The sequence below is a fragment of the Chrysemys picta genome, chromosome 4 (genome assembly GCF_011386835.1).
Source record: "Chrysemys picta bellii isolate R12L10 chromosome 4, ASM1138683v2, whole genome shotgun sequence".
Lineage (NCBI taxonomy): Eukaryota > Metazoa > Chordata > Testudines > Emydidae > Chrysemys > Chrysemys picta.
Window position 1 is genome coordinate 41,344,727 of NC_088794.1, and position 254,062 is coordinate 41,598,788.

General features: G+C 45.1%; 2 protein-coding genes, 1 long non-coding RNA gene and 2 pseudogenes across 4 annotated transcripts; 4 read left to right on the forward strand and 1 right to left on the reverse strand.

The window, feature by feature from the left end:
• Nucleotides 1–3,167: 3,167 nt before the first annotated feature.
• On the reverse strand, nucleotides 3,168–162,690 carry KCNC1 (potassium voltage-gated channel subfamily C member 1). 2 transcript variants are annotated; one of them, XM_065592097.1, is made up of 4 exons: nucleotides 160,656–162,690; nucleotides 26,988–27,921; nucleotides 7,441–7,629; nucleotides 3,168–4,458 (listed from the first exon to the last, which is right to left on the reverse strand). In XM_065592097.1, exons 1-4 carry the CDS (start codon nucleotides 161,223–161,225, stop codon nucleotides 4,394–4,396), a joined length of 1,758 nt encoding a protein of 585 aa, XP_065448169.1. In that variant the 5' UTR covers nucleotides 161,226–162,690; the 3' UTR covers nucleotides 3,168–4,393. The 2 variants fall into 2 exon arrangements, with proteins under 2 accessions (XP_065448169.1, XP_065448170.1); XM_065592098.1 differs by lacking the exon at nucleotides 7,441–7,629.
• A 22,490-nt stretch (nucleotides 162,691–185,180) lies between these two features.
• LOC101936878 (glutathione S-transferase Mu 1-like) lies at nucleotides 185,181–194,784 on the forward strand (annotated as a pseudogene).
• Nucleotides 194,785–195,079: 295 nt separating this feature from the next.
• Nucleotides 195,080–197,205, forward strand: LOC135982998 (uncharacterized). Its single transcript, XM_065592099.1, has 2 exons — nucleotides 195,080–196,007; nucleotides 196,603–197,205. Exons 1-2 carry the CDS (start codon nucleotides 195,467–195,469, stop codon nucleotides 197,103–197,105), a joined length of 1,044 nt encoding a protein of 347 aa, XP_065448171.1. The 5' UTR covers nucleotides 195,080–195,466; the 3' UTR covers nucleotides 197,106–197,205.
• A 13,440-nt stretch (nucleotides 197,206–210,645) lies between these two features.
• On the forward strand, nucleotides 210,646–223,700 carry LOC135983253 (uncharacterized; annotated as a pseudogene).
• Nucleotides 223,701–224,723: 1,023 nt separating this feature from the next.
• LOC135982999 (uncharacterized) lies at nucleotides 224,724–228,994 on the forward strand. Its single transcript, XR_010600494.1, has 2 exons — nucleotides 224,724–225,062; nucleotides 227,095–228,994. It is a non-coding gene; the product is annotated as an uncharacterized LOC135982999 (long non-coding RNA).
• The last annotated feature ends 25,068 nt before the right edge of the window (nucleotides 228,995–254,062 follow it).

A 254,062-nucleotide genomic window follows, 5' to 3' on the forward strand; every position in this document is an offset into this window, starting at 1 on the left:
CTTGGGGGACCTCATGCTGCTGGCTCCGTGACACACCCCATCTGCCAAACTCACCGGCCTCATGCCCAGATTCAACAAAACACTTAAGCAAGTGCTTAATTCCACTTGACGTTACCCAGGACTTAAGCCGGTGCTTATATGCTTTGTTGAATGGGGGTCCTGATGGGTTGCATAGGTGAAGGTGCAAATCCATGTGCATGCACTAGTGTTGGGTTGTTTAAAGGGTGTGGACAGTGCTTGACCTTGCAAAGTTCAGCTGTAAGTGTATGCGCCTGCTGTTTTGTCAATGCACAAGTGAAGGCTGAGGGCTGAAAATCTTACCCATACACACTGGGTTCAACAATAGATCCCCAGCTGTTTATTTTAAAAGTATTTGCCTCATTATAGTCCTCCTTATGTTTTCAGCGTCTTTGTATATAGTCATTGGAGGGGAGGGAGCTGGGGGGAGGAGTTATAAAAGATGCTTTTTCAACATATTTTTTAACTTGGTTTTTAAGCTTAAAGTAGTTAACTGACTTCATTTTTAATATCTGATCATTAATAGTGTTCATATTCAGACATCAGACAAATATTTCAGCTACTATTTTGGATAAAGAAAGATTTGTATGAATGGATGCAAGATGACAGGCACTGCTACACGGAGAAGTGCGTTATGTCTGGAAATCTAGAAAGAAGAGGGTCTAAAAGGCAATCTGCATAAATTCAGCATAAATTAAAAGTTCAGTTAGTGTGTGAGGTTGAAGACAAGGTTCTCTCCGGGGTATTTCTGGGGAAAGGAAGTGTAGCCTGCCTTATTGTGAAGCTGACGAGAGCCATTGTAATGTGGGGGAGCAGGAAAAATATTGCTTTTTTTTTTTTTAACCTCAGGGTATCTTCTTCATAATGATTCTGTGCTCAGCTCCTTTCTGACTGCTCTATCTCCCTTGCATTCTAGCCTGCTCATTTGTCCTAACGTCCATTCATTTCAGTGATGTATTTTTTTTAGGCACTGAAACTTTAAAGAGAGAGCGAGAGCAATTTATGTGAAAAATCATTTTATCCAGATTAATGACCATTACACTTGACTGTTATCACAGCATGATTAGCTAGATTCCTTTCTGGCATGAAAGAATAGAAACCACTTTCCATTTCCTTACTGTTTGAAGTAACCGTTGTAGAGCCAGCATGTCGTATATCATGTGTCAAGCTGATCCGGGAAAAATAATGCCTATACTCTTTCTGAAGATATGAGCGGTGCATATGCAAGTTGTGCAACTATAAGGATGTTTTCAATGTTATTTATTAATCTACTTTTAAAGTCACAATCCTGGCCTTATAAAATTCCACTAATCTTGCAGGGGATTTCTGGAGAGCTCCAATACTATTGATGGGAAGCTAGATAGATATAACTCCATTGAATAAAGCCAAGTTCTTATAAAAAATGTGGGTGCTCATTTCCTCCAGGGCAGAGGGAAGCTTAAAGGGCCAGGAGTGTAATCAAAACAAATTGCCTGATTCTGATCTTATTTACACAGGTGTAAAATCAGGAGTAACTTTCAACAGAGTTACAGCAATCTAAAACTAATGTGAGAACAGAATCAGACCCAATGGGTGTAATATTTCTAGTGCTATGTGCCGGCTGTGAAAGAGACAGATTTGAATTCATAAATGTTGTAGTCATGTTAATATAGCACAACCCGCTCAGATAACAAACAGTCTGTGTACGCAAATGGGATAGCCTGATTCCCTGGGCACTTCCCTGGCATCACTGTGCACTGACTAGTGCTTCCTAACGTGAGTGCTTCTAGAACCTTCAAGTCTCTCAGCTGTTGCCTGCTGGACTGTCAGAATTGCTTAGGGAGAGATCAGGGGGTCTGTCATCACGGTGGTACATTTTCTGTCATGCAAAAGGGAACTGTGGACTCGCCAAGGACCTTATGTTTTGAAAGTGCCTCCTGAAGAACAGTGAATGAGAAATGCAGTTCTATTTCTGAAGGTTTAGTGAAAGGCATCCAGAAAACTCAATTACTGCAGAGCGGAGAGAAGAATAAGCAAGGAGGTATATTTTAAGTGAAAGACCCCAACATCGGACTGGTAACATGGTTCCGGGAGAAAATAGGACAGAATGACAACTATCTCAGAGCTTGGGTACTCAAGCTGTTAATTAAAGGAAAGACTCTTATCTGAACCAAGCACTGGGTAAGGGGAACACCTGTGTGGGATTTATTGGATTGAATTTTTAATCAGTATTAATTATTTTATGGTAATAAGGGAATGTGAGCAGATTTCACACCAGGTCTCTGAATAATGTTATTAAATTAATACAAAAGTATAACAAATAAATCTATTTTTAGATCCTTAATACACTGTACCAAAAAAACCCCACATTAGCTTCTGCAAGGTTGGACCCTGGATTAGCTTGCATTCTGGAGATAAGAAATTGGCCATTATCAAGGAAGACCATGCCAGGATAGAAACAGAGATGGAAAATTACTCCTAAAAAAAGAAGGCAGGCTGAACTAGGAATTAATGCATAATGCTAAATCAGAAAGGATGAAGGAGCCTCATTACTAGCTTCGAGTTCAGATCCTCAGTATTAATCTTCTTCCTAAATCACAGGTCTGATAGCTGCACTTTTTTTTCTTTCTGGAGGTAGAGCTTTATGGGGCTATGAGGATGGTGTGTGTGTATGTGTGGTGTGTGTTTGTTTGTTTGTAACACTTACCATACCCTTTGGTGCATCTTCCTTGATTTTTTTTTTATTCATAATTCCTCAGGACCTCTCAGATTCTGTTTCTTTTCTTTTTCATTTCCCTCAGCAGTCCCAGATGCCTTCTTGCCTTCTGGCTCGAATGCTGCCAAGTGTATTAAATTGTCTGATATGATGACAAAAGGGGAACTCTTAAAGAAATACTTTGCCAGAAATGTTCAAGCTACTAGAAGGGTCCTGGCAAATACGCCATACATTTTATTTGTGGAATCTGAAATGAAGTACAATGTCATTACTTTCCTGAATTCCTGCTGGTGCCCTTTATATCTGGCAGCTAAGACATAACTCAGGCACCTGCAGTAGCTTAGCTCTGGACCTCATGCAAAGTTTCAGAGCTGGTGGATTATTAGGGCTCAGTGAAGAACAAGTTAAGACAGACTCACAGAAGTAAGAAAAACTGAATTCACTTCATCTACTAAAAAGACAAACTTTTATTATTTGGGGAGAGATGAAGAGATACCTAAATAATTCTAGATTTTATCTTCCCTGGTAATATTTACTAGTGCTGTGAAAACTTCAGACATTGGTTGTATCAAGTGTTTGCAGGCTTCATTTGTTATCCACTAACCAAAATTACCATTTTAGAATCAAACCAATACCAAGCTTCTCTCCAGCATTTCTGTTGGGAACACTATATATTTATTCAAGATTTCAGAAGCAAGTCTCTGGAAACCCCTGATCACTTCAGAAAATAATTCTGGTTTACACTGTACAGCAGGCACCGAAACCATGATACAAAATTTATTTCATGCTAGAATTGTTTTGCATAACATTGTGCATGCATTTTACTCAGAAGTACTAAATTGCATACAATGCTGTTGTCTTGTTTCTTAAACTTTGAGACAAGTTTATACTTGAGTATTCTCCTGATTTTTGTACTATAAGTCTCAGTTTTTAAATAACACTTTTTTTTTGTTTCAAATCCATACTGATTACTTAATATGAACAATTTGTTATGAAGGGTCTTCACGTTGGATCTATACATCAATAAAATACAACATAACCAGAGCTGGAAATTAAATCTAGACCAGCTGTTACCATCAGGTCCAAAGAAAGGTCCCATGTGTCACAAGCATGCCAACGAAAACAGACAGGAAAAAAAGGAGTTTCCTAAATTTACACAATTCTAGTTGAATTAAAAGTTCTTGATTTCCATGTCAGTGTGATGAGATATGAAGGCATGGTCAATATGACCGATGACTGCCTGATTGCACTTTTTAAAACCATTACTCTGTATCTTGTATACAAAAAGAAGCAATCCATAGCAAAGAAATGTACAGTTTTATAATGTTTTACATTTTGGCTACAACAATGTATGTAAAAGTAAAGAGCTTTCAAAGAAAATATATAACTTTCTTTTTTTTCCCCTTAAAGTTAATCATACAATTGCAGTTTTTGTTTACTTCATGCAATTCATGCTATGAACAAAACAAAAAAGAAAGGAAGAAGAGATCTTCTACAGTTTTGTTACATTTTGGCCGTAGAAAAAGCCTGCATCTCTAGTACAACTCTGAAACCACATAGAATCATCCTTAAAACCTGCATGGAGCGAGTTTACTTTGTCCAAATGAGGAGGTCTTCTATGCCTGCACAGTTCCACACAGATGTTTATTAGCCATCAATGTTCATCTCCATCTCGCCTTGTCAAGTCACTCTGACTGCCTCTGTTGGCATATATTTAGCAATGACAGGACTTTCTTTGCAAAGATCTGCATGTAAAGAATACAATCAATACTTGAGCTTCTTTCCTGTGCTTTTCAAATCAAGCTTGGCATTTTAGTTTTAAAGGAAGGAGGAAAAGGTAGAGTAGCTACATGCAGAGGCAGCCATATTCTTCTTCAACAGGATTTTTTTTCCATGCAGTCAGCCAGACTGAGACCTCTCTACAGTGTATCTGAGTATTGCTTTCAACTTATAATAGGCGCCCATGCAAAGTTTCATCCTACTGTGCTTGTTTCCTCAAACTCCTGCAGGGTTCCTATGGCTCAAATATATCCTGAGAAAATCAAAATCTTCAATCGTTGGCACGTTTCAGCATTGACTAAATGCCTAACCCATTCCATAAGAGCCAGTGGATCCACCATTAGCCAAGATAAGCACATACCAGCATGGTGGACCATTAAAGAAATTATCTGATGCATCCACCCTTCATCCTATGTACCAATACCATGCAGCATATGGCCCACCAGTACTATTTAATGCCCACCTAGTGTCATCTTTATACTATTTAAGGGTGTTGTCACCAAATGTCAGTAGTAACACCATGCCCAGGAGGTGCTACTGTGAGACATGACATCTTCAGACTTAGTCACCTGGATTATATGAAACATAGCATAGGCTAATTGTAAATAAAGCTTTTTAGACCATTCTCTGCTACTGATCCATGCTACAAAATAGATGGGATGGGAGACCAAGAACGTCTCACTGGGCTAGGAGAGCTGTAGGGCGCAGACACTGAGGATAATCCTATCGCTTTTCCGCTTATGCCAGCTATGCTGTTAAGGCTCCGTGACATTTCGTAACCTTCATTTAAAAGAAAAATGCAAAGTACAGCATTGGATCAACAACAGAATGGGCTAAGAATGAGGTCAACATTGTGGCCAGTTAAGTAGCATCCTCATGCATTGACATGCTGAGAGTAGTATCGCTTGCAACGTGGTTCAGAAGGCCATGTAAGTAAGAGGAAGTTAAAAAAATGGGGGTGAGGGGAGGAAGCAGAATGGTTTCTCTGGAATGGGCAGACTATATAATAATGTAGGCAGTGTCATAGTTCTGTCTTAAAACAACTGGGGGGAGGGAGGGAGTCAAGTGGAGGGATTTTTCTGTTTCTTTTCAGTGTAAACTCAATTGCACTTTCCCCCACTGACTCATGTATTTGGACCTCAGGCAAAAATTAAGGTGACTCGTAGCTTTAAAAAAAACAGTATTTGTTCCGTTGCTATAGAGATACTACTCATTTGCTCACCGCATTTTAAAAAAATAGTTTGCATGCATTCAATTTCCCCTTTCCCCCCCACTCCCATCCTTTTCCAGACATGCACAAAAACAACCTCAGCTAGTATACACACATAGTTGCACAAACTATGGATGAAATTCAGTTGGAACAACAATTAAGATGCTCTCAACGTGTTTCGAACAGGCCAACAATATGCTGACATTTGTTACTCTTTAGCCAACCGGCCTCTGTTTCATTCAGTAGAGAGAGCCTGCTTCATGTTGCAGTGCATCATGAGAACTATACATTCCTCATACCAAAAGGTGTGCCATTTGGAGCATTCTCCTGATTCACTGAAGCAACCCAAACTGGCTCAGGCTGAATGAAAATGGCCAGTGCTTATCCAATACAGAATCAGGTAAAACACTTTGCTACAAAGGTAAATTTTAGCAGAGATACTTTCATATGAAAGTGCAGTGGTCCAACTATATCTTTGTTAATGATAAACCTAGAAATTATAATTACATACACTATCTATAACTGGCATTTACTATAGACTGTTGTCCATCATACAATGGCACATGGGAATTCTAAAACCCATACCCATGGTATGGTTTACATAATAGAAATCTTTGCATTTTTTTAAAATACTGAATATATTATATACTCTATACAGTACACCAGTGATGGACACTGCTTCAATGATAGATAACTCTTAGTGAAATTAACCACTACCAATTAACTTTTATGCACATATGTAGTTCTAATTTTATGCACTTAAAGATATCTGCATTTTTGGTTTGCTTGCTTTTCTTGGATTAAACCATTTGGGCAAGATTTAGTCTATCATAAAAAAAAATTACAGGAAGTCTTTTTTGTTTGTTTGTTATTTTAGGACCTAATGTTGCTGAATATATGGATGATTCTGACCATTATCTAAGTAAAACTAAATTACTTTTGGGGGAAGTCAGGATTTCAGAAATTAATTATGGTAAATATTAGTTTACCAGAGGAAACCAATTTTAGTTACATTACTTTCCAGTCATAAAAGAGGTCAGAGGTGTAGCGAGCGCCCTCCGTACCCTCCGACCGGAGGGGGCCCCGCAAGGAAGGGGGCCCCTAAAAGTGGCAAAATAAATACCGCATTCCAGTTTCTGCATTGTAAGGGGCCCCGCCCGGACATATGTTCGGAGGGGGCCACGTTCTTTGTTGCTATGGCCCTGAAAGAGGTCTATGCTAACAAATGCTCCCATATGAAGCTCTCTCTGTGTTCAATTATACAGCTAGGCATGACAAAGAAATTAACTGAAGTGCTGTATAAACGCAGCTGAATAATCACTTTGTGGTTCTTGGTATTTGCTGGGGCATTTATTTATTTTTGCCCACCAAGTGTTTGCCATTCACAGCACTTTGCAATCTACGAGTCTTCCAAATGGGCAGCCTTCACTGCTGTCATAAATATTAATCGATGTGTCTTTGGAGGATGAAATCTTTTAAGGACATTGCAGAATACTGGGCACTGAAGCTCACTGAGCTAGCTAACATGGAAGACTAAACTGCAGTTGCACATGGTAGCTCTAGCAGCTTTCGTCTCCCAAAGAAATAGATGAAAACCTCAAAATGCAGACATCAGGTTGTTATTTTAGTGCATATCTAAACCAAGCCCACTAGTCCATGATAACTAGTAGATGACTTTTTCTCTCTTTTTTTTAAACAAGGTCACTAACTATGTGGTTACAGGACCTCAGCTACATACCCTTTCTTATTCCTCCATCAGGCGGGCAGGGATATTCCCCGGTTGATAAGAGGAAGCAGGGTCCATATCTCTCCCGAGTGCCAGAGCGGGTAAAGGGCAGGCCCTCATCAGGAGTTATAGCCTGGTCTATGTGGGGACAGTCTTCATTTGCCAGCGCCGCCTTGGCCACCTCACCATTCAGTTTCGAATCTTCAAACATATAAGCAGAAGGCTATTGAAACACTAAGAACTGTTTATCAGAGTTAAATCTGTAGGTTCGGGATCACAGCTAAGGAGTAGCATGGTGATGCTTAAAAGGTAGCACATTTGTCCTAGATACAGTGGCTTTGTACACTACACCAACATAAAATAAAATATGTTAAGTGGAAGGAGAAACGAAATGTTATCTCATTAGATAGAACAGCAACCTACGGTACTTCCACATATATGGGGCAGTTTCAGAAACTGCTTTGCATTGGTTCCTAGTCCTGTGAGCAGAAGACTGCAGTTAGAAACTGGATTATGTTTAGCATGACATACGATGGCATATGAATGATCTGTGTCTCATGAAAACTACTGAAACACATAGAACTTTGGAGAGGCAGTTAATGGTGAGTTGCATTGTAGTAGTTGAGTAAATTCTATTCATGCAGATTTATATCTTTGTACAATATTACGTGGGCAAAAGATCACCAAAGTTTGAACAGTTTGCTTTGTTTTGCTTATATTTTCAAATACACAGAATGGTAGTACACATTTTAGATGGACGCACAGCATACATCATGTATGGGAATGTGACAGCAGAACATGGATTTTAAAAAACAATCCACTTTCTGATGTTTTATTCTGTGACATATGCAGTTTATGCAATGCCAGCAGAGGATGCTACAGATGAAAAACAATACAGCAGCCCATGGATTTTGAAAATAAATTAAGTAACATTTACCCTCCGACTGCAAATAATGAAAATGTGTCATTAAATTTGTCCACTTTACTCCACATGTCCCCATGAAGATAGACTGAGAATGGAATATTTTCTGTATGTGATTTGCTTCACAGTCGTAAAACAATTTAAAGTGCTCTTACAAGATTTGTAAAATGTTTTCAAAGTGCAAATTAGTATATTGAGAATATACTCAAAATATGGCACAGTTCAATAGGGACATTTCAGCTAAAAGGAGGGGAAAACAGTCAAAATATAACCCGTACACAAGAGCTAAGCTATGTGCTTAATTGAGTGGGTACAATTCAGAAATTTGCAGCATTCTAAACCTCGGTTGCACAATGCTTATTATTTAGATACTGTAGGGCGCACACTGCAGGTGATCCTACAGTTCTTAATGAAAGGGACAATGCACCGATAAGCTTTATTTCAACCCTCTTTCCAAAAACACCTGCTGACTTGCTCCAAACCGTGTGCAATTTTGACATATATTTTTCAGTGGAGCTGAGGCCAAGTAAGAAAATAAATCCAAGCCTACATAGAAACCCTAAAAAGAGAGAATGCATTAAATAGGATGAGCAAACCTTCCAGAGCAATAGTTTCAGAACGGCATGATGGATAAATAATATGTAAGGGCTTTTTGAGAATATAGCACTCTTCTCATTACCATATAAAATGATCCGCACCGATATAGACACATATGTATGGTATGCAGACTATTGTATGGTATGTACACTGTTTATGTACATACATGCTAATTGCATTTCATGTCTTGATTTTTCCCCCAAGCAGATAAAGTGTTTCCCCACATAATCAACTCCATTTTGCAACCCTCCTACTGGTATCTTTTTTTCCTTCCTGCAGAAGTGATCAGTTCATTTCCCCATAGAATATGGTAGTGGTAGGGTTTTTTGTTTGTTTTTTGACCAACTAGGTTTATTAATACATCAGACGCACTAACAGAAGCAAAAGATAGTTTCTGAAATTAATGATGACTAATTTGAACAGGTTTCTGAAGTTTCGGGGCATAGGTTGATTGCAATTCCTGTGTGTGAATAATATACATATATTTCATGCTCCTGTTTACTTTGCACAAAAACCACACGATTACCTTAATAACCAAGACATCACATGATACTGAGCTGCTTCTTTAAAACTCACACTGATATATACTGTGAACTTTGCTATTCCTTAAGGGGATCAGCAATGCAGTGGGTTAGTGTACTAGCCTTCACATCTACAGGATAAGGCCCTGATGCTACAATGAGTCAAGTGCAGGGGGGACAGCTACATCTGCACAGAGCCCCACTGTTTTCAGTGTGGAACTCATTGCTGCATTGGGGCTTAGATTAAATTAGAATAAAATTAGATTAAAGAATAAAATGGTCAGACACATAGAAGAACATAAATTGTTGGGCAAAAGTCAACATGGTTTCTGTAAAGGGAAATCGTGTCTTACTAATCTATTAGAGTTCTTTGAAGGGGTCAAACAAACATGTGGACAAGGGGGATCCAGTGGACATAGTGTACTTAGATTTCCAGGAAGCCTTTGACAAGGTCCCTCACCAAAGGCTCTTATGTAAATTAAGTTGTCGTGGGATAAGAGGGAAGGTCCTTTCATGGATTGTGAACTGGTTAAAAGACAGGGAACAAAGGGTAGGAATAAATGGTAAATTCTCAGAATGGAGAGGGGTAACAAGTGGTGTCCCCCAAGGGTCAGTCCTAGGACCAATCCTATTCAACTTTTTCATAAATGATCTTAAGAAAGGGGTAAACAGTGAGGTGGCAAAGTTTGCAGATTATACTAAACTGCTCAAGATAGTTAAGACCAAAGCAGACTGTGAAGAACTTCAAAAAGATCTCACAAAACTAAGTGATTGGGCAACAAAATGGCAAATGAAATTTAATGTGGATAAATGTAAAGTAATGCATATTGGAAGAAATAACCCCAACTATACATACAATATGATGGGGGCTAATTTAGCTACAACGAATCAGGAAAAAGACCTTGGAGTCGTCATGGATAGTTCACTGAAGACGTCCACGCAGTGTGCAGAGGCGGTCAAAAAAGCAAACAGGATGTTAGGAATCATTAAAAAGGGGATAGAAAATAAGACGGAGAGTATCTTATTGCCCTTATATAAATCCACGGTACGCCCACATCTTGAATACTGCATACAGATGTGGTCTCCTCATCTCAAAAAAGATATACTGGCATTAGAAAAGGTTCAGAGAAGGGCAACTAAAATGATTAGGTGTTTGGAACGGGGCCCATATGAGGAGAGATTAAAGAGGCTAAGACTTTTCAGCTTGGAAAAGAGGAGACAAGGGGGGATATGATAGAGTTATATAAAATTATGAGTGATGTAGAGAAAGTAAATAAGGAAAAGTTATTTACTTGTTCCCATAATACAAGAACTAGGGGTCACCAAATGAAATTAATGGGCAGCAGGTTTAAAACAAATAAAAGGAAGTTCTTCACACAGCACACAGTCAACTTGTGGAACTCCTTGCCTGAGGAGGTTGTGAAGGCTAGGACTATAACAGCGTTTAAAAGAGAACTGGATACTTTCATGGAGGTTAAGTCCGTTAATGGATATTAGTCAGGATGGGTAAGGAAGGGTGTCCCTAGCCTCTGTTTGTCAGAGGGTGGAGATGGGTGGCAGGAGAGAGAGCACTTGATCATTGCCTGTTGGGTTCACTCCCTCTGGGGCACCTGGCATTGGCCACTGTTGTTAGACAGGATACTGGGCTAGATGGACCTTTGGTCTGACCCAGTATGGCCATTCTTATGTTCTTATTATATTAATTATTAGAGATGGTCCTGAACCAAAACTGTGTATCTGAACATTAGGAAAGTTTGTATCCTTCTCCAGATCAGAACTGTGTGGCTCAGACTCGTATCTAATAATAAGCAATCATTTAGATAGCACCCTCAAACACTCTGAAGCACTCTGCAAGTACAAGCTGAAATGCAAACTAAATCCATGGAGCACTACATCCACCACTAAAATGCAGCTACGTCCTGGGCAGGACTACGTAGCAGCTACGTCACTATTTAACAGCACACACCACAGCCAGGAAGTGAAGCATGCCTCATCCAATTGTAGTTACAGAGAGAATTTAGGCAAAATTACTCAAGTTGGCATTTGGCTGAGACATTGGAGTTAATATCCTACTGTTTCCAAAAACAATACGAAATTGTCAATGAGCACAAATAGTCACAACCTCGGCACTACATCTCATCTGAAAGACAGCACTCCCAAAGCATACAGAAAACTCATGCCTCATGGTATTAGGCTGTGGCCTTGCCTCCAGCTCAGGTCACAAGTGAAAATGAATTTGAGAGCATCACTCCCATTCCTGGTTGTTCATGTCATGAAATCATCCCTACATCTCTGCTCAAGAACTCAATGGAAGGGGTATTGAAAACTAAGATTGAGGTGCATGGCAAAGCTATGCCAGGAAACGTGTACAAAAACTCCCCACAGTATATGTGGTACAATTAAGCATAGTTAGTTTCTTGCTTTCATTAGCATTAAATTTTCTCAAATGTTACAAGAGTTTTCAGAGGTCATAGACCTTCCCATATGAGACTGGACCTATAATGGCTTCAGTGACACCCATACATCCCACCTGGTTTCAGGCTGCCTCTGACCCTGTATCCCCAATTGCTACTCTCGGAGCATTTAATGATTTATAAATGCACATTAATGTTTTCTTTCCATTTCAGGAGGTTCCTAAAGATAAGGAACTGTGGGCAAATCATTCTTCTGCAATCTGAGCTACGGATCTCTCTGTGTATTCTGAAACCTGTTCCACCCATAGTACTTGTGTTGATGTCAATGGCAGTGCTACACATGAGACATGTAGGCTATGCCATTGAGATCTGCACTGTGGTAATTAAAATTGCAGTGCTGATCACAGATGACAATTTGGCCTATATTTGGGAGAAAGGGATGTCATGCACAGAAATGACTGTGGAGGGAAGTAGATTTCTATTTCTGTGAATGGGGGACTGAATTATCATATATTTTTTTAGATAGTCTACATATCAGTAATGGATTTACATGCAGCAATTTAAATTTCAGCCCAATCTATACATAAGTTAATACTCAAAACTCCCACTGTCTTCACTGGGAGTGAAGAGTAAGTGAGGAGTAAGTGGCTGATCCAAAGTCAACTGAAGTCAACTGCAGTCTTGCCATTGACTTTGGTGAGCGTTGGATCAGAGCTTAAGTGTACAATTAAACTTGGCCCAAATGTCACTTCCAGCATTTATTTTAAATACACACTTTACTTTAAAAGTATAAAGTGGACTGTGATTTTACTGTAAGGCAACTAAACGAATTAGGGCTTGATCCTGCACCGTTCAAGTGATGGGAGTGATGCCTGTAGCATCATTTCTGTTTTATATTTTTGGATACATATTTGTTCCAAAAATGTGCATTAGGCTAAACTTGGCAATATCAGCCTAGGTCAAATTATTTTTTCCATCCGTTTAAGATTTTTTTTTTAAATTGTATGTGAAGGATGCAAAATGACTTCAAAGTTAACTGAAATTTGCACTGTAGGCTTTGTGGGCCAGCTTAAGTCCTGATATTAGTAGGTCATCTCCACTGACGGAACTGGAGATGTGACATGGGCGACATAGGGGCAATATTTTCAAATTTCCCTAATTCTCTCCAAACAGGACCAAGGTTTGTCAAATAGTTCCTAAATATTAGTAAACCTTTGGACAAAGCGGGGCCAGTTTTTATGCTCCTGGTCTTGTTCCCATTAAAGCCAATTGCAAAACTCTTGTGGATTTCAATGGGAGCAGAATCGGGCTTCATGTTAATAATAAAACCTGAAGCCAAGGAAATTGTAGTGACCTTTTCAAGGAAAGATGCTTGGTCTCAGGAGGGAATGCAATACCAGGGAACCATATTCTGCCTGTTGTCTCGTGTTAGATTGTAAGCTTTTTGGAGCAGGGACCAAAAAGGTGTTCTGCATTTGTACAGAACCTAGCACATTGGGCCCCCGGTCTATGACTGGGGCTCCTAGAACATTACTGCAATAAAAACATTGTTTTACATAGAATGCCACTTAGATTTTGTTCTTTATAAAAATCTGTAGCATGATATACCCCCAGATTAAGATATCTAACAAAATGCAGTATTACTATGGGAATACAAGAGCACCAAAGTAGCTCTTTCCATCAGATAATGGATATGCTAGGACTATTAACTGAATTATGTTATAATTCATAGTGCTTAGCTCTTTAGGGCTTGTTCTGGGAGTCTTTCCATTGGCTTCAGTGGGCTTTGGACCAGGCCTATAGAGAGGTTTCTTCTCTAGATCTCCAATTGCTTTACAAAGGAAAGCAAGTGTGATGACCCCCATTTTCCCCATCAGGAAACGAAGGTACAGAGAGATGTAGTGACCTGCCCAATGTAACACAACTGGTGAGTCTCAGGAATAATCCTAGTCCAGTGCCCCATTCCTAGGACTAAACTGCCTTCAAATGCTTATTTAATGACACAAGCTTTTAAAAGTCCTCCATACTCAGCTGTCTTAGATATGGGGAGAAACACCAGCAAATCTCCCAGATAAGTAGTTTGTTTCATCATTACCTTATTGGGATTCTTGTTTTAAATTTCTTCATCCCACCCCTCAGGAAACTGCCATTAAAATGCCAAGGACTTTTCCAGACAAAAATTAGATTTCGAAATAGAAAGATAATGATACAAACTAATACAAGCTGCCAGGAAACTCAAAGGCAAGGCTGACAGTCCAGCCAAAACACAAATCTCCTCCCCTCTGTGTGTGGTGTCTGTACCATTGTGCTTTGAGTGCTGCCCATACAGGAAGAGGATTATAATGGAGACTGGCCATGCCCAGTCTGTGGGCTCTCCTCCTTCCCAATGGCATGAGCTATAGACAGAGGTTCAAGGGCTGCCACTTTGACTTCGCTGCCATTGTTGGCTTGTGCTTGAGTTAGAGCTGTGAGAAACATTTGCATTGAGCCTCAGACCTACTTGATCTGAACCCTGGATCTAATTGTTCACAGATATCAATGTATCAGTGCATCCATGAGCCTCACTCTGTGCTTCTGAATGCAGGCAAACATATGCAGAGATGCTTCCTGCATTTGTGAAGCCCAAACAAAGTCTCTTTTCCTCTTGCCAAACTTCTCCATGTCCCCAACAACTACCCAATAACAACCAACAGAGCCATTCTTATCTTAATGTCTTCAGGAGGTGTAGGTGGGGTTTGTGGGGATTGGGTGGTTCCCTCCTTTTCCTGTCTTCTGAGCTGTGAAGTGGCCACTTTCCCTAATAGCAGAGGCTGTGGGGTTGGGTGGATTGAAAGGGCACTCACTGTGGGTTGTTGCCTTCTCCAACCCTTATAGGATTTAACTGCCAGGCAAAGGGTGCCACCTTCATGACCTGTGGTGCAATGTGAATGGGCCACTTCAACTGAAATGGGGCTGAGATATGCTCCCATAATCCTTAGCATGATAGCCAAGGAAATCCTGCATGGTAGATTTATGCGTTGTCTCTCCCAGGGCATGAGCATCGCCAGGGCTCCCTTACTATTATGCTAACGTGTCTGGGGCCTCATTAGCCCTAGATTAGAGAGCCAGGTACCAGGAGACATAGGGCTGTTTCTTCAGCTCGCACAAAACTACTGGAGAAGGGAGCAGCATATCCTGCCCTTGTTCAAGGATTGAAGGAGACAGTGATCCTCTGTACGCACATCTACTCCTCAAAGACCAAAGCCTGCTGAAGGAGCAGCTGCTTGGCACCCCACAAAGACCCAGAGGTGCAGCAGAGGGGTCCTCTTGGCCCCAGAAGGGGAAGCAGCAAGACATTGCCCTATATCAAGGTAAGAAAAGGAGTCTTGGGTCTGGATGCGGGGATGGGGAGGGGAGGGGGAAGAAATGACTGATTATAGGGAAGGGCTAATGCTGGGAAGATACTAGTTACTTGGAAGATGAAGGTCTGCTTGTTGAGGGTGTCCAGTCTAACTGAAACCTCCAAGCAAACCTTCCAGCCCTTGCAAACCAAACCTGTGGGGTTCAGTTGGTGAATCCCAACTTGCCCAGAACACTGCAGGGTTTTGATATCCTTGACTTCAAGGGGGGCACCACGCAGACATGGGTATAGCCTGTGAATGGTCCCACAAGGGATGGACTCAAACACTTACTAATGCTCTTTTGGATCTCAGTTCTGGCAAGTGTGCTGATCTTCAGCTCCTGACGCTTTGCACGACTCCCAACATACAGTATCTCTTAGATGAACACTGCCTATAATCTCCATTGCTGAAGGAGCTGCTCAGCATTTAGCTTCTTTGCACTGTTGCATCAGAGAAGGTAAATCTAATTGAAATGCTATGACTGGAGGAGGGACCATTACACTGAACATCTATGGCCTGACTCTTACTTTATGGCCCCCCTTTACACCATTCTGGCAGTGTAAAAAGGCCACAATAGACTCATAGGCGCTAAGGTCAGAAGGGACCATCGTGATAGTCTAATCTCATCTCCTGCACCCCGCAGGCCACAGAAAGTCACCCACCCACTTTCGTAATAGATCCCAAACTTCTGGCTGAGTTACCGAAGTCCCCAAATCATGGTTTAAAGACTTCAAGTTATAGGGAATTCACCATTTACACTCGTTTAAACCTGCAAGTGACTCATGCCCCATGCTGCAGAGGAAGATGAAAAACCACTAGGGTCTGTGCCAATCTGACCTTGGGAAAAATTCCTTCCTGACCCCAAAATGTGGCGATCTGTTCCAGTGGTTCTCAACCTGCGGCTCACAGGCCACTTGTGGCCCAATCAGCACAGAGCTGTGGCCCATGTGACATCCTCAGGTCCATACAGGTAATATTGGATGAGGCCTACAATGGTAAATATATTGAGAACCACTGACCATGTTAGACCCTGAGCATGTGGGCAAGACCCACCAGCCAGACACCTGGGAAAGAATCTTCTGTAGTAACTCCGAGCCCTCCCCATCTAATATCCCATCATTGGCCATTGGAGGTCTATGTTGCTAACAGTCACAGGCTACATACTATTATAGGCAGTCTCATCATACCCTTTCCTCCCTGAACATCTCAAGCTCAGTCTGAAAGACAGGTTTTTTGCTCCCACTGCTTCCCTTAGAAGGCTATTCCAGAACTTCACTCCTCTGATGGTTAGAAACCTTTGTTTAATTTCAAGCCTAAACTTGTGGATGGCAAGTTTATATCCATTTGTTCCTGTACCCATATTGGCGCTTAGCTTAAAGAACTCCCCTCTCTCCCTGGTATTTATCCCTCTGATGTATTTATAGAGAGGTGGATATGTCCAGCAGGGAACACCCCTGGTGTAGGAGGATTCCCTGGCTGTAATGACTCTGACACATCCCCAGCAGCCACCAGCATTGGGGGCATGGCCAGGAAGGAGAGGGTGTAGTTGGAGAATTGCCGTGCTCTGGCTATTCTCAGCCACACGGTCATTTAGGCAGTTGATTGCAAATTCAAGCAGCCCTGAGACTGCTGTAGCTTATGGTGGGGGCTAGGCAAACCTTTAGGCATCCCTACACTAGGGAAAACATAAATGGTGACTTGAAGCCAACTTTACCTCCCATCCTCCTCTCATTGCCTGTGCTGAACTATTAAGAAATGGCCCTTTTTTGTGTACAAGTGATCAATCCAAGTTCCAAAGGAGATTGTAGAGACCAGTAAAAATGTAGGACCAAATCCTGGGAGCTGCTGAGCACCTGAGAAAGCCACTATCTCTGATTGGTGGAATTGGCTGTTTTGCCATGCCCCTCCCTTCTGCTGGTGCACTCTTCAGTTTCCCCACAGTTTACGGGAGGGTCAGAGCATGCCATAGAATAAGGAGTTATGGGAATAAATTATGAATTGATAAAAATACAACCTTGCTGCTTTAGTGTCTGGGCAATTGTGAGTTTGAAATAAAATATATCTCACTTGCAACTAAGAGTGAGATTAGAAGCAATAAACCTAATACTGTTTCTCTAGAAAAAAACCCACAAAAATACCTCTCAGCCTCTTTTTATCATTCCCGTCCAGACCCCACAAATAACATGCAGGCGGCAACCAAAAGCCTCAGCCAGGACCTGATTCAACAAAATATCCATTTGACTTCCACTCTAGACCATGCTAGGCTACAAAAATAATTTTTTTTTATGGGCTCCAGACCCTTGGGTAGGATTCAGAAACATGGATCGCAGGCACAGAGGTTTGTTTTTGTCATTGCTAAATCAGGCCCTCAAAGTGCATGGGATATAACTACATTAGATTATAAAAAGAATGATGGGGAAGATATAATAAGCCACAAGCAATTGACAATGAAATGATGGCTTGGAGGGTATGGATGGAAGTACAGCACAGAGAGTGTGGGTTTGAGATTTTGAAAATGAACTATGATGTGCTAAGATGGGAATCACTGATTTTTAAAACAGCAGGTCTCTAAGCCAATAGGTTTGGGAAATTTTCTGCTGGAGAGCAATGAAAATTAATTGTTTTCCATGCAGACTATCTGAAAGAAATAGCACATTAGCCAGATAGTGCTTTCTTGCATCATGTACTTACTCTTTGCATTAATACCTTGTGTGACAACCTCAATGGAGTTACCTATAGTCTGTGACATTCCTTGTTGTTTTGCATTTAAAGAACAGTATTGTAATCTCCTCTGCTGCCCAATATGGAGCTCAGGTTGATGGGGATTGGAGAAAAACTTCACAGAATAAAATGTGACAGTCTGTAACATACACAAGTTGCAAGCAACATACAGTAATAACAAGTAAATGTTAACAAACAGAACGAGAGAGAGAGAGAAAAGAGAAAGAGAAAATGTGAAGAACATGTAAAAGAATTCATTTGTTCCTACACAGCAACTCAATTTAATTTTAGCTACCCCAAGATTTTCATGCTTTGTATAGAGTCAGATGTAGCTATCTTTAACAAACACCTGAATATTATTTTACTGTATATTTTAAAACTTATTCTGAAGTATTCTTGAGCAGATGTCACACCAACAGACTTTACGTTGGTAGAGCTGAGAGCAGAATTTGTCTCCTCTACAGCGGAAATTTAGTATACTAGACAAATTCCCAGATGCTCCTCAAACCCGACCTACCTCTGAATATTTACTCACCACCATGTTGAAATGGGTCCCTCCAGGTAAGGTTGTCCCCCAATAAAGGTACTTCAGTGAATAAGGTGACCGCCTCAGACAACCCTGATTGGCCAACATTGTGACATCACTGTCAGAGAATATCACCTTCAAGAGGCGTTACTTCCTGAAGTGAGGTGACAGCATATTGGCTTCCTGTCTGTTGATAGTTTGGAGACAGGGAGTAGGTACAGGAGCATGAATAGATCAAGTGCTTCTTGCTCTGAAGATACTATTGGAAAGGTGTATAATGCAATGGTGAGAGGTGTTGCTCCTGGAAGCGCTGCCTTCCAAAGAGGTACATCGCAGTCCCTGCTAGAGATGGTCCGCCAATTCTGTACACTGATCCTGTACTTTTGTGAGTCAAATTAAAATCCTAGTGATTCCATAGACTGCAGTGAATCCTAGGGTAGGTCATGTATTTGGGAATGGTGCAACATATAAGCTCAGTCTGGAGAGCCAGGTATTGGTTCCTCGCTAGGTAAAGTTCATCTCCCTTAAGATCTTAGAGCACCAAATTGTGGATCTAGTTTCGATTTGAAAAATAAAGACTACAGTATGATGATCTGTAGGGTATGGAGCATGGATGAATGCAAAGAACAATGAGAGCAGAAATGGGTAAACTACTGGTTACTTCTGGTCTCTGCTTGTTTTGTAAAAGCAAATCTTCTTAGAAGTAACAAACAGAGAAAGCTTGGATGGAGTCTAAATCAGGTATAAAGTAAGAGGGTTGTGGTGTAGTTGGCTAAGCATAGCATTAGGTACCTGAGTTCTAGTCCCATCTCTGTTACCAATTCTTTCCGTGGCAGAGGGCAAATCATTTAACGCCTCTGCTCCAGCCAAACAGGGCTCAGAAGTAAAAGCTGCTCTATTTTACATTTGGCTTCCCATGACCCAGAATGGCAATTCCAGCCACTGGGGATCAGTTAGATGGAGGGAAGCTCAACCCTTTCCCTCCCAGTAACACCACCTGCACTAGTGAATGATGTAGGAGCTGCTAGGGCAGGCCTGTGCCATTGGAGGCTCCCCCTAGTGTGAGGGAGTACTTAAGGAGCTGGATCTCCCAGGTTTAAGGCTGCTTTGTGCTGGAGGACTGGCACAAAGTGGGCTTAATGACCTGAGAATTAGATGTCTGTGTCTCAGTTTTCCCATCTGTTGAAGGGATATAATACTTATTTGCCAACCTCAATGGGGTGTTTTCCCCCCAGTAGGTGTAGCTCCAAAAGGAGCTATATCAAGTTACACTAGCTGAAGATCTGACCCAGTTTATTTCCAGAGAGCAAAGGCTGAAGCCACCTAAGGGATAACGGGGGAGCTATTTTTTGGTTTCACATGTAGTACATGCGAATGATGTAGTGATGTAGTACATGTGAAAAGTGCTCAGCTGACTACTCTGAAAACAGAAGTCCTCTCTTTAACCATAGAAAAGGTACAGCACAAGCAAGGTAGCGGAGACTTCCCCATATTTCTTTCCTATCTACAGACTCCACTTTAGGGGTGAGAGGGTAGTTCCACTTCCATTCCTATTCAATACTTGACCACACAGCTAGGTCTGCCAGGAAGAGTCCCGGTGGCTTGGGGCTTTGGCCACACCTTCTCCATTACAGCTTGGACTGAGACAACCATCTTGTTTCACGTAAGCCTCCTAACAGCCATTGGATGGTAAAAACTTTCAGCCACTGTCTCCCTGACCCGAACCATGGCTTAGGAGACCAATATTCCATTCACAATTCCCTAATTTTTTTTCAAATTTTAATGGATTGATGACATTTATATTAATTAAAATTCTGAATTAGAACAATACCATAGTTCTATTGCTACTACAGGAAGCCAGACCACAGGTGGATAATTGCCCAATGAAATGTTTAGGAGGTGCTATTGGAATCCACTATTCAAGGGATATTACAGAACTGCCTCTGTGCATGACCTACAGGAGACATGAGACCATGACGGGTGCCAGCCATGAGGACTTAGTCTTTTTATCTCAAGCTGTAGGAGCTTATGCTGTAGCTGGAGGCCCGGGATTAAATCTTGGGTGACACCAAGGTGATCATTATTGCACTGTTTTTCTATAAATATTCAAATTTTGATATTTGGGATTAGGAATTATTAAATGGTGTTTGAATTTTAAAGACTAGAAAGGCCATTTACAATTCAAAAATGAAGTGTGTGGGACCTTTTCCCGCTTATACCTTTGTGACTCAGGCCCAATGTAATAGTCTATGTAGGGCAGTGGTTTTCAACCTTTTTTCATTGACAGACCCCTAAAATTTTTTGAATGGAGGTGCGGACTCCTTTGGAAATCTTAGACGTAGTCTGTGGATCCCCATGGGTCTGCAGACTATGGGTTGAAAATCACTGATCTAGGATATATAAGCACCACTGCCTTCTGCTGGGGGGTGAATGAGAACTGCTCAGTTCTTTGTGGTTGTGTATTATCTAGTGGCTAGCCTACAGCAAGGATAGAAACAGCAACGCTACTACAGTCAATTAAGATTCTTCTTTATCTCTAGTGGTATTTTGAGTGGAATGTTCTATTCCCCTTGTTGCAAACCTGTTGTTTAGTGGACCATCATGATATGTATAGGTATGTATACAGCCACAAATTCATTGCACTTGTATCTTCCAAATGTGCAGTGTAGGTTGCATAAAACCTGCTTACGATCACAAACTGCAACTAGTGGACAAGACACCTGATTTTCAGAACCACTGAATACCTGCAACTCTCATTAACTCCAGTTGGAGTTGTGGGACCTCTGCACTCCTGAAAATCAGAGGCAGTATGTTTTTTAAGTGCAGGTTATTTGGTTTATTTGGAGGGGAGGAGAAGAAGAAATTAAGCCTAGATCAACTTTTCTAGACAGTGTTTCCACTGATAAAAATTAATCTGAACCCAAAGGGAGCCCCAAATCATATTTATAAATGGAGATCAGCTCTCTCTTGATATGTTACAATTAAATAAAAAATTCTTAGGGTCAAGTCTTGTCCCATCCCATGCAAAGAGTGGGAGAGTTTGAGGATGGGTACTGGTCATTCTCCCTCTCAGCAACAGAGCATAACAACTGCAAAGGCTACTGCAGATGTAAAGGTGATGCACTAGCTATGGAGTGTTGGTTTATTTTGTTCCTCTCCAGCTCTGGATTTCCTTGAGATCCTTTCCCCGACACTGCTCTGAGCAACAGCCTGGTTTCCCAAGATCTGCCTTGAGTGGAGAATTCAGCCTTCATTGTTTACCATTCTGCAAGGACGTCGCCCAGAGTGCACAATACATACACCCAGGGATACTCTCTGTCCAGACCATAGCTCAAATAAAGGCAGTGTGCTGAGCACTCGGGATGGAGGGAATCCTTATCTCAGGGTTCTGCAGCAGCGTCAAAGCACCTGCAATGTCTCCCTTCAAATTATGTGTATGTATAGAAACTCCTAATATAGAGAAAAGGTTTGGGTAGATCCTTTCGCGTGTGAGGGAACAAAAATCACCCATCTCCTTTTCTTTAGGTGCTTAACTCTGGTCATTCTCTGTTTCCGTCCGAGTGCAGCTGATTTGTGGCATCAAAGTGCAGGCGATGTTACAGACATCAAGTGGAGTTATGGATTCTATGAATATTCCAGACCCACTATTATAGATTGGCAAACAGCATCATCCACCTCTTCCTACGGATACTGTAGGACATAACCATAAAGCCAGCACATCTTTTGGGCGGGCACACTGGGGTGAGGACGAGGAGATTCATGTGAAATTTTCATAACAAAACCCCAAACCAAGTAGTTTGGAGATTTGTTTTGCCTATTTTGAGGCTTTGTCACCAACCTGAAACTTGGGCCTGTTTTGCAGATGTTTGTGATCTTGGGCTGAGTTTTGTGTCGTTGTGGGGCAGAATGTGGCTTTGGGCACAATCCCGGTAAAGCTGAACAGTTTAGGTTGAATTCTGTTTTCAGATTTGGGTTCACTTGATTTTCATGCAGCTCTAGTTAGGAGACCTAATGCTTGCAAAGCATTTTGAGACCCTTGGATGATATACAAGTGCAAGGGATTACTACTATTATTATTACTATTTGTTGTTAATTGTCTTTTTTTTTTTTTGTTAGGGGCAAGCTTCTGGGACTCAGGCCATCTTAGCTCAGTCTCCAACTCTGATACAGACTTCCTGCATGGCCTTGGATAAATCACCTTAATCTCATGTTCTCCCAAATACCACTACATAAAATGAAGATAATACTTCCTTCTACCTACCCTTTGCCTTTCTTGGTCAATTTGACTGTAAGTCTTTGGGGTAGAGGATTATCTCTTTCTTTCTCATTGGGTCCCTGATCTTGACAGTGGCCGCTAGGTCATACTGCAATACAAATAGTAAATAGCAACAGAATCTTATTTGGTGGGGTCAGGGCCTTGAAAGGCATATGCTTGTTTTAAAGGCATAGGCAACTAGGCCTATATAGTATATTGCATATATCAAGTCTGGGTCTCAAGTAGTTTTACAGTCAAGCTAGTCATGGGTGAAATTTACTCCTTTGTATCATTTTGGGTCCAATTCTCCAATCTGCCAAGATCCCTTTGCTACGTAAGTGGCAGAAAGTGAATTTAAAGTGACCAGAGATTGTCCCTGGGGAATTCCCCTTGCATGGGGGAATCACTGCCAGCTTCAAGCTGCTGCCATGGCTTCACACCACCTGCCCCAGAAGCTGCCTCCTCCCTGCCAAACATAAGGGAGAGTTGTTGTCAGGAGGGGAAGTGTGGCAGAGCAAAGCTCTGCTGTGACCAGTTTGTCACTGGTTTAGAGCCACCTTGCATTAGTGGCATCAGTTAAAGCTCCTCCCCCCTGATGATTTAATTTAAGCCACAGCCAGACAGCTGAGAATCAAGGAGCCATGAGTGGTTCCTTGGCAGCACCATCCCTTACATTCCTGAGCTTAGGTCCAGTGGAGAATCACTGCCTGGATGTGTAAATGATTAACCCAACATGTGTATGTTCTGTCACGGGCATTTCCTAGGAGAGACTCTATTGCATAGCTCATCTCTTATCTACATCAGTAGCACTTCCAGTAGAGCAGGGCAGAAAATGGGAGGAGAAATAATGGCATGTTCACAATTGCCCCCTCATTTGTCTTAACATTTTTGAAATGTTCTGACCAGTTCTAGTTTCCACTTAAGACCCCCCTGTGTGAACGATGAAGTCCCAAACTATGAATGGCCAGAAAGCCATGTCATCACACAAAGGAGCTATTCAGAGTCATAGATTAGGGGCTAATTTCTGCTTTCAGGGTCAGCCTGAGTAAAGGTATCAGAATCTGGCCTCACAATTCTGTTGACTTCAGTGTGTTGCATGTACAAGACTGAGAACAGCATTTGGTCCACTGCATACTTCTGAATCTGCCAATAAGAGGGCACTGTTCTGTAGAGTGCTTCTGTAACAGGTGGGACCATTTCCCCCATTTCACCATCTTGTGAATTTTTATCACATTGCTATAAAAACAGCAGACATAACTGTACTTGATGTCTCAATCATAAGCAACTAAACAGGCTATATTTTAAAGAACGTGCTAGAGGTACATGTTATTTGTCTTGTATCTCCTACAAAGTGCTATGAAACTGTATTGGAGTTTAACAGATAAAAATTAAAGGGAAAATATTTGAATTGGGGTGGATCTCTTGCTAGAGATCTAAATAATCGATGTTGGGTTCCTAGTTAATCACAGTTAATCGGCTGTCTGTAACTAGGCAGTGTGACTAATCCAAAGGTTTTACAGTATGTAGAACATTCATTACTTGCACATTATGGATTTCCACGGAATGCTGAGGCTCTTGCTAAGTTTCACACACAGTACAGTACCTAGGAGTACATGATTTCTCTAGAAAGTGAGTATCAAGATGGATTAATGCACTGGTCTTTCTGATTGGGAGACAAGGCTGTGCAGAGCTTGTTTTTAACAGTGCGCCTCTGATCTGATTTATGATTTTCTTTCTTTGTCTCTCAATCACATACACCTTTTCCTTTATAGGAAACTAAAATATAAGGCTAATATTTTTGCAATCAGTGGTGCATAGTGGCGATCAGAATCAGAACTCCAGTAACATGGTTACGGAGCCCATCTCCATCAGTTGAAGTACAAGTGTGTTATAGGGCTGTTGAAATATATATATATATATATATGTATATATGTATATATATATAAATAAATAGACTCTTTTAATCAATTATTGCAGAAATGGATAATTTGCTGTCACTATCAGTACTTCGTATGTACTGTAGCAACAGCTGACATTAGAGCTGTTCCACATTGAACCAAAACAGTTCCACATTGAACCAAAGTTACACGTATTCTCAGGATACCGGTGTGGAGTTGAATTGAACTCGCAGAGTTCTTGGGCCCCAAGTCCTCAAAAGTTCAAGGACCAGGATATGTTGTTGGAGGAACTTAAAGCAAGGGACTTCTGGGTAAGAAGTCATTCTCTAGCTCTCCACTAAACCACTCCGAGTCTGGTGTCTCCCTGCCCACATAACAACTGGGTAGCTGGAGTGACATTCAGATGTGATCCACCATTTTGTGAGCGCCCTCTTTTCCTCCTGATTTATAGAGCCACAAAGCATCTACTTATGAGGAAGTTACTTCCTTGCCTGGAGATGACTTTGTGATAAGCATTTGCAACCCGAGGGGAATGGACAGATAAAACCGTACATGTGCATGAAGGGTAAAATAGTAAAGAGACAGTCTATCGCATGAATTGTGGTCAACCTGATGCAATGGGAGAGTTTTAAAACAGAAAAGAAAAAATGAAAGCTCTTTACCATCTAAATGGATTTTACATAGTTGCACAAAAGGAAAAAAAACCAAACCAAAATCAACTTCCACTACCTCCCACCTTTCAGAAATTAGCACTGGCATCGTAGAATTCACACACAAAGGAAGGTCTCACTTCCTTTGTGCTTCTTTCAATGACATCAACATGCATGGCTATGAGATGAAGAGACAATATCTCACCCACGAGGAGAGACAAATCAGAATTTTCTTCAAAGTAAAAAATGATAAGAACACAAGACCATCATAGGTGAAAGCTAGTTCTTTCAAAATGCCTCTTTGTGACTAAAGCTCGGTCAGAATCACTCTATTAGTGACCTGTTTTATCTAACACAATACACGCTGAGGGAAGCATTTTGTAACAGGCTGAAGAATGCACACTGTACAACTGAGCTGGAACCTCTATCAAAATGGTTATGGTGTTATTTTAAGTGTGATTTACTTTGAGTTTACTGTTTCCACACAGTAAATAAATAGATGATATTCCACGGGTAGAGTACATTATGGGGTTGAATCGTCAGATTGGAGCCCTGTAACTTTATGTGATATGTGAGGATTCTCATAAAACTGAGATAGTCCCATAATTAACCACTAGCCATGGGATATTATAATATATTCCAAGGTGACTAGTATTTCTTCCCAAATGGAATTAGTATGAAATTATAATGTTACTCTCATTGGGGTTTTCTCCTATTGCTGCCATGAATCCATATAATTAAAAAATAAGACTACCTTGTTGTGAGATTATCACTCATTACTGTTTAGTACAAATCTACCAAAAACGACCAGTATTATCCTTTTTCCAGTCAACCTTTACTACTAAAAGGTTGAAAGAGCTGTAGATCATCAACCCACACTTTCATGAGGAGCAAATATGTTTTAGCTACTGTAGTTCAAAACTCTTCATTACTCTAAATGCTAAGCTCTAGTGTAATATAGAATGGGTTGGTTTGCATGCTATGGAGTTAACATCCTTACATCTATAATTGTCTCCTAGTGAGTCATTTTGTGTTAGTGTCAAGAATTTAAGCTATCGTTCTATTTTGCAGTTAATCATCTGAAAGAGATGGGATTGCCTTGTGAATATGCATGTTGGTGTAGTCGTCCCTCCAACTTAGTAGGCACCTCGTTTCTTTAATCAGATGCACAATACCTGCCATTTAAAAACAGCTGAAAGGTCACAGCTGGGAACAAATTAAAAAACATCTGGCTTTTTCAAATTCTGACCCCGTTGTGTCAGAAATCTCTGTAAGAGCTGCGTACTCAGCTCCTGTTCTGCTAGGAAGCATTCCGCTCTCGGGTGCCTCCATGATGCACTATAGAGTCCAGCAACATGGCTGTAGAATGCTAAAAAAATTTTCCACTAGATGTAATTGCTCTTCAAAAATATCTTGAACCATGTATTCCCTTGACCAGGACCAAAGTTAAGGCTCCTGGAGTATGATCTCATCCTTAATTTTGCTGAGCAGCCTCCCCTGCGCCATTTGTCCCCGCAACCTAGACTTCACACATGATATTCAATGTGTGGTGGTGGGACTATAATGGATAAATGTGCTACCCATTGCTCTAAGAAAGCAGTCTGACTGAATCTTAAATCTCTACAAGGTATGGAGGTTAAAGGTCAGATGGACATTCCTCTAAGAGGTTTCCTACCTGCTCTGTTAATTTCTAAAATTTCTTCTTGGGCCAGTGGGCATGTGTCGCTCTGAGTACTGTGGTGTGGAGAGTTTACGACAGATTTACAATAATTGGGGGATCCCAGCTGGGGTGGCCTCGGGATATGCTTCTTTTTTTTCTTTGGTAGCTTCTGCTTAGCCATAGCTAAGGAGTAATACATTCCGAAATTGTTCACAATGACGGGGACAGGCATGGCAATGGTCAGCACGCCTGCAAGAGCACAGAGAGCCCCCACCAGCATGCCTGACCAAGTCTGAGGATACATGTCTCCATAGCCCAGGGTAGTCATGGTGACAACAGCCCACCAAAAGCCGATGGGGATATTTTTAAAGTGTGTATGATTACTGGCACTAGGATCATTGGGTTTAGCACCTATTCTCTCAGCATAGTAGATCATCGTGGCAAAGATTAAGACGCCCAATGCCAAGAATATGATGAGCAGCAAGAATTCATTTGTGCTGGCACGGAGAGTATGTCCTAGGACCCGCAGCCCCACAAAGTGGCGGGTCAGCTTGAAAATTCGCAGAATTCGCACAAACCGGACTACTCGTAGGAAGCCCAGGACATCCTTAGCAGCTTTGGAAGACAGGCCACTGAGTCCAACCTCCAAATAGAAAGGCAGAATGGCCACAAAGTCAATGATGTTCAAAGAGTTTTTGATAAATTCCACCTTGTTTGGGCAGAAAGTGATTCTCATCAGGAACTCAAATGTAAACCAGACCACACAGACGCCTTCGATGTAGGTCAGAAAGGCTTCGGTCTCCGCTTCCCTGTAGTGTCGCACGTGGGTGTCATTGCCAATGAATTCAGTCTCTGTTTTGTTCACGATGGGGTTAAATCTCTCATGGGTCTCGAGGCAGAAGGTGGTGATGGAGACCAGAATGAAGAAGAGGGAGGCGAATGCCACGTACTGTTGAAGGAAAGTCACAAGAGAAATGTTAAACGGTAGATAAAGTACAAGGGATTTGTTTCTGAAACACACACAGAAAACTGTTGGATTATTACAACTGAAGATGTTAACAGCTGTAGTGCCTTCTGCCTGTGGATTTAAGGCATCACGCTTCAGCTGCAAAGACAATCACGCACTCAGGCTCTGATTCCTTAAAGCACTTAAGCATATGCTTACATTTAAGCATGTGCTTAAGTCTCATGGACTTCAATAGAACTTAAAGTTAAGCACATGCTTAAATGCTGCCCCAAATAGGGATGCCTTCCTGAATTGTGTCTCAGTGCCTGCTGAAGTTACTGATGGAAAAGACCCACTAGCTCTCAGAATCCACTTGCTCTAAAGTGCAAGATGTACAGTGGCTGCCATAAAAAAGTCAACATTTATTAACAGTTACCACTGTCTTTTGTGTGAGGTGTAACAGTTATTTCCTATTCTAAGTTTAAGGAGGAATTGTGGCATTCCAGATCTCACTGTGTGGTAGCTGCTGCTAAATGCTGACATTAATGGTGGCTTCTGCAGGTCCCCAGAGGAGGGCAGTATCTGATATTACAGAATGATGGGCAGCAAAGTTCCATTGGTTTGTGTTGAAAAGTCATGGCCTCACCAGAGCCAGCAAAACATGCAGAGGACTGGCCACAAGTCACACTAACACCTACTATTGTAAGATTCTTCACCATTAAACCCCTCAGCCATCTTTTCCAAACCTTTCCCAGAAAGAGAGAAATATAGGGCCATATTCTCAGCTGGTATGAATTGGCACAGTTTCATTGGCTTCAGGGGAGTGGCATCCAGTTACATTGGCTAAGGAAATAAGGTCCATTACCTTATTTCCCATCAGAATGTGAGCATGCATTCGAAAACCAGATTAATTTTTTCCAAGCTGCTACATTATTTCTTGTTTAATCATGTCACAGTGAAGGTGGGAACATCCTCCCAAGGCCACAGGAGAGTTTGAATATTTGTTTGATCCACTTTTGCTCTCACTTATCCCAGCTTTATCACTGGACTTACTCCTGATTTATGCCAGTGTAACTGAGTAGAGGATGAGACCCAAAATGTACAACTCTCAATAACTCCATTTTCTCTGCCTAATCCCCAGATGGCATTTTGATTTAGCAATTAAATAAATCAAAACAAAACACCCTTTCCCTACCCCAAGAATCTGTATGCATCTAATAATGTTCTTTGTATGTCAGTAATGGAAGCATCTCTGTGATCTTTACCCTGGAGATCGGTCTTCCTCAAGTTCAATGTGTCTACATGTAGTGACCCCTTGACTAAGCAAGACACACAGGATACTTTCAACTGTGCCTGGCCTAAAGGACATATGCACCTGTATCAATTTAAGAGCTATCCAAAGAAAATGTAATGTCCTTGTATTACTTTTATCAAGCAATGTAATCAAAATAGGAGTTCAACGGGGTTGGTTTATTTTGTTTATTGGATACCTAGCCAATACCACAGGTCAGCTAAAAGAAATAGCTGCCAAAGGAATATACCTGTTAAAAATAGTATCTGTCTCATGCTACAAGGCTCTCCTACAATCAACTACTATGTATTCTTAGTGTGTAGCTAGTACAAAATTACACTTGACCTTCATGGTTAGTAAACAAAGTGAAAAGCAAATATTTGACTTGTCTCAGCGTACTTCTTAGTATAGAGAGCAAACTGAACTGTTTGCAGAGGGGTAGGGGCCAAGCTAGCTTGTGTGGGGATTTTCTGCACTCCAAAAACAGGGAACCTGATTCTGCTGTAGACGAGATCAGAGTCCAGCCCAGAGTCACTGACATTAGTCCTGGGCTGAAACAAAGGATGGTCCAGCCCCTTCTTTCTCAAACTATCATTAGTTGTATTATGGTGGCACTGAGAGGCCCCCTTTGTGCTTGGTTCAGACACATGACAAAGACTTAACAATCTAAACAAAAAGATTAGCCCCATTTTACAGTTAGGGAACCAAGGCACAGAGTAACTTGCCAAAGGTCACACAGGAACTCTGTGGCAGAGCTAGGACTAGATCCCAGATGTCCTAGAATCAGGAGGCCATTCTCCCTTTCCTTGCACCACAATATCTCACCCACATTTTCTTGTAATATTCCCATTAAGTCTAGAAGAACTGAAAGTAGCCTTCTGTGGTTCAGTGATTGTTACTGATTGCTTCCACTCCCCTCACGGAAAAGGTCTTATGTAAGGAGTGATTTAAGAAACCATCTTAACAGCTAAATGTAGCTGCCAGGACTGTAGTTTGCTGTCGGGAAGAAGAGTGATCTAAAGTTAGAGAAAAGAACTGGGATTCAGGACTTGTCAGTGTCTATTTCAGCCTCTGCTATAAATTGGTGTGACTTTGGCTAAGGTAAGTTCTCTGTGCCTCAGTTTGCCCATCTGTAGAATGGTTAAGGTAATGAGTTAATTGCCTTCAAGGAAAGTTTTGAGTTTTGCAAAGTGCTTTGAGATCCTAGATAAAGAGGCAAAAGCACTGCATATACTTTGGAGTTGGCTTTGCTGGCTTTACCTAGCATCAGTATCCTCCCTGGAAAATAAACCACAGACTCTTCTAAGGGCACAAAAGCTGAGATTTGCAGTGCAGTATTTGCAACACTCACATGTATAAATATAATTGAACATCTCATAGGCCTGGGTAGGATTAAAACATCAAACAATCCCCCTTCCCTCCACCTTTCATAAAGAAATCGGGAAAACATTTACCCTGGGCTCCGATCCTGTCTGCTAAATCTCAGCCTGGAGCAAATTTTTACCCCTGAGTTATAGACCCATGAGAGTAAGAGCTTCTGAAAGGAATGCTGACACATCGGTAATACTGGAAGCAGAAGCACTTGTTTCTAAAGCAGAGACGGGAACAGCACACCAGCCGATTTTATTAAAATAAAGCCATTATGCTTTTTAACGGGTTCAGGAAGGAGGCCCTTCAAACAGACTTAAAATGCAGTGCGCCTCTTGACGTGCTTGAGTAACTCCCATGAGCCAGTGTTTGCTGCATAGGACAACCTTCAGCATGACCTCCTTGCACAGCGAGAATCATTAGAAGTGACGGTTTGTTGTATTAAAAGGAAGAAACAACCAAATCTGACAGGACGTTTAAAGCCACTGCAGTGACACACACTAGCAATGTTGTTGGGAGATAACGTTACACCAGTAATGTCTCCTGCTATTCATTCCTGCAAATGCATGTCATTGCTTCCTGATAGAGCCAACAGTTTTCAGCCCATCATTCAGCAGAGCTCTCAAGCATGTGCTGTAAATTAAGCATTTGCTTTAGTCCATCCTTGTTCGGCAAAACACAACACACTTTAATATGGCTGGATTTACACACTTGCTTAAAGTTAAGCACAAGCTTAAGTAATTTGCTGAATTTGAATTGGGGTCTCACTGTTTTGGGTCTTCACAAAGGCTCATAAAAAATCATGTAGGTTGATGATGATCAACCCCCCACTCTGCCACTGGTTACCACTGTACATTGTAATAATTACTGCCTTATAGCATTACCAGCAAGGATGTCCTATAACGAATGTTTGGAAAAATACTCCTTTATGATCTCATTCCTTTTGGTAGTTAGTTGCTTTGAAATCAGATTGATTTTAAGGGGCTGGTTTTTAAAAAGCAGCCTTCCCTTCTGCAGTTCAAGTTTTGTGCCATAATAACGTACGCATGCAAGAGATAGGATTTGTATGCAGAACAGCCATTGGACAGATGAACATGATGGGTTTGGTTCTCAATTACACTAAGGTTCCTTTGCACTACCCAGGCCCCTGTAAACTTCCAGAGGGGGGTCTAATGGGACTTTGGTGTAAACAAGAATCAGGCCTGAAAACTCAATCACCTGCATACACAACCGATGGCATCTATCACCTGCACATGCTCTGATACAGATTTTTAGAAGCCCAAGGTGGAGTAGCTGGCAACTCAGTGGCTGATGCAAAAATGGCAGAAATTGGAAGGAAAGAACCACTATTGTCTTCTTCTATATGTTCTTCTACATGAATTAAGTGCTATCTGTAAACTATATTTACCAAAGTATAAACATAATCTGATCTCCTCAAATGCAATGCAATATTGTCTTACATGGATCAATATTCAGTGCTGTCAAAGGAACTGCAAGGGAACCCCACATTTCCCTCTCACCACAAAGGCTAACAGCTTCTCTCATCTGATGTCCAACACTACGGTGGCCTATTTTCAGAGATGCTGAGCCCCTATAAATCCCATTGAAGCCAATGAGAGCTACATATGCTCAACACCTTTGAAAATCAGGCCGCAGCCCTTTATTCACTGATAATTCCCTCGCCTATCGGCCATCCTATGAGTTTGTCTTTTGATATTTACTGATCCTAATTTTCTTTCCATTTTATAGTAGAATAACTCTTCTTACAGACAGCCCCCCAACCTGAAGCAAATACTCACCAGCAACTACACACCACACAACAAAAACACCAACCCAGGAACCTATCCTTGCAACAAAGCCTGTTGCTAGCTCTGTCCACATATCTGTTCAGGGGACACCATCATAGGACCTGATCACATCAGCCACACCATCAGAGGCTCGTTCACCTGCACATCTACCAATGTGATATATGCCATCATGTACCAGCAATGCCCCTCTGCCATGTACATTGGCCAAACTGGACAGTCTCTACGCAAAAGAATAAATGGACACAAATCAGACGTCAAGATTTATAATATTCAAAAACAAGTTGGAGAACACGTCAACCTCCCTGGTCACTCAATTACAGACCTAAAAGTCGCAATTCTTCAACAAAAAAACTTCAAAAACAGACTCCAGCGAGAAACTGCAGAACTGGAATTAATTTGCAAACTGGACACCATTAAATTAGGTTTCAGAATAGCAGCCGTGTTAGTCTGTATCCGCAAAAAGAACAGGAGTACTTGTGGCACCTTAGAGACTAGCAAATTTATTTGAGCATAAGCTTTATGAAGTGGGCTGTAGCCCACGAAAGCTTATGGTCAAATAAATTTGTTAGTCTCTAAGGTGCCACAAGAACTCCTCGTTCTTTTTCACTGTCTCTAAACAGGGTGGGGCAGAAGAGTGTGAATTTTGTCATGTGCCCTTGAGTTATGCAATGGAAGCTAAATTTTTCTATAATTAAAGCAAGTACCGAAAGCGTCGGAAAGTGATCAAAGCTCTTTTATCTGCTTTGACACTTGCCACATGTGAAGGATTCCTGCTGATACTGGAGATGCTGCTGCTGACGCTTTCATACCCAAGAAAGTGAAATCTGAGATTTTTCTAAACTGCAGACAGGCGGATGAATTGAGAGGAGACTTTAAAAGAGAAATTTACATTAAAATGTAAATAATGCAAAATGTTTACATTTTGAGGGGGAAAAATGACAATCCTGCATAATCTCTGATTATAGTGGGTCCAAAATTGTAATGCAAATAGTCTGAGGAGGCTATTTTAAGGGAAGTTCAGAATGAGCTTTCCACTGAGCCTTTCAAGGGGAGTTCATCACTATTTAATTTATATGGCCTCTTGATTTAAAAAAAAAAAGTGCTCAAAGAGCCTGATTCTCCATTGCCCTGCATCTTGCTGAGTCATTTATGCCAGTGCAAAGTAGGTGTAAAATGCTGCCCAAATCAGAACAGTATGCTTTGTTTTGCATAGTGGGAAAGGTGAGAGGCAACAAAGAACCATGGCTAGGTAAAGGTATTCATGACTAATGGGCACTGCATCTCTCCACCCAGCCTGGAGTGGGAATGAAAAACCAATGGAATTAACACTAATAAGCCTCTTAATGCAGGCTCATTATGCAAAAAATCAGAATGTTTGACTAGGCAATAGCATATGGCCAGGTGTGACTGTCTAGTGCTGGAAATGGCTCTTGGAAACATTAATATAACCTGCAGTAGTTCCAGTCTTGCAGGCAAGAAATCTTTACTTTTTTTTTTTTAAACAGAAACGTTGTTATTCAGTAGGATTTCCCCTGCAGGACAGGTGGATTTTAAGACAGAAAGGCAGTGAAGGGCAGGGCATAAGGCACTGTACTGGGACTCAGGTGAGTGGAGCTCTATTCCTGGCTCTGCCACTGGCCTGCTGTGTGACCATGAGCTAGTCACTTCATCTCAGTTTCAAACTCAGTTGCTTTGGGGTTTGTGAAAAATGGTTTCCATGGCTCTGTTCACGACTTAGGCCTCACTTCAGCTAGGGACTGAAGCTCGTGCCTAATTTTAAGTGGGTGAATAGTCCCACTGAAATCTCAAGATACATTGAAGTCAACATGACCATTCACGTACTTAGAGTTAGATATATGTTTTAAGTATCTGGTTGAATGGGGCCATGACTGTAAAAGTGAGCAAAAGCAAGGATCTTGTTGAAAAGCAATCTCTGCAGCTGTGAGACTTTATTAAGAAATATCGGACTGAAAACAGCTTTGGAGTTTCTTTGCACATAGTGCTTATTAAGAAGCTGGTAATACTTAAAGGGAAAAAAAAGTCCAGTCTTTCTCTTGTAGGTGTGAATTATATAAAAGCATGACCTAGTATTCTAGCCAGGTCCTGTTCTGTGAGGAGAGCACAGGCTAGTAGCAATTAGCTTGATCTTTCTTTCTTTCTTTCTTTCTTTCTTTCTTTCTTTCTTTCTTTCTTTCTTTCATTGCAATGAACTGACATCGAAGCAATCAATACAGCCACTCACTTCAGTGAGCACAGTATTTCAGTCACAGGGCTGTTCAAATGTATGTTATTCAGCTGAGATCTAACAAAGAACTATGCTTACAAATAGACAAAGCCCTCGCTGGAGGATATGAAGACCACTACTCTCGTAGGAGCTAATGGATGCAATGATTATGTAATGTTGAAAAAATAGAATACAGATTGCAGGAGGTATCTCTGATTGCTTTAGGGAAAGAAGCGATCAGATGTGAAACATCATGTGAAAAAATGTACAATCAACTGTGGGAAATAGGTTTGTTATTTCTACATTCTGTGTTACAAAAACAACAACAAAAAACAGAAGTGGATGGATCCCTCGAGTGCAAACCCTAATGTGCAGCTAGAGGATACATGTGCTGGTATGGTGACTCTTGGGACGTGCAAAATGTCATTACAATTGGAAGACTGGCTTGTGCAGTACCAGCCCAGGACCACGTAGTGAACCAAAGTGGTCAAGAAGTCAAGCACTGGAGCTGACTTTTCTGAGTACCAAGCAAGGGATCAATTGATCAATCGTCCATCATCTGTTTTGACGAGGACAGGCTTAGCCTCGTGGTTTAATGGCAACCCTGTGCATTGCCACATAGGGAATGTGAGTTTTGTTCTCCAGCTTTGTTGCTAGCTCCCTAAGCTGGCTGAAGCAGAACACTGCAGAGTCAGTAAGGTGTGGAAGGGAAAGAACATTTCACATTGCTCTCTAGCAACCCTGGTAGGACAATTCCCATCACAACACAGACAAGTTTCAGAGGGAGACAGGCACCCAGACTTGGTCAGCTTAGTTCTGGGCCTTTGAAGAAGGAAAAGCAAGAGGTGGAGGGATGAAGGAGAAAATGGGAAGATTCCCATCTCTTGAAAATACTGTGTGGGACCACTGCCTTCTCTGTATACGATTCATATCAGTCCGAAGGGCTGTAAATATCCAGATGCTGCTGTGTCTATAAAAACATTATTTAGACAATGTCCAATGCAATAGCAATACATCAGTTGGGAAAAGTATATAAACTTGCATGCTTCGGGGCATAAGCCAACCAACAACTGGTGGGGTTAGGAAGAAATTTCCTCGAGGGTAGTTTATTCCATAGCTGTCCACTAGAGGTTTCTTGCACCAGCCTCTGAAGTATCTGACGCTAGCCACTGTCAGTGACAGGATACTGCACTAGATGGAGCATTGGTCCAGTGTGCCAATTCCTACGTTCATTTTGTATTTTTAAAAATGCCAGATCCAATAGGTGATATGTCTATTTTTAACATTATTATTATTAAATTATCCACTCTAGTTCTGTTGCACTGACTAGTGGTAGTGCCATTATTAGTGATGCTTGTCAGGAACTTGACTCATCACCTTTATTCTGGCTCCTATTTTATCCTCTGAGAATGTCCCACTTACTCCCTCTTACTCATCCCCAGTTCTTTATTCTGGATGAGCAAAGCAGTTTTTGCACAATCTTTTGACTAATGAAGGGGGTTCCTCACTAGAAGTGGACAGAATCCTCTTGGCAAAACACATCTGCCTGGCTCTGGGTTTCATCGCACTCATACCCAGTTTGTTGAGAGGTTTGCTGCGGTTTAGAGACAAGTTTTATTTTTCTGGTTTTGCATCAAAATCAACCAAATTCATGGTGTCTCCTGGTTATTTATAACATGCAGCCAGGGGAAACTGTGTGTCTCTGACTGAGGCTCAGGGTGAGATTCTGAGTTCATTAGAACTTGAAAAGCAAAGGGTCACTCGCCTACAGAGAGGAGAGTATTTACAAGCACCTCTGAAACCACTGAATTTACAGAGCTCTGTTTCACGCAGGCAGTCGTGCCTTAAGAAGTGCAGAGCATCTCCGCACCATGTCTTTTTCTCCTTCAGGGCTAGAATGTGTCTTGGACTGTGTGCTGTGCGGGTGGTAAAAAACCCTGTTTGGCCCTAGACTGGGGCTATGTGGACCTTAGGTCTGGCTGAGCAGGAGTAAGTACTCCCTTCCTTCCTTCCTGGAGGGGGTGCGTAGGAAGAGGTGAGGAATAGGCAGCAACTTTCGTACACCCACCCTCCCTCCTCACTGCTCAGAATAGCTAAGCACTGTAAAGGGGGTGTAGTAATGTACTGTTGATTTTAGCTGCCCAAAGCAAGGAGAGAGCAGGAGAGGAATTGTGACTCTACAGTATGGGACGGTTGGGGCGATGCAGCTTATGTACCATCCCTTGCTGATGGGCGACTACTGACACAATCTAACACTTAGTAAGAGGCTCAAGGGACCTGACAGTGTCCATTCTCAAACCCAGATCCAATCACAGCAAAGCATGATGGTGCCACAAGTCTTTTGGAGAGCAGGAATAAATGTTTCTGGAGCCTTTCATGGCCCCTTCTTATTGCTGTTTGGGATGCTCTGCACAGGGGCAAAGGGAATCAAATCATTCCAAATATAGAAAATGAGATCTGAACTCCAGCTACACTAAAAAGAGCAAACCCCAGGGGTTTTTTGGTAAGAGGAAACACTGCAGCATGTGAAACAGTTGTGAATGAACCTTAATAAGAAGACATTGAAATATGCAATGAGGGCTGGTCCTAAATTTAGAGCTCTCTAAACTGATGAGCAAGATTGACTTTGCAGCTTGGTTTTTGAGTCCTGAGGTTTGCTTCATGTGCTGAGTCCTTGTTGCTATTCAGACAATAATGCTGATGCTCTGTGACAAATTAAAATAAACAGCTGTCAGAGCTGTAATAGATTTTAATCTATTTAGACTGAATGTTTTATAAACCTATGACAATGTGGGCAATTTACCTGCATATTTTTCATACATCAGCGACCCCAGAAGACTTAGAAGGTGGTGTTTGTGTATAAAACATTGGCTCTACCTGCACAGGACTAAGGCAGATTGTGCAGAAAGCCACATCCCACAGAAAACCCACAGAGGTAAGCTCTTGGGACAGGGATTTGCTCTTACTATGTGGCTGGCTAGGTCATTGGGCTCAATGGGTAGTGATCAATGGCTTGATGTCTAGTTGGCAGATGGTATCAAGCAGAGTGCCCCCGGGGTCGGTCCTGGGGCCGGTTTTGTTCAACATCTTCATTAAGGATCTGTATGATGGGACGGATTGCACCCTCAGCAAGTTCGCGGAGGACACTAAGCTGGGGGGAGAAGTAGATAGGCTGGAGAGTAGGGATAGGGTCCAGAGTGACCTAGACAATTTGGAAGATTGAGCCAAAAGAAATCTGATGGCTGAGGACTGACTGGCTAAGTAGCAGTTCTGCAGAAAAGGACCTGGGGATTACAGTGGGCGAGAAGCTGGATATGAGTCAACAGTGTGCCCTTGTTGCCAAGAAGGCTAATGGCAGATTGGGCTGCATTACTAGAGCGTTGCCAGCAGATTGAGGGAAATGATTATTCCCCTCTATTCGGCACTGGTGAGGCTACATCTGGAGTATTGTGCTCAGTTTCCCCCACCCCCCACTAAAGAAAGGATGTGCACAAATTGGAGAGAGTCCAGCGGAGGGCAACAAAAATGATTAGGGGGCTGCGGCACATGACTTATGAGGAGAGGCTGAGGGAACTGGGCTTATTCAGTCTGCAGAAGAGAAGAATGAGGGGGGATTTGATAGCAGCCTTCAACTACCTGAAGGGGGGTTCCAAAGAGGATGGAGCTCGGCTGTTCTCAGTGGTGGCAGATGACAGAACGAGGAGCAATGGTCTTAAGTTGCAGGGGGGAGAGGTAGGTTGGATATTAGGAAAAACTATTTCACTGGGAGGGTGGTGAAACACTGGAATGCGTTACCTAGGGAGCTGGTGGAATCTCCATCCTTAGAGGTTTTTAAGGCCGGGCTTGACAAAGCCCTGGCTGGGATGATTTAGTTGGTGTTGGTCCTGCTTTGAGCAGGGGGAAGGACTAGATGACCTCCTGAGGTCTCTTCAAACCCTAATCTTCTATGATTCTATGTGTTTGTACAGCTCCTAGCACCCTGGGACCCTGCTCTCAGTTGGAGCCTCAAAACATGGTTATAATACAAATGATAAATAACAATAAGATTCTCTCTTGGAGCTATAGGCCAAGATGACCAGTGATTTTGGATTCCTCAAATTCTGGGCACCCAGCCTGAGACACTTTAAAGGGGGCTTGATTTTCCAGAAATTGTTGAGCGGCTGCTCTCTGAAAATCTAGCTCCTTCATGGTGTCTACCGAGACACCCACAAACCACTAATCACATTTGAAAATATTAGCCCTTGTTGGTCATTAACCACGAGCTCCTATTCTCTCATGGCCAGGTTCAAAGCCACTAGAAATCAATGGTAAAACTCCTACTGACTTTGTTGAGCTGAATGAATCTGGTGCCAGTACATTGTGCAAACGAACCTGAGAATGGTCACCAGCTTGGACGAAGTAAGATTGGCTTATTTAATATGAGAACATTTGCAAAGGAAGTCATGATCGCCATGTGAGTCTGGAAGCTGCAAGTGTGAGGTCTAATGGGGGAATCAGGAAAACATCTTCCCCTCATGATATAGTATAACACAGCTAAGTGCACCAAGGGCCACTCACATCTTTCTCTAAAGCAGTGTTTCCGAAACTTGGGACGCCGCTTGTTTAGGGAAAGCCCCTGGCGGGCCGGGCCGGTTTGTTTATCTGCCGCTTCTGCAGATTCAGCCGATCGCGGCTCCCACTGGCTCCGGTTCGCTGCTCCGGCCAATGGGAGCCGCTGGAAGCGGCGTGGGCCGAGGGATGTACTGGCCGCCGCTTCCAGCAGCTCCCATTGGCCTGGAGCAGCGAACTGCGGCCAGTGGGAGCCGCGATTGGCTGAACCTGCGGATGCCGCAGGTAAACAAACCGGCCCAGCCCGCCAGGGGCTTTCCCTACACAAGCAGTTTCCCAAGTTTGGGAAACACTGCTCTAAAGCATCCAGCACTGGATGACAGGACACTAGTCAAGATGGACCATTGATCTGTTCCGGCATTTCCCACATATGCTCATTTTTATGTGTCTATGTTTCTATTTTCATCACAATAAAGCATTTAAAATGAAATCAATCAATCAATCAATGCCATTCTGATTTTTACCTTATTATGATCTGTATTACAGTAAAAGCTAGAGGCCTTGCTGAGATCAGACACCCTCGTGCTAGCTACTCTACATACACACACAGTCTGTGACAGGTCCTGTCCTTAAGAGGTGGAAAATTAAATACACAACACAGACATTTTTAAATGCATCTTTTATGTAGAGATCATATTGAGGATTCTGAAGCTGGGATTAGTTAAAGGGAGGGCAGTTTTTTTAAATCTTAAATCGTTTTGTGAATGAGAGATTAGGGTGGAAAGCTCTCAGCCAATAAAGACAATGAGGAAAGGAAAGACAATGATTTAGACCTGCCACTCAACAAATATTCTTTCTATTCTTGTGAATGACAGTTTTCCAAGACCTAACTCTTCTCTATTGGTCTATATAGTTCTGTTTCCTTTATGCTCTTAGATATGCACAGATCTGTAATGGTATCTTGCTGATAACTTTTATTTTTTAAATAGATGTTGGGCTGCTTGATTATTTGATCTAAAAAAATAACGCAACAAGATTCTTGTTACAGAATCTTGTTGTCCACTTCACAGCCTGCAAGCAAGATCAGTGTGGACCCACTACAGATGGCTACTGTAGTATGTATAACCTTGAGAGGGTCAAACCACTCTCAGTATTTGTTTGGAGCAGTGGCCCTTTTTCTTTTGTGTATTTGTCTTCACAGTGTAGTAAAATGGATGCACTCATGGGAGAGAGCATGGGAGCCTCCGTGACCCATCAATAAAAATACAAACTAATAAAACAAACAGGAAGTCATAGGATTCCTTGTGGAATGCACTCATAGCTCTAATTATCCTCTATCTTATTAAACTGATTAAGCAACACTGACAAACATGAGGTTGTTCAGGGGGTGTGGACTGGCTTTAAATATTATGGCTGCCTTTGCTGGTGCTGCTAAAGGGCCAGCATGTCAGACTGAAGCAACTCAGCAGGTCACGGTGCTTCGTATCGATTCCAGAGGCGTAGTGGTGCACTGAATCCAGATGCAGCTCTGTCTACCCTAGCGCAGGTGCTGCTGCTTCTATCTGAGTTTTGTCAGCATGGCACCATGCTGGCATTTCACTGCGAAAATCAGGTTACAGCTGGATACCAGGAGAACTGGGTATGGGTGGATTGAAAGTGAAAGGTTAGAGCTGATATGTACTAGGGATGCTTTCCCCTTGATTTCAGAGAGAGAGTGTAGGTAAAGAAATAGACAGTTGTACAAGCTAATCTATACAGAGAGACAATGGGGGAAGGAAGCGAGAGAAACACAGGGATGAAAAGAAAGTGGGGGAGTGAGGACAATGCAGTGAGGAGAGAAAAGACAGAATTAGAAGCAGGCGGCACAATGCATCATTGTTCTGGGACTCCTTTGCATCAGCGAGGCTAATGCAACGGGGCTATAGAGCAGCTGCAAGCCTCCTCTAGAAAACACCCCTGGCTCAGAGAACCCTGTACACAAGTGAAGAGACAACTCTGTGCCACATCTTCAACAGCTGACACAAGGGGTGTTCTGGGGTGGGACAGGTGAAGGTGGGGCAGAGAAAGGGGGGAGCATGTCCAGGGCATTGCTGCACTCTGATGATTCTGTGCTCCTGCAAGGCCCACTGAGGTCAATGCAACAGGAGGTTAGGGCAGCCCCATGGGCTCCCTAACTTGTGTGGGGTCTGCACTGGTTCATACAGTCCTTGAATATGAGGGGCACAAACTGCCTCCCCCGTGTCCCTGTGCACCAGCCAAGGGATGAATCTAGCTCTGGAAAGGTAGGGCAGAGACAAGACAAGAGGAAACAATCCTTTGCCTCTAAAACAACTGGCCTCATCTTGTCAATTATAGCCAGGGGGTGTTGTTGCCTCTAGGAAAAAGAAGTCAGTTAAGTTGTTATGAAGAGCAGGAGTGACAGGGAAGTAACACTTCATGATATATGAAGTATTTCCAACACTTTCACTTTTATAGTGAATCTTGTGATATTTGGTTTCAGAGTAGCAGCCGTGTTAGTCTGTATCCGCAAAAAGAACAGGAGTACTTGTGGCACCTTAGAGACTAACAAATTTATTTGAGCATAAGCTTTCGTGGGCTACAGCCCACTTCATCTGATGCATGTAGTGAAAAATACAGTAGGAAGATATATGTGTATATATATATATACACAGAGAACATGAAATAATGGGTGTTACCATACACACTATAAGGAGAGTGATCTGTTAAGGTGAGCTTTTATCAGCAGGAGAAAAAAAGAACTGTTTGTAGTGGTAATGAAAATGGCCCATTTCCAGCAATTGACAAGGAGATATGAGGAACTGTGTGTGTGTGTGGGGGGGGGAGATAAGCATGAGGAAATAGTTTTACTTTGTGTAATGGCCCATCCACTCCCAGTCTTTATTCAAACCTAATTTAATGGTGTCCAATCTGCAAATTAATTCCAATTCAGCAGTCTCTCATTGGAGTCTGTTTTTGAAGTTTTTTTGTTGTAATATTGCGACTATAATCGAGTGGCCAGGGAGACTGAAGTGTTCTCCAACATGGCAGAGGGGCATTGCTGGCACATCAGCCACATTATCAGAGGCTCATTCACCTGCACATCTACCAATGTGATATATGCCATCATGTGCCAGCAATGCCCCTCTGCCATACATTGGCCAAACTGGATAGTCTCTACGTAAAAGAATAAATGAACACAAATCAGACGTCAAGAATCATAACATTCAAAAACCAGTTGGAGAACACTTCAATCTCCCTGGTCACTCGATAACATCCAAGATGCCAGTAGTTATCCAAGATAGCCAGATACTCTAAAAAAGAGAAGGAAACAAAACTGATCAAAGAGCCACGTGAAATAGTTTTCTGAAGGGATGAAAGCCATGATAAGGTTTCTTAAAGGTGGGAGCATTAAAGATAGGTAAGCCAGAGACAATCATCAGAAATCCATCAAGGGTATGAAGGACTTCCTTGGAAGGTCAGGAACATAAAGAGCGTCACAACATCCCTCTAATCTATGATACTCACAAGAAGTTAGTCAGTAATATTAGCTAATTTATAATATCATCTTCCTTACCTGACTAAACCATCCCAGGTCCCATTGCAGGCCTTTTCCCTGCAATATATTTACAACTGCGGCTTTGTTTTCTACTTCTTCACCATATTTTATGAGCACCCAATAAAATATCCCTGTAATAAATATTGCAATGGGATGGCTGGCATGAATATATCACTGACCTCAACTGGATGGGCTCAACACTGCTCAACTCTGTGTTAGGGGCTATAATAGTTCAAAATTACATGGGTCTACCTTTAATCGGTTACCCATTTTACTGTTAAAGCAAACAGACAAAGACAAAGAATATGCAACTCTCCAATTAAGACTTTCTCTGTTGCACTAGGACAGCTCAGACATCCAAGCTGATACAGAATCCCACCTGAGAAAGGCCTTTAATTATGCTGGTTTTGAGTGACTTAAATTAATTTCCTATTTCTAATATTAATGATGAAATCACTTCTTAAAATTCAGTTCCTGCCGCCTTTGCGTGGCAGCTCTCAAAGCATCATTCACATACTCCACCTGGCTCAGCAAGGAAATGTGGGTATTTCCCAGTCTTTGCTTTGAAATGCCTGAGGTATCATGTTCTGTCAGGTGCAAACTCTAGCTGAGAGAGTTCAAAAACTCTGCAGTGTGAACTTGCAAACCAAAGGGTCTTGTCCAAGGCGATTTAATCTGTGCAGGTCCCTGCAATTATAGGATTCTTCCCCTCTCCGATCCCAGAGACAATTGATGAGAAAACTGACAGTTCAGTTGCTGCGGCTGAGTGCCTCCAAGGTCCGACTTAGTTATGAAACTGATATAGGAACATGCATTACTGGTGAGGTTTATAGAGTTCCTAATAGGTGTAACAAAGGAAACATTTTCTTTCTTCTCTCTCTAAGTTTATCTTCCTGCCATGTTGATTGAGATGACTGACATTTTTCTGCAGTGGGACAACTATCGTAGTTTTTTTTTCTGATCAATGCTTTATTGGCACCACTTTGCACAACAAGCTTCTTCCTCTAGCTCCTGAAAAAATTGCTGCCACAAGAAACCCTGGGATCCATTCAGTAACGCAACTTGCTCAAGAGGAACAAAATTCTGCCCTCACGTTCATCTGGGCAGCCCCACCGAGGCCAGGGGCAAATTCGTCCCTGGTGGAACTCCATTGAATGTGGACCAAGGAGATTATTCGGAAGAGAACGCTGGCAGAATTTGGCCCAAAGGCTACACAGTGAATTTACTGGTTTTCAGTGTTTCTGACTGCGAACAGGGGGATGCAATTGATGGGCCCCCAAAAGTCCAAAAGCATAGAGACTATAAGGATAAAGGACATGAACAGTGCTGTTATATAAGGTATGATAATTTATCAATGTAAATCAGAAACCTTTCTGGGAAATGTAATGGAAAAGGAAGATTAGCCCTTGCTGGTCTATTTATGCATCTAGGGATCTGCACAAAGGCTGCTGGAATCTGTAGTTCTAGCATGTATAGCTAGCAGAGGGATGAGGACTCCACATTACCCCATAAGTGCTTATTGGTGGCTTGCTACCACCCCCCAAAAGACCGCTTTGGATTTAGAGTCAGAGAAGTAGCTAGACTTGGCAGTTCCCCAAGTGGGTTTGCTAGCTCAAGATGGAGGCAGAGGCCTTTTTGGAGGGAAACGGGGTGGCACAAAGCTACTGCAACTTCCTTTGCAATTGGGAGGGAGTGGCAAAGGGTGCCAGCCCAGCTGATAAGTGGTTGTGTTGGCCAGGAAGGGGCATGGCCAGACATGCACAGTTTCAGCTTTGCTTTATGTCTGCACAGAACTCTTCGTTTTGTGTGGAACTCAAACCTGCATGGCTGCAAACCCCGCTCTGCGGGGTTCCTTAGCAGGAACCTTTTTTCAATGTTATTTAGCTTTGTTTTTGGCTTTCTCTCCTTTCAGAGTCTTCTCTTTCTGCATCTGCCCCCCAGTACCTCTTCTCTCATTTACAGTCCCTACTCTTATTACTTCTAAGAACACATTTCTAGCCCTCTCTGTTGCCATGGCAATGTCTCTGTCTGCTTTGCTTGCAACCCTAATTTATCCTCTGACTGTTTTCACTGCATTCTGTTTCCAGGGCTCTTTCCCTCCTCCTTCCAGGCCACATATCCTCTCTCCTGCCATCTTCCCTCCCCCATTCAAAGATTGTCAAGGTTTCTCCTTCCCCCATTGCTACAAGGTATCTCTTTCTCTCTCTTCCAGGCTCCCAAGGATCGTTTATTAAGGAAGCTTAGACTTGCAACTTTACAAACCCCTTGGGAGGCCTTTTTAGGTAGATGCAGAAACTGGGCACATCAGACCTCCAACAGAGTAGAGCCCACTCCTCATCAGTCACAAGAACCTGGATGGATGGTTGGGACTCCGAGTTACGTAGGTAAGTGGGATAGTACAGGCCCCACAAAAGAGAGCTCTAGCTTGTATGACTCATTTACTATTTAATGACTAAGAGAGGGAAAAATATGTGGGGAATCAGGGAATAGGCCTCTGTATCTCCTGTGAACTATAACTGACCAAGACTCTGGCTGATTCTCCTGTTCAAACAGTCTGCAAGATTTTTTTAACCTATGACACTTTTCCTTATGTATTTTTCCATGCCCCTCATTCCCAGGTGCAGGAAGTATACTTGCTGTAACCTACAGCTTCTCATCTCGCCTGTATTCTCTTATCTTGTAAATCTGATGCCTTCTCTTTCACTCCTTATGTAAAAAAATAACACACACAATTCTGTACAGTTCATAATTATTCTTATCTTTTAATAAAGTGTCAACATTTACCAAATCACAGCACTGACTATATCGTAGTCACTTCCTAGCCTGCCTGTGATAGAGTAGTGGTATATGAGCCATAACAGTAACCCTTTCAATAGTCACCTTCCTTTGTGACTATCCGGTCCTTACCATCTCTCTCCCCATCAACCTGATCCACTTGTAGGAACTTTAATGGAAGTCAGGAGCCTAACTACCTTTGAAGATCAGAACCTTCTTTCCCAGCATGCCTTTTGGGGTCTGGCCCTTTAAATTTGGCAGAAGCAAGTAACTGCAACCCCCAGATGGCCATTTTGCAACTGACTGCAGTTTTGTTTCTTCTAGCTGGTAAGTTCTTTTAACTCATGGTATGTTTTCATTTTCTTTTTCCTGGGAGATGATGGAATGTTCTCATGCTCAGACTAGTGAGATACTGCAGTTTCTCAGGTAACACCATCTGGTAATCGCTAACTCCTGAATAGCAGAAACTATGTACTGCTGCAAGTAATTCAAAGGCCCTTCTCAGATTCCTGATACCACAGACGACCTTAGCTTTAAGGAAATAATTGCTTTCATCCATGAAGAATACAGTGAACATCATTTTGCCATTGAACTTGATGAAGTTAAGGTTCTGATTTATGATGGATCAGTCTCAAATGGTCAGAGGTTTGTTTGCAATATTTATTGGTTTGGCCTAGAAACAAAGCTGAGAATCTTACCAGACCAATTTTTCTTCCAAGATTTCTGATTGTTTCCTAGTTCCAGATAACCTGGAAATACCACCAAGAGAAGTCCTTCTCATGGTGTTTCAGAAATTCCTCTTCTAGTTCCTCAACTTTAAATTTGTCAGCAAAAATGGTTCTGTTTGAGTTTGTCAACGTTGAGTTTGGTTCCTGTTTTATCCAAATTGTTTCACCCACCCCAACTTCTGATATTCATAGAAGTACTATGAGAAATCCTATGACTGCCTGGAAGTGTGATTGGCAGTCATTACGTCACACACCATGGCCAATGAAAATTTCAGGGAAGCAACAAACGTACAGACACCTAAAACTTCTATTAAAAGAGAATAGATGCTCATATTATAGGGCTTTAGAAACAGAAGTGGAACAGTTATTACGCTGTCCAGGAGAGATACATCCATGCTAATTCCTTCATTACAGTATCTTAGCTGAAATTAGAGTTTCTTAAAATTCTTTCTACCTATTTCAGTTCTGTGTATATTCACTGCATCTCATTCTGCTACTTTACTTTATCTGCAGATGTATGCCTTCTATGCTTCTGCATATACACAAGGCACTACAGAATATCACCAGTGTAATGACATTATTAATGCTTAGACATGTCATTTTTACTATAGCAAATGGGCTCTTTAGCAAGGGTATGTAGCATAACCCCAAATAGTTTGGGTTGGGATTTTGCAAGGAGCTAAGCTAGATTTTCTCTCTCCCCACTAGACTACATTGAATTTCAGTGGGGAGAGAGGTTCTGACTCTCTGCCTCCTTTGAAAATCCCTCCTCCCCCTCCCTTAAGTATGTGCTCACAATGGCTCCTTAATGACTTATACTTAGAACAAGTATTTTCATCACCTGCATCCCTCTGCCTCTCTTGCTACTCCCACCCCATCCCCAAAATAGTTTTAAAAAGGGCCTTTAATAGAAATGTTTTGTAAAAAATTTTGCACTGTTAATGCTGGTGTAGCTCCACGTAGGCAAGGCTCCAGTGGGCAACCCCGTGTTATCTCAGAGCAGGTCTCATAGACATGGTATTAACACTGCCACTTACTGGGGCTCCCAATGATATGAATATTGGTGTTAGCATGATGGCCACCATTTTGGTTGGCACACCAGGGACTGAACCAGTGACCCCCTAGAACTACAAGGCTGAGCTGTTACAGCTAAGGCTCGCTAGCTGGGGTTGCTTCAGACTCATCTCTTCTGTGAGACAGGGGAGCTGTAACATTGACCAGTGGGTTACATAAGCAACAGCGAAAAATTTCCACTAAAATATTCCTGGTGCGGACCATGCTTTCGTCAAATGAACTAGTTGAAAAGATGGGCTGCACTTTAAAAGAAATGTTGGGTGAGTTAAACCTGAACTGAAGGGGAAATTGCTTTCCACAGAAAGTAAAAGGAATGTATTGTATTTTAAAGGTTGCCAGAAATATTATGCAACTGTTTAACTTGCATCCTGCAGAATATTCAACATTTTGCAGGGTAATAGGAGGGCTCAGCTAAGAGTGGAGTAATTATCTGCTGTGTATTTTCAGTGTTCTGCTTAGCAATAGCCCACATGCAGATCTGCTATGAACACTTGCAGAAGTGCCAGATAATTTCTGGAGGTTATCAGCTGAGAGAAGGGATATTCATTGTGTTAAATAGCCTTGTGGGATCTTTAGCATCCACCTGCACCACAAACAACCCAAAATAATACTTGGCAGTATTGACTCCCAGTAAGGAGCTCTTGATGTCTTAAGTGCTGTGGAAACATTAATTAATGAATCTGTCTTCACAACACTCTTGGGGGGGGGGGGTAGGCAAGTAATTCCTATTCCTCTTCTGTAGACAAGGAGACTGTGAGGGATAGAAGTTAAGGTCCATCTTTTAAAAGATATCAAATAATTTGGGGTGCCCAGCTTCAGACACCCAGGTGCCTCAGGCTGAGCAGTGGAAAACTGAGACACCCAAAATTATGGGAACCTTTTGAAAATATGCATCTTAGGCCCAGATTGACCAGCTCCTAAGTGCCTAAATCCCCTGTGAAAATGAGATGTAGATGCCAAAATTAGTTCGGCATTGCAATACTGAGTGCTGTGGTGCCTAAATACCTTTTAAAAATTAGTGCCTGCATTTTCAAAAGGGGCTAATGACCTTCAGTGCCTAAATTTTTGGGTGCTCAGCTTGAGCCACCTTAAAGGGGCCTGATCGTCTGAGGGTGCATTCTTGGGACTTTCTGAAAATCAGGCCCCTTTAAAATGTCTCGAGCTGGTCATGAAAAAAATCATCAGTTACTTTTGAAAATATAGGGCCCATATGTCTCATTGTCGTGTCAAATGAGGGTTATGCTAGGAGTCATTCCTGTACAGGACTAGAGGTTTTACCAAGCCTGAGTTTTGTGGGCTCGATGCAGGGATTGTTTGTGTGGTGTAGCAGAAAGAATCCTCCTCCAATTCTAGCGCCAAAAATGTAGCTCCTAGATTGGGGTATGTTCTCCACCTATGTGTGTATGTAATGTCCACACCATGGATCCATCACCCCACTTCCAGCCCTCCAATTCTCCCTCTTCACACTGGAGTCAACGAGCTCCCCTGTGCAAGCTCCAGGATGCTTGGTCCTCCTTTCCTGTGCAGTTGAGCTACAGCAGCTCCACTGAGTCCAGGCCTTTCCACACTAGGGTTACCATACGTCCGGTTTTTCCCGGACATGTCTGGCTTCTCGGCAATCAAACCCCCCACTTCCTCTCCCATGGCTGCTCTGCTCTTCCCCGGACTCAGACTTCAGCTCTGTTTAAGAGCCAAGCTGCCCGAACCAGCGCTACCGGCTTTGGGCAGCCCCCTTGCCTCCGGACGCTGCGCCGCCGGAGCAGAGCAGCTGGAGCCGGGGAGGAGAAGTGCCCAGCCAGCGGCTGGGGTCCGGAGTCAAGGGGGCTGCCTGAAGCCGGTAGCGCTGGCTCGGGCAGCTTGGCTCTTAAACAGAGCCGAAGTCTGAGTCCGGGGAGGAGCAGAGCAGCTGGAGCCGGGGAGGAGAAGTGCCCGGCCGGGGGCGCAGGGTCCGGAGGCACGGGGGCTGCCCGAAGCCTGAGTGCTACCGGCTTCATGGTTTGCCGGGCAGCCTCCAGACCCTGCGCCCCCGGCTGGGCGCTTCCCCTCCCGGGCTCCAGCTGCGCTGGGGAAGCGCTGGCCAGGGGCGCAGGGTCTGGAGGCTGCCCGGCAAACCGTAAAGCCGGTAGCGCTCGGGCAGCCCTTTTCACGTGGCTGGGAGGGAGGAGGGGGAGTTAGGGCGGGGACTTTGGGGAAGGGGCGGGAAAGAGCGGAGTTGGGGTGGGGGTGGGAAAGGGGCGGGGCTAGGGCCCATGGAGTGTCCTCTTTTTTTATTTTTTAAATGTGGTAACCCTATTCCACACCCATTTTTTGGCTGGGGAGGGGGAGATTTGCTCCACAGTAGGTAAATGCATATAAACGGTTACAGGCCAAGATTTTCAAAAGTGACTTGTGATTTGGGGTGCTTCCATTTTTTGTATTCTTCACTTGAGATACCTCAGAGGGGCCTGAATTTCAGACAGTGCTGACCCCCCCAGTCTCTGACCATCTGGCTTTTTGAGGTGTCTCAAGTTGTGTTCTGAAAAATTGAGGCACACAGGATCACTAGTCACTTTTGAAGATCTTGCCCAGCATATATATTCATGAGTGCAGTACCACAGCATACAAATAAAGGGAAAGTGAATTGAACCGAGTTTGACTCTGTGGGTCAAACCAGAAGGAACTGCATTTTCCCCTCCATAATGTAACATAACTGGATCGCACATGTCCTTCATGAGCACGTCCTTCTTTGTTTAAATAAGAGTTTGAGCAAATGGTTAGGGAAAAAGTATATTTTAAAACATCTAGATGTTCACCTGGACGTTAAGCTGGGGGAAGAAAGTCTGTAAGGAAAGGGGAACCTAATCAACAGGGCAATTCTGCTAGTTTTTCCAAAATACCCTGCAGAACTAGCTGTGGGCCAGAGCAAACATGCATAGAACTGGCTCTGAGGCTAAACTGTTTGAACAAATATTTCAATACCTGGAGGTGTGGGTAGCAAACAAGCTTGAGTTAATTATATGCTGCACAAAACAAAAAGGAGGGAAAAATTAGGACTAAAGCCGAGCAAAAACAAGAAAGCTGTGCCTTTTATTCAAGACAATTGTTTCCAGGAGCCAGCAAGGGCAGAAAATAGCATTCTGCATCCAAGGCTCATTTTCACCCACTTCTTTTTCACTTGGGTAAGGTGACCATATTTCCCTAAAGTGAAACCGAGACACGGGGTAAGTGGCGATGCCAGGCGGCTCGGGCCAGCCACCAGTGCTCAGCCCTTTTGGAAATCAGGCACAAAGTGACTTGCCTAAATGCACGTAGTAATTTAGTGTCAGAATCAGAAACCAGGTTTTCTGATGCCTAGTCCCAAATTCTAGCAATTGGACAATGCTGCCTCCCCAAAGAAACTAAACTTGACATGCACAATAACCACAACTAGCACATGATTTGGACCCCATTCTGCCTCCCTTACAGTGAGGTACTACTCAGTGTGAGGGCATCCATAGCAGCATTGGACCCATGATAATACAGGACCTAAGCAAGCTAAAGATTTTGGACAGAAAAATAAGCCCATTTTTAAAATGTCCGTCTGCTATTAGTATTTGCATTTTACAGACATTTTTATCTAAATACAAATGTCTACAGAATACTAAGATTTCCCCCCCCCCCTTCAAAATAAAACCACAATTTTTAGGGAGTTGGGGGGGTTGGGAATCACTGAATGTATTTTAAAAAGCAGTAGCCATGGTAACTGAGTTGCATTCAGTTACTAGGGTAACTGGTGCAGTAATAATGTTTGCTCTAAAGTCAGACAAACCTACTGATGATCTGTTCATTTAAGATATTGTTTAGATTGTTGAGCTATTTTTACACACCCAAATCTGTAAATCAGAAAAGCAATTTACTATCTATTAATATGACCAATATACTATATTACTTCCATCTTCAGCAAATGTTTTTCTTTTAAGATTCCTTAGATTCTCACTCTTAGTATTTTTTAAAACTGATTCTTCAAAGTGAAATGGATGATGCATAATAACATTGGGTAGGAATCTTAATCCTGGGAGAAATCTTGAAGAAGAATCCAACCATGAATTCCCCTGAAATCTTTCAAATTTAAAACAGAGCTTCACATACTTTTTAGCCAGGGACCACAGAGTAGATTTGGCTAAAAATTTGCTAATGAATTAAATCAATACAATTTGGAACGAGTTCTATCTCAAACAATCAATACAGGCTCAGTGATGTACAACAGGCAGGCTGCTAAATTGGTTTAAATAAATTTACAATTGATTTTATGTTTTAAAACTGAATTAGAGCATTTATAGTCTCAATGAATAAGATCAACTACAACTTATGCAAACAAGCATGTTTGTTTGGTTTGCCGTATCTAACACGAGTGGTGAACTTTTTACTATTTAGAGTTATGTAACTTTTATTAACAAAATAACCTTCAGAATTGCTCAGCCCTAAAGCCCATTCCTGGCAAACAAAACCGTGCCAGGAAAGTGGCTTGTAGCATAATTGTGCCTTAGATACCTGTAACGAGGCTATTTTTTTAACTGTCTATATGGATCTTCATTACTGAAGTATCTGAATGCCTCCCAAACATTAATTAAGTGATTTTGTGTGTGTGGGTGTGTGCGTGCATGTGGGAGGGAGGGGGTATTATTATCCCCATTTTACAAATGGGGATCTGAGTTTCAAGGGAAAGCGAGATAATCACAACAATTACTCATTCGTACTCCCCAGTACAGCTAAGGCATTCCTTGCCTCCAGGCTCAGATTGCAACTCCAATTACTTGCCTGATGTTCCCCACTGTGAATGAGTAGGGAAGGGTTGAGCTGTGGGAGGAGAGTTGGCTCCCCCTTTCTCCCCAATTTACCAGCAAGAGTAGCTGGCTGAGTGCAGAGGCAGGAGAAAACTGCTTCATGGAAAGGGGTGAAGTAACAGACTCCTCTTCCTGAGCAAGGAGGAAGCAGGGAAGGACTGTGATTTGGAGCTCAGTCTTTAAGTCCACAGTGCCCTTTGGGGCAGCTTATGCACCAGCCTTTGCTCAAAGCTGGACCCAATGTCACAATCTAGTCCTATGTGACTTGTCCAGAGGTATACAGGAAGCCTGAGACAGTGGCAGGAACTGAACCCAGATGTCAGTTTATCTAGATATTTATATTGCCCACGTCACCCTAGTATTTGTGTGCCTCACAGATCGTGAATTTATCCTTGAAGCACTCCTGTGAGGCAGGGAAGTATTATAATCCCCACTTTACCAATGAACATCTGAGTGACAAAGATTGAGTGACTAGTTTAAGTTCAAGGGGAAGTTTGTGGCAAAGTTGGGAATTGAAACCAGGTCTCCTGACACCTGATGTATATAGAATAGATTGGTCCTTAATCATGATTGGTAGCAAGATTATTCTGACCAATATTCCAGCATATCTATGAAACACCAGTAAGGTCCAGTTAATTTTACAAACTGAAACCAGGTGTGGAACCAGATTTGCATAAAATTGTGTTGTAAGCAGGTTCCTTCAGAGAGTTGCAAAGCAAGCTCTGAGGCTCAGTGATGTGTGTAGTGCTGCAGGACCATGTGGCTAGTGCCCAGAGTTGAGCAAATATAAAGAAGTAATTATCGTAGAGAAGCCTCAAAAGCAGCTGAAGCGAGCAGTGTAGCTAACATGGCTTGTTCTTTGCCTTCCCTCAAGTCTGCAGGAACCTTTCCACAGCAACTCTGTATTGTAGGTGGTTGGGAGGGGTTTGCAAGATTGGGGTGCAGCATGGTTCCCTCAGAACCCCACAGATGTATTTGGGTAGAGATCACAGTTGCCAACTTTCACGTGGTAAATAAGCACCCTTGACTTTCACAATAAGCCAAAAATCAAGCTAATCCCATTTCAAAACAAGCCAATCCCTAAGAACCTCAACACTGTATGTGACTAGACTCCCCCCCCCCCCCCCCATGCAGTCTGAATCTGTGGTGGGCCCGCTGTGCACCCCTGACTCTCTTCCCTTCCCCCCCCCTCTTGCCCCTGCTTGCTGGGAGACAATAATTAAAAAAAAAAAAAAGCTACAAGCCAAAAACTAGCTAACAAGCAACTCACGAGACAATTAAGCCAAAAACAAGCCCAATTTCTGCGTTTTTTTCCGTGGGTTTGTCATGTCTGGTAGAGATCATGGGAGATAATGGTGATCCTAGATTTTAAAAGAACCTGGTTTACTTTCTCCTAGCAATGCATGCATCTAATGCTCATCAGCATTAAGTGACTCTCCTCATAATACACATCTGTAATGACCAGTAGCATGAATCACTCTCCTGTCCTTGCTGCCTGCCCAGTAATTCTCAATAATGCTCTTCTTTGCATGAACAAGTCCCAGTAGTGTTTGCTATAAGTGAACTACTTCATAATATCATAGAGAGAGAGAGAGAGAGAGAGAGAGAGAGACACACTTTGCTCCAAGACCAGTTTTCTGGCATAATCAGATATATAAGTGAATGATCACTCTTAGGAATCTTAGAAGTTAGAAATGGGAAAAGGTTTCTTCTGTTCATCTTGCTGCAAATGGGGGATTCTCCCCTAGAGTATATTTTCCTGTAGTATTTAAAGCCCAAAATATAAAGCTTCTACCACTTCCCTGGGAGAGTATTACACAGCAGAATACACCTAGCTGCCCTTGAATTTAGTCTTGAATTTTCTCCTTGCTTACTTAAAATCCCATTGTTCCTAGTTATACTCCTTTGTTGCACACTAAATAATTTATTTTCCTTCTGGTGTCAGTGCCCTTCAGATATCTCCAAAATGCTCTGTTGCCTCCTTAGTCATTGTTTAGCCAAACTATGTATGTTGAGCTGTTTTAATCTTTCTTCCTAAACCAGTCCTCTGGCTTGCAGGTGGTGGTGTGGTTTTTTGTTTTTGTTTTGTTTTTGTCATTCTGCCCTGTATTCCCTCCGGTTTGTCAACAAACAAACAAAGGAAGGGAAGGTCAAAAGCTTTCCAAAGCCAAACCTGTATTTGAATATAGCTTTTAAAAACAATTAACTAATAGGAGATCATTTATCAGACTGGACATTTCTTGAATGAACTCGCTGTTAAAAGAACTAAAACAAAAACCTGTTGGGCTGAAGCTAAAATGCGACTCTTGTTTTCTTTTTGGCGGAGGTAATTTGTTATTGCACTCACAGACCTATGTTTAAGCTGATAGGATATTATAAGGATTGTACTTCTGAATACCAAGTTTAAAAAAATCTAATTAGTCTGCCAGTTCGCCTGCATTCCAAACCTACTTGACAAACAACCCAAGTACAAGATGTTCTTGTCTGCTGCAACTGATGGATACACGACACTTTCCCCCCTCTCCCACCAGACAAGTATGTATGTAGCAAGTGGCTCAGTGGCTTAAAAGTACAGCAAGTGCTGTGTAAAGCATTTATTATGATACTATGCTCTGCTAAATGGGACAACCTCGGCTTGAATCCCTGACTTGGTCTCTAGAGTTGAGATTTTCAAAGCTACCTAGAGGATTTCTCTCCATAACGCTATTAAAATTTCATGGGAGATGTGTGGTTTAATTCCTCTAATGGGCTTTGAAAATCTTAACCTACATGCCTGTTTGGTGGAGATTTGGGAACTTGCTCACGCTCCAGATTTCATTTCTCCCACATGAAAGGGACTCTGCCAGTAAGGTGGTACCACAGAGGGCAGGAACAGATGGTGGCTTGGTGAGGAGGGGGGAAGAGAATGCTGGAGGGGGATGGCACACTTTCCAGACAGACTGCTCTGATGTATGCCCATGCACTAGCAGCCATGAAAAAAGAGATTCTCCCCTCACTCCTAGGTAAACAGTTTTGGGTTTCCTCTCCACCCTCAACATGATCATTATGAATTTCTTCATTGCTTCACTAGCATAATAGTACCCTTAGGGCCTACTTTTAAACAGGGCATATCTTAGTGGGTAGAAATGCACATAAAAAGAACCCAGCCCAACTGGCACTAAGAGGCACTCTAATTAGCACTTGGCAGAGGTGCCGGGGATTGAAAGGGCCCTGGGGAAAGAGAAGGGAAAACTGTAGAACTGGTCCCTGCAGGGCAGAATTGAGGCATGTTTGTTGGGTGTGAAAGCTAGTACTCCTGCTTCCTGTGCTGTACCTGTTTCATCAGTAACTAGAAGACTTCGGTCTCAAGGGCTGTCAATCTCTGCTCAGTGTCCCCTTCTGGTGGCCTCATTTTAACCCTATCACCTGCACTCCTGTCCTTGTCTGTTCATTGTCTTCCATGTTCAATTAAATTCTGCGCTCTCTGGCTCCTCCCTCATCTGAAGGGGGATCGCCTTTCATTCTGCTAGGCTTCTCCCACCATTCCATGATTAAAATAGGCTGGCATCCTCCATGAGTATTCAATTCCCCTTTAAAAAAAATATGAAGAGAAAACCATCTAGCAGGCATTGAGCTATTATTCCAACACTAAGGCCATCCTGCCTTACAGGGGGAGGGGCCATTTCAAAGTGAGCACATTTTCTAGAAGATGAAATAGGCACTTTGTCAGGAAATAATTATAAGAAATTATACCAAAGAAGTATAAAGCAGTCTTTGGGGTATATCAAAACATCTAAAGAAGGGACAAATTGGTTCATAGCTAGCTTTAACTCTGGGAATCAACCTCTCATTATCAAGTGAATTGTCAGCAGCTGCTGTGAGGTGTCTGATGGCTCTTTGATATCCATACTACAGTCTAAAGCCTGGAGCCTGCCAGTTGTTCCTCACAGGCAGCCCCCTGGGTCTTTGTGCAGGTGAAGGGGTCCACCTGCACAGAACAACTTGCAGGATCAGGTCCCCAGCGCATTGGTTATGTGGCTAGAAGCTTTAGCATATGTGTTCTAAGACTGAAGTTTAAGGGGTGTCTATGCTAATAAGGCCAACAAAATAGGGCTGTCAGGTGGCTGCAAGTGGTGAGCGTTCCTGGAGTCACTGTGTACAGACAGGACCTTCATTCCTTCGTTACCGGCTGTGATTTTCTTTCTCTTATTTTTTCATGGGGCTTAATCCTGAACCGTGCCATTACGGAGTGGTGTATCTACATGCGCAAGGCAGAAAGTGATGAGGAGAACTGGAGAACCTGATCCTATATTAGAGATTTCTGCCGCTGAGAAACCAAATAACTACTGTCTAGAAGCCAGAGTGGGGCCTAAGACGGGCGAATGTAGCATAATTCCTCATTCACATGCTGAGGATCAGAAGTGCCCTTTCTTCATCTACACCCTGCCCATTTTTTCTTTTTATTCTTGCACTTGGAAGAGTAGAGGCCAGATCCTAAATCCATTGACCTCCACAGGAGTAGGATTATTCCTAGTGCCAAAGCTCACTTGTGCCCACATTTAACCTCTGATGACATTTGCACTGGAGCATAACAATCTTGTGTGCTTTGCAAAGACTTGAAGGATCAAAGCTGTGGCATGGTAGGATGCAGTCCCGTCAAACCTCCAGCCATATCTACTCACATATGGATTCATTTTATTGGTGGCAACTTTATAGGTCTTGGATTTTGGTTTTGGATACTCAGCCCAATCTCCGCTTTTTTTAAGGATGAAGCAGAGGGTAAATCCTCACCCTCACCAGCTTCCTACGGCACACATTTTATTCTAAAACTAGGAAAATCTGCAGCCTTCCTTTTCCCAAAAGATATAACAATGGGTGCAGAAGGTCAGACTAGATATGACCAGCTGCTCGTTGGCACTGGAGCGCTAAAAGGATATTAAATATAAATAAATAAATTAAAATTAAAGCCATAACTTACATGAAAATTGGCTTAACACTTAACATGGTTTTTACCCTTTTAAAACAAGTTCCTAGTCTGTATTTCAAATAATCACATCAAATATGTCAAATTAAAGTATCCCAAGTAAAAATATCTTTGGCTGAATCCTCTGATGGCATAACTCCATAGATGTGACCATCCTTGACTTCAGTGAAGCTACACCCCTTTACACCAGCTGAGGATCTTGCTATACTTTATTTTGCCCCATTTGTGGTGTTTGTTTACCACAGGGGTAGGCAACCTATGGCACATGTGCCAAAGGCAGCACACGAGCTGATTTTCAGTGGCACTCACACTGCCTGGGTCCTGGCCACCGGTCCGGGGGGCTCTGCATTTTCATTTAATTTTACATGAAGCTTCTTAACCATTTTAAAAACCTTATTTACTTTACAGACAACAATAGTTTAGTTATATATTATAGACTTATAGAAAGAGACCTTCTAAAAACATTAACATGTATGACTGGCACGCAAAACCTTAAATTAGAGTGAATAAATGAAGACTCGGCACACCACTTCTGAAAGGTTGCCGACCCCTGGTTTACCATTTGCACTGCATTCGGCTGGCACCATAAAATTAGACTTGTTGGTTTTACTCCTTGATCAAGTCCCTCAGAGTTATTTCTGAATAAGCATCTTCATTTTCTGTTTTTTTTTTTTTGCACAGAATCTATTGCATAGTCTGTCATGGTTCTAGTTTTCAATACTGACACTCCCCAGAATCTCAAACACATCACTCAGACTGCTTATCAGATGTCTACAAATATTGACTTTTTACACCACCTACGATGGGTTTTGTTTGATCTTTAAAAAAACAAACCACCCCCGAACCCCGTAAAGTTATAGGAAAGTTTTCGGTGGCTGACAGGCAATTTAGGACCGAGGGTTTTGCTGCCCTTCTTTATTTCCACAACAAGCTTTTGACTGGTTTATTTTTTAAAGCTAACATCTCTAAAAATCCACTCACAATCGTGTACCAATCTTAGGGCCAAACTGAGAGCATATGTATGCAGAAACAGTTCCATTAGCTTTGATGGGCCTGGACCCAACAGAGTTTGACCCTTTTCCCTCCCTTCCCATTGCTCGTTGATCCTTAAATCATAACATGGAGCAAAGTAATGAAGTGGTGAGCTTCCTGAATAACAACGTCAGGGTGAAAAACTTTCCCCCCTCCACATAACCCCACAATGTTATGTCTGTGTTCTTAGTATACATTTACATTAATTACACTAAGTGATGCAAATAATTTTGGTCCTCTTCTTATTCACTCCCTTCATCCCATAGGCCTTGTTTTTGCAATTGGATCCACTAATACAGACCCTTATGTCTGTGTGTATCTCTGTCAGAATCTATGGGACTCTGCAATGGTGAATTCATCCATCACAGTGGATCAAACCATTCCGCTTTTGTCTTTCAGACTTGATTATTTGTTCTTTTTGTCTAGGTTAAGGTATGGACAAGTGGTATCAATGAAAAACATAACAAACAAAACCCCCAAATTATTAACTGAAATAATAATAATTAATATCTAGCTCTTATATAGCATGTTTCTCAAAGCACTTTACAAAGGAGGTCAGTGTCATTATCCCCATATTACAGATTGGGAGTCTGAGGTGCAGAGGTGAAATTAAATGATTTTTCACGATTGTGAAACATCCATAAATTTCCAGACTGAAAAAAATTAAACCCCAGAAATGTTCAGACAGCTGAGAAAAATATCGCCAATAAGAAGCATGAAAAACATGTTTTTACCTAGTCCTAGATCTAATGAAGAATATGGATGAACATTCAGGTAACACTGAGCATGATTCATTAGATCAGTTTCTCTCTCTCTCTCTTTCTTTTTTTATAGCATGGGTAAGGAAAGAATTCTTCCACACGGAAGTAAGCAAACAAGTTCTAAACAATAGAATAGTGTGGTCAAGATGCCAGGAGATATGCACTGCATTAAGGATGCAGTTAACTATTCAACAAAGAAATGCAAACACTAGCCTAATGGGTTTTATCTTATTATGAACATTTAGGTTGAAGGCCATCCAAAACCAAAGAGGTCTAGTCCATGCTGTCATTAAATTAGTCAGAAGACTCTCTGAAGCACCTCTAAAGGATTCAGCCTCCAAATGTCACAGTGCTAGCTGTTTTATTCTGTCTATTAAATTTAAAAATTGAATTAAAATACTTAGGCTCCCCAATGCAGCCAAAAGGTCTTGTTTGGCAGCATGTCTGGAGTAGTACATCATCGCAGTGCTGATGCTTTAATGGCACAGTAATTAGAGGCGTGGTGAGGGCTAAGGTAATGGCAAAAGAAGTGATGTTCATTTTACGTTTTAAATTTGTGGGTTATGTTTAACTAATTTAAGGATCTTGAAGAACAAAACAGCCTATTAAAACATAGGTTTTACTTCAACTGATATCCTCATTATGGCCCTGATTTATTGCAGCATTTGCCATGTGTTTATGTCTATCAGAATTCAGCAAAGAATTGTAGTACGTGCTTAAGACCTGTTTAAGTGAATAGTCTCAAGCACATGCTTAAAAGTAAGTATATGCTTAACTGTTTTGCTGACTCGGGGTCTATGAACCTAATCTTAGTAGGCTTTACTCATGGAAAAGTCTTGTTATCTTTGGTGGAAATTGTACCTGCATATGGAATGCAGGATTAGACCATATGTAAAACAAGGTAAAGTAAGGCCCTGGGAACTGGATGATCCACGTTACCTTGGCAGGTTGTTCAGTTAACTTGGACAGCTAGATAGACAAACAAGCTTTGCTTATCTCAGAGGTTTGTGCTTAGAAAGTACACATGGATAAGCCAATGTTTTGTTGACCTTAAGAAAGGAAAAGTAGCCTAACATTTTATAATCTGTTTTTGAGTATTTTGCGCACCGTCTCTTTGGCCAACTTGTAATGTACAAGGTGGGATAGACAAATAAGTGGGTACCTTTCTTTTCAAAGTTATTTCTTTCCACTCACTTATTATTGTAGCAACTAGGGCCCCAACTGAGATTGGAACCATGATCCACTAGGCACTGTACAAACATAATTAGCATTCATGCCCTGAAGAGGTTACAGTTTAAAATGGCAAGACAGACAAAGGAAATATTATCTCTCTTGTATTATACCAGCATACATAAAGAAGTATAACCCCTTTGATAGTGTATGCCATTACTAGGTTACTTTTTTTTCTGGTATAGTTATTCCTGTAGTTATTCCTGAAGGGGAATCACTGTACTGATATAAGTCACATTTCAGTTGGCATAACTGTACCCACACTGGGGCTTTTACTAGCATAATTACTCCAGTTTTAAAAAAAATCACATTTCTAATTGAAATAGTTACACTGGTAAAGCTTTTAAGTGTAGACCTGGCCCAAGTGACTTGCTTAAGACATTCTTGGTCTTTGGTCCTTTTTTTAAACCCAATTTCTCTTTGGTAGAAAATGCTATCATGTCACTGTAAATTGATGACATCATGACAGATGTTGTGGCCAGACAGTGGAATGGCTGTGAACCTTTACATTGAGTTTTCTTCATTGAATGTAGAGTAACCAATAGCTTTCTCTCTCCTCAGATTCTTGTCAACACATCTGACTGAGTTACAGTGCATACAAAGTTTATCCTTTCCACCTCTAATCAAGTAGCTGCATTCTGGAGCAGCTGTTGGAGTGGTACCCTAAACAGGTACTTGAAGGTGTCAGGAGAGGTTGAAAGAACCATCCGTACGTAATGCACTGGATGTATGTTGGCGATGGGTGAACCTGCAAAGATTTGGCAGTTCATTGGGGATAGATACATGCTTCCAAAGTAACCAAAGCCCTTGCAAACCCTACATGGATCTCTGGACATCCCTGGTATTATCTGCTGATATGGAAATCTTCTGGTTTCTGTGAGGACAAAACTGAAGGAAAGGGCATTCAGCATCATTTGTATTGATAGCTGATTACAAGAGCTTGTAACACAGTCCTTCCTAGCCATGACTAGAACTGTTCCATTGCCCTAGCTCAACAGTCAGTTTGATGAACAAGCTTATTTCTGCAGACTGCCCAGAAGCTCATTGGTTTTATCAGCTTTCAAGGGTGGACCATGAGACAGGCCGACCTCACATGGTCAGAGATACTGATTGGTTTTGGACAGAGGGCGAAAAGCCACCCTTCCAGACTCCACTCCTGACTCACATACCAGATCCTGAGGGTGCCCAGCCTTGTGAGCAGAGTCTACAACCAACCACCATAGTCCGATGTTTGCCAGGGCAGCCCAAACTTATGCGAAAAATAATTACCTATGTGGACATTGAAATCGCCAAACACTATCCGCTTTGGTGACTCCAGTGCCACTGTAGTGACTGAGGAATCCAATCAGTCGAAATGGCTCTTTGGAATTTGAGCAGGGCAATCTAGACTCAGTCCTACAGTCACACAAACCCTAGCCTGTCCCCAATATTGTCACTTACACAGCAGGGGGATTGATCTAGATATCCCCGATGTTTGATATCCCTGGTGCCCATTTGGAGACAAATGCACTAGTAGCAGCGTTGCAGAGTCATTCTGGCAAGTTTTGGTTATACATGCAAGGTCTGAGGCCTTATCTCATGTCAAGTTACAGATGGTGTTCACTGTTATTAGCCACCAACGTTGTGTTCAAAAGCATAAAGCAAAAAGGCAGAAACTTATTCACCAATGCCCTGCCTTCTCAAGAATTATTACAAGGCATGAACAAAGAACCAGGATTAATCCTCTTTGTCACAGTTCATGCATCTTGCACCAATTTTAGTGCATGGTATCATCATCTTACCTTATCTCCCCTGCCCACTATCACAGGGTCAAAGGGAACTCGAGCTCTCACAACCATTATTCCCCCATGTACTCCACATTCCCTGCACGTAGCAGCTTTGCGCATCCTCTCTCTCTTTTTTTTTTTTTTTTAAACCAGCATCAGAGTGTCATTGAAGGGGACACAACTGCTGCAGCGGAATGCAAAAAAAAAAAAGAAAGAAAAAAAAAAAAAAAGGAATTCCCCTTGTAGGTTGCAAAATCCACCTTGAGCAGCAACCCACCACCAGTTCTCAATCTGCCCATTCCCTTTCTACAGCATCAAGATTAACCCACATGAACCCACAATTTATCATTTCTCATGCAGCCTGCCTAAAACCTCCAGCTTCCTCCCAACAGCCTATACATGTCAATAAAAAGCCTGCAGCAAAATGAAAAATGTAGGAGCAGCCTGAAATAAATTCAGTATCCAAAAGAATTCTGTATGAGTTATACTATTTATTATTGCACTTAACTCTCACTTTTAATTTTCCTTGAAGCAACTGCAGAATTACCAGTGCTTCAGTATGGGAATGCCAAGGAACCAGGGAGTGCAAACAGGGAGAGCCTTTCTGCAGAATTTAGGCACAGATTGCTGCCGAATACATGGGGGAGGGGTTTGATTATGCTGTAGTGCAATAAGTAAATCCAATTGAAGTGGATTGTAAATAAAAGTAGTCCTGTTTTTTAATAATGGAAGGAAAATGCAGCTTTTCTGGCCACAGCTGCATATGGTTTCCATGTTCAGTTTTAGTCTGGTTTCTTGGCAACAAAACAAACAGCAGTTAATTGTATATATGTCCTTTCTGCTTAGCCAGTCGTTTCCGAGACCCAGGACACGAAACACATTTGTAATAGTCTGACCTTTATCTCCATCCCTCAGTACAACATAATATCGTACCAGCTATCATTGTGTTGTGCAAGTGCTCTCTTGCGGGTGTTCCCTATCGTGATTGGGGTAAAAAGATATTGAGAGGCAGAGAAAAGTTTTCTGTGTGTGTAAAAAATTCTTTTCAGAGTTACAAGGGAGCATGAGTTCTTTACTAGAGACCTCTCCAGCACTTTGGATTATTTTTACTACTGTATATTACTACGTTACTTCCAGTGCTTACTTTCCTTTTTATCTGGCTTGCTCGCTGCTTTATTACGCATGAAGGACTTTGCAATATTGCTACTCGCCTTATGGCCTGGCAGCAGGGAGCAGCTTTTCAGAGAACAATGGTGAGCACGTTATATGGGTTGCCAGGTGTATGCATGAACGTACCTTAGTGCTTATGTCACTGTTTAGAGTTGTACAGCTGCTAAACAAAACACAATAACTGCTGTGTTTGTTTTGTTGTCAGAAAGCTGAACTGAAACTGAGCATGGGAATCATATGCAGTTTTGGCCAGAAAAGCTGCATTATCCTATCATATAAATAAACAGGATGGAACCCAATACTGCTTGGATTTAGTTATTACACTACAGCACAATCAAGCCCCCCCACCACCATTACTCTGAAGCAATCTGTGCCTACATTTTGCAGCAAGACTCTCCCTGGTTCTCTGGCACTTTCATGCTACTTCTACGGCACTGGAAATTTTGAAGTAGCCTCAAGGAAAATTAAAAAGTGAGAGCTTTGTTTAAATATGGATTTAAGTACCTCAATGAATAATATAACCAATACATAATTGTTTGTTTTTGTTTAATATTGAGCTTATTTCAGGCTGCTTCTACATTTAAAGAGAGACAACTGGGTGCCTTAAAATCTGAATCCAGTAAAGGAGTAGTAAGGATGTTGCTCAATGTTGTAATGGTGCTTTGTATGTTCAAAGAATTATATGGACTAATTGATGCTCACAATGTTCCTGTGAGGTAGCTGGGTAGGTATCATTATCCTCATCATGCACATGAGAAAATGGAGGCAGAAAGGTGAAGTGACTTGGCCAAAGCCACACAGCAAGTCAGTGGTAGAGCCAAGATAGCATGAATTCCCAACCCTCTATTTTTTCCTCCAGATCCCACTGTGTTTCAAATAATAGCTGGTTTAACACTAGGGAGCTAGACCTGTGGAGTTTAAGTATAGACAATATGTTACCTGGGGTCTTTCAAAATCCAAAGCAGCGGTAACTTAACTGTTTCTCTCTAGGTGGTTTCAGGAATAAATCAATGGAAACACAGTGCTTCTGTCTGATAAATGACTGATACAAGCAAGCATGCTCTTATCTGAAACTACTGTTTAATAGATATTACACACACACACACACACACACACACACACACACACACACACACACACACACACACACACACTAGGTTTAAGACATCCCAGATATAGTTGCCCATTGACTGAGATGGTTTCGAGTGATCACCAGCTGGGCTTCCGGGATCCCTCTTTCTGTCCAGATGATGGGAGTTTAAATGTCAGCTCTTTGCCCTAAGAAAAGGTCCCTTGGACTTCTCCGAGGTATTTACTTTTACCTTTTATAGCTCACTCTAACAAAGCACATAAACTATAGTGACTCCTAGTGGGTCAGCATAATAACCTCTACTGGGTCACCAATTCTCCTAATTTCAATAAACTACTCAACTCAAAACATTTCTAGTCAAAACAACACTATGTCAGGGCACCTAAAATAATTTCACTCACTTTCTTCCATAACTTTCTGTCCCATCCTCCCATTCTGATTAGCAAACTGCAAGTATGCAGCTGTCTAACCTTGCCTCACAAAGGCCTAAGATTATTCCTTGCTATGTGGTATTTGGTTTTCAGCTGGCAGTGATTGAACATGCAAAATGGCTGACTGCAGTTACTGTCAAATTCTGGGGTACATGCAGAAATGTTAAATTCCCAGGTAACAAGTAAGATAACCTAATACAAGCAAAACCTCCTTGGACCGGCTCACCAGCTATACCTGGAGTCACAGGAAAGTCACAAAAGCAGAGACTATCACAAAGAGTAATCAAGTCACAAATGGCAAAATAGACCCTCTTTACAGAAAGTGAAGAACCTGTGTGCTCTATAAGGTCAATAGATTCCCCTACAACAGCAAATGATGTAGTCACAGTTTAAGCAATCAGGCCTTTTTCTAACTAACTCTGCATTGTGTAAATATAGAACAAGCACTGTAAGTTCTGGAGCTAGTATTTCATAGAAATTGTCCTGCTATGGACAGCAGCACTTTCTAGCACAATATCTCGTTTCCCAGGATTATTACATTTCTCCTGTGCGAGACACCCTCAAGCATTTGCTACGTGGGTTGCAGAAGCACAACTGAGCTGTGGATTATGAACTCTAGATATTTTTTTAATTTAGTTTTTGGCTTGTAAGGGAAGTCCACTTAGTAGGAGCCTGAAAGTTTTGCTTTTCCTGTTGAGATTCCATTTCCTGGACCCTTGTAATCTGAATTGCTTTTATAAGCCATTTTCCTCAACTAGCACTTCTCCATTATTAATATCTGACACAGTTTGGCCGCTTCAATAAGATCTTTTGCCTATGTAAGAGTAAGTTCAGGCGATAGGCTTTCATGTGTTTATTTGCACCATACTCTGCTTCTTCTATCAGGCTTCTAAGTATCTTATTTTTCATCATTAAATTTACAGTCTTCTAGAACATACAGTCATGGTGTATTTTCTGCCTGCAATAAGACTGCTGTTAGTCATATATTCGCCAGCCTGCAATACACACAAGTGATTATATTATGTGCTGTTTGATGGTGTAAGCTACACATGTTGAAGCATTTCTAATTAACTTGCTGTCCAACAGCTGGTAGATTAAATGAAGATATGAAGCATCTTACTACCACTTCTGCCTTTTCATTATTAGTAGTATCTGTATTACAGTAGTGCTTAGGCCTGGGGAGGGGGCCTCACCCCTAGAGTACCCTCTGTTGGTCTCTTGCAGTGCCACCATTGCATCTCTGCCTCAGAATCCCCAAATAAGGGTTTTAATAAGTCCAATGAGGCTTGTATAGTGAACAACACCCTTTCAGATAGCTAGTTTATTCAACCCCAACGGGGGAACACCACAAGAACAGACCTCCCCCTCCGTGTGTCTAGATGGAGGGAGAAGAAGCTTAGTCAACCCCGGTTATGTCCGAGGTCCCTTACCAGGGGGACCTCTCTGAGGCTTAGCATTCAGAGTCTTTTGTTTTCTGAAACTCTCCCACCCAGGAGCATTCTTCCTTGGTTTCCTTTGTTGATGAGCCCCCCTCTACAGCTTCCTTCTGAAAAGCCTTCTCTATAGGAGCTTTCGCTTTATTCTGGGAACTGTTCCTCTCCCCTGGAGTCTCTATTCTCCTAGTTAGGCCCCAGTGGGAGCAGCTCTCTTTTATCTTGCCCAGTGGGAGCAGCTCTCTTTTATCTTGCTTCTCCGACTACTTAACTGCCCCTTCCAGGAACTCAATGCATTAACTGGTCCAAGGTGAACCTGAGTTGCCTCATTTCCCCCTTATGGAACCTGTCACAGGTGGGCTGAGCCCCTGACTCCTTCAGAGGACTAGCTACCCTCCAACAGGCCCCATCAAAGGCTGATGCTCCATTGTACAGCACTAGGCAGTATACATGCACATAACAAAAGTCTATACGCTGAAGACTCCCAATCTAAACAGAGAAGAGGTGGGAGGGAACACAGAGGCTTATAGAAGCAGTAATTTGCCCGAGTTCACACAGCACGAGGTCTGCAGTAGAACCAGGATTAGAACACTGGGTCTCCTGACTGCTAGCTCAGATTCCTATCTATCAGAGCATGGTGCTCTCTGATGTTTGAAGCCAATAGGAGTTTTGCTGTTGACCTCAAAGAAAGTAGGAGCAGGTCCTTAGTTCTCTAAGCAGAAGCCTCTTTTTTTGGAGATGAAGGTCCTGGGTTGAGCTATCTGAGCCAAAACTTAAAAATTGTTGAATACAGAGCTGAAGCCATATTCACTCAGTTGCTTAGAGGGAGAGATTGAACTGTGCTCCATCTCTGAACCTTGCTTTTAAAAAATCTGCAGTATATTCTTGTCTGTCTGACTTTGGAAGGCCCTGGGCCTATACTCCTCACCTGGAGTTGACCTTGATTAGCTACATCAAGGTAAAAACTACTTGTGTCTTATCTTGATGTAAAATCCTAGAGCAGACAACTATCTCAAATTAGCTGTGTCAATGTCAAAATATCCCTTTCTGCAACAAAGACAAAGCCTCAATCTGTGTGCTTTTGCATGGATGGTTATGCTGCCAAAGTCCAAATGCAGGACAAGTCTGACTCCAAAGAAAAGACCTAAAGAGGAGACACTTCACACTAAGCGTGTATGTATAAAGTATTAATAAATGATAGATGTTTTATTAAATGGTGAATTAATTGTTATAGATTATTATATAATCCAGTAAATTGCTTATTTATCGAAGCCATGCCTATAATGCCGTCTACTGACGTGATTGTAACTATCTATACCTTATCCTACTCATGTCTGAAACAACCCTTTACAATCCATTTATAAATGTACTCTTGGCTAAAAAATAGTAGGGCAGGAAGCTTTAAACAATCTAGGATTAATTTCTTTACCAGAAATGACATTTTTTTTAATAGCCTTGGTGTCAGGAATCAGCGTTTACAATGCAAGTCCTTGAAAGTAGCAACAAATATGGGCTAACACCAAATGTAGGCAGTAAAGAGGTAAATTGGAGTCTAAAATAACAATAATACTTTGCCTGTATTTATTGCCCCTTTGGATCAAGGATCTCAAAGAACCTTACAGACTAATGAACGAAGCCTCACGACACACCTGTAAGTACTACAAGTCCTCTTTTGCAGATGGGGACACTTGAGGCACAAAAAGGGGTAAAGGGCCAGATTTTCAAAAGAGTTTATCACTCATCACTGGGACCAAATTCTCAAAAGTCCTCAGCACTCTCATTGTGATGGCTAGATTGTTAAGAGTGCAGCACCCAATACATTGAGCTCTACTGAAAAGCTGGCTACTTATTTTGATCACTAAATGAAAGCCGAGTTGCTTTGAAAATCTGGCCCTAATTGTGGGTAACTGAGTCCTTTTGAAAATTCTGGCCTTATCAAAAGTCACACAACGGGGACAGAATTTGGATTAGAGGCCAGTTGTGGGTTTATAGCCATTGTGGCTGAATTTTTAAGGAGCCTGTGGGAGTTAGGCAGCTGATGCTCATTGAAACTCCTTAAGGTTTCTTTAACAATTCAGTCTTTTACCATTAGGGCATGCTGGGCATTTGGAAGGTGTAGTCTGCATTGAGCACCTTTGGAATAATGATTGGAGAAATCAAAGTCATCTGTTATATCTTTCTGTACTCAAGCTGGGTTTACCGTGTAAATTCTAAGCAGGTAATTCTCAAACATCTTCCTCTACGGGTTCACTGGATAACTTGGGCCAGGAATAGAATTAGCAGACAGTAGCCCCCAATATGTGGTGAATGATTGAGTGGTTTATCAACAAGGGATTTCAATTTCCCCTGTAAGAATATCTACTTTAGACAAAAACTGTTCTCCCTCAATCCGCATGGGTAACTTCAATTAGCGTGACGGGGAGTTGTGTGTGTGCGCATTAGAGGGAGAGAATGTCCTAAGGTCTTCAGAACTGTCATGAAGGAAGCGTCAGAGTGCCCAAAGAAGCAGAATGCACAGAAGGGGATCTGGAATAATGGTTGACTAGAGCTGGCAATTTTGTGCAGAAAGAGGCATGAGTGCAAAAAAAAAAAAAAAGGGCAAGATTATAAACTATACCTTAAGCCCTGCACAAAATACATGATAGAATTATTTTACCTTGCTGATTCAACCTCATTCTTCCCCTACCTCCACCCTGTTATAACTGTAAACATGTCCTTTGAGGGCAGCACTCCTAACTGGTTTGCACCTGTCAGATTTCCCCTTCCTACATTCCCTAACTTTCCTTTCGGCTATTTGAGTTCTCACCCAGGGCAAATGGAACTCTTCACCCTCTCATGTTGTTTCAAAATGCCAGGGACTCAGGATACGCTGCAGGCTCGGGGTGTGATCCAAAGCCAGTGTGTTGAAGCCAATGATTTCAGGGGCTTTGGATCAAATCTTATTGCTTCATAAACTGATAGCGAGGTTGGGGACTCTTTCTTCTGCACCGTACTGAGCAAGCATAGCTGCTGGTCACTGATTTATTTGTTTTTATAAAATATTAGTTGATGTAGCTATAACAATAGCAATCTATCTGGCTTGTACAAAGAAAATGTGGAGGGAAGTCATTACAAAGAATCTCCCACCCCATTTTGCTAGAAGGGCAAAGGGAGTCAGCTGTAGGAATTGGACCTTGCAGAGGATACATTGAGAGCTCCAGCTGAACTCTCTATTATCTTTGGAGCACCTCCCCATCAGACTGTTCCTAACCTCAGAGATGTCTCTCCTCAGCCACAACTTCCCCACCTCTCAGGAAATAGTCCCTGATTTTGATGGCTTCAGAAAGTCTCTGTTGACCTTCTCCAGTCTTCAAAGACTACTTCCTGAAGTGAAGAGATCTCATGGCTATGGCGACTGGAGCCAAAATCCACAGCTCTGGGGGCAGTTTACATACTAGTCACTGTTGCAAGTGGGACTGAATGTACTTAATCCTCCACCTAGGGTGACCAGATGTCCTGTTTTTATAGGGACAGTCCCGATTTTGGGGTCTTTTTCTTATATAGGCACCTATTACCCCCCACCCTCTGTCCCGATTTTTCACATTTGCTGTCTGGTCACCCTACCTCCACCCCACCTCTTCAAGATAGACTGGCAGGGCTCACATACACACCGACGTGGGAGGAATTACATTAACACTGCTGCTCCAGTTTTAATACATCGCCTACAAATTATGACAGAGCACATACCAAAGTATCTTTGCCCAGGCACCGGGGTTGTCCATGATTTCAGTACAGCTCTGGGAATTGAAGGTTCTTGGTGACTTCTGCATGAATCTGCAGCGGGAGCCCAAATTGCTTTTCTTGCACATGTCCAACATAAACAGTAGCTATTATTTTTATTTCTTGGCAATAGACAGCGGGACCTTTTAAAATATTTTATTATCAAATTTGTTTTAATATATGGGGCCATCAGTGTCGTTGGTTTGCACCCTGCAAACAGGCACTCTGTAAGATTCTCCCACACCACTCTGCCAATCTATCACAGTCATGACCTGCAATAGCTTTGCCATTCCTGTCTTTGGCGATGGTGTCAGATTCTATGGTGTGTTGAGAAGAGGCTTCACCATCCCCACTAATATATTCAGAATCCAGACAACTTAATAGTGATCTAGAAGCCTGGTGCTCCAAATAGATACTAACGGAGTTTGGCCATATCTTTTCCACCATTGCAGCATTATATCTCCTTCCCCATTTTCCCATTAATGAGAATACAAACATATATATTAAATAGTTTTAAAACTTCTGAAGCAAACCCTAGCATAAAATATCACCGATAGGTATTTTGCTTTGGCTTTCCAAGTAAAAATAAAGATAGCAAATCAAAATAATGAGGAGAAAGTAATTGTTGTTTTTTTCTCTGTGCTATTCATATAAATGTTGCAGTTTAATACATTTTAGAGGAGGATTTGGAAAGCTTTCAAAAGCCAGTATTGAAGTTAGATCATCCCTCTAGATAGCTCTCAAAGCAGCTGTTACTAGAGTGCAGATGAATAACACTAAGAATGTCTTCTAATTAGGTTCAAGTTTATCACTGTTCTATCTTACTATGATATTTCACCTCTGTATTAAATGCTTCATCAGAGTAATAAGGGAAAAGGGAGCAAGCAATCATTTATCTATTGAGCACATTTTTTGCCTAATTATGTGGTGCGAGTGACTATCAATACGGGAAAAATTCACTCCAGCAACAACTTTCTCAAATCTACATCTGTCTCCTAAAGAAACCAGCTTACTTCTTGGAGTTTGTATCTGTTTCAATAAAATATTTAGATCCTAATCCTCCTTGCACTAAAGCCAATGTAATTGACTCCAATGGAATAGGTTTTGACACTTAATATGTGTAATCATACCTAATAACTAATCAGATACATTTAACGTTAGGGTCAGCTTTCATATGCAGTTGCCTAAAACTGTACTAGGTAAGAAATGCATGGTGCAGCACAAACCCACATTTGCACAGGCAAAATAGGGATTTACACATCCAAGTACACGCCTGCATTCTTAATTACCTGCCTGCATTCTTAATTACCCAGCAGGCACAAAAGACTGCACATGCACATGATTCTGGTGCATGTGAACAGTGAATGAATTTTTTTTTTAAAGCAGTAGAAATTAGGCATCAATTTTTGAAAATGTCTCTTTTTAAAAAAAGTTGTTGTTGTTGTTAACAAGGATTAAAAATTGACAAGTTAAGTACAACAGCCCCTCCCCACCACCCAAAAGTTGTTAAACAGGCCTGGAATAGAAAAGCATGTTTAGAATCCTTATGATACATAGAAGATTTGCAAACTGGTTATTGACTGTGTCAAGTTTAAGGGTCTGATTTTCAAATACTGGGCCCTCAGTATTTTCTGAAAATTGGGCTTTTTTTTTTTTTTTAATGTATGAAGCTGGGCACTCAAAATCACAAGTCACTCTTGCAATTTCTGGCCAAAGTGTTTCTACAGTTATGCAAGTGAAGGGAGAAAATGTACCTCAGCTACCAGTATATAAATATAGACCAGTGCAAACCATAGTTTTTATTCTTTTTCTTTGAATGTTTAAAATGTACTATCCAAACTAAAAATGTTGTCCCTGTTAATATATTGCACTAAAGAAATTTAATAAATGCATAGATATGCTCCAGAAATTTAAATTGAGAATAGATCTGGTCAGAAATTTTTAATAATTGTTGAAATTGTTTGTTTTGCAGGATTCCAAATGGACCTTTTAATTTTTTTGCTAAGCTTCTAATCATGTTTATTGGAAACTTTATTGCAATGGTTATCACAATGTTTTGTTTACTGACAACTGAGTTTGCAGTAAATGAACAAATATGGCGATTTTGGTAAACAATGAACAGTTTGAAAACATCAAGGTTGTTTTTTTTTTTTTCCCAAAAAATGTTTATTTTTGAAAGGACTTTTTCTTTTTAAATGAAAAATGTTTTGTTTGAAAAATTTCAACGGAGGTAGAATTGAGGGCAAATGAGGCACGCTGGGCCCATTATGTGCCATTGCTCAGGCAAAATCCCTACTGAATTCACTGGGAGTTTTACCTGCTGAATAAGGGGTTCAAGTTTTGTGGTCCAGGTTCTCAGTTGGTGTATATCTGAGTTTTATTGCAGTCAGTGGAGCTGCACTGATTTACATGCGCTGAGGATCTGGCTCAGGGAACGAATAATCGGCTCCCATATCAAGCACGTCTGTCTTCACAGTGTTCCATTGAATTGAATAGAGGGCACAGTTTGAATTCCCTCTTTCATCCTAAAGCCAAGTCTCTCTTTTCAGGCTATGTATATTGCGGTAAACATGTTTTAACCTGTATCTGCAGGCCTCTCTCATTCACAATGGTCCCTTCTGGCCTTAGAATCTATGAATTTTTCATGAAATCTCCTCGCTGTTCCTTTGGGGTCTTTTCTGCCAGCCCCCTGAACTCTTTGTTAACCACAATATATTTACAATTCTTTTCCTTCACTATTTCAGGTCATGCTTATATACCTTCCATTTTCTTTGAGAGATCACTGCTTCAAAGGGCATCCCCGTTTAATACAAATTCTGTTCTGATTTCATCCAGTTTTCAATACCCAGTTAACAATCTAGTAAATTTTTCTGAACATATAATGTAAACCTGGTGCTGACAGTTTCCAAATGCCTCTCTAATTAGGTAGGTTTCAGAGTAGCAGCCGTGTTAGTCTGTATCCGCAAAAAGAAGAACAGGAGTACTTGTGGCACCTTAGAGACTAACAAATTTATTAGAGCATAAGCTTTCATGGACTACAGCCCACTTCTTCGGGCTGTAGTCCACGAAAGCTTATGCTCTAATAAATTTGTTAGTCTCTAAGGTGCCACAAGTACTCCTGTTCTTCTTTTTTCTAATTAGGTAGCAGGTGCTGCTTTGGGCAGAAGTGGGGAGGGCGTCGAAGGCAGATCAGAATCTTGTCATATTTTTTGAAGCACACACTATGTAATCTGTAGCTACTCGAAGGTGCATTAGATACTACAGCAGTTCTGCTGCTGTAGGCTAACTTTGTTAGACTTCACGTTTACTTCTGTTTATGATTCTTCTACTCTATAATTCAAAATGTATCTTGAAGTTTTTACATGGATAATACTGTCCTTAAAGTCAGAGGAGTATTTTTATACTGTGCACAGATGGGCTCAACCTAACCTGCCAGACTTGAGGAAGTTTGGATTCAGATCCATGATCTGGAGTTTGCAGCATCTCTCTCTGATGGGCTGAAATGTAGATCCCAAAACACCTAAACTTGGAAAAGTTTTTAGCTCTGCATCCAAATTTGGTGACTTGGCTTTATCTGCATGCAGCCTGCATTTCTTCTATTACATACATAAAGATTCTCCCCAAGGTAATGGAGTTCGGGAAAAGAGTTGTTCTTATATATATTGATTGTGGCCCCACACACCATTGTTCCACCCAAGCAAGCATTTCAAAACTAACACACATCTACTTTAAAAGTAACCTGAATTTATGCCCTTTCCATGCTCTGTGTAAAGTTCCAGCCATCTGAGGAGCCCAAAGTCCTTTGCAAACACGGATGAATTAAACCTCAAAACACTCAAGTGAGGTGGGTTGTATTTATCCCCACTTCACACATGAGAAATTGAGACACAAAGATTAAAGTTGACGTTTTCAAACATGGGTCTCCAAAGTTAAACACCTAATGGCAACTTTAAATTGATGATCTGAAATGGATGGCAACTGCAAGCATGCTTCATGCTTCTGATCAATCACACCATTTGTTTACAGCTTCCTAAATGTAGATTTAGGTGTCTAACTTAGGGCACCCAAGTTCTGAAAGTTTTGGTCTGAGGGATTTGTCACAAACATAATCTGGGACAGAGGCAAAGACAGAACACTGATTTCCAGAGTCCTGGTCTTGAGATTTACCATAAGATCAAACTTCCTCAAGGGATTTGCAAACGCACGCAGAGTTGAAGAAGGTAGAAAACTAACTTGCAAAAATAATTCCACTTGAGGGTTTTTGCCTTTTAGCTTCAACACTTCTGAGTTGAGGTCATCTTGGGTTTGAAGACTTATTTCTGAGATGCACCCCACCATTGTGGATTCTTTCTTTCCCTTTTGAAAGGCATTTCTCCCATTCCCCTACGTAAAACAGATGCATTTTACAAAGAAACTAAACCAGACATTTCTGTCTCCTTTTCTTCTTTAACTGCATTGTCCTGTTTGCAGGAATTCTTAAGGCCATGACTGACTGCGAACAACAAGACAGTGATGTAGTACAAGCTTGCTTACAGCAGATTTCCTGTCAATGCAAGCTATTGATGGAATCAGTTCAACGAAGAAAGGTTATTTTAGTTCACTTTTCCCTACGGAGAGACATAGTCCCATCAGTCCCATCCTGCCTGACAAGGTTATGTATCCAGCTGTGCTACAGAATCTTTTGTCTTATTCTGTCCTCTTGTGAATGAATAGGTTTCCTGCCCAATTATTACAGTCTTGTGAGACACTCCTGAGACAAAACACAAAAGGTTAGAGTGATTTTTAACCAGCAAAGGACCTATGAGTTTGAGTGTCTTCAAATCACAAGCCGGATGACTTCACTTCTCATTAAACTTGCAAGCAAGGTTCCTTTAGATCAGGGCTCAAGAGGTAGCACTTTGTTTAATATAATGTTACCTACCTGGGTAGTAAAATTCATGTGGACGAAGGATGAATAGTCATGTGGTTAAAGTGTTGGACTGAAACTTGTGAGATCTGAATTTTTTTCCTAGATCTGCTATGGATTTCCTGTCTGATCTTAGGCAACTTACTTAATCTGTGTCAGTTTCCCGATGGTAAAATGGAAATAATGCTACTTCCATTTTCTCACCCTTTGTCTGCTCTATCTATTTAGATTGTAAATTCCTTGGGGGCAGAGACTGTCTCTAACTAGGTGTATGCAGGGCCGCCGAGAGCGGGTTCGGGCCCTGGTGGAAAAAAATTTTTCAGGCCCCCCCAGCAAGGGCGGACCAGCTAAACAGGGCCGACGAGAGTGGGGGGGAAGCCGGGCCCAGAATTTTTTTGGGCCCCCCCAGCAAGGGAAGACTGGCTAAATAGGGCCGACAAGAGGGGGAGGAAGCCGGGCCCCGGGCCCCCTTCCAGACCGCCGGGCCCCAGTAATTTGTACCAGCTTCCCCCGCCTCTCATCGGCCCTGGGTGTATGCATTGCACCTACCAGCTTGGAGCCAATTGGTACTACTAGAATGCAAACAAGAGACTTAACGCTTCTTAGCTTCTGGTCTCCCTAACTGAAGGATATTTCTTTATCTCCTTTTCAAAAAATTGGCCAAAAATATTGGGATTTGGAACCTTTCACATCTGAGCTGCTGTCGTGAATCGTTTATAGGCTGGTCATGAGCAAACATCTTTCAAACATAATGGCTAGATCCCTGCCAGCTAGCCCCTATTCAATGTTGCTTGCTCTGGACCTCATGATTTGCCTTCCGGGACTTGTCAGAATCTCTAAGCCCTTTAACCCAAATAAGTAACTACTTAGTAAGCAGCTCTTAATTCCCCACTGCACTGATTTTTCTTCTCCAGAACACAATTCATGCTCCTGCCCCTCTCCCACCTCATCATATTTCTTCTGATATTGTCAAAAGCTTTTTAAACCTCCAAGAAATAAAAGTAAGAAGGTCCAATAGCAACAGCCTCATGATAGCCCCTTTGTAAATCATAGGCTGGACTAATCTCTAGTTTAGCTCCGTTAGTTACACAAGGGGTTAATATGGCCCAGTGTATCAGAGCATCATGTCTAGGTGGCAGTGCACTACAATTGAAACTAAGGCCACTGAAATAAGGTGTTAATGAGAGACAGATGCATATAATGAGAGCTGATGGTGCAAAAGAGGGGTGGGGAGTTAGCACACAGGACAGGGAAGCATGACTATGGAATGCAGTAAACAAAATGGATCCATAGAAGTTTTACTTGGTTGTGTTGTAGCTTTTGTTACACTTTTATGATTCTTAAATTCTCTTCAATGACCAAGGCCCCATTCCAGCAAAACATGTGAAGCATGTGCTCAACATAGCTACAATGGGCTTTCTTTCTCTTTGTTTCTGTTTTTCTCTCTGCTAATGTACCTGTGACCTAAATGTGAAACCAAGGTGTTGCATGTCTCTTACTGAGTTTCTGTATCGTGTGTAGAAGGGATGTTTTCTTCAGGAGACGTGACAAACAGCTAAAAGCTTTGTCCAACGTCTATACGTTGTTGTCAGATCCAGTAGTGGGCCAGATCCCCAGATAGTGTAAATCAGCAGAGCTCCATTGACTTCAAAGGAGCCAGGACATTTTAAGGTTCAGGGCCAGTGGCTTTTCTCCCTTAACGCCTGATCCTGATGGGTGCTGAGCATCCACCTCTCCCACTGATTTCAGGACCAAACCCCTCAATGGTACTTTTAGTAAAACTGATGCCATCAAGGAGAGAACTGTATAGTTTTTACTATTGAGAGAGTTGTGTTGGTCTTTTTCCATGATTTTACATAGATGAGCTATTATTCTTAATTAAGCCAAGATTTTACAGGCCCCATCCTAGAAAACTGTTGGACAAGATCATCATAAATTATCAATTTAGCTAATGAAAGGGATATAAATTGGCATTTTGTGAACAGTAGTGTCCAGGAGGCACTCATGATATAAAGGAATTCTATTAAGCTGATGAACTAAGTCTTGAATCCAATGCTGCCGCTCAACCAAGCCATCTAGCCATGGAACCTTCTCACAGTTGGGAAATAGCAGTTGCCATGTGAACAGGAGCAGATGTACAATATCCGAGGGAGGTGTGACCTATAGGGACCATGCAAAATTCAACATTGCAAAGCCATTATTAATAAATAAATGTCACATATATTGAATCATACATTGATAGGACCCTTTAACAGATATGTGATAGTTCATATGCCCTCCCCCTAAGAATTTATATACAAAAGGTGCTATTCTACAAGGTGCTAAGCATCTCTTGGGAGATGTTTCCACCCTCAGCTTCAATGCAGCACTTTCCAAGAGGCAGTAGACACTCTTAGGATCAAGATTAGAAAAGAAGAGGAAAGAGAGCCTCAGGGTATGTCTTCACTACTGGCTGGATCGGCGGGCAGCGATCGATCCAGCAGGGATCGATTTATTGCGTCTAGTCTAGATGCGATAAATTGATCCCCAAGCGCTCTCCTGTCAACTCCTGTACTCCAGCTCAGCGAGACACGCAGGCGGAGTTGACAGGGGAGTCGACTCACCGTAGTGAAGACACTGCGGTAAGTAGATCTAAGTATGTCGACTTCAGCTACATTATTCACGTAGCTGAAGTTGCGTAACTTAGATCGATTCTCTCCCCCGCCCCCAGTGTAGACCAGGCCTCAGTCTACTGCTTTATCCACTAGGCCAGGTTGAGAGTAGAGAGGCAAATTGGGGAAGATTTTCAAAAATGCCTAATAGATTTACCCCACATCTCCTTTATTTTTATGAGATATATGCTCCTAAACCCCTTAAGACTTTTGGAAAATTTGCATTGGTAATCATCTACATAAAGGTGATAGTTTGAACCATGGGACGAGATGAGTGAATATATAGAGAGATGACGCAGAACAGAACCCTAAAAGAATTCTGACAGAGAGAGAGGTGCATGAGGATGCAGAAGGAGCCTTCATCAAGGTAGAAGGAGAGCCAGCAGAGCACAGAGTGGCATAGAGCTAGACTCCCTAAGGGAGTTATATGGGTCTCTTTTAAGCGTAATCATCTTCGTATAGATATGAGCAGGATATATACAAAATTGTTGTAAGAGCGTCTAAATTATACTTTACTTGATGGCTTGATTATATTTGATTATGTTGATTATGGCTATTAAAATAATTTTGCCCTGATGAAAAAAATTATATCCTCAGTTTAATTGCAAATATCCAAAATGCAGGTTCAACAAATTGTAGAGCTCCTCTGCTGAAAAGTTCTAATCAAAGAGTGATGTGTGTGTGTGTGTGTGTGTGTGTGTGTATACATATACTGTACTGTATTTGCTTCCTCCCCCCGCACCCCACTTCTGCCTGATTGCATACTTCTAGTTCCAAATGAGGTGTGTGTGGTTGACTGGCCTGTTTGTAACTCTGGTGTTTGTAACTCTACTGTACAGCCTATCTAAGGCTTGGTCTACACTACCCCCCTAATTCGAACTAAGGTACGCAACTTCAGCTACGTGAATAACGTAGCTGAAGTCGAAGTACCTTAGTTCGAACTTACCTTGGTCCACACTCGGCAGGCAGGCTCCCCCGTCGACTCCGCGGTACTCCTCTCGCCGAGCTGGAGTACCGCAGTCGACGGCAAGCACTTCCGGGTTCGACTTATCGCGTCCAGACTAGACGCGATAAGTCGAACCCAGAACTTCGATTTCCAGCCGTCGAACTAGCTGGTAAGTGTAGCCAAGGGGTAATAGACCTTTCCTGTCAGTTAAAAAGGCTGGGTTTTGGTGCCATACTTCTGTGAACACTCTGATGTAAGCATTAATGGAGTAATGTCAATGCAATTCTTTGGAGTAACATGGACAAGGAAAACAAACTGCCACTCATATTTCATATTGTTGTGAGAGCCATTGACTTCAGTCAGCTGGAAAGTGCAAACCTCTTACATTGAATAAGAAAAACATTTTGAACTAACTTCATTGGCAAGCACTTTGTTGCCAAATAGCATCTCTCCAGTTTTCTTTCTAGGTTTGTATATGGTGCCTCTCATTGTGATATCTGAATATGTCACAGACAGGCTGGGCTTTTAAAGGTTTATCCTGTGATGGATCATTGCCTCTTTCCCTCCCCTCCCCCCTGCCCCAGCTGATCCCAGTCAGTTGGAGATCAGGTGGCTCAACTTATTTATTATACGCAGCTGGGGAAGAGATGGGGCTTTCCATAAAGAGCTGTGTGAACCCAGTTGGAGGGGGGAGACCAAGAGGAGAAGGGTTTGGGGGTGTTTGTGCTTTCTCTCTGGGAAGCAGCCTGAAAGAAGGCCAAGACGCATGATGGGGAGAAAAGCAGACAGGCTACTCCCAGGGTGAGCTAGAAGACTGATTGGAGTCATGAACTCTAATGAGCCACAGCCTGCCTGAGCAAATGGCAGAGAGCCACTGGACTGTGGAATTGTTGGAGGCCCAGGAGACCCCGGGGAGTGTGGGGCTGACTGTAATGGCTGAAGTATGCCTCTGAGGAAGAGGCAGCCTCCTGAGCCTCCCTGGTCTGAAGGTTTGGTTGTTTGCATATTTTTGTTGAATGTTGATAAAGACTGTGGGTACATCTACACTGTACCACACCTCCCCCCCCCCCCACACACACACAGCAAAGAGTCTCAGAGCATGGGTCTGCAGATTCAGGCTTGTGATACAGCACTAAAATAGCTGTGTACATGTTCCTGCTTGGGCTCTGAAGCCTGGTACAGAGTGCCATCTAAAGCTCGAATGTGAGCACCTAAAAACCCTACTTACCTCTCTCCCTGTTCCAGTTAGTAGGGCCAGGACTTTAGTGTTTTGGTCCATATTACTGTGGGAAGGCTGACTGAAAAAGCAGGTTTTGCATTTTGCCCTGCATATGCTGAAGTTTGTGGTCATCCTGATATCTCCTGGAAGTGAGATCCACCTTGGAGGGCCAACCACAGACAAAGAGCTCTACCTCTTTTGTATGAGCATTGCCTGAAACACTTTCAGTTCTCTCAGCTCAGTTGACCATACGATGCAGTGGCATGGGAGACCCTCTTATCCACTCCAGGAGCCTTCTTCCCCTGGGGGTAGGAGGGACACTTCAGGGTGCCATTAAGAGGCAGGGTACTTAACCAACAGCCCTAGTGTATCCGCTTGGGTATGCTGGGCCCTTTGTAGTCTTCTCCTCATGCCACAGAGGCCTTTATTGGGCTGCTGTTGGTGGCGGGTCCCAGAGCAGTGGGTCTTGGCGCTAACACCCCATTGAAATACATGGTGCAGTTCATGCCTGTCAGAGCTATTGCTTCAGTCTGTCTGCAGACTCAGGCAGATGTTGCAGCAATGGTTACACTGGGGTCACATTTAGAAATTAAGCCCCAAAGCCAGAAAGCTTTTGGGGGAACAGAGAGCTTATTTTTGTTTTAGGAGAAAGGGGGAAAAACTAAGTCTGAAAGGTTACATTTATGTAAGCAGTTCTGTAGAGCATACTATGTTGTTTTATTTGGAGTTTGTGTTCTGTTTTTGGCAATGATATTTAATTGTGCATATAAATATATTTATGAAAGGGTGAGACACTATGAAGCTATATCCTGAGGAAAGTGGGGTCTCCCTGAGCTAGCAGGGAGTGTATTCTGAACAGTGAGCCTAAATTCAATAGTGAGACCAGGATTTGGAGAGTAGAGATTCTGTCAGAGCAGTGTCTTTGTTGCTTGGTTTCCTGCCCAAAGATTCTCGACCCTATGTGGATCTGCCTTTGCAGGACCAGACCTGCTGTCCGTGAAGCTGACTTTGAAGGGCTGGATTTGGCGGCAGCTAAACTGGTGGCACTGACTTCACTGAATGAGAACCTGTCAGCAGCAGATTGGAATGGGACATGGTGAGTAGACAGGTTGAGGAGAACCATCACCAGGCACCCACTTTATTATGCAAGTTTGTATTTATCTTACCTTTTATTTGGGAAGGCATTTGTGGTTTCATATTCCTGAGGACTCCTGAATGCTTTCCTTGTAAAGGTGATCAGGGTAACCAAAATCTGAGCATGGATAAGATTTTAGGTGGGGCTTGAGCCAATCATTTCATTTGTTTTAATGGAATCCTTAAACATCATGTGATCCTAGCCCTTTACTACTGCCAATAACACCTGGCCTAAGGGGTGGAGGGTGAAGAATACATAAGCCTTCCTTCATATGAAGGTTAGAGATTTAATTTGTCTTTAAATGAAAGCTGAGATTCTGACCTCCTCGCATAACCTCAGGAGCTAAGGCGTTAGGCACATCCCTGCAGTGCCTATATCTTGATCCAGCCCTGATCCAATACATCCTTTCTAACACTAGACAAGTCCACAGTGAGCTCCAAGTCTACTGCTACACAAGACTGCGCTTTGGCTCATGCTATGACTGCTTCTGTCTGTCTAGGGGAAAGTAGTTATCCATTAGCCTCTTTCTGACAATGCCTTCCTTGTTTGCACCTTCCCTGCTGAAGAATGATTAATTAAAGCTGTACACAAAACCATCAGATCATTCACAGGAAGCATTCTGCTGTCATTCTGAATTAAATGCCTAGGTAAACTGTCCAGGATCCTACAACTAGCTTCTGGGGAGCGATGCAAAATATTTAGTGTGTGCTGCAAGATGTCTGATGTCAGTCAGAAAAGAAGAACGCCTTCTCCATTGTGTAGTCAAAATAAGACATTCCTTCAGAGGAAGGGGGGGAGAAACTGGGAGAAATATAAATATCTATAAGCAGAATCATACAGCACCATGAATTAGTGAGCTAGGCACTCTCCAACTCCAGTCTTGGCTCGGCTGCTGACTCAGTGTGTGGCTAGGATAAACCTATTAATCTCTACATATCTTGGCTTCCCTGGGAATTATTATTTACTATTAAACTCGAGCATAGAGAGCCTAACTGAGACTGGAGCTCCATTGTGCTAGGCACAGTCCATATGCAAAGAAAGAGATAATCCATGGTCTGAAAAAGTTTGTCTATTTTCTCTGTTTAGACTAAGGGTGAGAGAGAAAACAGAGGCACAGAGAGTGACTTTCACAGCATCACAAAGTAGGTTAGTGGCAAAGCCAGGATTAGGATTGAGATCTCATGACATCCAATTCAGAGCTCTATCCAATAAAGCGTACTGCATAAGACTACTTACTATCTGACAGGGATGTTATGAGGATTAACTAATTAATCTTCACAGGACTCTTTGAAGATGTAAAGCTGTGTGTGTGGTTAAAAAAAAAACTTGTTTTTAAGTATTAATAAGCAATGTCAGAGGAAAGCCGAGAAACAGATGGATGCTAATGAAAAGGAGAGAAGCTGACATGAGCTTAAAAGGTAAATAGATGTGTTGTAATTTGCATCAAGACTTGTCCCAGAAGTTATAAGCAGATACATTCAGATTCTTGGGGTTTAATCCTATAATATAACAATTTTGGGTGGGATTTCTAAAGTGCTGTGCTCACTGAAGTCCATGGGATTTTTGCCAATTACTTCAATGGGAGAAAAGCCAGGCCAACACTGCGTGCTGTTGAAAATACCACCCTTCATTGTCAAATATATGAGCTAGGTTGTTGGGCAGTTGGAGTAAATGAAGCCTCATAAGAGAATAAAGAGTGAGCTACAGCTGGTGCCTTAGTTTAACATTTTTGAGCCTCATAACAAGATATGAAATAGGGTCTGCAAAGATGCATCTCTTTCCTAGCATATTAGATGCACTGTGCATGCCTTGACTCCTTAAGGAAACATTTGTAAAATTCCCGTGCTTTTGAGGCTCTCACTATTTATTGGCAAATGAGATCTTTAGCTGTTATGAATTCAGTATAATTAAGTGTAAATTATTTTCCACTGAAATAAAATATTAATTCTAAAACCTCAACAAAGCTGGATAATTATCAACTAAGCAGTAGCTAATTTAGCATCCTGAACCAGGTGTGGAACTTTGCCAGGCCTGGAACTTTATCCACTAAATCACTGCACTTTCACTTCTGTAGGGTTGCCAACCTTCTAGGATTGTCCTGGAGTCTCCAGGAATTCAAGATTTATTTTTAATTAAAGATTATGTCATGTGATGAAACCTCCAGGAAATATGTCCAGCCAAAATTGGTAACCCTATTTCTGTGGACTTCCATGTGGTCCATCTTAAAAAATCTAGGCTAATGGGATCCTTTATTTTTTTAAAAAAAATAGCCCGTGTAGAAGTCTATTCACAGATTCTTAGGGTTGAATTCGTATACCTCCCTAGCTCAATAGTACAGCAGTTGTTGCTCCTAGAAAACTACACAGTTGGGTTGACTTGACATTCACAGATCAAAACTTCACACAAATCACTGTGGTTTTCCTTTAGGACTGTGTATAGATTTATATATTAGACATAAATGTGCCTGTCAGGCTCTTTTGACCTTAGACGGGGCTTTTGCTTCTGTATCTCTTGAGGAGTGTGCTTCAAAAACCTTCCTCGACATGTAACAGGAAGGTCACTCTGTCTCTGAGGTACTCGGAGTAACACCAAATGATAGCCTTGGTGAGCTGCTGCTTTGAACATAGAAAGCTTTGCTGTTCCATATATGGAAGCCAGGGGGGTTGTGTTTTATGAAGTTAATACCCTAATGTAACCACTTACACTAGTTTGTAATCTGTCTCTGGGGTTTATGGTTTCCTGGCTGTGAATATGTATCCTTTGTTACAAGAAAATTCTGCACCTTATAGGCCAGATTGTGCCTTCCAGGGCAGAAGAAATCTTAGACTTCCCTTATGGCCCCCTATTTGAACAGTTTAAGTAGGATTTGTGTTACATAGGCATTGCGCTGCCCTTCTGCGTGGGGACGAAATTCATCTGAAAAGTTTCAAGATAAGCACTACTCTGCAGCACCATCCTGTGACATCGGGCCTGATCCTGGCCCCATAGAGTTCAGCGGCAAAGGTCTTGCTGAATTTGATGGGAGCAGGGTCATGTCCGCTGAGAAGTGCATTAGATCCAAGTTTCCAGAGCTATCACTGTAACTCTATTACAGTATTAAGAAGGTCTGTGTTTAGCTGTTTTAGGAACCAACGTCTTCTACCATCGCAGGATATGTTATCACTTGTTGAATACTGTCTGACCCTCAAATTAAAAGAGGAGGGATGCTAGTGCTGAGAACAGTAATATCCAGATGCTGCAGGAAGTGGTGCTGGTTACTCAGTTGTTGGAAGTCTTCCCTCTGAACCAGTTACCCAATATGGTGCCATTTTTCAAATGCAATGAAAGACCCTAACGACATCCAGATAATAAAGAGCTCATTTAACTTGTTTTTGCAAGAGATGAGGTGTTAGAAAAGGTGGAGGGAGGAGGAAAAGAGAGAGACCAAAAATGTCAAAGCTGGCTGTCTAAAATCAAGCATCTAAATAGAAGGTGGTTTCACTTTCAAAGGTGTTTACTCTGAGCAACCCCAGATGCCACTAAGGTCAGGGGGAGCTGTATATACTTAGTATCTTTGAAAATCCATCCCTGTTTAGGTGCTTAACTTTACCACGCAGTTTTGAAAATGTTTGCCTTAGATGATAAAAAGGAGAGAAAAGAAAAATTAGATGAGCGAGGTAAAAGAGGAAGGGGGGGAACTAAGAAAAGGAGTTACAAAAATGAGGGGCAGGTAATATTTTGGGAAGAAAAATAAATTCTTCCTAGGTGAAATAGAAATAGAAATGGAAAATATGTTCATCAGATTCAGTAACAAACAACTGCTATATGGCTTTCATGCATCTTGCTTTTTAATTCATGAATGTATTTTCCCACAGATTTCTGAAAGACCACTTGTGGTATTTTAAGGTGTATTGTCTGTTTGAATAAGTAATTTGGACAATTTCTTAAGTGCGAAAGTGACTTAAGTGCCTAAGTTTTACTGAAAGTCAGTGGCTAAGTCACCTAGACACTTGAGAACATTTTTATCCTAAATCTTTCACAGAACTATCTGCCTATCAATTCTCCACAAAGTCAACATCATTTTTCCACAAATTTCTTCAAGAAATGGGACTACATTTTATATCCCTCCCCTCTCTTTGGCAGTTTCCTAACACCTCTGCTAAGGATCGGGGAAAAATTCCTTGTTCGCTGTGTAGGATGGCTCTTGTGCTCTGAAGACTCTTGGTTTTGTATTGAGAGAGAATCCTGGGCAACAGTTAAGAAATCCCCTGGAAAACTGCCTCTGTAATTCTCTCCAGTGAGATGTCTGGAGTTTGAGGGAGTAATTAACAGTTTGCCGTCAGTGGTTTCCTCAACCCTATTGTTAGCTTTTCTTGATTCAAGATTTTTGGACATCTTATTTTAAATGACAAATTTAACTTGGTGAACTCATTCAAGGTCACAGAACACATTTACTACATGTGGAGAAGGATCTAAAGCCCCAAATTATTTGGGACCCAATTTATTAGAGACTTCCATTGCCACCTGTTTTCTGAATGGTAATTAGACTCCAATGGGGAGCTCCTGTGACTGAACTGTCCAAGGCCTGCAGCAGGCATTCTTATTGTTCTTACACTCAGAACTTGCTTCTTGTGATGATCTATAGGTTTTCATGGCACAAATGTCAGGTTTGCTGTGTCTCTTTGACTGACCGCGGTATGGGCTCTCCTATAATTATGGACACCAAAATTTTCAATTTTTAGATGCCGAAGTTTAGGCATCTATATAAATGTCCTGCTGGCCCACGACTCTAGCTGTTCAGCACCTTTGAAAATCAAGCTACTTTTAGTTAGGGGCCAGCCTTTCCATTTGAAAATTTTGGCTTGAGGTCTGAGCAAGTATTTAGTATCTCTTATATGGTGCGTGATGTGTTCAGTTGCCAAATAATAAATATCTTATGTATTTTAGATATTTATTTTGATCGTTTGTTCAGTATTTATTGCTATATCAGCTATGCTAAATATCTACATGGAAATAATGCTGGTGTTTGTAGGGGATTGGCAAGCTGCATAGGGAAATGGAAAATCCCTTTTCCAGCTAGGACATTCACAGATAGGAGCAAAAAGACACATTCCACTGACTTAAAGATGAATGCTAATTGAAAAAGGTAGGGACCAGATCCTTAAATTGGTATGGTTCCATTGACCCCAGTGGTGCTAAACTGACTTATATCAGCAGACGATCTGGTCCTATATCTCCCAGAAGAAAAGGCAGCACATAGAGTATATTAGTAGCCAAAACCCTGTGACCTTAATCAGACTAAATCTAGCAGGAAAACTGCATTCAGAACTCTACCAGAAATGACTTCCCTGCTGCAGTTATAATTCTGAACAACTCCAGCACGCTCCACAAGCTAAAGTAACACTGGACATTTTTCTGAAAGATCTGCTCTAGTTCAACGACACGTTATTTTGGGAAAGTCCCAAGGGTGTGTCTCAGACTAGATTATCACAGTGGTCTCTTCTGGCCTTAGACTAGGAAGTGACTACAGTCCACAAAAGTGGAGAAAGGAGAGGTGCAATAATGGTGGTAAACATGTTGTGAAATAAACACCACCTACTGTAAACATGAGAACGATGTACATTATTTTATATTAACTGTTACCTGAACTGACAGGAGGACTGTGAATCCATCTCCCGGAGGACTGCAGCATGTCTGCATTATTTTTAAGGCAGTATTGAGAGAGTCAAGCATTTGCTAATAGAATTGTTAATTTTGGAATGAAGTGTAGGTGTTTATAACATTTGGGCAGTCCCCTGACTAATGTCATGTCATCAGCTGATTCTCCGTAGACTTTCTGAGAACCACATCTGAACCCAATGATCAAGCAGAGACACAGCCATAAGGGAGAAATTAATGAACCTGCATATTTAATCATCCTTTTCTTGTATTTAGATACCTTGAGGAGGAAAGCATTGCATATTTAGTGGGATTTTTCTTTACACTGTAAATAATATACCAACATAAGGAGCGTGAGTGACCTTAAAACTCCCATATTGACTTCTGTGGGAATTTTGCCTGAGAGAGGAAGTTCTCAAAGAGGCTTTTGCCTGAGTAAGCGCTAGAGAATGGGGCTTTAAGACACTCAGAACTTGCTTCTTGCGATGATCTATAAGTTTTCATGGCACAAATGCCAAATTTGCAGTGTCTCTTTGACTGACCGGGATATGGGCTCTCCTATAATTATGGACATCAACATTTTCAAATTTTAGATGCCTCAGTTTAGGCATCTGCCTGTGCATTCTTTGGGCCAAATCCTGCTTGCATTACTCATGCAAGTAAATCCCATTGACTTTAGTGGGAAAACTCATAGGAGTAAAGTGAGCAGGATTGGCCTCTTTGAAGATGTTAAGGAGGGGTCAACATTTACAGACAAGTTTCAAGGGCAGCCATTATTATTTTATTAGTTGTTTGTTTGTATTGCATAGCACCTAGAGACCTGCAGCTGAGACTGGAGCCCTTTGTGCTAGGGCCTATACAAATACAATGAGAGACAGCACCAAGGAGCTTGTACTCTAAATGGAAAAGATAAAGGGGTAGGGGGAGAGGGGAAAGATGTGAAATGACTTGCCCCAAGCTCTCACAGCAGGTCAGTGGCAGAGCTGGCATTAGAACCTAGGTGTCCTGGTTCCCAGTCCAGGGTGCTGTCCGCTAATTACACTGCTACCCCCCCCCTTTACTTTAAAGGTGAGAAATACAGATGGAAAGAACAAAGTGATGTTACATGCGTTTTACAGCTACCACCATATTTCATACTGTCCATTCTTTTTAAAATCTCAGCCATCTCCTGTGCAAAAATAATTCTAGATCACTTGAAATGTTTGTGTTAAATATTGTGAATGGCTTTTTCAGATTTTGTTTTTAGAGGAAACGTAGCAAACAAAGAACCTAGCTGTAAATCAAATTAAAATTAATCTGAAACTAGATGATTTTTCTGGTACACTCATTTCACCCACTGGCTGACTTTTTATTCCAGGGTGGATGAAAATCAGTGACTTAAATCCAATTTTTTTTTTCATTTCAATCAGATCTTTGGATTTAAATTAAAACCAGGCTTATTTTTTAAAAAAAAGTCTATTTAAAGTTTGAAATTGCCAACCTATGTTAAGGCCTAAAGCTATAATCTGTTAAAATAGTTTAAATACAAAAAAAATAAAAAAAATAATAGTATGTTTGCTGCCAAGTTTTAAAGATTGTCAGACTATTGAACTGGTAGAAGTAAATGGCTAAGCACCTGGAACAAATTTTGCTAAAATACTAAACCAGTTTTTGACAGCACTAGTCTCTCCTGCAGGTGCAGAGAGAATATTTTCTTCATTTCATTTTATTCACATTTAAGAAACCAGCTGGAAGCTTAAAAAGCAGGAAAGCTTGTTTTCCTCTTTCAATCTATGAATAAAAACTAGGTCTGAGAGGATGAGATCTACAAGAGTTCGAAATCTTGAAGGACAAAGTGACCATAAACAAAAAGTTCAATTCACTAACTAAAGATTAGATTAAATAATCAGTTATTAAAAATGTTTTGCACTGAAAACTAACTTCCCCCCATGTATCCAGCACACTTAAGGTAGTTTTAGTTAAATATATAAATAAAATCCTGTTTTTGTACATTATTTGGATGGAAATTGAAATTCAATAAATAGAGCTTGACACATATCACAAATAATAAAATTAATTATCTAATAAATAAGAAACACATCATTCATCATTTTCTAACAGGAAAGAAAAATAAAAATCAAGAATCTGAATAAATATTAGTTGTGTTATAATTGTTTATATGTGTGTAGATATAGTGTTCTCCTGGTTAGCAAAGAAGCACCAAATTTAGTATAAAAACTATATTTAGTTCCAAATCGACATGTTGTAATGGTGACTAACCAATGAGAATCTATCTTTAGGAAAATATCTAAATGTACATTGCTCATAAGTATGGTAATTATTCTTAATTCTACCTGTACCAATGACCAGAAACAAATTAAAACCAAGGGACCCTGCAACATTCTTATCATTTATTAATTTATTTTCTGTAGTACCCAGGATGCGCTAGGCATTGTGCAAACACAAATGCAGCCTCTGTCCCTATGCCAAAGGGCTTACCCCCTGAAGAGACAAAGCAACCAGACAGAGTAGTGCCGGGCAGAAGAAAGTGGTCTGATGCACAAGTAAAAGTGGCCAGGTGGTAATTGAACACATCCTGATTAAAAAAAAAAGACAAAAACATAATATTTTTTTTGCATGGCAAAGAAGTGAAGTGAACCAAAGATACAGAGAGGGTATCTCCGTGGCTGGCCCAGGTCAGCTGACTCGAGCTCGTAGGGCTTAGGCAGTGGGACTGTACCATTGTGGTGTTGACATTTGGGCTCAGGCTGGATCCTGGGCTTTGGAGTCCCAGAGCTCAAGTTCCAGCCAGAGCCCAAACATCTACACTGCAATTTTACAGCCCTGTAGCCTCAGTCCCACAAGCCCAAGTCAGCAGACCTGGTCCAGCTTCTGATATTTAATTGCAGTGTAGACCTACCCAGACTCCTGCAAAAACCTTTAATTAGCAACAAGCTACAACAGCAGGCCCCTAGCTTAGGACAATGTACCGTGCCAGTGTTGGAAGAGGCCTGTGCAGATTCACTCTAAATTATGCTCATTATGTCATTTGGTAAGTGTCCGCAGCAAAGGTGCCGCTGGCCAGAGGAGGGGTTGACACTGAGGTGAGAGATGATGATGGTGGATTCGCTGTGATGTGCAAGCATATGGCCAATGTGCAGTCCAGGGGACCTGATCAAAAGCCCAGTGGAATCAGACTTTCCATTGGCTTGGATAGATTTTTGGATGAGGCATTTGGGGGGATAGTGAATGGGGGCAATGTCCAGAGATGACACTTGTGCATCCACCCTGGATATTGTTTGTTTGCTCTGTTGACCTGCTTCCTTTGGATTTAGCCTTTTCTCCTCTCCGTCCTTTGTCATCTTAAATTCCCTGTGGTTTTGTTTCTTTACTTGACTTCTGCACCCCTGAATGGTGAAACCAACTTCCTCTTTAACAGGCTCCCTTCCAGTAGATAAGTGAATAATTTAACTGCTAAATTTTGCTGCATTTCAGTGCACAGGCAGTGCATCTAGCAGCTACTTTTAAGCAACCTGCTTCTGCTGAATTTTCATTGGCCTTTCTGTGTCTTTTATTTTTCACTGCTCTCTGCTGGACCTCATTTCCTTTTGCCATAGTGCATGCTGCTAAGCTTCGGGAGAGAACTCCTTTCCTGTCTGCCAGGCAGTTCTCCAAGTTTACAGTACATTGGTGGGGCAACACTGGGAAAGCTTGCAAGCCATCCACTGACCAGGCCATACTTTGCTCAGTAAATAACAAGGGCTTTGTTGTAACATTCACAAACAGAGCCTTGCGCTGGGGCGGTGCAGCTCCAAACTGTCCCAGTTGGAACACCAGGAAGCTTTGTGCACAGGCGAAACACTGATTTCTGAAGTGCCGTGCCATGTATGGAAAGTATGCTCATTGCCGCACCTCTTCTGGGGAGGGGTTGAGGCACATGCTTTATTGTGCAACTGCCAGACTCCAGTGTGCAGGAGCTCCATCTCCCCTCTCTTTACCCCCATTGGTGTAGTTGATTTCCACAGGGGGCACATAAGGGAAGTAGTTTCTGTGCTCTGTTGGACTGCAATTGTGGCTGGCTCCTGCATGGGTGCTTGCTATGTTAGGAAGAGTAACGTGTAGCTATCAGTTCATCTCGGCTTTAGTTTCAAGTGATGAAAATGTTATGCCTTTGGGACCATGAAGTTTGTGTCAGTAATCCCCTTTCTACCCAATGTTTAAGTAACTACCCCATATATGACCCATCTTATTATGGCCACGGAGTGGCAATATTACTGTCACTTGACACAGTTGCCCAATGGCAAGACACTGTTCTATCCATGTAGTGAGTGAATGTGTAACTCTGGATATAGTCTCATCCTTAGAGTAACATGTTTCTGCTCTAACTCCATGATCACTTGTTCTAAAGTGTTGATTTAGCATACTGTAATTGGGCCTTTGATCCCGAGTAGTGCATGATTTATATTTCAATTAATTTTGCTTTTAAAGGTTGTGTTGTGTTAAATGAGAGATTCTTGAATAACAATATTCAATGATAACATTATTTAATATATTTGAAAGTCATCTATGATTTGCATAGATTCAGGAACAGTGAATTTAATATAGATATAGATGTGGTGAGTTTACTATTACAATAATCTCCGTAGTGTTGATTCCACAATTAAGTGGACGGAGTAAAGCCTATGGCAGAAATTTTCACAGCCAGGCATAGGACTTACCCACCCATCTTCCATTTAAAATAATGGAAGATGTCACTAAATCCCCTGCACTGCTTGGAAAATTTCAACTTGGAATTCTTCCCTGAAGTTCTGTAAAAGCTTTCAAATAGCCCAGAGCTTGGATTCCACTACCCTTATGCCAGTGTATTATTGCAGAGCTGGAGGGGTGGGGGGGATGTTTACTCAGATATATTTTCAGTCTATAATCAACAGGGAATTAAGATACAGTTAATAAGGTTACAAAAGAAGGCCATGGTAGGGCAAACATGTTTATTTCAGATAGTGTTGAAAGTAAGTTGTGTGTTTCCTCAGTATCAGATGATACTAAAATGGGCACCATTAAAACTTGGGCTGCTGGTCTTGTAGTTGGGAGGCATTGGTCCTTTTCTTGGGTTTGCCATGGTCCTGCTGGTGACCTCGAGCAATTCACTTCACCTCTGTGCTTCTGTTCCACTTCTTATACTTTGTCTATTCTGTTGGTTTATTTGCATTACCACATCAGGTTGTAGGCTCTTAAGGGAAGACTATAGATATCCATAGTGAGCGACAGTGCCTAGCACAATGGGTTGCCATCTCAGTTGGAACCTCTAGGCACTACTGTACCATAAATAATCTTGACATTTCCCTTGCCGTGGGTATTTTCATTTATATATATATTTAGAATAGAAAGATTCCCATTGGTTTTAATGAGCTTCCAATCACACCACTGATCTTAATTTTACCGGGGTCCAGAGAATATTAACATTGGATGTTGTTAAAAGGATCACCTTTCCTCTTTGTTATAATGGCCAGAAGTACATCTAACATCGCAAACCATCTTCCTGCCTATAAGTGTCTAAATTAGTGTGCTCTTTGTATACAGGCGTTTTGATGTGCAAAATCCCTTAACAGTTCTATGAGAAGCTTCACAAACTCTGATGATTCCATTAAGATTTTACAGAGAGCTCCATATTTAGTGTTCTCTAGTGGAAACATGTAACAGTTTAATTAAGATCTGCACATGATTAACACTAGAGCTATATGAAATATTCACTGAGAAAGTAAAAAACCCACAACATTAAAATGGGCCTCTTCTTTTCCCACCTTTGCAGAGCTTGTGCAAAAATATATAATTAGCACTATCTGGATGTCAATGCAAATTTCCAAGCTAAATTTCCTGTGGTGCTTTTCAGTTTTGAGATGGGTTGGTTGGTCAGAGTGTGGTTGAAGTCCCATGATATTTCTTGAGGATTCCAGATGACGTAGGTCTCCTCCATGGCTCCAGGAGGACAAAAAGGGGTCAATGGAAGCCATTTTGATTTGTTGCATAAAGCCTGTGTGCGAGGAAGTGAGACAACTGATATCATAAAATTTCAAAGATTACAAAGAGCGGGAACAGAGCAAGTATTGTCCTTGTAGTCCTAGAAGGAACATAACTATTATTTAAACAGGAAGGTGAAATTACTGCTTCAGTTTCGAATCACAAGTATTCAGGGAAAACTTTGAAAGTGAAAAATGCTCTATGGTCAAGATTTTTGAAAATTAGGCCCCTGAATCCAAATTTTGGCACCTAATTAATAGGTCTGATTTTACAAGTCCTCGGAATGCAGCAGCTCTCACAGAGATCTCTAAGGTTGTTTTAATTCATTAAATGCGTACTCAGCACTTTTGAGAAAATTAGATTACCAATGTGGGTGCCTAAATATAGACTCAGGAGCCTAATTTGGGGCATCCATTAAAAAAACTTGTATGCTGGGAATCCATAACCAAAACCACTTCTGTTAATCTCATCACTAACTCTTTGGCTGATCCTTTTTTAAGTAAAAATTGCCTTGCACCAGTGAGTAGGTACCAAACCTAGTGCCCTGCTGGTTACTTGGTTCTCCCTTTCCCCCACTGGGCTACGCTGACTAGTAAAAGCAAAGAGAAAAATTTGCACTACGTGTTAAGCATTCTATAAGCACAGTGGACCAAGTTCATTCCTGGAGTAACTCCACTAACTCCACTGTAAGCTGCACCAGGGAAAATTTTGGCCTAACTAGACAAGCCATTGTGCAAAGCATAGCTAGCTGGGCATTGAGCTTCCATCCAGAGAATACTGACTCGTCAGAAAATAAATCCCAATCTCTTTACTGCCAAGCGGTGCTTTCCCCAGTATTTTCTCCATTCATGTTTACTTTGTATTGGATCTTTGCTCTTATGTGTAAGGACTATAGCAAATAACATTCATAATAATGCCCTGCATTTCTGTATTGAGTCTTATCCGAAAAGATTCCAAAGAACTTTGCCCATTGAAACTCAGATGGTGATAAGTCAATGCTTCTGTGAAGCTATAACAGCTTACACCAGCTGAGGATCTGCACACACATTCACCCACCACTAAAATGCAGGGACTGTTCAATGACATGCCACAATTACACAATAACTGGGGCCTGAAAATTGGGTTGGGCATGTCATGTCCAAATAAAACAGCGGGGAGGAGAATGTAAGTGGCTGGAATGTAGTCACCCAAATGTGACCCGAGTACGAAGAATGCAATCCATCCCCTTGGTGTGTGCGGCTCTGGTGGTATAAAAGGGTCAGAATCTGAGTGCTAATGGCCAGCTGGGAATTGCCTAGATAAACTCCTTATTGGTGTAAAACTGCTGTAGCTGGCTCCTGCACCAGCTGCCCACACACTCCCATATTGGGGGAGGAAGGGAGCATGGCAGTGCAGAGCTCCACTATGCCTACGTCGACTTGCTTGGGGTCCATTTAAGGACCCTATACCACCGGCATGTCAGCCCCTTAGCTTCTCTAAACCTTCTCAAGTCTAGAGGTCTAAACCATAACTGGCATCTTGATGGCCCTTCTTCTCGCCACCTCTCTGGCTGCAGAAGGTAATCTGGCCAACGCCCCTACAATTGTGGAAAGTGTAATGGATCTTAAATGACTACAATTGGGCCACCATTTTTGGTTTTTCTGTCTCCTCAAAGAAAACACCACACAGGTCAACTAACACTCTGTGGGCACAGGAAAGCCTCAAACTGAATGAACTCAGACTCGAAATGAAGTAGACTCTCTGGAAGACAAAGTGTGCTGGCTGAGCAATGCAGAGAAACCTATCACTGTGCCAACCTTCTGATAATTACAATTTCAGTTCAATGTACCGTAGGCTCTCTCTCTTAATCTTCTAAATAGGAAGTTTCTCAAGAAAATTTAAATTTCTCTTCTACTATCTGTTGCCTGAATGGTCTGGAAGATTTAAAACAAAAATTAATCATTCTCAAATTCTTGAACCCACTGAGTGCAAGTCATCAGTTTCTCCTTAACCATTTTATAGAGACATATGTCTCTGGGGATCACTTAGTAAGAAAATATTTTTTAAGTTTGCTCAAGGCCAATTTATCCCAGGCATTGAGTCTATTCAGCTGTAACTGCAAAAATAACTTGGATCCCTTCCTATAATCACTGCCGACTAACAGCACTTCAACCAACTGATAATCAAGAACTGTGCAGCCATATTTACTGTAAGCAAGGGGCATGATTCTTCTCACTTATACCAGCCTGTGTCGGTGTAACTCCATTAGCTTTGGTGAAGTTACTTACATTGGTGTATGTCAGGAGTAGAGGGGAATCTGACCTGGGAAGCCAGTTCCTCCAGAAGTGTAAGTCGAGTTTCCTTCATTGACTTTAATGGAACTATGCCAATTTACATCAGTCAAGGATTTGGCCTTAGATATTTTTTCTTGACCACTAGTGAAGAAGGGATTTATGAAGTTTAAAGTTTTTACCTAGACCCTTATTTGCCCCATCTTGTCATGAGGCATGGTTTATAAGGTGAATGTTGATGGTTCATTTTAGTGGCATAAAAATTGACCAAACACAGTTGCACAGTGTGAGAACCTAGGAATATAGGGCTGATTTGGAACACACATACACCTCTTTTTCCAAAGAGGGTGGCACTTGCCTATTGGTTATATCATTTTGAACAGTGGAGGACCAAATAGGATACTTCTGTTGGAAGATGTTAGGCCACCAGACCTAGAACTGGAATGACAGCAGGACATTGGGGCTCACAGTGCCTCCACTGAAATCTAACCAAAATCTGAGTAAAATGTGGGGAGGAGACGGCCCTTAAAAATGCCTGAGTAACTCAGGGTTTGAGTCAAAGATCATTTGAATCAAATGAAAGAGTTCCATTCACTTCAAAGGCCTTTGGATCACAATCTAGGATTCCTGACCGAATTCCCCAATTGTATAGTTCCAATGTATTACACCAAATGGTCTAGTGTGAAGAGGCTGGAGAGGTTTTGTTTAAAGGCATAGCTCCCAAATTTGCCGTGGCTACTCGAATGACGCTTTTGAAGGATTGAGTGAGTGAAGTGATCTCTTTTTCTGATTCAGCCTATCTCCCCCTTCTAATCAAAGTACTTTAATTATGGCACTTCCATCCCAGGGTCACAAGAGGCTTTCATCTTCCTGGCAGGTACATCAGTATAGTATACTCATTTTACTAAATGGTTGGTAAAGCTGAGGCCTAGGGAACTGATGTGATTTCCTCCCCTCTCCCCAGTCCCACCGCAAGTCAGAGGCAGAACTGTGAATGAAACCCGGGAGACTTGACCTCCATCCTAAAGTCTTGTGCATTAGCCACAACACCATTCTTGCTCTTCGTCCCTGAAGTGTTTCCTTCCCTTTCCCTAGTTTGTGCCTAATCTCTCTCCCATCTCTTTCTTAATGGTGGTTTTCCCTTTGCTATCCCATGGGTCTTTCCATCCCTTTCCTCTCCCTCATCCTTTTCCGATGACATTTTTCCACCAGTGGTCCAGTCTCCCTTTTAGTCCCATCTCTTCCTGAATTTCTTTGTAACCTCTCTGGTCCTGTCTCCCTCACAACATGGCTGCCCCTGCAGGTAGAATTCACTGCTGCTTAGGGCCAAGAAGCAGAAGTGCTGGCCTATTCTTCCCCACTGTGCTGCAGAGTAAGACCCAGTGTAGGTGAAGAAGCTGCCAAAGGAAAGGGGGAAGAGATCTTGGCTGTCTACTCATAAACCTTGTGAGTAGTCAAGTGGGGAGGAAGAACTGAAAGGGAAACCTTGCTCACTGCCTGCTGCCCTGCTCAGGAGCGACACTTCAGCTGGCATGAGCTAGTAACTGCAGGGGTGAATGTGTGACTTTCACTTTAGATTAGAGCTGGTAAGGAATTTCCCATTGAAATGATTTTTTGACAGAATACTCTGCAAATATTGAATTTTTTTTTAATGGGAAAAATTATAATTTTGCAAAAATTGTTTGATTTTTTTTCTGTCAGGAAAACAAAACATTTCATTTTAGGTCAGTTCAGCCTTAACCAAAATGGTTCAGTTTAACAAACTGAAAGAAACCTTTAATTTGTCAGTCTGACATTAAACTGCAATGGCCAAAGGTGCCCCCGTGCTTCGTGCCCTCATACACTCCTATGGCTCCTTGCCCAGACTATATCTCCCATAATGCACCTTCATCTCTCCTCTGACCAAGTTGCATCATGGGAGTTCCATGATCACAGTGCATCACAGCAGATGTAGCCCATAGTGGTTCTTTTTCAATCTCTGTGTGAAAAATGTTTCCCTATAAACAGCCCTGCTACTACATCCTAGCCTATCTCTTCTTGTTGTTTCCTGACTCAGAGAAAGAAGGGGCAAGGATGTGCCCCAAATTGTCCTTTCATCCCACAGAGTAGCCGATTTTTAGAGCTTTAAAATGGAAGTGGAGAATGAGGTACAGGGACCAGTCCTGTTTTGTCAGGGGGATGCATGAGATGACCTAAGAACTCTTTGCCAGCTCAAATTTCTGATGCTGTGTGTCATGTTATGTTGAACTTTTTCCTGCCAGCATTTAATACAACATCCTTACATGACAGATGCAGACTAGAGGAGTGAAAAGAGGGAAAATGTGTAGAATATTAAAGGGAGAGAATATTTTTTCACTGTGGTGTGTGTGTTTTCCTCCTCTTGTCTTTCATTCACCCCTATGTCTCACTCAACAGGCATGCGCTATGCTGGGCAGATGGATTGGTGTTGGCACATGGAGTACAGCTGTTTGTACATGGCAATCTGCTTTTTGCAGTATTTACTACATAGTCAGCAGCCAGACTGTAAATAGAATAAATAGTTGGAGGTGAAGGGTCAAGATCATGTATGGCTGTTTCACAGAAAGGGAGAGAGTATGTCCTTGACCTCTAGCACTGGTGACGTTTTATAACTTGCTTAAGAGGTGCTTCTTACCCAGCAAAAATTACAGCAATGAGAAATTAGTGAGAAGGGGTCATTACAAAGGCCTAATGATTTATTCTTGTGCTATTTCTAAACATCCCCTTGCATGTTCTTTTCTGTATGCGATTGTCCGTCATTTACCCCATGCTCTTCTCCTCTTCCTCCCTACCATGTGCCATGGTTGATTGTGCTCATGCTCCTTATTTAAAGCATGCTGCATGTAGTGCACCCTGTACTGAGAATGCATTTACCCTGTTTGCCTAAGAATTCAATCCAATGCAGGGAGAGCCAGTGCTTAAACTTTCCTCGGGGCAAGTTATCTCATGGTGCATGGTTTCTTGCAACTTCCTCAGAAATAGCTGGTACAGGCCTCTGTCAGACACAGGATGCTGGGCGAGATGGACCATTAGACTCATCCAATATAGTAATTTCTATGTTTCTCAGGAGGCTGGAGCTGAAGTCCAGAAGCCTTGCAATAAATTAGAGCTATTCAAACCATTTCATATCAGTACAGAATGTCTGTCTTTTCCCCAGAACTGTTTGCATTTTTCTACTTTGGTGTGGGTTTATTTGCAAATACACACACTATCTTTGGCCTTAATTTTCCTTTCTCAGTTACCTTTGTATCCCTTCCACATGTTGACACATGGCAGTTAACTTTTTTAACTCCCACACATCAAGACAAAACTATACCCTGCAACTGATAAAAGCTCTTCCTGTCTGCAACCACATTTTAGTCTAAAACGAATCTGAACAGCTTACCGATTGGGTAATTTTGAAAAATGAGGATGTTGTTTATGTGGTTAAAGCCACTCAAGAAAGCGATAGCCCTTTTCAGAAGAGTTGTATTGAACTTCCAGTTAAAACCCTAATACATATATAACTTGTACAAGGTCACAGTTTCCAGGTAGCGCAGGGCATGATGGGACTTCTCAGATGTAAAGTATTAAAGGGTTGTTAAACAAGGCGAAGAACCAAAGGAGTGTTTCCCCTTTCTGTTCTTCAAGAAAAGGGAATGTGTATGCTGCCCATTCCACAGAACATAATGCCTACACACCTTGCAGGAGAATGATCCTATCTTGTTTGGTTCCCAAAGGAGCAGGGTAGCATGGAATGCGGATAGCCACTTGGCCTCTTTCCTTCCCCAAAAGATGGCTAAAGATAAGGGAGGGATCTTATTAGGAGGACAGGGTTAGTAAAACTCACTAGCTTAGTTATGGAAGCCCTTGAGTCTGGCCAACTTTGCATCTGTCTAATCTAAATGCTATGCCTATCACCATAGTATCTGAGTGTTTGGAGTGCTTCAGATTTGCTGTGGGGGTATGAATTTGGACTTTCAGAAAGCCTTTAACAAGGTCCTTTCCCAAAGACTCTTAAGCAAAGTAAGGAGTCAGAGGATAAGGGGGAAGATCTTCTCATGAGTTAGTACTTGGTTAAAAGATAGGAAAAAGAGAGTATGAATAAATGGTCAGTTCTCACAGTGAAGAGAGGTAAATAGCAGGGTCCCCCAGAGATCTGTCCTGGGACCAGTACTGTTCAAAGTATTCATAAATTATCTGGAAAAAGGGGTGAACACTGAGGTGACAATGTTTGCAGACAGTACAAAATTACTTGAGATAGTTAAGTCCAAAGCTGACTGTGAAGATTTACAAAGGGATCTTGCAGAATGGGGCAGGAAAATGGCAGATTAAATTCAGTGTTGATTAGAAAACATAATCCCAACTATTCATGCAAAATGATGGGTTCTAAATTAGCTGTTACCATTAAAATAAGAGAACTTGAGGTCATTGTGGATAACTCTCTGAAAAACATCTGCTCAATCTGTAGCAGCAGCCACAAAAACTAACACAATGTTAGAAACTATTAGGAAAAGACTAGATAAGAAGACAAAATATCATAATGCCACTATATAAAACCTTGAATACTGCATCCAGTTCTGGTTGCCTCACCTCAAAAATATTAAAATTAGAAAAAGCACAGCGAAGGGCAGCAAAAATGATTAGGGGTAGAAAATAGCTTCCCTGTGAAAAGAGATCAAAAAGATTGGAAAAGAGATGACTAACTGGGGATATGATAGAGGTCTATAAAATCATGAATGGTATGAAGAAAGTGAATAAGAAAGTGTTATTTACCCCTTCATATAGCACACAAATGAGGGATCACTCCATGAAATTAATAAGCAGCAGGTTTAAAACAAACAAAAAAAAGTTCTTCACACAATGCACAGTCAACCTGTGGAACTCATTGCCAGGGGATATCATGAAGGTGAAATGTATAACTGGGTTCAAAAAGGACTTGGTCCTATCCTTCATGAACTTATCTATTAATGGTTATTAGCCAAGATGGTCAGTGATGCAACCCCATGCTCTGTGTGTCCCTTAACCTCTGTTCGCTAGTAGCTGGGACTGGACAACAGGGGATGGATCACTATATACATTGCCCTGTTCTGTTTGCACCCACTGAAGCATCTGGCACTGTCGGAAGGATACGGAGAGTATCCAGTAAGTATTTGTCTGACCCAGTATGGCTGTTCATATGATTTTAGGTGACTTCAGAACTTTAAGTGAATCTCATAGCGGGCAAATGTATGTGAACTGAACTCCCTGTCAAAGCTGGCTGAAACAAGGTGAACCCAAGCTCATGATTTTCATGCAGCAATATTTTGCAGCTTCAGGTTACAAGAGTCATAAATTCTACGTACATACAATACCCTTGGTGTATAAACAGCATCAAAGCACAGCTAGAGATTGCTCTGAGATTAAATAGTGTTTAACAGTGAAATAAATTCTCTATTTCTTGGCAAACCTCTTGATGCTTGTCATGGCTTTTCTGCTGACTCTGTCTGCTGTGGAAGGTCAAGCAGGCTTGGGTAGTAGGGCAATAATAGTTTCCAAGAGGAGTGCATTTCAGAGTATTTGTGTGCACATACTTTAGAAGTCAGAACCCACTGAGCATTTCAAAAGATCTAATAATGCATTACAGCCCTACTTGTTCATAACTCAGTAGACTGTCACAGTTTTGCTGGGCAGAATGTACATAGTTATCTACAGACTCAAAGGCTTCAAATTTTCAAGGTAGTAAACAGAGATTTAGTAACAATTCCCATTTCTGTCATCAGGAATCCGTCCAACCAGTGTGCACTGCTTTGAAAATACAGCTGCAGAAGCTGAGAGGAAGTGTTTTGTGATTAGGACACTGGACTGGGGGTCGAGATCTGAGTTCAGTTTTCAGCTTTGTCACAGATTCCCTGTATGACCTTGGGTAAATCACTTAACCTCTCTGTGTCTCAGTTACCAATGGTAAAATGGAGACGATAAACTTCCTTTATCCCACCCATTGTCTGTCTTGTCTACTTAAAGTGCAAGCTCTTTGCAGCAGAGACCATCTCTTACTATGTGAGTCCCCGGTACCTAGCACAACAAGATCCCAATTTTGGTTAGGATCCCTAGGTATTAATGATATATAAATAATAGTAAGCCATGTGTTGGCTATAATGCTGGTAGGGAAATGTCATTTACGTCCTTCATGAAGTTCTGAAATTTTGAGAAAAAACCTCATGCTGAATCTGTTTGAAAAGTCAAAAATGCAAAAATAGTAGAATGGAAATTCCAAAATATTTTGACTAGGAAATAGCAAAACAACCTTACTGCGATGTTTCATTTTCATAATGTCAAAGTGTTTTTTTTATGTCAAAACAGTATATGCTATAAAACATTTATAAATAAAAATTGTCAGAACAAAACAATCATGGTAATGAAACCAAAGCAGTAGAAATGAAACAAGAAAATCAACGTGAAATATTCCATTTGAATTTCAACATTTTTTCAATTGAAAATTGTATTGAAATGGACACTTTCCTGCAAAACATTTAGTTCTATGAAACAACATTTTCTGATAGAAAAATATTCCGTTTTTTTTTTTAACCACTTCTCCTTGGCTGTAAGAGGAAAGCATCCAAATAGCTTTATACTAGTTACTTTTTAAACACTGAGATCATGCCTCCAGAACAACTTGATATATCAAAAAACCCAATCTCACCTACCTTCTAATAGAGAAGGCACCATACCAAAACCCTAGATCTAAATATCTCCAAATTTTCAGGAGATTCAGTATCAAAACTTGGATTGGCATCTGGCATTCACAGTTCACTCCTTTTTCCACAATGGTCCAAAACAAACCCTATATCCAACCTCCAGACATTTAGGACGTAGGACTTCGAAATCCTGATCGGCTTGGGTCCATCTCTACTATTTAATAGTCCTTTCCCACATGCCCCTGCCCATAAAAACAAAAACATAATGCAGTGAATTTATATCAGTGAAATCTGATAGTGATAAAATTCACTGTGCAAACCTCACTGCGCAACTTTCCATCCTAGGCACTTCATCATTGTTGTTACAGGCCTTGATTGATAGAGTCAAATTTTCCATTCCATTGCAGCCCCTTTATGCTATTAATTGAAAGTCACTACAGCCCTGATCCTGAAACAGCTCCATGCGAGCATAGGCACTCAGAGTTGCTTGCAGGACTGGGGCCATAACTTGCATTGTTTTTAGCGTCCGAGCAGCTTAAACCCGTGGGGTTCTACGCTAAACCATATATGGCCAATATCATATTATTCATGTCTGAACTTCATGCTGTCTTTCACTTGTCCAGCATCCATCTGCCTTCAGCCTGATATGTGATGCCTGTCACTTTTCTGTTGATAGCTTTGGGGGCAGCAAATTTCCCTGTTCATCTTTGCCAAACTAAGGAGCAAAAATAACAGCACAGAATTCTCTGTGGCAATAAGAATTATTAAGAAAAGGAGAAAGGAAATAAAGGTTTTTGTTCTAATATTCAGTTTCTCTAACATTATTTTAGCACCAACAAATTTAGCAAGGTGATTTTAAAATTGTTGCTTAGTTTTTGAAACTGCAGCTTCAAGTGCATCTGTTTTGACTCTTGACCTGGTCCTGGAAGTTCCAGTTTCAGAAGCAGCAGATGTTCATTTTAAAATATAACAAAACCAACAAAGCAAGCTAGATCATCAGTTGGTGGAAATCACCATTATCTTCAGCGCAGCTATGCTAATTTACGTCACCTGAAGAGCTGTATTTCAATATAAAGTGACAGACTATCCAACAAATTCTTGGACTGCATTGGAGACAACTTTTTATTTCAGAAGGTTGAAAAAGCTACTGGGGGGAAGCTGTTCTAGACTTGATTTTAACAAATAGGGAGGAACTCGTTGAGAATGTGAAAGTAGAAGGCAGCCTGGGTGAAAGTGATCATGAAATCATAGAGTTTGCAATTCTAAGGAAGGGTAGAAGGGAGAACAGCAAAATAGAGACAATGGATTTCAGGAAGGCAGATTTTGGTAAGCTCAGAGAGCTGATAGGTAAGGTCCCATGGGAATCTAGACTGAGGGGAAAAACAACTGAGGAGAGTTGGCAGTTTTTCAAAGGGACACTATTAAGGGCCCAAAAGCAAGCTATTCCGCTGGTTAGGAAAGATAGAAAATGTGGCAAAAGACCACCTTGGCTTAACCACGAGATCTTGCACGATCTAAAAAATAAAAAGGAGTCATATAAAAAATGGAAACTAGGACAGATTACAAAGGATGAATATAGGCAAACAACACAGGAATGCAGGGGCAAGATTAGAAAGGCAAAGGCACAAAATGAGCTCAAACTAGCTACGGGAATAAACGGAAACAAGAAGACTTTTTATCAATACATTAGAAGCAAGAGGAAGACCAAAGACAGGGTAGGCCCACTGCTTAGTGAAGAGGGAGAAACAGTATCAGGAAACTTGGAAATGGCAGAGATGCTTAATGACTTCTTTGTTTCGGTCTTCACCGAGAAGTCTAAAGGAATGCCTAACATAGTGAATACTAATGGGAAGGGGGTAGGTTTAGCGGATAAAATAAAAAAAGAACAAGTTAAAAATCACTTAGAAAAGTTAGATGCCCGCAAGTCACCCGGGCCTGATGAAATGCATCCTAGAATACTCAAGGAGCTAATAGAGGAGGTATCTGAGCCTCTAGCTATTATCTTTGGAAAGTCATGGGAGACGGGAGAGATTCCAGAAGACTGGAAAAGGGCAAATATAGTGCCCATCTATAAAAAGGGAAATAAAAACAACCCAGGAAACTACAGACCAGTTAGTTTAACTTCTGTGCCAGGGAAGATAATGGAGCAAGTAATTAAGGAAATCATCTGCAAACACTTGGAAGGTGGTAAGGTGATAGGGAACAGCCAGCATGGATTTGTGAAGAACAAATCATGTCAAACCAATCTGATAGCTTTCTTTGATAGGATAACGAGTCTTGTGGATAAGGGAGAAGCTGTGGATGTGGTATACCTAGACTTTAGTAAGGCATTTGATACGGTCTCGCACGATATTCTGATCGATAAACTAGGCAAATACAATTTAGATGGGGCTACTATAAGGTGGGTGCATAACTGGCTGGATAACCGTACTCAGAGAGTTGTTATTAATGGTTCCCAATCCTGCTGGAAAGGTGTAACGAGTGGGGTACCGCAGGGGTCTGTTTTGGGACCGGCGCTGTTCAATATCTTCATCAACGACTTAGATATTGGCATAGAAAGTACGCTTATTAAGTTTGCGGATGATACCAAACTGGGAGGGATTGCAACTACTTTGGAGGACAGGGTCATAATTCAAAATGATCTGGACAAATTGGAGAAATGGTCTGAGTTAAACAGGATGAAGTTTAACAAAGACAAATGCAAAGTGCTCCACTTAGGAAGGAAAAATCAGTTTCACACATACAGAATGGGAAAAGACTGTCTAGGAAGGAGTACGGCAGAAAGGGATCTAGGGGTTATAGTGGACCACAAGCTAAATATGAGTCAACAGTGTGATGCTGTTGCAAAAAAAGCAAACATGATTCTGGGATGTATTAACAGGTGTGTTGTGAGCAAGACACGAGAAGTCATTCTTCCGCTCTACTCTGCTCTGGTTAGGCCTCAGCTGGAGTATTGTGTCCAGTTCTGGGCGCCGCATTTTAAAAAAGATGTGGAGAAATTGGAAAGGGTCCAAAGAAGAGCAACAAGAATGATTAAAGGTCTTGAGAACATGACCTATGAAGGAAGGCTGAAAGAATTGGGTTTGTTTAGTTTGGAAAAGAGAAGACTGAGAGGGGACATGATAGCAGTTTTCAGGTATCTAAAAGGGTGTCATAAGGAGGAGGGAGAGAACTTGTTCACCTTAGCCTCTAAGGATAGAACCAGAAACAATGGGTTTAAACTGCAGCAAGGGAGGTCTAGGTTGGACATTAGGAAAAAGTTCCTAACTTTCAGGGTGGTTAAACACTGGAACAAATTGCCTAGGGAGGTTGTGGAATCTCCGTCTCTGGAGATATTTAAGAGTAGGTTAGATAAATGTCTATCAGGGATGGTCTAGACAGTATTTGGTCCTGCCATGCGGGCAGGGGACTGGACTCGATGACCTCTCGAGGTCCCTTCCAGTCCTATAATCTATGAATCTATGAATATTTTGTGCCTTTCTAAAAAGAAGCAATTTATGGAAAAGAAAATCAGATTTGATCTTGGAGTTGAAATATTTAGACTGTTGGCAGCACAAAGTCCACAGTTAATATAGTCATTTTGCTCTGTAATTATATGTGGTGGTATTTCAAAACATAAATAACTTCTTTTAAAAGACCTTTATTAAACCCTTTGAGCATTAAATGGATAATGGCAAACTCAGTTTCTATCAGTTATGCACATCCCTCACTGGGATATCCTACTCAGTCTTTCAATTCATATTTCTATTTTCCTCTTGTTAATTAAATAATCACCTCATTAACCAGTGCCTATATGGACAGGTAATTTCAAATCTTATTTGTATATCCATCGGTTTGATGTCTTACCCATTTTTCCTCCTATGTTACGAAGATGGCAATGTTGTCTAATGGTTAAAGAATTAGTGTGTGAATGAATGAAGAATGAAATCAGTACTGTTGAGTTGTATTCTCAACTCTGTTACATTAGTAAGATCAGAGTCAGTATCTTCTTTGTGCTTTAGTTTATCCTTCTATCAAATGGATGTAATATCACTTACATATCCTACAAGGTCCAATTAGTTAATGTCTGAACACAATTTAAGGTCCTCAGATGAAAGATTCTAGATATGGTATTATTTTCCAAGATTGTGTTTGTGCAGCCAGTATTCTTTTAATAGGTTCCATCTCATCTTTTTGTATTGTACTACAGTTCTAATATACTGTATTTAAAGGACAAAAAAACGACAGTAACACTGTCTGCATGCAGGAATCACTTTGCCTGGGCACTTTTTTGTCTAATAAGTTAATATAAAGTTGAATTACATGCTCTAATCTTTATTCTGCTTGGCCTGTGTTTATGACCCAGGTTGACCTCTATCTATTGCCAATTCTATTTAGTTCTCTGTTAAAATTCTACACTGGATTCTCATCCTTTGTACTGTTTGATCTGTGGATTCTTTTTGTGTTTTTAAATCTATTTCGAATTTCAGTCTCGAGTTTCCTATGTTAATTACAAGTACACTGTGCATAGGAAGTGCAGAATGATTGACTTTCAAAGGTACTTTATCCTCACATTGGCAATGTAGTCTTTGACATGTTAATGTTTTTAGGAATAGTCTCCAGCTGGATAGAGAATTGCACTGCTTGTGTGAGAGGAAGAGGTGCTTGAAGGACAAATCAAAAGCCCTTTTCATTCAGATTAGTTGAGTATCGATTATCAAAAACTCTGCTCCCTCAGAAATCTGCTTCAGAACAAAGTGAGGTAGGATAACAACAATAATTGTGTCCGATCCTTTGAAGTTCTGATATTCCATAGCAACTTCACAACTACTCCAATCACAGTGGTGGTGTACCAGAAAAAGAATGACTAGCTTTAATTCAATAGGGATCTTGCAATGAGACAGTAGTTGACTGCATTAGAAGAGCATAGGACATGACCATGTTTCTTCCACTGATATCCTCTCAGTGGAGGACAATGGAAAACAGTTTCTCCAAGATCAGTGGCATTTCTGGGAGAACAAGTAGCTACCATGCATGCATAATAGTAATCCAGTATCTTCATCATATAAAAATTAAGCTTGTTCATCTCTCGACATAAATGCAAGATCATTTCCTATACCAAAAACTATGGGCTGTATTGTCCCTTTGCAGAAAGCCCTGCATATGGAGCAGTGAGTATGCTCCAAAAGGGAATCATACCTCAGACTCACAATTTCTTCCCTGCTCTTCCATTGCTCTTGGAAGAAGTAATCGGATACTGGTCCTGACCACTAGAGATTACAACCCCTGTTTTGGCTCAGTTGTGCTGGCTGGCGCATTGGAGAGGATGAAGCCAATTCCCTAACCACCTGTGTTTGTGTGTGGGAAATATCTGGCTCATAGTCAGTCCCTTGTTCTCCTCACTCAGAAGTTGCCCCAAAAGGAAAAGTTGTTAGTTACCTAAAGTATTCAAAAAATACTTCACAAATATGGAAAAACTGCGGTTGTATTAATAAATTTACAAAGTATATATTGAATAATCATGTTAATTGATTATATTGGCAGCAATTTTTGAAACCAAATTGCTTCTGTTACTTTGTCCTTTTTTTATCGAGATATACTTAGCTGCAACAGAGACTATAATAAGCAGTTAGCAGATAATCCTGTGCTCACACTGGGACCTTGTTTCCAAGAGCTATTTATCACTAAGAACAGCAAAAAATCAAGCCTGAGGATTCTAGTCGGTTTCTGGTTGCATTTCTGAGCACATACAGCATCCATTTTCCAACGGCAGATCTTGTGCAGGTGTGGTCACCTGACGGAAAACTCCAGAGTGCTCTTCCAAAATAATCTCTGTAATGCATGACCATATGATCCAATATAAAACCAACCGAGTTCAATGGAAAGATGCCTATTGGATCCGGTCCACTATGAAGTAAAGCAAGACCAACCATTTAGTGGAGCAGGGATTTAAATAACTGGCACAGCAATCTCTCCTTTTTTAGCCATGCAAGGGGCTTGCACAGGTATTATGTACACAAGGTAATGTCCATTGTGATCACTGACAGATAGTTAGGGTGACCCGATATTTCCTTGTTTGTTCCGCGTCCCGACCGACATGCGGTCGGGACACTGGACAAACAAGGAAATGCCCCGGAGCCTAGAGCCCGGAAGTGCTCGCAACCCCCCCCCGCCCCGACTCCACCCCCTCCTCCCCCGATTGGCTCCCTCCCCGAATCCCCGCCCCTTCCCCGGGCTCACCATTCCCCCTCCCTTGCAAGCGCTGGAGGGAGGCCCGGGAGATGCAGGGGAAGCGCGGGGCCGGGGTGAGTAACAGTCCGGCCTGGCCCCGAGCAGGCAGGACTCAGTTGGGTGGTTGGGAGAGGAGGGGGGCGACCCGCGGGGCCAGGCGGCGGCTGTTGTTGTCCCCCCGGGCAGCAGGACTCCAGCGCTTGCGGAGGAAGGGTTTTTTTTTTTGCCCCCCCCCCCCCCCCGCCACGCCCCCCCCCCCCGCGTTACCCCCCCTCCCCGCGTCCCGATATTTGTCTTGGGTGATCTGGTCACCCTACAGATAGTGCCTCCATTACTGGATAGTGCACAGGAAAGGATATTAGAAATGTGGAGAGAATTGTCAATGCAAACTTTTCTCTTGGTGGTAATGCTAGTACTGACATTTCTGCTGCCCAGAATAGCTGCTACCTACACATCTTCAATTGTTGATGGCACAGCACTGTCCTGGCCACATGCCAAAACAGAGAGACTAGTTTCAATGCCCCAAATATAAACATTTTTATTATTAGCACTTACATGGTAACTCTTAATCTTTAAAGCACTTTACAAACAATCATTAATCCTCCTGACTCTCCTGTGAGATAGGTATTTTTCCCCATTTTGCAGGTGGGGAAATCAGGGAGAGGGTTGAATGGTCTGTATTTCAAAGATTCAAAGGCCTGGTCTACACTACGGTGCTAAGTCAACCTAAGTTACGCAACTCCAGCTACATGAATAACATAGCTGGAGTTGACGTATCTTAGGTCAACTTATTGCGGTGTCTACACCGTGCTGGGTCGACGGTTTCGCCCATCGACTTACCTTACGCTTCTTGTCCTGGTGGATTACCGGAGTCGACAGGAGAGTGACCTGTGGTTGAGTTAGTGGGTCTTCACTAGACCCACTAAATCGACCCCCGGTGGATTGATCGCCACAGCGTTGATCCACAGTAAGTGTAGACATATCTTCATTCTGAGCATCTGTGAAAATTAACCCATAAGTGGCTTGGCTAAGAGGGACAAAGGAGGTCACTGTCTGAGTCAGGATTAGAACTCAGGAGTCCTTGAGTCCCAGGACTATGTTCAGGCCACTAACCTATGTCTCTTGTGGAGCTCAAAAGTAACTTGTTACCTGTTGTATACTGGTGTGAAAGACTGATAGAAAAGCTTTGGATTTGGAATAAAGTTGCTTTGCTACTCTGGTGGGAGAGAACTGAGCAGGGCTAGAAGAAAACATTTAGATACACTATTTAAATTGAACGACATACCGCATGTACACTTCCTTAAGGCCCATATGTAACCAGCATTAAGATTAATGAAAGATTCATCTTACAAATAAATAGTGAATAGCAACTGAACACGAAAAGTTGAAGACAGTTCCCCTTATAACCTTCCCCAGCCTATAAGCCTTCTATAATGCTTATTTCCATGGTAATTCACAGATTGGTGTGGATTTGTCAGTTTTTACCTTCACATTTGTTTTCCGTTAGCTAATTCTTTGTTAACAATCGATAGCAGCAACGTATAGTGATTTGCTGACGTTCAGTATTGTACTGAACACAAGAAAAATACAGTATAGATCTTGCTTTCATTTTAAGCTGTAGTATTGCTGTCACTTTCTTTGGGGCTGATCCTATAGTCCTTACATAAAATTCCTGTTGAAGTCAACGGAAATGGTGATTGCAGGACAGGGCCCGTTAGTTGACTTCGTCCCACACAAGATGGGGGTGATTTTCACAGCTGTCTGCAATATTAGAGACAAGGCAATGATAAACTCATCAGTACCCTTGCTCTGGAGCAGTCACATAGGTAAAGCTCCCATTGTGCCCAATGGTAGTTTTGCTTGAGAAAGGGGCTATAGGATGAGGTCCTAAGAAATTAGATATCTAGTTGTGAAAGAACAGAGAAAAATATATTTGGTCAGTTTTATTTTTTCTCCAAGATCAGAGGCTTTAGACCTAGTGGGTATATTTTACAATTTTCATGCTAATTTAGAAAAAATCATAGGAAGTATATTTTGAGTTTCTATGTAATATTTGGTGTCAAATGCTTTCCCTTGGAAAGAGCTAAAATTGAAATAAATTATATACATTTTATAGTGGAAAACATTATTAGGCTTCAGGGAAGAGTAAATGTAAGTTTATTTGACCATGAGGATGACTAGAATTCTTATCTTCTTTCTTAGATATTCTACCAAAGTATGTAACTTCCTTATTCTAGGGCTCAGTTCTGCCAGATACTGAACATTCGGGTCCTGATCATCTCAAGCACATGCTTAACTTTATGTACTGCCATTATCTTTAATGGTACTACTTGTGTATTTAAAGTTAAGCTAATGCTTAAGTGCTTTGCTGGATTGAGGTGAAAGTTGTATGCATCTGGTTGAATCAAGTCTTTACACATTTATCAGAAGGAGTAATTAAATCTTCAAAATTGATGGGAAGGCAAATAATGATCGGCTTGTTTTCTGCTGTGTCGTAAGTGGCTTGATTCTGTCTAAATCACAGTAATTTAAAATAATAATAATAATAATGTAAGGTATATTTAATAGAGACTGTCCAGGAATTGCAGCTCTACAAGTCTGGTCTGGAGAGCAATAGATTATTTTGGTAGACCTGCATGTTCTCTGAAAGCCAGTATTGGCAGGACTTTTCTTCTTAGGCCCTTTGGAATTAGCAGTGTTTTCCCTTTTCCCTTTATGAGCTGGAGGTTTTCAGGTTTAAACACCATCCCATTTTATGCTGATATTAATTTTGGTGCTGAGGAAGCCATGTTCAGAGCTGGATCTTTCTCAGGTTCAGAGCAGGCTTCAGTTCTAAAGCTGGATCAGGTCTGTGGTACTGCTTTCACTTTGGATGTGAAGGAACCCAAATCTTGCAAGCTAATTTTTTATGAGGTTTCTACTGAACTGGGGTAGGAATCTCATGAGATCAATTATTCTCACAAGATTTCTGAATCCAACCGGAGGATCCCTTCTAATTTTGGATCTGACCTTGAATCAGAATTGTAGTAGGGATAAGTATCAGACTTGGTGATTCAGTTCCAATCCTCCCTGAAATTAAATGGGTTGGCATTTGAGGTTCGGGATTATTTTTTGGCCTATCTCTAATTAAAACAAGAAAGTGGAAATATTTTGTAATAAAGGAATAGAGTTAAATCCCTTTTCAGTTAGGTCATGACAGTTATAATTCCCAATGTCTTATCTCTGATGACCTGACTTCAGAATTAGATCAATTTAGCTATGTCAGGACTGTGATTTCACATCCTGAGTGCTGTAGTTAGGCTGAATTTACCCCCTCCCCCATGTACATGCAACTAAGTGGATGGAAGAATTCTTCTGTTGACCTAGCTACCGCCTCTCAGAGAGGTGGATTAACTACGTCAGTAGGAAAACCTCTTCTGTAGATGTAGGAACATCTACGTTACAGAGATGTACCTGTAGCTCTGCCACTGTAGCACTTTTAATATCGATGTAGCCTAATTTAGGGTTTATCTACATGGGGACATGCAGGACAAATAATCCAAATTAACTAGTGGTGTCCATTTAAAGCAGGTTAGATAAACGGCATTAAACCCCTATGTGGACATTCTCATTCAGAATTAAAGTACCCTTAATTTGGTTTAGTTTCATTCACAAAGAACTGAAATGCTAACCATATGAGCTGAAGATGTTATGTTAGTGATATCCCAGGCTATCCTGATTGCAGACCTTGTTAACTCTTTAACACTTTTAGTATTATGAGAATTCAAGACTAATAAAAAGGATTATTTTGGTTGCACTCATGAAACAATTGACTCAACAAATGAAGAAACTGAGTGCATTAAAGCATCTATCAAGTTTAAATAGCTTTTATATGACTCCAGAAGGGAGGAATGGAGCTGGATGGTCATTTAGAGCCTAAATGTCTAGGGTAAATGGTATCCTATGAACCGTTTAATGGTTTGGCAAGTTGTGAACATTTTAAAAATATTATTATTATGTGCAGTGAGGGTTGGCATGAAATCAAAACCAGTGGAGGAAAATAAAGCTTAAGTTTTACCTTTTACAGTCTCTTAAAAGCAATAAATGTGTAACAATATTATTGAGTCTCAATGTCAGTGATTTTCATTATGTGATAATATATAAAATCATCTCAAAACATAACACTGGCATTTCTGTCCACAAGAATAGGCATATTTGCACAGAAGTACAGCAGCTGCCACTGGAGATGGGACAGAATCCCAAATCCAGCTGACCCCACGATACGAAATGTGTGAAATTTCAGATCACAATCCAACTGTATTGCCTAAGCCCATCTCTAGATTTGCAGTGGTGACTAAGGGAGTCAGGTACCCATCTTCCGTTATGCACCTTTATAAAGTCCACCTTCCCACTGGGGTGAAATCCTGGCCCCACTAAAGTCACTGGGAGTTCTGTCATTGACGCTGATGGAGCCAGGATTTCACCCTAGTCCTGGGATTCTGAAAGACAAGAATACAGAGCTTATCAAAATAAACCTATGATGAAAAATCTCATCTTAAACATATACATGACAAAAGTAATAAATCTGTGTGTAGTGTCCTGGAGACCTGGTTTATTCTGGCAAAGCATTCATTGAATTTAGGACTACAGGCCATAGAGGAGAAAATGTCCTGAAACCTGGCCTATGTGGAAAAGAGGTCTGCTATAAATACTGGTAGATATATACCTGTTGTACATGAAGTGTTTCCTCAGGATCATCTCTGACTTGTCTACAATGTACAATGGCTTCTTTTTCCCCTTTCCAACTCCATCTTGACTATCTTTAGTCAGTTTTCCTAAGCATAGCCACAGTTCTATAATTCCTAACACTTACAGGAATCCAGATTCCTCTACAGGCTACTTACAGCACTACACAGCTTACATTTACGACTACATTTTCAAAAGTAGCCTCTAATTTTCAGTGCCTGTTTTGGGTGCATGATGTTAGACATTTAGGTCTTCACTGTTAGAAGTTCTCAGCAGGTACAGTCCCCACCAAAGTTAATGGGAGCTGTGAGGGCACAGCACGTCTTGCAACAATGCTCTAGGGACAATTTTTTTGTTCAAATTTGGTGCTGAAAGTTAGATAACTAAATCCATACTTCAGCATCTAAATGAAAGTTGCCTGATTTTCAAAGGAGTTGAGCATCCACAAACCTCACTGATGTCCGTAGGAGCTGCAGGTGCTCCTTAGAAAATAAAGCTAACTTTTATTTAGGTGCCAATGTACTTATATTGCATCAACAGGGGAATCTCAAGCAGGAGTAGAGAGATTATTTTACCTCTGTGTTTGGCACTGGTATGACCACTGCTGGAATACTGTGTCCAGTTCTGGTGCCCATGATTCAAGAAAGATGTTGCTAAATTGGAGAGGGTTCAGAGAAGAGCCATGAGAATGATTAAAAGCTTAGAAAACATGAATTATAGTGATAGAGTCGAGGAGCTCATTCTGTTTAGCTTAACAATGGGAAGATTAAGTGGTGACTTGATTATAGTCTATAAGTACCTATTTGGAAACAAATATTTTGTAATGGGCTCTTCAATCTAGCAGAAAAGTGTATAATACAGTCCAATGACTGGAAGCCGAAGCTAGATGAACTCAGACTGGAAATAAAGTGTAAAGTTTTGACAGTGATTTACTAAGGGTTGTGATGGATTCTCCATCACTGACCACTTTAAATCAAGATTGGATGTTTTTCTAAAAGATACTCTAGAAATTATTTTTCGAAAATTCTGTGGCCTGTGTTACGGAGGAGGTCACACGAGATGATCACAATGGTCCTTTATGGCTTGGAATCTCTGAATATGAATTTAGGTGCCTGCCACTGGGTGACTGGCCCTTTAAGGTAGTGATGGGTTCAGCCCCACCTGTGATGGATTATCTGCCTTCCAGCTGAGGCTGCAGGACCGAATGGGGCACTCCTGGCCCTTTTAAGAGACATGGAAAAGCTCAGTTTAGAGGACAGAAACTACAGGAATTGGGTTGGGTTTCTGTGCTAGGTCCTGGAGCACAGTGACTCCCAGGCTGGAGGAGAACTGGGAAGAGTTGCAAGGAGCAGAAAGACTCACAGAAGCCCTAGGTTAGTGGAAGACTCTGTAGAGCCCAGGGCAGGAGTCTGCAGAGGGCTGAGCACAGAAGGGGTGGTAGAGTGTGTGGAGAAAGGATGGATGGGCCCTCAAGGAAGAGGGGCTGTGCCTAGTCTGAGACTGGGGACAAGATTCTTTTGTGTTTGGGGTTTTGGTTGGACCTTAATTCCCCAGAAGAAGTGGACTCTTATGTGACTCAGCCTGAGGTCTAAGTCACCTCAGCAACTGAACATGTTGAAAGCTGTGCATGGCGTTGAAGGCTCAGGAGAGAGACTGAGGCAGGGTGTCTGCAGTAGCATGTCATGCCACAAGGGGGTGCACTCAGAGTCTGCACCCTACTGCATACCTAAATGTTCATATCTAGGCTTAGAATTTTGGCCTGGGTGTCAAAAGCAGGGTACCTAAAAACTGAAACTTGCAAAATTAAGGGCTGGTTTTGAAACATTGCAGCTTATCTTCTGCTCAGCTTTCTTGTTTAACAACAATTTCTGAAAAATTATAGTGAAAGCAGGCCCAGGCATCCAGGGGAAGGCTGTAAAACATTTCCCACTTTCAGGCCTTGATATCCAGCAAAGCACAAATATGGGTATCACCATAAGCACTCGGTGAGTACTCACAAGCATAAAGTTATGCGAGTGCTCTCCTGGATCAAGGTTCTTATTCTTTCTACTCTAGTGCAACTGCTCAGTGAAGGCATTTGCAATGCCTTAGTGTAAGTTGCCATTTTCTAGTCCCCTTTTTAACAGTCACAAACTGATTTCTTTTCAAAGATGAGTAACAATTGGCCTTAAATTTCATGTGGACATTGGGAGATTTTCACTAGTTTTTCATTTGAAAGGAATAAATTGAAGACTTTGTTTTAGAACCCCAGGATAATTGGCTCAATTATTTTTCCTTGTTGGTCATGGTATCTTCAGTAATCATTATTTAGTATTTAAAATGGTTCATAAGGTCAGAGAGCCCTTGTTATTTCATTAGAATGAAACTAAGACTACAGACAAGTCATTAAGAAGGCTATAAATTCCTATGCTTGTGTGTGTGTTTTAACAATGATTTATAGTAAGCTCAGCATAATCTCTTTAGAATTTTAAGTAGAGTAAATAGGAACTGCACTGGACACTTCACATTTCAGTAGAGTTTCCAGATTGACATCAGTGGTGGTACACTAGCCATGAATTTGGCCCACTTTGTTGTGGAGTATATAATAATAAAATGTAAGAGGGGAAAAAAAGATCTTGGACTGGATTGCTTTCCTGATTCACAGTGAAATCAGAATCATCTAAAGTTGCTGTAAAAGTGATCTAAGAACAGATTTAGATCCAGTATCTCTAAATTACAATCACTATGTTATAGTGTACAACATATAAGATTCACAGAAATAATCTTTTAATTACCTACCAACCAGTACCATTTTGCTGCATTTTTGATCACATTGTTCAGTGGACTGGTACTCTAAGGAGTGGTGTATGTTGTGAACATAAATATCTAACAATTTACCAAATACAAGAATACTGCAGGAAGTACAGATGTTGTCTAATAGCATTATCATTGCCGCACACGTAAACAAATGAAAATTTAGCATGAAGCCTGAAGTCAGTATTGGATCATATGCATGAGAAAGAACATAGAGTCGAAATAGATCATAGCATTTTCTATTGTTGGAAATGAACGTGTGTGTGTGTGTGTGTGTGTGTGTGAAAATGATACAATCAATTTCTTTGCAAGGTTACAAAATATTTAGAATGCTAAAATGCACTTTTCCTATATCCTTCTTAAAATGTTTACTCTTAATTCAATTGAATTGGGTGGTTTACTTAGCTATAATTTTGAACCTGGTTGTGTTGTCATTAGAATTATTATGTGAATACTCTGTCTGGTCTGGTGAAATGGGCTTATTTTTGAATGACAGTGTTCTTATTTGGCTGTTAACAAGCTGTCAACTTCTTCCGTGAATTAGGAGGAGCAGACATGAAGGGGTTGAAGCTACAAGTTAAGACATGTGGTCCCAAAACATTCTGAAATGTATTGTTGGATTTTCAATGGTGGCTTATACCAAATGGGCACCATTAAATCACATTATTCCTGGTTCCATGGCTTTGCAGCCAGGGCCGGCTCCAGGCACCAGCTGAGCAAGCAGGTGCTTGGGACGGCCAAGGGGAAGGGGCGGCACGTCAGGCTCTTCGGCAGCAATTCGGCGGAAGGTCCCCATCCCTCTCGGAGGGAAGGACCTGCCACTGAATTGCCGCCGAAGAAGAAAGCAGCGTGGTGGAGCCGGCCCTGTTTGCAGCCTGGAACCTCTCTGCACTAGAATACTATAGGTGCTCCTGTGATCACTGCAGAGTGTCAATGCCAAGAATGAAATCCATTGGGTAGGTCTACACTGCAATGTAAACCCAGGGTTAGTGGGACTTGAATCAGCTGACCCATGTTAGGGAAGCAGAGGTGATGCATGGAGTGGGGACATGGGGGGGTCACGTGCTGACATGGAGTGAGCATGCTCAGTAACACTGCTGAAGCTACTGCCCTCACTAGCTGCAGGTACGGGTTGTCTCTGTAGAGAACCCTGGGCTTGAGCATCTTCATTGTATTTTAACCATGTGTTAAGACCTTTTCTAACCTGTGCTCAAACCTAGGGCTCTGGCATCCACATTGCTGTGTGCAGACCTGAGTCAAAGTAACCATATCACAGAGTCCATAGCACCCTCTACCCCCCAAATTGTGGCTGCTCTAGCCTTAGGGCAGTGGTGCACTGGGGGGAACTTTACTGCGCACCATGCATAGTATGAGGAAGCAGCTCATTTTGCAAAAGGCTTGATCAATTCGCTCTCCATTGCAAACCCAGGCGGCTCTCTGATAGTGTGCTTGCAGAGAGAATGGGTTAACGTTGACCTGAGCTGTGGCCATTTGCAAAGAGGGCACGGCTTCCATTTTCAGTAGAGTGGACTGCAGATTGTTAGGATAGAGAGGACTAAGGAAGTCATCCCAAGGAATTGTGGGATACTTCCTTCTGACTCCTGGGACCCGAATCAAACGAGGTTGCATCTATACTGAAAAGAAGTAGGGCTTGGAGCCTGGGTCCTGGTCTAACTTGAGCTCAGACCTTCCAGCCCTGCAGGGTCCTGGGATCCTGGGTCCAAACTTTGGGTTAGCACAATCCACTGGGATCCACTCCAATGGGAGCTTTGCTGTTGAATTCAGTGGAGCGAGGACTTCATCCCAGTTGGCTAGTGATTAAATCCCTTTCAGATCTACCACTGATAAAATTCCACAGGTGATCATTCTACTCCGTAATTGCTATGACAAATGGAACAATGTTTACTACATTAAAACTGGCATTTTTCACATGAATGATGTAGTAATTTTTAGCAAAGTATAGAAAAACACAGCATTTCCACTAGCTTTGACTGTTCCATGCCCATAACCTTCTGCACCAGTCCAGTTCTTATGCAGGATATCTGAGAAATTGAGTCATTTTTAAGATGTTAAATGAACCTGGTTGGAACTAATCTGAATGTAGCATTTTCACCTTCTGCTTCTGGAAAACACAACTTCTCAGCTCACAATCTGGCCCTCCTGTAGTATTGCTCAGGTACTGTGGAGATGGGCATGTTTGAAATGCCACAGAGACAGAGAAATTGGGGTAGTAGGAAAAAAGTATTTGGCTACAAATACAATTTGTATTTTACAGCCCCAGAAATCCCATTAGCTTTCTATCTGAATAAGTGGGCTATCCCCGCCTAGTTTCCCAAAGGACATTGCCCAACTAGAGACCAAGATTCCCCAGTCACATTGGGTGGGGGAGTCTCAGTGGCCATTTATTCTTTTACTTCTGACATTTTTACAAGATGATTAACTGCTCTCCCCTCCTTATCTGATGTTCAGGAGATGAGGAGAGGTCAGTCAGTCCGCTCTCCATACTGCTCCTTTGGAGGGCCAGCAAGTAGGTCCATTCTTGCCAAAACAATTTGATAAGGATCTTCTGGGGACTAGCTGGCCGGGTCATCCCCCCATCCTGTGTCTGTGGGACCAGAATATTCACTGTTGGGTCTGAGTGCTGCCATTGTCCCTTTAAACTTCAAACTGAGATTGTAACCCACGTTGGACCAATGCCCCATTGCACTTTGGAGCCATCGCAAAGGAGATATCCGAAACTAAAGCTAACAAAAACAGTGTTTCTGAGTGAGTCACTGCCCCTACATTCAGTACTGATACCGAACAAGACAGGAGGGAGAAGGAATTTGCTCCTCAGTCAGATGCTACTGTCAGTGACCCCTTTTGAACCATTTTAAACTAGAAGTGGATATCTTAAAAAAAGAGAGCTACAGGACTATTCCATTCTGCTAATGCTTGGAGAGGAAGAATTCTACAGATAAATTGGTTCTGGAAAGCAGTATGGCTACACCGTGGCTTTTTGCTGGGGAAATTGGCTAATTACTAAACAGGACAACAAGCCTCATTAAATTAGAATGAAATTAAACTGCCCTGGTTCACTCTGACTAGACATATTTTAGATTATGCTATTTTATTGGGGGGAGGGGGGCTAAGCGAGCAAAGAACATCTTTCTCAGTCTATTTTTTCCCCTTGATATTTATTTACAAGCCCTGTGAGAGGAAGAACAGTTTGAGTCTTGTGCTGTTCAATGTCACCTTTCTATTAAATCTGGCTGCATTTTGCTTTAAATATTACAACACAATAAGAGGCCTATACTATCATTTTCCTCACAAAGTAAATAAAAGGTTTCTTGCTACCCAGTGGGTCATCTCATTTTCTCCCAGCAGTTCATAAAGCTGCTGCATGTAGAAAAAAGTGCTCTTGCTGTATTGACTTGTTTGTCATAAAAAATTAATCACTTCCCCTTTGATGAAGGGTGATAAATAATGACCCTCAAAGTGTGCTGTGGTCTCAAGTGTACTTAATGCTCTCAGCTTTGACTGGAGGAATTGAATGGGATATCTGTAGGTCATGATTGCACACTGGTATCATAGGAACAAAGCTTTCTGTTGAACAATTCCACCTAGAATAAAAACAATAAACCCACAGTATGTTTGAGTAACCTTGGCAGAAGGGTTGAGTGAAACATAGTTGTCCTAAACAGTCCCCCCCCCACACACACACACTTTACATACAGAGGCCTGGTGCATTTTGCAAATTAGATACAGAAATCCATGTGCAAAATGCATGAAATCTCATTGTACTTAAGTTACATGAGAGTCCATGAGCAAGTTGGAATATGGCCCATGCAAATATATAAATATAATAATATGGAATATGGCCCACACTTACTCAGTTTGCACATGCAATTGAAATAATTGCACATGTCTGTTAAGCATGTATATGTACGTCTACACTATTGGAAAATGAGGCTCATTATTTCATATCACTATCAACTATAGCCAAACACATTTTTGAAGTATTGGACCATTCCAATATTCCTCTGCTTGTTTAAAACCCTCCAAAGTCTTATAGACAATGTCTGTAAGATAGTTTGGAATATCTACTCCCTTTCCTGTTGTCCTAGCACTGGCCTGTTTTCTGTTGCTCCATGCAATCTATTGGTATGAGAGCATTTCCTCTGCACCTCGTGTCATTTGGATCCACCATCCTGAATCTGTCTGTCTTTCCATTTAAATTCAGAGCTCAGCTGCAAAACCTCTTTGTGCATTGTCTATATTTCTCCTTTTTTCCTTTCGCCATCTGCCTGCCTTTTTACATTGCTTTAATTCTATAAAGCACTTTGGAAGACAATTTCTTAAAGATACTATGCAAAACAATTGATATTGTAACTGTCTGTTGTCAAAGGGCAAAATTCTCCTTTCAGGTCTGCTCACTAGGACAGAAGTCCATTATTCTGCTCTTCCAACTAGTGTGGAATGTCCAGTGATGGCACTGGGAGTTCTGCATAGAATCATAGGACTGGAAGGGACCTCAAGGGGTCCTGTAGTCCAGTCCCCTACACTCATGGCAGGACTAAGTATTATCTAGACTATTCCTGACCAGTATTTGTATAACCTGCTCTTAAAAATCTCCGATGATGGAGATTCCACAACCTCCCTAGGCAATTTATTCCGATGCTTAACCACCCTGACAATTAGGAAGTTTTTCCTAAAGTCCAGCCTAAACCTACCTTGCTGCAATTTAAGCCAATTGCTTCTTGTCCTATCCTCAGAGGTTAAGAAGAACAATTATTCTCCCTCCTCCTTGTAACAATCCTTTATGTACTTGAAAACTGTTATGTCCCCTCTTAGTCTTCTCCTTTCCAGACTAAACAAACCCAATTTTTTCAATCTTCCCTCATAGGTCAGGTTTTCTAGACCTTTAATCATTTTTTGTTGCTTTTCTCTGGACATTCTCCAATTTGTCCACATCTTTCCTGAAATGTGGTGTCCAGAACTGAACACAATACTCCAGTTGAGGCCTAATCAGTGCAGAGTAGAGCAGAAGAATTACTTCTCATGTCTTGCTTACAACACTCCTGCTTATACATCCCAGAATGATGTTTGCTTTTTTTGCAACAGTGTTACACTGTTGACTTAGTTAGCTTGTGGTCCACTATGACCCCCAGATTCCTTTCCACAGTACTCCTTCCTAGGCAGTCATTTCCCATTTTGTATTTGTGCAACTGATTGTTCCTTCCTAAATGGAGTACTTTGCATTTGTCCTATTTACTTCAGACCATTTCTCCAGTTTGTCCAGATCATTTTGAATTTTAATTCTATCCTCCAAAGCACTTGCAACCCCTCCCAGTTTGGTATCATCCGCAAACTTTATAAGTGTACTCTCTATGCCATTATCTAAATCATACGTATGAAGAGCAGAATACTGAAGTCAAGCTCTGTGTATCTCTGAGAGGAAACTTTAGTCTTAAAGTGGTAATATGTATTATCTTGTCTAGTGTCTCTCTGGATGATTGTTTAAAAAAACACAACATCTTTTTTGCATGTTTGTGTAATGAGCTACTTATTTTATGTGGAGGAACTGCATAATGGATTAGGAGTGAGAATGCTGTAGTTGTCATATTAGGGTAATCTTTACCAAGGGTCATTATAGAGCGGAAAATCTAAATGTAAACTATACAATTATTATTTAAACAGCTCTGTGCAGAATGTGTCAAGGAAAGCAGGTAAATCAGGGAGAGGGCAAGAACTTGTGTGTAAGATAATTCATGCAATGTAGTTGCCACTATAAATATTAAGATAAAAGGCAACTTTTGGGGAATTTCCAATCTTTTTTCTTTTCTTCAATTATGCCCTAAATAACTGAGGATTTTATAGTACTTTTGTTCTCACTCATTGATTTTTTCTTCTGCTCTGGGAATCTGCCAGCTGCTCTTGGATTCTTGGTTTGGGTCATGATTCATCTGGGTTTTAAATCCTATGAGATTTATTGGTTCTAGATTTTGGTCGGGGTCATACATCCTGGAACCTTGCTGCTATTGCTGGTTCTTAATCAATCATTACCTCTTTCCTCTGTTTCCCTATTCTTGGTCTCTAATGGATGTGAATTCACATGGCCAAATTGGATTTTGGCTGTTCTTTTATGTAGTATTAGTGGAGCACAGAAGACTATATTACCATTCCAGAAAAATTGCCAGGATTCATCTGGCTTAGTATAATAGAGAATGGAATACAGAGGATGGGTTCTATTCCCATTGCAGTCAGGGGCAAAACTCCCACTGACTTCAGTGGTATAGCACAACTAATAGATGTGAAATTTAAAATCCACTGTATCTTGAACTGTTTATTGGTCATTTGAAATATCTGCTTCTCCTTTCCGCTTGCTTGATGAAAAAGGTTCATTTCATTAGCTCTGAGTTGTGACACTGACATTATATTTGTCACTGTCTAATCCTTACAGTAAATATCAACCAGGAGTTAATATTATCTGCTGAACTATTTGAAGATAATTCAGAATGGCAGGTTATGGGCTGTTCAGATGAATGATGCGACATGATATGACTTCACATAACTAAATAAAACACAGATGGTACATGCATTGCTCTTGACATGGTAAAATGCAGGCTAAATAATTATCATGTTTGTAGTTGACTCACAAACTACATGTTTTTCTGTTTTACAAAGTTTGTTGACCTCAGTAAAAATCAGCTGCAGCTACTCATAAAGAATTTTTTTTCTTTTCTTTTTCATGTGGGTTTTGAAATAGCTATTGGTAAAGCACTGAAGTTGCTGTTGTGCGGTTGAAAAAGCCTGCAACACACAGGACCCTATTTTTAAAGGCATTTAGATGCCCAACGATACAGATAATCACCTAGTGGGATTTTCAAAAGCACCTCAGCAGAGAAGGCACCTGACTCCCATTGAAATCACTGTAGTTCACTATTGAAATCAATGGGAGCTAGGCACTTAACCTCCTTAGAAGCTTTTGAAAATTCCACTAGGTGCCTAATTCTCTAAGTCTAGCCCACAAAGCCTTCAATAACTTTCATGGACAACCCAGCAAGTACAAGGCTGTGATTGAGCACTAACCTGCTCATGACAAGCTGCAGCTTTGCTCAGTGGCTTGTCTAAGAAACAGAATATTACCTTGAGACCTCAGGACATCCAAAAGATGTGGCCCAAACCCAGAGGACATAGTATAATGTCTTTCCTGAATGCAGGTTGGCCCCCTGCCCTTGTGGGAAATCTGAACAGTGATGTTGGAAATTCAGAGCTGGATTCACCTACTAGCACAGTAACTTTGCTGCTGTGTCTCCTTCCCTGTAGGCTTGAAAGTTGACAGTCGATCATAAGGCAGCATGTCCAGCATGAGAGCTGAATCAATAGGTTAACCAAGCCCGGCCTTTCACATTCAAGCAGGAAGGCATATGAGGTCTTCCTGCAGCTGAAGGGAAGGGGGAAGGGAGAGACTCGAGGAGCGGGGAGGAGGAAAGGGGAAGAAAGTGGGAAATTGGAGAGGGACTAAGCCAGAAGGAGAATAGAGCTCATAGGGTTCTATAAGAGAGCCAAGGCGAAGCTGCAGAGAGAAACATTGAGGAAGTGTTCCTGTCCCAGCTGACACATGGCAGATGTATAGCTGTAATTGTTTAAAAGGAAGCTAATCCATAGGGGACATCTTCAGTGTGGCCTTTGGGATTTTGTGTCTTTCTAGGTTTTTTTGCCAATTGTCTGCAGTGCTGGGCAGTCTCATTGCTTCCGCTCTGTTGGCTGTCACAGCCACTCTGGGTGATGTCAGCCTGTCGCCACTGGAACAGCTGTTGAGCTGCTGTCTGCCTTGCAGGGGGCCTGTCCCTTATTACTAGGCAAGGCGGACTGCAATATGCTCACAGTTCTGCAGCAGTTCTGGTGGTGACCTGCTGACATCACCCAGAGCAATGACAAGCAGCCAACAGGGTGGTAGGAATAGCACTTGCCTGATGTGAAAGAAAACGTTAAAACCATAAAGCAGCACTGCCTCGTACGACAGCCCTATTGACTGCATCTGGTGTGTATCAGAGTCTCTCTCATTTAAATTAATGGCATAAAATATGTTATATGTAGGTTATAAATGCAGCTTCCGTACATAGAGACCTTCTTGGATTATTTGAGTGCTGCAGCAGAGTATAGAAATCTCCATTACAATGCACTGACTCCATTCAGGCACTGCAGCAGGGGCTGCTCATTTAAGCAGCCTTCGTAGTATTTGGGTGCAACAGGAGAACTGCTGGGACTTTCAGACAGAATCCCCATGGTATATCTTTCTAGGCTGTACAACCAGTACAGTAAATGGTGTCCATAATAGATGGCTCAATCTTGCTCCCATTGAATTTGGGAGTGAATCTATTATTGACTTAGGTAGGAGCAGGTGTGGGCTTGGAAGAATTAGCAGGTGCAGAAGTGTTTCGATCCATTGGAAGGCTAGCATCACTATTTCACTCAGTCATTCACTGAGGCAGGACAATTGTTTGGTTAATAATTCTGTAATGATGGCAGTTCCATTTAACTATGATCCTTAGGAATTGGACTATGAGACGTAATAGAAGTCTCTGAACAAGTACTGGCTCTTTTAAATAGGATACTGACAATCTCCCTGTAGACTCAAATGCATATTGTAAAACAAGCATGGACTGTGATGAACGTTATTAGAAAACCAGTTCAGGAGTTTAAGTTTACCTTTGAAAATCGTTTCAAACTCATTTGTCTTCCGTCTACTGTAACTTGCATGACTGGACAAATTATGCTGTAGCTACAGGTCAGTGAAACCTGGGAACTCTGAAGAAATTTAACAAACCAGAGACTGGGTTTGAAGCTATTACACTAACTTGGCATGCTGCAGATGTAGTATCTGCCAACTCTTCTGAGAATATTCTTCTAAGTAGAGCAGCGGGGCCGGGGGAGCAATAGTTTGATCCATTGCAAACTTGTTTTCGAAAGGCAGGTTGAGTTGCCTACAGTTTTAAATTCTGTGCACTCAAATTCTTAACTCTGAATTTTAAACTGCCCTTTTATATGGAGCCTGATCCTCATCATCTTTTCTTTTCAGTCACCTTGAAGTGCTTGCATACGTTTGGCATCCTGCCCTGAATTTACTTCCTGAGATAAATACACACAGCAAACCTCGTTCAATAAAAAGGGAATGAAGAAGAGTTTCTCTTGCTCTTATCTTTCATTTCATTGCATTTTCTTTCTCTTTTATTTACTGTAGCTTGTGTGTATATGTGTATGTATATATGTGTATGTATGTGTATGTGTGTGTGTGTGTATGTGTATATATATATATATATATATATATAAAACAAAGAAATTGCTAGGTGAGTTGTGATCTAACTATTCCTCTCCATAAAGAACAGCTTCAGCAATGAGAGGATCTAGCTCAGGGGTTCTCAAACTGGGGGACCCCTCAGGGGGTCGCGAGGTTATTACATGGGGGGGTTGCGAGCTATCAGCCTCTACCCCAAACCCCGCTTTGCCTCCAGCATTTATACTGGTGTTAAATATATTAAAAAGGGTTTTTAATTTATAAGGGGGGGGTCGCACTCAGAGGCTAGTTATGTGAAAGGGGTCACCAGTACAAAAGTTTGAGAACCACTGACTAGCTCTATTCTTTTGAAGCTTTCACTGGTTATCAAGAATTATTTGTGTTTTTTTCCAAAAGATTTCTATTTAGAAGTGTGTTGGCCAGATCCTTAGCTGGTGTCAATTGGCATTGCTCCACTACTTTCAGTGGAGCTACACTGATGTATACCAGCTGAAGATCTGGCCCATGTGTTTTTAAGTGAATTTAGGGTTGTGAAAGGTGCTAGGTTGGGAACATGGGAAACCTAATACCTGTAGTACCAGTGCAAGCAACGCTTCTATCCTGGCCTGGAGCAACTGCCTTTGGGGGGCATATGGTAGTTCAGTCTCTAATGCCCATCCATTCTTTTAACTTTTTATTGAAACTAACTGGATGGATGTTTGGTGAACCTATCTCTTTCTCTGTTAGAGTTTTATATCACCATCCATCACTTCAGGATCTGAGAATCTTCTATGTAAAAGTGGTTAGCAGTCTCACAATCCCTAATGAGCTTCATGGAGACACTGGCTCTTCTCCCTTTGCGGGGTATTAAAGCTCTGTTTGCAGTAGGGTTATGGTTCTATTTGAGGGAGGCCCAAGGGAGGGGTGAAATTGGGTAGGGAGAAGGGGGTGTTATTGTGTTGTGAATGTCATTCTTATGGCAAAAGGCTTTGTCAAAGATGGTGGTTTGTGGTAGAATGGGCAGGATTCAAATTCACCTAATCCCCTCTGGAATCCCTTGAAGATAGAGGTGGAGGGATCTGTGTCATGTTACCAAACCCCATAGGCACCCAATACCTTCTTAAAAGGATTTATAATGTTAATCAAATGCTAGATCCCAGTCATACAGTCAATGGGAGTTTTATCCAAGAAAGGAAAATGATCAGACCCATGGTTAGTACTAGAGGAATATAAATAGAATGATCCTTAAACCAACTTTGGAAAATTATTCATAGGTTCATTTTCACTAACTAAAATGTCTGCAGTACTAGATATTCCTAATAGCTGTGTTTGCTTCTGCTGTGGTTCTAGTCACCTGCTTTTTTACTGTTGGTTTATTTCCCCTTTACCCTGCCCTCATGCCAGGTACTCTTCTAACAACTTGAAGCAAAATAGTTGTTTAATACATTAGAAATACCACTACTCGCCAAGTCTACAACTGAAAACAAGCCAGTTATTATAGCCATTTGTCTGTCTCATTTAAAATAAGAAATATAAGGTTGAATTAGCATTAAGCGTTTTCCTGCTGTGACTGTTTCACTGAATGTGTGCAACAAAAAAGACAAACAGCAAATAAAATGAGCCATTAAGAAAATTTCAGAACGTATATAGATTCAGTTGCTTGGTGCGACTTCCTGCGTGCTAAGCCCACGTAATGCACTGGTGATGTTTAGTGTTGGTGAAGGCAAAATCAAGTCGATTATTTTTTTTTTAAATCACTCTCTAAATTATTATGGTAGAAAAGGGACAGGACTCAGCTGTAGTGATTACAAAGATGATTCTTTATTCCAGCTGCTGCACACAGACAGACCCTGTGGTTCTCTCTAGCTTACAGACTCACCCAGCCTGTGATACCTAGTGTCACCACACAGCGCCCTCCCCCCCCCTCCCAAATCCTGGTCTGGATTGTGTATTTCTACTTTTAAATTACATGCGTTTTCCCTGGACAAATAAAACCCCTTTGATTTGGTCCCAAGTTGACAGTGCGTTTAGGCATCAGAGAGATATGGTGTATAAAGTGTGCCACATAGATTGTACAGTCTTTGAGAGAGAGACTAAAGTAAATGCAAAAAGCACTATCTTTTTGTTCTGTCTTTGTACAGCAACTAGCACAATGGGTCTCTGGTCTGTGATTGGGGCTCCTGGATGCTCACACAATTCAAGTAATACGTAATTTTTAAAAGGCAAATTCAGGGATGCCATACTCTGTGATCCAGTAAATATCTTTTAAAAATGCACGACACTGTATCAAAAGGAGTGTGTGTGCATAAAGTGCACCAAGAGGCAGCCTTCACTTACATGCTATGAATTTACACAGATTTTATGCCACCACTTCCTCCACTGTTCATTCAGTTGTTACCATAGCAACTGCAACAACACATGGCAATAGAAGATGCAGTGCTCCTTCATTAAGAAAGACAACCACTAATGTACAAATTCTGTCCATCTGCTCATAGGTTGGGGAGGCTGAAAAATGCTGGTATAGCAGAGTCCCACAATCCTTGGTAGGACAACAGTTTTGTTTTATATCCATTTGAACACACTATGCAGTTAAGATTTTTGCCTAAACCTCCCTCTTGTGCCACTATTAAATTAAGAATGAATGCAGATTCTAGAGCTGGATGGAGGCCTGGAAGATTCCTGATAGAATTGCCTACCGCCCACAACCTATCTTTATGCATTAGGTTAGGGGATCCTGTTATCCCCTGTGTGGGTTACTTTTGCATAACCATCATAAGAACATAAGAAAGGCCGTACCAGGTCAGACCAAAGGTCCATCTAGCCCAGTATCCTGTCTACCGACAGTGGCCAATGCCAGGTGCCCCAGAGGGAGTGAACCTAACAGGCAATGATCAAGTGATCTCTCTCCTGCCATCCATCTCCATCCTCTGACAGACAGAGGCTAGGGACACCATTCCTTACCCGTCCTGGCTAATAGCCATTAATGGACTTAACCACCATGAATTTATCCAGTTCTCTTTTAAACTCTGTTATAGTCCTAGCCTTCACAACCTTCTTAGGTAAGGAGTTCCACAAGTTGACTGTGCACTGCGTGAAGAAGAACTTCCTTTTATTTGTTTTAAACCTGCTGCCTATTAATTTCATTTGATGACCCCTAGTTCTTGTATTATGGGAATAAGTAAATAACTTTTCCTTATCCACTTTCTCCACATCACTCATGATTTTATATACCTCTATCATATCCCCCCTTAGTCTCCTCTTTTCCAAGCTGAAGAGTCCTAGCCTCTTTAATCTCTCCTCATATGGGACCCGTTCCAAACCCTTAATCATTTTAGTTGCCCTTTTCTGAACCTTTTCTAGTGCCAGTATATCTTTTTTGAGATGAGGAGACCACATCTGTATGCAGTATTCGAGATGAGGGCGTACCATCGATTTATATAAGGGCAATAATATATTCTCAGTCTTATTCTCTATCCCCTTTTTAATGATTCCTAACATCCTGTTTGCTTTTTTGACCGCCTCTGCACACTGCGTGGACATTTTCAGAGAACTATCCACGATGACTCCAAGATCTTTTTCCTGTCTTGTTGTAGCTAAATTAGCCCCCATCATATTGTATGTATAGTTGGGGTTATTTTTTTCCAATGTGCGTTACTTTACATTTTTCCACATTAAATTTCATTTGCCATTTTGTTGCCCAATCACTTAGTTTTGTGAGATCTTTTTGAAGTTCTTCACAGTCTGCTTTGGACTTAACTATCTTTAGCGGTTTAGTATCATCTGCAAACTTTGCCACCTCACTGTTTACCCCTTTCTTCAGATCATTTATGAATAAGTTGAATAGGATCGGTCCGAGGACTGACCCTTTCCATTCTGAGAATTTACCATTTATTCCTACCCTTTGTTCCCTCTCTTTTAACCAGTTCTCAATCCATGAAAGGACCTTCCCTCTTATCCCATGACAACTTAATTTACATAAGAGCCTTTGGTGAGGGACCTTGTCAAAGGCTTTCTGGAAATCTAAGTACACTATGTCCACTGGATCCCCTTTGTCCACATGTTTGTTGACCCCTTCAAAGAATTCTAATAGATTAGTAAGACACGATTTCCCTTTACAGAACCCATGTTGACTATTGCTCAACAGTTTGTTTTTCTATGTGTCGGACAATTTTATTCTTAACTATTGTTTCGACTAATTTGCCCAGTACAGATGTTAGACTTACCGGTCTGTAATTGCCGGGATCACCTCTAGAGCCCTTTTTAAATATTGGCGTTACATTAGCTAACTTCCAGTCATTGGGTACAGAAGCCAATTTAAAGGACAGGTTACAAACCTTAGTTAACAGTTCCGCCACTTCACATTTGAGTTCTTTCAGAACTCTTGGGTGAATGCCTCCGGGTGTGTTTAAAGCAAGGAGGAGGAAAGTGGGTTAATGTTAACTCAAGCTCCCCAAGTAGGGTTGCCACCTTTCCAGGTTTTCCCAGGAGTGTCCCTTTTTGAGGTAGCACCCTTACAGATTTTCCTAGGACATACCACCAGATGACCAGTTATGGGCTCAGGATCAGCTCAGATGTACCCCCTGCCCCCCTTTCTTTTTGTACTTCAGGGGTGGCAACCCTAATCACAAGACTGACAGGGCAGACAATGCTGGGGATTGCTGCGGTTGTCCCAGCCCCTGCCTCTCTACACCCTCCCCTTCTCCATCCATGAAGCTCTCTCCTTACGGTTTTGCAAGCAAGTATGTGTGAAGTGAAAATAGGGTTTTCTCACAGCAGTGGATAGAGGGTATACTCTGTCTGACATTCTAGAATCTCCAAGTAGGTGCAAACACTGGACAGATATGGAGAGGGAAGCCACAGCACAGCTTTAACCTGGGCAGGAATGTTGTGTGAATCCCCTACACAGGTGCCTCCAATCTTGTCCATCTTCTCTGTTTGTGTGATAGACCCACACTGATTCTGTCGTGCCCAAGTTTTTATGGAAACCTGGAGGAGGCAAAATTAGCCTCTTGTCCCGAAGATTTGTCTGATGCTACTCCCATTGCAGTCAAGGGAATTTTGCCATTTATTTCACTGGGAGCAGGAGCGGGCTCTAAATGTAATGTGTGTGTTTGTATTCTGAGGGCACTAATATCTCTGCCAAAGTAGTGACATAAGAGATTGTATTTAAAATACAGATTGTTCCAAAGTCAATTCTCTTTTTCTGGCACCCTTAAACAGATGAAACTAAGATCCTTATAAAGTGGTAATTACTGGTAGGAGGGGAGAGGAAAGGATATGTGCCAGTGTCATTACAGTGTGAAGTATCCTATAGAGGGCTTACATTTTTATGGGTTAAGAAATCACTTTGAGGGCCATGAATGAAGGTCTCTAATTTTTTTTCCTAGGGAAATGGGTTAGGTTGGGTTATGTTTGTGGTGGTGGTTTCTTGTTTGGTGAATGTCAGATTGCATGATGATGTTTTCTGTGATAACGTCTCCTGGGTGCAGAAAATTTAAACAGAACTCTGCCTCCTATTATACTATGGCTTCAAATGGAGACCTTGATATCAATCAGCCTGTCACCTACCCAGCTACCTGCTTCTATTAAATGATTGTACTATCATCAATGATGGAACACACCAGTGAATAGAAAATTACAAATACCTAGAGAGATTAGGTATAAAGATTATATGGATAACATCCTGGATACTGCACTGGAAGTGACAACTGCAACTTGGTGGTTGCTAATGCATTTTGCTTTGGTTAAAAATGAAGAAACTGCTTTTGGTTTTATTGTTTCTGTTTACAGAGGGATGCAAACTGGAGACGTGTGTAGAGTGAGTCTCCTGAGAAATATCTGTTTCAAATAGCTTTGTATAATGTACAGGTAATGTGATGTCTAATTCTTTTATATTGTTGTACAGTCCTTTGGAAAACGGAAAGAACTATACAAGTGCTTAGGACTATTCCTACGTTTTCCAAATAAACAGAGCATTCTCAAGACCCTTTGGGAAAAATTTAGCTCTAACATAACCCAACTTCAGTGGAAGTTCTTCAATCTTACTCCAGGTCTTATATATTCATCTATCCAGCCTAATATGTCATCTATACCAGGTGCAGCTGCAACCTCTAAATTGTTCTAGATAAAAGTAGGCAAGTAGTTCCAGTTTATGCTCTAATAAATTTGTTAGTCTCTAAGGTGCCACAAGTCCTCCTGTTCTTCTTTTTGCGGATACAGACTAACACGGCTGCTACTCTGAAACTTAAAACTTTAAGTTTTCAGCTTTAATGTTTCCAGGCCTTGTCTCTGCCTTAAATATTAACAAAAATTGGCCGGCCATTTTTTAATATGAGAACAGTGCGGGGTAATCTCTAGTTAGACAAAATACATGCAGTGTTGTGATCACCTCTAGCCCTGAGGAGGTTTGAGGTAGAAAACTGAAATTTGCCAGGATAACAGCCCTCATTGAGGGGAAATGTCTCTGAGTGTCCCAAGGCAAATTGGTTTTGAATTGATTGACTTATGACCAGTTTAAAACCACAGTACACACACAGGCAGTACTTCTTACACAGAGGTTTCTCCCTAACCTTGTAAAATGTTCTGCTGAGGGGAACCAAGACTGTGAATGCACGCGTACCTAACTTAGTTGATCAGTGAAAACTTTAGGAAAGGCATGCAATGAATGAAACAGATCTACAGAAACACTTGCCTTATTTACTGTGCATCTTGCAAGGTTACATATACCCCACGCTTCAGGTCTGCAAGACAGGTTCCTTCCTATGGACTTTGTAAAGTGTCTGAGGCCTTGGCTACACTTATGAGTTACAGCGCAGTAAAGGCTCCCCCAGCACTGTAACTCACTCCCCGTCCACACTGGCAAGGCATTTGCAGCGCTATATCTCCGTGGTTGCAGCACTGCATGTACTCCACCTCTCCGAGAGGAATAGTGAGTATTGCGCTGCCGCTGCAGCGCTGCGGCACCAGTGTGGCCGCCCAATGTGCTGTGAATGGCCTCCAGAATTATTCGGCAGTATCCCACAATGCCTGTTCTAGCCACTCTGGTCATCAGTTCAAACTCTACTGCCCTGGCCTCAGGTAACCAACCATGTGATCAACCCTTTACATTCTCCGGGAATTTTAAAAATCCCCTTCCTGTTTGCTCAGCCCGGCGTGGTGTGGAGTGCTATCAGTGAATCTTTCCAGGTGACCATGCCTCCACGCACCAAGCGAGCCCCAGCATGGAGCAATGGTGAGTTGCTGGACCTCATCAGTGTTTGGGGGGAGGAAGCTGTACAGTCCCAGCTGTGCTCCAGCCGTAGGAATTACGATACCTTCGTGAAGGTATCAAAGGACATGATGGAAAGGGGCCATGACTTGGACGCCCTGCAGTGCAGATTAAAGTGAAGGAGCTGCGGAATGCCTACCGCAAAGCCCGCGACGCAAACGGCCGCTCGGGTGCTCCCCCCGCGACCTGCCGATTCTACAAAGAGCTGGATGCGATACTTGAGGTTAACCCCACCTCCTCTCCAAGCACCACCATGGACGCTTCAGAGCCAGTGTGGGAGGGAGGAGGAAGAGGAGGAGGAGGAAAACAGGAGTGATGGTGGTGGGCCAGATGGAGACACCCCAGAATCCCTGGAGCCATGCAGCCAGGAACTCTTCTCGAGCCAGGAGGAAGGTAGCCAGTCGCAGTGGCTGGTACTTGGTGGAGGACAAACAGAAGAGCATGTTCCCGGTAAGCGTTTTTTTTTTTTCCGGGAAGGAATTTTTTCGGTGCAGGCTCTTTGGGAGAGGAGGGTTAGGCATGCATGCCTAGATGTGGAATAGTGCATTGATGTGGTTTATCACATCGCGGAAATCGGCCTCGGTAATCTCCTCGAATGTCTCATCCAGAACGTGTGCAATGCGCTTGCGCAGGTTTATCGGGAGAGCCACCGTGGTCCTTGTCCCAGCCAGGCTAACGTGTCCGCGCCACTGTGCCGCGAGGGGCAGGGGGACCATTGCTGCACACAGGCAAGCTGCATATGGGCCAGGGTGGAAGCCGCATTGCAGTAGAAGACCCTCCCTTGCTTCCCAGGTCACCCTCAGCAGCGAGATATCGTCCAGGACAAACTCCTGTGGAAAATGTTGGGACAGTGTTCAGTGTAGGTGCCCCCTGAAGCTGTTGGCTCTCCCCAAGGCACAGAAACCCAGAGGACAGTGCAGCCCTGAAACAATCAGTCCCCCTTACTCACCATTTTGAGGCTCCCGTGGGATATGTGTGCTGTTTCAGACGGGAAAATTATGCTATTGTGTAGACCCTGTGTGTTTTCTACTCCTTAAGTGCGGGGGGAATCATTACTCTGTCTGGTATAAACAATGCTGCCTCTGTTAAATGTTGCATTTTGCCTATACAGCTTCATCAACCTTGAGACCTCAGCCGTCGCTCTTATCGCCTGCTCAGAGACTGCAAAGACTCAGGAAGAGACCGTGAAAAAGCAAAGAAGACATGCTGCTGGAAGTGATGTGGCAATCTATTAAAGAGAATGAGAAAGCACAGAACTGGAGGGAGAGAGAAAGCAGGATCCGCCAGGAAAACGCAGCGCACCGGCGGCAAAGCACCGCGCACCGGCAGCAAAGCACTAATAGGCTCATAAGCATCCTGGAGCGCCAAGCAGACGCTATCCAGGAGCTGGTAGTCATGCAGAAAGAGGAGCAGAACCGCAAACGCCACCCCCCTCCCCACAGCCCTTGTCCCAAAACTCTTTCCGTTGTGCCCCACTGTCACCTCCAACCCACTTTCCCCAATTTCCGTGTTCTTCATGCCACCTGCTGCATGCAACACCAGTATCTTCACCACCCAGCCCTGAAAACCATGACCCTTACCCTCTGCACTCAGCCCCCATCACCATGCAGTATAGCTGTCCTGAAGTGCAGCACTCACTGCACAGCACACCAGACAGGACATACGCGAATCTGTGATTGCACTGTTCCCCACTCCACCCCCTTGTTTATTTTCAATAAATATTTTTTTTTTCTTTTCAATAAATGGATTCTTTGGCTTTGAAAACATTCTTTATTATTGCATAAAGTAAAAGACTCCTTAGTCCAGGAAATAAACAGGCACTGCAAGTCTGCTTGTCTGCTTAGCAAACACTGATTCCTAAAGATTGGAACTACTGCACTTCACTCCCGTGCAGGGCACCAGATATCACTGCTGGTTTTCAGCCTCAAATTGCTCCCTCAAGGCATCCCTATTCCTTGCAGCCCCCCGCTGGGCCCCTGTAATAGCCCTGTTCTCTGGCTGTGCAAATTCAGCCTCCAGGTGTTGAACCTCGGAGGTCCATGCCTGAGTGAAGTTTTCACCCTTCCCTTCACAAATATTATGGAGGGCACAGCATGCAGATATAACTGCGGGGATGCTGTTTTCGGCCAAGTGCAGCTTCCCATACAGAGATCACCAGTGGCCCTTTAAATGGCCAAAGGCACACTCCACAGTCATCCGGCACCGGCTCAGCCTGTAGTTGAACCATTCCTTGCTGCTGTCAAGGCTCCCTGTGTAGGGTTTCGTGAGCCATGGCATTAATGGGTAAGCGGGATCTCCAAGGATCACAATGGGCATTTCAACTTCCCCTACCGTGATCTTCTGCTCTGGGAAAAAAGTCCCGGCCTGCATCTTCCTGAACAGCCAAGTGTTCCGAAAGATGCGTGCATCATGCAACTTTCCGGGCCAGCCTGTGTTAATGTCAATGAAACGCCCACGGTGATCCACAAGCGCCTGGAGAACCATAGAGAAATACCCCTTCCGATTAACATACTCAGATCCTAGGTGCGGTGGTGCCAGAATAGGAATGTGCGTCCCATCTATCGCCCCTCCACAGTTAGGGAACCCCATTTGTGCAAAGCCATCCACTATTTTCTGCACGTTACCCAGAGTCACGGTTCTTCTGAGTAGGATGCAATTAATGGCCTTGCAAACTTGCATCAACACGAGTCCAACAGTCGACTTTCCCACTCCAAACTGGTTTGCGACCGACTGGTAGCTGTCTGGAGTTGCCAGCTTCCAGATTGCAATAGCCACCTGCTTCTCCACTGGCAGGGCAGCTCTCAATCTCGTGTCCTTGCGCCGCAGGGTGGGGGCGAGCGCCTCACACAGTCCCATGAAAGTGGCTTTTCTCATCCGAAAGTTCTGCAGCCACTGCTCGTCATCCCAGACTTTCATGACGATGTGATCCCACCACTCGGTGCTTGTTTCCTGAGCTCAAAAGTGGTGTTCCGCGGTGCTGAGCATGTCTGTGAATGCCACAAGCAATTTCGTGTCGTATGCGTTACGTGGCTCAATAGCATCGTCGGACTCCTCATCCTCACTCTCACTGTCACTTTGGATCTTAAGGAATAGTTCGACAGCCAAACGTGACGTGCTGGCGAGACTCGTCAGCATACGCCTCAGCAGTTCGGACTTCATTTCCTGCAGACAGATCGCACTGCACAGAAACCGTTGAAAGATGGCGCCAAAGGTGGACGGAAACAAAGGGATTTCTGGGATGCGAAGCAATGCATCACGGGGCATTGGGACAGGACCCAGAATTCCCCGCACCTATGTCCCCTTCCCACAACCCACGGCGCCAAAATGGGAAAAGGGGCTCTGTGGGATAGCTGCCCATAATGCACTGCTCCCAATAGCGCTGCAATTGCTGCAAATGTGGCCATGACAGTGTGCTGGACAGCTGTCAGTGTGGACAGACTGCAGCGCTTTCCCTACTCAGCTGCACGAAGTCAGGTTTAACTCACAGCACTGTACATCTGCAAGTGTAGCCAAGGCATGAGATAGATTGCTCCAGTGGTTTCCAGCAAAACAGCTCCCCATTATGGAATTTCTTTTTCTTGATTACAATAAATAAATAAAACAATCCACACGTAGGATATTCAATTTAAAAATCTTTTGGAGGAAACATTACATTTGCATGGTTCCCTTGCATACTCAAAAATCAGGAAATAACAAAGTTAAGGAGGCATAAGGACTTAGCTCCAACCCCTTGTTTGTATACTGTTGGTATGTGCCAAAGAAACACAGAAGTCATTTATATAAAGAAACCCACAGTAAACTGTACTTAAACAAAACACTCCAGATTAAGTGGAACAACACTGGATAGTCAAAATTTGCAGGCATATACAAGCCATCTAAGTACACATTTAACTTTGTAGCTAACTGCCTCATCTCCTGAATTGCACCTACACCGATTTATATTTCTCATCTATGCGCAAGTTAGTTTTATGTTAACTAGACTGTCTACTTAATTACAAGTAAGGAAGGTTTTTTCTGCTAGTTGAAACAAAAATATACCAGTATATGAGTGCTGAAAAATTATATATATATACACACACCTATGAGAAATAGGGCATTTTGGCAATGTTATTTCCCCCCACCCAGATCCATTTCTTTTGGTGTGTGTGTGTATTTGAGAGGGGGAGAGAGAGTGTGTGTGTGTGGAAAGACATGATAGTTTGGTATGCTATAATGATTGTATCTACATGAGTAGAATATCCAGGTATTTTAGTCAAAAAGTAGCAAAGTTATGCAGTCATCCCAAGTAAGTGTCAATAAAAGCTTTACATCAGATGGATTCTATATAGATGATACATCTTATAGAAGACTATTTTAAGAACATTTTAGAGAGTTCTACAATTTTTTAGGAACTATTTGTTATATCACTCCACCTGTAAAGGCTAGTCCCTTAATTACCATGAGTCCAACTCTTCAGAATTCAGGAGCCAACCCCCCCCCCCAACAACCCACTATAAATAATACAAAATAGTTTTTCTATATCTAAATATGTCATGATTCTAAGATGCAATAAATATCTGAAGACCGTTTGGGGCTACAAGTGAATGCTGGGACCCATCAGAAAGAAGAGAATCTCTTCTCTCCATTGGTATAAAGCTCCTATTTTTAGCCCTGAAGAGCTGTGAGAAACCAACCTAATCCTGTCACTGTTGCAGGATTGATTCCTACCTTTCCTGGGTCTTAGGCAATATAATTTTGAGGGCAGGAGAATTCCACATTTGAAGGAAAGAAGGAAATATTTCTCGGATAGGTTAGTTTTTATAAAAGTCATTGCCTGAATCTGCTAGTATGGAGTTCTTTAGAAAATCTGACCCTCAACTTCCCTGTGCCCTCAGTTCCTCATCTACAAAATATGGGCAATAATACTTCTTTTCTTCCACTTTTTGTCCATCTTCGCTATTTAGACTGAGAGTTATTCATGGCAGGGACTGTGGCTTATGTGTACCTAGCACAGTGGGCCCAGATTTTCAATTGGGGCCTCTGGGTACTACCCTAATACAGATAATAAATAAAAATAACCATCAGGAAGAGTGATTGATATATATATATATATATATATATGCCAATTTCATGATCAGAAAATTACTAGAAAGATTTAAAAAAAAATCCAAAACCATATTGTATCCCCTTGAAGGAAGAAATTATTTTACATCTTTAAGTTCAGAACAAAATCAAATCCTAAATTGTAAAATCCCAATGCTTCCTTAAAGTGAATCCCTTGAAAGGCCAACACTGGGGGGGGGGGGGGGGGGTGGGAGGGGAAGGGGGGCGAGTGGAAGGGGAGGGAGGGTACTATGCAGGGGAAGGGAAAAGAACATACACAAACTTTTCTTTAGCCTTCCAAAAAGCCTGGAAATAGTTCCAAGATGGGGTTTACAGTGCTAATGATACAACGTTCATGTAGTGCTTTTCATCCTGAAAGATCCCTAAGTGCTTTCCAAATCATACAGAGGAATCACTCTATCCACCAGTGAAGTACCAGCCCCCTCTGGGTGAAAGGAGTTAGCTGTTAAACAGAGTACAGCAAAAGTACTCAAGAGTTGCAGGAGATGAAGTGAAGAATGCTTTATCCAGTTGATACAGCAGGAATTTTAGGTTGGCAGAATGTAGTATTTGCCCAAACTGCTCTTTGGTAATGGCCCTGAGGTTTAATGGTCCACGTGAGCGAGTTGTTCCCAACTGATAAACTAAAGTAGGGTTATAAACATTTGTGCTGGCAGCAACTGAAATGAATACAGCTGTAAATCCAAAGTATGTGGGATTTAAAATAGATTCCTTAGGAAATCTGCTTGTACAGTCTGCAGAATGAAGATGAAGGTATTTTGGTGCCATTTAATATTCTTTCTTATTAGACAGGAAATCCCTTGATGAAACAGAAAGTTCTGTTGGATATTTCCGCACATACTGGACTTCAGCTTTTAGACTATGGCCTTCATTCAAGCACTTAACTAGCATGGTATGGGAGGGACCAAATTGCAACTATTATTCACCAGCAAGGGGGTGGGGGTATCTGTATCAGTGGGGCATTCATGCTGGGGAGAGAGGGGGTGATAGGCAATGTTTGCACTACAACCCTCCTGGGGTGTTCTGCTGTCACTAAAGTTATCTGATATGACTGATTCCTCCCATGGAGAAGGTCTGTTGACTAAGATGGTGCCACTTGCATGTTTCTTTTTTCAGAACAGAACATCCCCACCTGTGGTGAATTAGCAGCACATCCCTTGAGTGCCTTGGCCAGGCCACTTCTCTGGTCATATCTGCCCACCTTGGGGGCTGTATTGGCCAGAGGCTCTTGGCCTCCTGCTGGAGCAGCAGTGGTGAGGGGCTTAGTACAGTCCTCGATAGGTGCTGGAATTAGGGTTGCTGGGGGTGCTGCCTCACCTCCAGCTTGAAGTGGTTTCCATCATATACAGGGTTTACTGTTTGGTTCTATGGTTCTTAGCACTCCCGCTATACAAATTGTTCCAGCACCTCTGCAATCCTCCATCGCTAGGCCTTTAGCTTGTAAAGGTTGGATGTCCCAGGGTACAAATTGTTCTGTTCGTAAAATGAATCTAGGATGTTTACACAATAAACTTGAAGGAAGGTGGGGCTATGACCATGGCAATTAATCTGTAAATAATTTTGCTTGCGTTTCCACAGCTTAGTTTATCCCTTTATTTGCTAGTGAATAAAAACAAATATTTGGAGAAGGAAGGGCAGGATACTGTGGGTCATCCTAGAGCAGGGGTAGGCAACCTATGCACGCATGCCGAAGGAGGCACACGAGCTGATTTTCAGTGGCACTCACGCTGCCCGGGTCCTGGCCATTGGTCCGGGGGGGGCTCTGCATTTTAATTTAATGTTAAAAGAAGCTTCTTAAACATTTTAAAAACCTTATTTATGTTACATACAACAATAATTTAGTTATATATTATAGACGTATAGAAAGAGACCTTCTAAAAACAAGTAAGGAAATAAAATATCAAAATGGCCTACGTATAAACAAAATGCAGCTGTCCCTCATTATTTCTGTAATGAAAAGTATAAATGCATGCTGTAATTAGTTACCAGAGAGACACCTGCTTAGCTCTCTCCCTCTACACAATTGTGAAAGTTAATAAAGCATCTAACTTGCTGTACCTAAACAAAAAAGTAAAAACTCTGTTTTTCTCTGACAGGAGCAAATGGGGGGTAGTTGGGGACTCCTATGATTGGTATGGAGGGAGCCAACCCCCATTATTATAGCCTCCTTAATCCTCCTACGAGGTGGAGGGTGGATGGTAAGATCCCAGCAATGAATTCGCTAGAGGGACCTGGATGGAAAAAAGGGGGAGCTGGTAAAAGCCCCCAGATAATTATGGAATAAACATGGAGTTACCTGCATTGTACACTTTTATCTGCTGAGTGGTCCCAGACTACTAATAATAAATTTGCGGCCTGATTAAACCCATGTCAAGTGTCTCCTGTCCTTTTTTCAGTATAGCCAGACAATCATGGGTTTTGATGATTCAGGCACAAATTGATTGTTTCTATAGTGTTCCCTGAACCTGAAATCTCTGTTCCGTTCCTATAGGCCACAGCAGAAGCTGGGTCAGTACACTCAGGAAGAAATTTTTTTAGTCTCATGGGACTCCTCTAAACTAGTCCAGCTGCAACTATGAAGGCAGACAACATATGGCATGAACAGAGTCCTGTTCTTCTTTATTTTGTGTCTGAGTTTAAAATATCCAGATATACATGCAATAATTTCCCTATGCTTAGACAAGATAAGTGGATCTTCTTCTGTGTATCCCATTTCCCTGACTTCTTTCTTCCTTTCTCATCTCCCAGTGAGATATGGTTTAATAGACTTATCAATGATCTTGTCATGTAGAGTTCGGTTGCACATGGAATATCTGGCTACAGTGATTCTTCCTGTATGTGAGGCAAAGAGACTTCCTTAAGTTTGAACTGTGGTTTGGGAGAAGGTATTATAGGCATAATCTTAAATGTTCCTATGATTAACATACCTGAATTGCTGTAGGCTTTGCTTTCTTCATTGTTGTCAGTTTCTCTATTGTAGGGGTGCTGAATATTCTGAATGAAGTAAAGATAAAAGCTGCCTTCTGGTGCCACTGATTTATTTTGAAAAAAAACATTAGCTCTTCCTACTGTCATAAAAAGATGTCCTTGCTTGACCTGCTTAAAGCAACATAACACTGAGAGTAAATATGTTGTAGTGCTATTATAGCTCCAAGTTACTGTGCCAACATTAACTTAGTAATTCTCACAATACCCCTAAGAGGTAGGTAAATAAGTATTATCCTGATTATACAGATAGAGAACCCAATACCAAGAGGTTGTGACTTGCCAGAGATCATGTATCAAGTTAGTGCCAGAATTAAAACTTGGAAGTTCCTGTCTTTCACTCCCCTGCTTACTACGCTGCCTTTCAATTGTTACCATAGCTCTTCCTTGTTACTATAGTATGTGCTGTATGCAATCAATGAAGTTCTCGTCTATCAGATCATAAGCATATATTCATAATGAATCACATCATTTCATTATGCTAATAAATCCTGAATTAAAGATTAACAACTGTTTGCCCCGACTCGTTTTTTAAATGATATTGGTTCTAACCATGTGCTAAACTATACACAAGTGTGTGATATATATTTCTGGATCTCACCTGCAATGAGAACCCGCTGGAGTAATTCTTACTGGGGCTGACATTGCTGCTCTTGCCATCTCTCTGCTTTCAGAGGCAATAACTGTCTTCTCTCTTAGCTACGGCAAGTACATGTGATGTGTCCTAGCATCCTGAAGATACAGCGTCTTTGCTGAGAAAGACCTTTCCCTTTAAATCTCTCTTAAGATCTTTCCAAATATGATTCAGGGCCTTGGGTGTGTGGTGAAGGTCATAGTTTGTACTTGGGATTTCTGAGCACAAAGGGCATCATAGAGCATCAAAGTCCCTCTGTATGTGTTTGAGCTTTTGAGGAGACAAAGTTGGCCTCATTTTTCTTACCAGGTTGGTGTCTGTCCTTCATGGGCCACAGAAAAAATGAATGCATCAGAACATGTTTGCTGGAACTCCAAAATGTCCTTGGACCATGTCCTTCCAATGCAGCCAAGTGTCAGATATAGTACAAGTATTTTTCATGTGCACAGGCCGATCCTCTATTCAGTCACAATCTTACAACAACAAAACATGCTTCTGTGACCATGAAAGTTAATATTACAGATCCCCTCTTTGAAGGGCTGTCAGGCTGTTCTTTGCTTGCAGCAGGTTCAGAATGCATGGCATGATTGCTCACTGATTCGAACGACCAGGATTACATCATCCCCACCTTGCATTCTTTATACTGGCTGTTTGCAAAGTGATGGATTTTCTTTAAATTGGCTGAATGTGGAGATTAAAACCTATGATGGTCTCAACTCTGCACTGCTGGGTATCTGACATAATGCACCAACCCCCTTTCAGGATCCCAACCATTGCTTCTGCACTCAGCAGGCATGTTTGCTTTTTTGCTGTGATGGCCACTGCAATGTGGAGTTCATTCCCCTTGACATGCATTTGATTTTGCTCCTCATTCAGAAAAAGCTTTCCCCCCTTTTCCTTAATGTGTCTTTAGCATGGCTAAACCTCCTTCCCATTATTTCAATTGGACCGTCTGATTTGTTTTTGTGTTTCTGTTTTAAGAGGCTGTATTTGTGAAGTTTTTATGATATTGTGTTTGCAATTACTCTGCTGCAGAGCACCCTAAACGCTTTGGGAGGGAGATTAGCTATATAAATAAAACTAGTGTTACTGTTTCCTAATAACCAAAATTTTCACCACAGCCTCTGAGTAAGAGGCAAAGTACCAGAAGCAGAGATTTGGATCATTCAAGGAGGAAGATGTAATAACACCATTCAGCTAGGGTGACCAGATGTCCTGGTTTTATAGGGATGGTCCCGATATTTGGGGCTTTGTCTTATATAGGTGCATATTACCCCCCACTCCTGTCCCGATATTTCACACTTGCTGCCTGGTCACCCTACATGCAGCTAGGTCAAGGCTTGCAAGTGTGAAATTTACAAAACATGCACATATCTTCCTGATCCATGTGGAAATTGGTTTCCACACATACCTGATTAAAAAGATTATAAACTTTGTGATATTTTTGTAGCTGTTCAGTGAAAAGTGTGCTCTGTGTTGATTGAAAAATAGAAAACATTATTAGTGAAAAAAATCAAAAAGTGTTTAAGCCATTTTATTTCTGCAGATTTCAAGCTGGAGAAATTTCTTGTTCAAATTTTTTTTTGTAAAAATGTGTATAGAAAATGCTCTTCTCCCCCAGATGCTTTGTTTCCTTTACTCCTGTTCTCCCCTTACCCTTTTCCTCCCTTTCTTCCTCTCTACTCCTTTTCTTTTTTCTAATTTTGCCTCTGAAAAAAGAAGGAAGTGAAGGAAGAGGGAGAAGAAAGGAAAAATTATGAAATAAAATATTTTTTTGTTTTATACTCCCCTCTGCCCCCCAGTTTCACAGAGAAAAGGGAAATTTTTGAATAAACACTTCTTTGAGGGGAAAAATCTGACTTTGGAAAATAGAACGTTTTTTGGTTTAAATAAAAGTTAGTTAGAAAACTTTTGACCAGTTCTAGTTCTGCGACAAAATAGTAGGATACACACAGAGTAATTGTTACTCTAACAATCTTACTTCAGATAAAAAACTGCACCCAAAAGATCTGAATTTCAAAGCCAAGGGGCAAGATTTTGAAGTGACTAGTTATCTGGGGTGTATTGACCTGAGACCCCTTAAAAGGGCCTGATTTTCCCTGGGTGGGTGCTCAGCACTTTCTAAAAATTGGACCCCTTTAGGAGTCCCAAGTCAGGCACCCAAATCACTAATCACTTTAACACTTGGCCAGGGTGACAACATTCTCATGAAAATGGGCATACTCCTGCCTGCAAGTGTCCAGTGGGTGTTATTTTAAGCAAGTTGAAAAATTCATAATTGTTGTTTTGCGAGTAAGCTAAAGGACCTTTCCAGTACAGAGTGCAGGTGAATTTAATAGCATGTTTTCCCATTAGCATTAGTCGGAGTTATGCCGCTTGATCTCTATGCACCATGCTGAAATTCTACCCTATTGTGATTAATATCATGTACAGGGCAGTGCAATGGATGATACCTAAGTTTCCTCATCTGTGTGCAAATCCATATCCCTACACACATTAGTTTTTGCTCTTTGTGAAAACATGACATAGGGCCTGGGACTACTGTTTCCATTTCTGTACCCTCATCGGCCACAAACTGTCTGCAGCTACTACCAGTGAAAATCACATTTGCTGGATTGGGCCTGCTTGAATAAAAAACACATGGATTTCTGCCTCAGGTAATGTGATTAATCATTGTGTGGTAAAAAGGAATGTTTCTATTGTACCTATCTGGAGCTTATGTTTAAATTTACCATATCATGCACATACTTGTATGTGTGCATTTTATTTGTAAAACTAGGCCTTAAAAACATGAACATCCATTAAAGGGAGACATCAGGCCAAGCTGGTGTAAATTGGTGCATCTTTCTGAAGTCAAAGGAGCTGCACCCATCTACAGTGACAGAGAATTTGGTCCAAGATCATAGTTTTTCTTGCATGTCATTGTAACTGCATCAAACTGTCATGCAGTTCTCTAGAAGAGAAAAATAGAGGAAAAATGCCTCACATTGGTGTAAATAGAATCATAGAATTGTAGGACTGGAAGGGACCTTGAGAGGTCATCTAGCCCAGTCCCCTGCACTCATGGCAGGACGAAGTATTATCTAGACCACCCTGACAGATGTTTGTCTAACCTGCTCTTAAAACTCTCCAGTGACAGAGATTCCACAACCTCCTTAGGCAAGTTATTTCAGTGCTTAACCACCCCGACAAGAAGTTTTTCCTAATGTCCAACCTAAACCACTATTGCTGCAATGTAAACCCTTTGCTTCTTGTCCTATCCTCAGAGGTTATGGAGAAGAATTTTTCTCCCTCCTCCTTGTAACAATCCTTTATGTACTTGAAAACAGTTATCATGTCCTCTCTGTCTTCTCTTCTCCAGAATAAACAAACCCAATTTTTTAAATCTTCCCTCGTAGGTCATGTTTTCTAGACCTTTAATCATTTTTGTTGCTCTTCTCTGGACTTTCTCCAGTTTGTCCACATCTTTCCTGAAATGCGGCACCCAGAACTGGACACAATACTCCAGTTGAGGCCTAATCAGCGCAGAATAGAGTGGAAGAATTACTTCTCATGTCTTGCTTACAACACTCCTGCTAATAAATCCCAGAATGATGTTTGCTTTTTTTGCAACAGTGTTACACTGTTGACTCGATTTCGTTTGTGATCCACTATGATCCCCAGATCCCTTTCTGCAGTACTCCATCCTAGGCAGTAATTTCCCACAAATAAAAGCAAGAGAAAGTGTCATCTGAGTTAGAGAAGCCTGATGATGCCTGATTCCTCTTCATGGGGAAATCTATAGGAAATATTGACCTCACTACCCAAATTCCTTGCTATTAAAGGTGAACTTCACCCCAGCGTAGGGCTTGGCACAAGCTCTGTGCACCAATTTTAAGTCCTATTTAAGCCCTTGTCGGTTTAAGGAAGAATTAGGAGATGCCATGTGTTTTGTGCTGGGTTTTCTTCACACTGGTGAATTTCACTCTAATTGACTTGACTATTGTGGACTTTCTTGTTATTAATACTTTGCACATATATATCCTTGTGTGGCTGATTCCTAAATTGCTTTTGGAAATGGTGACTTATTAATCCTCATGACATCTTTGTGATGTAGAGAAGTATTAGCATTATTATTTTCATTATCCAGACTGGTAAATTGAACAAAGCGTATGAGGCCTAAATTGCCAAAGGCATCCACAGACTTGGGTGCCTGACCTGATTTTTGAGTGGTGCTGAGTACCTACAGCTCTCATGGACTTCAGATGAAGTTGTGAAAATCGGGCCCTAGGGCCAGAATTTTCCTCCTTACTCTGGCCCTTTTTATGAGCCTGAATTTGGCAGGGACAGAGTTTTCCAATCACTGGAACTGAGCAACGCAGCCACAGGCTTAATGGGCGGGGGGGGGGAGTGGGGCATAGCAGATGCCACTACGGGGATTCTAAATGGCATTGTCACCCACAAGCAGCTCAGCTTGGTCTGCCTGAACTCACGTAGCTCCCCTGCTTAAAGCCACCATCGTCCCACTTGTCTGCAACTTCTGTGCTGTGCCTCTAAGGATATGTCTACGCTAGTCAGAGGTGTGATTGCAGCCGGTGTAGGCATACCCACATGAGCAGTAATCAAGCTATCCTGGCTAAAAATAATAGTGAAGATGTGATGGCATGGATCCCGGCATGGGCTTATAATGGATTACCTACCCAGGGTTCCAGGTGGGCTTGTCCTGGCACTGAAGCCCACACCGCTGAATCTTTATGGCTTTTCTTAGCATGCTAGCTAAATGTAAAGCTATCGTGGATACGCCTATGCTAGCTCCATTCACACCTCCAACTCCAGTGTAGACAGACCCTCAGAGGCCAACGCTGAATGCTTTTGAAAATCCGACCCTAGTTGTCTGAAAGGTAGGAGCTCAAAAAATGCAGCACCCAAAAGTAGTGCATACTTCTGATACTAAATGATTTCCTCTTAGACAGCCAGTAGCAGAACTAGGACTACAACTCAGGAGTTCTATATCCCAACCCTCTGCTTTAACCGTTGCACACACTTTCCTCCTATTAATTGCAAAAGAGATGCTGGAGTTTTCAGCAAGACTTCTCCTGCATTTACATCTGCTTTAGATTCCTTCTTTCCTAATAATTCTAAGAGACAGGATGACAGCATTGGTTGGGGGGGGGGAAATCTATAAATAATACAGTATGTAAAGTGGCATTTACCCAGAGTCTTAAAACTCTCAGACTCTGATTTGATTCTGTTATTTTTATAAACTTCATCTTTCTTGACACTGACAATGATTCGTATAAATATTAACTGTTCCATTTAAATCAGCTGCATGTAAGAGTAAGATTGAGTTGTAGGATTCTTTGGGGGCCCTACCCTGCAGTCCTTACTTGGGCTAACCACACAATGAAATCAATGGGAATTGTGCCTGAGTAAGGACTGCAGGACTGAGTACATTAATCCTTTCCAAACTTATAGACTCATAGACTCATAGATTTTAAGGTCAGAAGGGACCATTATGATCATCTGGTCTGACCCCCTGCATGCTGCAGGCCATAAAACCGTCCCCACCCCTTCCCTGGACTCTGCTGCTGAAGTCCCCAATCCTGTTATTAGTGACTTCAATTGCCACACTCTCAGATATCCTAACCACTGGATGGCAGATGCTGTATTTTTGATTTTCAGCAACACTGATATTTAAAACAGAAATAATATTACTTCTTTCTCCCCTTTCTTTTGCAATATATAAAACAAGGTGAGTTAACCTGAATTAAAATTCTTCATCTACCCTAATCTGAAGGGTATTTTTGGAGTGCAGAGTGATTTCTTATCTGTGCCTCTAGATTGTCTTGCGTGCTGTTTCTATTTGCACAGTGTGAGCACTTTTCCTTCCTTATACTTGGTCGCATGCTCTGTCTTGATTATCAAAAAATGAATAAGTAAAACATTTTAAAAATTGAAATTTGTCCAATGTTGTTTTCTCCCTAGTCTGTACAGAGATACTCTTTTGACAGTAAAAGAGGATGATTCCTTGTGTGCTTGTTACTTCTTAATTGTAATAAGATTGTATCTCTATTATAGCTGGAATGGACATGACATCAGATAGTAACACTAAGGAGCTGCTCCTGCTTTCATTGAAATCCAATGGCAAAGCTCCAGCAGCAGATAAATGACAGCAGAGGGGGATCTTCTGCAATCAACCCTGCTGAATAGTTTCTCTAAGTAACATTTGGACAAGCATACCGTGCAGGTTGCAAATCTAACAACTGCAACATTTAGTGATAGCACGTGCGGTGCTTGTTTATGCCATAGCTATAGTGCACGTGCTGCAAAAGGTCAAATTCTGCTCACCCTGGCGGTGCTCCTTAAGGCCACGATCCTGCAAAGACTTGTTCATGTGCTTAACATTATGCAGCAGGAATAGTCCCACTGAAGTCACTTTCATAAAGTGGTGACATTGCACTTCGCAGTACGAAAAATTCAATTTATCAACTTCCACTCAAAGAAAATTCCTATTATCATAAAGTATTGATGACTGTGACAAAAGTAGCTTTCTGAGGTTTCAAAGACTCTTGCCTTTACACAGAGTGTCTGAAAGGTGACAGAATGATAGCACTGGGAAATGAGTCTCTTCAGGACAGGTTAACTGATGTGTCCCTGCCCTGACTTTGGAACCTACCTGTAAGGCTGAGAGTGTTGTTTAATCTCTAGGGATGAAAAGCCCATCTCCTCCTTACTAGGATGCTAACTCTTTGTGGTGTAAATATCTACCCAGTAGAAACTGTACTAAGATCACAACTCATTTCATGTGCCATGCCCTAAAGTCATCAGCTGGCAAGGAATTGCTTTGAGCTGGTGATTTATAGCATATTCACATGGTGATACCAAACGAGTGAGCTATCCAGTCCCTGAACTATAAATACATGGCACTACAGATATCTCTCCTCAGCTATCAAGCCAGGGCCTGCTCCAGCTAACGTCAATAGTGAAATTGTCATTGAACACACTGGAAACAGGATCTGGCCCCAACTTGTTGGGAAATGTTGTCTTGCTTTACATATATTTTATTGTTATGTTGATTAGTCTGGGGAACTCTTTGCCACAGTATGTCACTGAAGACAAGAGGTTAGCAGGATTCAAAAAAGGATAGACTGTTTATCTGGATAACATAAATATCTGGTTATAATAATTTTTAAAAAGGGTTTGGAAAGTATATAAATGCGCATGCTTTAACCTTTAAATTATGAGTATTAAGAAGAAATTTTCCCTGGGGACAGGTTATTCCATTACTGCCTAGTGCAGAGGTTTTTTACATCTTCCCTTGAAGTAGCTAGTACTGGCTTCCAGTGGAGACAGGATACTGGGCTAGATGGACAACTGATCTCAATGAAACTGGAAATTCCTGTGTTCCCATGTGAACAAAGCTGAGATGGTTTTGATTCTGGCTGAGATGAAGATCATCTTGTTGCTCACTGATACTTAGACCTCAGTGGTTCAGGAGCCAAATTAGCGATCAACATTACCCAAAAGACCCAGTCGTGTGAATTCGTTTCATTTACTATTTATATTTATTCTCTCAGCAAAATGACTGACCAAGTATTATTATTTTTATCAACTGCAATTGGTTATTAACATAGTAAAAGCATCCTGATTGGGTAATAACTTACATTGGTTAATAATTAAATCACACCGTGTTTTAATATCACATGGCTACAAAGAGCTGCAGGAGATGCATTAAAGAGCCACTTGTGGCTCTCGAGCCTCAGTCTGGGTATCACTGATCTTGCTCTATGGGTGAATGTCAGCTAAACGGAGGCCAAGGTTAGGGGAGTCATTTTTTCCTTGACATTTGGTAGTTTGCTTACGTTGTTTTGTGTGTTTAGCGCAGAGGGCTGGCAATGGGAAAACAGTGCATATTAAAGCACAAAACAATCTGAGAGAAATAGAAGTTCCGTGGTTTCACACTGTCACTTGGACAGTGCAGTTCTGTACTTCATCAAACAACTTGGGAAACGGGAAACGCTTGTAAATAGTTCACTTCATCGTCTCTTTTTATTATGATTATGATTTAGTATTTTATTAAGAATTATTAGAAAAGTACCTGCTCTCTACAAGGAAGAAGGTTTAAATGGATGAACACCTCACATAAAGGGACAAATTGTTGCCACCTGTTGAACTGGGGGGCAGGGGGAGGTGCAAGTAGCTTTCCCTCTTCTTCACGCCCCTCATTCAGGCTGGTTACAAAAGCAGTTTGTCTTCCCAAAGGAGGTATTACTCTCATTTTTACAGCTAGGGAACTGAGGCACAGAGAGACTGCGATTTGCTCAAGGTCACATAGGGATTCTGGCAGAGTCTGGAATTGAACCCTGAGCTCCCGAGTCCCAGGCCACAGCCTTAAATACAAGATCTGCCTTTGTCAAAATAGGGCATAAATTGGTCATGAATGGTGCATAAGCCTTGCATGGATTTCACCCATGTAGCGTACCTAGGCTATCCAGAGCCACAGGATGAAATTTTACCAGGGTCAATTCAGCCCTTCCTACTTCCCAGGAAGTTTCTGTGTATCTGTATTTTAGGTGGGACCTAAAACGCTTCTGCTTCTTGCAATCTTACTGACATCTGCAGCTAAATTAAACTTATTTTGTTTCTTAATGGAGCAGACTTTCTAAATGCCCTTTTCTCAAGAAGAGTGAGTGCACTTTTGTGGTATTGATTTATTGCTGTTTAGACATAGCTAACACTTCAAGTAATCCATACTGGTTTAAATGAACATAAGCTCTTTTAATAAAACTACTTGCACCCTTGGGATTTTTAGAAAGTATAAACATCTAGGACTAATCAACCAACCACCCGATGTTGCTTGCTTAAGCAAAACTCATATAAAAGTCCCTTTATTTTGCACTGAAAAAACACCTGACACTAAAAGACACTGGTTAGGGTATCAAAGAGCTGGTTAAGCCATGCTTGATTTGTCTGGAAAACATAAGTTAAAAGCAATTGTGTAGCATGTGGGCCAAATCCTGAAAAATGCTGAGAAGCAATGGGAAGGTCTTCTTTAAAAAATGATGGCACATTATGGAGATATACCTATCTCCTGGAACTGGAAGGGACCTTGAAAGGTCATTGAGTCCAGTCCCCTGCCTTCATTAGCAGGACCAAGTACTGTCCCTGACAGTTTTTTTGTTTTGTTTTGTTTTTTTGCCCCAGATCCCATAATGGCCCCCTCAAGGACTGAACTCTCAACACTGGGTTTAGCAGGCCAATGCTCAATGGCCAAGGTTATGATGATGTGGTTATTATAGTACAGACTAGAGGCCACAGTCAAGGTGTAGTCCCCATGGGGCTTGGTGCTGTACATACACAAAGCCAGAGACAGTTCCTACCCCTAGTCTAAATAGACAAAACATACAAAGAGTGGGAGGCAAAACGGGCATAGAGAGGTGAAATGACTTGCCCAAGGTCACTCACACAAGTGGCAGAGCTGGGACGAAATCATGGCCCCATGGAAGTCAATGTGAGTTTTGCCATTCGCTTCTGTGGGCCAGGATTTCACCTCAGGTCTCCTGAATCCATCTCCAGTGCCCTCTCTATTAGACCACACTGCCTCCATGCCAGTGGCAGTTTCCAGCTGTTCAGCACCTCTCAAGATCTGTCCCTGTATGTACTAGAAGTTCTCTTGAACATCTAATTCCTAATGTTGTGCCTGGAGCCTTTCTTTATAATTTATAACTGGACAAACCAGAACACTGGATCCAAATGCCAGGGAGTCTCAGATGTTATGGTGAGGAGGGCTGTGTAAGAACCTGAATAAAATAGAATAGATTGGTGGAAATTCAGTTTCAAATTGAAATCTTTCTGACTTGTGTAAATCTCTATAATACATCAAACAATACATGATGTGGACTGACCAGGGCTCTCTCTATTTGCATGGGAAATAAGCACATAAGAATGGCCCTACTGGGTCAGACCAAAGGTCCATCTAGCCCAGTATCCTGTCTGCTGACAGTGGCCAGTGCCAGGTGCCCCAGAGGGAATGAACAGAACAGGTAATCATCAAGTGATCCATCCCCTGTCACCCATTCCCAGCTTTTGGCAAACAGAGGCTAGGGACACCATTGCTGCCCATCCTGGCTAATAGCCATTGATGGACCTAGCCTCCATGAAATTATCTAGTTCTTTTTTGAACTCTTTTTTGAAATGCAGCTTTATGTTTTCTTTGTTGCTAAGGTGTGACTCAAGAACTTCTGGATGCCCTCTGGAGGGCACAGGGGAACACAAGGGTACAGGGACCAAAAGAGTGTAATGTAAGGTCTCTAATGAAAGCCAATGTCACGCTGGTCACCAGAACCATTGGAAAATGTGTGGATGGATGTTGTGAATGGAGATGTTCTTAAGGTTTGTGACTAGGGACTGGTCAATGGAAAGGCGAAAAGCAGTTTTTTCTTTCATGTAAGAAGTTTTTATCTATCTGTCTGTATCCATGTAAATGAAGTATTGTCTAGCTCACAATGGGCATCCATTTACAGACTTAGCCCAATGCTAATGAAGGATTGGGAAATCTTAAGGGAGGAAATTTACAGGAAGAAGTAATACAGCACAGAAGAGCCCTGTTTACAAGAAAGGACAATATACTTTTAGGGGTATAACCAAGGGGTATGGAGGAGCAGCCTCATTCATTTAATCTGTGAGGACAAGCCACCAGCAGGCTTGATTTTATGAGAAGGGGTCTCAGCCAATCTGGTTGAAAATGTTGGGGAAAGGACGTGGAGTAAGCCGTCTTGTAAGAGAGAGGGGAATGCCTTGTTAGTTAAGTTTAGACTCTAGAATGCATATTGTGATTTTTGTTTAATGTATAACCATTTGTTCCCAGTATTCTCACTCTATCACTTGAATCTCTGTCCTGTAATAAACTTAGGCGTGGTTTACACTATCAACTTATGTCAGTATAACTACGTCACTCAGGGGTATGGAAAATCTCCCGCCAGTGTAAGTAATGTTTTCACTGAGCGCTACAATGGCGCAGCTGAACTGGAGCAGCTGTGCCACTGCCGCACTTGTAAGTGTAGACAAGCCCTTATTCTTGCTTTCTCTCTCTCTCTGTATATATGAAGTGCTGTATGTTCCAAAGGGTGTGGATCCTGAGTTGAATCTTGTAAGCTGGTGTGTGCTGTTCCTTTGAGAGTAGTGGCTCTGAGACTTCGGGGGCTTTTCAGGGGAACAGGGATTGAGCACTCTGGGGGCACTCTGAGGACTCAGGGGTCGGTGTGCGCCTGTTGCTAACCGGTAGAGAGAGAGCGTGAGGCTTGCAAGGCAGTGCTTGTGTTTGAGGCTGGTGGTTTGAGCCTGTGAACTGATCCACAACAGGTACAGACAAGGCTTTCTCACACTAAGGGCAGGTGGTGGCAAGATGCCTTACAACATATCAAACAATGCATGGTCTGGACTGATCACGCTCTCTGTATTTGAATGGGGAACGTAGCTATATGTTGGTGGAGCATGATTTTCTGTTTTCTTTGATGCTAAGGAAACTAGGAGCTATTACATCTGATAGAATTCTGTACCCATTTGGAAAGACTTTTTAAGTGAATGTTGAGTTGATGGCCCAGGAAATGAAGGAATGTATATGTATCTGCCCAGTCATGCAGACTGAAATGCCTATTTAAGTCCCGTATGTCCTTGGGATATTGAAGAATTCAGTTAGAGCAGATCTTGTTTTTGTTGCTTAAAGAACTAGCTTTCTCCTGACTGGCTGGTGTTGGTGGCGTTCTTTTTTTTTTAAAGGTTCTCTTTCCATCACTCAAATGAAAGTCCAGAAAGATGTTTTAAATTGTTTTATGCTATCACAAAATCATGACTGTCTTGACCTAACCTTTCTCAGTGTAAATCAAACAGCCCTCTGGTAAGATTTATCACTGCCAGGGAAGTATCAATATAATTACATAAGAGCATGCCAGCAGAGTGTGCCTGCGTTCTAAGAATGTGTGCAGCACACATGTAGCTGGCTCTCTGCAGTACGCTGAAATCAGAGATTTATTGCATTTAACAGAGTCATTACAATGCAATTTTAACTTGCTGTTATTAAAGGGTCTTACATCATAAGCAATTACTGTAAAAAGCTTTGGATTTAGCTTTATTCATAATTTTTATAGCATGATTTATTAGAACCCCATTACATCTCATAAATCTTATCTGAAGCAAATGAAAATCAGTTAGGGCCTGATCCTTTTTACCTTTACTCATGTTGGGTAGTACTTTATTCTGTGTCTAGTCCCCCAGAAATAAATGGGACTTCTCCGGGAGTAAGGTACTACTTAGTGTGAGTAATGGTGGCAGATTGGGCCCTTAATGAGCATAGAAGAGGAATATCAAAATTGCACTAAAACTGTCAGCATTCAAATTTCACTGTGGGTTTATTTTATTTCATGCAATTCACTGATTCCCTGCAACTTTTTCATTCAACTGCTGTACATAGGAGATATATATGTGTCATATTTTTATATAATGCAGTGTTCAGAAGAGAAAGCCAAGTCAGTCTTCTAATACTGTTGTTTCTCCCTTCAGTCTAGATGCAGGATATAGAAACTGAGAAGCTAATTGCAGTACAGTTGCAGAGACCTCAAAATGGCTGCTCTGTTGTTGTTTTATTCAAGAATGCATGAGAATTGCATAAAATCAAACCTGTACAAAATATGGCCCAATGCTACATCCCTTATTTGTATGAGTAAGGAATACGCACTTGATTCAAGGATTGCTGGATTGGCCCCTGGTTAACAATCTTAACAGTCCCCATTTGCCCTTTCTCTTTACTAAATACAGCACTCAGATGTCATTTGATCAGAAATTGTTCAGACATAAAATTAAGTCTTGCAGTCTGAATAAAGACCTGATCTTGTACTCCTTATGCAGGGAAAACTCCCATTGACTTCATGAGTTTTTTGCCTGCATAAATAGTATAGGTTTGAGTACATGTATTTAAGGTTTTGTTGAGAGACTTTTTTTAATAATTTGGAAAATGTTGTTCAGCTTCATTGCCAATAAATTACCGAGAGAGATTTATTTGTATATTATGCCATAGTGCTTCAGAATCAATATATATAATGTATCTATTCAAGAAATATACTGTAAATGATCTGTTCAACACTCTCAGACAAATTAGCCTTTCTTTTTGAAGTTAATGGGAGTTTTGGCATTAATTACAGTAAAAGTAGGATTGGGCCTTTTGTAGCTGATTTCATATAATTCTCAGCTTACATTAAAAATGAGCAATACATATACACTTTGTTATTATTTGTTACTTAAATAGCACCATAAATGTACACAGCTCAGTATCTAATATGTGTTTTTGCAATGAAGGCAAAACAATATTCTAGAATATTAGACTGTAGATGGAAAAATAATTTTACTATGTATGGACTAATTTGTAAGCATCAGTTGTATGTATCATACTTTAAAGTGAACATAAACTATAAATATATTATAAATAAAAGTTAACTGATCTCATCTCTCTTGCCTTTCCTTCCACACACAATGTGACACCACAGAACATCAGTATTTTATTGCCTTTTCTCCAACCGACACCAAAATAGCAAAGGTCAGAGTATGGGCAAAGAATATTTTTAGGGCTATGGGGCATAAGAGGAAAGACTGAAAAAACTAGATGCCAAATCTGACCCAGTTGAAGTCAGTGGCAGCCCTCCCATTGACTGCAGTGGGACTGGGATTAAGTTTTAGGAGTACTGCAGGATGGTCTGATCTTGGAGTTCTTCCTCACACTGAAATGCCATGCACTTTAATGGGAGTTGTGTTTGTGCAAGGTCTATAGAGTCACAACCTCTAGGCTAAATCCAGTAAACTCTTCATAACATGAACAGCCCCTAATCACATGAATAGCCCCATAGGATGAAACAGAAGCATAACAATAAATAATAAACTATAAATACTCAGAGTGTAGCAGAAGCAGGGGCTGTTTTAAAAATGGAAACAGGGTGGAGGTTTAAAATAACAGTAAAAAGACAGGAAATAGGCAAAGGGAAGAAAATGTCCTTGAATCAGAATTGTCAGGTTGTGCACTAGCTACCCGAGGTAGACATGCAGAAGTACCATTGTTATCCTCATCTGTCCTCCCACTTGAGACATCTTGACTGAAATCAGATTGTAAGCTTTTTGGAGCGGGAACCATGTCTTCCTATGTGTAAATACAGTGACCAGGAGAATGAGGCCCCGATTTTGATTGGGTGCTACCATAATATAAATGATTTACAAAAATAATAATTGAAGTCAGTGGAACAGCTCACATGAGTATATGTGTAAGTGTGATGGCTGCCATCTTGACCAATGTACCAGGGTCTTCCAGAACTGAAGGTATGAGCTGCTACAGCTTGAGCTAAAGCTCTTTAGCTAGGACTACAAATCACTCATGCTCTGTGGATTGGGCATACAGTGGGACACATAACACACACTCACCAGTGGGTTACATAAGCATTTTCAGGAACGGCTCCCTTGATGGGAGAGAAAAAGGTTGAAAGGGGATATTAAAGAGGGGTATGAAATAATGAATTGTAAATGAGTGATTAGCGAAAACCTGTTGCGCACCATGATTTAGTCTATGCTGTAATCCAAGAACAAGGGAACCTCTTGTAACATTAAAAGGCAATACTTTTTACAAAGCTACAATGCAGTGTACAATATAATAAGCCTGTAACATTTTCTACCAAAGTATGGGCAATGAAAGGTTCAGGATGTTTAATCACCGGGTTAGACAAGCCCTTCCAGGGGAAAACCCACAGGGAGGGACAGGGCAGGAAAATAATGTTGTAAGGGTTCCCTTAATGCAGTTTCTTTTAAATTCTTCTAGGGACGGGGGCATGCTTTGAAGGAGCCACCATCCATAGCAGCCCTTGGTAACCTCTTTTTAAAGGGTGGCCTTAGCATGAAAGGTGCTCTACAGGAAAATTAATATAACTAGAGGCAGAAGCTGGAACTCTGTGGAACCCCTGTAGGCTGGTCTGAAGGATAATGCATGTCTCCCCACCACGCTTTGCTCTTGCTTTCCTGGCTTGCCCCTCCCCATGCCCAGATGGATTTCTTCCAGGGAGGGGACAGTTCCCTGGAGGTGGCTGATTCTTCCCTGCTTCTAATTAGGAACAAATCCACATAGATAGGGTCCCTTGCAAGTGTTGATTCAAGAGGCCCAATTTTTTTTTAATTAAAATTATACCAACTACGTTATAAAGTTACAGGGACTATCCATCCTTCCTTCTAGGATTGTCAACTGTGACTGAGAAGAAATCTCCCTTCTTCCCTCCAGTAGAGCATTGCAGGACTTGGAAAGGTATTTATTATGAGGGCTGTCATCTAATTGTCTTGTGTCTGGCTGGAAGCAGGATGTTGAGCTAGATGGACCAGTGGCTGTTCTAACTTGGCCATTCCTAATTACAAGAAGAAAATGTAAAATGGTTGCAACACACACACACTCAATATCAGTAGCCATATGATAATAATTCGTTATGCAACTTCTTTAAACAAAAAGAAAAGGTCCAAGAGAATACCCTGAGTTTCCCTAAGGAGCCTCCTGGAGTTTTTTTGGGGGGATTAGAATAGATTCCTCTGGGTCTTCAGATATTTTTGGAAACCAGAGCTAACAAGGGCTCCTAGTGCACCCAGACCCCATGGAGGAAGTATGGCTCCTTCTGGATCCATGTTGTCAAGCGCTCCCCATCATCTGCTGCACCATCAACATTCCTGCAGGGGAGGGTTCTCTTGGTGCAGGATGAACTACTTTAAGTTTAACAAGGTTGACAGTCCTCTTGGGTTTGCAAAGAGAAAGTGAGGGCAACTCCATGAACGGTCTCACTCTCCCTTCCCACTTTGATCTACCCCTTCCTAACACAAGAAACCCATTCCTCAAGTACCACCCATGGAAGTAAGCAGAGGCTTCCATGGGGTCAAAACGAAATGTGGGGAGCATGATGCAGGACCATCACTCACCCTTACCATAAATTTCCCATAAGTCTCTCCTCCAGTTCACAACTGCTGATTTTCCTCGCTCACCTCGGCTCACAGGGAGTATCGTATGAGCCTAGGATTTAGAAGCCAAGCGCTGAATGCTGCTTTCCACGGAACTCCATCATAGCTGCACCAGCTTTTATTTAAACCTTTTATTTAAAAGCAACAATAATGTTTATTCGGAAGTACTATAAGAGCCCTCAGCATTGTTAATAAAGAGTTTAAAACAGTTTAAAGCTAGCATGAGCACATGCACACAAACTCTACTGAAAGCTCCAGATGCCCTGATATTGGCTAAGTTAACAACTGTCAGTTTAAAAAAAACCAACCCAGCTTATTAGGGATGTAGGAAACTGAATCCTGCAGTGCTTGTGTAGGCAAAACTCCCAGTGAAGTCAATGGGGAATTTGCCTGAATAAGGGCTGCTTGTTCAGACACTATACAAGGAAACAACTAAAAGGAAAGAGGCAGAGTACTAGGAAATTGTTTTTAACAATTAATATATAAAGTTGTCTTACAGATGCTTATGAGAGGTCCATGCTCGTTGTTACAATCATGCCATCAGAACGCCCGGTAGATCTGAAGAGCTTTTGTTTCACATAGTGCCCAGCCCTCAGCTGATGTAAACTGATGTAGTTCCATTGACTTCAATGGAGCTGTGTTGATTTACACCAGCTAGGAATCAGACCCTCTAAAGTTGCTATGTAGATTTTTTTTTTTTTTTGCCTATACTTACTAGTTTTAGGGCTAGATTTACAAGACATTTGGTTTTCTAAAGATGCGGATAGACCCCTACTGGAATTTACAAAAGTGCCTAAGTGAGTTAGGTGCCTAACTTCTATTGGATTTCATCTAACCTGCTTACGAGCTTTTGTAAATCCCACTTGGTCTCTCTGCCTTCTAAGCACCTAAATACCTTTGTAAATCTGGCCTGTAGATTCTATTTTTCCAGTGATTATCATTACCCTATTTTCCCTCAATCCTATAGTGAGCTACTTCCCCCACCCCCCCTTCTTAGGCTTAAAAAGATATGCCAGTTTTCAATCCATAGGGTAAACTATTACTGACCAGGCATTTATGTTTTAGCGACACAGACATTTTTGGGGTGTGGAGGGAGGGAATGAAGATGTGCATAGTAGCCAGCCTTGCCAGGAGTAACATAATTTCCCTCCTTTCTACAAATGCACATCCAATCTGAGAACAGACACAATAGCATGTGACCTAGGTGATCAATCATGCATTTCAAATACTGAATAATCAAACTCTTGCTTACTCTAACAAGTCCTAAACCGTCCCCATACTGAAATATGGCCCTGATTACGCAAGAGAAGAACTAATACATGTTTTTGCAAAAATGACTAGATTTGTGTGTTTTGATTTTTTGTTCATGGATAATTCCTGGAGGAAATAGCCAAAGCTGATAGATAATAATTAATAATTGTATCAGATCTTATCCAAAGAACTGTTATTCTATTTATATATGTCACTATATGTGATCTATAGGGGTTTTTTAATATATACTGAATAGTTCCGTTTGTAAACTGTTTTCTTTTTTACTTAAGGGTATAACAAGGTACAGCTATAACAAGGATTTTAATTAAAATTTGTAAGTTTGTACTACCGTGTTAAACATGTAATTTTGGTGAAATAGGAAAACATGAAAGCATTTATAAATGTAATAATCATCTTCACACCAACACTAACAAATATTATAAGCTCTAATTGGCTTATTTAAATGATTTAGTTTTTTAAAATAACAATTAATTTAAGCATTGGTGTATGAATAAAATATAGGGAGTAACTGAAAAAATAGTACAGTTGGTTACGATTCAGATGGAACTGTAGTCATGTGTTTGTTACCTGATTATATTACTGTACTTTGCTATTGACTTCTTTAGCATACTGTCCATATATTAAAGAGGCTATTGATTATTTCACTGCTAATTAGCTATAGTGAGTTTGAGGTATTTTGTGATGTCTGTCATTAAATGATCACAGTATAGATCAACCTCTCCTTAGCTCCTTTACACACACAACCATTACATTTTGCTTCTGTTAGAAAATGTTGAGTGTCTCTTAATGTCTTCTTAATGGACAGGGTGCATGTATTGGTGGTGATAGCCTTTATGTAAGTTGTTAAAATGCTTATGCTGTATGTGATTGTAGATCATTAAATGGTTCCATGAATGAATCCATAGCAATACCTTAAGGAAAGGACAGCTTTAAGGCCAAGTAGAAGTTGAAACACAGAGAAATGGGTATATAATTATGACTAAATTGTATAATATCAGCAGAATATAATGAATTCCCTTATAAAAGAACTATCACCATGAGCCAGTGTAAAGGGAAAGTCCTATCCCACTGGAATTCAAGGTTGTGCAAAGTCTTTTAATGTTGATCATAAACTTCAGCCTCCCATCTAAATCACATCAGTATTTTCATGACAAAACGTTAGCGATGATTTTACAAACTCTTCTTCATTTGCATCATTTCCCATGGGAAACATTGGCAGTTTGGCCTTACGGCCATGCCATAAAATATGGGGCAGGTGCTCCATTTCTTATTGGGATGCTCTTTAGCAGCACATGCCTGACCACAAAAGAAAGCTGTTTCTAAAATCAATGTGTGTTAACACTTCGGTTCATTACAGGCAGCTGACGAAGCCTTTTGAAAGATATCCTCTAGCCTTCCCTCCCCATTTCCATGTTCCCTTGGCAGATATCAGGAATTTGAAAGCTGCAGCTCAACAGCACTGCCCTTTCATGTTGTGGTAAATATTTCATTAATCCCTGTACTATTTAAAGAAGCTCCTTTTAAATGTTAACTTCTTTCTTTCGCAGGAAATCTCAGAAGAGTATGTGAGCAAAAATCATAAGAATATGCATAGAAACTACCTCAGGCTCTGCCCCATTCATTGAGTGTGCAGACGTGGCATCTCAGCATTAGAGATCTTTGCTGAGCCTTCACCGTCTGTTCACATATTGATCTACTCTATCCTTCTATCCCTTTTCATCCACTTATTCCTTCTACAGCCATTTATTTTTCCTCTAGTTTTATCTCATTCCTTACGTACACACATGAAACACTGATTATCCTCCCACACCAGTAAACCAGCCATGCCCATTTACGGCTGGCAAGAGTTGTCTTAACGGTTCATTTGTAAGATAGGGACCACATCAAGTTGAGCTGTCTTCCCATGCTCCTATCTAGCATCCATTTCTCTCGCTTATCCAGAAAGATACCTGAGGGGTTGAACCTGATGCCACTGAAGTCAATGAGTGGTTTACCACTGACTTCAATAGGGACCGAATCAGTCCCTAGATTAGCATATGAATGAGTGATTATCCTTATACATCATGCTCCAGAGGTACCTGTTTGGAGGAGTCAGTTGACTGTTTCAGAACACACTCACATCTAGCTATGGTGTGGATCACACCAGCATTAATTTGCATTAAAACTGCATGCAGGAGGGAGGAGGAACTGTCCTTCAGTATCCAGGCAAGAAACCCATCAAACACATCCCTTCTCCATGCACCTTGTTCTAAGGAACACCTCTCCCTTTCCACATGGAAAGGAAACAGCGGTTAGGTGGATCAGGGACACTGAAGGACATTTATCAAAGAGTCACGATGGGAAATATTTCACACTGCATGTATAAGGAAATGATACATGAGAGCTACCTTACAACCAGGAAACTCCCCCAAACCTTTCTCCTACATTCGCTGCTTGTTTTAATGACTGCTTCTCATGGAGGGGAAATAGTGGCTAGATCAGCAAGGAGGATTGAAGGGGGAGCCTCTTCTGATTGGTAGGGTATAATTGTGACCATTTGGATGCAAGGTGGTGGGGAGGGAACTCATTCTCAATCTCCTGTGTACCTGCTCTAATGAACCTCTCTCCTGTCTCCCTGGAAGTGAGAAAGGGCATGGGTCCATGCATGTGCTCTAGAGTGTAGGTCTCCATGTGCCCACGCATGTATGAATGCTCTACACAGCATGTGCCTGCTCTGGAATGCACATCTCCACGCGCCCATGCATGTGTCCTCCCTAAGCCACATGTGGCTATACATGTGTGCCTGCTCTAGAGTCCAAGTCTCCATATAACCATACGTGTGTGTCTGCTCTAGAGTGAATGCAGTGCAATAGTGCCGAGGGTAATGAAGCTAGCAAGGACTGAGGTGAGGGGACTGTCCTAGGTAAGATGTAAGCATGATGATTAGGGTGCTGATTGTATAGTTTACCCTTGCATATCTGGAGAAATAAGGGTCCTCAAAAAGTGCCCAGATGCAGGGCTGCCACCTTCTCCAGAAACTGCCAGACCTGCCATCTGGGGCCCATGCATGTGTGTCTGCTCTAGATTGCATATGTACCTGCTCTAGAGGCCAGGTCTCAAGGTGACCATACATGTGTGTTTTCTCCAGAGTGAGTCTAGTTCAGTAGTGCTGAGGATAACGAAGTTAGCAAGAAGGACTGAGGTGAGGGACTGTCCTGGGAAAGACGTAAGCGTGGTGATTAGGGTGCCGATTATATAGCTTACCCTTGCATATCTGGAGGAATAGGGGTCCTCAAAAAGTGCCCAGATTCGGGGCTGCCACCTCCTCCAAAAGCCCCCGGACCTGCCATCTGGTGAGTCACTGAGTGCCAGGCGTTTAGTCATCTCCAGCTCTTCCTCGCCATCCCCGGAGTCTCCGGTGCCATCTGCATCTCCGTCATCAGCACTGCTATCCAGTGGTGCCCCACCAAAACTGTCGAGTGCCTCCTCGGCGTCCCGGTGCTGGCGGTAAGTCATCCAGCAGCAGGGCTCCACATCAGTCTCATCAATGCCCCAGAAGGCCAGCTCCTCCTCGTACAGAGGCCCACACACATCCGCTGGGCAGTGCAGCTTGCCTGTGCGGTAGTAGTTCAGGATGTGGGCAAAGACGCCCGGGTGCCGGTCGAAGAAGAACTCGTCTGTGCGCGGGTCATAGTCAAAGTGGCTGTGGGCATCGGGCTCAGCGATCCAGGCCAGCCGAGTGCCGGGCAGGGTGCGCAGGGTGCTGCGGTAAGTCTGGTGCCTAGTCCCTCCCACGTTGATCACGATGCGATCGCTCTCGTCGCCCTGGCCCATCTCGTCTCTTATTAGGCATGTCGCAGACTCATGCAAGGAAGCACGGCACACAGCAAGCACATAAGGGGGTGGCTTCTTGACTGCAATCGATACCTAAACTGATAATTTATCCAGCTGGTCAGGAATCACCTAGGCAAAGGACACCCAACTGGTGTCAGCCCCTCGTGCCTCTTCTTCCAAATGTTACAACCCCAACGGCAACCCTGAAAATTAATGCTGGCAGTCCTAAGATTCCTTTTATTTGCAGTTAAAAACTCTTGTACTGTTTTATTTTAAGCCGGGGTTTGGAGAGGAGAGAACACCCACTCCCCAAGAACAGCAGTCGCAAAGGTCTGCCAGGTACCTAGGTATGGGGGGGGAGGGGGAGGTTCTTTCCTTAGTTAGATGTGGCCAAAAAAGAATCCAGTGCTACACATTTGTTCAAGGAACCTCTTAGTTGGGAAGGGGGCGGGGGTTGATGATGGTGGCAGCAGGGTCCAAAAACAAACGGAGGGGGGAGGGGAAGGTATAAGGGGATCGCAGACAGACAGACACACAATGAGGGATGGAGGGGGCGGATACTATCGCCCAGCCGCAGCCACAGACCAGATCTATTGATGAAGGGTTGTTGTTTTTTTTAAAAAAAATCTCTCTCTACTTTAAGTCCTTCAGAGACAGACAGAAGCAGAGGTAGCTGCCGTTGGGGAGGTCAAGACGCAGCGATCCTGATTTTAAAACCCCCAACCCCTCCCCCCCCCAAAACCCCAATTCTTTGGGGGCGAAGGTAAAGCCACCGAAATACAGAAGCAGCAGAAGGGGAACAAAAAATCTCCAACTGCAGATCTTGAATCCAGACAAAAGCGACGGATCCGGCAGGGGACTCCCCTCTCGGCTCTCTCCTTGTTGATTCACATCACATTCTGCAGCAGTCCCGCCGGCAGCGGCAGGCGCCCCGGTACCTGCAAGCTGGCTTTGCCTGTCCTTGCTCTGCTGCTGAAGGAGGGATCACAGAGCGGTGCTTCCCAGGGGCTGCCCGGGCTTGGTGCTGAATGGACAGCGCTGCGCACAGAGCTCCAGCTCCCCGCCTGAGCTTTGGGGGTTTGCTCCTATGCAGAGAGTGGGGGGACTGCAAAGGGGGGGAATAGCAGTGGTGGTGGAGCCCCTTTATTCCTCCATCCCCCGCGGCTCAAGCAGCAGGAGGAGATCCAGCCGGGCTCTCTAACACTGCTGCCTCGGGTGGCTTGTGCTGGTGATGTGGAGATCAGTCCCCAACCCCACGGCCGCCGGCCCTGAGCTCGCAGGTGGTGCTGGAGGCTGGGTGCCAGCAGGGAACTAGCGGCTCAGTCCAGCCAGCCCGGTCTCCGGACACTTCAAGACGGCGCAGGCGCATTGGTCTCTGAATAGAGCAATTCTCCCTGGGTCCTAATGCAGAAGACGAGACTCACACATACACACACAGAGACACAATCACCTGAAATGCAAACCCGTCGAAATTACAATCTCCTCCTCCTCCTCCCTGGGTTGGCGTCCCGGTGTGTGGGGTCGGTGGGGGTTTGTGTGTGCTCTGGACAGAAGAACAGCTGTGCAATATCTGCTGCACAACCCTTGTGTCTATATTCCCCTGTGCTCCGCGGCTCTCGGTAAAGGTCTAATATGATCATGCAGGGAACTATCCCCGTTCTTCAGCTGTTTCTAGTTCTCTTCCCCCCCCCCCCGCCCCTCCCCTCTCTCTGGAAACCTGAAATTAACAACTTCAGTGGCTGCTGCAGTGGCGGACTGTCTGACATTTTCATTCTCCAAGAACCTGGTCCCAGGCAAATCATGTGGGAGGGTTTATTTGCTTATTTGTTTGCTTCTGGTTTTGCCTGCGGACACTGAAGTGGAAATCTCCATCTGCTTGGTGAAATATACAGGAAAAAGGTCACATTGCGCCTCCTTCAATGTAATGAATGGGCTAGAATCAGCTGGGGTGTGTGTGTGTGGGGGGGGTAGGTGTGCGGGTGATGTAGAGTCAGAAAATTGCCTCCCTATAGATTTTGCTGCCGGTAGCAAAATCTGAAATTAGCTACGAATAATTTTGTGTTCCCTCGAAAGCATTTCCTTTTAATTCTGTGGCACAGGTATAGAAACTGGTGATGGATGAGAGGGAATCCTGCCATAAATTGCTTCCCCTCATCTTTTCTCATGCCCTGATGCTGGAGTAGCAACTTCTGACATATGAAGGTGACCGTGGCAGCAAAATGCTTCCTCTTGCCTTTCCTCCTTCCCTGACATAAAGGCAGCATCTTCTGAGGGCAGAAAGACACCCTCTTCAGAAATGGCTTCTCTCGCCTGTCCTATGCTATTGTCCAGTGCAGAGCAATTATTGACAAATGTCCCTCATTGATCGGGGAATTAGGGAATGGTTCTGAAGGAAAAGAACTTTCATTCTTTATTTAGTTTTAAATATGATAAGAATGTCAATTTATTTAAAATAGTTTCCTGTTTGGAAAAGCTGTTTGGTGAAGAACAATATGGTACCTAGACCCCTGTTTGTTTCTTTCTCTCTCTAGTGCTGGTCCATTTCAGACTCTAAATTGCACTGAAAAAAAGTTTCAGTCAGTTAAAGTTGCTACGTGACAGCCGTGTACATCATTTAGAAAGGTGAAGCATTGAATAGCAAAGAAATGAAGCTAAGGAACTCATCAATCTTATGCTGCCCATGTAATAAATATAAATACATTGAGCCTTCTCCCTGCCTTATCTTGCACCTTTGTGCAGTCATTTACAAATGCAAGCGAAGTGGGTGTAAAATACTAACATTCCAATTTGCTTGTTGATTAGGCCCAACTATTATATAAACTAGTAATTGCTCAGCATCATGTAATGATTATTCATGGAGTACATGTGGCCGGGGCAGATGCACACCCCACAGAATGTACCAAGGTCTTCTCATCACTATATCAACAGGACTGGCCTTTCCCAGGATTCTTGATTCAAGGAGATATAGAGCTGGTCTATACTACAAAGTTAGGTCAGCTTAACTACATCTCTCAGGGCAGTGAAAAATTTCATGCCCTGAGCAATGTAATTAAGCCAATCTAAGCCCTGGTGTAGACACTGCTAGATCCACAGTGTAGTAAGGATCTGGCTTACAGCACTTCAGTGGCAGAGCTGCAGCTGTGCTGATGTAGCATTTCTAGTGTAATTATGTTGTTTTGTATGCCTCCTCCCATCCCCCAGGACAATCTATTGGATGATTGTACTTAGTGTTAAATAGTTTGTGTGTATGGATCCTTTAGTCTTGTCTATTTGGAAAGACATATGTTGATGAAATAAAGATAATATCTGCGATTTGTAAAGCAGACTAATTCACTGGGATATGGGCACCTGCTCCTTTGAAAATCCCAGTCAACATACCAAAGAGATTTTCTCTAAATTACTCCAGTAGGGCCCATTCATATGTGGAGCGGGACAGAAATGTAGGTAAGTTACCAATTTTTAACATGTTTAATTGGAATAACCCAGGTTATTATAGGCCTGTAAGCCTGACATTGATCCCAGGCAAGATAATGAAATGGCTGATATGGGACTCAGTTAATAAGGAATTAAAGGAGGGTAATGTAATTAATGCAAATCAACACGGGTTTATGGAAAACAGATCCTGTCAAATTAATGATATCTCTTTTTGATGAGTTTACAAGTTTGGCTGATAAAGGTAATAATGTTGACATAATATACTTTGACTTCTGTAAGGCATTTCATGTGATATCACATGACATTTTGATTAAAACTAGGCTGATATAAAATTAACATGGCACACAGTAAATGTATTATAAGCTAGCTAACTGATAGGTCCCAAATTGTAATTATAAGTGGGGAATTGTCATTGAGCAGGTGTGTTTCCAGCGGGATCCTACAGGCATTAGTTCTTGGCCCTATGCCATTTAACATTTTTATCAATGACCTGGAATAAAACATAAAATCATCACTGATAAAGTTTGCGGAGGACCCAAATATTGGGGGACTGGTCAATACTGAAGAGAACAGGTCACTAATTCAGAGCAATCAGGATCTCTTGGTAAACTGGGTGCAAGCAAACAATATGCATTTTAATATGGCTAAAGGTAAATGTATTCATCTAGGAACACAGAATATAGGCCCTACTTACAGATTGGGATGCTCTATCCTCAGAAGCACTGACTCTGAAAAAGATTTGGGGGTCATGGTGGATAATCAACTGAACATGAGCTCCCAATGTAAAACTGGCCAAAAGGGATGCAATTCTGGGATGCATAAACAAAGGAATCTCAAGTAGGAATAGAGAGATTATTTTACCTCTGTGTTCGGCACTGGTACGACTGCTGCTGGAATACTGTGTCCAGTTCTGTTGCCCACAATTCAAGAAAGATGTTGATAAATTGCAGATGGTTCAGAGAAGAGCCATGAGAATGGTTAAAGGATTAGAAAACATTATAGTGACTGAGCTCTTTGAGTCTATTTATTTAGCTTAACAAAGAGAAGATTAAGGGGTGACTTGATTAATCTATAAATACCTACATGGGGAACAAATATTTAATAATGACTCCTCAATCTAGCAGAGAAAGGCATAACATGATCTAATGGCTGGAAGTTGAAGCTAGACAAATTCAGACTGGAAATGAGTGACAGTAGTTAACCATTGGAACAATTTTCCATCACTGACAATTTTTAAATCAAGATTGGATGTTTTTTCCTAAAAGATATACTCTAGGAATTATTTTGGGGAAGTTCGGTTGCCTCTGTAATACAGAAGGTTAGACTAGGTGATCACAAGGGGCCTTCTGGCCTTGGAATCTATGAACTTGTGCATTGACAAGCATAGACCTCAAATTACCCTCAGTAGTATGCTTCAGAACATGGCTGTTAAATGCTTAAGGCTTCATACACAAACCAGTTCAAGTCTACTTCATGACATTCAGGGCTCATTACAGCTCCAAGCATGCTGAACTCAAGTCAACTTTCCACTTATTGTGACTGGTGCCTATTTTAAACTTTCTATTTAATGGGATTTTTCAGAGTAAAATTGGAGACTATCTCAGACTTCATTTAGTAGATACTTTTCAGAGCTGAGTTTGACTTAATGGATATTTTACCCTATATTTTGTATCTCTGAGACAACCACAGATTGTTGTTTTTATTTATTTTTTTAAATACTAAGCTTCATATTGGATTGACCGGCAAATAGTTGGGACTGTGCTCAGAACTCATGGAATAACCAGTCTTCTGCCTACCATAATTTAATGTACTTGAAGTGATATATTATTTTAAGTGGTTTGTGAATATGGATGGTGCTGGCAAGCCATAATACTTTCATTTGAAATACCTTGCCCAGTAGGTGTAATTTTATTGTGATAACATCTCCTGGGTCAAACCCTCAGCTGCTATAATTCAGATTACTTCAGTGGAGTTATGTAGTGTCCACCAGCTGAAAATCTAGCCCGCTGTTTGCAGAGCAGTTAACAAAGATGATGCCAGGTGGAAATGCTTGTCTCCTCTGAGGCTTTCTAATGACCCATTCACAACAAGCTGCTGTCAACATGTAGAATGAAACACACAGGAGAAATCATTAGAAACATGGGATTTTCCATAAGTGGATCAGACCACTGGTCTGGTTCAGTGTTGGTCTTGAGGCCAAGAACTTATCAAGATTCAAAAAGAGGTTGAACATCTATATGGATAACCAGAATTTCCAAATTTCTACTATTCATTTATTGCAAACAAAGACTCTAGAAGTGACATTATACCTGATGCTTCAGGATTAAGATAGTCTCTAACTATTAGAGATCAGATGAGACCTAATGTGGGGAGGCAGGTTAATTTACAGATGCCTACTGCAGGGTTCTTACACCTTCCTCTGAAGTATCTGGTGCTGATCACTGTCAGAGACAGGATACCAGAATGGATGGACCTTGGGTCTGATCCAGTATGACAATTCCTATACTCCTATGTCCATCTAGTCAAGTGTCCAGCCACCGACAGTGGCCAGACCTAACTGCTTCAGAAGAAGAAACTCTATAGGAAGCAGTTATGGGACAACTTGAGAATAAACAGGGATTGCTTAGCTTCTTGGGCAGGAGCCATGTTTCCTTCTCTTGCTTGTACAGTGGCAAGCACACTGTCAGTGCCTAACAATGAATAAATACTAATCACTTCTAGTTATTGCAAACAAGGGATAAAGTGCTTTACTGTAACTCTGAGAGATTAACTTTGATGAACAAACCATCATTTTATTCCATGTTGATGTAGGGTATGGAGGTGTCGTAGTAAAATATGGCTAGTAAGATGTGGGAGAAAACTGTTGACAATTTAATTATTTATGAATTGCAGTTGCATAGTCAATGAAGAATTTTAATGGACCAGATCCTCAGCTGGTATAGATCTGTCTAGCTGCATTGACTTATCCACAACGTTATTAGAAATTATCTTACAGAATTTACATTTACCTGACATACATATTGAACCAGACCCTCAGATGGTGTAAATTGGCAGAGTTCCATTTCAATAAAGCTACTAGAGTGTTTGAACCTCTAAGCTTTCGAGTTATAAACGCATGCTAGATTCAGGATAAATTGCTGAGTGCTGAAGAATAGCCATCTTATCACCTTATTAACAATACAAAGACCAAGAGGAAATCATTTCTTAAGGACCAATTCTTAGGTTCTTATGTTTCCTTCCCACATAAAAGCACGTGGAATAGAAGAAAATAATGAAAAACTCTGCACTGATTTTGGCACACTGTGGTTGGGCCACATTCATTCCATTAGTAATAATAATATAATAATCCAAGGGATAAGTGGGGATGGATTGCACACGGGGCCTGAAAAAGTTATGGAGGCTGGGGAACCTATGAGGAAAACCTGCTCCAAAATGAGGCTCTCTGGCTAGATGGTCCTTTCAGGCCCACCCTCAGTAATGGCAGCACTTCTGGTCTTGCCGCTAGTGACTGTGTTAGTGCATATGCTCTGTGATTTCTCTGATGGAGATCACATTGTGCAGAGGAAAAATCCTTGCTGCTTCAGGCAGCATTAACTAATACCCTGCTTTATAAGTCATGGAAGAAAGGGAACATGTTATTCAGAATGGCTGTTTGACTTCTGACCCCTGCCTTGCCATGTCACTTTATTCCACATATCCCATAGGTTTCATGGTGTTTTGGTAGAGGACAGAGTTGACTATGGAAGGAGAAGAGGGACATTTTATGTCCCCTGTCCTGCCACCCTCCGTTTTCTCCTTGGCATTGTGCAGGAATGGGAAGAAGCTTAGCACCAGGACTTCAGAAATTATCTGAAAGGATATGTTGAGACACACACAATATGGTTAAAATTGCTTTAGTGGACTCTGGCAGGGGAAGTCATGCTTAGGTGACCTGCAAGGTTTCTTTGAAGATTCTGCTGCTATAATAAATAAGGGAATCTCAGTGGATATGATACATTTAGATTTTCAAAATGCATTTGCCAAGATTCCACATCAGAGATTAATGGGTGAGACAAAGAGTTGTGGAATGTGAAGCAAAATAGCTGCTGGATATGAAACTCTCTCAGGAGTAATGCAAAAGTGTAGTTATAAGTGGAAAGTGTTCAATATAGACTATTTGTGTATGTTATTTTGATGCAGGTGTTGGGAAGAGATCCTCAAATTTGAAGATTAATATTTCTTCCCGCTCTAACTTCGTAAAGAGGCAAGATCATATAACGAAGAATGTAGGCCATACTTACACATGGTGGTACTCTAGCCTGGAAACTAGAGACTCTACAAAAGAATTAAGGGGTCATGGTGGATAATCAGCTGAGCATGAGCTCCCAGGGAGATACTGTGGCCAAAAGGGCTCATGAAATCCTAGGATGCATAACCAGAGAAATCTGGAGTAGCAGTAGAGAGGTTATTTTACTGTTGTATTTGACACTGGTGTGATTGCTGCTGGTATACTGTGTCCAATTCCGGTGCCCATAATTCAAGAAGCATGTTGATTAAAATTGACAGGGTTCAGATATGAGCCACGAGAATGATTAAAGGATTAGAAAACATGACTTATTGTGATTAAAATAACTCTATTTAGCTTAACAAAGAGAAAGTTAAGGTGTGATTTGATTAGTTTATTTATAAGTATCTATATGGGGGAACACATATATGGAGAACAAAGGCTCTTCAATCTAGCAGAGAAAGGGAGAACATGATCCAATGGCTAGAAGTTGAAGCTAGACAAATTCAGACTGGAAATTAGGCGTAATTTTTTTACAGTGAGGGTAGTTAGCCACTGGAACAATTTTCCAAAGGTCGTAGTGGATTCTTCATCACTAGCAATTTTAAAATTAAGATTGGATGTTTTTCTAAAAGATCTGCTCTAGGAATTATTTTGGAGAAGTTCTATTGCCTATGCTATATAGGAGGTTAGATTAGGTTATCACAATGGTCCCTTCTTCTGACCTTGGAATCAATGAATTCCTAGTACACTGCTCTGGGGGAACTGAATGACTTAGGCTATTCCTTTGTGATAATATACAAAGACTTTTGTTTGTACTGTAGGTCAGAGCTTGGGATTCAGTTCAGTTGGGTAGTGACTGACAGTGTTATCATCCAATAAGCGTTTGGTGACATGTAAAATGAGCATGTGGTGTCAGTCCAGTTGCTAGTGGACAGGTATCTACATCACTAAAGGTTAACTTTAAACATGTGATTAAGTCCCATAGAAGTCAATGGGACTACTCATGGCTTAAAGTTAAGCACAGGAGTAGGTGCTTTGCTGGATCAGGGCCTATTGCTGCCATTAGACTTGATGTCCTCTTTGCGAATCTCAGTGGAGAGACAAGAAATCAAAAGAGCATGAAGAATGAGCTACCCTCTCAGCCCTGTATGTGGTTCCTCCAGGAGAGCATTGGGGCATTAAAGGGAAGTTTGAGCTGCCTGCTTTGCTGAACCCTGAAGAAGACTTAATTCTTCTGGTCTGCTAACCCAGCATCTTTCACGAATTGTAAAATCATTTTTTAAAAATAAAAGGATTGAGTTTGTGTTAGTGGCTGAGCCTCAAGATGACAAACATAAAATTATAAGTGATTGAGCAAAGGAATAGTAGGGAATATGACCTAATGGAACAATTACCAAGCATGCTGATCAGAAAAATGATTCAATGAAACAATCATTGACACTGTCAGCCAAAATATCAAAAATGTACCAGATTCCATTAGTAGAGGAATAGACTATGAATCCAAGAGGTGATGCTATTGCTATGAACAGCATTGTTAGAGCTCCATCTAGAATAGGGTCTATCTATCACCGGATATTATTCCCCTGGGGAATTGAAACATAGGGCAACAAAGATGATACCAGGTCTCAAGATACAAAGGTGAACAAAGTGCTTACTCTTCCTACTTCATCAGAATGTTGGAGACATGGAGGTGACTAATAGGACAAATTAGGAAATGCATTGAAAACTTATTCTATTGTATAGAGAGTTTTTAATATTATGACAGAATCCAGGTATTAAAACTGAACTTGTCCAGTCATTAATGAGGCTGTGCTTCAGCACAGCAATTAAGCACATGCTTAACATTAAGCACACAATCAGTCCCACTGAAGTCAAGGGAACTGATCAGATGCTTAAAGTTAAGCACGTGTAAATGTTCTGTTGAATGGGGGGCCTAATTACATAGGGGTACACAGACGGATCTTAGATCTATGAACAGCTCTAAACTCTACCAACTACTTTGTCCCATCCCCCTGCCCCCCTTTTGAGCATTGAAATTGTTGGATACAACAAAATGTCTCCTGAAATGAGAGAATCAACTCTCTGAAACTAAATCTACTTCCAAGGTTAATGTATTTATTTATTTTGAGAGTTCCTGATGACATTACCTGGTGCTGTGTTACAATCCCACCTGCAAACAGATCAAACTAAATCTGGCTCGACAAAAAAAATGAAATAAGAATGGAATTCCACCACTCACATAGGATTATCACTTCCAAAACTGCCTTTGCTCTATCTCGCCACCAGAGTGAAAAGGACCAGAGGAATCCACAGAAAAACTGGATATCCCCTGAGCAGAACCAGCTTCAAGACTTTACACTAAGTCCTCCCTGTCTAGCCAGTTCAGGTTGTAGAGGAAAACAACGAATAAAGGTACCCTATGGAAATAAAGAGGATTGTTCTCAACAGAAACAATTGCTAAAGGGACATAAATCTCCTCTCGCTTATCTCAATGTACATCAAGAACAATGCATCTGAGTCAATGGAGTTATACTAATATGAATGAAGGGAGAATCAGGCCCAAGACCTTGCTTCTGCATTTTACTGCCTTCTTCTTTGTCTAAAAGTGCCACAAGTATTAGACGACACAAAAGAGGGACATCACTATTTCCAAACCACAAATACTGGAATTAGATATTTCCCGAATGTAGCAAAGTCATTCAGCTGCACACCTCTAACCCCCATACACAATTATAGCCCAAATTATTACACCCCTGAAAGGCTCCATAAAATGGGGAGAGTTAGTTAAGACACGTCCTGGAGGCTTGCTGTGTGGGATGGCAGATCCTTAAGGGGTGTGGTTCTGAGGGCAGAACACAGTCCTCTGAAATGTTCAATGTGGAACCCAAACTAGATATTGTTGCAATTCTATTAGGGTTCAGTAGAGGGGGAAACAGGCCACTCTGCAACACCAGAGTTATTGAACTCTTTTTACCAGGTGGCCAAGTTATCAGTTTTTGTCCAAAACAAAACAAAATCTTGATTTAAAAACTCTTCGACCAGCTCTATCAAATGAGTTACAGCAGCAACGGTATTCATGAGAGAAGAGTTATTGAGAAGACAGGGACTTTATTTGCAATAAAAGTAAGAGTGCAATAGAAGAACAAACTCAAAATATTTTGGAGTTAGCTGCACATGGGGGCAGAGAGCAAGCTATAGATACAAGCTATAGAGTCGCTCTCACTCCGAGTTATAATCTCAAAACAAAAGAGAGCCAGGGTCAGAACACTAGTCTTGCAAATGTGTTTATACTGTAATTCAATCTGTGTCCTACTTTACCGTTTGTCAATTACATCATGCTGAGAATTGCTGCTAATGCTGATTCTTGTAACCATTCCATTTAAGGTCTTGTGATGGAAGGCTGTGATACACTTTAGCACATACTGTACTCAGTATATTCCTGAAACTATCATTTAAAAACAAACAAAGTCATTCTTTTATATAGGGGAGTCCAAAAGGCTATTACTTTTCTGAAAGGCTAGACATACCACTTCACACTGATCTAGTTAGATCTCACAAATGAAACAAATGGGACCTACCACTTGGCTGAGAGCTTTCTATGGCTAAACCTAAGGTGCAAGGTGTTGGTGAGTCAGTAGGTGACACAAATCTTTAGGCGAGGCATTGAGCTACTTTGGGGTGTTGTCCTTCTGAAGAGATGTGAAGCTAAGCCTGATCTTTAGAGGTCATGTAAGTTTTTTACAAGAGCAGTCATGTGATCAAAAGTGTCGTAATCAAATTCCAGCTCCAATATTCTGCCTATCTAGGTTTCTCTTGTTTTCCTAATGGCCTAAGTTTTGACTGGATATAGTATCCTTCACTTCCTGTCTTAAACTGTTGCATAGTGTTGGTGTGCACTGTTAAACATTTGCTACAATCTATCCTAGAAGGTTGCATATCATTCATTATATCATGCCATCCATTCATAATGGGCTGCATTTCACCGGTGAGTGAAGATTCTCTTCATCTGTTGTTATCTATCTTGCAAAGCCCTTTTCTGCTCCTTCATGATGAGTGGCAATATAGAACTGTTAGTGTTGTACAGATGCAAATTAAAATATCAGATAACAAAATTACTTTGGAAAAGGATGACCATAATAGTGTTTTATTAAGGAATCTCTAAGTACAGTTAGATAAATGCAGGCCACGGCGTCTGATGCTTAAAAAAGCCCCAAAACAACCAAAAGCATATTTACTGTGGGCCATATGCTGAGTTGTTTAGTTTTCACTCAATCCTGACTCAGGCAAACGCCCACTGAAGCCCATTCAGTAAATACATAGGGCCAGAATGGGAACTTTTTTTTTTTTAACTGATATAGTTACACTGGTGCTACCCCTAGAGCAGATGCATTTATATTAGTAGAAAGGTGCCTTATACCATCATAGCTTATTCCCTTTCCCTTTATACATGCATAGCTGCATCCATACTAGGGCAGTTGTACTGCTTTAACTATACCGCTATAGTTAAAACAGTACAGCTTTCAGAGTGTAGACAAGGCCTTAGTACGTTCCTCAAGGTTTGGCCCTGGATAAGTATTCCCAGACAGAGAAGTGATCATTCATAGGAAATGTAACTAAACACAGCTAAATATTAAAGAATCCAGTCAATTATCTGAAATACAGAGTACAATTTGTCTAAGACCCTGGTTTGCATTTAGGGGTGGACATAATGGTTATGCAGATTTTTAGCCCGTCTCCAGCTGTTGTGGATTTGATTTAAGTTCAGTGAAACAAGACAGGAAAAATTCAATGTATAAAATTGGAGGATTACTGCTGATACATAAAGAATACATGCTGCTGACATCCGACAAAGAAGTCCTGGCACCACTAGCAGGGTCTGAATATTTCTACGGCTTTCAAAAAGGGACTTTGGAAAAGCATGCTGAGAGGCACATTGAATTAAGGCTTGGAGCTCCTATAATGTATTATGGCCTAGATTTTCAAAAGTGACCAGTGATTTGAGGTTCCTCAGTTTTGAGGGTACCCACTTTGATTTACGTAAAGAGGCCTGATTTTTCAGAGGGTGAATGCTCCGCACTTCCTGAAAATCAGGATCCTTTAAGGTGTCTCAAGCTGGGCACTCAAAAATTGAGGTAACCAAAACAATTAGTCACTTTTTAAAAAATCTTGGCTAATGTGTGTGTGTGTTTATATACACACAACTGAACAGGGCCACTAATCATTTCTTGACTTGGCCAAGCGCTTATTTCAACCCTTCAAATATTTTCTTTTGTTTACACATGGAAAAGTTTAGGGTCTATGTTTCTGACTGTATACAGTGGAATATGTTATATTTTGTAAAATTGGGATGTTTGGCTATCGACTGAATATTTTTCTCGTACATCAACATGACTACAATTTTTCCCTCCTTGGTGTATTTATATTCCATCCAGAGCTGTATGTTGACTAAATCACCTCCTACAGCTGTTACTGTTCCACCAACCTACCCTGAGGTCACAACAGTGATTGATATGTATTCAGACAAGCAGATGGGAAAACTACTTGTAAATCATTATAACTAACACCGTATGCGGAACTTTGGACTTTGAAAGGCAAGAACATTGTGAGCAAATCTCAGCAATGTTGATTTAAATAATTAAAGCATTAAGAATAAACCTCTTGATTAATCCCACTTCCCAATATGTGACAAATCAATAACTCTGTAATTTGTTTCCTGGGATCTACCTGAGTAAATATTTACCAAGCCAGTCACATGGAATGGGCCCATACTTAATCATGTTTAAGTAATTGTTTTGGACACTGAATATGAAGGGACATGAAGTATAATCGTTCCAGCAGAGGTAGCTAAATTGTTGGCCTTGAAGGTGAAATTCATTTCTTTCACAAAGAGCCCGAGTAATGAGGGTTAATATGGGAGAAGGGGTGGGTGGATAGGTGGGAAAGGCAAAATCTACCCCCTCCATTTCTGGGCCCAATTTCTGGGGATGCACTGAAGGCTCACTGGTTCCATACTGCTATTCCAGCCTATGGATCAGAAAGCACCAGTGGATCAGAAAGCACCAGCAGCTCCTTTGTACCACTTCAATTGCATAGTTGGATCGTCTCGATCTCGGTAAATATAGATAGTATTGCCCTTCCCCTAGCCTATCCTGTCCACGCTGAAACCCTCTTCACTGTCCTATGCAGACTAATGGGCAGCTTGTTGAAGACTCTCTGCTGGTTCTGCACAGCATGCGTGAATTTCCTTCTAAGCTCTGAGGTTTGCAGGAGGCTTATATTTAAACAGTTCATTTGCTTGTGAAGCGCAGTGATATGCTTGTTCCTAAGACACCACATGTTTAGTCACTACTTACTGATGTAGAGTCTGATTCATCTCTGGATTCTGCCAGATCCCACTCAGCTAGCACATGCCACTGGGCCTCCCAGCAGTAAAAAAAGCCTCTCAGAGCAGGATGTGGGAGGCAGCTGCAGCGACACAAGGTGCCCAGAGTTGGCCAGTACAGCCACAAAAGTGGGTAGCATGAGCCAGGGAGTCCTGCTTGCAGGCATGACCCTGCCTGATTCCCCACACCTGACAGATCCTTGGCCTGTGGGGAGGACTCTGGCAGAGTGTGCCATGGAGTGAAGACTAGGGGAAATGTGTGCACAGATGTCAAAGACACAGTCAGGGATTTCTCCTGGTGGAATCCCACAGGAAACACTATAAAATGTAATTAAATTTCTCTAGGTTTTTGGAGCCATTCTCTAGCACTTAATAGAGCATTACATCTCTGCTATAGAATTCCACAGGATGGTATAAAGTACAGAGAGGGGGGTCTCATTCTCTGTTATATTTTTAGAATTATTTAGCCCCTTATTTGCATCATCCCCACTAAATCACAGAGGACTCTTCAATAAGGGAGAATAGTGCAGATGAATTTCTCCCAGGGGACAGTGAACCTCAGGGGTGCAAGGAGGTGTAATTTACATGTTCTTGCAGCAGTGAGTGTGAATCCAGACAGTAACATTAATTCTGCCATCTTACAACCTAGTTAACTGATTTATTCTGAATTTTATGAGGCACCTAGATTTATTTTTTTAAATAAATATGGGTTTCTGTAACACAAACAAACAAAAACATGGGTTTCTGTAACACAAACAAACAAAATTGGCCTATTGAAAGCAGCCATTCCAAAAATCCATTAAAACAGGCAAAAAAAAAAAATGGAGCCCCTTAGGAAGAATTAATGAAAAGGAGACGTTAGAACTGGCAAGGATGGACTGATCCGAGAAGGTAGGCCTTACATTGAGCCTTGAATACAGCAACACAGCACCTCTGACAGATATCCTTTGGGAAAGATTTCTGCAGATTTGAGAATTGAGAGGACCTCACTCTTCAAGAGGATTGAGATGGAATCTCAGAATGCACAGCAATGGCAGCCTTTATCTTGTAACTCGATTCATAAAGGAAAACGGTATTTATTTCTGATGTTAGATAACTGTACTGATAAATGGAAAGACCCAAACTTGGATTTTCCTTTAATAAAACAGTGAAAGCTCTTTTAAAAGAACATATGATTTACAACACATTGGCTGGCAGCAACTTACAACAAATCTGTGTTTCTGTGAATATACCCAAAGCAGTACTTCTGTGAGTGTATGTAGATCAGTTCCAGTTCTATATGAGTCAAGCAATGGAGCAGATGTTCAAAAGGCTGGGCCCTAAATGTGAATGGTGATGTGGCCAGTAGGAGAATACTCTGCACTAAAGTGCATACATCTCTTTCCCCCGACCTTCTGCTCCGATTATTTTGTTTTTAGGTTTTGTGAAAGTAAGAGACTACGAATCCTCTTTTGAGTCAATCAAATTGCAGGTCTGTCCTTTGAACACTTCCTGCAAAGCTGGGCCAGGCCAACTCGGACTTGCAGCATCCCCATTATTCTAGTCCTGTGGATCTTCTGGTAAGTGACTATCAATTGTGCAAAAATATATGGTGATTTTTATCATGTGAACAGTCACAAGCATCTACTGGAGGCTAAACCTCTAAACACACTACACTGAGGTACAAAACTGAAGTCCTAATGATAAACTTAAAAAGAATACCCTGGCAGAGTTTGCCAAAGTACAGAGTGTCAGCCCTGTATCTGGGACAAAATTGGGATAATTACTTGTGGTCATTTAAATGCCTCTTGCAGCTTCCTTGGAATCTTCTTTTCCACATTATGTTGCTCTGCTTTGCTTATTGACTTCAATGAGATTCCCGCTCTCCCCCCTCCACCCCGAGTTCAGACTGAGTCAGGACTGCAAAATTTGAGTCATAGTTAATGATGTGCATTGGGATCCTTTGGAATGAAAGATGCACTATAAACATAAGGATCTGAATGTTCACTTACACCCATTTTAAGGTCTCTTTATATTGACACCACAATGCAAAGGGGCCTTAGCTTAACTGAGAATCAGATCCAAAATATTATTATTATATTTTATTTATTTTACCTATGTTTGTATCCAGACTTATCAGCGGTGAAAAGCTGAAAGTTAATCTGCTGCCCTACTTATTCCACTGAGCAAAATATTTTAATTAATTTCAACCTACTAGAACAGATGCATGTGACTTACTGGCCTATATTGGTTTTATACATCACTCAGGGATGTGAAAAATCCACACCCCTGAGCACTGTATTTATACTGAACTAACCCCCTGCATAGACAGCGCTACAGCCATGAGAGAGCTTCTCCCACAGCTACCGCCACTTGGGAAGGTGGATTAACTATGCCGGTAGGAGAAGCTCTCCCACTGCTGTAGGAACGTCTTCACTAAAGCACCTTAGCGGCACAGCTGTACATGAAGACAAGCCCTTAGTTCACAGTGCATTTTCGGGGGGGGGAGGGGAATCGTCATGCACAGTAGATCTAGTAGTTCAGTTTCAGTCCACAACTGTGACAGTATTTCCTTCGAGAAGTTCTGCTAAGCTATTAAAGATTGTGAGGCTGTTATTGAAGTATGGTTTTAGCTGCTGTGTGCCACTGAGGAACTGGATCCCTTGGAATTATGGGCATGTGTCCATGTCCGCCATCCTCCAGAAGTAGTGAGCAGGCTTTAGAGATTAGCTTAACAGAGAATACATCTCATAACTGCAAAAATGAATGTATTTGGTGTTCACAAATCAGCGTGGATTTGAATATGATATGAAATGAGCATACAAGGCTGCTGCAGCAGACTTCAAAATACAGGCCCTGGAGCAACTGTTTCTGCATGAAAAGCAGGAGCTGGGAGATGGGAAACAATAAGAAATCCCCCTCATGAGCTTTTCATCAAATCTTTCTTTTGGGGGTGGGTTGCACCTTGTGTTGAATGGGCAGAAGCTTTACGCCAGAGCCCTCTGGATGCACAGAGTCATCTAGCTAGAGACCAGGTGCTCCTGCACCAGCTCTGCCTTACCATATTCCTGTTGCTGCCTAGCAAGGCAGCTACAATAGAGCTACGTTACCAGCGCTGTCCTTCGATCCTGGCCACTGGGGCCAGTAGCACCAGCAACCTCCCTTCATGGGGTTTCCAAAGCATACAGGGGAGCCATGGTAAAAGTACATGCTCAGGTTAAATTGGATATGCCCCCACTTTGCTGACTCCCGGGTTCCTCCCTGCTCATAGAACCCTGGTGTGTGGAGGTAGGGTTACCATATTTCAGCAAGAAAAAAAGAGGACGGGAGGAGCCCCGCCCTAGCCCCGCCCCTGCCCCTCCCACTTCCCGCCCCCCCCCAGAACCCCCAACCCTCCCCCCGTTCCTTGTCCCCTGACTGCCCCCTCCTGGGACCCCTGCCCCTAACTGCCCCCCAGGACTCCACTCCCTATCTAAGCCTCCCTGCCTCTTGTCCCCTGACTGCCCCAACCCTTATCCACACCCCCACCCCCAGACAGACCCCTGGGACTCCCACGCCCCATCCAACCACTCCCCACCCCCTGACAGCCCCCCCCCAGAACTCCCAACCCATCTAAACCCCTCTGCTCCCTGTCCCCTGACTGCTCCGATCCATCTCCCCACCCCTGCCACCTGACAGCCCCCCCCCAGAACTCCCAAACACTCCCCCCCTGCTCCTTGTCCCCTGACTGCCCCCTCCTGGGACCCCTGCTCCTAACTGCCCTCCAGAACCCCACCCCCTACCTAAGACTCCCTGTTCCTTGTCCCCTAACTGCCCCCTCCTAAGACCCCCCCCAACTGCCCCCCAGGACCCTACCCCCTACCTGTACCGACTGCCCAAAACTTTCTCCACTCCCCCCAAAAAGCCCCCCCCCGTTTCTTGACTGCCACCTCCAGAACCTTCCTGCCCCCTGACCTCCTTACCCTGCTGCTCAGAACAGAGTGTTGGGCTCTGTGCAGCCGAGCCCGACACGTGGCTGAGCTCCCCAGCACAACAAAACCCGGTCCCTGGCCCTGCACAACAAAACCCGGTCCCTGGCCCTGCACAGTGCTGCCGGACTGGGCTGCAAGGGAGCTGCCGGCTCAGAATGCAGGGCGGATCCGGCTCCTCTACAGCTGCTCCTGAGTCCAGCCCGGGACTTCCCTGCAGCCCTCCCAGCTGCTCACTCTGCTCTGCCGGGGGAGGGGGAAATCCCGGACATTGTGAGTGCTTTACAAATTCCCCCCGGACGCTATTTTTAGCACAAAAAGGAGGACATGTCCGGGTAAATCCGGACGAATGGTAACCCTAGTGGAGGGCCTGTAGAGTACAGACCTGAAGAAATCGGAGTGCACACATATCCAGGGCACAATCAGGCCAACTGTTAGTTAATAATAAATACATTATTATTCTTTCCTAGTATAAACATTGGGGAACCCATCTAGAGGCAGAGTGATGTATAGGAAAAAACACAGGGTTCTGAGAGAGACAAAGTAGCTGAGGTAATAGCTCTCACTGGACCACCTACATAACAGGGTTAAGAGTCAGGAATTCCTGACACCTAATCCCAGCTCTGTCTCTGACCAAGGGTAAAGCATTGGGAGCAACTTGTCTGCCTCTATTTCCCCATCTGTAAAATGGGGGTAATAATGCCTACCTCATAAAAGAATGATGATGATTAATTTGTGAATATCTGGAAAGCTCTTTGACCATATAGAGAGCTATACATATTCTATTTATTATTTTCTAGTGGCTACACTGGATATGAAAATTAAAAGTTGTTTCTGATGTCACATTGGTAATAATAGAATATGGATCTTTTCACCTCTAAAGAGCTGGTTCGTATTCAACCTACTCAAGGGGGGAGGGATAGCTCAGTGGTTTGAGCATTGGCCTACTAAACCCAGGGTTCAGAGTTCAGTCCTTAAGGGGGCCCACTTAGGGATCTGGGGCAAAATCAGTACTTGGTCCTGCTAGTGAAGGCAGGGGGCTGGACTCGATGACCTTTCAAGGTCCCTTCCAGTTCTAGGAGATGGGATATCTCAAGTAGAGATTAGAAGTTGTTACCATCAATCAAGGACCTAGTGGCTGGATTTTTACAAGATAAAAGCTGTCATTAGAGTTCACACACTTGCTGGTTGTCTAAGCAGCAGGGTCAAGGACTGTATGAAAATGGAGACTGAACTAATATATGGCTTCCAACTTCACTGCTACAGTTTTGTTTGGAGAAATGGTGTATTGTTAGCTTTGTGGTACCATTCTTTGGCAGGGGGCAGGAGAGAGGGGAGCTGTTGAAAACAGCAGGAAAGTCTGGTGTCTGCCTTAATCTCTCCATCCAGAGTTAATTCCTGAGGAAGAGTTGCTTCCTGGGAACCAGGCATTAGTGTTTGGGCTGAGATTTCTGAAAGAAGGGATAACCTGGATGTTGTTTGTGCCCACTTCTGTTCAAATACTAGTGTATATAATGTAGATGAACAAGTTGCACTGACTCCACATCACTGATTTATCCTCCCATCGGAAGCCAACCTGTTTTGGTTTCCTTGATATGTGTTACTGCTAGGTAGAGGGGTAAGAATATTATTAATTCCTTTGAGGCCCACTTTTCTAAAAAGGCATCTGTATTTGTATGCCTCTGCTTTAGGTACCAAATTTTAGAGCCAATGAGCACCAGATATTTTTCTTGTTATTATTTCTATTGCTGTCATGCACAGGGTTTCATTGTACAAGATACAGAAAATAACACAGCAACTCTCTCACTGGCCCCAAAAGCTTGCAATCTAGGAGTCAGATAATATGCAATAGGTTAATAAATAGGCAAATAGGGTTTGGTGGATAGGACAAGGGTAATAGTACAGACAGATATGACTACATAAGTTAATACTCAGAGGTGTCTGCCAGCCCAGTCAAAGTTCCTATTTGCTTCAATTGCAGTTGCAAATGGTGAGCAAGTCTGAAAATTAGTATCTGAAGTTGGGGACCCAAAATGAGAAGCCATTTTTGAAGATCTGATCCTTAATATATGTTTTACAATGTTCTCTTATTGCTTATTTTAAAGCAGCAACATGTAGAAAATATCCTGTGTAAACAAGAAAACATATTGTAGTGAAGACTGCACTGGCAGGTGGATGCACTTAATGACCTAATCAATCTTTTCCATCTCTAGTTTTAAGATCCCATGTCTCTAAAAGATTAATGACTAATGTGTCCCCATATGCATCCTTTAGTCCCTTACAAGGCAATAGAACACACAGCTCCTACTGCAAAAGGAGGCCACAGAACAGATGACACAGGGTGACAGATTCAGGTAAAACATGAACAGCCGGCTCACAACAAGCAGGTCCAGTGTGTGACTATCTTCCTGCTCTTCCCCAGAGGTCATACAGAATCATTCAGGAAGAATGGATAAGAACAATTGCAGATGATGGGTACTAGAAAAGCTTCAAGATGGCTTCTTAATAGTACTTGAGAGGTTTGAAAGCCCTGGGTTCAATCAAAGTCTGTAATAAGGAAAGAAGCCACCAGTCAGCTTCTAGGCATGAGCTATAGAAACAGCCCCAGAACTAAAGAAGTGCTGTGGAGCATTCTCACTAATGTTTGCAGTTTCCATGTGAGGAAATAAACTATGTCCTGAACCTTAACCCCACTGAACAAATGTATGGGAATGTCCAGCTTCAGGATGAAGATCTCATCATCAATATTACTGGCCATCTCACCTGGGAATCTTCTTTTTATTCGTGGACTTATTAAATACATTAAATACATGCTGGCAGTCTGTGTCTCTTGTCCCACCTGGATTGCATGGAGATTTAGGAGTCTGCTACTGCCACTAAACCAATCGACCTTGGCCCTTCAGCTTAGACAGTAGGCACTCATGCTTTTAGGCTTGGAGGTCCAGGTTCAATCCATGCAGACAATCCAGGCAGAGCCATCGCATAGTGTGAGCTTCTTTTTAATCCAAATCCATTTCATGAGACAGAAGATGCATAACACAGATGCAAGGTGCTCACTTATACAGTTACAACTTCATTGAGCAGAACTGAGGGCACAAAAGAGCCATCTACTGAACATGTGCTGTTAACAGCTGTTTGCTCCCTTCATTGGCTTTCAACCCTAGGATAAAAGATAAGAGTTTCCAGATCTTCTATTTGAATAAGATTATGCATATCAGAAGCTTGTGAAGCAAGTAGGCTTCCCATCTCCAAACAACATCAAAGCCACTCCAAAAGGCCAAGATATAGAAGGCTTCCGCATGTGCACAAGAGATTTGCCTGAACAAAATGGCGCTACATTTGGAGTCATCAGCAGAGAAAGCCTATAGTTGGAAGATTCTCCAGGCCGTGGTTGCTCACGGTACTAAAAATAGTAAAACCTCACTAGTTTGTCCTTCATGCATCTGCCCACCTCATCACTCATGCCCACAAAATGGCTGCATCTCCGGATCTAACAGCTGAGGGCACACAGCATTTAGAAGCAGCTCTCTAGTGTAGTAACATATGTTACTAAGACTTTGTGACTTGTATGAAACATGCTACAGCATGTTTTCTCGCATGCTATCAAGAATAATAAACGGCAAAAACTAAATTGTCCTTGTCAATCAAAAAACAAAATGCCAGAGTGTGAGGCGTTACCTTTGCTTTTTTCCCCACTGTTTGCTCACATAGGAGTAGATTGTAATGTTATGATCTGTCCTAGGTAGCTGCTCTGCCTCAGGATCAGGCCAAGGAATGAATTGTGACATCTGGGGTGGGAGTAGGTTACCTCACATCTTGTTGTAGAGCAGCTTACTCCCACCTACATGCCTAGCTGATAAGTAGGGAGCCAGGACTCACGTCCTTCTCTGCCTCCCACCCACCCACTTACAGGTGAGAGCATTGGGGAGCAGCCCCTGGTCTCCAGCACTCTGTGCCTTGGAGTCCCAGTCTGAGCAAAGCTAAGCAGAGGAGTCTGTGGAGTCACAATCAGTGTTGTATAAGTATGTTGAGTGTAGGTTCAGAGATCAAAGGCCAGCTTCATTTCGGAAGGCAGGGCTCTAGACTGCAGGGCGGTGCAGGCTGCAGTCAGCATCAATTGCTGTTGTGTTTGTTACGTAATGTTTAAATAAAAACAATATTGCTGTTAAACACAAGCTCCCCGTGTTTTAAGTAGAACAATTCAGGGTAGCAGTGCCCTCCCCTTCCTCCTTACACACCTGTGTGGAAGCCTGTGATGATCTAACCCTTAGTCAATAATTTCCCAGGAACTGGTGGGATTGAGTGAGATTCTACTGTGCTGGCTGAGGTGCTGTGCCTTGTTTGGCTCCCTATGTTGCTCGCTCCTTCCCTGGAGTGGGGGTAAGAAGTGAATGCTGAAAAGAGCATTAGCCCCACAAGTTAAATTCTTTTCTCAGAGTTGTCCTGTTCTAACACCTCACTAGGAAATATTTCAAACAAAACTGCTGGTTTCATCATTGGTTGGACTCATTACGTTGATAGTTTGACATATTGTTAATATAATGGGCATTTGTACAATATTGGAAGGGCAGATTTAGGGCTGAATTTTGTAGAGGTGGCTCTGATCAGAGGCCTATCTCCTAGTAAGAGTTTCAACCACCTCTGGATCTCCAATAAGGCAGACCATGACAGAGCGGGGCACTCGTGCCCAGTGAATCCCTAAGAAAATTAATGAACAGGTAGGACAAATGTTGCTTCTTTTATCAGATTGCCATTATAATAGTGACATACATGTTATGGGCCAGATTAATCCCCAGTGCAACATCATCATCATTATTATTATTATTTTGTTCGTATTATTGTAGCACCTCGGAGCCTCAGTCATGGATCAGGACTCCATTGTGTTAGGCACTGTACAAACACAGAACAAAAAGGTAGTCCACACCTCAAAAAGGTTAAAGTCACTCCTAGGAATAATTTCACATACATGCACAAACACTACTTCATGCACATTCACCAGCCAGAATGTTAATACCTATAGACAAGGTTGAAAACGTTGAGTCAAATTCCTCTCTGCCGTAATCGCTGAAGGGGATACTCTATGGAGGAATTTGGCCCATTAACTTGAAGTAATTGTTTTGTTGTGAGTTATATTTTATAGCTGAACAATGAAGACATACGATTAGAGTTAAATGAATATATTTTTTTAAAACTAAAGGGACCTTTCTAAGACCTCTCTTTTTCATAGTAATATTGCCCTCTAGTGTTTTTTTCTGAAAACAGCAATTGCATATACTATTATCAATGAACGTCATAGAATTTATGCTCGTTTTACAGCATACAGCACCAGAATAGATCTCTGAGCAGCCTAAATCTTTTAACAGCACAGCCCTACAACCAGAATAAACATCTAGACCAATATCTCCCGTAAGCGGTTCTAGCCATTTTCCAGCGGGTCCCTCGTCCCCCCTCTCTGCACAGGCTCCACCCCAGAGTCTGCCGGGCGGTGCTTCATTTAAAGAGGCACTGCCCAGTTGAAAACAAAACCCAGGCTAGAACGAATCCGGGGCCCGGCCCGTGTGAATAGCACCTCGCACGCGAAACCACTTTACCCGGGCACCTTCCCCCCCGCAGCGCCAACACCCCGCAACCGGGCTGGGCTGCGCTTTTGGTCGCTTCTCAGGAGTGCATGTGCCTGGCGCTGCAGCGTCCGCCGTGCAAACCTCTGCCCCGCAGCACCGCGGGTTCGCTCCCCGCTGGGAGTCTGTGGCGCGGGGATCGGGGCCTCGCCTAGAGCTGAGCAGCCACAACCTGCTTCCCCCGCAATCGCCCGTTCAAATAAAACACCCCTGGGGGCGTGTCTACGGGTTTGGGCGGCGCGGCCCCCTTAACACACCCCTCCCCATTGGGTTGTGCTCGGCAGCCGCGCCCCTTGCCGGGCAGTTTATAAAGCAGCCGCTGCGCTCCAGTCCCGACTCCCTGACAGACGTAGCCACTGGAGCAGTCGCGTAAAGCAGCAGGAAAAGCAGCGCAGCGCACTATGCCGGTGGTTCTCGGGTACTGGGACATCCGCGGGGTGAGTCCGAGCTGCAGCGCCGGGGGGGGCTGCTATTTTCATTTCCCCCTGGGCCTGACTCTCTAGCCGAGTGGGGTCATGTCTCTGGAGGCTGCTGACGCTGGGTGGGACCCTACCAAATTCATGGCCATGAAGAATGTGTCGTTGACTGTGAAATCGGGTCTTGTCTGTGCTTTTAACCTCTACTGATTTCACGGGGGACACCGGCGCTCCTCAAATGGGGGGCCCTGACTCAAAAGGGGGTCACAAGGTAACTTTAGGGGTTTGCCACCCTTACTTCTGTGCTGCCTTCAGAGGTGGGCAGCTGGCAAGTGGTGGCCGGTGGCCGGGCAACCAGCTCTGAAGGCAGCTCCCCACCAGCAGCAGTGCAGAAGTAAGGGTGGCAAGACCATACTGTGCCAGCCTTAATTCTGTGCTGCTGACTGGCTCTGAAGAAGTACCACAACCCCCCCCCCCCCCCCCACACACACACACACTAACCTTCTAACTTCCCACACACACACACACACACAACTCCTTGTTGGGTCAGGACCCCTACCATTACAGCATGCTGACACTTCAGATTTAAAGAGTTGAAATCATTAAATTTGCAATTTTAAAAAATCCTAGGACTGTGAAATTGATCAAAATGGGCCATGAATTTGGTTGGGCCCTATTGATGGAACCTGCTTGTTAATTATGCCATACAGCCCACCTGCTCCTCCTTGCAGCAAAAGGAGCATGTGGCCCCTGCTGCTTTTCTGCATTGTTTTCAACAGAGCCCTCTGCTGTTGCAAGAGTCTCCGCAGAAGAGCACCCAGAAAAACAAAATAAGGGTGCCCCTGTGCTTTGGCCCAGGGGGTCTCTAGGGATCTGTAGGCGGCTCCGGGGCTATGGGACAGGCGTTGGGGAAGTGGCCTGTGTTCATAGGTGGTGAGTTACATGGGTCCATGGTGCCCGTGCTCCATCAATATTTAGGAACGTGGGCCTGGCTCCACCAATGTTTGGGCTTACCGTGCTTTGGGGAGGCCCCCATGCTTCAGGGGGACATAAGGTCCAGGGCAGCCTGGGGGGTTAGTGGGGAGTCTGATGCCGGCAGCAGCGAGCGATTTGGCCCCAGCGCACCCCACTGGCTCCTCGCGTTGCCATGGGCAGGTAGAGGGCCAAAGCCTCTGACTCAAGATTGGAGGTGGGGGGGAATCTCGCTCCATTATCTATTTCCCTTCCCACTCCAATGGGAAAACGCAGAACAGGGATGGTCCCAAACTGTCCCAAGCCACTGGAAAGCAGAAACGGCCTTACACCTGAGCATGCCATCGCCTGCTCCCACGCACATGGTGCTGCGCACTGTAGCCCTCGTGCCTTGCACGGTATCCATGTGGGAAGGGCTGGATTGCAAAACGGTTACACTTGCAAGCCTTGTGTGCAGCTGGGGGTGGTAGGTTTTGAGGTTTGGCTGGCACTGGGCACTAAACTGCTCTGCCTGCACTTGTTCGAGCCTGCCTTGGTGGGGAGCTCATAGCGGTTTTGGGGGAGCTGACGTGAGTCTGGAGTTGCCTGCCTCTGGGGGGAGGGTGCTGCTCTGGTGGTGGTGAGTTCTAATCCAGCTCCTCTCACTGACTATATGTCCGCAGGCAGGACTGTTGGCCTCATGCAGGGTTATTTCCATTGTTTGAGTACTTGATTTGGCTGGGGCCTGGTCTTCAGGTGATACCCATTGGGCACCCACAGTTAGAAACCATTCTTTAGAAACTAGATCTTAATCTGTGCCTCAGTTTCCCTACCTGCAAAGATGATGTGTGTGATGGAAGGGGTGGGGCAAAGGAGACTGACCTGCCTTTTGTATGGGCTAAGATGTCTAAGCACTTGAGGACGAGTGCTGTAGTGACTGTCACCAGGGAGGGGACTGACGGGTGAAAGAGGAGAAGTCACTGCTCCCTTTCATTGCTGCAACCACAGTGACCCGGCTCCTGAAAGACAAACCACGACCTTCGTCAAAGGAATCTCTTGGGGTTGAATTTCCAGACTGCTTTTGGGGTGGGCGTGGGGGAGGAGGGACGATGAAGTCTGTTCAGTGAACTCCCTTGAGGCTGAAGAATTACATTAGACCAGGAAGACTCTCACTCCGGCTTGCAGGCTGCCAGTGACTCTTTATCATGTCTCCTGTGGCTCTTGCAGCACATCATTAAAATACTGATTTAATTATTAACCAATCAGGATGCTTATGCTATGCTTATGCTAACCAATTGTAGTTGCTGAATTAATACTTGCACTGTCATTTTGCTGTGAGAATAATATAAGCTGTAGATATTTCCTGCCATACTGTTTAAATATGAATATATAGTACTATAGTAAATGAAATGATGAGTTCACACCCTTGTGGCTCTTCTGGGTAAAGCTGATGGCTAACTTGACTCCTGTAGCCCGAGGTCGGAATCCCCCTGCTCTAACGCCAATACTTGCAGGCTCTCACGTTGCCCTGGTCTTCTCCCTACAGCTTGTCCACTCCATCCGACTGCTGCTGGAATACACGGGCACCGTGTACGAGGACAAGATGTACAGCTGTGGGGAAGGTGAGTGGTGCAGGCAGGGAGCAAAGCTAGCCCTCCCCGGCTCATTGAGTGGAAAGCATTCTGAGGGGCCAGGAATGGCTCGTTTGTGTAGGAGCTCTGCTCCCAGCTCTGCGGAGACACCCCTTTTCCTTGCCAGGCGAAAGGCTCTAATGAGCCTGCTGGTGGCTGTGAGGGCCTCTTGCCTGGCTGACTTGGACTAGTCACAGCTCTGTGCAGTCTGAGTCTCCAGGGAGCAAAGGGCTTCCTGGTCCCTACAAGAAATTCTTAGCATGAATCTCCTTCAGTGGAGTGCCATGCATTCTAGACGGTCATGTGCTGCTGCATGCTGACCTGGTGTTTGATGGGGTAATGTTTACACTAAGGAAGTAGGGAAGGGATCCCACAGTCCTTGGCTGTTGGACTGGTATCTGACAAACTATGTAGTCAGAGCTGGATTAACCAACATACCAATGAGGCCTGAGCCAGCCTAGGGCTGCTAATCTGCCAATGTCTGGCTGTTAGACCTAGCCACTAGGAAATTTAGAGTTAACTCTTCATTCATTCATTTCAGGACTGTGTCCTGTCTTACCAGTCTGCTCAAACACCTGCTCCTAGCTCTCAGCAAATCCCACTGCACTGGATTCTCTAGAATCTAATTTAGTGAGTGTGCTAATAATCTGTCTTTAAAGACAGCTAGAAAACTACCTGTTGCGAGGAACATTTTCCCATAACAAACTCACCAGAAAGTTGCATGCTCGTTAGCTTGGGTTTTTAATCCTCCATCCCTGGCATGTGCTCTGGATTCTCTTGGTGCCTGAGTGCTTTCAGCATAAAGGGAATTGCTCCAGATGACCTCCCCAAATATCTTTGCTGCTCTTGTGAGGCAGTTCAGGATCTAAACACTTGTTACCAGTGGCTTAGGCTATTGCTACCATGGAGAAGCCCCCCATTTTATCCTGCACCAAGCAGTTAGGTGTTGTGACAGGGTCAGACCAGATGGCTACAGGAGAGTGATAGAAGGCAGATATATTCGCCCCAGATTAAGTAGGTCTCTTTTCTTTGGGTAAGGTAACAGGAAAGGTTCCAGAACAATCAGGAACTTTCTGGAAACAATTAAAGCAGACAGGCTGATTAGAACACCTGCAGCCAATCAAGAAACTGCTAGAATCAATTAAGGCAGGCTAATCAGGGCACCTGGGTTTAAAAAGGAGCTCACTTCAGTTTGTGGTGTGGGTGTAAGGAGCTGGGAGTGAGAGGATGTGCTGCTGGAGGATTGAGGAGTATAAGCATTAACAGACATCAAGAAGAAGGTCCTATGGTGAGGTTAAAGAAGGTATTGGGAGAAGGCCATGGGGAAGTAGCCCAGGGAATTCTAGCTGTTGTGCAGCTGTTCCAGGAGGCACTTGAGACAGCTGCAGTCCACAGGCCCCTGGGCTAGAATCTGGAGCAGAGGGTGGGACTGGGTTTCCCCCAAACCTACCAATTGACCTGGACTGTGGGCCCTACCAGAGGGGAAGGTCTCTGGGCTGTTCCCCAACCCACATGGTGAATCTCTGAGGCAAGAAAATCCACCAATAAGCGCAGGACCCACCAAGATAGAGGAGGAACTTTGTCATAGTGTATATGTTCTGACATCCTCATTGCATGTAGCTCTAATAGCATCTGTCAGCTGTAGTCCATGCTACTGCTTAGCATCTGTTGCATGCAGCAATACAATCTTAGGTTGGGATCATGTAGGATCAGGGGAAGTGATGTTGGGTTGGTTCACTCTTCAGGGGTGGGACAGAACTTGGTACTGCTGATCTCCAGCGTGAACAGTGAAGCTGGGTCATTACCCCTGAGTGCTCCGCTGAGCACCAGTATTAATTTAGGGTATGTCACTCTGCAAAATGTGTTCGCCTGGGCTGGCTAATTCTAGTTGCCTTAACTTCCTGGTTAAGGCAGTTGTAGTTCTAATGTAAGGTAGCAGGTAGACTTAAACACCAGACTCCCCTCTAGTCTTTGTCTTTGGTCAACAGATTGAGTTAAAACTACAACTGCCATGTCTGTGGTCATTAGGATTTTAACTTGTGGTAAGGACACTTTCTCTTGGTGTGAAAACACCGTTAGTGTTCTCATGCCCTGGCCAAATTCTAACTCTTGTCACCACATTCTGCCAAGCTGAAACCGCAGAGGAAGACCAACTAGATTGAGAACACCCTGCATTGTGCCCTAACATGTTGCAGAGGGTTGTGGTGAGCTGATGGGACTGCCCCATCTCACCTGAGGGGGCAGTAAGTGTGCATGGATCACTGCTCTTATTGGCCAAATAAAGTCCCAGTACGCTGAGAGGTTTTGTACTCAACACTGCCCTCTAGAAACCAAGAAGGCTTATTTCCTCTTACCTGGTGTAAAGAGAAGAACAGGAGGACTTGTGGCACCTTAGAGACTAACAAATTTATTAGAGCATAAGCTTTCGTGGACTACAGCCCACTTCTTCGGATGCATATAGAATGGAACATATATTGAGGAGATATATATACACACATACAGAGAGCATAAACAGGTGGGAGTTGTCTTACCACCTCTGAGAGGCCAATTAATTAAGAGAAAAAAAAAAACCTTTTGAAGTGATAATCAAGCTAGCCCAGTACAGACAGTTAGATAACAAGTGTGAGAATACTTACAAGGGGAGATAGATTCAATGTTTGTAATGGCTCAACCATTCCCAGTCCTTATTCAAACCGGAGTTGATTGTGTCTAGTTTGCATATCAATCTGACATCAGGAATCAAAATACTCAAAGACCAGTGGGAGAACACTTTAACCTGTCTGGTCATTCAGTGACAGACCTGCGGGTGGCTATATTACAACAGAAAAACTTCAAAAACAGACTCCAACGAGAAACTGCTGAGCTAGAATTGATATGCAAACTAGACACAATCAACTCCGGTTTGAATAAGGACTGGGAATGGTTGAGCCATTACAAACATTGAATCTATCTCCCCTTGTAAGTATTCTCACACTTGTTATCTAACTGTCTGTACTGGGCTAGCTTGATTATCACTTCAAAAGTTTTTTTTTTTTCTCTTAATTAATTGGCCTCTCAGAGGTGGTAAGACAACTCCCACCTGTTTATGCTCTCTGTATGTGTGTATATATATCTCCTCAATATATGTTCCATTCTATATGCATCCGAAGAAGTGGGCTGTAGTCCACAAAAGCTTATGCTCTAATAAATTTGTTAGTCTCTAAGGTGCCACAAGTCCTCCTGTTCTTCTTTTTGCGGATACAGACTAACACGGCTGCTACTCTGAAACCTTTCATTACCTGGTGTAGGCTCTTTTAACCTGTATTCCCAGCAGGTGTAGTTCCACACTGGTTACAGCTCTCTGGTGTTATCCAGGCCAGAGTTTTTGGACACACTGCAAGTTGAATTGGCTGACAGTGGACTTTGAGTTTATTATTTACAACTCTGTCAATAACTTAACAGGGTGGACTCAAGTTAATTGGCAGCCGACTCAAATTACAACAGGTCCTGAAACTGTGCACCTGTTCTAAAGAAAGCTGCACCTGTTTTAACTTAAGGTGCAGTTTTTTTTTTAAACTGGCTTAGCTATACTGGTGTGAAGGACTGTGTAGACCTTTTTTTATTTCAGTTCAGACCAGGCTTATAGTTAGGTGTATTTCATTTTAGCATGACTTAAAACCAGAGTAAAGGGGAGCCACATAGCTTTTTGCACCAGTTTAACCTTCACCAGGTTAGAAATTTCACCTTAATTTAAACCAAAGCAGCCTTCTTGTGTAGACATGGCTACTTGATGACTGGGAGAGAGCTGGCCTGGAAAGATTCTGGCTCAGGCCCTCTTTGACTTAGGACCTGATTTTCAAGCGTTCTGAGCCCCTGGTATGTTCTCCCCCTTCAGTGAGCTGATGTTGGTCAGCACCATGGAGAATCTGCACCACAAGTGTGTGCCATGCTGCCCCAAGATGCTAGGGGGAGGAATTAGGTGGATGTGTTGGCATTGGCCTGGGATCTACCCTCTCTGTTCTCCTTCCTGCTCTGGACTATGACAAAAGCCAGTGGATTAAGGAGAAGGAGAAGCTGGGACTGGATTTCCCAAATGTATGTAGAGTTACTCTGGGTGGGCAGGCAGGTCCTTCCTTGGGGTGTGGTGGGTTTGGGAGTTTCACTGATTAAGATGGATTCTGGGTGGGGACCAATGCTGGGGTATCGGTGGGGTTCTTGTGCAGAAGTAGCAGGGAGGGGGGAGTGTGGGAGCCGGAGAAGTAGGAAGAGCTTGCTTACTAACCTTGCCTCTGACTGTCCTTCCAGCTGCCCTACCTCATCGATGGCAAGAACAAGCTCACGCAGAGCAATGCCATCCTCCAGTACATTGCACGCAAGCACAAGTTGTGTGAGTATCGGTGGGGGGAGGTCTGGGCCTCACTAATGGTCAAGGGGCTGGGATTTGGCTGGGTAGCTGCCGGTGAGCACTCTGACATTTGTTGTGTCTACCAGGTGGCGAGACGGAGGAGGAGATGCTGTGAGTGGACATGCTGGAGAACCAGGCCATGGATTTCCGTATGAGCCTTGTAATGATCTGCTACAATCCTGACTTTGTGAGTTCATCCATGCTGTCCTGGGGGCTGCAACAAGACCTTGTTGATTTCAGGACAAATCCCACTCCAATACTATGCTATTGGCACACACAGCATTTTCCATACTAGATTGGGTCCATTTAGCTGGTATTCTGCTTCTGGCCCAATACTTAATCCTTCAGGGGCAGGTGAATAATGGTCTGAGTCACTTGCATAATGCTGTACCGGGGGAATTCCTTCCTGGCCCTCACAGGTGACCTGCCCTGAAACATGATACTGCTCACCCTTAGATTCCTATTATGACAATGGCAAACTCCAGGTGCCCTTCCCACTACAAGAATTTACTGTACATTGGGTGGGCACAGGGCTGCCTTGGTCTAATCCACAGCTGTCTCTGAAAACTTTCCCTCTTCCTCTCTGCAGGAGAAACTGAAGCCTGGCTACTTGGAGCAGTTGCCTGGGAAGCTGAAGCTGTTCTCTCAGTTCCTGGGGAAGAGGAAGTGGTTTGCTGGGGAGAAGGTACATGGTGGGGGTGTGATTGGGGGAGGGGCATGGGAACAGACTTGACTGGCCTGTGTCACTTCTCTCTCTCTTCTCTCTCCAGATCACTTTTGTTGACTTTGTCATGTACGACATCCTGGACCAGAATCGCATGTTTGAGCCCAAGTGCCTGGATCAGTTCCAAAACCTGAAGGATTTTCTTTACCGCTTTGAGGTGAGGTTTGCCCTGACTCCTGTAATGCACTGCTCTGGTTATCCAGGGACAACCCAGCTGCAAACATTAACTCCTTTGCAGAGAACTGGGCAACAGGCAAAGAATTTCATTTGCTAACAGATACAGCAGCTGCCAGAGCTATTGCTAACAAGTACTTGTTAGTGCTTCTGGTGGTAATGGAGATGTCAGACTGCCCCCCTTTGGCACCAGTAGGGCAGACAACTCTGGAGGGAGTGAAGTCGTCTTTGCTCTGTAACCACACAGGTTTTTCCCCTCCCAGTGCCCTGTAGATTTGCTTCAGCCCTGACTGAGGCCTTCCTCTAAGAGTCGTCTCTCTCCTTGGCCATGTATCTGATGGGCTCTCTGCTGGCCTCTGAGGGACTGGCTACCTCCTTCTCTAATGAGGTAGCCACATCTTGGTGCCCCGCTTGCTTGGTGATCTTGGCAGACACTCTTCAGGTGGCACTGGCAAGCTGGGATGGGACACTCCTATCCTGTGAGCCCTCCTAAGCAATGTCTCTTGGGATTCCCAAAGCACACTTGCTCCTGTTCTACTTTGTCCTTGCTCTGTATGTTGTTGGCCATGAGCTGCTGTGGAAATGGCTGAAGTGGCAGGCACTGGTTCCAGGTGGAAATAGGTGCTGGGACAGAAAGGAAGCAAAAGCCATACTTGCCATTAGTAGTTTTCTATATTCTCCCAGCCTGACTCCTGCCATAGTTTCAGTGAAGCAAAAGAGGGTCCTTGTATGTGGATCGGGGCAATGGGCCAGTCTCCAGTCTGCCAAGGTACAAGGTAGTATCCGGGAGCTGGTTATGGATTCCTAACTTTGGCCTGGGCCAAGGCCAGGGCCAGAGCAGAGAGCAGCAATGGGGCTGCTCTAACCTGTGGCAGGAGGCAACAGTCCCTAAAGGATTATATTACAACTGAGGATGTGCTCTGGCCACTCCTGCCCTGGGGACTGTAGGGAGGAGGTACAGGAGCCAACTTTGCACTCAGGGGATCACCACTATTCAGTGCTGGGGGAAACCCTAGCTAGTTCAGGGTGTGGCCACTCCTTGAGCAGCACAAAGGAAGTAGGGCAGAAAACATCCCACTGTGCCAGCAGGTATAACTGGTTCCTCAGGGACTTGCTAGACATAACACTGATCAGACTCCTTACCGGGGGATGTGGGGGACCCCCTTTGGTGTGGCCCAGAAGAGGCTTCATGTTAATGTTTCAGGGGGTTGAGGCTGTGTTGTGAGGTGGTTTGGGAAGCAGACTGTCTCCCCTCTGCTCAGGGCTCTTCCTCTGCTCTCTCCTTTCTCCTCCTCCCCCTCCCCCTCCCCCTCCCCCCCCCCCCCCCCCCAGGCCCTGGAGAAGGTCGCAGCCTACATGAGCTCTAGCCGCTTCATGAAGACTCCCGTCAACAACAGGATGGCCAAATGGAGCAACCAGAAGAAGTAGATCTGTGTGGAAGGGAGGGGCTGGAGAGGAATAATCCAGAGCCCCCACTTGCTGTTTGTGTACGGACTCCCTCAGATCGGATGTTGTGAGGGGGTGGACAGTTGAATATGGTAAGTGGCGGCTTCAGCGAATTGCTCTGTGGACCAATCACTAAACGTGTGTAGTGACCCTACTCTGAAATGACCAGCCAATAAATGTTTAGTAATTGCACAATGGCTCCCTCTTGCTGAGTTGCCGTAGCCTCCCTGGAGGAAACCAGCCTCTCCAGTGCTGTCTGTTCAGTTAACCAAGCTGGGAATAGCCAAGTACCCAGCACCACATCACATCTCCTACAGGGCATCAAGACCAAATCCTGCTTTGGCTTTGATGCCTCTGCAGTTGTCAGTGGAGTGGTGCAGGTGGAACTTCCCCCAACCCCTGGTCATGTAGACTCATGCTGTTGATGTACCTCCCTTGGTGGCTAGGGTGAACCAAACTAACAGCATCAGCCTGAGACTCAGGCCTGGTCTACACTACGGGTTTAGGTCGACTTTAGCAGCGTTAAACCAAATTAAGCCTGGACACGTCCACACAATGAAGCCCTTTCTTTCGACTTAAAGGGTCCTTTAAACCGGTTTCTTTACACCACCTCTGACGAGGGGATTAGCGATAAAACCGGTCTTTGCGGGTCGGAATTGGGGTAGTGTGGACGGAATTCGACGTTATTGGCCTCCGGGAGCTATCCCACAGTGCTTCATTGTGACCGCTCTGGACAGCACTCTCAACTCAGATGCACTGACCAGGTAGACAGGAAAAGACCCGCGAAGGTTTGAATTTCATTTCCTGTTTGCCCAGCATGGAGAGCACAGGTGACCCCGCAGAGCTCATCAGCACAGGTAACCGTGATGGAGTCCTCCCAGGATCGCAAAAGAGCTCCAGCATGGACCGAACGGGAGGTACGAGATCTGCTCGCCATATGGGGAGATGAAGCAGTGATAGCTGAACTCCGTAGCAGTAAAAGAAATGGAAAAGTATTAGAAAAGATCTCCAAGGCCATGAAGGACCGAGGCCATAACAGGGACACACAGCAGTGCCGCGTGAAAATTAAGGAGCTACGGCAAGCTTACCACAAAGCCAGAGAAGCAAACGGAAGGTCCGGGGCAGAGCCGCAAACTTGCCGCTACTACGCGGAGCTGCATGCGATCCTAGGGGGTGCAGCCACCACTACCCCAACCGTGTGCTATGACTCTCTCACTGGAGAAACACACAGGGAAGACGGTTCGGGGAACGAGGAAGATGACGATGGAGGTACTGTAGGTAGCTCACAGCAGCAAGGAAGCGGAGAAACCGGTTTCCCCAACAGCCAGGATATGTTTGTGACCCTGGACCTGGAACCAGTAACCCCCGAACTCACCCAAGACCCTCAGGGCACACAGGAGACCTCTGGTGAGTGTAACTTTGTAACTATTTGTAAACATTACAAAAAAAAAAAAAAGCAAGCGTGTTTAATGATTACTTTGCCCTGGCAATCGCGGCCAGTACATCTACTGGAAAAGTCTGTTAACGTGTATGGGGATGGAGCGGAAATCCTCCAGGGACATCTCCAGAAAGCTCTCCTGGTTGAAATGGGGTGATTTTATTAAGGGGACATTCAGAGGCGCCCGTTCCTGCTCTTCTGACCAGAAATGTTCCCCGCTGTTAACCACGCGGTGGGGGGAGGGGTGAAGTGATCATCCCAGAGAATCGTGTGTGTGGGGGGGGGTGGTTTACTTGTGTTTGTGCCGCATGTTAACCGGGAAACCGCAGCCCCCTCCTTTTACATTGAAACCCCATTTTAAATGGACAACCCAATTCATCCTTGATATGGGAAATGCGCTGCTGTTTGCAACCTTTCCCGCATGTTAAGAAGGTTAAAAAAGCCAAAACACTGTGGCCTACGATGGCTGCCTGCAAGCCGAAATATGCGACCTTGTAATGAAAGAGTGTACCCATTGTTCTCTAAAATGTCTTTTTTAACCACCTCTCCCTTCTCCTCCGCCAGCTGCAAATGTTTCTCCTTCGCAGAGGCTCGTGAACATTAGAAAGAGAAAACGTAGGACGAGGGACGAGATGTTCACGGAGCTGCAGATGTCCGCCCAGGCTGATAGAGCACAGCAGAATGCGTGGAGGCAGTCAATGTCGGAAATGAGAAAAGCCCAATATGAACGAGAGGAGAGGTGGCGGGCTGAATCGCGGGAAGAACAGAGCAAGTGGCGGGCTGAAGACGATAGGTGGCGTCAGCTTGCAGACAGACGGCAAGAGGCAATGCTCCGTCTGCTGGAGCATCAAACTGATATGCTCGAGCGTATGGTTGAGTTGCAGGAAAGGCAGCAGGAGCAGAGACCGCCGCTACAGCCCCTGTGTAACCAACAGCCCTCCTCCCCAAGTTCCATAGCCTCCTCACCAAGACGCCCAAGAACACGGTGGGGGGGCCTCCGTCCACCCAGTCACTCCACCCCAGATGATCGCCCAAGCATCAGAAGGCTGGCCTTCAATAAGACTTAAAGTTTTAAAATGCAGTGTGTCCTTTTCCATCCCTCCTCCCCCACCCATCCCAGGCTACCTTGGCAATTATCCCCCTACCTCTGTAAGGAACTAATAAAGAATGCATGAATGTTTTAAAAAAAAATGACTTTATTGCCTCTGCAAATGGGAGGGGAAGGTGGGGTGGGGTGGTTGGTTTACAGGGAAGTAGAGTGAACCGGGTCGGGGGGGGGTGGTTTGGAGGGTTCATCAAGGAGAAACAAACAGAAGTTTCACACAGTAGCCTGGCCAGTCACAAAACTCGTTTTCAAAGCTTCTCTGATGCACACCGCGCCCTGCTGTGCTCCTCTAACCGCCCTGGTGTCTGGCTGCGCGTAATCAGCGGCCAGGCGAGTTGCCTCAACCTCCCACCCCGCCATAAAGGTCTCCCCCTTACTCTCACAGATATTGTGGAGCGCACAGCAAGCAGCAATAACAATGGGGATATTCTTTTCGCTGAGGTCTGAGCGAGTCAGTAAGCTGCGCCAGCGTGCTTTTAAACGTCCAAATGCACATTCCACCACCATTCGGCACTTGCTCAGCCTGTAGTTGAACAGGTCCTGACTCCTGTCCAGGCTGCCTGTGTACGGCTTCATGAGCCATGGCATTAAGGGGTAGGCTGGGTCCCCAAGGATCACGATAGGCATTTCAACATCCCCAATGGTCACTTTCTGGTCCGGGAAGAAAGTCCCTTCCTCCAGCTTTCGAAACAGAGCAGAGTTCCTGACGTTGGTGTTGGTGAAACGTCCCTTGTGATCCACCAGGGCTTGCAGCAGCATTGAAAAGTACCCCTTGCGGTTTACGTAGTCGGTGGCTTGGTGCTCCGGTGACAAGATAGGGATATGGGTTCCGTCTATGGCCCCGCCACAGTTTGGGAATCCCATTTCAGCAAAACCATCCACTATTGACTGCACGTTGCCCAGAGTCACTACCCTTGCTATCACCAGGTCTTTCATTGCCCTGGCAAATTGGATCACAGCAGCCCCCACCGTAGATTTGCCCACTCCAAATTGATTCCCGACTGACCGGTAGCTGTCTGGCGTTGCAAGCTTCCACAGGGCTATCGCCACTCGCTTCTCAACTGTGAGGGCTGCTCTCATCTTGGTATCCTGGCGTTTCAGGGCAGGGGAAAGCAAGTCACAAAGTTCCGTGAAAGTGCCCTTACGCATGCGAAAGTTTCGCAGCCACTGGGAATCGTCCCATACCTGCAGCACGATGCGGTCCCACCAGTCTGTGCTTGTTTCCCGGGCCCAGAATCGGCGTTCCACGGCATGAACCTGCCCCAGTGACACCATGATTTCCACATTGCTGGGGCCTGTGCCTTGTGAGAGGTCTATGTCCATGTCAATTTCCTCATCACTCTCGTCGCCGCGCAGCAATCGCCTCCTCGCCTGGTCCGGGTTTCGCCTTGGCATGTCCTGGCTCTGCATATACTCCAGGACAATGCGCGTGGTGTTCATAGTGCTCATAATTGCCGCGGTGATCTGAGCGGGCTCCATGATCCCAGTGCTAGCTATGGCGCCTGGTCAGAAAAAAGGCGCGAAAGTAGTATCTGATGGACCAGGAGAAGGAGGGAGGGCGGGAGGGAGGGAGGGCCGAGTGACGACATGGCGTACAGGTACAGGAACAGGGAGAAACACAAACAACTGTCACACAGAATGGTCCCCCCAAAGATTAAACGGAAAACCCTGGGCTTAGCAGGCCATTGATTTCACGGAGGAAGGGGAAGCAAATGAATACAGAACAAATCTATTTTTTACATCTTAAGCTGGCAGCCGACGGTGCAGCATGAGTGATAGCCTCTCCAGTACGATGACGATGGATACCAATCATAAAATACCATCATCTGCCAAAAGGCAAGGGGCTGCTGCTGTGTAGCAATGCAGCCCCACGTCTGCCAGCCCCACGTCCGCCAGCACCCAGCATCGCCCTCGGCCTCTTCTGGGTGCTTAGCAGACAATACTGGGCAATTGGCAGAAAATAGTATATTACGACTGGTAGCCATCATCATCGAAACAGTAGCATGTCTGCCCAGGTGGCCATGATTGACAGCCACACCAATACAATGATGACGGGTACCAGTCATAATATACCATCGCCTGGCAAGGGGCTGGTGCAATGCAGCCCTACGGCTGCCAGCCCCATGGCTATCACTCATGCTACACCGTCTACCGCCAAAAGGCAGTTAGCAGCTGCTGCTGTGTAGCAATGCAGTCCCACGTCTGCCGGCACCCAGAGGACATATGGTGACGGTGAGCTCAGCTGAGCTGAGCGGGCTCCATGCTTGCCGTGGTATGTTGTCTGCACAGGTAACCCAGGTAAAAAGGCGCGAATCTATTGTCTGCGTTGCTGTGACGAGGGGGGAGGGGCCTGACGACATGTACCCAGAACCACCCGCGACACTGTTTTGCATCATCCGGGCATTGGGATCTCAACCCAGAATTCAAAGAAAAGGCGCGAACCGCTTCTCGGCTCTCTGAGCTGTGGCGCAAACGTAGTATCTGACGGACTAGGGGAAGGAGGGAGGGCGGGCCGAGTGACGACATGGCGTACAGGCACAGGGAATTAAAAATCAAGAACGGTGGCTGTGCATCAGGGAGAAACACAAACAACTGTCACACAGAATGGTCCCCACCAAAGATTAAACTGAAAACCCTGGGCTTAGCAGGCCGTTGATTTGACGGAGGGAGGGGGAAGCAAATGAATACAGAGCAAATCTATTTTTTACATCTTAAGACGACGGTGCAGCGTGACTGATAGCCCTCGGCATCTTTCTGGGTGCTTGGCAGCAAATACGGGGCGGCGTATGACGATGGTCTTCAGGCCTATTGCACAATCGGCTGCTCGGGGAAGACTCTGCTAACGTGCGATGACCCGACTTGTAATAGGACGGCTAATAGTCGTAATACACCATTTACTGCCAAAAGGCAAGCCCCACGGCTGCCAGCACCCAGATCGCCGATGAAGGCTACCAGTCTACTGCACCGTCTACCGCCAAAAGGCAGTTAGCAGCTGCTGCTGTGTAGCAATGCAGTCCCACGTCTGCTGGCACCCAGAGGACATATGGTGACGGTGAGCTCAGCTGAGCTGAGCGGGCTCCATGTTGTCTGCACAGGTAACCCAGGTAACCCAGGTAAAAAGGCGCAAATCTATTGTCTGCGTTGCTGTGACGGGGGAGGGAGGGGCCTGACGACATGTACCCAGAACCGCCCGCGACACTGTTTTGCATCATCCGGGCATTGGGATCTCAACCCAGAATTCAAAGGGGCGGCGGAGACTGCGGGAACTGTGGGATAGCTACCCATAGTGCAATGCTCCGGAAGTCGACGCTAGCCTTGTACTGTGGACGCGGTCCGCCGACTAGAGCACCTAGAGCATTTTATTGTGTGGACACACACAATCGGCTGTATACAACCGATTTCAATAAAACCGGCTTCTATAAATTCGAACTAATTTCGTAGTGTAGACGTACCCTCAGTTGGTGCTGGTCAGTGTTGCTTAGTGGATTTAGAGGGCTGCTGTTACTGTAGATCCTCTTCAAGGGAAGAGGCTCTGGCCTGTTTCCCATTCTATCCTCGTTGGTGCTTAAAAGCCCTGTCTCCTGGCAACCAATTATAGGTACTTTCCTTGGGTGCCCTACCCTGATGACCCTGGCCTGTGGGGGAGTGATGCTCCAGGCTGGGTTGCCATGGCCCTGGCAACTCAAGGACCAGTATCATCTGAACTCGCAGGGGAGGGTTTCCTGTGCCCCACCAATTCCTCTGGAGATACTTAATACTATTTAAACTAGGTAGCTTTAGTAAACTAGAGGTTTGAGGGAAGTCCAGCTGTTGGTGAAAGACTTAATGCTACATCAGTAAACAGGTTGCCAGGGGCCCAGTGATCTTGATCTGCTTTAGTATTCTGGAAGAAGAGAAGCTATGTCTAGCCTGGATGTTGATGGACTGGTCTAGGAACAGGGTGGATTTGATTTAAATCACTAGTCAGGAAGACTCAACTTAATCATGGATTTCTACATAAAAGTGCATTCTTGTTGGTTGGTATAACCTTAATACATATTCTTCCCAACTCAGAGATAGATGTAGGTTTAATTTTTAGAAAGTACACACTATACATTTTTAAACTGATTTATTTTGAAAACTTTTCAGTTGAGTTTTACAGCTATATAAGCAAATGAAAGATTGTTTGGTTATTTCATTTACCAAAGGTAACTGAAGCAGATATTTATGAAGTCATTGGGAGGTGAACGATCTCCAATTCAACAGGTTAATCATAATATTTGGAGGATTTTCTTGCCATGCTGTATTAGGAAGAGAAGATCACCTGACGGACATTTAATGTTTTAGTTAACTAGAACAATTCTGGATTTTTTTCTTCAACAGCAAACATAATATTTTAACAAAAAAGCATGTCCCTCGCTTCACATTTATCTCCAGACTTCTTCTCCTTGTCCAGATCTATTCCGCCCCCAACAATCTTCTATTCATTTAACTTTTTGAAACTTTCTACTTTTAGAGAAAAGTAAGGGATTGACTGTGAATGCAAATTTGCAGAGGGACAATAGGGTTGAGGTCTGTTATTTCTCACCTCTCTATTTATTTAAAAACATTTTTGCTGTTAAAAGCATGTTACCTCTGGAAACACACATTCTCAGTTTGAGAAGCGCAAAACTTAGCATCTCTGATGGTATCTTCTAGACTGAGCACTGAGTCCCAGTGGGTAGATAAACCATTTAGGTTAATCTTTCTATACAGAAGCCCCTGGAACCCCATAAAACTGGGTCCCTAATCCATGAACTAGTGGAACTCATTTACAAAACTTTTCTTAAACATTAAATGAATATATTCTCATACTAAAGAATTAGAATTTATAATCCCTATTCCATGATGAGATATTTGAGCTATAATGTATCTTAATTAAAACTATCTTGATTGTTTTTTTTCCCCCCAAAAGCATTTTATCAAAAAAAGCTGATTTTAAACCAATTGTTTTTTTTTAAATTTCTCTACCCTGTCTAGGAACCATCACGTGGCCTGTTTACATGGCTTCAGCCTAATTCTCTAGAATCATGCAGCTGGCTTAACAAGCAACCAGTGTTAGTGCATTGGGCATGGCCTTGTTTTGCACTAAGGCTCTAAGTAGCTGCATGGATTAAGGTTGCACAGACAAATGCCCTTTTTAAAGATGCTGCTGTCCACCAGTCACTGACTGGGTCTTCTGCCTACCATACACACAGCCAATGGGGAGGGAGGTGACACTCATCCAATACAGAGTGCTTCACATGCAAGGTAGTGTGTAAGCTACCCAAGGCTTGAGTGCTAGGAGGACTTCTGGTCCTGTGCAGTTCATAACCCAGTTCTTTAGTGGCCTAGCTCAGTGTCTGCCACTAGGTTGGGAATTTCCTGCAAACTGAAATGTTCAGCTTGGGGGGTGCCAAACAACTTGACACACACCTCCCCCCACACACCTTTCTTCATCTTAATCTCTACTTCATTAAAACCATTTTCCCATCCCTGGTATCAGGGGAAGAGCTCCTAGCCCCTCTGGAGGATGGGGGAAGAGGCTGTCCCCTATTCCTAATACTCTTCCAAAGTCAGCTCCTAAAAGGGGCTAGGAAAGAGCAGTTGCCTCTACAAATAAAGTGATTGAATCAAGAACTTTCTTTAGCCATTATTAGGTGAAGTTTGTTTAATGGTATGTAGTCTTAAATTGCTCCTGGCTAGAAAAACCTGTGGAAAACTATACAACCATTTTGGGAGATCTTGGTCCTGGAGGCTTGATCTTAAGCAGAAAGATTTTCTTTTAGATGCAATAAGACTTACCCAGCTCTGCAAAGGCATAATAGTAGGGAAAGAAAGCCAAGTATTCTAGGGGGGTGTATCTTTGAGTTTAACAATACATGTAACCCCAGAACTGGTGCTGTACAACTGGGAGAGTTGGACAAAGCCTCTTGGGGAGCTAAACTTATCTGCCTTTGATCAGAGTGCTGAAGTCCATGTTTAGCTGGAGCATACGTATCTTTAAGATTAAATTAGCATTATGTGTAGTGCAGGAGAACCGAACAGCCTGTCACAGACCAGGACCCCCCCTTGTGCTAGGTGCTGTACAAACTGAACAAAAACAGTCCATGACAGTTGGGTGACACATGGCTATAGGGGATGTCTGCACTGGGAACAAGAGGCAGGGGAAGAGACTGAGAAGAATCCTAGAAGAGCAGTAGGGCTGATGCTAGGAGACCTGCTGTCCCTCGGATGCTTCTGCCAGACCAGAGATGGTGTAGAAAGGAGACAGCTAATCGTGAGGGCCAATCTGCAACAAGGAAGAGAAGTGCAGAGCGCTGAGGTTCCAGACCTTGGTCCTAGCGCTGGGCCCAGGGGCCAGGCTAGCACTCCTCGCAGGGTGACTGTACCCAGCACGGCTAGCACAGTGGAAAGCAAAGGCTGGTTAGTGCCACTCTCCAGTTTTCAGAGGAAACCCTTCATAGATGTGCCCTTCTCCCCTGCACATTTTTGGACACTTCCTTTGCCCCACCCCCCACTTGTTTTTTTCCTCCCACCACCAATTGCATTTTACCAATGAAATGGGGGGGGAATCCAATCAACTGAAAAAGCTGCTTGCTCTGTTTTTTCATATTTTATCCAAATAAATTTTCTAAATGGAAACTTATTCAGGGGTTTGAAAGCCCCCCCCTTTTTTTGGGGGGGGGGGACAAATTTTGTTTGAACATGTTGGTTCAGTTCTATACTATTGATCTTCAGCAGCTTTCAGGCAACGAGCTCTGGTCCTTCTCTGGCCCCTAGCAGCAGAGGATCTAAGCACCCCACTCTTAGTGGATTTATCCTCACAGCCCCCTATGCTAGTGCTCCTCCACCTGCCTTCCCTGGGTTTGCAGATGGCACCGGGGTGCAGACAGGAGCTAGGCCAGAGCTTAGAGAGAGACACCGTGGGTGTGCTCAGAGGCAGAAACGTAAAGGCCTAGGGAACTTTTACAGAAAACATTTAGGCTTGGAGTGAGCTTAGGTGCCTATGGGGTTCAGTAGCTGTCAGGCAGGGTTTTGTAGTGCAGGGGTGCCTAACACTGGTCCTCAGGCAATAAGTACCTTTGTGGATCTGGGCTGAAGGGTCTCAAAAGGAACCCCAAAGCCCCCAACCTTTGAAGACTGTGCCCTTCCCATAAGTCAGATATGAATACCTCAGCCAGGGCCCCCCCCCTGCTCATCTCTCTGCTGCACCTAGACACCAGCCCCCTCTATGTTTGGGAAGTCCCCTCTCCCAGTGCTGTAGAGACCCCTGCGGAGTCCGTTCAGTGATGGCCCAGGCAGGGCCCTGGGATGCTGGCTATGTGTATCTACTAAGCCTGTAGCAGACTCACTCCCAGGGATGATTTAACAGCAGAGAGCTTGAAGAAGACACGTCTCCCCTCTTCTGGGCAGACAGTTTTCATCTCCTCCTGGCTCATCCCCAGCAGCTGGTTGCCATTGAGCACGCCAAGGCATTTCACCGTGCTGCAAGGAGACAGACACCCCCCCTCTTTCTCTCTCTCTCTCTCTGTTTTCCTTTCTACCTTAGGCATTAACCTTTAATCATGTATGTTATGTTGGTTTAGTCCTCCTTGTGTAGTTATTACTATTATTCAATAAATAACTTCTATGGTTAAGTTGGTTGCTTCTCTCTCTCTTGCTGAACTTTACTCGTTTGTGTAGGGTTACCATATTTCAGCAAGCAAAAAAGAGGATGGGAGGAGCCCCGCCCTAGCCCCGCCCCTGTCCTGCCCTAGCCCTGCCCCTGCCCCACCCACTTCCTGCCCCCCTCAGAACTCCCAACCCTCCCCCCCGCTCCTTGTCCCCTAACTGCCCTCTCCTGGGACCCCTGCCCCTAACTGCCTCCCAGGACTTTACCCCCTACCTAAGCCTCCCTGCCTCTTGTCCCCTGACTGCCCCCTCCTGAGACCCTCCCCCCATCCTAACTGGCTCCCTAGAACCCTACCTGTACCCTGACTGCTAACCCTTATCCACACCCCCACCCCCAGACAGACCCCTGGGACTCCCATGCCCCATCCAACCACTCCCCACCCCCTGACAGCCCCCCCCAGAACTCCCGACCCATCTAAACCCCTCTGCTCCCTGTCCCATTGACTGCTCCGATCCCTCTCCCCACTCCTGCCCCCTGACAGCCCCCCCCCCAGAACTCCCAACCCCCCCCCGCTCCTTGTCCCCTGACTGCCCCCTCCTGGGATCTCTGCTCCTAACTGCCCTCCAGAACCCCACCCCCTACCTAAGCCTCCCTGTTCCTTATCCCCTAACTGCCCCCTCCTAAGACCCCTCTCCCTATCTGCCCCCCAGGACCCTACCCCCTACCCGTACCCTGACTGCCCAAAACCTTCTCCACACACCTCCCAGAAAGCCCGCCACCAAACTCCCAACCCCCCCCCCCCCCCCCGTGTCTTGACTGCCCCCTCCAGAACCTCCCTGCCCCTTCTCCGACCCCCTGGCTCCCTTGTCGTTGGGCTTCGGTTCACCTAAGGTCTCTCTGTGAGCTTGCTCAGGAACTGTCTGAGCCGTTCTCCCGGCACCGGCACGCTGGGCAGCAGTAGGGGAGGAGCTCCAGACTGCCGGAGGTGAATGCAGGGAGGGAGGGAATGAGTGAGCTATGCTGCAGAGGGGAGGAGGGGAAAGTGGAGGAGGGACTCTTTCTCGCTGTCGGAGCCCCATGTAAGTGGCACCATCCGTAGGGTGACCAGATAGCAAATGTGAAAAATCGGGACAAGGGGTGGGGGGTAATTGGTGCCTATGTAAGAAAAAGCCCCAAATATCAGGGCTGTCCCTATAAAATCAGGACATCTGGTCACCCTAACCATCCGGCTGCCCTGTTAGCCGCGCGTGCTCTGCATGGGGGGGAAGTCTGGACATTAACAAATTCCCCCCGGACACTATTTTTAGTTCAAAAATCTGGACATGTCCAGGGGAATCCGGACGAATGGTAACCCTACGTTTGTGTTTTTAGTTCCCCCATTCACTCTACAGCAACGCTTCTTTTACCTAAGCTAAAGATCCCTGCAGCGCCCAAAATACTGTGGGGTTTGCTCATCGAGCAGGTTACTGCCAGTACAATTGTGTTGGGGGAGTGGGGATAGGGACGTGCTGAATTTGGGACGCATAAGGGTAACAGCTTGAAAGTGCTGTTTGACCCACTCCCTGGAGCCCAGGGGCATATAAGGAGAGACAGCTTGAAAGTGCTGCTTCCTCCAGCCCAGTGAGTCCAGAGACATATAAGGGGTCAGCTTGACAGTGCTGATTGACCCGGTCTGCTCAGACTTGCTCTGTTAATGTACGTGTGGGTGTTCATCCGGTTCTGGGGTGGGAGTAACCCAGCCCTAGGGACCCTAGGTCCTGCAAGATAGCTCCATTGGGAGGGGACTTGCAGAAGGGAGAAGTAGAGCTCCATATGTAAACACAAATGACACAAACGGTACATTGACAGGATTACAGAACCCCCTTCCCCCGAATAAATGAGCATACTGCAAAGTAATGGGCAAATCTGGTAACAAATTGGTGGAGATACGCGGGCAGCACGTGACTCTAATCACGTGGTAATTGTTGAGTAGTTGCTATGGAGTGGGGAAACTGAGGCACAGACCTGCGTAAGCTTTCTTTCTGTTCTTTTTTTCAGACCAAGCTCCTTTAGCAAGTCTCTCTCTCTCATACACTATTTGGTAACCTTCTGATAAGAATTGGGCTTAGAATACCTGTAGAACTGTGAAATAAGGAGTTAAGAGTAGTGTCTTCAAAGTAAAGGTGTTAGAAAGAGCTGTTGGTGGGGATCATTAGTGAAATAAGGAAATAGAGATGGCTGAAAAAGACCTTTTTGCTGCTCGCTTGAGACAGGAGAAAACCAACAGGTTAGAGAGATGGGTAATAAAAAAGGGGAAATGCCCTTGGGAAAGGGTGTGTTTTAAGGGTGAGAATCCCCTGACTGAAGCTAGTCTGAGCTTTGAACAGTATTGCACAACCTTTAAGTCACGTGGTAGTGCAAAGGATGCATCTGCTGCATGGGCATTATTTTATGCATGTCTGGACATGGTTGAAATGGTAAAGAGAGGGCAGGAATTAGAGCTTGAGAAAAAGCAGTTACAACAACGTTTGAATAAATGTGAGACAGACGGGTGTGAGTTGATAGCAGAAAAGCTCAGAATGGTGACTGTACTCAGAGATATACAAGAGGAGAGAGACAAGGCAAGCAGGAATGCAGAACAGTATAGAAAAGAGTTAACACACACAAAAGTTCTGTTAGAAGAAGCAAGAGCAGCAACTCGCTTCTTGGCAGAAGAGAACAGGGCAGCAAAGGCAGCAGCAGACCATCAGGAGTATGAGGCAAAAATTAGTAAATTGCGTGCCCAACTTAGTGCCCATAAGGGGGTGGTAGCAGCTGTAAGGTTGAGAGAAGATTGTGATTTAGAGCTCCCTGGGAAAACAAAGATACCCCCTGATGCTGTCCCCCAAAACCCATTTAACCCCAATTGGCCACACAGGCATAATGTTGCCCCTGTTTTCACAAGGGAGGTTAAGCGCATAGTTGCAGGAGCTGATCTTCCCACAACAGAGCTGGTCACGGATGTAGTAAGGTGGTCTCCTAGTCAAGCCAAGGCTATTGCTGAGAGACTGGGGCCACTGAACCGTGACACAGCCGTTGCATGGCTGGCCCGTGTTTGGCAAATGTACCCCTCTGTTGATGGCATGGACTTAACCCAATTGGCTCAGTTATGCGCCTCTCCTTGTGATGCAGATGCTCTAGACATAGGCATAGGTTCTTGGGAGCGGACTGCCACTGGACCCCGGGAATGGATGATAAGTGCTCTTAAAATATTACTGCCTGCGTCTTCCCTTAAGAAACTGTATATAATGGAAGAGCAGAAACCAGGAGAGGCCCCAGAAGCTTACCTAATTCGAAAGAAAATGCTGGCAGCCCTCTCTGATTCATTTCCCCATGCAGAAGAGAATGGGATTATCACTTTCCAGTATCAGGGACACGAATTAGTACAGAGCACTTATGCAGGACTAAATTCTCAGACAAAATTGACCATGGGAACTGTGGATTTAGAACACCTAACCTGGAGTGAACTAGTGGCAAAAATCAAACAGGCAGGAGATTTGCTGCGAGAAACTGGTGTCTTAAAAAGACAAGTCAGCAAAAAGACTACCTCAGAGCCTGTGCAGGCTATCACATTTACAAATAATGGTCCTCACTCTGCCAGGCACCCTCCCAATCTTAATTCCCCTACCTCCCACAACCCTGGGCAGCGTCGACCCAAGGAGACCCTTAGGAACATGATTTGGAAGGAGCTGGTGAATTTAGGGGAGGATATGGGAAAATATGATCGCCAGCCCCTCAGCATCCTGATTAATGCTTTGTCTCAGGTCATGCGGAAAATGGAGTTAATGCAGGGAGCTCCCCCACAACCCACTTCCCCGGTACAGAGTCCATCCACCACGTCCACTCCCTGTCAGATCCCTGTCCCCTCTTCTGAGTGGAGGCTCTGGGAGTCTGACGATCAGTAGGGGTGCCCGGTTCCCCACAGGTCTCCCCAGCTGATCGCAAGATGTCAGTGTGACGTATGGAGGAGACCCACTGTGAGGGCTACAGTGGGGAACCCAGGGATGTTAGCCCAATTGCTAGTGAATAGGATCTCCGAAGGGAGACCCACCACTAAGCAGGTTCAGCTCAACGGGTATGAGGGAGAAACTGTCTCCCATGGTTTGTCTCTTGGGAGTGGCAATTTGCCTGTTAAGAAAGCCATCCCAATCTCCCAGTATTTGTCTGTAAAAAGCCATGTGGTCTGTGATGACGGGGAGGGAATTTCAAACTGTTTGTCTAGTCAGAAAAGCAGTTTAACTGCCGGGGGAGAAACTGTCTCCAGTGTTCTGTCTGTGGAACAGGCAGAAAGTACCTCTCAGTTTATGCTGACTGAGGATTTGTCAGTTGTGCCAGATGTGATTCTGGACTCAACTAAAACCCAGGAAGGAAGTGTTCTTAGGACTGTGTCTGTTGGGGGTAATGACTTGCCCATGGAAGGAGATATCCCAATCTCCAAAAGTTTGTCTGGAAACAAAGGGGAAGAAATTCCAAACCTGGTGACTGTTAAGAATGGCAGTTTATCTGCTGGGGAAGAGTTTGTCTCCAATCTTCTGTTTGAGGAGCAGACAGAATGTGCCTCTCAGCTTATGCTGATTGAGGATATGTCAGTTGTCTGAGAAGTCATTCTGGACTCAACTGAAACCCAGAAAGATGCTCAGGAAGATGTTTCTGTAGAGCAACCGCTAGCTGAAAAGGGAAAGGACAACATTTCTGGGGGAAATGAATTATTGCCTAAAAGTGCTGAAGGAGTAAAACCTCAGGCTAGCTTTTGCAAGCAGTTTGCTGCAACTGAAGGGTGTGGAAGTGGGTTGATTGAGTTAGCTCAGGATGAATCCTTGCCTGTAGCAAGCAACAGTGTAGGTGCTGAGGAATTTGGTTCAGTTTCTAGCTGCCAAAGTTTCTCAACTTTGTATGAATCCACTGACTTTGTTTTAGAAAAATCCAGGGTGGAAGCCATCCCTACTAAAACGAAACACTGCCTCTGTCACTGCTAAGCAGCTCTTTACACACACCTGGGATGGCTGCAGCTCTATTGTGAATCGGGCCAGCCCCAGTATTTCTCAGATAGAAATCCTGAATGGGAAAAATGGAAAACCCTGGCGGAAATGTTTTCATTCTTCACAGCTCAAAGAATGGAAGGATAAACCACCTGACTCTCAAGACTGTCTTCTCCATCCTGTCGGCCACCCTTCTTGGCCAGCAAGAAGGAACGGCTTTGAGCCATTGGAAAATATGCATCGAGTGGGCTGGTCAGTGCCTACCCCGATGTTGAGACAGGAAAAGGCCAGAAAAGTCTTTAACTTATTATGGCCACCCTTACGTAGGTCACTGCTTCATGTTCACCCTGTAATATTGGTCCCCGTCTCTCCCAGTATATACGGGGGGAGTGTGGGAAGTTTTTCTCTCTTCTCTGCCCCCTCACAGGTCCCGTACACGAGCCATGACATCCCACCAGTGCACCAGCACCCTGCTGTTCATAAGTGTCTGGAGTCTGATGCTGTCCAGGCTCTATGCTCTATCTGTGATCCCTCTGAACCTCTGGAGGTGCCTGTCAGCTGGAGCCCAGGAAGTAAAATTGCTGTGCCACATGCATGGATTCTATGGGATTGGGAGCAACCCCCTGGCCCTGCAGCATCGCTACCAGTTCTATGCTGTTGGCAACTCCTTGGGTTGCCCCTGGAAAAGCATTGCCAATTGCACGCAGAGTGCCACCGGAGAGTCACTCAATTTTTGTTATGAAACTAAGACCACTCCAGACTCCACCCCATTCTTCTGTAAGCTGTTGTGGTCTCAAACAGGACATACACCCTCAAACACACCCAGTGACAGCCTCCTGGGTGCCGGAAGGTGCAGGGTAGCCCTGGTTTCCTCCGCTGTTTGGGGAACAACCATGCCCCTACCTGTCATCATTGTCATTGGAACTCAGACACCTCCGTTACCCAGAGAGGAACTGCAGCTGTCTCTGATCACACCAGCAGGCAAGAATATCACACGGTTCCTCATAAACTGGGAACTGCTGAACTGGACTTTAGCTGGACATGACCTGACTCAGCAAGGTCCCCCAGACTGGGTAGTTCCATTAAAGGGGCACACATTGTGACAAGCTCATGCCAGCAATTTGGTTTAAATTCACATTGCACCTGCATGTGCTCCCTTGATTGGAACTAGCCATAAGGGTTGGGATGAATGGGTAACCTGGGAATAAGTCTCAATGTTCCTTAGATGTTATCCAGGAAGAGGGGTCTGTTATTGTCTATGTTGGTAAAGCATGTGTGTGTGTGTGTGTGTAAGGACAAGATGTAATATTGTATTAATTAATGGGACATTGGGTCCAACCCATGGTGCCTTATGTTAATCGCTGTTTCTATAATGTAACCACCATTGTTAGTTGTGATATTAAGTTTACTGTGCCTATATGAACTGTACAACATTTAAATGCCTATCCTGAGCTCTACAAGGAGGTTTCCCCCATTTCACTGGAAATGGGTCTCATTGCCATTAAGGTAAAAACACAGGCCCTCACTCTTGGTGGGAGACTTTTCTTGGGTGGAGCCCCAGTGCAACAGGTCTTTTGAATATCATGCTTCACCCCATTGTGGTGATCATTGGTTCCCAAATTATACTAGCAATTGGTCTGATTCTGCTAGTTTATTGGATACAATGACTAATGCGGCGGCTGCAAAGGATGGAAGATCAGACCCGGTACCACAGAGCAAGGATGTGATGGGGATACTCGCTCAGCGCAAGCACCCCATCAACGGGGGGACTTGATACCAGACACCTCTGTGTTCCTGGGGAACCAGGGTGCAGTATCCAGCCAGACTCATGAAAGACACCCTCTCCCCCCCAGCCTCTGCTTAAAGCAAAACCCATCAGAAGAAGAAAACTTGCAGAGAGCAGTGAAGGACGTTGAGAGACACACCTAGACCCCTCCTGACAAGGGTGACAAGATTAAGACATCTCCATTAGCATACAGAATGGAGAGCAAAGATAACTCCCCCAGCCTCATCTGCATGAAAGATGGGACAGGAAGACATCTCAATTTACATACAGAATGGAGAACAGGGAACCACACTGAATTCTGGGACCAGAAAAAGCAGGGAAGCACTGCATCCTGGGAATCTCTGCTCCAGATGCTAATGAACCTATGCCTGCACACACACCCAGCTCAGCAGTTATCAGACCAATTCTAGTAATGAATCCTTAATTGATATCCAAATACTGAAGCAGCCTAGTTGCATTGTGAGCTCCCTGGAAGAAAACACCACCCATAACCCAGAGTGATCAGCTCCTATTGTCTAGTCTAAAGAAAACCCTTGAGTCATCAGCTTACCTATAAACAAATCTAGTGTTCTCCCTTGAACCATTGTATTTTCTCTATAAAAATCCCTACTCACCCTCTAGTCAGGGTTCTGATGCTTAGATCCACTGGAACTCCATCTCCTGACTGATCATGCTGGGGGCTCTGCCTGTTTCCAGCATTCAGAACCCTCAGCTACCACCATCATCTGGGAACCCTGACCAGTTCAAGCCTCTCTCTCTCTGTTTTCCTTTCTACCTTAGGTATTAACCTTTAATCATGTATGTTACGTTGGTTTAGTCCTCCTTGTGTAGTTATCACTATTATTCAATAAATAACTTCTATGGTTAAGTTGGTTGCTTCTCTCTCTCTTGCTGAACTTTACTCGTTTGTGTTTTTAGTTCCCCCATTCACTCTACAGCAACGCTTCTTTTACCTAAGCTAAAGATCCCTGCAGCGCCCAAAATACTGTGGGGTTTGCTCATCGAGCAGGTTACTGCCAGTACAATTGTGTTGGGGGAGTGGGGATAGGGACGTACTGAATTTGGGACGCATAAGGGTAACAGCTTGAAAGTGCTGCTTGACCCAGTCCATGGAGCCCAGGGGCATATAAGGAGAGAAAGCTTGAAAGTGCTGCTTCCTCCAGCCCAGTGAGTCCACAGACATATAAGGGGTCAGCTTGACAGTGCTGATTGACCTGGTCTGCTCAGACTTGCTCTTTTAATGTACGTGTGGATGTTCATCTGGTTCTGGGGTGGGAGTAACCCAGCCCTAGGGACCCTAGGTCCTGCAAGATAGCTCCATTGGGAGGGGACTTGCAGAAGGGAGAAGTAGAGCTCCATAGGTAAACACAAGTGACACAAGCAGTACATTGACAGGATTACAGAACCCCCTTCCCCAGAGGAGTAACCCGAATAAATGAGCAGACCGCAAAGTAATGGGCAAATCTGGTAACACCTGGGACTCCATAAATGCGTAATAAAAGAAAATCCCTGCCCCAATGAGTTTATAATCTACATATGAGTCAGAAAAGTGGGGGACGGGAAAGTGAAACACAGAGAGATGAAGTGACTTGCAGGTCAGTGGCAGAGCCAGAAGTAGAGCTTAGGTTTCCTGTATGTGTCAGGCCAGTTTCCTATCCTCTGGACCCAACTGTCTCTCTCTAGATACCGCAGGAGTGACTTGAATTCATTTACAATAGCATTCCAAGGGTCTATGTGCCCCCCATTCTCCCTGCTCAGCACCCAGAAGTCCCTGCTACCTTCCTTGCCCAGAGTGATTGGCTCATTGGCTGCTGATGCTACTCACCGGATCTAAATGGAAATTGGGCTTTCCCGTTTTCCAATTTCCCCCGCCCCAAGTCAGTAGCGTTCTTTCAACTGTTGCCCAGCGTCTCCCCTGAAATTTGGGAATTGATCAGATGTGGTCTCAAAAAGTGATCACGATACAGACAGACAAAGAGAAATGCCATCCGGTTGTCTTCTAGGTCTTTTACTTCACTTAGCCAATTAACTAACTTGTATAATTGGTTATTTTATATTCATTAATAGCTGCCAGTTATTGATTATTTGTGAGTCACTACTAGCTATTAGCTGTTTGTTATTTCGTACCCACCATTAGTTGTCAGTTGATTTCATAGTGACCATGTGGGGAGATGGAAAATAAAAGTTTTGTTGAAAAATGGAAAACTGACAAAATCAGAATGTTTTCATGCCAATTTCCACTTTCAAAGAACAGCCAAATGTTAGCATTTCTTGGGTTTCTCTCTGCACGTTTTTGGGTTCCACTCATTGTTTCTCAGGTTTCGATCTATGATTTTCAGCCTTTGGTTTTCAGTTCTCGTTCATTGTGTTTTGGTCCATGCTTGTCAGTTTTGTGGCTTTAGTTATCACCACTCCCATGTCATTTATTGGGTTTCGTTCTCTGATTGTCAGATTTTGATCTCACTGGTTTGGGGAAGCGGTTCATTATTGGTTTTCTGCTTTTTCTTTATTGGTTACAAGATTTCAGTGTTTGTTTACAGAGCTTCATTTATTAGTGTCTCTCTACTGATTACCGGCTTTTAATTTTTCTTTATATATTCGGAGTGTTTAAACTTTTTTTTCATTTCTGCTGTTCACTTATTGCTTCTTTTCACTACTGGTTTCTCTCTTTGACTATTCATTTTCTAACTTTGACTTGGTTTTGTGACCTTGATCTGGTTTTCATACTTCTATTATTGGTCTTCTGTTTTGGCTCTTGGTTTTCTGATTTTCATTACTACTTTTCTGGCTTTGATGATTGGACTTCTGCATTCAGTTATTGCTTTTCTGATATTGATTACTGGTTTTCTGTCTTTCACTTTGGGGTACAGTATTTTGACTTTGATATCTGGTTTTCTGACTTGCATTGCTGGTTTTGACTCTCTGACTATTGGTTTTCTTATTTCAAATACTTATTGTTTATTGTTGGCTTTCAGACGTTAATTCCCGATAACTTGCTTTGATTACTGTTTTTCTGACTTGGATAAATGCTGGTTTTCTATTTTTGACCATTGGTTTTCTGGCATTAATTATTAGTGTGTTGATTTTGTTAAGTGATTGTGTGATTTATTTCACCGCTTTTCTGGTTTCAATCATTGGTTTTCTGATTCCAATGACTAGTTTTCTTCTTTTCATTACTTCTTTTTGGTCTCCAATTGTTGGCTTGATGAGTTTGATTTTTGGCTTTCTGTGTCTTCTGTGACTGTTTTTCTAGAACCAACTAGTGGGTTTTCTGAATTCAGTTATTGCTTTTATATCTTTGATTACTGGTGTTGAGTTATTGTTGTTTGAAATTCTGTTTTCTCTCTTCATTTTGTCAATTTTTCTCTCTTCAATGATCAGTTTCCACTGAATGTTGTCTGGGATCCCTTTAGTTTCAGTGGCATTTATTTCACTCGTTTATTTTGCATTGCCAATCTTGATTGGTCACATGTGCGGGGATGGTTTGTTCAAGATGGAAAAATGTTGCCTTCTCTCTCTCTCTCGCTCTCTCTCTCTCTCTCTTTCTGCATCTCAGATGTTCATTCAGGTTGCGAAGGAGGTTGGAGGGACCTGCAATCTGGTCCCAATCCAGGTGGGTCCTTGTTTCCCATCACCCCCCATATGAGGATATAATGCTTGTTCCACCCCCCCCCCCCCGCCAGTCCTGTTATCCCACCTGATTCTTACTATTCTTATTTACTGTCTCTATTGCCAGAGCACCTCAGAGCCCCCGTCCTAGACCCAGACCCCATTGTGCCAGGTGCTGGACAAACCCCAAAGAAACATCCAGTCCATTGTTCTCCCTCCACGCCCACGTCATGCCCAGGGTCTCAGTGTCCGTGGCTGGGTTGGACAACAGCCTCCAGCTCTGGTCTCCTCTCTGTGCCCCCAGCCCCAGTGTGACCCTTCTCCTGTGCTCTCTGTTGCAGCGCCTGGACCTGTTGGTGCGAGATTGGCAGCTCTCTGGAGCCTACGGCGCGGACGCGGGGCAGGAGTATCTTGGAGAAATCACACAGGTAATGATCAGATACCACGTGTGTTCAGGGAAACAGCAAACTTTGGGGCGGAGCTGAACGTTTCCACAGCGGGTCTGATTCCCTGCTGACGGCCACAAATGTTGCTTTGATTCCCGCAGGACCTGGAGGTCTCTGCTGAGCAGCCCCTGGTGTTGGAAGCCCTAAGGGCGAGCGGCACCTGGTGCTACCTGTTGCCCCACCCTGGCACTCAGTTCACCAGGAGCAGGGCAGGGACGCCAGATGGTAAGAGACCCTCATTTTCTGCCCTCTCACCCCCTGCTCTGCTCCCCCAGTCCTCACCCCCTCCTGCATTGCCCCCACCCTCTTCCCTGCCCCCATCCCCACCCTCTCTCCTCTGCTGCCCCTTTCTTCCCCTCTTGCGCTTCCCCCACCCCAAAATCCCAGTGCCCAGCTCACCCCCCTTGACTTAGAATTGACTCTACTGCCCACTGCACAGGGGCACTCGCTGGGTCACAGCATCTGTGTGGGAGGGGAGAGGGACATGGGGCGGGGGTCACTGCTGGGGTCCTGGTCTGCTAGGGGAACGCTGCTGGTGTCCCCCTGTTGGGTCTTCATGGGTCCCCTGGCACCACCCAGTGGAAACTGCTGTCTCCCCACTGCAGCCTCTCCTTGCCCCCTCATGCCTCTCCCCCATTTTCCCCCAGGCAGAGGGGTGGGGGGTGTTAAGCAGCTGTTGCCCAGAGATGAAATCTCATTTCCTGTGGCACAAACTAGCCCACCCAATCGCATTTAACGTGTGTCCTACCCTGGACACCTGGGTCCTTTTCCCCTCTGCAGACATGGACGAGGATTTCTGGCAGTGCCTGTGTGACTACATCAGCACTGTGGTGCGCTCAGCAGGGACACACATCCGGACGGACCGAGCTGGGCAGGTGCTGACGGGGGCTCAGCTGGCTGCCAGAATCAAGGTGGGAGAGTGGGGGCTGTTAAAGGCGGGGGGGCTGGCTGGATGGGAGACAGCAAAATGGGCCGCAAGGCGGGGACAGGGATTCAATACAGGGTGCCATTCTGCAGGGAGCGGGGCAGGGTGCTCTGTAGGGGGTGCTGGGCTGCAGGGAGCGGGAAGGGGCTCAGCGGGGGGAAAGGGGCTGAGCTGTCCCTGATCCCAGTTCCCCCAGGTGTTATTCCCTGCAGGGCGTCTCCCGATATTGGAAGACCCAGTGCTACGACTTCTCCTCACCCATGAAGGTACCAGGTCACCCCTCCCTCCGCCTCTCTCTTTCCAGCCTGGATTTGGGGCGGGGGGCTGGTCCTATTGACCCCAACCCCAGGTCCTCCTGACATTGGCCAATCACACTAGCCCAGAAGGGGGCACCACAACAGCTCCACCAAATGTCCTGATCGAGGACTCCTAGCACCCAAGAGATAAGGGGACCTGCAGGAAGCCCTGCCAGAGAACCAGCCCCTCCACTAGGGTGGCAGCAACGTGGTCATGGCTGTGGGGTCGAGGTGCTGCCCTCTGGCTCTATTGAAATGTGGTGGGTTGGGGACCAGTTCGGAGGTGATAGCGAGGAGCAGGTCCTGTACGAATGTGGGGAAGGTGGTGACTGTGGCTGGGCTCCTAGTTCAGAGATGGGCCCATCCCATCCGCACCCCCAACCCCGTTCCCTCTCCCCACACAGATGGCTGAGGCGTTTGCAGTGATGAGACAGGAGTTAAACAGGAGAGCAGTAGAAGCCACCAGGAGGGAATATGACCAATTTGTGCAGGAGCTGGTGAGTGCAGAGGGGCTGCAGATTGGGAGTGAGGGGCACCAGCATACCTGAGGGGAGGCAAGGCTGAGGTAGCAGGGGGCTGTGGGTCGGGAGTGAGGGGCACCAGCATACCTGAGGGGAGGCAAGGCTGAGGTAGCAGGGGGCTGTGGGTCGGGAGTGAGGGGGCTGCGGGTGTGTGAGGAGGCGGCGCCCCCTGTGGCTGGGTAACGCTAGTGCTCGTCCCTAATGGCCGATCACTCCCCCATCCCGGCAGGACCGTGACCACCAGAGCATGAGCAGCTGCCTGAGGGTGAAGCCCCTGGAGATACAGCGACGCTGGAGGGGAAACACCAGGAGCTGCTGGAGCGCTGCCGGGGGGAGCTGTGGGGCGAGGACCCCCAGAAACAGGGTGCCCTGGAGGAGCTGAAGAAGGAGCTGGACAATCAGATGGCGGAGTTCCTGCCGCGATATGAACAGCGCTTTAAAGTGAAGAAGGCCGAGTGGTTGGTCCTGTACATTGGGCGGGGGGGCGGTTCTGGCAGTGGTGGGTGCGGGTATCGGAGTAGGCATCAGGGCGGGTGCAGCTGTAGTGGGGCTGGGGGAAGCAGTGGCCATTGGGACTGGGGCCGGGGTCTTTGGCCTGATTGGGGGGGTTGGGCACTGGCCGCGGGCCTGGTTTGGACAGAAGATGGTCCAGAACAAGACAGGCACCAACACTCCAGGTCAGGGGAATGAGCGGGAGAGGAGGGCAGGATGTTCAGATTAGGAGCCCCTGCTGCGGGGGGCAGATAGTGGGAAGAAACCATCACACCTCACTCTGGGTAAGGGTCTGTCCCAGCCGTCAGCACTGGGAACCTCTGTATGCAGGGGATAGATAGATATGAGGATGTTTGGGGATAGATAAAAACAAACTTACAACAGGTAATTTTGCGAGATTACAAAAGGACACAGGGGTTGACTGATTTACAGCCGGGTCACCGAGATCAGAATCCAGCCCAGATCCCATCGACCTCAGTAGATAAATAACATGGCCGTGGATCCCGTGCTCCGAGCCGCCCCCAGCATCCCTCGGTCACAAGTTTTTTTGGTTTTCATTTTCAACAAGTGGAAGAAAAATTGATTTTCATACTTTATGTTTGTTTTAAATATTTTCTCCTCCCCTGATTCAGTGCGTGTGTAGAGGGGACAATTTTGGGGCATTTCCTCTCATTTCCCCACTGATTTTAAAACAATCCTAAGGGGTTAGGGAGATTAGAAACCCCCAAATCCCAAACCAACAGTTTCAGTTTATTCTCACCCCAGATCCTCCTGCCATTAGCCAGTTGCACTAGGCCAGGAGGGGGCACCACGACAGCCTCCTGCAAAATGTCCTGATTGGGGCTCCCTGACACCAGCCCCTGAGAGATAAGGGAACCCTCAGAGACCCAGCCGGAGAACCAGCCCCCTCCACAGGGGTGATGCTAATGTGGCCCTTGCTGTGATGTCATTGGGGGGCTGTCCCTGGCTCTGGGGGAATGTGGGGGGTCAGGGGGCAGTGGGGAGGTGACAGTAGCGAGCAGGGCCCTGGAGGAATGGGGAAAAGGTGAGTGGGGGGCAGGGCCGGCTTTAGCAAAAGCGGGGCCCGATTCTTGGGGGCGGGGCTTGCTGCAAGCTCCGCCCCCAGGGATCGAGCCGCGCTGCGGGGGGGGGGGGGGGAGCCGCGCCGTGGGCGGGGGGAGAGACACGGGGAGACCCGAGCCGCGCCGTGGGGGGAGACACGGGGAGACCCGAGCCGCGCCACGCCGGGGCGGGGGGGGGGGTCAGGGGGAAACCCGAGCCGCGCCGCGGTGGGGGGGGGGACACGGGGAGACCCGAGCTGCGCCGCGCCGCGGGGGGGACGGGGGGACACAGGGAGACCCGAGCCGCGGGGGGAGAGACATGGGGAGACCCGACCCGCGCCGCGGGGGGAGAGACACGGGGAAACCTGAGCCGTGCCGCGGGGGGAGAGACACGGGGAAACCCGAGCCGCGCCGCGGGGGGGGGGGGGACACGGGGAGACCCGCGCCGCGGGGGGGGGGGGACACGGGGAGACCTGAGCCACGCCGCGGGGGGGACGGGGGGGACACGGGGAGACCCGCGCCGCGCCGCAGGGGGGGGGACCTGAGCCGCGCCGCAGAAGCCGCGCGGGGGGGGGGGACCCGAGCCGTGGGGACCGGGCCGGGCCGGAGCTGCTGGGGCCTGCGGGAACCGGCCGTGCCTCCCCGGAGCCCTTCTCCCAACCCCACCACCCCAGCTTACTTTGTGCTGCCGGCCCGCCCCTGCTTCCTCTCAGACTTCCCGCGAATCTCTGATTTGCGGGAAGCAGGGGAGGGGGCGGAGCGTGCAGGGGAGGGGAGGAGGGGGAAGTGAGCTGGGGGCGGGGTAAACAGCTGCAGCGCGGGGCCCTCTTGGCGCGGGGCCCAATTCAGCCGAATCGGCTGAATCGGCCTAAAGCCGGCCCTGGGGGGAGAGGGGTTCCCAGTTCAGAGATGGTTCCATCCCCATCCCCCACCCTTTTTCCCATCCTACCACAGATGGCAGTGATGATAGAGGAGGAAAACAGAAAAGCAGTAGAAGCCTCCAGGAGGAAATATGAACAATTTGTGCAGCAGCTGGTGAGCACAGAAGGGCTGCTGGTCGGGAGTGAGGGTCACCGGCAGAGCTGGGGGGGGAGGGGCAGGGATGGGATAGCAGGGGGCTGTGGTGGGTCGGAGTTGAAGGGGCTGTGGGTGCATGACATGGTGGTGCCCCCTGTGGCTGGGAAACACTAGAACCCGTCCCTAATGGCCAATCTCTCCCGTTCCCCACAGGACCGTGACCACCAGAGCATGCGCCGCTGCCTGAGTGTGAAGCCTGCGGAAATGCAGCGACGCTTGGAGGGGAAACGCCAGGAGCTGCTGGAGCGCTGCCGGGGGGAGCCGCGGGGCGAGGACCCCCAGAAACAGGCGGCCCTGGAGGAGCTGAAGCAGGAGCTGGACAAGCAGATGGACGAGTTCCTGACGGTCTATGGGCAGCGCTTTAAAGTGAAGAAGGCCGAGTGGTTGGGCCTGGCCCATTCCGTTGTATAAGGCGCTGGTGAGACCTCATTTGGAGTACTGTGTGCAGTTCTGGTCTCCCATGTTTAAAAAAGATGAACTCAAACTGGAACGGGTGCAGAGAAGGGCCACTAGGATGATCAGAGGAATGGAAAACCTGTCGTATGAAAGGAGACTAGAGGAGCTTGGGTTGTTTAGTCTGACAAAACGAAGGCTGAGGGGGGATATGATTGCTATCTTTAAATATATCAGAGGGATAAATACAAGGGAGGGAGAGGAATTATTCCAGCTTAGTACTAATGTGGACACGAGAACGAATGGATATAAACTGGCTGTGGGGAAGTTCAGGCTTGAAATTAGACGAAGGTTTCTGACCGTCAGAGGGGTGAAATACTGGAACGGCCTTCCGAGGGAAACGGTGGGGGCGACGGACCTGTCTGGTTTTAAGATTAAGTTAGATAAGTTTATGGAGGGAATGGTTTAATGGTAAAACATAGTAGCCAAGGAATACCAAGCAATGGTAGGTAAATAGTATAATGGCTAACAGGGGTCAGGCGAGAGACTCTTGCCTACATGCTCGGGGTCTTACTGATCGCCATATTTGGGGTCGGGAAGGAATTTTCCTCCAGGGTAGATTGGCTGAGCCTCTGGAGGTTTTTCGCCTTCCTCCGCAGCATGGGGCAGGGATCGCTAGCAGGAGGGTCTCTGCCAATTGAAGTCACTAAAACACAGGATTGGGGACTTCAACAACAGAGTCCAGGGAAGGGGTAGGGACGGTTTTGTGGCCTGCAGCATGCAGGGGGTCAGACCAGATGATCATAATGGTCCCTTCTGACCTTAAAGTCTATGAGTCTATGAGTCTATGCGTCGGGGGGTGGTTCCTGGCAGTGGTGGGTGTGGGTATCAGAGTAGGCATTAGGGCGAGTGTAGTTGTAGTGGGGCTGGAGGAAGCAGTGGCCGATGGGGTTCTGGCTGGGAGCTTTGGCCTCATCGGGGGGGAGGGTTGGGCAGCTGGGTGGGCCCCAGTTTGGATGGTAGGTGGCCTCGAGCAAGACAGGCACCAACACCCTAGGTCAGGGGGATGAGCGGGAGAGCAGGGCAGGGTGTTCAGATCAGGAGCCCCTTCTGTGGAGGGACACACAGCGGGAAGGAACCATCAAACCTCACTTTGGTAAAGGGTCTGTCCCAGCCCTCAGCACTGGGAACCTCTGTATGCAAGGGGATAGATAGGTAGATAGATAGATAGATAGATGGGGCGTGTGGGGATAGATAGATAGATAGATAGATAGATAGATAGATAGATAGATAGATAGATAGATAGATAGATAGATAGGGTGTATGGGAATAGATAGAAAGATAGATTAGATAGATGAGGGGGTGGATGGGGGTAGATAGATAAATGAGAAGGTTGTGTGGGGATAGATAGATGAGAAGATTGTGTGGGGATAGATAGATAGATAGATAGATAGATAGATAGATAGATAGATAGATAGATATGAGGGGGTGTAGGGGGATAGATGGATAGATAGATAGACGATGAGGTGTGTGGGGATAGATAGAGGGGGTGTGTGGGGATAGATAGATAGATAGATAGATAGATAGATAGATAGATAGATAGATAGATAGATAGATAGATAGATAGATAGAGGGGGTGGATGGGGATAGATAGATAGAGGCTGTGTGTGGGGATAGATAGATAGATAGATAGATTAGATAGAGGTGGTGTATTGGGAAGAATGGGGAGAAGGTGAGTGTCCAAAAGGACACATAGGTTGATTGATTTACAGCGGGGTCACCGAGATCAGAATCCAGCCCTGACCCCATCGACGTCAGTCAATAAATAACCCGGTCCTGGCTCCTGCGCCCCGAGCTACCCCCTGCATCGCTCAGTGACAAATTTAATTGGTTTTCATTTTCAACAAGTAGGAGAAAAATTGATTTTCATATTTTGTGTTTGTTTTAAAGATTTTCTCCTCCCCTGATACAGTCCGTATGTGTAGAGGAGACAATTTTGGGTGATTCCCTTCATTTCCCCACTGATTTGAAAACAATACAAAGGGGTTAGGGAGGTCTGAAAGCCCAAATCCCAGTCCGACAGTTTTCAGTTCATTCTCACCCCAGGTCCACCCGCCATTGGCCAATTGCACTAGGGGGCCAGGAGGGGGCACCACAAAGGTGGCACCAGTGGGGCACCAGTGGGGGGGTGACAGCAGCAAGCAGGGTCCTGGAGGAATTAGGAGAAGGTGGTGAGTGGGGGAAGGGGGCTCCCAGTTCAGAGGGGATCCCATCCCCACCCCTACCCTTTTCCCTCTCCCACCACAGATGGCGGAGATGGCAGAGATGAGAGAGAAGGCAAACAGAGGAGCAGTAGAAGCTGCCAGGAGGGAATATGGACTATTTGTGAAGCAGCTGGTGAGTGCAGAGGGGCTGCGGGTCGGGAGTGAGGGGCACCGAGAGGACTGATGGGGGGCAGGGTTGGGCTAGCAGGGGGCTGTAGGTTGGAGTTGAGGGGGCTACAGGTGTGTGAGGCAGAAGTTCCCCCTGTGGCTGGGTAATGCTAGTTCCCGTCCCTCATGGACGATCTCGCCCCCCTCCCGGCAGGACCGTGGCCACCAGAGCATGAGCAGCTGTCTGAGAGTGAAGCCCCTGGAGATGAAGTGATGCCAGGAGGGGAAACGCCAGGAGCTGCTGAAATGCTGCCGGGGGGAGCTGCAGGGCGAGGACCCCCAGAAACAGGCGGCCCTGGAGGAGCTGGAGCAGGAGCTGGACAAGCAGATGGATGAGTTCCTGTCGGCCTACGGGCAGCGCTTTAAAGTGAAGAAGGCCGAGTGGTTGGGCCTGTACATTGGGCCATCGCCAGCTGCCACCGCACGCCGGGCATGGGCTCGCCCCCACTGGCCCGCGCACCTGCCAATCAGCAAACGGTTCCGGCACATTGGCTGCCCCTTCAGGAAGTGGGATGGGGGAAGCAAGGGATTCTGGGGCTTGTAGTTTTATGTACCCAGTGGAGGAGAAGGGGGAGCTATGGCGCTTATGGGGAGGAGTCTAGTGCTTGGACCAGAGCCCTGGGGTAGCAGGGGGCTCCAGGGGCTATTTAAAGTGACGGGGCTCCAGCTACCTCTGCTGCCTCGGTCCTCTAAATAGCCGCGAGAGCCCCACAGCTTCCCCAGGGCTCCGGCAGCTATTTAAAGGGCCAAGGTGGTAGAAGCAGGGGGTCCCCTGCCCTACCTGCAGCCAGCCCCTGCTGCACCCCCTGCCCTGCCTCCAGCCCCGCACCCCCTGCCCCCACCAGCCCGTCTACAGCCAGCCCCTGCCTGCAGCCAGCCCCTGCTGCACCCCCTGCCGGCACCAGCCCTGCACCCCCTGCCCTGCCTGCAGCCAGCCCCTGTCTCCAGCCAGCCCCGCACCCCCTGCCTGCAGCCAGCCCCTGCTGCACCCCCTGCCCACACCAGCCCTGCCCCCCCTGCCCCCACCAGCGCGTCCCCAGCCAGCCCCTGCCTGCAGCCAGCCCCTGCTGCACCCCCTGCCCGCACCAGCTCCGCACCCCCTGCCCTGCCTGTAGCCAGCCCCTGTCTCCAGCCAGCCCCGCACCCCCTGCCTGCAGCCAGCCCCTGCTGCACCCCCTGCCCGCACCAGCCCTGCACCCCCTGTATGCAGCCAGCCCCTGCTGCACCCCCCGCCCTGCCTCCAGCGCCGCACCCCCTGCCCTGCCCGCAGCCAGCCCCACACCCCTTGCCCTGCCTCCAGGCAGACCCTACCTCCAGTCAGCCCCTGCCCTGCCTCCAGCTAGCAATGTATGTAATATACAATTTTTATTTTATTTATATAGTTATGGAAAGTAAATAATACATGGAAGAAATAAAAGGGCGTTTTTTACGTGTTTTTTTTTTTAGTCATCCCTGTCGGGGCCCCGCCTAAAATGTTCAAATTGGGCCCCGCACTTCCTAAAGCCAGCCGTGCATACAATAATGGCAAAGTTCTTGGTTCAGGCTTGTAGCAGTGATAGAATAAACTGCAGGTTCAACTCAAGTCTCTGGAGTACATCCACAGCTGGGATGGGTCATTCAGTCCTTTGTATAGAGCTTCCTTTTATAGCAAAGTCCCTCCAGAAGTATCAAGCAGGATTGAAGACAAGATGGAGACGAGGCATCAGCCTTTTATAGTCTCTTGCCGTGTGGTCTTTCCTTTCTTTGTCCCAAGGACACTCTATCCAGCATGTGGCATAGAAAAACCTTAGAGTTCTGTCCATAGGCAGGTCCCTGCATGCCTTGCTGTAGGGACGCATAGCTCCCGAATCGCTAGCCCACAGGCGCGGCAAACTGCTCCCATGGCTACGAGGCAGGAGTGACCTTCAATCCAGCGTTTGTGTTTGGGAAACTTATTTGGCTGATTTGATTGTACCCTCGCAGCTGGTGTTCACGCGCTCAAGAGATGGGTTCGTTATCTTATGTGCATGTATACTGCCTGGCTTTTCTATGCGCAAGAATGTAACCACTAAGAAGAGTTGTAAACAAAGTAAGGAGAGAAATAAAAACCCCAGGAAAGTTTTCCTGGGAGGCTTTTTGCAAGAGGCTTTTGAAGCTCTCTGGCTACCAACAAACCTGGCGTTCTATTTCCTTTCCTGTGTCGTCACCACAGCTGGTGACCCCGACGTGATACCCCTCTACTCACCGGCTGGATACGCCGAGCGCGCCCGCGGCTGTTTGCCGCCCCTTATTCGTGAGTATGGGGGGGAAACTTTCCAGTGCCCAGAAGGAGCACGCAAGAGAGTTACAAGAGATTATACGACAGCGATCATGTGTCGCTGTCCCGGTCGCTCATATTGAGGACCTTCTAAGGGAAATAGATCGCCAGTGCCCCTGGTATCCTGACTGCGGGTCTTTACAGCTTTTTGATTGGATACGGATTGGGATCACCTTGTATAGTGAACCCCGTGCCCCAGTTCAGCACCTGCTGCTCTGGCAGCGTTGTAAGGAGGCGCTGGAGGGGTTCGGCCCCGACGGCCTTAAGCCGGTTTCCCCTTTGCCCCCAGGTGATAGGCCACCCCCCTCCTGCCCGCAGCTGACCCTCCCTGCGCCGCCGCCCGTGGCGGCGCCCCCCTGCCTACCGGTCGGGCGGGGGGGCGCTGTTGCCGCGGCGGTGCGGCGAGCGCGTGAGGCTGGTCTCTTGACCGACGAGGAATCCAAGTGTGGGTTCGAGGCGTTTCCCGTCTCTTGGCGGGATAATGGAAATGGGGGGCAGATAGTGGACTGGGAGGCTCTCCCCTACTCGGTTCTGCGCGAGCTCCGCAAGGCGGTTCGTGAGACCGGGGAGCGGTCCACTTTCACCCTGGGGATCTTGGAAGGTGTGTCAAACGGTTACTTCTTGCTCCCCCAAGATTGGAAAGACATGTGTCGCATGGTGCTGTCTCCCGCGCAATACGTTGTGTGGGATAGCGAGTACCAGCGAGAGGCGCTTGCAGCAGCAGCACAAGGTGGGGGGGCCTATCTCGCTGAGCAGTTATATGGCACAGGGCAGTTTTCGGGCATCCCCGAGCAGGCGGTGGGCACGCCCCAGGTAGCTTTTCCCATCATTGGCCAGTGTGCCCGTCGCGCGTTTCGCAGGGTCCCCGCTGCGAGCGAGTCCTCTAAGTCCTTCGACCCTGGCGGAGTTGCTGCAGGCGTGTACTGATGTAGGCACTCAAACCCATCAGATGGCCCTGCTGACAGCTGCCCTGCACAAGGGGCAGAAGCCTCAGGGGAACTGCTTTAACTGCCACCATCCATATTGATGATTAGGTGTACGGCCCTCCCCCTCCGTTGGCTCACTGACGAGCCCGTATGGGTTGCGCAGTGGCCGCTTTTCCCCAGAATATGTGCAGTGTATATTGTAGCAGAGGTAAAGGAAATGCAAACCTACCAATATAGGTTGTGTTGTCTTGTTCAGATCACTGTGTGTTTGAAAGCAGGAGTTAGAAGTAAAAGGCAATCAAAAGACTGGGAAAGTTAATTGTGTCCCTTTTAAGTAAAAATCTTTAAGCTGTAGATAGCTTTGGATTTGGAAGCGAGCCAGAAAGCATTTGTATTAATGCAAGTTTCTAACTAATAAGGTAGAAGCCACTGAAATCTAGGCTGCCTATGAACAAATACAAGGAAACATTTTAAGCAATGACTGGCTGCCCAGAAGGGGTAGACCTCTGTTCTTTTGTTTTTCAGATCATCAGAGAAAACGGATGCCAGTTAAACAGCATTCAATGTACCATGCATTTACTGGCACAATAGGGATTATTTTTGTGTTTTATGGCAAAAATTGTTGTTAAAAATTGCATACCAACAGTCTTTGGAAGCAAGGACATGGAAGGTTAACCCACTCCCCATATTGTCCATGGGATCCTTCTGGCTACCTCAGATTTCTAGCCAGAGGGCTGGGGAGGGAGGAAAGCAATTAGACACCTGAGGTTGTACCGAGTGCACTCCTCAAAAGTGGGTGTACTTGTCCCGGTTTGTTGCTCCAAAGCTCTGTAATAAAGTTATTTTACTGGAAGAGTGAAGGTTTCCTTTGTAGGTTAAAAGAAGCCGAGAAAGGGAGAAGAGGAAAAAGCACAGAATGAGTTAATTGAGAGGAAAATACAGCTTGCAGGCTCATCCAAGGCCACAGCCAAAACTTGGCTGACCCCCAAGACAAGGGGGGGCTTAAATGTGCCCGAGCAACTATGAGATCTGCAAAACACTGCCAGGCATTAATGAAATGTGTTAGGTTTCTTTTCTCACAGGTAGAGAAGTGCTACCCAAAGACCCTAGCACCCCTGCCATTTATTAAAACCAGGAGACTGAGTCTATGTAAAGTCCATCAACGAAAGACTGCTTTGGCTCCATGCTGGAAAGGCCCTTTCCAAGTCCTGTTAACCACCAACACCGCTGTGAAGTGCCAAGGTCTGATTGCCTGGACCCATGCTTTTCACTGCAAAAAGACCCCTCCACCTCGGGAGGACTCTTTGACTAATGATAAGCTTATTTCTCCTTCTAGTTCTGCTGTGCCTTCTGGACAGCAGGAAAACGGAAAAAAAGACAAGGTGAAGTGCTAGTAACCTCTCCCTTGTCCACTGACAAACCTACTGTTGCTTTGAATTTTTCTAAAAGACACAAAACCATTACAGGGTGATGTGCTAGTAACCTCTCTCCTGTATGATGCTAAACCACACTGTTTCAGGAAAAGAGAAGAAGGAACACTTGCTTCCTTGAAACCACAAAGTCCAGGAATTCCTGACTACAAGAGACATTAAGAACTGACCCTGGTGAAGAAACAAAAAATTATAACCTGGAAAAAAAGAAACTTGTGGGACCCATGCTTGGGAACGTGGTATTGATTGGATTTGGGGGTTTATTCTACAGGCTGCACCCTGTGTTTTGGATAAGTCCTTCAGTATGTATTGCCTTCCCTAATTGGATTTTAAATGATAAGTACCAAAGGCACCTTGTTGCCATTGCCCCTGCCATCTCCTCTATTACACTATTACCCCTGTAACACATCCAAATACGGACAATGACCCAGAAGTTGCTGACAGAGATGGTATTGAATATCACTGAAGCTGGGAAGGCATTGCAGTGGGATCTAGCATGTTCAGGCTTGGCCCACTGCCCTTACAGACACATCAGGAGTACCATCTGATCTGTGGCCATAGAGACATACTTGGAGACTTTCTGAGTAGAAGTGCAGACGTTCTCAATGCTCCTTCCAAGCATATGGACCGGTTGAGGGGGTGTGGCCTCCCACATACCGAATCCTGCCGGGTCCATGGGGAGGATGCATGTGGGATTGAGTAATTCACCAAAACATCTGGGAAATTAGACTACCTGGTATGCCCAGTTAATTTTAGTCAGTGCTCCTGGGATTACACCTGACAGGACGCTTACTTTTTCAAGTTAATGACAGCTATGTGTATGTTAATGACACCATATTACAAGACATGCAAGGTCTGTTAAGTACCTGCCTTGTTCCTGTCTGCAAACCACCCAGCAACATCTGGGGTGTGAGACAGTGAAAGAAATGTGTTGTTTTAAGCTTACTGATAATAGTAATCGTATGTAATAGCAAATTGATATGCTGAAATGTTATGCTTAAGCCATCCGCCAGGACGTTTTTCCTCCTTGGTGGGATTATATCTAGTCATAGCTACCCTTAGAGTGGATAAGGACCCCTTTATAGTATGGGGTCCTAGTTTTGATGTTTGATGTTTTACTTTGCTGTTTTGTTTAATGTATACCCAATCTAGTGGCATTGTGTATGCTACCCTGCGAGAGTGTTTTGTTTAAACACTGCATCTATAAAATAAAACAGGGGGGGATGTAGGGACGCATAGCTCCCGAATCGCTAGCCCACAGGCGCGGCAAACTGCTCCCATGGCTACGAGGCAGGAGTGACCTTCAATCCAGTGTTTGTGTTTGGGAAACTTATTTGGCTGATTTGATTGTACCCTCGCAGCTGGTGTTCACGCGCTCAAGAGATGGGTTCGTTATCTTATGTGCATGTATACTGCCTGGCTTTTCTATGCGCAAGAATGTAACCACTAAGAAGAGTTGTAAACAAAGTAAGGAGAGAAATAAAAACCCCAGGAAAGTTTTCCTGGGAGGCTTTTTGCAAGAGGCTTTTGAAGCTCTCTGGCTACCAACAAACCTGGCGTTCTGTTTCCTTTCCTGTGTCGTCACCACACCTTGCTGAGTCACAAGGTGTATCTTCCTTCTCTCAATGGATCAATTGTATAGCTCATGGTCCTCAGTGGGCCATCAAGCAGGCTAGGCAGAACTGACACCAACTTGTCTGGGGTGTTCCCCGGAAGCATAGCACAAGTTTGAAATACAGACAGTATGGAGCCAATATTCATAACGTCAACTACAAAACTGATACACATATACAGATAGCATAATTATAATCAGCCAGTCAGAACCTCTCCATAGACCCCTTCAACAGCAACCTTTATACAATATTGGCTGCAAATATATAACAGTGGTCACAACGGTGATCTATACAGTTACAGATTATGTCAATAGCGTCACAGGAGGTGACACGGCATCAGTGAGACTGATATTGGAATACTGCATCCAGTTTTGGTGTCCTCCTTTGAAAAAGATGTTGTGAAATTGGAGCTGGGGCAGCAAAGAGCCACCAAATGTTCTGAGGGCTGGAGAAAAATGCCTTCTAGTGAGCGATTGAAAGAGCTCAACCTCTTTAGCTTATCAAAAGAAGATTGAAAGGTGACTTCATGGAAGTGTTGAAGTGCTTTAATGGAGAGAAAAGATTGGGTATTAAAGGGCTCTTTAATCGAGCAGAGAAAGGCAGAAAAAGACCCAGTGGCTGGAAGGTGAAAAGAGACAAATTCATATTACAAATAAAGCACAGATATTCAACAGCGAGAATGATTCACCACAGGAACAAGCTACCAAGGAAAGTGGTGGATTCGCCCTCTCTTGCTGTCATTTAATGAAGACTAGATGCCTTTCTGGAATGTGTTTGCCCCCAAAGTAGCTATTGTGTCATACAGGAGGCCTGTGACATGCAGGGGGTCAGATTAGATGCTCTAATGGTCTCTTCTGGCCATCAAGTCTACTAATTTCTGAAAAACGGAGTGTAGCATTGGAAGCAGCGTCTGAGGTTTTACTGTTTAGTCGGCTTGCTTCCTAGAATGAACACGCCTTGAGTGGGGTGATCCACAGGGAGTAGCTCAAAGCTCCCAAGTGCCTGGCCAGGGGCAGGACATTAGCACAGCAAGGGAGGGGCGTGGCAGTAACATCACAAAGGCCTTTTGCAGGCCCTCAGACTATTGGTCAAAGGTGGTGACCTCACAGAGAGATGCTGACATCAGCCAGGCAGGACAGAGGCGAGGGGCCAGGGAAAGCTCAGAGACTCCTGTGGCTTTGCTTCAGCAAGTCTCTGTCTCGAGGTCTCTCTTTGAGGACTGAGAGAACATTCAGGTTCACGTACGTGAGCGGCAGGAGGAACCTCTGTCGAGTTTTCTCCTTCCCTTTTCGTGATTGTACTAGAAAGCAGACGTCCCTGTGTAGAAGGTAAGAGCCTCCTCGAGGTTTGAAACCTGTTCAGTCTGATCCATCGGGTGAGAGCTGAATTCTAGGCATGGAAAACACGAGCTTGAGGAGGCAGAATTTTATTCCACACCTGGGATTTTGTCCCTTAGAATCACTGGGGACATTGGGGTTTGTCCTTTTTGTTTCCCCTTTTCCTCCATCCCTCCTTCCTTTCTTTTCTTCTCTTGCTTCTTTTGTCCTTTCCTCTGTTCCCCTCCCAACACCAGGGTGTGTGTGTTTGTGTGTCGCGGGGGAGTGCTCTGCAGCTCCCACTGTGGGAGGTCCACCCAAAAATGTGGGGCTGAAATAGTGCTCCGGCAGTGATCCCCACCAGTAGCGTAGCTAGGGGGGGTGCAGGGGAAGCAGCCACTTCCCCTCAGCACATTTTCCAAAAGTGGTGCCTTAGTCAGGGGTTACCATGGCGCCAGCGGGCGGGGCCCACGCTTGGGGGCGCGGGGGCGGAACGGCACGGCCGGAGGAGCCATCCTTTGGGCTCTCTGGTGAGAACCCTCAGCCTCCCGTCCTCAGCCTCTACCCTGACTGGCTGAGCAGGGGGTTATTGATAGGGAGGAGACTCAGGTCCTTGTTCTCTTTTAAGACCAAGTAAATAAGTCATAAGCAGTTCTAGGTTTGATGAATTTTGCTGCTTCTCTGCATTAATTGTCTCTGAGCAGCTCATGATTCTCTCTAACATTGCAGTTCTCCTAAAATACTTGCTGAATAATTACTGTGCACTGTTGTTAGTCTGGAACTCATCTGAGAGCACTTTGTTCAGGAAATTCAAGATCCGATAGTTAGTTTGAAAATCAGGGCTCTTGGGTCCTATTCCCAACTCTGCCACTGACTGGCTGTGTGACCTAAGACAAGTCAATTCTCCTTTCTCAACCTTAGCTTCTCCCTCTTTCAAGTAGGGATAATAATGATCCGCTCCTACTTACCTCACGGTGGGTGGAGGATGGAGATCCATTGGAGAGTGTCACTAGGAGGAGTGCATAATATGAGGTGTCCTATCACATTTACTCAGATCAGATTGTGACATAATAGAATAGCTGAAATAATTTATTTTATTTGTATTTTTTTATTTTGAAATTGATAAGAGCAGCAACTACTTAGCTCAGACTGAAGCATCTTATCTAATTTTCGAGATCTAAGGGTCTCCTCTTGGTGTGTGACGAGACAATTTAACACACTGTGACAAACAGGAGATGCTTTTGTTTTGCAACAAAATCTTTTTGCAAAGAACTTTCATCCCACTTGTTATGAGTTCAAGAAACAAACTGGTTTAGTCTGAATGGGATTTTCTGACAGAAACGGTTTCAATGAAATTTCCCCACCATCTGGATTCCTGGGCTCTATCCCTGCCCAAGGGTGAAAGGAACTTAAAGGATTTACCGTTCCGCCGGAGTCCTGAGCGGGGGTGTGGCCTCAACCGGAAGAGGCGGGGCCTTTCAAGATTTAAAGGCCCGGGGCTCCAGCTATGGCTGGGAGCCCCAGGGCCTTTAAATCACCCCGGAGCTACCAGCTGCAGAGGTGGCTGGGAGCCCCGGGGCTCAGGGGCGAATTAAAGGGCCCGGGGCTCCAGCCACCGCGGAGCTCTGGGCCCTTTAAATCACTGCCGGAGCCCGGCTGCCTGAGCTCCGGCAGCACTTTAAAGGGCCCAGGGCTCCCCGCAGCGGCAGGAGCTCCAGCCCTTTAAATCACCGCCGCAGAAGCCGGTCCGGTCCGGCACGGCGTACTGGCTCTTGCCGGTACGCTGTACCAGGCCGGACTGGCTTACTTTCCCCTCTGCGGTGCTTCTGCAGGGTTTGTTGTCCATTAGAACAGGAGTCAGGACTGGTGGCTTCTCTTTCTGGCTCTGCCACCGCCTTGCTGTCTAGGCACGGTGCTTGGCCGGGGCCCGGGGCCGGCGCAGTGCTGGGCCGGGGGCCGGGGTCGGCGTGGTGCTGGGCCGGGGGCCGGGGCCGGCGCAGTGCTCGGCGGGGGCTGGCGCGGTGCTGGGCTGGGGGCCGGGGCCGGCGCGGTGCTCGGCGGGGGCCGGTGCGGTGCTGGGCCGGGGGCCGGGGCCGGCGCGGTGCTGGGCCGGGGGCCGGCGCAGTACTCAGCCGGGGGCCGGCGCGGTGCTGGGCTGGAGGCTGGGCCGGGGGCTGGCGCGGTGCTGGGCCGGGGGCCTTGCCAGGGGCCGGTGTGTTGCTCAGCCGGGGGCCGGCCGGGCTCGGGGCTGGCGCAGTTCTCGGCCGGGGGCCGGCGCGGTGCTCGGCCGGGGCCCGAGGACGGCGTGGTGCTGGGCCAGGGGCTGGCGCGGTGCTGGGCCAGGGGATGTGCCGGGGGCCGGTGCGGTACTGGGCCGGGGGGCCGGCGCGGTGCTCGGCGCAGTGCTCTGCGGGGGCCGGCGCGGTGCTGGACCAGGGGCCGGGGCCGGCGCGGTGCTCGACGGGGGCTGGCACGGTGCTGGGCCAGGGATGGGGCAGGAGCTGCTCTGGCTGGGGCAGGGATGGGGAGGGACCAAACAGGCTGGTTAGTGAGCGGCTGCCTTGACCCCAGACTCACGCCCGCTCCCCGCTCGGTTCCAGGATGGCCAGGCTCCTGAGGAGGTTCAGGAAGAAGGCTCTGCAGGTGGCCCCAGAGCCTGAGGGAAGCAGCCACCATCTTCCCCAGGAGCGAAGCAGCCCCTCCGTCCCCACTGGAGGGGAAGAAGCTCCCGGCCGTGCCAGGAGGTGGAAGTGCCCAGCCTTCTGGCGGAGGAAACCCACTCCCGGCACAGGCGCCGAGGTGGGAGCATCACCTCCCAGGCCAAAATGGAGCTGGGCCAGGCTGCGGCTGGGCAGGCAGGACCCAGCCCAGGGGCGGAACCGGGCAGGGTGGCTCTGGGGCTTGTTGTTGTGTGGGCAGCAGCGGCCCCAGGCGCCCAGCCCCAACTTCCAACAGGGGGCATCACCCTGTTCGGTCAGTGAGGACCTTCCAGCCTCCCCAGGGCAGGAGGTGGAGGATCCCTCTGCCAGCCCCAGCAGCTCGGGCCGCTCCCCATCCGACAGCAGCAGCGCCTGCGACTCGGACAGCAGTCTGGCCGACGGACGCGTCTGCTTTGTTCCAGGTGAGGAGCCAGGCTGGGCTCAGGGAGGGGGGAAAAGGGGGCTGTGAACATCCAGGGCCCAGGCCCTCGAGCAGTGCTATGGGGGCAGGTCTCCAGCCCAGGTGTCTGGCCTGAGCCATGTGAACCCCACTGACACTAGATGCTGCCACTTTGGTCCTTGGTGCTCCATTGGGCGGGGGTGGGGAGAGGCACCTCCAAGGGAGTCCAGGACAGTGGGGAGGGTCTCTTTGCTATGGGCTCCCGAAGGAGTTGGGGGCTGATGCCATCACTGAGAGGGGGGAATGTGGGGCCCAATCTGCCCTATGTCCCGGAGGTGGGAAGGGGACACATTGTCCCACCATGCCCCTGTCCTTCCCCCGAGTGGCAGCAGGAGTCACCTTGTCCCCTTCTCTCCCTGGTGCAGCGTCCGCCAGGGACTCCGAGGACGACGAGGAGAAAGAAGAACGGGTGGATTTGGTAACAGAGGAGGCTGCTCTCATGAACATCCGAGAGCAGCTCCATGCCCGAGAAAAGGTACAAACGTTCCCCAGCTGTGCTGGAACTGAGATTGTCCTGCTCCTTCCCAGCATCCTGACCCCCTGCAGAAGGTCTTGGCCCTAATGGGGACCTTTCTCCTTCATGATCTGGGACCCCCAAGATGGGGGTGTTTGTCACACACCAGCCGGGGTCTCCTCCCCCCACAGGCACTGTCCCAGTTCCTGACCCTGATTGTGGAGGAGTCGTGGGTGATTTGAACAATAGGCAGGTCCCCACTATCCCCCATTCAGGCCTAAGTCCTGCAGCTGGTGTGGCTGGGGCAGGGAGGTCCCTGGCTAACTGGCTCTCTCTCCCCTAACCCCACTCCTGGTGGGCACAGGACGAGGCGCAGCAGCTCGAGTTCCTGCATGCCATCTACCCCGCGTGCCTCGCTGCCCAGCAGAGAGGGGAGGACACATTGGAGCCACACTGCTCGAAGGCGGCTGTGGTGGAGAGGATTGTGGTGAGTGAGACACGGCGCCCGGCAGCTGGAGGGTGGACAGAGACATGGGAGGGGCAGGGGTCTCCCCGGGCCGAGGGTTGGGGGCTGGCTGGTGCTGGAGGGCAGCTGAGGGCAGGGATTGCTGGGGCTGAAGATTGGGGAGAGGAGACGGGAGAACTAGTGGGCAGGAATCGGAGGAGCGGGAGGCAGCTGGGGGGATCCTGCTGGCTGTGTGTAATCTCCTCCTTGGGGAGTGTCAGTGAGGCCCGAATCTCACATGCTCCGTTGTCTCCTTTGCGCCTCACAGGAGCTCATTGAGGAGCTTCCTCCTAACTCCCCACCCGACGCCGTCCTGGCCAACTCCCTCGTTGCTGTGGCCAACCTCAGGTACTGAGACCCTCCCGCCCGGTTCCCCTAACCCCGGTGCTGCTCAGGCCCGTGGCTGGGAGTCACTGCCCCTCCCACTCCCAGGTCACCTCCCAAGGGTGGCTCCTCTGGCAGAGGTGGCAGGAAGGGTCACTCCCTCTCCTGGCTGCTCTGTTCTTTTCACTCCAGTCACATTGCAATGGCTTTGGGGAGAGGCTGACTCCCAGGATCAGATACAGGAGGGGCAGCAGGGTCCAGGGAACAGGCGCCATTCCTGCCCTGCCACTGTCGGTCTGGGAAACCTCGGCCTTATCATTTCCTGGCTCGGTGCCTCAGTTTCCATTCTCGCCAGCCTCTGCCTATTTCCCTGCAGTTTCACGTCCGTGTTGGTGCCAGTCCCACCCCCGCACTGCACAGTCTAATACCGGCTCCTCTCTCTCTCCAGCACCATGACACCCGCCCTGGAGCCAGAGCTGGAGACCCACCTCCTCCGAGCCACGCTGCACGCTGTCTTCACCCTGGGCACCCAGACGGACACCAATCAAGTCCAGGTAGATCAGCCAGCTGTTATCCTGCCCGAATCCTTGCTAATTGCCTGCAGTGGGATGTGAATGAGAGAGGCCAGGATATGTGTTTGGGGGTCTCACCAGTGCTTCCCAGAGACTCCTCTTCCCATCCTGTGGCAGGTGTAGCCCCAGTTTCCCTAACTCTGACCCATGGCTCTCCCTTGCTTTGCAGGATCTGCATAGGGTCATACCAGACCTCCTGGACGCCATGCTGGGGAACCTGCTGGAAAAGACCCCAGACACGGACAAGCTCCACTACATCTTGGAGGTGAGCCCGATGAGGGGGTGGGGGCAATTTTACCTTAACTCTTAGATCCATTTTCCAGTCTGTCCTCCTAGCTGGGCCCCAAGTGGCCGTCCTTGGTCAGGGCAGTCAGTGCAATGCAGGGTCAGGCCCTTCCTCCTTGAAGGACAGAGGAAGGAGCTGGGACTTCAAGCCAGAGCTCTGCCTGGTTGTGTCGAGCACTAACCACAGGGCCCCCGGCTGGCTTGGGGAGTGAGAGTTTGAACCCCTCCTGGGAGATCCAGAAGATTGTCCTCAGAGAAGAGCCACAGCCTCATTCCTAGAGAAACAGGAGGGCCCCAGAGAATCAGCCCTTGTCTCTGACGGGCCCCGAGATTCCTGGGGGGATTGTGCTCACACTCAATCCCTTCACCCAGCCAAGGACTTGAGAGCCAGGGAGGGGGGAGGGGTCTGTCTCCTTCCTGGGGAGCTGTTCAGGAATCAGCAGTTCAGGGAGGATGGGACCAGCCCTGACACCGAGCATTGTCCCAATCTAGAGAGAGTGAGACAATGACAAGTTGTGACCTACAGGATACAAGCATCGTCCTGGAGGCAAGAGTCCCCTTCTAAAACTCTGCGGTCAATGAATCAGATATTCCACCCCCACCGCATGCAATGTCTCAGCCCCCTTGGGATGGGGGGGGGGCATTAGCACTACACATGCACCCCCTCATCAATCCTGAGCTGCCTCCTTTCCCCACAGCACATTAACTACTGGACCGTGTCCAGGGTGCCACGAGAGAGAGCCAGGGCCATCAGGAGCAGCGCGGCCCTGCTCACGTCCGTCATCTCCCTCCCTGACTTTGACGTAAGTGGCCTCTGAGCCCAGCTTCCTGACTCCAGGCGTAGGGGGGCCGGTTCCAACGGGCTGGAGGATCTGCTGCTGCAGGGGCTGTGGGCTAGGAGTGATCCTCTTGGGGAGGCAGAGTCAGAGCAGAGAATGAGCCTGGCTTGAGTCAAGTTCTTCTTGTCCTGGTTAAGTGGTGACTCTCGCTTGTAAGGGGAGCAGGCTCCAGGTTCTTGCCTTCTTGTCATCCTGGAGCAGCTGGGGAAGCAAATCCTCCTGGAGGGCACTGCCCACATCTCTATCCTCCGGGCTCCCTTGCGGGCAGAGATAACTAAGGATTCAGCTCTAGCTCCTATCCTCTAGCATCTCCTGCAGAGGGGCTGAGGGGAAGGAGAGTCCTGGCCCAGGCAGGGACTGGGAGCTGACAGGAAAATGCTGATGGAGTCCCCTCTCCCTCTCCCTTCCATTAGAACTCAGCCGAATTCCCCAGGATGGGCCACCACGTGGCCCAGCTGGCTCTGTCCATCAGTGACCCAGACGAGGACATCAGCCGGCAGGCCAGGGAGGGGGTTTACCGGCTCTACCAGCTCCTGCTGCGCCAGAGGGGTAAGGAACCCGGCTAGACGAGTCAGACTGGGACCCCAGCCAATTTCTCTCCGAGTGACCCCGGCTGGCGGATCAGTCTCTCTCTCTCTCTTTCTGTGTTCTCCACCACCCCCGCAGTTCTGTTGGGCTCTGCCCACCGTGCAGCCACCAATGGGATTGGAAGGACACAAGCCCTGCAACCAGAATGACCAATGTGTATGTGTCTCTCTCTTTCCCAGAGCTGACCATCCGTGAGGTCGAAGACCTTTGGTGCTGGGACTGGCACCAGGACAACAGGCTCCTCGGCTATAAGAACACCGCCAGGGTCGGGGAGGTAAGGACACTCTGCCAGGGCATGGCACAGCTCTGCAGGCAGGTGGCTGCCTCCTGGAGCCACGCGACGGAGTTGCCGTTCTAGGCCAGGATTTGGAGCCTGGTTGGGGGCAATCTGCTGAAGCCTCACATCTGGTTGGTTTCAGGTTTTTGGCAAATTCTTCTCCGAGGGGCAGAGAAGATTCTTCCTGCAGACAGCAGTGCTGGCCATGCACGACCCCCTGCTGCGTGTCAGCCAGGCTGGGCTGCTCCTCACTTACTCCCTCCTGGGGCAAACCGAGCAGCTGATGGGGAGCAAGGTGAGCAGCTGCATTAGACTCAGGAGATTGGGGCGGGGCCCAGGCCTCATTCCCATCCTCTGGCCATTCGCCGGCCTGGCAGCAAGGCGACTGGTGGGGAATGAGAGTGAGAGCAGGTGCTCCTGGGAAGGGAGATGAATTCACCTCCATGAGCAGGAGGGAGGAGGTTGTCCCCGGAGCAGTTCCAGCCCAGCTCGTTAGCAAGGCTAATGAATGACAAGCATTGCCTCAGCACGGACTTCTGTTCTTGGGAAGGGCAGCAGAGTCCTCTACGTGCCCTCTGCAAGCCTCTCCTGTCACCCGCGCCACCACCCAGAGTTGTTCCCGTCACTGGCAGCCTGGGAGGCCAAGGACTGAGGGGTGATGGCGACTGACCGGGCAGGTCTGAGGCACATGGGCAGGGGAAGCTCGTCCTGCTGCCGGCAGGGCTGGACTCGCTCTAGAGAGAACGGGAGGATTCACTCAGCAGGGGCTGCTGATCTGCCCCATTCACCAGGGCTGCCATCCTGCGGCTTCAGCCTCAGTGGCTGGGATAACTTGGGGAAAGGTCTCAAGCTCCCCACATCCCACTTCACTGCTGCCAGAATCCCTCCCCCCGCCCCGCTAGAGCCCCCTCCCTGCCCAACCTGGGTGGGGGTGGAGGAGAGGGGTCAGAGAACTTGAGCTGTGGATTGGAGTGGAACAGCTGTCAGGGGCACTGGGTGGGATGGTGGCAGGAGCTCCCCCTACAAGGAGGTTGTTGGCACTGGAGGTCCCTTGAAAGGAAAACAAGACTCCATTCTGGGGGTCAGGAGGGGGACTTCATCCCTCAGAGGTGCGCGGGTGCTGGGTGGAATTGCTGCTGGTCCCAGGGGCCCTTAATTCCCCCTGATTCCACGGGGGCATCTGAGTCTCTGACAGGTCCTCGTTCCCTTGCAGCACGAGGTCGTCACGGCCAAAATAATGAACGAACTTCACATCATCCGGCACTTGCGCCAAGTGCCGAGGCGCTGCAGGAATTCTGCCTCCAAGGCCACCAGCAACTCCCGCTCCCTCTAAACGGGGAGTGTAGTGAGACTGAGTGGCCTCCCTCCGAGCAGGAGAGCGAGGGGCCCCTCTACACACCCCTTGGAGGGCAGAGCCTATATCGCCCCACCCCCTTGCCTGTTGGCTGGCCACCGGGGCCTCTGGTAGACTCTGTTTCAACTGAGCGGCCCTCCCTCCGAGCAGGAGAGCGAGGGCCCCTCTACACGCCCCTTGGATGGCAGAGCCTATATCGCCCCACCCCCCTCGCCTGTTGGCTGGCCACCGGGGCCTCTGGTAGACTCTGTTGCAACTGAGCGGCCTCCCTCCGAGGGGGGAGAGCGAGGGCCCCACTACATGCCCCTTGGAAGGCGGAGCCTATATCGCCCCACCCTCCTCGCCATAAGGACCGGGGCGTGGGGTCGGAAATATAAAAGGCCGGCCCTTCACCACAGTTGGGGGACAGCCTGCAACAGAGGAGGACACTTGGCCTGTTCTCCAGAGGCCCCTAACCCTAACCCCAGACATGGACGAGGACTGGCCCGGAGTACCCGCTGCGGTTTACCCCAAGGAGCGGAAGAGGCCTGGAGGCCGCAGGTACCAAACCCTGGGGAGGCAGGAAGTAGCCCAGGGGCAGCCCGGGAGCTGCTGGCTGCAGAGCCCGGCGCGGCTCAGTCGGCGTGTTGCGGCTGGATCCCCGCTGACGCAGGGACAACCAATCCTGCCCCTGCCAGCGCCTTGTGCTGGGACGCGGGGGAGGAGGGTGGGACCGCGTCCCCCTGCCACCCCACCCCGGGTGGCTGACCCCCTACACGGTGCAAGGAGGCTCTAGCCCAGGACAGGAACTGTTTGTTGGCTGGCCACCGGGGCCCCGCCCAGGCTAGAGCCAGCCCTGTCAAGTCTGTCTGTTTGCTGGCTGCCAGGGTTCCACCCAGGCCAGGGCCCGCCCTTGAAGTCTGGTTGTTTGTGGGGTGCTTGGGCCCCCGCCCAGGCCTGAGCCACCCCCGATACAGTGTGTTGAGGGGCTGACCACTTGAGCGACCTCAGCCCAGCAGCGCCGGCTCTACCATTTTTGCTGCCCCAAGCAAAAAAAAAAAAAAATACAACAACGCTCGGACTGCCAAAGTGAGCAAAAAGAAAACCAAAAATACCCCAACCACTTGGACTGCTGCCACCCGAACTGCCGAAGCAGAAAAAAAAACCAACAACGCTCGGACTGCCGCTGCCCGAACTGCTGAAGTGCAAAAACCAAAAAAGTCGCCCAGCCTGTGCTGCCCCAAGAATGGCCGGAATCGCCGCCCCAGGCATGTGCTTCCTCCGCTGGTGCCTGGAGCCAGCCCTGCAGCCCAGGCCACAGCCTGGTTGCGACAGCTGATCGCTGAGGTGGGGCGACTGCTCCACCCCATGCAAGAGGGCGCTAGAGTAGGCCAGAGCGGCTCCAGAGGCTGGTAGCCAATTAGAGAAGGGCCAACTGGGAGCCAATCAGGGCCGAGATTAGAGTCATGCGATGGCTGAGTCAAACTGCAACCGGCCTTGAGACAAGGGGCTAGACTTTGGGGGTTTTGGTTGGCCACTGAGGGCAGGTGCAAGGACTGTTGCTAACCTGCTTCCCCCCGCCCCGCCGGAAGGAGATGAGGATGGATTAGGGGGCACTGCTGGAGGGAAGTGGCCTGAAGAAGGACACCGTCAAGCGGACTAGGCAGATTGTGCCACATGGAGAGACCAAAATGGTGGAGAAAAGAGACTTCTATTGGAGGGCCTGGGTGGCTCGGCTTGTCGAACAGCAGAGGGAGTTGTTCTGGCTGCTGTGGAGGTCGGCACCCAGACCAAACAAGAGATCCGGCACCGAGGGCGAGAGGCCAGGAACGCTGAACTGCTTCGCCTGTAGGTGACAGGGACACTAAAGGAGGGAGTGTCCCTCCTGGGAGGGGGCAGAGAGGCCCCACCCAGAAAAGGCACCCCCTGTGAGAGTAACAGGGGGCCCCCAGCTTCTTGGGTCTGTGGGGAGTCAGGGCACCTGAAGAGAGAGTGCCCCTACAGGACTCCCAAGGCCCGGGCCAGCCCAGAAGGAAGGGCTAGGGCCCAAACAAGCAGGAGTAGGGATGTGGCAGGGGGAAGACCCAGAAAGTGCTTCCATTTCCACAACGGGGACACTTAAAGAGGCACTGCCCCCTGAGGCAGAAAGGGGGAGTGTCTGAGACAAGGGCTCGGTCAGAGACCAGCCACAGAGAAGAGGTGGTGAAGATGGAGGCCCCTAGAGAGAAAGGGGCTGGGGCAGAGAGGCCCCACCAAAATGAGGGAACCCACATAGGAGCCACGAGGGCCCATGTGGGAACCCAAAGAGAAGTAGGAACCCACGTAGGACCAGGGCATTCAACCGTGGGAACCCAGACCCTACAGGTGGGAAGCAGCTGGCTCCAGACTTTGGAGGGCCTGCGAGAGGAAAGGGATGCCCTGCAGGCCCCACTACGAAGGAAGCTGGGGCGATAGGGACCCCTTTCCTCCCCTCCCCCGTGAGCATTTTTTAAGGGGGAGGGTTTGTGGTGGGACGGCTGCCCCACCCCCATGTGAGAGGGAACTAGAGTAGGCCAGAATGGCTGTGCAAGCCGTCAGCCAATCAGGGAAGGGCCTACTGAGAGCCAATCAGGGCCGAGATTAGAGCCAGCCAATCAGGGCTAGGCTAGGCCCTATATAATGGCTGCCCAGGAGAGCAGCAGGTAGTCTGTCCCAGAATTTCATGGGGGAAGGTCTGTCTCCAGAACAGGAGACCAGCATCTCGGGCTGGGCAGTACTGCATCTGGCAATCCGGTGGCCGAGACAAATTGTAACCGGCCCTTGAGACAAGGGGCTAGACTTTGGGGGTTGCGGTTGGCCACCGAGGCAGGTGCAAGGACTGTTGCTAACCCCCGCCCCTGGAATGGGGGTGAGGATGGACTAGTGGGCACTGCTGGAGGGGCAGTGGCCTGAAGGGCAGTGTCAAGCGGTGAGCAACGCGGCTCCAGATGCCAATGGAGGACAAGAGACGGATGGGATGCTGCCAGCAGAGGGCGTTCCCCATCAACTGAGCTAATTCCCAGAACGACCAGCGGGAGGCGCCATGCTGGTGAGTCCCAACCCCGTCAAAACCGCCCAGCCCTATTGTGGGCCCACTGCTACCCTGCAGACTCTGGTCAGGACCAGACTGGGCCAGCTGGAGTGGCCTCCCTCTGAGTGGGAGAGCGAGAAGGGGAAATGGAGCCCCCTGGCACTCACAGAAACTCTCTCCCCTCTCTGTGGAGCAGGGTTCTTCCCTCTGCCCCCCAAATTCCTTCATATGGGGCAGGACCTCTTTCCCTTGCACCCACTCCCCTCCCCCCTTTCCTTGGTCTACCCCCGCTCATTCCCGCTGTGCCCAGGCAGAGCTCTCCCTGCCCCATATGGTGCAGAAAAGCCCTTGTGTCAGGGCCACAGCCCCACTGGAGCTCGGAAAGCTCCACTTTTGAGGAGGTGGGGGTGGGACAGAGGCTCAGGGCTAGCTTCACCTTCTGCCCTTTATTCTCCCCTTGGCCCTTCTATGGGGTCTCTGGGTGTGATAGGAATAGGAGCCTCCTTCCAGCTGTCTTCCAGGCCCTGGGATCTGACACAGCCTCCAGGACGGGCGCTTCCTGTAGCTGAGCCACATCAGGGAGCAGTGGGGACAGGTCACCTCGTCCCAGCAATGCCGGCTCTCAAAGAGGCTTAGATGGAAGACCCCAGTCCCTCATGGAGGTAAGAGCCATTTACTCCTTGGGGGTGTGGGTCTCTTGGGGGAGAAATGGCATCCCCGATGCATAGCCTGGCTGGGAGCTTTCCCTGTCCTGGATCCCAGCCCTGGTACAGAGCCCTATTTCTCATCATGATATCCTCATTTTATTCTCAGAGGCGGTGTCCAGGATCCTGGAGACGGGTTTCCTGCTGCAGGAGGTTTGAGCGGGGAGAGATCACTCACTGTCATGACCTAGGGGTCTTCAATCCGGGGTCTGCAGGGTTCATGGAGCAGCCACACTCCAACCCTCCACCTGGAAGCCTGCTGAAAATTGCTTACCTCGGACCCATGAAGTTCAGCCCCAGTTTGAGGCTCCACTCCTGAGGTCCTATTGGAGGAGTCCCAGGAAAGCTCCCTGGCCCTGTGTAAGACAGCAGCAGGAACACGAAGCTGACTGAACACCAGGCCTGCTCCCGGTTCTGGACCGTGCGCTGCCTGGTTCTGCTGCCGCTCCCCTGGCTTGATTTCCTGGCATCTGAGTTGTGGTGGTGATCGCACGTTTGTCTTTTGCTGCTGATCTTCCAGTATCCTGACCCGGCTGACTCTCTCCACTCCTGTCATGTGAGTGTGGACTCTGGCTCTGACCAGTAGGTCTGGCTGCCCTTGACCCAGCTGTGACATGGACTTTGGTACAACTTCTCCAATGCCCCTTTCTGATCTCCAGCAAGATACACAAGTCCCTTGGCTCCCAAAGTCCCAGTTGCCCGCTATTCAAGGGCTGAGGGGTAGTGCTTGTATCGCCCCACCCCAGCTGCTTTTCCTAGGGGAATCTCCCTAGAGCCGATGAGAAATCTGCTCTTTTCTTAGGATCAGTCCCACCCTGGCCTCAGCTCAGCTACTTTGTTGACCTGGGGTCAGGCACCACTTTTGAAGCCCTTAGAGTGGGGGTGGAGGAGGGAGCAGAGGCTGAAGCTCCAGCAGTTTCCACCAAAGAACACCCCCCTGTCTTTCTATGGCCTGACGAGGGCTCCCCATCCATCCTGGAGCTGAACACCAGATGGGAGCTGATGGATTGTCCTTGGTGGGCCATCTTCTTGTGTCTGATGAGAGGGCCAGGAGCAGATGCACCACGCCTGGCCAGGACCAGGCTAAACAGCCTGTAATGCTAGGTGAGTCAAACCATGGCCACAATACAGACCCCCTGGGCATCCATGGAGACTGAATCTGGGCCCTTCACTACCAAGAGCACAACTCGTTAAAACTTGAGTCATGATGCTGGTGACCCCTGCCAGCCCCTCTGAGGGGGGTCAGTATTATCCCTGTTCGCTGGGGCATAGGGATAGAAGGCAACTGGCTGCAAGGTCACACACGACGTCCCTGACAGAGGCAGGAAGGAAGTGTGGGACTGATACCAGTCCAGCTCCAACCACTAGACTCCACCCATTTCCAAAGTCAGAGAACCCAGGAGCCCTGACTCTGACACTAGGCCTTAAATGACAAGACCAACCTCCCTCCCACTCAGGAAGCCATAGAAGGGACCATCTGCTGAGCTCCCTTGGCAATGCCGCTGTCCGAGACCATGGCTAGTGGGTGCCAAGTGCCTGAGCAGGGAACTCCTTGAGAGCCTCCTAGAGACTCGCAGGTGTTTGACTGTGACCCTCAGGGAGCCGTGGCAAGAGACTCTCCGGCTCTAACAAAGGGTTTCTGTTCTCCTAGACAGTCAGCCCGTGAGGCCAGTTTGCAGAATGTGGAAGAGCCCTTTGGCGAGGCGTTGGAGGATTCACCATGAAGGTAGCAGCAGCGGCAGTGCCTGGGTCCCCATGGGCCAAGCCTCCACTCCTGACACTCCAGGCTAATCTCCCCCTGCTCTCAGTGGGGCCTGGCTTTAGCTGCTGGGCCTGTGAGCCTAGACCAGGGGTCTCAAACTCCAATGACCACAAGGGCTGCATGAGGACTAGTTCATTGGCCCAAGGGCCGCATCACTGACACCCCTCCCCCCTCGCTGCCCGAGGGCCTGCCCCCAGAGGGGGCAGGAGGGGTGTGGCAGGGGCTCAGGGCGGGAGTTGAGGTGCAGGGGGCTCAGGGCAGGGAGTTGGAGGGGTGAGGCAGGGGGTGCAGGGTGCAGTAGGGGGCTCTGGGCAGGGGGTTGGGGTGTGGGGTGCAGTAGGGGTGAGGGGTTCAGACAGGGGGCTCGGGGTAGGGAGTTAGGGTGCAGAAAGGGTGTGGGATGTGGCTGGAGGCTGAGGGCAGGGAGTTGGGAGGGCAGAAGGGGATTGAGGTGCAGGCAGGGGGCTCAGGGCAGGGGGTTGGAGTGTGGGGGTGCAGGCGGGAGTGCAAGGTGTGGCAGAGGGTTGGGGTGCAGGCAGGGGGCTCAGGGCAGGGGGTTGGGGTGTGGGGTGCAGGCGGGAGTGCGAGGTGTGGCAGAGCGTTGGGGTGCAGCAGGGGGTTGGGGTGCAGGCAGGAGGTTCAGGGCAAGGGGTTGGGGTGTGGGGTGCAGGAGGGAGTGCGAGGTGTGGCAGAGGGTTGGGGTGCAGGCAGGGGGCTCAGGGCAGGGGGTTGGGGTGCAGGATGGCATTGGGCTGTGGCCTGGAGCCGCTTACCTAGAGAAATAGCCCCGCAGGCCGTGTGTTGGAGACCCCTGGCCTAGGCCGAGCACTCAGGGATTTCCATCAGCCTGCTCAATGGCGAATGCAGCCACCCGAAGAAGGGAAGAAGAATGGAAGTGAAAGAGTAAAGCTGGACCATCCGCTGAGCTGCTGCAATCAAGTGAGCAGAGCCGGGGAGAGAAGAGGGAGAACGTGAAGGTGGCTGGCGGCAGTAGGGAGGAGAAGCAGTTTGGGAGCCAGGAGAGGAGAAATAAATAGTTAATAACAAATGCTGCAGGCTCTCTTGTGTGGTGAAGGGTTGAAAGGGGGTCTCTTTACTATCAGGCTAAACTTTAAAATAGCTGTGTATGATGGGGTGGGGGGAGGGGTCTATAAAGGTAAGAGGTCACTCTAGGGGTTTGGAGTCCCAGATTCTGGGGCTATTGCCTCCTTCTACCAGCTGATCTCAACCCAGCAACTCCCTCAGGTGGTAGCAGTAGTGAGCTCTTGTCCTCCTTTTCTGGACAAGCCACCAGAAAAAGGAAACGATACATGTGGCCAAGGCAATAGAGGCAGTGTTGCCTGTTAATATGGTTCTTGTAGGGGAGCATGGCAGGTTACTTTGGACTAGGTAGGAGCCACATCTCTGCACATTCTGAGGGTCCAGAGACCTCTCTCCAGCGCCCAGAGCTTCCTCAGAGTCCTAAAGAACCAGATGGAATCGGGCCTCTCTCCCCCCGCCGCAGCAGTTCAGAAAAAGTTGTGTAGACATGTGTCCTCTCCCGCCACACTCCCCTGTTGGCGACTAATGCAGTCACAGTCCAGGCTTGGTGTCATGCATTCCTTTGGGCTGGGACAAGCAGGAGGACGTGAGCTGCAATGGATCCCCCTGTGCATGGGCTGAGTGGGCAACCTCTCTCCTGCCATCTCTGGTTTCCAGCCCACAGACAATGAGGAGAAGGTGATGCGCTTACCCCAAAGGTGGGGGTGGGAAGAAGCAGAGGGAAGAGGAGATCACAGCGCCATCCCATAGCATTCCTCCTAGAGCCTCTCCAACCACCACCTGGCTCCTTCCTGCCGTAGGCCGCGGCCCCTAGGTTCCACAGGGACTTTCTGAATTAACCCTCTAGAAAGCTGCCTCTGGGTTCCTACAAGCTCTCACACGGCCCTGTCACGAGAGGTGAGGAATAAGGTCCTGCCTCCCCCAACTGCTCGGGGGAATCCTCTCCGAGAATCAGTGCAGGGCTTTGTGCAGCTCAACAAACAGATCCCTTTGTGTGGTGGTGTCAAGAAGCTGCACCCCCCTTGGCAGCTCTTTTTAGAGCAACATTAACTCCCCCAGGGATTTCTGCTCTAAATGCTCCAGGCCTGAGGGAAGGATTCTGTGGAAAACAGGCCTTTCCCTTGCTCCAATCCAGGCTCTGCTGTTCTGATGCTGCAGAGGCTTGAGGGTTCCTGGAGAGCATGCTGCAACGCCAGCAATCCCATGGGGCCTCAGCCCTCGGGACATGTTCTCTTTCTTCCCCAGCACCTTGCAATGGAGGGGAGAAAGGGACACGGGAGATGGAGTCTCTCACTGCAGGATAGGTTATCCGTAAGCCAGGAACACCAGTGTGGACGCAGGGGAATGCTGTGCTGTGGTGTATGTGCCCTGCAGGATATCACTCGTGAAGGGAAGCAACACTGCTCTTGGCAGCGGAATCTGGGCGATAAGGAAGAGGAGATGGAAATTCTCCCTCGGGAGGGGAAATGGGGAAACGCGGGGGGGCGATGCGCATGACTGGAATGTTCCTGTCGCTGGTTACAGCCCACTGAGGTAGGGGAGAGAGGGTACAAAAAGTGGTGGGCAGGGAGGCGGTTCTTAAGCTGTGGGTCAGGACCCCAAAGTAGGTTACAACCCCATTGTAATGGGGTCATGTGACGAACTGGGACTGTTCGTACTGTGGTCTGTGAATGCTGACAGGGGAGTGTGGCTAGGATAGTCTGCATTGGGGGATGGTAGACGGCCCGGAGGAGAATACCTGAGCGTGTAACATGAGAACCCAGGAAGGGGTTGGAGGCCAGGTGACACCTTAGCCCGGGAAACTGAACAAAGGCTGTGGGAGGGGTCGCTGAAGGCAGAGTCTTGGAAGCTGGGTGGTGAGATGGCTGGGGGGCAGAGATTGCTCTGACCTCCCAAGGGGGGCTGGGATGCCCTGGGACCCCCAGATGGACCTAACTGAGGGGGGCCCTGTTGTCTGTGCCTGCAAGACCTGTCTTGGACTGTATTCCTATCATCCAAATAAACCTTCTGCTTTACTGGCTGGCTGAGAGTCATGGTGAATCGCAGGAAGCCGGGGGTGCAGGGCCCTGAGTCCCCCAATACTCCGTGACAACTGGACCTAACTGAGGGGGGCCCTGTTGTCTGTGCCTGCAAGACCTGTCTTGGACTGTATTCCTATCATCCAAATAAACCTTCTGCTTTACTGGCTGGCTGAGAGTCATGGTGAATCGCAGGAAGCCGGGGGTGCAGGGCCCTGAGTCCCCCAATACTCCGTGACAGGTCACCAGGGCTGGCTTAGACTTGCTGGGGTCTGGGGCCAAAGCTGAAGTCCGAGCCCCACTGACTGAGGGGGAAGCCAAAGCCTGAGGGCCTCAGCCCTAGGCAGTCAAGCTCGGGTTGCAAGCCCCTTGTCTGGGGCTGAAGCCCTTGGGCTTCGATTTTGGCCTCCCCACGCAGGGTGGGGGGATTTGGGCTTTGGCTTTCCCCCCACACCCAGGGTCGGGAGAGCTCAGGCTTCAGTCCCCCCTCCTGGGGTCGTGTAGTAATTTTTGTTGTCAGAAGGGGGTTGGAGTGCAATGAAGTTTGAGAGCCCCTGCATTAGACACATCATTACCTGTTTTACGTTCTTGGTTATTGAGAACCCCGGACCTCGAATGGATAGGGATCAAGCTGCTACTGACACAGCCCAGCAGATGAACCGGTGGGGGGCTGGCACAGTTCACTGAATCCAAACCAGAGAGCAGGAAATGTTTCTCCTTTTGCACCTGTCTATGACTTGTGGGAAGAAATTAGGTTAGCCCGGGGGACTTCCTACTGGGAGACAGACAGGGGCGGTCTCACGTAGCCAGGAGTAAATCGTCCTTGGCCATTTAAAAAAATTATAGATACTTTTCTAATACAAAGTTTTGTGCCCAACTAGGAGTGACTCTATTGTGGGCCTCCTTGTGTTGGATAAAGATGAACTGATCACTGGACTGGATGTCCGTGGTTGCTCTGGGGCCAGTGATCATGACTTGACTATTCAGTAAGGACCAGTATCCCTACTGGTTTTGGAACAAATTGATAAATTAAACAGCAATAAGTCACCTGTCCTTTAAATCAGCTTCCACACCAGATGCCTGGAGGAGAGCTAATATGACTCCAATGCATAAAAAAGGCTCCAGAGATGCTCCTGGCAATTACAGGCAACTAAGGCTAACTTCAGTACCAGGCAAATTGGGTGAAATTATAAAGAGCACAATTATTAGACACATAGATAAACATAATTTGTTGGGGAAGAGTGAACATGGTTTTTGTAAAGGGAAATCATGCCTCATGAATTTACTAGAATTATTTGAGGGAGTCAACAAGCATGTAGATAAAGGTGATCCCGTGGATATAGTGTACTTAGATTTTCAGAAAACATTTGAGAAGGGCCCTCCCTTGGCTCTGAAGCAAAATGGGATAAGATGGAAGGTCCTCTCTGGGATATGTAACTGGTTCAAAGGCAAGAAAGAAAGGGTCTGACTAAGTGGTCAGTTTTCAGAATGGAGCGAGGTAAATAGTGGTGTCCCCCGGGGCTCTGTACTGGGACCAGTTCTGTTCAACATACTCCTAAGTGATCTGGAAAAAGGGGTAAACAGTGAGGTGGCAACATTTGCAGCTGATACAAACCAACTCAAGTTAGTTAAGTCCAAAAGAGAGTGCAAAGTGTGACAAAGGGATCTCACCAAAACTGAGTGACTGGGCAACAAAAAGGCAGATGAAATTCAATGTTGATAAATGCAAATAATCAATTACAACATGTCAGGGAAGATTCTAGGCATCAATGATCTGATCTTCGGGTTGATGGCGGTAAACAGATTCCCATAAGGCTCCCTCTCTCCCTCTTCCCAAAAGCCACCCTCATCCTCTCTCCCCTTTCTGCTCCCGCATCCTCTGCAAACTTTCGAAGATGGATGCCTCGTGATGGCCTTCGCTCATGGGGATGTTGCCTAGTGGTCAGGGTTTCGGCCCTTTTGGGGGGAAGGGCGCAGCAGATGGTGGGGGAGCCCAGGGCCTCCCACTGGGCTCTGACCCAGGCTACTCTGGGGCAACACAAGGGGGTGACCCTTCCTAGCACCCCGCTAGTGTCCAAAGTTCGCAGTTTATCACAGGAAGCTCTGAAGGGTGCTTGGCAAAGGGGAGTCATGCCATGGGGCGGGGGATTGCAGAGGAGCAAGGGGGAGTCATGTCATGGTGTCAGGGGTTGCAATGGGGGGAGGGGGAGTCATGCCATGGGGCGAGGGGTAGCAATGGGGCCGGTCACCCCCGCTCACCTGGAGGTGAAGACCTTGGAGCAGCTGACGGAGGGGCTCAGGTCGCACATGGCCCGGTACCTGGGGTCCCGCTCCCGCGAGCTCTCCACGTGCAGCGCGTACACGGAGAGCGCCAGCCCCAGCGCGCACAGCACGAGCCGCAGCGCCCGCTCCCAGCCCGGCGCCGCCATCGCCTACTGCCACCACGCGCAGGACATGGGTTCACCCCCACTGGCCCGCGCACCTGCCAATCAGCAAACGGCTCCGGCCCATTGGCTGCCCTTCAGGAGGTGGGATGGGGGAAGCAAGGGATTCTGGGACTTGTAGTTTTATGTACCAGTGGAGGAGAAGGGGAAGCTATGGTGCTTATGGGGAGGAGTCTAGTGCTTGGACCAGAGCCCTGGGGTAGCAGGGGGTTCCGGGGGCTATTTAAAGTGCCGGGGCTCCAGCTACCTCTGCTGCCTCGGTCCTCTAAATAGCCACGAGAGCCCCACAGCTTCCCCAGGGCTCCGGCAGCTATTTAAAGGGCCAAGGAGGTAGAAGCAGGGGGGCCCCTGCCCTACCTGCAGCCAGCCCCGCACCCCCTGCCTGCAGCCAGCCCCTGCTGCACCCCCTACCCTGCCTGCAGCCAGCCCCTGTCTCCAGCCAGCCCCTGCCTGCAGCCAGCCCCTGCTGCACCCCCTGCCCGCACCAGCCCCACACCCCCTACCCTGCCTGCAGCCAGCCCCTGTCTCCAGCCAGACCCACACCCCCTGCCCACAGCCAGCCCCTGCTGCACCCCCTGCCTGCAGCCAGCCCCTGCTGCACCCACTGCCCGCACCAGCCCCGCATTCCCTACCCTGCCTGCAGCCAGCCCCTGTCTCCAGCCAGACCCGCACCCCCTACCCCCACCAGCCCCTGTCTCCAGCCAGCCCCTGCCTGCAGCCAGCCCCGCACTCCCTGCCTGCAGCCAGCCCCTGCTGCACCCCCTGCCCTGCCCGCAGCCAGCCCCTGTATCCAGCCAGCCCCACACCTCCTGCCCGCAGCCAGCCCCACACCCCTTGCCCTGCCTCCAGGCAGACCCTACCTCCAGTCAGCCCCTGCCCTGCCCCTGCCCTGCCTCCGGCTAGCAATGTATGTAATATATAATTTTAATTTTATTTATATAGTTATGGAAAGTAAATAATACATGGAAGAAATGAAGGGGGGGGGGTTATGTGTTTTTTTTTAATCATCCCTGTCGGGGCCCCGCCTAAAATGTTCAAATTGGGCCCCGCACTTCCTAAAGCCAGCCCTGCCTTGCAGTATCTTTTGAGATGATGGCTGAATTGCAGCGTAACCTGCACAGACCTGACCGTTGTGGTGGTAACAGCTGCCATCTACTGCCCATAGAGTTAACCTTAGTTCTTTAATTCTGGCAAAGCCGTTTTCTACCTTAAAGGGGGAGGTGACCACAGGTTCCTGCTGCGGCAGGGGACACTCGTGCTCTTGCCCCTGTTAACAATGCATAGGGTAGGATGCACAACTGAGGAGTCTTTTGGACCCTGGTGTCCTTGTTTAAGGGCTTAGTGTCCAGTTAGCTAAATGAGGAGATGACACTCTCTCCTTGTTTATCTTGCCTGATAGCACATACCTTATGGGAGCATGAGATGTTCTCAAGATCACAGGAGCCTTTCCCACAAGGTATTCCCAATGGCTAAGTGCCCAAACTAATGAGAGCACCTCCTTCTCGCATGGGCTGAAGTGTTTTTTGACTTCACTGAGGATGCGAGAGCCGTAAGCCACAGGACACACTCTGCTCCCCTGATCTTGCATAAGGACAGCACCTATGCCATTCTCAGAGGTAGCCAGCTGCAGGTGGTAGGGACAGTCTGGTTTGGGATAGGCGAGGGCAGGTGCTGTTGCCAGAGCCTGTTTGAGAAAGCAGAACGCCTTTTGATGGTGCTCCTCCCAACACCACTCCTGTCCTTTTCGCAGCAGTCAGCATTGCAGAGGTAGCAAAGCCTCGTTACCATCTACGGACTCGCAGGAGAACCCAGAAAGGGAGCAGACTTTTGCCAGCCAGTCAATAGCAGTGTCCCTTGTTAAAGGGCCTAAGGCTTTTCCCATGGTGCTGGCCTGCTCAGGCGTGTAGACCTTAAGCTCTTGACAAGTCTCTAGGGATCTAGATGACCCTGGCCCGTAACTGATTCCAGTTGTTGTAACAGGGGCCATAGGCAGCTTGTTCCCCTCCTCGCAGGCCTCCTGTACGGGAGCTGAGGGCTGCTTGCCCTTGGCGGATTTCAGGGAAGCCCGACAAAACTCCTCCTCAGAGCCCACAGGACTGCCCACAGGCTACAGCTGCAGCTGGTTGATCTGCCCTTACATACAGGAGCCTTGCTCACGGCTCCTAACATGCCCCAAAGTTTTTTTGAGCTTCTCTTGGAGCTTTTCCGTGGCCTGTTTACAAGTCATGTGCTCGGCCTGCTGACTTTGGCCTGAGCGCAGCTCCTTGAGGGGCTCTCTGATGGTGGCCTGAGACTCAGCCTGCTGTGTGTTTAGGGAGAGGAGTTTTTTTTCCCCTCTCTCTCTCTTCCGTAGCAGGTCGCTAAGGTCCTAGACCTGTAGCTCGAATCTACCAATCTGATACACACAGGTGCCATTCTGTGCCTCTAGTCCCTCTATTTTAAAGCCCAATTTTTCCAGTTCAGATCCTGAGATTTTATTTGGGACTCTAAATCACTGATCTTGGCTGCCTCGCTCTTGCCTAACTCCACGCAGGCTAGGTATAGGCCATAGATCAGGGCTCTTTTCTTAATTTTAATGAGATGGCTTAGGCTTCTCAGACACCAAAGCCTCCCACCTCCGGGACAAGGTGATCAAAGCATCCCGGCCCTGGAACAACCCCTCAGTCCAGGGATTTTTCCATTTCCAAAATAATGCACTCCAGACACCAAATACTCTTTATTGTGCTGCATACTCCAGCCTTCTACACCATAGGTCCGCATACTCATGGTGGGACAAGTGATTTGTCCTGCCCAGCCCTCAAGCAACTTTAGTTCGCTGCTGCGATTCCCTACAATGGGAATCCCAGCCCACACTCTCAGCAATGACCGAAGTGCATTGGGGACTGTTTCCCCTGGTGACAGCTAATATCAATCAAGTGAGCTGGAGTTCCCAGACCCACAGAGCCAAGCTGGCTTCTGCACTTGCTCTAACATCATCACCAAATGCAGGACCAGGCCAGCCATAGTTCGCCCAGGAACTCAGCTATGCTGCCTAGGTCTGCAGCCTGCCTCCCTGACCCAAACTGTCAGTGACCTCCTTGGCTCTGGCCAAAGGATAGGGCAGCGGTAAGCCTTGCTCCCTCAGCTGTCAGGCTGGGATCCCACATGGTACCACACAATTGGCCAAAAGGCCCGTAATCTGAATTCTGCCCCTCCTGGATTTCTTCCAGGCAGGTGAGGCCAGAAGGTTTGCTAAGCCTCCTATACCTCTGGTACACAAGGCCGATGCTTCCCCTGAGGTATGCCTCAGACCAGAAAGCGGTTGGCATTTGGCAAAGTGGGACACAACTGCCTCACACGGTAGCGGGCTTATGAGCTCCCATAGTGGGTCGCAACGACACTCCAGTCACCAGCTATCAGGCCTGCCCGCTGGCTCCACTCTGTGTGCACTCAGAGCGGTCACCCAACCATGCAACCTCTGGGTTGTATGTTATAGCCAAGCCAGATAATAAACAGGGCAAACAAAAACAAAAGGGAGTCCTGCCGCGGTCACCAAATTGTTGACTGGATTTTATACCTTGGCTGGGGGAAACAGTCTGAGATTTGTCTCCCTACCCCGCGGGTATCAACGGGTTTGTTTTACCCCAAGGAAAGCGGACAAAGGGATAAGGTACAAAATAAGGAACAGGTTTATTAACAGGCAACAGTTAAACAAGTAGGTAAGACAAGGTAAATAACACAGGTAAGTATCGCTTTGTAAACACTAAGGGACTCCCGATTGTAACAGAAAAGGAGGCCAGAATATGACAGGCTTTGGCTGTAACAGGGTAGAGAGCTTGAAGCCCTGACCCAAGGATAAACCCAGATCAGTCCTAGTAAAGAACAAGATGTTGCTCCTTTGCCATCTCTTGCAGCTTGAGGAGCAGCTCGCACCGTCACGACTGACTGGACTCCGGATCCAGATGACACTGGCAGGTACAAGAAGCAGGAACTTGGACAGGTAGATGATCACTCTGTCTCCTCCTTTTACTGATCTTCCTCCCAGCGCCGCCGTGGGTGGATGAGAGTTGAAGAATCAGGACAGCAGATGACAGCTATCCTCGCATGCAAGGTAAGTTACCCTCCCTACAACCCTAGTGTGGTACTAGGCCTACCTATCCTGCAGAGAGCAGCGCTAACTATTCCCTAGAACAGCAGCACACTCTACCTCCAAGATGGGCAGCCCCGCCTGAATGGTGAGCTGATCTTATATACTGTTCCAGTTGCTGGGCAGACTCTGTCAGGTGACCTGCCAGTTTCCCGGCTTTGGATGGAAAAAGGCACCAAAACCAAAAGTGGTGGGGAAGAAGGGTACCCAG

Excerpts from the sequence above, each read along its gene's own strand:
- KCNC1 (XM_065592097.1), bottom strand. The coding sequence starts at position 161,225 with ATGGGCCAGGGCGACGAGAGCGATCGCATCGTGATCAACGTGGGAGGG. Across the intron at positions 27,922-160,655 it reads ATTCCTCCAGATATGCAAGG|TACGTGGCATTCGCCTCCCT; the intron begins GTAAGCTATATA and ends TTCCTTCAACAG. Across the intron at positions 7,630-26,987 it reads TTTAGAAATTAACAGAGCAG|ATTCGAAACTGAATGGTGAG; the intron begins GTAGGAAACCTC and ends ATATGTTTGAAG.
- LOC135982998 (XM_065592099.1), top strand. The coding sequence starts at position 195,467 with ATGGAGTCCTCCCAGGATCGCAAAAGAGCTCCAGCATGGACCGAACGG. Across the intron at positions 196,008-196,602 it reads GGGCACACAGGAGACCTCTG|CTGCAAATGTTTCTCCTTCG; the intron begins GTGAGTGTAACT and ends CTCCTCCGCCAG.